Raw genomic sequence first — 288,358 nt, forward strand, 5'->3', positions numbered from 1 at the left:
GACTCCAGGTACCTCCGCGCTGAGAGCTGCCCGAGCAGTTTGCTGTATCCGCTGGTGAACAGACCATCCGCGTGTCTCGACGGTCTGCAACACATCGCAGGACAGATGCATGAACATCTGGTCACTTTTGATACATTCAAACAACACATGTCATAAATACGCACTCTGGCTCCAGTTTTTAAAGTTTATGGGTTGAAAAATGAAAAAGATTTTCATTTTATTGTAAAAAACAAACAAACAAATAAAATAGTTCAGTATAGGCACATGATGCAAAAAAGAGATGGTGAATGTTTAGTTTCCCATCTTTTTGTGTCTGATTTGACTCAACGTGCGTAATATCCTTAAGAGATCTATATCAAATGGCATTATCAGCCTGTCACAGCATGTGAGCCCTTTGAGAAGACTCAGTTGACTTAATGCATGATAAAAAAAATCACAGTTTGGCCTCACCTTTGTTTAAAGGCGGCTCACGAATTATTGTAAGTCGTGGAAATATTAAAGCGAATCTACTCGGAGGGAAGTTTTCTCTCTTCACCTCGAAACATCACTCCTTCTGAGGAACTGAACTCATGTGAGCTGCGACGTTTGGCATCAGACATTCACAACATGAATCTGAGCAGGAGTCCGGAGACAAAACAGTAAAACATTCACCCACAGGTCTACTCACACAGCACTGCGCACAATTTCGGGTGGACAGAAGACTGGTTTCTCTTACCTCATGGATGTGTATGGCAGACTCAGGGTCCGTGAGTACAACACACTGCACAGGGCTATTAGGAAAAGCAGCTGGGGTCCGGACCGTTGTAACATCGCTTTACACCTGAGAATACAAACGGTAACGGGTTATTCTCCCTCTAACCCGAAAACAAAGAGCATCTTGTCATCAAAGACCATGCACCTTCCTTTGCTCATTACTCGGTAAGATTTATTAATTATCTCAATTTACGCGCAACGGTCCAGTCGTGAGGAAGAGTTTTAAATGGTCGAGGCAAGAAATAGAAGAGCTATTGAGCCACGGAAAACGGGTTGGACGCCTTACTTTGATAAACCACCCATTTAATTGTGAATTTTGGCGAAAGCAACAGAGTCTAATGCGTAATTACGCACGGCAAAATCTGTTGTTACACCCGGTGGAGACCGCACGTGTTGAGCTTCTTCTCACAGAACCGCTGTAATCCTAAAAAATGAATTCACCGCCGAAGGTTTCCAATTTTCTCTCTAAGAAAACAACAACAGCAACTCAGTAGAGAGTAAATTTAAGTGCGGCAATGTGAAAAATCTTTTACTGTTTAAGATTTGTAACAGATTCAGCTCTCACGCTAACTACTTGCCAACTTAAAGTCTGTCGATGGTGAATTTTGGCAAGAGAAAAGGAAAAGAGCTCAGCAGAATCCAATGCGTAATTACGCACACATTCCTCTGCAATTCTGCCGCCACCCTAGACCACAAAACAAATTATTAAATTAAATTATACAACGATGTTAAACTCAATATTCGGTCTTCTGGAGAGACTTATCCGAAACCTGGCTGGAGCGCGCAAAAAGAACAAACACTAGAGTTCATAATGAGCAAAAACGGAGAGAACCGAGAATGCACCATCTAAAAAATGAAAAAAAGAAAGAAAAATAATTTCTAAATAAATGCACAATCTTACATTTGCGCTAGAGAAAGTTGTCTGCTTTCTGCTCTGTCCGCTGCGCTCTCCAAAGTCCTGATCTCGAGCCGCTGCTGTATCTCCACTCAGCTGATGCCTCCTGACTCGCTTTGTCTTTCTGTCTTTCTCCCTTCCAGGTCTGTTACCATTTTATACACCTGGATGTTTCCCATGGAGCGAGGAGGGGGGACATCAGATTCGATCAGGGGCCTGAGACGTCAGTAGGTTGCTGCTTCCGTCATCGGTCGGAACCAAACAGGCCTATGGTGAAATTACTGGGGAGTGTTTTTTCTTTTTCTTCTAACTAATCGCAGAAATAACTAATTTATATGCCAAGGTTGATGCTGTTGACTCATCTGATGTTCTGATCCTTTTCCCTGGGCTCCTCTCCCATCACAGTGCAGTCAACTGCTGCAGGAAGGCAGGAAGGCAGGAAGGGAGACATTGGAAATTGGACAGGAAATCAAAACGGAGAAAATCTGACATGAAAGGTTAAACCCAAGAAGAAGAAGAAGAAGAAGAAGAAGAGGAGGAGGAGGAGGAGGAGGAAGGTTAAAGGCCAAGTCTCCACAAACCAATTGAAATTTCATTTAAAAAATAGCTTTATTCTTTCACACTGCACCAGAAACACTGATGTCTTGTCCACTTGTATTAAATTCCCTTCACATGTAGGTCTACTGAGGTTTAAGGCACCCATGTGAGCTTCAGTGATTGACCTTGTCCCAGGACAAAGACAGGCAGAGAAGTTAGTGTCTCAGGTTACATAGATTTTGCAAAATTAAAGTTTTCCTTGGTATTTTATACTTTCCTCTGTGATTGCTTTGCAGCAGTGGTGGCAGGGGGTCATTTTTGTATTTGTTCATGTATTTGTTCAAAGCTAAGATCCCTGTTGATCTTAGCTTTGGCTCTAGAGCGATAATGGTTGCAGCGCTAATATTATTCATATTTTACTTGATCGTGATTAAAGGGCTACTCCTCCGCACTTATGCTTGTTTGTGTTTTTTGTTTTGTTATCTAGATGATAATGTGTAATTCCCATTTAATCTAGCTGTGGTGGTTCACCACTCCTACATGAATGAATTATTTATAACATAATGGTGAGGAATGCTCGTGCTTGCCTTGGGCCCCGACAGACTCAAGAATCTCCACTTACATTGTCTTGCTAAAAAGATAACATTTAACATTTTAAGCCTAGAACAGAATCAGCTTTCTACATTTCCACTCAACACTTGACTGGATATAAGCTGTCACTGAAGGATCTGTACTTACTGAGAGTGTAAAATAGACGGTAATCAGTTATAAATGTGTTTGTGTTTATGTCACATTCTGACACCTATGAAGAACAAGACTATCGAGGATTTTGATGTGCACTTCTGACAACTGGTAACCTTGTAAAGGTCTGACATGTTTTACCAACTTTTTATTGGACCTGAGTCACCAGACACATTGAACATAATAGAGCCGGATCAATATATCGGTTGGCCGATATTGCGGATATGTTGGTATAGGTGTATGTACTGACTGATAAGAAAACTTTCATTTAAGAGATTATAATGCTTCACTTTTATGAGGCAGAAACAAATGTTTCCACAGTCCTACTTTGAATGACTCTGATTTTTGTCATACAATACATTTCTGTGCAATATATAGGATGAATGAGCTGTGTTTCCCAACATAATTTTGAGCTATACACGTTTCCTTTTTCCATCTGGTGCATTGTCCTGTCATGACACAAATATTTAATCCTTCTTCAGCCATTTATATCTGTTGGTTCACATCCATACAGGGAAGTGCTGAGCACCTCCGAAGGTGCTGGAGATGGAATTAAAACAAGGGTTTTGCAGATTACCATTTCAAACAATCACAATAACATTTTTGAGGGTGTTTGCAAGACACTGTGATTGTTTTCTATTTCAGGTTGTGCTGGGCTTTTTCAAAAGGACACCTAACAGGACTGAAGTGTTTCTGAATCCACCCACAGTGTCCCCGATGGGTCTGATTTACTCTGCTGGAATAGCACAGTGAATTAGTCGTGACGTTGGTGCGTCATCCGTCCATCCATCCATACATCCATACGTCCATACATCCAACGAAATGAGTGTGAACCATTTCGCCAATATCACTAGAGAGGAAAAAAATATTGCCTTATACGTGACTTACAGCACGTGTAGTGGTGTTGAATTAAAGGTCCAGTGTGCAGGATCCAGGTGGATAAATTGACAGAAATGGAATATATAATCCGTAATACATTTTTATTTGTGTATAATTACCTGAGAATAAGAATTGTTGTGATTTAGATGTCACTTCATTTGATTTTTAAGGTACTGTAGAAATTAATTTTGTCATTTTGCATTTCGTGGTCACAGCAAAAGGTGGTCTTTAAAGGTGGCAGCAATCATTTCCTGAAAAATATGATTCATTTTTGCCTGTATTTGCGGTTGCGTACCTGATGATGATCACTAATTTTATTTCCCACTACATCATGACAACAGTGTCTCTGGCCCTCCTGGATCTTTGATATCTCCTCCCAGTCAGCAGATGACTCTCTCCTCCTCCCTCTTCTTAACCATGATGGCACCATCTGAACCATAATGTGATCAGTCCAGAGTGAAAGTGGATTACGCAGAAGTCCATGGGAGAAGGAGCTGGTCTAATTGACAGCAGTGATTGGAGACAGATCCCTGCAGGAAGAGGAAGCTGATGGAGGAAACATCAGCGCTATTATGTTGATGGAATGTACGGATGAAGACGTTCCTATAGACGACCAACAGGACGCCTTACCTCTGTACGCAGGATGACACAGTGGACTGAGGACAACAGCTTTGACTACCCAGACCAATGACAGGCTTACCTTTACTTCTGAGTCTAGGTTACAGTTCTATAGCTAGCACATTTCTGATGGATTAAGGGTCACTAGGGCAAAAAAAGAAAAGACTAATAATTCCCCATTTTTCTAACTCAGTTGCCAGATTGTCAATATTGCTTCTTGCCCTTGTTTCCAGCCTCTTGCACCAAAACCCACAGGTTTTAAATAAAATGCTAGCAGTTAACGTTTTTGCAAACCAATTATACACTCACCCTATACCATATTACATTTCTACAAAATGTCCCATATCATATTCACACCTGATTTCATATCTGGCAGTGGAGGGGGCAGTGGTGGGATTATAGGCAGAAGGCTGCCAAGCCAGTAACCACAGTTCAAGACTGGGTTTCAACATTTGTAAGTGTGACACAACTGGGACAGTTTCCAGCCATGTTTGTTGCACAAACCAATCATCAGAATAAATGTTAACTAAGTAAGTTAAAACCAAAGATAAAACTGAACGTTTCTTTATGTTGTAACTTTATGTTTGTTTAGGTTGGATTTTCTATTTCTCTCTTGTCACAACACTGTGCTTATGCTCTGGTTAGCTTTATACCCAAAAGCCCCTTGGTTAGGGTCAGGAAAAAAATCATGGTTCATGGACATGATCTGACTTCCCATGATAAATAGCCAGTTTTGGTTGCCACTAAGAATGGCTGGAAAAGTCCACAGGTGTCCTTAAAAATAGCCAGTGGTCTGACTCAAACTACGGTTGACTGACCAGAAGTTGTTGATTTAAGCCTAAATTTGATAAAAGTTGATCAGAAATAGTTATATTGATTATAACTATTTACAGAACAGCCTCAAAAAATTGAGCTTCAGATTCATGTTTTGATAACAAAAGTAGATTATCTGTGCCGGATTCTTGTTTCAGTCGAGTACTTGGTCAGTCGTCGTTGTCTGTATTAAACAAATATTATGTGGTGGAATCTACTTTTTAGGTCCAAATGGTTGATGCCTTTGTATTGAAACACTTTGCATCACGACTCTCCCACCAGCCAGTGCGATGAGGGGAATCCCCTGGATTGCTGAGTGCCTCCTCTGCAACACATTATCCAATTAGCAAACCCTAGAGTGACGACTCTGATGGCAGATTACTGCTGGCAGCCTGACGGGACTCACTGGGGTCTCTTGCTGTCGTTTTGTCCCCTTCTCTTATGTACGTGTTTTTGTGTGTATGCATGTCTGTCTCTGTGTGTGTGTATGTGTGCGTGCGTGCGTGTGTGTGTGGCAGGTGGAGAGATGGAATAAAGGTACAGAGATAAGATACAGATAGATGATGATGGATGGAGTGTGAAAGGGAGACTTTAACCGAGACAGAAGCCAGAAACCAAGACGGGAGAGTGACTGATCTGATCTGAGGGGATGAAATAAAACAGACATTACAAGCAAGCCATTTAAATTAAAGATAATCAGCATTTTTTTTTTTTAGGTCTAGCTTGCAAAAGGCTACAGTTGCCAAACAATAATACACAAACTAAAAAAAACGACAAATTAGTAACTTAAGACTCTGGTGAATTATGAATGTTTAACTGATTTGCTTTGTAGCAGGATGGTTCAATTACAAAGTATAAAACTGGGAAAATTGAAAGCTATTATTATTAAGTTATTTTAAGAAATAGAATTATTATTAAGAAAGCATCATACTAAAGGTATTTGTGCAGAGATGACAGTATCATGACATCCCTCCACAGACAAATGACAGGCCTTTACATTCATCTAAAATGGCGTCACAGGTGCCAGTGTCAAACAGGTTTCTGTCTCCCATGTGGGAAGACTCTTCTCCTCCTGGCTCACTGTGGACCCAGTTGGGTTTGGTGATGGATCGCCATCCACAACAAGAGGAGATTAGTCTGACATATTACAGCTAAACTCCCCTGATGGCCAAACCTGGTTTACTGCAGCAGGAGGCCGGCTGCATTCAGAGCTGAAAACAGAGACAATAGGTCAACACAGCCGGATGGAATTTGGGAAATGAGCAGCATTAGCGCTGTAATGCAAACGACGTGTTCACGACACAAATCGTGTGTAACTTCCTCCCCAGTGACTTGGATAATAGCATTTACTGGACATACAAAACATTTTCACCATTTTAGCTACCAAACATGTTCAGGCATCTGCCAACTCTGGTTTGGGTTAAGGAAACTTGTTAGCTCAGGAAACCATGTCGTCAAAGTCAAAAAAATATTGAGAAATGTGCTTAGCCTATATGCTTTCTTTGTAAGCATGAGCTGAGAAGATGGATATCAATCTCATGTCAAGATTAAAGATGGAGCTGGATTCAGCTTTTAGTTAGCCTAGCTTAGCATAAAAAGTAATGGAAGTAATGGTAGTCTGGCTTTCTAAAGCTACTGCAATATCAGCAGAATGGGAAGAGCACGAAAACCTGAAGACATAGGAATGTTTACATGTTTTCGTAAGATGGTTAACCCAGCAGCTAATCTTCTAGTGCAAACTGCTTAAATTTGCTATTTGTGTTGAATGTTTTCTGCAGTGTAAGTGAAACCAAACAAAACATGAAGAGTGCATAACTTTTTAAAATTAGCTGTTAATATTTGGTTTTATTCAGATGCAACTGCTGGCGATGGTGTTGGCGGGGATGTTTGCCAGTGGTTTGTCCAACACATCTGACTCAGAATTAGAGGCTATTCTTCCAAGGTCAAGAATGAACTTTGTAGACGAGAACAGCAAATAAGCGACCAGCCCAGTCAACAGGATAAAATGTTTGCAGTTAACCTTTCTGCAGATATGAGTTGGGTATTGATTTGCATTTGTTTGCTTCAACACATAGCTCATTATCATTTTTTTTTACATTTTCTGTTTATATATAATTATACAAAAAAGATACGTTGTAACTTGTGACTTTTCTGGTCTTTATGTTGAACTATAGGCTAACCACATCTGTAACACAAAAACACGAGACCGGTGTTGATCTTCTCAACTAACTCTCAGAGAGAAAGCAGGAATGTGTACTTTCCAAAATGTCGAACTATTCCTTTAAAAGGTTATTATGACCCAGTGTAGTGTAGTAGTATCTTCACAATAACTGATCCTTTCACACAATCCTGTCAGTGCTTTGAGTTTTCCACTGGTTTCAATATTTAGCTATATTTCACTTCCCACAAACACAGTCACGCACACCCATAGAGACTCACCTTTTATTACTAACTTACAGTACGTACGCACACACACACACACACACACACACACACACACACACACACACACACACACTCCACACACTCATCAGAGCCCGGCTCCCTGGAGGTTCCTTTAATGGAGGCCGTGTGTTTGGTGTGCGGCCTCCTGTACGGATCAATTAGACCACCAGAGCTCTTCATCGCATCCTAAATTAACTAAATACATAAATACATTTGGCCTGGATTCAGCCCCATGGCAGACATTACGTACTGCAATGCCATCCCGAGACTTTAATTAGCGGCAGCACACACTCACACACACACAGTCACATTTCCATCATAGCTGTCATTAACCAGCAAAACCCTACCCATGATGCAGTCGGGTCCGGCTCTCATGGGGACCAATCAGATTATGTTGATCTCTGTGTTCGGGAAAACAACGTTATATGACATCTATCTATCTATCTATCTATCTATCTATCTATCTATCTATCCATCCACCATCATTCCCCCTGAGCATGTGTCACCTGAAAGCTCTGTCTTGGAAGGGAAAGTGCGTCTCACCACAGTCAAATAATCCTGATTCATCGAACACCTTTTACACTGCGGACATTTTAACAAATAGTGCAAGAAATCACATAATAATGGCTGCTGCCCTGCTATTGTCCCTGCTGGGTCACCAGCACGCCTGAATGCAACAGGGCCGTCATTGATGTCATTAGCTGCAGCAGCGCCTTTCTGCTGTGACATGTCAGAATGTCTCATCATATCCAGTGGTGGAAAGTAACTAAGTACATTTACTGAACAATTTCAAGGTAGTTGTACTTTACTTTAGTATTTCCATCTCATACTACTTTATACTTCTACTTCACTACATTTTAGAGGGAGATATTGTGCTTTTTGAATAAAGTCTTTCTGCTTGCCCATGGCAATGTAAATGAGTCTTTCCAGACCAATGCAGTCAGAGAGCTACTTCAGTAACTAGTTACTTTGCAGATTTAGATGTTTTATTATAAATGATAGATAAAGATAAAAGTGTATTGATCCTCTTAGGGCAATTCACAAGCTACCCAGAAGATACAGTGTATAAAGTAATTAAAGGCGTCTTTACCAGCGGCAGCATCTAAGCGTTTTACACATTAATGCAACAATTGTACTCAAAGTTTTGAGGTAACTGTGCTTTCCATTTCCGACTACTTTATACTTCTACTGCAGTACATTTCAGAGGGAAATACTAAACTTTTTACATTCTACATTTATGTGATAACATTAGTTAACATTAGTGGTCAGTGTCATTGACCAAAGCACTGGCTTAGAATCTGGTGTTGGTCTCGGGCGCTGTACGTTGGGCACTCACTGCTCCCTCTGGGGATGCAGAGAGCAGAGAACCAGTTTCACAACATTTTACAATGTATAAGGAGTACTTCAAGTATATTTTGATGTTTGTACTTTGGTACTTTTATCCAAGTAAAAAATCTGAATGCAGGACTATACTTTACCCAAATAAAAGATCTGAACTATGGGCTGCGTGTAATCCCCAATTGAAGCCATTTCTCTCTAAGTATGAATGCTACCACCAGAGTGCGACTCTATCATCGTCCCTCCCCAGTCAGCTGCAATGCGTCAGCACAGATGCTTTAGCAGCCCTGCAGTAATGAAATCTGAGCGCCTGTTATGGCAGGATGACCTCACCTCAAACAGCCAACCGTCCACAGCTAAATGAGTGTAATGAGGTGTCTGTCATGGCTGTATGGACGTAAGTTGTTGAGCTACAGTACCGTAAAGTTTATTTTTGCGTTGAAAGGAGGCACATTTTTCCAGACACTATAACAACTTGTCTAATAATTGTTGGAACAAAAACTGTCCATTTTTCTGATGGATTTGCTGTTTTTTAATATTGAGGAAGTCTGATGGTGTCAGTATGTCTGGTTTATTTGTGGAATACATTTTTAGACTTTGCAACATTTCAGAGAATGTGCTTATTCACTGCTGTTTTTCCACAAGTTTGTATTGTAAGTGTTGGTTTCCTAAGGCCAAACAAGAGCATTGCGAATCAACCCAGGAGGGACTTGAACCCATAAGCCCAAGCCGACGAGGCTGATGCCTTATCCATTAGGCCACTGGGTCACATATTGTTTGTCTAAATATGCAGAAATGTTCTCTGCAGCCAATAGAAACCATTGACCTGTACAAGAAAACAATTTCTATGATCTCACAGTGATGATGACACAAGTGATCACCTAGTGATTTGGACATTACAAGTGATAGAAACACAGAAAAACGATGAAAAAAAGAAAAGAAACATAAATCTAGTGTTTCCTTGCATAGGCTTAAAGGATAAAAACTGAAAATTCACTCCCTTGCCGGTGGAAAGGCGGGCAAATTTTTGTGGCCCACAACACATTTCTGGAGCTTCAGAGCAAAACTAAATGGGGCCTTAATTTAATGTAAAACAAACAATTGAAAAACAAAGATAAAATGGGTTCATACATCTGATCCGACATAACCCCAAGATCCCAAATTGATTTGGAAAGATGTTACTTACACCCTCGACTCGTGGTCTAGCTCGTGTACTCACGCTTTTATCTTAGAAGCTACAGTGAACATTTCGGCTTTGAAAAAGGGGATGTGAATTCTGCCGTGCTCCAGAAATGTTTTTTGAATAGGAAACTTTACCTGACTTTTAAATATTTTTGGGTGAACTTACCCTTTAAAGTGATCACGTTCCCAAGGGAACTGAAATCAAGACGTTGTACCGCAGAGGGGCAACCAGAAACTGACGTCAATCTCAGTCAATGAATTCATTTTGAAATACAAAGTAATGATTTGTTTTATCATTCTGAGTCAGACCTGCGAGGAAAAACTTTCCCTTTTTGCATTTTCTGTCCTTTCCCTTTAACATTTCTCTTCAGATTAAATAGATAAAGCATTCTCACTCTCTATTTATCTCTCTTTCTCTCTCTGACTCACAAGCACACCACCCAGGGAGCTCCGCTAATATTGTCTGGGAGAGTTAACTCAGTCTGATCATACCGTGTCTGTGCGACATCCATCACATCCATCTGCACCTGTACGGCCCAGACTCACGACTTTCCACTTAGGTGTAATTTTTCATGGCCACCTTTTGCTGAATTAAATTTTTTAGATGCAGAAGGAGTTAAATGATACAGTTCAGTATGCCATCTGTCCATTAACCACACACTCCTGTTACAAAGATGACCTGATTATTGGAGGACCCTGTTGCATAGCAGCTATATTTAGCAATTAGAGGAAGTTCATGCACACTGTTAATGAAATTGTATCCATATCAACAACCGTAATGACCTATTTGACAAAAACTAGAATTCTCCAAATAACCTAATATTTAAAATCATACAAAATGAAAAAAGAAGTACAATAAAATCAGACAAAAAAACACAATCTAATATAAAATAGAGTGTAAAATAGGTAATAATTGTTGCCTGAGTCTGAATCTCGGTGTGACTTTAAACGGACGCTGGTGATTACTCACCACTTCCTCATATAAATATCAGCTTATTTATTCTTAATTGGGGTGACAGTGATTCTCCCTGCAACATGTTTTAATATCCTCCAGATTTAACCATGTTATCCAGTCTGAAAGTCAAGTAAACTTCACTGATTGAAATGTTTATTGTCACATCATTTGGCAATCCAGATTTATATTCACATATTAAAGCATTCACATATGAAAAGCAAGTACAAACACAAGTTCAAAATAGTCTAACCTAAGGTAAAAAGTACATACCTATATACATTTAAATACACTGTAACATTGGTATCATTGGTATAAATTAAGATTTCTGACACTATGGCATGCCGATACGATTGTGCTTCAGGGTTGGCTTTAATGTGGAATAACTACTTTTCTTATTTTGACTTTTGCATTGGCCAGTGGGCTAAAAGTTCACATAAAAAGAAAAGAAAAAGTAAGAAAGACAGCAGTGACACTACATAAATAAGGTCTATACTTAACTTCAATTTTGGCTCACTATTTTTTTGCTCCTGTATACATCCACTGCACTACATTTTGGAGGCAAATATATGCTTTTTAATCTCTAAATGTATTTGATAACTTTAGTTACTAGTTACTATTGCATGCCAATGCAGTGCATTTCTAAATGTATTTATCTTATCAGAAACTGGATATAAAAAATATACATACATGTGTGTATATGCGTAGATTTACTTTGACTTGTAGCCTACTTTTGGTACTGAAGTATTGCCCGAGAAATACTTTTATTTTATTTTATTTTATTTTATTTAGTATTACTATTTTTACAACACTAAAAGAAAGAAGATCACATTTATTAATATGTGATTATGTAATTGACCAACAACTCTTCTGCACATCAACAGAGCAGATTTGTATTAACTGTCCAAAGTTGTCCTCACCCTCACACAGAAGAGATGAGGGAGTTAAGAGATGTGATTTTGGAGCTTCTGGATGAGGGATGAAGGATGAAGCTGCCCTGATGAAGGCAGCCAATCAGCTCCGTCCTCCCGTCCTCCTCGCTGCTGATTGGCTGACTCGTGGAGGAAGAGGATGTCGGGACAGCAAAGATGTCCGCGCTCATTTGAAAACCTGCTGTAGCCAAATCCACAGTTTGGCACCTGATACGAGTCGTTTTAATGTCGACACTGGTGACGACGCTGTGCTCAAACAAGGAACATACAAAGGAAAGAAAAGGACTCCGCGACAAGAGCCAGACTTTTCCTTATTATCAGGTCAGCGGCTAAACGGCTCCCGGCAAACTGACAGCTAGCTGAAGCTAATGTTAGCTAACGTGCTAATCGAGTCAGGGGAAACAACGGTACTCTACGGGAGTTTAGCGTTAGCTTGCTAATGCTGAAGAGTACTGTATAGCTAGCCTCTTAAATGAAGCGGTCAACAAGTTTATTTATGTAACTTATAGTATCACAGTGGCTGTCAGGTACTGAGTGTTTGTTTTATGGATAGTTTTTGAGTTGAAATCTCCTAGCTAGCTGCTAGCATGTATCGCTAGTTAGTCAACAATAGCATGTAATAGGAGAAATAATATCGAAAATTGTCGTATTGTAATGTTGCTTCTAACCATATCACGACAAGTTGTCAGGAATAACGTTACAGCTACAACTAACTTAAAGGCCGGTTTTAAATAGTTTAATTCTAGCTAACTTAGAAATGAGATTACAGCTGTTAACGTTATTCTGAAAACATTCACTTGATGGCTACATGTCTAATCTGCTCACCTAATCAAGTCAATATGATGAAAATGTGTGAAAATGTCTATTTTTGTGACATGATCCTCTCAAACATTTAGTTTCCCCTCTTGTGTGTCGTTTGTTGGGGCATCTTTACTGTATCTTGCTCAGTCCAGTCAAAACCTTGCTGTCACCCAGTCTATACTGTCATGTTTTTGTCAAGAAGTTTTTTATTCAAGCATGTTCGCATAAATACAGACTCACACTTATGACTGTATAGCTAAATAGATATATATGCTCAATCAGGTCGTAACATGCTCTTTTTCGTTTTCTTGAACACTGCAAGACTAACAAAAAGTTAAAGAGAAAAACTAGTACACAGACGAACACGAAGATGCATTAATAAATAGCCCCCATGCTTCCCCTTCATGTTTTTGACTGTGGGCGGCAGGGCAGCACAAACATTTGAAATGTTATCGAAATCCCAATATAGTCAAGTGCAATATCCAAATTGCAGAAGCTGCAGTCTTTTGAGTTTGACCTTCAAATCTTGTTCTCCAGAGTTAAGAAAACATATTATTTTGATACAGACCTTAACAAATGTAACATTGGCGTTATTTTGATAGTTTATTATTAAAAAATGAAAATTGTGCTGCTAAAACAATCATTCCCACTAATAGTGAAGTAATTGTAACTAATAGTGTGAGTAAGTCAGCGAAGTATTGTCAAAGCATTCTGCTCCAGATTCACAATGCAAGTTGAATAATTTAACTATTATTCTATTCTTAATATTTTTTTCAATTCTTGTTATACGTATAGCTCTAGATTGCTCTTATGGCATAGAAACTCCTGTTACATTCTGAATGATCTTATCTAGATGTCGAAAAGTTTAAATGTCTGGTAGAATATGTCAAACCCATCAGATTGCGCTGTGGCCAGTAAATTGTTTCTCCCTCATTTCTTAACATTTTTCTGTCTTCGTCATCTGATTCTGTCTTTAGAAATAATGCTGATATCTGGAACTCATGTCGGAAGTCGTGTATGAAGAGACAGCCACGATGATCGCAGCAGGGGAATTGCAGTCGTTTGTCCCGTTCGGCCGCGAGCACTGCAGGAACCATCCAAATGCCTTTAACCTGCAGCTCAGAGAGCTCCAGCCCGCCTCCGAGCTCTGGTCGTCAGATGGTGCCGCTGGCCTGGTGGGGTCCCTGCAGGAAGTCAGCCTGCAGGAAAGAGAGAAGGTGAGATTGCTTGGCATTAACTGGCTTTGAGTGCACTAAAATTCAGCTGATGTAATCACTTCTGTTTGTACAACAGTAGCACACAAGGGGGAAAAATACAACAATAAAGTCAGGAAATTTAATTCAGTTTTTATTGGTATTGCTTAAAATATTTATTTATGTGGCACAAAAAGTCTTGTTGCAAAGTAAAACACATACATGTAACATGGTAAACTTTGTATTTTTTAATTGCTCCTTGTTGTGTTGATCTGATAGATATGTTTTGTTTGGCAGGAATGCTGGCAGCTCAGGAAAGGCTGCATGGGAGTCAAAGAGGAGGATGTGGAGTTTGAAGAGGAGCTCTACACGGCAGGAACTGTGGTCGTCTGGAGCCAGGGCAGTCGGACCCAGGCCTCCAACGTGTACAAGGCCTTCACTGTTGACAGCCCAGTGCAGCAGGTCGGTTACTGAATGCTGTTTTTAGACTGTAAGCTACCACGATGCCACTTTCAAGCATTGTGTCAAGGTGTCTTTTGTATAGATGAATTTAAAACACACTTTTCTAAGCATACTGGAAATTGACAGGATTTATATTTTCTGTCTTTCAAGCAAAATATTTCTAGGAGCTGACACTGTCTTTTATTCTGTCTGTAGGCCTTATGGTGTAACTTTGCTGTTCCTCAGAACAAGAAAGACGGTACTCTATCATTTAAAACCTCTTGTTTTTTATTTTACATTGCAGTTCAAATCGAAGGTAATTAAGAAATATCTCTAATGTTGTTTTGCAGAGGAGGAAGTGGAGCAGACAGTGTGCATCGTCCAGAGTAGCTGTGTCAACATTCACACTGTCAACGGGAAGGATTTCATCTCACCCCTTCCCTTCCAGGTGAGAGCGAGAGAGGAGTTGATACTAAATTCAAAACGATCTGTTGAATTCAGCCAGCTGATCCACCAACTTTGATCTTTTTCCTCTCTTGTCACTTTGGCTTTTCTTTGATGAAACTTGCCACCAACAACTCAAAGTCATATCAAACGACTCTCTAATTTTGTAGGTGTAACATCAGTGACCGTGTTTAAACTGTCATGCTCGCTGAGTTTAATATTCCACTGAGTAAAAAGTCCCTAGCTGTTCCTTTTCTACATGAATGGTGGCTGCTTCTTGTGTTAATGTGTGCGTGTGTTTATGTGTCCACGTGCAAGTGAGCGTTAGTCAGTTTAGTGATATTCCCCAGTGCTGAACCATTGTCTGGCCACCCAATGATAATGGACACTTTGGATTGCTGACAGCTGGAATGAACCCCATCAATATTAGCTGCATGTGTGAGATATCTCTGCTTGTGTTTGTGCACCTACGGATGTTTTTGTCCACATGCATGAATGTATTTGTATTTTAGGGTTGTGATATGTTAAAAAATGTCTCCCCTGTCTATGTCTCCTTTAGGTCTCAAATGTCTGGGCGACCAAGTTTGGACTTCTGTTAGAACGAAAAAACGCAGCAACTGACGCCCAACTTGGCCCCCCTGGGTACATTCTAACACTACACACTCGTATGCATGTGTGTACACAAGCTCACGACACACAGATCCTCATAACCCATGTAGAGTGATGCAGTCGCACACATCAAAGTGCAAACCCTAAACAAAAGACAGTCATGTACACATACTGTACATACACAACATTGTCATTTGGCAGGCAACTGAGGTACTGTGCTGTTTTTCTCTACAGGGAACCTCTGCCCACAGTATTCAGCATGCTGCATCCGCTAGACGAGATTGCACCAATAGTGTGTAAACCTACAGGTATGACACACACACACAGACACACACACACACACACACACACACACACACACTTACACATTCTCCTCTTTCTCTGTATAATTGCCATTTTTGACCTGATTGTGTCCGTGTGTGTTTTTTTCCAGGTCTGTTTGAAGGCTCCCGTGTGCAGTATGCATCTGACTCGACTATGAAGATAGTGTTCAGCTGCTCTCGGCCTTCTCTCGTTGTCTCCTATGACACTCTACAGGGAATACACTCCGTCTGGGCATTGCGCAAGGTCACGCCTGATGTGAGTGATGACACAGACGCATACACAAACAAACAAAAACATAGTCTACCTTTGCCTAACCTCCAGCCTTTCATCACCATCAGGAGCGTTCTTCAGTCCTGCGGTGTCCGGCAGATCCTGTTGGCACACCACTGGGTCTGATGGCATCTGGCTTTCTGACCTCCCACCTCCGTAATATCTCCCGCCTGGATTCCCCTGGCGGCAGTGGGCCAATAGGGCTTGGTCCTGTAACTGGAACAAGGTAATGAAAGTGAAGTGAATGATTCATTTATTAATTAGTCGATAGACAAATAAAATTGTCAACAACTATTTGATCAATGAATCATTTTGGTCCGCTCCTCAAATATGAGCATTTGCTGCTTTCCTTGTCATATATGATAGTAAACTTATTATCGTTATGTTTTGGACTGTTGGTTGAATAAAACAAGTAGTTTGAAGACATCTTGCACTGTGGAAAATTAAGATGGCCATTTTTCACTTTTTTCTATATTGGAGACAAAACGATTAATTGAGTTGCAGGCCTACATGCAAATCAGCTTATATGTAAGGTCCTATAAAATCTAAATCAAAAGCAAAACGTAGTTGAGAAATCAACATCAATAGCAGATCAACAAAATACGTAAATGGAATACAAACTTACGGCCGACAGCCACTGACATTTAGAAAATAAAGACAAGCGACTTTTAAAGATGACAGGTAAATCAAGTACCGGAAAAACAGAATAATAACTAAATTATTTTATTTTGCATATTAAATGTGATGTTATTTGATCCTTGTTAACATCTCTGGTGCCGTGCTGTGGTCTGATCCCCTCCTCGGGTCTCTGCTTATATGTAGTTGTGCTGTTGGCACCAGCTCTCCGCTCCACTACAGTGCTCTGCACAGCCACCAGAGCAGGATGACGACATCTTCACCAGGATTACACTCCCGTATTCACTCCCCAAGTATATCCAACATGGCTGCCCTCAGGTAAGTAGAGGCACTTGATGTTTTTATTCTTTTTTAAACAAACAATCTGGAGACATATCTGCGACGCAGATGGATATGGTGAGGTGATTAACATGTCCTGAAAACAAACATTTAATGGACGCTAATTCAGCTACATTAGTATACATTGATAAGATCAAAATGTAAACAAGTAAACTTACGCACAGGATTTGCAATTTTTATGCTTAAACTTTAGCTATTTAGCCCACTGAAATTACAAGAAAAATTCAAGCTTACACTAAGCAGTTGGCAAAAAGAGCATAAGATCCAAACAGAGCCACTGATTGAAACAATCCTTCCCGGTGTAAAACATTTTTTCTTTTCTATCCAAAGTCGTGCCCACTCTCCAGGCATGGCGGCTCCCTCCTTTTCTGGTGCGTCTCGCTTCAACACGTCTTTCTACAGCCCATCCCCCAGGGGGCACCATGGCTTGCTACCCTCTCCCAACAGCACGGTCAATGAGACGATGCTGGTGCCGGAGATGGAGCCCATCGTGCCCGACCTCTGCATGGAGCAGCTGTGGAGTGAGACGGTCACAGCTGGCTGTCACAGGTGATGACCAGGACTGAATTTTGCTGAATGTTGTTGTACTACGAAAGATTACTTGTTGTTTACTTTGTTTATCACACCATCAAGAGGTTTGGTAGCACCTAGCTAGAGAGAAGTGAAGCTTTTCATTATGACTGACCGACCCAAAATAGCCACTTTATTACAATATATTATATTATATATATATATATATATATATATATATATATATATATATATTCAAATATTACTGACTTTAAAAACGTTCTTGACCATTTGTGGCTCAAAAGTTACTCTAATATAATTTCTTAGTCCTTTATAAGCTTGATGCTCCTTGCAGTGATGATAAATGTGAGATTATTCTCAAAAAGTTCTTGTTTGACATGAATCTTCCCCTTTTTGCGTTTGCAGGGAGATGAGCAGCCAGGCATCTAAAGTTTTCCTGACCTCTGACCTCTGTGAGAACTGCTACCTCTGTTTCCTGGTGGAGTCTCACCAAGAGCTCAGGTCAATAAACATACACAATGAATGCTTGACACAGACTCCACTAGCATGCACTTTACATTGATGGAAACCACGAGACCCTTAAAGTCTTTGAAAGGGTCGAACACTTATACACGTAACTTGCCAGATAAACCAGACAAAAATAGTTTGAATGGAACTTTTCTCTCTAGACCCGATTTTGTGATTTTTTTTTTTTTTTTACATGTTAACATCTTTTTCATTGTCTCCACAGATGTGTGAAGTTCATTGAGAGCAATGATACATCTCAGCTCATCTTTACTTCTGTGACAACCATCCCTGCCAAAGATGCAGAGCCTCTACAGGTAGTTTACAAAACCTCAGATTCACAGAGAGTAGCAGAATTTAGTCACAGTACGTTTTCTGATTTAATACCCACAAAATCCACTAGTTTATTCATTAAGTAAGTAAATTATTTTGATCATTTCCAGTATGTCATTGTATTGTACTCTCAGTGGCCACTGTTTATGTACACCTGTGCAATATTTTTCTATGATTCTGAAAACAATAGGGTTAGGGGTAAGGGTGCATGAATTAAAAATGCTAGAGGTTCACTAGTTTTAACTTGTCATGGGTGAGTATCTGCTGGTTTCATAGTGTTCAAGGATAGTTGACGTCAATATATTTGGGTTTTGGACTGAAGGTTTGACAAAAAAGCGTAAAAAAGAAACTGAAGTTGAGTTATCAAACACAGATTTTGTTACACTGTTACTGTTTTTGTATTGTTTTGATATTTTTTTGACGACAAATGTGTTTGACAATATTGTGCTTGTCTTTGTTGCATGTTGTTTAAGGTGCAGTTATGTGCAGTTATTTGTCTTTCTGTTTTCTAATCTTTATGTATCAAGTGTAGAGTTATTTGATATTCTATACCTGCTGGAAGCCATTGGGTTCCTTATAATGAAAGACAGAAAAACTAGGGACATTAATCAATAATTAAATAACTTGTTGGTTTCAGTCCTGATTATTTAACATATTTCTGACTGTAAAACTTTGATCCTCAGAATATAGATGCCATGCTGGTTCTGGAGGCCTGTGGCAGTCTGGTTCTCTACACAGGAATCACCAGGGTAAGACCTGGTCAGTCAGAGCAGTTTGATATATAACGTAGTGTATTGAACAGTTATAGATAACATTTTTGGTTGTTCCTCAGGTCAGTAAGGTGTTTGTCCCCGGCCTCCTGTCACCCACCTTTAGCATGACGAACCACCTCTCTCACCTCAGCACACCGGTGGAGAACGTTAGCACACCAGCTAACGCTGGCAGTAGACACCTCCAAAGAATGGATGAGGTACCACCATGTGTAAACATAATGTTCTTTTTGCAGTAATAGTTTCAATGTTTGGTTGTTTTTTCTAATATGGAATTGTTTTTAGGTAACAAGATTGTGTCACCTGCACAAAGTATAGTTGTAGATATCAGTTTTCCACCTAGCTGCCGTACAATATTGTACCGTCTGAAAAACAATTTCCACAGAGTGAGATTATCTGTCACAGTAAATATGAAGGCTTGATTTGATTTCCTGTTTTTACAATTATTCAATTTTGCTCCTTGAAATAATCAAGACATAATCTTTTTTCTCTACTTTTTGCTTCACGTTTTTGTTTTTGTCACCTCTCTTCCAGGCTGTGATGCCCTCACCAGTGTCAGAGCTGAGGGGTCCAAACATTAAACACCATGAAGCTTCATTCTTGGAAGATTACACTTTCCAACATGCCACGCCCTACATACATGCCTTACGAGACCCTGTCTCCAACCGGGTCACTCTGGTAGGTTTGTGTGTGTTTTCAAGAAGGCAAAATAATTCCTCTGACCTTTTGAAAATTGCTTTAAATGTATTTTTCCTCCCAGCGTTGGAGGTTAAAAGGATTGGTATGATCTCTAGTTGCTTTAAATCACACGAGTTTGGACTGAAAAATGACTGGGAACGTCATCAACAAGAACCCAACGTAGAATACATTAACCTTCTCTTTGCTGAGATAAGTTGTATCTTACAATTTCTATATGACTCAACTGCAAGGACGAGACTAGGTGTTTCTAGTCAGTGGTGTGTGTTTTTGTGCTTTAAGCCCATTAATATTTGTGAATGAAAGCCACAAAGGACTGAGTGCATGTTTATCTGTATGTTTCTGCCTCCTGGGTCAGTCCTGTCAGACTTGACTCTACAGAATGTAACATTAATAGAATGGAAACCACCCTGTGTAAAAGTGTAAAACCTTGTCTGCAGGCTGCTTCTATTCTGACACACTACCTCTGTTCATTGATTTTCTCCTTGACCCCTTGATGTGTCAATCTGAAGACTAATTGTTTGCTCACTGGAGTTTTCAAAGCACCAGCTGCTCTCTGTATGTTGTCAAGTTGACAGTTTATTTTCATATCAGGGGTTTATTTCCCATCAGTTCTGCAGTGCTGTGAAACCCTGCTTGAGAAAATCTGACATTAGAGTAACAAGATGTTGTGTCTGCTGTTTCTTATTTTGCTGTAGGTATAGATGTGTAGTTATGTGTAGGATTTACTATAGATAGTTTGCTATAGCACTAAACCCTAAGAGCTGATCCAGATGTTTTGAACCTGGAGTGTGTTAATTGAATGTATGCACAATCCTTCTCTCTAGGAACTAAGCAGTGGCGCGATGCTGAGGATTTCTGTCCCAGAGATTGCTACCTCAGAGCTTGGTGAGAAAACATTTTTGTATGATTGTTTTGCTGTCTGTTTTTGTACAAAAAACGCACATACAGTGAGATGGACCCAAAAAAAGAGAAAAATACTGTGTACAGCTTACGTTTAGAACGAGGTATTGTGGCTTTTATTTTTGATAAGTAATGCTTTCTGCTGTTGAAATGTGTAGTTTTTAAAGTGAGAGACACACACACACACACACACACACACACACACACACACACACGTACACACACACACACACAGATGTCTGAGTCAGAGCAGTTAGGTCCTGAAAATTAGGTTTGAGAGCTGCCCTACGTTACACAGTGACGTATAATCTTGATGTATTGAGGATGCCATTACAAGACACATTCACACGCAAACATACGCACTCGCACGCAGCTTCCCACTGATAACGATTAAGCTACCACATCAGTGAGGTTTCTATGTGTAACTCTGAGAGAAAAATCAGTCACACATAAAAAACATTTTCTTGTTTCTATGCCATTCCTTTTCAGATCTTTTAATTAATCTTTCTTCCTTATTATCTGTATATCTTATAATTAACTTCTAATCATGTGAGGGATTATGTGTATGAATTGAAAGACGTATTCAGTTGGGAAATGTATTGTGTGGGAACCAAACCTTTCTTTTACTCGGGTCAATAAAATGCAAACCTATCCTTGTAACACTGGACCGTCTTTGTTTCTAAAGTAAAGTGAGAAGATCCGTTTGCCATTTCTCAGTAATCTCATACACGGACCGCATTATTTGTACTAAGCTCCACAGGCTAGTTGATAAAGTTGTTCCACATATCAATTCAATATTTTCACTCAAGTTTTGATTTGATTTTTTTTTTTTAAAGCAGTGAACGCTTAAATTCATTAATTTGAAGTTAGAAAAAGTAAAGTTTTGTTCCTCCATATTTTCCATGGCAGAAAAGCTTTAACTACAGCCTGGTTTTATGTCTGCTTAGTAAAAACTAGCTGATGAGTAAGTAATTAGAAATAATTGATAGATATTTCACTGACAATATATTTTATTTTCACGCCAGTTAAAGCAGAAGTCTACTGGTGGATCTTGTTTACCACCATTGTGTCCCTGGGTCAGATCTCAACAATCTGCTCTGACCATGAACCTGCAAATTTCTTACTCTTTTCTAGCTTTTGTCAAATCTCTTTTTTAAAAAAGAAAAAAAAGCCGTTAACATCACTCAGGTGTATGTATGACTCTGTCTGCATTGTGTGTTGCTACCTTTATATCTCTGCCACGCGTTTCTCCCCATTATTTAGTAATCGATCCTACAGGCGAGGCTTTCTCCCTCTAATGAAATGGCATTTATCCACCTCTTCCCTGACCTTTCCCACTGGATGTCCAATTAAGATTGCCTGGTGACGTTGATTAGGAATCTGATTGGTCAGGGTTGTTAGGAGACACAGTAACACTAATTACCATCATAGTCATGGTTCTTTTTTAATTTCCTCTTTTGTTTTCTGATGTTGAGGAGAAGATGCCAAAAATTGTCGCTACAGGATGGGCATCATCAGAACAAAACAATTGTAATTTTTTCAAGGTTTCTTACATCGAAGGGCTGATGAATGAATGGCATCTCTTACAATGTTCTGGCCCAGCGTTCATTCATTTGTTGCTCAACTCAACTCAAACCAGTTATCTTGAGGTATCTCAGCTGACCCAGAGATTCCCAGAGAACTAACAACCTTCTAGCCTTTCTTTAAGCTATGAACAAGGCTGGGTCTCTCAAAATGTCTCATGTGGTCCCAAGAAATCTTCACAGTCATTGTTGATTTTAAAGCAATATCGGAATGAACGTGTATCTCTTTTCTGTCACTGACTCCAACATGCCAATGCGTTAAGAGTATAACTATCACAGACAATGTTTCCCTGTGATCTAAAAGTCTATTGTCTCTTTTCTGCTCTTGCAGTGAGGAAATGCCTTCTGGCGATTCGTTTCATCCTGCCCAAAGAAGCTGCGATGAAGGTTTGTGGAATTTATTGTTAATTCTGGGAAAAGCACTAAAATAGACATGTTTGGACAAAATACAGGATGCTGGTATGGCATCTTTTATTGGTCAATAAACACATGCCGACATAGTTATTTTCTAGGTAACCAGTATGTATAGAATTTGTACCCGTGTGCAGACAGACTCTACCCTCAAGAACCAATGTTATAGTGTAATGTCATAAAATGTAACACTCATGTTAAGCCTGCATCAGTGTTTTGGTTGACTGTTATTGTTTTATTTACAATGACGAAAATCTAAATTGATACAAACATTATCCTTTGCTGGAATAAAATAATTCTTGTGATAGTCGAGGAATTCTGCTAACATTTAAGTTCAAGTTGAAATATTTAATACATTCTGTAAAATCTCCACACGTTATTATGCAGGTTTTGGTGAAGTGGTATAACATTTACAATGCCCCCGGCGGTCCCAGTGCTCATGCAGAGTGGAACCTGTTTGTCACATGTTTCATGACACTGATGGGCTACAATACAGATCGCCTTGCCTGGACAAGAAACGTGAGTTAGCTGCAGAAGTGTCTTCTATGCCAAACCTGCAAGTCCTTATTTTAACTTGAATGATTCTCGTGTCTTGACCTTGCTTTCTTTCCTCAGCTGCATTTTGAAGTGCCTCTCTCTCCAGTGATTGCAGCCAAGAAGGCTCGTCCCTCTGATGGAGGCTCTGATGAGGTGTGTGACGAATGTCTGATCTGTTGTGATGATGTCGTTGTTGATATCTAATTTAAGATAACTGATCGACCTGTAGACCTGTTTTCATTTTTATTTTTTTATCATAGCATCAATGTTAATTTCTTCTTCTTCATTTTAAGGTGTTGATTAATGACAGAAAATGTGCCTTATCTCTAAAAGATTTGGGGAAAATCCTAGAGATAAATGTTTTGATCCTAGTTTGAGATAGTTTAAAGTTTAATATGGCTGGTATGTGTTGAGATTGCAGAAATACAAAATAATGGTTTTATAATTAAATTATAAAGGTAGATGACCTGAAACATTAATTATCGCTGCTCTATATGCAATTAAAATATAAATTGAATATACACTGAAACAAATGTGGCAGTGGAAATCCTGTCAGAAAAAGCATTTAGCTTTCATAATTTCCTGTGGGTGAGAAATATTTTCACCCTAACAATTTTGGACACAGGGAAAGCCCAGCGCTGTAGACAAACCCTATTAACACAGGGGACAGTTTCCGTGTGTGACATAACTTGTGAAAAAAACCTGCAGTCTGTCCTGCAGTCTTAAACAAACAGTGAAAATTTAAAAATACTCTAGTAATCTGTGTTTGTGTGCTCTCTTTAAAGCAAAACATGACTGTCAAATGTCAATCTGCTGGAGGCATTGGCTGAGCGTGTGCGCGTGTGTGCGTTTGACCTGAGGAATTGCATGAGCCACATTTATATTGAAGCATGCTTTTTTCAGCCTGTGACGTCTGAGCTGTGTGTCATTTAGATGGTTGACCTAAAGTTCAGCCTTAAATAATGCATAAAATCAACATAAAATACATTTTAATACATGTGTAAGAATCATTGCAATGTCTATTTTTCTATTCTGAATCTTTATCTTCTTTTGCCCCTAACATAAGATGCCTTTTATCTCTATCAGAAAATGCAGTAATACATCTTGGGGATCATGCTGTTGGCAAATATTTACATTCATGACTCATCAGAGAACCCACCTTTTTACTGCTGATCCTCTCTTTCTCCTGTCTGTAAGGACTGGGAGTACCTGTTGGGCTCTCACTACCACCGTCAAATGAATTCCCAGTCAGTCTGCGGTCCAATGGACTCCAGTGGCTCCAACAATTCTCTGATCACAGATGCTGAGGGCATGTCCTCTGTAAGTAACTTACTTTGGCTGGATTGATATATTATATGCCGAACTGATTCAGTGTGTTCTGCAAATTCAGGTGTGACCATGATGAAGATGACACACTGTGCTTGAATGAGACTTTATGTTGTATTGATTCAGATGTATATTGCTGAATTCTAACATTGTAACCTTAATGAACATATGTTTTAAAGCAGGGTGATTGTATTAGTCTCTATAGGTTTAAGCAAGGCATACCTAATGATCTGGCAACTGAGTGTATTTAAAGGGGCAAACTGTAAGATTTCCCACTGAAAACAATCATCATTAATCATCAGCAATTCCAAATCCATGTCTTATATGAAGAAAGATTGTAATGAGGGTCAGGGCCACTGGTAGTCTTGCCTGTGGCCATGACAAGATGATCTCCAATGCCCCCCACAGTAGACTAAGTTAAGGGTTAGAGAGCATGACCAAGGGCCCGGGACAGCTGACCTGGTGCCTGCCCAGTGCAATGTCAACCAACGGCAACAAGGCAGGAAAAGGAGCATTGCACCGTTTGTAAATTAACACTGTTTAAAATGGCAAGTACTCCTCTAAGGCCATAATACCTGTATTAGAGGGTTGTTTCTTTAATTTTTACAGCTTCATCTTGACCAGGATCTTGTTTATTTTGATTAGTTATTTTGTGCTGTATTATTTGGGTACTGTTTTATTTCTATTTCAAAAGGGAGCAGCTGTTAAAAGAAAAGCCAACAAAGGAATATTGTAGAGACAAAATCCAAAAATGTTCATGGGGATTTTATAATCGTACCATCAAAATCTTTAATCACTGACAATATCAACTTTGATATTATTAAAAACAATAAAAATCTATACTTGCCCCTACATTGTACAATGACAATACCCTATTTCTTCTACACTGTTCTTTGCCTTGTACACTTACTATTTCAACTTCGTATCTCATCTCTTTTTCCTTCTCCCTCCTTCCTAGATGTCCTCTCCCTCTAGTCCATCTCTGAAGTTGGACAGTGCAGCTCCTCTCTTCCCTCACATTCCTGCTCTTTTCTACGTTCTCCATCTGCTCTATCAGGAGCTGCAGCTGGACGAGCTGCAGAGAGCGAGAGCCTCATCGCTCGTATGTCTGCTGCAACAACTGGCCAGGTAACCACTACCTGTTTTGGTTTTTATGTCTCTATTAGCTGCTACGAGCAAAGTGAATAGCATGTGGCTGATGAAAGGTGAACAGGTGAGTAGATTGTTTGTATTGTGCATTTATAGATTGATATTAGAAGTAGAATGCATTATGTAGAGTTTTAAAAAAAAACCTTGAAAAAAAAAACTATTGCTTTAACGCACAAGGTTACAAAACTGAAGAGAGTTGGGTCATTTACCACAACAACAAAAAAATCTACTAGTCTACTTTTCACCCAACTATGTTCATCTCTCACCATGCGAAGAGCATTTCATTGTTTTCAGTGAAAGCTTGTAATCAAGGCTCTTTGGTGATGTGTGCAGAGCAACAAACTTCAGCAGGTTGTCAAGTGACCGCTGTGATTGGTGACAATGACGATAACAGAATAGGTGGAGTGGGGAGTTAAGCGCTCTTCAGAGTAATTGGCCTTTGTTGCCGAGTATGTGGGCTGTTGTGAGGTATGGTGCAAATTTTTACAGTCTTCCTGCTTTATAAGGCTGGTAACTGGCGAAGGCAAACATGATTATCCCAATTATTTTACAAGCCATTTTTGGGAGTGATCACATTTTTTATGCCTTTACCAAATTATTTGAAGAAGAAATTGGTTTTAATCCTCTTCACACATCCTTTGTTACAGTTTTATGTGCTCCATCTTTTTGAGATTTACCCGGGTAATTTGCCCACAGGAAAATTACACATCAAAAGCTAAGAGATCTCCCACTCTGCAGTGCTCCATCCTAATGCCATTGACTGGTGTCAACAGTATCGAAATATTGATAAATATTGATACTGATGAAACAGTTTCAATTCTAATTTCTTGCAGAATCAAGAAGTAAATAAACTTAAATAAAATTTTCCCTCAATGTTGTAGCAATTTTCTCCCATGGTATCGACTATTGGTATGTTTCAACGTGTTGTATAGAAGTTAGAATTCCAGTATCATGACAACACCACTCCATCCAGAGAGGACTGGATTCCTCAACAGTGATTGGGCAGCTAACCACCTACAACCCTTATTAGATGCACACATTAGCTCACATTTGTGTTCCCACAAGGTTCTGACTTCACAATGTACAGTTAGGTTTATAATCAGCTTTAGATGTTTAAAATACTATATCAATGTTCAAAAATATTTTCATGCGGTAGGAAAAGGACATTGTACGGAAGCCCTAAAAGGCCATGCATTCATGCATTTTATTTCCTCCGTTTTCCTGTGATAAAGAGTTAATTTCATTTGTTTTCTCGAGATCTCGAGTTATTATCTCGAAATAACAACTGCCGTTTTCACAATCACAGTCATTTTCTCGAGATCTCGAATTAATTATATTGCTATCTTGGGAAAACGGCAGTTGTTATTTCGAGATAACAACTCGAGATCAACAAATGAAACCGAGTTAACGGGATAATTTTCCCGTGATCTCAAGATAACGAAACTTTGTTTTCCCAAGATAACGATATGATTAGTTCGTGATCTCGAGATAATGACTGTGATATGATAGGCCTGAGATTATGGAGATGCCCGGGACCTCGTAGCTGGTCAGCTATGTAGTTAACGATGACATCAGGCTCACTTAGATTGCGCCGCTGATATAGCTGAAGCCTTGCCAACCGTCTTTTTAGATTACGCACACTAATGTGTATATTATCTGTAATAGCAAGGCATAATGCTATTTCAGCCTGTGTCAGGCCTTGATTGAAAAGATATGTGACGCAGTGATCGATATGCTCCTGCTCCTCTGACATTGCTACACTGAATGATGTTTCCTGCAATGATTTAATATATTACACTATCGTTTTGTTTTCTCAAGATCTCAAATTAATTATATCGTTATCTCGGGAAAACAAAGCTACGTTATCTCGAGATCTCGAGATAATTATCCTTTTATCTCGGGAAAACGGCAGTTGTTATTTTGAGATAATAACTCGAGATAACTTATTTATCCCTTTAATCTCTGCCAATTGTGTGCTGCAGCTTGCCTCCTTGATGAGCAAATACAAACATAGTAAAGAAGAAAAAAAAACCCACTATTAATTGCCAAACTAAAAACAATAATTAAAATCACGTGTGGAATTGCTCATAGACACGCTAATAAATAACTTTATATATAAAAATAATCATAAGGTAATGAGGCTGCACAGAAGCATAAAAGCATAGAGAAAAGTAGGAATCGAGAAAGCCGAGGGATAAAGGATTTAGAATAATGATTAATCTTACAGACACACATATGAGCTCTTACATAGGTTCTACAAAGTTGGGTAACTGTATGCTCATTAACCATCTAACAGACACACAGAGCTGTAAATTGTGTGTGAATCGCGGCTTGGTAACGGGATTAAAAACTATTGATTATCTGATGTTAAGCAGAGAAGTAATGACTCACAGCTGTTACTTACTCAGAGTGTGTGTTTAATTACTGCTCAAAAACAAGTTAAATGCCACAGAGGATCTTCGAGAATGTGGAGCCATTTTTAGACTAAAGTCCTGCAGCAATTTACATAGGCACAAGGAACGAACTGTTTTAAAGTTGACCAAATAATTTAGTGGAGTTAAATGAAAAAAATCTAGCCTCTGACACTCTTAATGCTGTAGATATATTCTGTAGTTGAGGTGTGATGTGTTCATGTATATGGAGTCATTATGATACAGGAATATTAATATTTATTATAAATGTTTTGTTTTGCAGAGACCTCCAGTTGGAGGAGTACGTGGATCTGTACTGGAGAGATTACCCTTCATTAATTAGTGGCTTCAATGAGAGCTGCCTCATAGACCAGGGTAAGACGCATCTGATAGTCTAATAATGGTATCAAGACAGGAAACAGACAAGACATGTTGTAGTGAGTAGAGAGGGCAGGATGGTCTGCTGTTGATAAAGACCGGCTCCACAGTATGGAGTCTTTATGTCTGAGGTCTCTTATAGTGTAACTCTTGAACTGTGAATAAAGTACTTCCTTCCTTAAATTCCCTCTCCTCTCCTCTCCTCTCCTTTCCCTGTGTCCTTCTCTGATTCCTCACCCTCCATCTTTGTCTCCCTCCTCAGCCCTGTCTGGTCAGATGCAGCGTCCGTCCTACCTGAGGGCAGAGCCTCCCTGTGTACTCAGCTGGCTCAGTAGCTGTCTGAGAGGGGAGGAGGTCCCGCCTTTCCCCTACCTGCCTGGCATCTGTCAGAGGACCAGGCTGCTGGTTCTGGTACGACCAATGTTTTATTTCTCATTTTAATTTTTTGTTTGTCTATATAGTTAACAGTAGAGGCAGAGACAGAAATGATGTGTGGAAACAAGCTGGAAGAAAAAGGTTGCTGAACTGGGGACAGTTATGTGGTAGGCATCCATAGATAAACAGGCTACAAGCAACACCTAAGTAGGTGATGACAAACTAGTCCAGCGTCTGTACAGGGATGTACCTGCTTCTCCCAAATAAAATTTGTAGATACTTCTCTTTCTTCTACTTGATATTCTACCTGTTTGCAGGCTTTCTGGTGAGTGTGTGAGACGGTGAGGGTGAAGAGTTCAGCTTTGATTGAGACGGATAATCTATTTGCGTTGCATGTCTGTGATTCTTTTTCTGAACATAAAGAGCAATTACACCATGGTATGGCTGGAAACCTGTACATACGTGTGTGTGTGTGTGTGTATGACGGAGGCGATGACGACTATTAGATAGACAGACAGATTAGAGACACAGACATATAGATGGATATATATATGGATCAGTATGTGAAAAGGTCCTGACAAACTTGTGCCTTACTTTATCCCATTGTTATCCTGTGAGAACAGCTAAATGTAGTATTTCCTGTATTTCCATTTATTTTTACGACAGGAAATCTCTATAATGACGATTCAGTTCAGTCAGGCAGACTGACGTTCTCATGGATCTGCAGTTGTTGTCTAATGTAGCCTCATAATCGGACTTATTTTCCATTTCGTCTCACTTTATCCCTTCTACTGAAATCGCTGAACTCAGAGACACAGGCGGTGATTCAGAGGTCTTGAAACAAGGCAAACTGCACATTTTGAAGCTATTAGAAAAGGCTACAATTGATAAATGGGTGCAAACGGAAGCATCAAAGTCAGAATTTGGGTTCGGTAGATGGCGCACATCGGCGTCTCTACGGCGCTGTTGCTGTTCCCTTTTATGCCTATAGGTGGCACAGGTTGTTCTGGGCTGCAGGTCTGACCCTGCTGACACTGGAGCTCTGCAAATAGATAATACTAAATTTAAGTGCTTCATATCAACCACGCTGTGTTCTACAGACATGTACAGATAAAAACCGACAGGCCATTATGAAGTCATGTTAACTCACTTCTATGTGTGCATGAACAGTATTTGAACATGTACTGCACATGCTTTGGTTTTCAACTTTAGCTTTTGTTTTGACCTTCATACAACTTCTCCTAACACTATACTGGTTTAAATTGTGACAGATGTAATGTCTACCAGGATCTGCAGTAGGAAGAGTAATGCTATTATAGTGAAAGGAGGCTAACGAGCTAGCCCTCTAGTTCACCTCCCTTTAATTCTAAAAGCCTCCCGAGTTAAGTATTTATTTTTTGTCAGCCAGAGTCTCTAGCTCACTCCCTCTGCCAGACATTTAGTTTTTATATCAGTTCAAGTGTTAGAAAGAAGATCCATCTTCATCGTACTCTGCCAGGTATCTTAAATATGAGATGATCAGTTTAGCTTTTTTTCATTGTACCCACTTTTCATCATTTTAACATCTCCAAGAGGCGCATTCTTTAATTTTGAAAAGTGGACATAATGGAAGTATATAAACAGGAAAATACAAATATATTCAATTTTTTATACACAAGCTGTCACTCGGGAGATTGAACACTCAGAAGTCTAAACCGTGGTGAAATATGGCTCTGAAATTACTATTTCTTTGACACAGTTCTTGAAAAATACCTCAATATCAGAAATCATGAAAATATCCTTGACATAACTCTCATGCTGTGAACATAAGTTTTGTACAAAATAATGATCCCTATTCTGTTTTTTGCTGTCAAGTATTTATCTTTTTCTCTCCTTTGTCTTTGTTTCTGTGCTTTTCTTTCCTCAGAGTTATGCCCTCTACATCACTGGAGATGAAAACGCTACTTCGACAGATGTTTCAAAGTACCTGGCCAAGCTGTCTGCAGGTGTGTGTGTGTGTGTTAATGTGACTAGCTGTTAAGGTCACTTTGTTTTTGTTTGCATCCTTGGGACTGTGTGTGTTTCTAGCTGAACCCTTTCAGTGTGCATGTGAACATTTATTGACAACCAGCCCTTATTACCTGCCAGTCCCATTGTTCCCTGCTTCAGGGCCCAGTAACACAGAAAGAAAGATTTGCACGTCACCTGATTCCCTCTATTTGTTTTTGCTTTGACAAAAAAAACAATACAGTACTGAGGTGACAGCAGTCGCTGCAGGTATTTGATCAGCCTCTTCTGCAATGACACAGAATTGCTCATTGACTCTGTGGGCAGTGTGGGAGAATCCAGGGTGACTGCTTTTTTTCCCAGCTGTATGTTGACATTTTACAGCCAACACAAAACAAAACCAGACAACAACAGATGTCATCCCACGTAAATTAAGTCCTCCACCGATCTGGAACAAAATGTCACATTCATTTAACACGTAATTTGAGTGCTCATTCTTTCAGTGACAACTTTTAGCAACCAATCTGTAGGTTTGAAAATGCTTTGACCCAGTTGACAGTTGTTTCCCTCAGGAGACATCTCACAAATAGGACAACAACTGATCAACCCGTTGACCTCTTTGTCCTGTTATCTCTCTCTTGTCCTCCACTTTCTCAGGCCAGAAGTCCCGTCCCAGTGAACCAATACACTACAGAAGGTAATTCAGCTCTGAGCAATAAGAGGAAGAGCTTTATGATTTTCTTTCTTCTTTTCTTTTTTTCTTTCTTTTAAGAGTGGCCACAGTAATAAACACTTTATAAATAAACACTTTTTTTTTCCTGTTTATTGTGCTAAATAAATCATAATAATTAAAAAAAGACATTAAATAACCCAAACATTAGTATAGATACACTGCAGCATTTACATTTTTCAAATCCTGTATTGATTAAACCCTTGACTAGCCAGTAGTCTTCCTCTCCTTTGTGTTTGGTGCATTAACACCACCTATAGATCAGTAGGCATGTGTATCATTTTGTGCACATGCAACCAAATCAGGACCAAAAAATAAGAGGTCAAAAACTTCACAAGGGAACCTTTAAATTGGACTTTATTAGACATTTTTAGAACACCCCTTCTTTTCATTAGATCTTGATAATCAGTAATCCTTTATAAAATGTATGTGTTTTACTATAGACAGAGCACTGTGAAAGTGAAGTTCACCAGTGGGAGTCTGGCTGAGCAGCTGGTGGTCTGGCTTACCTCAGAAGGTAAGACAAGCAGGTGTTTTTTCAGCTTTTATCAATACAGAAAAGGAGTGCTGAAACCATGTCCTCTTTCTCAGCACCGAACTGGTTCACATTGATGCAAATTTACATATTCACCGCCGTCCAGTGACACCACAGACACCACAAGTCTTTTTCCACTTGTTATTAAGCATTTGTTTTTAAGTTCAAAGGAGGCAGCCTCTAATGTTTTTTTTACCTGATATAAACACACTCATAACTCTCTTTTTACTGGTTTAGGTTTCACCCTGAAGGACCTGGAGTCAGTGCCCTTTGGTGTGGCTTTGCCCATCAGGGAGGCCATCTACCGCTGCCGAGAGCAGCCGTGTTCTGATTGGTCAGAGGAGGTCTGTCTGCTGATTGGGAGACAGGATCTGACCAAACAAGCCCACAAGATGACCCTGGCTAAAAGCAAAGCTGTGAGTACAAAGACCGTCAGACCGAGTCAGACCGGGGTCTAAAACCTTGAGTCCATCGTCATTGTGGACAAAATGTTGTAATATTTTATCCTCACTGATCTTGTACTTCACAGCTTTTACTCCAAACCTTTTCCCAACATTTGTGAGAACAAACAGCATATGCAAATTCCATCAATCTCGCGATTTCTGTGAAGGCTTTCAGCTTGAAATCCACCACAAAGTGCCCAATTGCTTGCAATTTTTTTTTTAATTGTAGTTTTGATCAATGTTGCAGAAGTTTTTACTCACTTAATAACTGCATTAATCAGTATGCAATACACTGAGGAATTTGCGTTAAAAAATACAACTTTAAAAATGTTCTCATTTCCTTTAATTATATTAGTAACCAAAAATGCTTTGTCTTCATGCTGTTTTCCTTTTTCAAATTCATGGACATTTGTCTTTGGAATAAATCTTAAAACCACTAATGTTTTTTTTAGATAAAACATCAATCACTTAAGATTGTTCAAACTATCATTCAGGCTGTATGTGAACCATTTGTCTGTGTGTCTTTCTCCAGTCTGTAGGTTCAGGTCTGTCCCTGGAGCCTCCGGCCACCACAGAAGCAGATGAAGAGGAAGATGGGATGTCGGACATTATTCAAGAGGTAACAGACGCAGTAAACATTATAAATAATCTAAAGAAGGCTTGTTTCAGGAGCTCCTAAGTAAAATTTGGCTCTATTCTCCTTCAGGTCACTGGACTGATCTGGAGTCAGGATTTGAGGGTCCAGGAGGTCAGGAGGCTCTTGCAGAGTTCCAGGCCGGTCCGGGTCAGTGTTGTCCAGTTACCAGAGGTGTCTGACCATGAGTACATCGAGGAGAAAGAGAACAAGTGAGAATGATATGTGTACAGTATGTGTGTGTCCTTGATCTAGATGCTCAGACAAACAACACCGTCAAAGGATATAAACAGCATATTTTTCTGTCCTCTATTGTCTTTCTTTTGTAACATTTCAGACCAGTCTTTCTTTCTCAAAAATGTTCAGCTGTTTATTATTTTGTGACTGTGTACATCTTTTGTTTATCACAAGCTCTTTCCTCTCCTTGTCTCTATCTTAGGAGAAATCATTTGGTTGCCTGCTGTAATCAAGGGTGGCCTACACCTCCTGTCAATTATATCGATTTTTTTGACTCGGGGTCTGTAATGTTTCCTCAGTTTTAATTCCCTACTCTCTTTTTGTCCACGTCTTTGTGTCTTCGCACAGACTCCTGCAGCTGTGTCAGAGGACCATGGCTCTTCCAGTCGGTCGAGGCCTCTTCACTCTCTTCTCCTATCATCCCGTACCAACCGAACCTTTACCTGTCCCAAAACTCAACCTGACAGGTAATATGCGCATTCTCACCCTCATCCTATTTAATACATTGTGGAATATTTTAGGCTCACAGGGTACCCTGGGTTATATCAGGGACTTGATGACTTAAGAGGAATATAGCAGAGTGTATTTTGATGGTCATGAAGTAGTAAGTCAATCTCGGCTCTAGAGGAGATTATTCAACAAAATCACTGACAAACTGGGCCCTGTAGCACAGCTGGAAAGTCACTCGGCCTTTCTTGTTATATATAACCTGTGTGCATATCTTCACCCCTCTTTAATTTGTAATTCTGTATGTATTTCTAGATTTTAATGTGTAGTTTTATGTTTCTACACCAGGCCGAGCCCCTCCTAGGAACACCATGGTAGATCTGAACAGCGGGAACATTGATGTTCCTCCGAACATGACGAGCTGGCCCAGCTTCCATAATGGAGTAGCTGCTGGACTCAAAATAGCTCCTGCATCACAGGTCAGTCTGAAACTGCAGCTTCACTACCTCTTTATCTGGCCTTGTGTTCAGTTTGACATGCATCCAACTAGTACATTTGCTATTTACTGTATAGTAAGTCCTCATAACTAACATTTACTTTTGTTAATGAGTAATCTGCCAAATACTTTCACAATTAATGTTTTAATCTATAAAATGTAAAAAAAAAAGTGAAAAATGCTCATCCCAATTTCCCAGAGTCCATAGCGATGTCTTCAGATAGCGTCTTTCTTCCAACCATACTGTCATCAATGGTAAAAGTGGCAAATCCTGACATTTAAGGATCTAGAACAAAAAAATGTTTGACATTATTAACTTGACATAACATAATTACAGAGCTGATGAATCCATTATCAAAATAGTTGCCAGTTAATTTTCTTAATCATCGCTGCTCTCTTGGTGAGACTTTAACATTTCCTCTAATGTCACCATCAGGCTGAAATCCCCACTCGTATGCAAGAAAAAATGACACGAAATGTATTTAGAGCATTTATGTTTCCTTGAAAGAAGTTTAACATGTTTAAACTGGTCCCAGTTGTTCAAGTTTGCATTGTAAACTTTCTCCCTTTGTCTCACTCCACAAACCTTCCTTATTCTTGTCCAAATAAATGTGACTTTCTTCATTTCTTTCTTAAGGTGGACTCGGCTTGGATAGCCTACAACAAGCCAAAGAGCCCCGAGCTGGCTAATGAGTATGCAGGCTTCCTTATGGCTCTGGGCCTCAACGGACACCTCACCAAGCTGGCCACGCTCAACATACATGACTACCTCACCAAGGTACACACACCTGCACACAGAGACCTGCACCTTGGGTTTCTCACACATAAATTTAATGTATTTATAACCCTTCAGATGCACAAAGGCAGACGTATTTTGGGTTTAGTGGATGCTTACTACCTTAATGCTCAGTTTACAGTAGACAGTGATTCAAATTACTGTTTCTTGCTGCGGTACAAACACACACATAACATTCACTTAAATACAGTTTATACAAAGGTAGGTACACCCATCTGTTCTCATTTAACTTGCACACACACACACCTACACGTACATTTTTTCTCTAAATGACTGTAAATGAGAGAAGTACACTCGCATCAGAGTCAGGCAGCCAGTCAAAGCGAAACTCTGCTCTCTGAGAACTTTGAAATGAGACGAGTCCTCTCCACTTTCAGGTGAGAAAAACAACAGGATGCTGCAAGCCAAATCTTAATTTTGCTTACTTTAAAAGTCAGTCTAAAGATGTGGTTAAAGATAAAGACCAACCATTGCACCAAATCCTCACAGTATCCAGACCCGCTTTGAGAAGAATTCATTTTCAGTTCCCATTTTGTTTCAGGATGTGAATTAAAGCTGCAGTTCATAAAGATCAAAGCGCTCTCCTTATTAGTCATTTCTCTCTAAAAGGAGATTTGAGAATTTTCTCATACACATCTACAGACTTTAAAGTCCTTGAAATTTGGACATGGTCCGCTTACAGAAATGATTGAAGTATTCATATTAATATCCCAACACAGATCCATTCAGAAAGATCCTTGTCCAATCTCAAGTGTTTTTCTCCTTCTCCTCATATGGCTCAGCTTGTTTTATAAAGTTTTTATTTGTGTATTTGATGTTCAAATCATTCTATTGGTCAACGTGCCCCCTTCGAAGTTGGAAACGTAATGCCTCGAGCATTGAGTAATAGATCAAAATCTTATCTTGTATGTTACAAATTCCACCTACAGATATTTTAGTTTAAATTAAGTATTATAATTTTATACTGTATGGATGAATTTGGTGATTTTATCATCGTTACACGGTTTCCATGTAAAGAAGGGAGAGCTGCATCCTCCGTCCGGCCTTCATCACATACTGATCACACCCAGATGAAGGCCGGTTGGGCAAAAATATTTTGTGTACTGCCAGACAGACTATCAAATAAACTCATTCAAAAATGGATTCCTGAGTGCAACCATCTCTTCTTTTTATGAAAACATACATCAAGTATAACGCACCAGTTGTTCAAAGCACAGTGGCAACCTTACAAGTAAACTATGAACTGCACAGAATATTAAGATAAAACGCAGGAAACACTGCACAATGGATGTATAATACAGACAGTTGTGTGTAACCGACAGCCATCAGTCTGAATGAAAGTTATGAAGTTGGTTGACAGTAAAGCCTGTTTGTAGCTGGTGGTTTTCTGTTGGTTTCTATTCTCGCTGTAAAAAAGAAATTACGCATGCATAGTTGGATCAGTTCTTTAGAATTGTGTATGGTTGTGGTTTTAGAGAGAATGTGGAAGTAGGTGTGTGTACGTATGTCCCTCAAACCTTTAAGCATCCCATTGTTCATCTTGTTGCTGCAGCCTTTCACAAAAAAAAAAAACCGGGGTAACATTTAATCTGCGTCTTTAAGGTCTATTTTCAGAGAAATGAAAGTTGTTTTTTTGTGGTTGTTTTAATCTTTGCCTGGATATTTATCATTGCCAACTTCCTTTTTAATAAAAGAAACCTCTTTCAAAGTGTATTGAATGATTGAGGCATTAATTCAATGGCCGAGATTTCATCATTCAGTTGGTTTATTGGCAATTTAGTATATCAACCTGAAAAGTTGTCATTCGTTAAATGGAGTGATTCATCGCAAATCATCCTCTCAGCAAATTGACCACTGAATGGCAATCAGAGGAAAACAAGATCGAACAAAAGACATTTGTGGGGATTTATTTATCTGGATGTTTTCATTTGAATATAGAGCAATAATGTCCAATATTTACTTTACACTCAAAATCTTAATTTATTGATAACCTGCGCCAGTGTGTTCGGTTTTTTTTTTACATGTTGGGGGAACATACGATGTCTTTGTGATTGTTCACCACACACACACACAGTGGGTGATCCACAGGGGTCTAATGAAAAGAGTCAGTCACGGTGAGCCTCAGAAATCAGCATCACAGTTAGAGCTGATTACATTGGAAGTAATTTGTTCTCTTGCAGCAGGTATTTAGTACACAGGGAGACACACCACACTGCATGGTCTGACCATTCTTTGAAGAAATTAATTTATTATTAATTTTTGTTTTTAATCCTGTGGACATGTTTGTGTTTGTATATTCCTGGGTTAGACCAGAGACAATTTTCCTGCTCTGGGTGGACAATAAAGCTATTTTATTCTATTATTGACGACTGTTAACACATTTCTTTTCCTGCTGCTCCACCAGGGCCATGAGATGACCAGCATCGGGCTTCTTCTGGGCGTGTCTTCAGCCAAACTGGGCACCATGGACATGTCAATAACTCGCCTGCTTAGTATCCACATCCCTGCCCTTCTCCCGCCCACCTCCACTGAACTGGATGTACCACACAATGTTCAGGTAAGAGTAAGTGTGCATACATAAATGTAATTACATGAGTGTGTATAGGTGCAATGACGGAAAAAAAATATTGAGGACTGTGAAATTGCAGTAATAGAAGTGATTATATACAAGTGTATGAGTAATTACACGCCTATCAGTGTGTCTGTGTGGATCATTTTTATCAAGATCTGCAAAATATCCCACATCTACAATTATGTACAATTGTTTACAGACAGACACAAACTAAGAAATTAAATCATTGAATTCTGTCGTTGTCTGTTTTGCAGGTTGCTGCTGTAATTGGCATTGGTCTGGTGTACCAGGGAACAGGACACAGACACAATGCTGAAGTCTTGCTGTCTGAGATAGGTGTGTGTGTGTGTGTGTGTGTGTGTGTGTGTGTGTGTGTGTATGTGTTTGTGTGTGTGTGTCTGTGCTTATTTTTTTAAAAGACAGACAGATGACACACAAACACACAATGATGCTTTTTAATGAGAGTGTTTTACAAAAGGAGTGCTTAAAACCTTTTAAGGTCCACATATTAATTAATGTCACATTTGGTCAGAGATGTATAGTAATGCTGTTAAAATGCAACATCATAAATAGAACCTCAACAATCAGGTGATTGATTTAGGTGATTGTTTTACTCTTATGATAGCAGTAGCACAGTATCTGTTCGTTGAATAAAGCAAGACAAAAAAACTGTATAAAAAGCATTTTCCATTCTTTCATAGACAAATCTATGTCTCTTTGAGTACCACATATATCTCATGTCACACAACCGTGAGCCCAAACAATAATGTGGGTATGTTCAGTCAGCTGAGCAACAGTTGAGCGCGAGAAAATATAACCGTTCTAACTTTTGGCCAGACTGAGGCGCTAAAAATATAATATATGTCTACATTAAAGGTACTGACTTTATTTTGCTTTGAGTGAGTTTTTTATTTTTTCCTTGTCATGGATAGATGGTATGATTCTGTTTTTATGGCTTCAGGTCGACCTCCTGGTCCAGAGATGGAGTACTGTACAGACAGAGAGTCCTATTCACTAGCTGCTGGACTCGCCCTGGGCATGGTCTGTCTGGGGGTAAGTCACACACATTAACACGCTGCTGGTCCAATAAATATTTGCAGAAAAACATCTTAATGTTGGTTCAACCTGCTGGAAGTTCTGTGTGCAGGGTTTTCCTTTCAGAGTGCAACAGGTGTAAGGGAAAGTGCTGGTCACAGAAAGTCGCATGAAGCTGAACTTGGGTCTTTTTTGCATTATTATTATATATTTTGGTAGTACCGTTTTCCTCTGGATTTCCTCCTATATATTTTTGCTTATCGTTGGTGCTGAATGGCAACTCAAGAAAGACGTATTTGCTTTCTCAAAAAAATTGATCTATCATTGATATTTTAGAACACATTTTCTGCCATGAAACTTTGTAGTGACTTTGCTGTCATCATCATCCTCTCTCCTTCCCTTGCTCACCCCCCTTCCCCTCCTTACAGCATGGCAGTAACCTGATTGGGATGACAGACCTGAATGTCCCTGAGCAGTTGTACCAGTACATGGTGGGGGGCCACCGCAGAGCTCAGGCTGGGGCCAACAGGGAGAGACACAAGTCCCCCAGCTACCAAATCAAGGTAGACAGAACCATCTTTTTGTATTTCTGTAAGGAAAGAACTGCAATGATACTTTTATTTCCAATGTACTAAAAGTGTTATTCTGTATCAATGTAAAACTGTTTTGTTTAATATTACACTACCAATCTGTTTCACCCTTAAGTGAAGGAAATTATTCATAACACTGACATTTCACAGAGCGATATCTTAATTTGCGAGCTTACCAAACATTATCAATTGTCGTTGTAGGAAGGCGACACTATAAATGTAGATGTGACGTGTCCAGGGGCCACGCTGGCTCTCGCCATGATCTACCTCAAGACCAACAACAGGTGAGAGGAGACAAACAACTGATTTTTTGTTCTTTCCTTACTATTCAAGGTTTGAACAATATATTTGCTATAGACACCATATGTATTATTGACAGGCCTTTGATGCGCCTTTCATACACTACAAATGTTATTCAAAGTGCTTTACAACTGATTGACAAAGGGAGTAGGACAGCATTAAAAGATGATAGTATAAGCTAAAAATAAATATGGCCAAAATTAGGTGGAATCTACTTTTCACCCATTTCTTGTCCATGTGAATGTTGAGCAGAACGTCCTACCCTGCCCGAAAAATCTCATCCCTCAGTGAGTCCAGTTGTCACATTATGCTACAAGACTCTCTTACATCTTCTAGCTTTCTGCTATAGGTCAAGAGGTTCCTATGTTCCTTAAGGCTCTGTTGAGAGGGTGTTAAAGAAGGTTATTAACACCTCCTTGTCTCTTCCTGGCTCTGTCCACTAGGTCTATTGCTGATTGGCTGAAACCTCCAGACACTTGGTTCCTCCTGGATTTCATCAAGCCAGAGTTTTTGCTGCTGAGGGTTAGTGTGGCACTGGGTGTGTGTGTGTGTGTCTGTGTGTCTGTGTGTCTGTCTGTGTATGTGTCTGTGTGTGTGTGATGATTTCTTTCCACCTTTCCATAATCTGGTATGCCTGTCTCTCTCCTTCCTCTCTGTCTTGCCTCTCCACCCTCTCAGACTCTTGCTCGGTGTATTATCATGTGGGATGAAATCCTGCCTAATACTGAGTGGGTCAAGAGTAACATACCTCAGGTGAGAAAATACACACTTATATACACACAGAGCTTTACTGAGCTGTGATGTCTGGCAACAAGTCACTATGACTTGTAAAAAATTCTTAGCTATGAGGTTTGTTTCATTCTGGCTGAATTATGTGGAAAATTACCCCGATTTTATTACTTTCTCAGAAAAATAACTCAGTTTATTAAAGCTTTTCCTTTTGCTGATTTACATACTCGCTGTTTATGAGCTCTTTCCTGATACACACAAAGAAGAACTTTAAAGTTAACATGAGCAGAAATAGCTTCCCTGGTTGAACAGAATGGCTGAACATAAGCAGAACATCCACTGTAAAATGTCTAACAGGTTATATAAACAAAGTGCAGTTGGCGGATGGCAAGAAGAACTAGTAACCGAAGTTTAGCACATTCTCAACACTTAACTCTTGTAATCGGGTCCAGAACTATCCAAGACCTGAGTTACATGGTCGAGGATATAGAATTGCTGATTTTATTCAACAGTTTGTACGAAGCTGTATTTCTTACTTTAGCCCATTATCACCAGAACTGGTGAAATCATTTTATTCTAGATGATGTGATGTTTAAGACTTGAACACACTGTGGGACTTGTTGTCTTGGACTTTTAATATATTTTTTAGTCAGTGACAATTATTTTACAGCAATTAATTGTTTTTACTTATGACTAAGTTAAGAGAATGTTATGCTAATTTAAATGTTAGAAATACTCAAACAGCCAATTACAAAGTACTTTCTGTAGAGAGTATGATACGACTCACTGTTTTCCACATTTGTTTTCAGATCATGAGGGGGACTTTTGACCCTTCAGAAGACATTAACATGGAGACAATGGCGTAAGTATTTAAGCTCCAAACTGGCACTTCATTTTTGTCATATGAATTCCTGATTAAACCATGAATGACTACCGGGGAAATTAGTGTAATCCATGGTTAATTCATGTCACCAGCATCTGTAAATGTGGTAGTGATGTTCTCCACTCTGTCTCAGCACCATAAACGATCATGTCATGCCATTTGTTTCTCTCAGCCAAGCCCAAGACTACATTACAGCAGGGGCCTGTCTGGCTTTGGGCTTACGCTTCGCGGGCTCTGCCAACTCTGATGCCTTCGACTGCCTCTACGAGTTTGCCAGGACATTCATGAAGATAATGTCCTTCGCTGGTACAGCTGCAGTTGTAAGTGTTTTATAAGTTTGTATGTGTGTTTAAACTTGTACTTTTATCAGCCTCACCAACTTATATTTTAGACGATGATTTCTTATATTTCCTCTTTGCTCTTTTTCTCTGTCTGTCAACATATGGCCGGCTCTCATAGCAAACAGGTTATTACAACCTGCAGACCGGTCTGTCAATGATTCTGCTGGCTATGTCCATGGTGATGTCCGGCACCGGGAACCTAAAGGTCCTGCAGCTCTGTCGTTTTTTCCACAAGCGAACTGGTGGCGAGATGAACTACGGCTTCCACATGGCTCATCACATGGCACTGGGTTTGCTCTTCCTGGGAGGGGGCAGGTGAGACACACACACAAAAACACACTTAACAGATTTTGGAGTGTTTTTTTCTGGGAAGGACCAGGTACACACAAATGGCGTGTGGGTTGGCAACACAAATACACACAAGTCTGTTTTGAGTGCCGCCTTGTACATAATGAATGACATTTGTGCACACACACACACACGCACGCACGCACGCACACATCCAAACCAGGTTCCTCTAACCACTGACCTTGGTCTGTATATTTTCAAGAGAAACAATGGCTCCCACTCTCTCATTACATGTTGCAAATGTTTCTCCACCTACAGCTGTAATCAGATGAACCTTTGGATTTCATTCATAACATGTTTTATTTTTGCACTGCATGCTGAAAGCCCATGCAGCTGCAGAGACTCAGTTTGAATGTCATGCAGCGTAGTGTGTATTTTCACACTATGTTGTTACTGTGGGTTAGCTGAGGTTGAACTTCATGCCGGTGTGCAGGCTCATGTCATGTCATTGTTGTATTTCCTTTATTCTCTCCCTCTGCTCATCTGTCATTCAGTCTCCCATCCGTTTGCATTGAAATTTACTATTCATATTCGCATTTATTTATTATCACTACATCTCAGTCATTCATTTTTTCTCATTCATTCTCGCACCTTTGTTTCCCTCTCTACCGCTAACCTCTGTCGTGTGGCTTTCTCACCCTTCCTCCTTCCCTCTCTCTGACTGTTCGGTTAGTTTCTCTTCCCGTTTATTCAGTTTTTTTAGCAGGAAGCTGAAGTGAAACTTGTGTTTTTCCACCTAAAGTCAAACATGGCGTTCACACTAATGATAACTACAGCTCACTGTACATCTATAAAAGTTTATAGTCATTGTGGGTCCAATGTAGAGGACAAATTTTCCCACAGTCACGAAAAAGTATAACTTCACACATCTTTATGGTTTGTAGATAACAATAGTAAGAAGTTTATTTTTTTTCTGCTCTTACTGGCAGTTCATACCTCACATAGTTCCTCAGTCGTTGAGTGAAACGTTGAGTCCAGCATAAAGGAACTGGTGACTCAGAAGAACTGGTTGTTGGCCGGCAATCTTCTTTTTAACGGCTCCATCGTCCTGTTATTGTAGCAGAAGTGGACCTAACCATTACAGCAGGAAGTTTCAGTTTGTAATGTCGCAGTTAGTCAGTTTGAAAGTTGTGAAGTCACAGATGTCAGTTAATGTGTGAGGTTATAATTAAGATGAGACTGTTGATGCCTCACAGTTTAACCAACGGTGCTTTATGGAAGCAGTAAGGAGCAATTAACCATATTTGGTTGTGAGAGTTAATTATTCATAAATGGAAATTGTTTTGTTCTGTAACATAAATGTATACTTTTCTTATAAATTGAGTCTTCCTGCTTTAGGGCTGCAACTAATGATTATTGTCATCTGTCAATCAGTTGATCATTTTCTCAATTGTTTGGTCTAGAAAATGTTTACCAAGGTGATGTCTTCATAGTCCTTGTTTTCATCATACGTGTTGTCCAAAACCCAAAGATATTAGTATATAATCGCATGAGACAATGAAAAGGAACACATTCTCTGAGAGGCTGTAACCAGTGACAATGTTCAAACCTTGAGAAAGCCTGTTTTTATTCAAGGTAACAGCATGTTTCATAACTTCTTTTGAAACATCAGATACTTCAGAGAATGAGGAAGGAAGTTGAGGAAGCTACTAAATGTGAATTAATCTTTATAGTATCTTGTCCGTGAACATTTCTGACTGAGTAATGTCAGAGAGATTTTGAGCAATGAAGACAACAACTCCCGTGATCCCACATTACACCATGATGTCAGGAAACGTATGCTGTGCTCCAGTCAAGTTGGAGGTCGGAATGTCCTATACGAAATTTCCAACTTCCAACCTCAGTCACTAACAAAGCGCTTGGTTGGCCGTAACAAAAATAATATCTCTCTGACCTCTCTGAAGTGTACACACAATTGAACCCTCAAGGTGCAGCGTGTTTGCACATATAAATAAAACAGCGAAAGGACAAACAACCAACTATGAACCTGGCTGATTATCGGGGCTGATATTCAGCATTTTTCAGATTATCGGTATCAGGGATTTTTCTGTCAAGTTGGCGATAAATTAATAAAATAATTTCAAAATGTGCTACTATAGCTCTGATGCAACATTCTCAACAAACTCGAGTAAAAATACCTCTCAAATTGTACTTAAGAGCAGTACTTGAGTAAATTGTACTTTGGTTCATTCCATCACCTGTTGTAGACCTCTTTCCACAGAAATTACATACTAGGTCTTAAAAATCTTAATTTACTTTATTCTCATTGAACACCATTTATTTGCTTGAAATACAAGAGTTTGAGGGTCAAACTGATTCTGATACCAGAAATTTAATCAGGTGTTCCCACTCAAACAACTGGGGAATGCAATAATTGGATACCGTTACATCGCTGATTCGTTTGTCACTGGCATAATTTCAAGCAGATCTGGTACAAATTAACATTTTATCTCCACCCTAACACACTCTATTCACACTCTACACACCCAGTCTCCATTTTAGGTTGTTTAATTTGTGAACTGAAAGAATGTAATGTTCAGTGTGGTGGAGGCTCTTAAACATGCAAAACATGCCCCAAGCAGACATTTAATTGAAGAGCAACATCTTTTACCTCAGTTGACCTCAGCTGAGTATTAAGCACTCTTACAAGTAACCTCAATGTACAAGCAACCTTTATTGTCGGATTGAACTTTATTGTAATGACTCCATTACTCAAAGTACACACTTGACTGCCAGCTATTATGTTTAAGTGTCTCTGTTGTGGCCTGTGATGACGTTTACTAGGTTACAACACACCTGGTTTCACTAACAAAGACATGTTTATTTTGGCACTTTCAAAACTTGTGCAATATCGACAGTGCTTTGTGTTCTGTCAGGAAAACTGTAATTTTGTTATTTTTATTCTTCTGTCCCAAGTATACTTTACATACCCGTCATGTCTGTTGCTATTTTTTTGACTGTTGCAATAAGTGGGTAATTTTAGTGCACACTTTGCATGTGTGTGTGTGAGAGAGAGTGAGAGGAATGTATTTTCAGCATTTGTGATTTTGTTTGATGTCGTCTAATGTTAGGTACACCCTGAGTACCTCTAATTCAGCCATCGCTGCGCTGCTGTGTGCCCTGTATCCTCACTTTCCTGCTCACAGTACTGACAACCGGTGAGACCAACGCACACGCACGCACACACACACACACACACACACACACACACACACACACACACACGCACACACACACACACACACACACACACACACACACACACACACAATACTAACAAGACCTCAGTGAAATAATGTCAATGTTTAGTGCTGAGTGGGTGATGTTTGTTGCATGTGATGATCCAAAGAGTCCCAGAAGGTGAAGATGGATGTCGGTGTGTATGAGGATGATTGTGAACCTTTGACTTTTGACCATGCAAGTTAAAGAAACCTTTAAAATTATTTGCAATTTCTGTGTGATTGCTGCTTATAAATGTACACACGTAGATAAGCTTGGGTTCTGATCACAAGCTCCATTTTTGGATCCAGTTCCAGGTCGGCAAAATTCCCGGATTCATTAAGCTCTGACGCAAACATTTTGCTTATCAATCCCTGTACATGGGGTGCACTTAACATGCTGTCGAGTCCAAGTTAAACATGTTATGTATATCAAATCAATTTTTTGAGCTCAGGACCACCATTATTTGGAATCATGTGTGAAAGTCAGTGCATCAGAAGAACATGACATGACATCTGACATTTCATTCCTATGCTCATCATCTCATTTTCAGGTTGTATCAACATCCTGTGGAAATCAATCAACTTAAATGTTGAATGATTTTGTTGCTTCCACTCTAAATTCTCGATCAACAGTAGGTGATCACAGATCATTAAATCTCTCAGTCGTAGTTATTTATGACTTTAGTTACATGCAAATTATGAAAGCTAAAACAGCCAATGTTTTGTGTTCATTTCTCTTATTTTCATATTTTTTTATCCAAAAGATTCAACATCGTATCTTGTTTCTCCCAAAATGTAATCCCTGTCCTGGTAGAAAAATCTCAAAAACAACCAATTTGCACTATTATGGGACATTACAACTCCCTACTGCTCCATGGTGACTCGTTAAAGTGGGTCATGGGTTCTTAAATTTCAGGTGACACATGCATCTTATTCAATAGTTATTGATAAAAATATAATTTGAAATTAAATCAAGTAAACAATATAATTAAAACGTTTTTTTCTGTTAGTGTGGTAAAAGAGGGGCGTCCTTTGTGCAGGAGAATAAATGGATGTGTTTGACCCTCTCATATTTCTACAATGAACAAAATGTGTGTTGATGTTGTTGTTGCTGCAGTTACCACCTACAGGCCCTGCGGCACCTGGCCGTGCTGGCTGCAGAGCCACGCCTGCTTGTCCCCGTGGATGTGGACTCCCTGAAGCCCTGCTATGCCCTCTTAGAGGTCACCTACAAGGTAAGTTCATCAAGATTGGTCAGGTTGACACAAGTAGCCACCGACCTCAGATGAAGGAAAAGCTCCTATTTCTCATGTACTGCCCTTCAAGGGTTTTGTAGTATGTTTTTAAAATTGAGTCACAGTGTGTGTTAGGAGTAAAAAGAAAAAATGTCTATTGCTGCACTTACTCTTGACCATCCGTTTTACATGCAAACACACAAGTTGTTTAACATGATGTGTGATAAGCAATATGTTCTGTTTTCAGTTCATTTTGACGTACAAGAAAAACGTGCCTATCCACAAAACTATAGCAAGTTCTTCTTTCAGTGAGCGTTACTGTCGTCAGCTGTACAGCTTCCTCAAGCTCACAGTTCAGCTTGCGGTGTTTTTTGTGCAACTTGCTCTAACTGTTAGGCCAAGTCAGTGTTACTTCCCACCACTGTAAGAGAAACTACATTGGTGGCATCTCATTCATACTTATACATATTTAACCTTAAACTTTGGTGTGGATCCAGATAAAGGGCAGAATCCAGGATTTTTTTTCTCACTTTCTGGAACATTGCAAGATACAGCAAGCTTAAACTTACAGTGATACAGGGGTATTGCATTTGATATTTGATTAGGCTTGATTGAATTTAAGGGGACTGTCAACAGTTAACCAAATAAAGAAAATAAGACAATCATACAATATGGCCAAATGCAACTCCGACTTGCATTTTTCCACTTTTAAAACTTCTTCTTCTATTCGTTTTTCTTTGCAACATTTTCTGCCTTAGTCGTCACTGTGATGCATTCCAAAGTGGGACAGACATCTGGTGACCTTGAACAAGACGCCAGTTTGTCCTATGTAGTTGGCCACAGTGATGTCACTTGGATCATGTGCGATCATGTGAAGCAGGCAGGAGACGTACACTGTGAGCTGGTCCTGATGCCTCACTTCAGCACACTTTTACAACCTAAGCAACCTAAAAGTAAAAAACCAAACAAAAAAACAACCGTCCATTATCATGTTTAACCAGAAAATGAGATGGTGAGATGAGAATAACTGTAAATGTTTTTCATGTGTATCACATTTACTCAGCTATTATCTTCCTCCAGTCTATGTGGAGTGCCTCAGCATTTTCAGGCATGTACTTTCGACAGCTATTGTTGCAATACTCTAGTTGTGTCCTTACAGATGCAGTAAATAGCTCCTGAATTACAGGCGCAGAAATGTCTAAATCTCCCTCTGTGAGGTTTTGTTGTTGCTCTGTATATATTTGGCTTTGTTCTCCAGTTTTTCTGCAGCACTGTGAGGTTGTGTTTAGTATTTTAATTTCTAGTCTTACAGATTATGCAAGGAGTCATTTGGAGTTTTTTAAATTCTTCTTTAAAGCTTTCAGTGAAAGCTTAGACATTGTGGCTGCTAAAGCAGAATGTGAAACACTGAGAAGAGTGAGAAACAAACTAGATAATGCTCCCTTTAACATGTATTACCTCCATGACGTTTTTGGAGCAAGCAGACTATTTTTCCATTTTTTCCACCCGTACATCTGTCCAGCGCTTAGTATTTATCATCTTTGGATGATTGTGCTTTTATAAAAATTTGTGCAAGAGTAGAAGTGTGCACATTCAATAGATTAGAGTTTCATAGATGCAAGATGGCTTATGACTGGTAGTTTGCAAAATGAAAGAGGAAAGTGAACGAGCGACAGCTCAGCGTCTGCAAAAGCTAAGGCCATAAAACACTAAAGATTTAGGTACGTATGACAACACGCACTCACACACACAGTGTGACGTAGATCAAAACACTCAGACTCATTCTTTTTTCCATGTGGGTCTGACACACTGTTGCTGTCTTTATGCTTGTCAATACGGGTTGATGTGTGTCATCTCGTCTGGAAACACTGTTGTTTTATATCCCAGCTTTGATGTGCATCAGCTTTACAGAGAAGTATCAATTTTATTACATTGGCTTTCTTTATTACGCACTTCAGCTTCTATAACTTAACTACTTCCATGTTATGCTCCTTAATGCAGCTGATGTGTGTCTCACGCATCTGCTACCACAGTCGATTTGCCATTTTTGTTCCTTTATCACAGATAGAAAAGAGATGACAGGAAATTAAGGAGGGAGATATCAGCAGAAATCCCTGGAAAGAATCGAACCAGGCATGACGCGACGTTTGCGGGCCAACCCACTACAGTGGATTTAAGCTCCCATTATTTCATATTTTCTACATGTGAAGGAAGGTAGAAGGTCAAAGATGGAGGTCATTGTCCACAGTGAGGACCACCTCTGACAGCAGTCTTCACTTCAATTTAATTCACAGCAGAAAGCTCAGCTTGACACTGTGAACATCATCAATCAATACGTCACTTGCTGTGTGAGAGAAATGCCGACAACCAAACTGTACAGTATGAAAGACGAAATATGAAATTAAAATAGTATTTTTTTTCAATGCAATTAAGACTTAGTGGCTGCCATAAGCTGTAAGGTGTCCAACTTTAAGCAGTGATGGTATGAAACTGAAAACATGACCCTTTGTTCTTGTTTAAGTTGTGATGACGGCTTTTCCTCGTTTCAGGAGACCAAGTGGTACGATGAGACGACCGTAGAGTTGATGGCCCCCACCATGCTCCCTGAGCTGCACCTTCTCAAACGGGTAAAGCATGAGAACATCACATCACAGCTTCTGGACTTTGTAGTCCAGTGGAAAGTAGAGCTTAATTCTTTTAAATTCTATCTTAATTCTTTTGTTTTCTAATTAAGGTTTGCTTATTTTTGCAGGTAAAAGTGAAGGGGCCGCGATACTGGGAACTGTCCGTCGACCTCAGCAAAGAAACACAGCATCTAAAGTAGGAATAAAGGGGAAAAAAACAGTTTTACGTCATTTGTTTAAAACTTAAACAGAGGTTTTCAGGCACTCACTCAAATGAAACCGCTAAATACGCAATCGGTGTGCTATGAATAGATTGTTGGAATCCATGGGGAAGCTTTGATCTCATGTATTGATTTGGTCGATTGATCTGAAGGATGATCTTCCCTCAGGTCCATCCTGTCCAGAGACGGGGTGTTGTATGTGAAACTACGAGCCGGCCAGCTGCCCTACAAAGACGACCCTCAAGGCTGGAAGAGCCTGCTGGCCTCCACCGTCAACCACCGCAACTCTGGAGTCAGAGCCTTCAAGGTAAACACGTGGAGATGTCACACATAATACCAACATTACAAGTCTATTTAGTCTCTGTAGACATGAGTAATCTGGGGAACTAGGCCAGCTATGACGGAACATATGGACTGAAGGCTGTGTTGCTATGAAAAAACAAAAGCATACTGTCGTCAAAGTGAGGTTAGTGGGGAGATATGATTAAACCGCAGTCGGGGCTTCATTATTCATATAGGTGTAGAAATATGTGTCTGTGCTCTTTCCACAGTGGATTTCTGGCTGTATGATGTTGGAACACCCAAAACTTGACCTTTACTGTGGATGCTTTCATTTATTGAAGCATTTTCTACAGTAAAACCCCATCTTGGCTGCTGGAAATAGTCTTTCATGTTGATAAAATAGACCCAGACTTGTGTATATCGTATACAGAGTTTTAATTTAGATTTTGCCTTCAACATCGTTTTCTTGATTTAAAGAAAAAAGCTCTTCCCCAATAACAGGCTACAAATAATGTAGCAGTGAGAGACTAACTGAACTGACCTCCTCCCTGGTGGCTGGTTGTGTCCAGTCTTGGCAGGTTGTCACTACAGGTTCAGCAGGCAGCTGTGTGGTTGACAGACTATTACTGGTTCCCTGATGGCCTCATTGTACGCTGCCAATACATCTGCAGGTCCAGAGGGGGATAAAAAAACAAATGATTTATTCCACTCTTCCCCCTTTTTGTCTTTTTCTTCTTAAGCATTCAGCCTTTCTTCTTTCTCTTGACTGCATCCTCTCTGATGCCCTTTCTTGACTTTCTTTTGTTTCTTGCCCTGTTTCCCTAAGCTGCCTTTTATGCCTGAGTTCATATCAATAATTTGATCATTTCCTCTTGTTTCTGCAGCCTGATGCCATCTCTACGTTCACCTCAGAGCCTGCCTTGGTCTCCTTTGCCAAGTTCTTCTGTAAAACATCTGAAGAGATGAAACACGTGAGTTTAGCACACAGAAATAGATGTAGGTCCAGTCTGAAGGCAGTTTTGCTCCTTAGTTGCATGCCTGTACATCCATTTAATTGACTGATTTAAATATGTTGTCAGTTCAACCAGTTCAAAACAATGTAAAATACCACCTTTTTCACCACGCAGCTCAAAATACTGACTCAGTGATTTACAGGCTAATGTCTGATTTTTGAAAACATTTAGTTTTTTAAAGTATATATACATTAAAGCCTGAATATAAAATACCTTAGTTATCACCCGTCTGGTTTTATAACATCACTTTTTATACTGTTGTTGCATGGTGTTTACAAAAAACGATCCAGGAAGTAGTCATGTTTACAGCTCATGGAGGTGCCCTGACTTAAGTAATGGAAAGTCATGAAAAGGTCATTGAATATTTTATCAGAGCCGCAATGGAAACTTAGCACTAATTAAATAAGACTTTGCTCAACATTAGTTTTCACTTGCTCTCAGAGCAGAAACGCTCCGCTCTGTTGAAAGTCGGCTCCAAACTCTTTCCCTCCAGCCAGCTCATTTAACGGGAAAACATCCAGACATGTTTGTTTTGTTTGTTTTGTCAAAAACCAAATAAATATATTTCTATGCGCCCTGCATCCCTGCTAATATTGTGTATCCTGAATCATCGGGTCTTCTTCAGGATGTTTATAAGCATACTAATATATATATATAGTGACAAATATTCAAAAAATTGACTGTTTTGAATATTAACCTTAGAGAAAAGTTAGGAAACTGTCAGCACAAACAACAAAAGGCAAAAGGACTCGGTATGCCTCATCTGTCCTTGATAAAATCATCACATATCAAAGGAATACTTTTCAAGCACGTAATAGTCTGGAAAAATTGATTTAAGTAAATGTCAAGGCAGTTATCCTATCAACTCTTCTTAAATCATATCTTTAGCTTTCCGGAAAACTTTAATATGCATGAAAAAACAGTGGATCTCTCTGTAATGAACAAAGTCAATGTTGACCGTAAATAAGATTTAACATTAAGAAGAGAAACATAAATCCACAAACAACTACTTAATCTTTCCACGGAGATGAATGAAAAGTAACAGCAAATATGAAGTATTCATCAGACTCTCTGTCTGTCTGTGTTTTTCTGTGTTTATGTTGGGGGAATTATATTAAATGAACCGACACGCTGGAACATGTGTCTGGATTAGCTAACAAGTTCAACTATGTCTGTGGTGTTGATAGCCATTCAACCATGACTTTGACTCAAAATGCCAAGAACAGATTTATAAACAAGATAAATGAGAACAATTCTCTGATGTGCCGCTGCCTTAAAGGAATCAAAGGAGCACACACTCCTCTGATTTTACACATAAAGTTCATTTTACAGGCCATGGGAAGCACTACTCAGCCTTGGTGTTGTCTTTTGTGGCTCTTGAGGGAGTTTTTCCCGAAGTCTGAAAAAAAAAAAAGACATAAAGATGTGGGCATTTAGGAGGTGACCAGTTTAATAAAAGACGTTTTTGAGTTGCGTAATGGGAAATGTTGAATCAAGCTCTAATTCTGACCAGTGAAAGGGATTTAAAGTCGGGATCTGTCTGCCTCTGCTTCAACAAAACAGGTTTTTGGGGCCTTCAAAGCACATTAAGAGCAGGAATGTTAGGTTTCTGTGCTGTAACTGGTATATTTTCTCAGCTTCAAACACAACTTTACTTTATATTTATAGCACATGTCATACACGGGGTAATTTCAAGAGTTTAAATAGATTGTATAGATTGTTGGGACCAAGGCCAAGTCGGCTTATTAATCACTTGACTTCTATTGTCTGACTTAAGAGGCTGCGTCATCACACAGCCAGAGGTCAAAGGTTTCGGCACAGTGAAATGGAAGAAAATGTATAATTTTATAGTATAATGTTCAGTCATTGAATTTAACGACATCACAATTTCTACTTCTACGTGTTATGTCATAGGCTACTGGGCTTGTTTCAGTTTCTTGAAGACATTTCACCCCTCATCCGAGAGGCATCTTCATTTCTGAACTGAAGAAGGCTCTCGGATGAGAGGTGAAACGTCTTCACAGAACTGAAACAAATCCAGTTGACTACGATATAGCACTTAGTATTACCGTGACCTGGATGACTGAGAACCTTCATCAACATCGCAATTTCTAGTCCATCAATTTCTCTTACAAGACCTTTCACATATTCATTTTGATTCTAGGAACCCTTTAAAAAAACAGAAACCTGAATGCACTTCTGGGTATATGAGGAGTTTTTACACCTAGGAAACAGGAATTTGCGGCCACGCACAAATTGAATTGAGATACTAGGACTGTGTCTGATTAATACAATGACATGTGCAATATGTTTTCAAATTTCCCCATCATCATGGTCAGAACTGTTGAACACCACAAAAGAGGATATTTGTTGAATAAATCAATAAAACTAAAAACTGTATCTGCTAGACAAACGTAAATTAGCTTGGGCATTTCTTCTGTCATAGACCAACCTCCATATTTTGTTAAGTTACTTTAGTGAAAATGTATATAATGTATGAACCAGCCTGTTTATGTTTTTTCACTCACTCTGTCTGCATTGTGTTCGCAGAGAGAGGATTCTCTCGTGTTGTTCTCTGCGATGCTGTACGAATGTGTGACTCAGGAATGTCCAGAGATGCTGCCCACGTATATTGCAATCGAGCAGGTAACCGTGCACACACACACACACACACACACACGCACAGAGTTGTGTGCTGATGCTGTTGAATTGGTCCTCTGACTTGTCACTGTTTCAGCAATTGTAGTGCAACTACATCAAGCAAAAATAATGAAAAATAAATGAAAAGATTAAATAAGGGCAGATGTTCACTCTGATATGTTACTTCAGCTTATCTCAATTTAGTTTTAAATGGATGTTCTGAAACCAACAGCTACCTGTAAGTTTGGGAATCAATTTAAAAAGTTATGTTTGTGCAAATTGTGGATAACAGAATATAATTTGAATATTAATAGCACAAAATATATTGAAATGCAAAGTCTGATGGCTCCGGTTGCCGTCGTTTTTTAGTGAATGTTGCTACACCAGATATACTCGTGTCTACGAACACGTTTCTCTACTTAACACTACTTATCACTAAGACCAAAATACAGGTATTGGATGACTAAAGCCAGAATAATACTTCTGTGGTGATGCATGTAAATGTTCTTGCAAACCCACGCAGAGAAGGGTGTTATGGGTAACTGTGGGTCACAGAGGAGCTCAACAATGATTCAGCATCCTATCGGGAAGTGTTTCCTTCAGAGTTTGGGCGTAGTGACATTTTTAGCAAAGCATAGGAAACTAACTTCCTCTTCAAGGCACTTCATGTAGTCCATTTTACGTTAATAAATCCAAATTCCTTCATTTTTCTGTCGCAGATGTAGTGCTTTGTCTCTGGGTGAAATTAGTTTACGTTTCCTGGTTTCTTCTAGGTTTTCTTTACATTGTGGTTTGTCATATATGACGCTGTTTCCTTGTGGGGACATACCTTTAAACCCCCAATATATACAAGTATAAAAGACCCAAGAATGTTTTTTAAATATCCAGTGACAGATACACAAACTGAAGTCACTGAATAAAATACTTTTCGCCATTTTGAGATACATGAACCCTTGTTTCTCAGGCGGTAGGTGCTTTGCGTCGGGGTGACCTGCTGCAGACCTTCCCCCTGTGGCAGATGCGTCTGGTGGTGGAGCTGTGGGACAGCAGGGTGCTGCGGGGTCCGGCTAATCGTCACGACACCCTGCTCACCTCAGAGTTTCTGCCCGTCATGAAGAACATGGTGGATGTAGCACTGGACAGCTGGCTCAAAGGTGAGGAGCAGCAGGATGAGTGGATATAACCGTAAATCACAGTGTTATGATGGTACAAACCTGGATGATGGACAAACCTGACTTTAGCTGCTCAGTTATTCCAGTGTAGCTTCTCATTTAATGGTGAATTAGAAACCACCAACTTTATTTAAATGTGTACTATGTGCATATTGAGAAAAAAATAAAACTGAACACGTTTAAGAAGTCGATCACAACAATTTTTACTTTGACTGCATGAAACAAAAAGTTGATTTTGACTGTTCAGTAGCAGTGTCACTGGTTGGAAATGTCACACACACTGGACGTGTCTGAGCTTGTTTTCCTGTAAAGGGCGTAGCACATTAATGTCAGGACAAACTGTGTATACACTCAAACACACATTCCTTTGCTGACTTGCGTGCACGCACACACACACACACACACAGATACAGTAATACATGTGCACTGAGAGGCGTGGGAAACAGGTGAAGTATTTGGATGAGATGATGTAAACAGTTCAAACATGGCATGACTTTCATGAAGCGTCTTGGCTCTGGCTGCCATTTCAAAGGAAAACCGAACTAACTCCACCTCAAAGATCAGGAATGTTGCTGTTCTCTGGAACTTACCCATGAACAAAATATGTGTCTACATTTATCCTTGTTATTTTTATGATTCATGTTTCTTCTCCTCTACTGTACTCTATGCCATTAGTGGCTCTCTGCAGTGCTGCACTGAAATTGACCAGAAGATATAACACCTGCGGTCATACAGATTTCCCAATGATGCTGAAAGTCTTAGAATTTCATGAATATTAAAAGTATTTAGGACAAGAAACGTTATTATAGACCGTTCCAGTTTTTCTAGGGAAGTTTTGGGTACAAAATCGAATTTTTACAAATCATCCACATTCCAGAAATGCATGTGTTAGATGTGTGGATTATGCATACAGCAATATGCATGTGCAATATAGTCATTGCACATGCATCTCCGACACTCATGCAAGAGTATTTTTCATATTCTTATCCTTAACGTCTCGTTCTTTTTTCTGTGGTGTTTGCTTGTGAAAGTGTCCAAGTCAAATTCACGACAAACTTGAAAAAAGTCTGCACGCTGTAGCACTCTGAAACACAAACTTTTCAACCAGCTTTGTAATCACTGTGGTTTTGGTCGTAAATGCAAATGAACAATGATAAACTTCTCTCCATTTTGCCTGCACCCAGTCTGCAGACAGTCTGAAGAAGATCATTGGCTAAAAACTTCACTTGTTAATGGGCCAATAAATTGCACTCAAGGGAGTTTTAGTGTGCCGGCTTTTATCAAGTTTTTAGTGATTTCTTCTTCTATTGGTCTAGCCACCTGCCTTAAACAGTTTCTGGATTTGTGCGTCTGCTCTGTATTGCCAAGTCAAATTCACAAAACTGTCTTAACTGGACAAACTTGTTGTAAATCGCTCAATTCCCCCTGATGAATGCCGCCTCTTAACTACAGACCATCTTACAATGGGTTCACACCAGCTGTTCACTGACTGCTCAGATCTTCAAACTCAACCTTCATTTGGATCTGAACTAGACACCTGTAAAGTTTTGATAATTAAAATGAACAGTTGCATCAGTTTATGAAGAATCAAACGCGTTTGATCTGTTTACAGATAATTCAACTAGTATTTGTTGCCTGCAAAAAAAAATGCATTCATTTTAAAGTCGGCTGTATGCACAAATGTTGCACAAAAATAAAATAATTGATTACCTTGTGTGCATTTTCTCTTCTAGAAAACAGCTCAGTGTTGAGGTCCTACATGAGGGGCGAGGCCCTCCCTAAAGACGCCCAGTCCACCGTGTTGGCCTGCTTCCTGGTGTACCGCTCCATCCCCTGCCTCAGGAACACACACACACAGCTGGAGGGTAAGACAAACACATGTTGTCACTGAACTCGAAAGCTTCACCTGTGTAAACTTACATTTGCATGTAATTACTCAGTACGCTGTTTATGTACACACAGCAGCAGGAATATTATTCTCTGTAGTTGAGTGCATCATTTTTATGCTTCTATTTCAGAGGGAAAGAAGCTTTTACTGCACAATATTTATTTATATTTACCACATTACTTTTAAGCTTAAATTAAAAGTAGATGTTTAATAAACACTACTGTATTATTGAAGATTAAACTAGTTGTTTCCTAACCTTTTTAGCTTGTGACCCCTTACAGAAAAGCAGTTTTGACTAAGGGCTTCTTGAGACAGATTTTGCTTGTCTGTGAGTTGTCAGCAGTTCCAACAAAGAGACATTTGGCCTCGAATCTTCTCACATGGTTTCATGTGAATAACCGCCTGAGATTAAAGAGACAGAATAATTCAATATTTCACAACTAAGCAAAGTATTTGTTTATTCTTCTTATTCTTTTTTTCACCATTCATCATCTCATGGCCTGCCAGATTTATCTTGTGACTGCTGGAGAAGGGCCTAACTAAACATACCTAAGTGGAGTATAAACTAGCCCCACCTTGAGCAGCCACAACTTTGAAAGGCTGCCTACACGTCCTGTATATATGCATCAATACTAACAATTTAATAATGTTATATATAATTATAACTGAAGCCGCGTCCAAACATCTTAATCACATGGATTGAATGCACACTACCAAAGAAAAAGACTATCATTACAGTGATGTTGAACTAGTCTGAAGCTCTCACCTCCTTCTCCGCAGGCTGCAGCTCACTCGGAGATTTATTGTCTCGCAGCAGCCAGCTGGGCATCCCTCTCAGAGACCTGCTGAGGCTGGTACCCGTCCTGCTGGGCTCTGCGTCCGGACCACAGACACTGCAGGGCTTCCCTTTGCAAGCATTTTGATCCTGGTGCTAAGTACTAGTCCAAGTGACTAGTAACCTCCCAGAGATGCAGTTCATAGCCTTACGTTCCCACTGCGAGCACAGGTAGGACAGATTTCTACAGCAAGTGGGACCAAATGTGACCATAAGAGGTCTCACTGCATCACTGTGGCATGAGTGCCCTGCCTATGAGAAGGACTGATTGGAAACTACAGACTTTGCTTCCTTCTCAGCCACTATAAAATGTTAGTTTTGTAACATAATATTTCTATTTAGTGTTTTTTTTACAGCATAAAGAAAGTGAGGCTGCATTAAAGATGCAGTACATGTGCCATTTTTGTGGTACAGCAAATCCAAATGGGGACTTTCTTCACTTGCTCAAAAGTCCAACAAGGACAGAAAGGACTGGTGTGTACGAAGTGAAAAGGATTTGGTTGTACCAGAGTTCCTCCTGCCTGTGAGGGGGCTCAGGTTCAGACCCCTGTGTTGTGAAGACGAGGAAACAATGACAAGACAATAAAATGGAAAAGTACCTGAATGCTTCATGAATACTGTGCTTTATTCTGTCTGAATTCCCCATGAGGCTCGGTTCTAACTTTAATCAAATGTCAGCTGCCTTTATTATTTTCTCGTCCTTCAGAAAGCATTTGATGTTTCGTACAAAAACCAGCTAAGATCTTGCTGCTCGTTAAACCACTAAGAGAACTGCACTCTAGTTTTTGTTTTTGTGTTTTCGCTCATTAGCGCAGCTGGTCAGCCTTTTTATGGCCTAGTCCAGCATGTTTTGCATATTTCCCATGGATTTTTTGCTGTACTGCTTTGGTCAAGATTAATGGTTTTTGAAATGAGTCGCTGATCAAAACAGCTTGTGGGTTTTTTCTTTGAGGTGGTTCCCCACATGAAAGGTGTCCCTAATCTTCCAGTGGTATTTTTTAATAAAACCGTGTCCTTCATAGATACGACTGAATTTACTCGTCTTTTGCATTTAGCTGGAAAAAGTTGGTTCTCAGTTTTGCTTTTGGTTTTTCTGTTTCTTACATTTAAAACCGTAACCCTTTGCTGTGATCATCTTGCATGGTTAATGATCAAAATGCCAGCCTGTAATGTTTTAATTTAGGCCCTAAAGGTGCACTATGTAGAAGAGAAATCTTCATTGACTGACTTTTAATTTTTGTTATGCCTAAGCAAACAAAATAAACAAACTCTCTTTGTTTTCATGACTGAATAAACTGAATAAACAAACTGACCTTAAAGGACAACAGATTCATACTGTTTTACTTTGTATATATTTGGCGGACCCTGCCACTTTTCTATCTTCAAACAGTTTTCTGGAGACCTTATTTTCCTCTGAGAACAGCTTGTTTATTCAGTTATGATTCAGTTCTGAGTTTGTTTTATTACCTTATTAATCCTGTAAATATTAAACTTCTGAGTTTCAATTTATTCTCCAAAACTGTGTAGTGTCCCTTTTTATAAGTCTCATTAAAAAATCATGATAAATGACGCTAATCTGAGACCAGTTGGCTAATGATGGCGCCTTCTTTAACAAATCGCCACCACACAAATCTGTCATAATTGTTTGTACAGCAATGCAGATTGACCTTTAAAACATTAAAATAAAATAAAAAGTGAAAACCTGATTAAGGTCTAAGGACTGAAACGTATCTCCAATAAAGTGTTTTTGCTAGTTATGACCTCTATCTTCTCTTTTCCATGATTAGTTCCTTATACACAACTGTCATACAAGAAACTGACTGTGTGCGTGACCATTTAACGTCATGATTTAAACAGTGAGTGTTGAAAATTGTTTTAGTAATGAGTCAACCATTAACGACTTCAAATGCACTCAATGGAAGTTATCTGAGTGGTCAATCTGAACTGTAAAAAGTCCAAGAAATGCAGCCAGCAGCAGAACACACGAACACACAGCTAGCTGTAACATAAATGGCCACAATTACTAATGAAATCAGATATTGTCTTCAGTGTCGAGGTGATTTCCTGAATATATTCACACAGTTATGTGATCCTGTTGGATTTTCTCATGCATGTCATTGTTGTTTTTTAGCTGACAACTTTGAAACCCAGAGCTTTGGGGCTTTCCTACCAGATACCAGTCCTGTCTGATGATGGAAATCCCAGATCGTGACTGAAATCTAATCAACTTGGTCACACAAGATTTTGAAGAGTCCCGCTAAACATTTAGACAAGAGGTTGTCAAGTTTTGAGGTTGAAGGGTCAAGTGCATGCAGGTGGTCTAACAGCAACAGGAAGTTAACTAGCCATTGTAGTTAGGCCCACACATCAATAGGACAGTGTCACAGCTCACCAAAGCAAAAGAAGTAGCTACATTAAAACCCTGATTTTTGCTATTTTGACTGAGCAGGTCCCTACAGTGTCAGAAAACCTCTGCCTTAGCCTTTAAAGTTGTTCAAAAGTCTTCGATTTTGATGTCCAACTAAGTATTTAAACCCTAATGTGACGTAGTCGGTGTGTGGGAGGATGTGCAGTGTGTGTTCGGCTCAGAGTCTCAGATCATTTCTAACCAACAGCTCTGAGAACATTCCAAAGCAAATGGAAAACATCCGAACAAACAAGTGGTCCACACCCTCGTCACAGAGCCGCAACACATAGAGCGGCTCCTCACACCAAGATCAAAGTTTGTACATGCTAAATTATGTTTGTATTTGGTTTGTTTATTTTGTTACATGACGTCAGATGAATTTTGTCTAAAGGGTTCATCCATGTACCATATAGCCAGAGTAAACATTTTAGCTGCCTCAGGGTCATTAATTGCCTACAGATGGCAATAACTGTTTGTCAATTAGCTGCGCAGGTTATAAAGATGAATCAACAATGTCTGTTTCTATTTCTTTTCTATCTGTTGCAAGTCTACTTTTCCTCATACCGAGGTTAATCCCCTGATCTGGGCGGACAAAACACAGGATTTAACACATCTGTTCAGCTCTGAATTTGCCGGTCCACCCACGTTTAAACTCCACTGTGCTTCTTCCTGTTGAACAAAGTATTAAACAGACCTTCAGTGAAGGATTTTCTCAACATCTTAACCTTGAGTAGGCTCCAAGATAGGAACCAGACAAGACATTTTTAGACTCATACAGTAACTGTGTGGCCTTGGAGTTTTATTTTGCCACAAGAAGACATTTTGTGGTTATTTCTATCATGTCTTTCAAGTATACTTCCTGGCTTTTATCAGCACTCAGAGTTGTTTGAGTGAATACTTGAGATAGTTCTTGTTGTGTTAACCCAAACAACAGTCACCCCTAAGGGAGGAAGAAATGATAAAATGCAGCTTTTCTGCTCCAATATGTAGGACCAGTAAATAAAAATAAATGTAATAAATATATCTACATAAATTGAACAGGCTAGGAATGAGATTCAAACTTAATATAGGACTTAGTATTAGGACTTTGTCTAGTGTCACACAGTGTAATTTGTAATACAACCTTCTTTAGCCTTCACTGTCTTGCTGTGTGTTTAGCTTGCTGAAAATGTGTGTGTGGTTTCCTAGAAACACGTGCTGTGTCAGTCAAACAGTCTAGGGAAATGTCACATGACGTTACCAGTAAACGGAGAGTTAAGGGCAAACAGGAACTGGAACAGGACAGCCTGTGGGTGTCTGTGCTGTGTCTTCAAGATGATCAAAGTCAGGTGGTTTTAATAGGCTTGAGTCTCCACTGAAAGCCTTTAAATGACTCTTCCTCTCTCTGGAACTTCCATGAGCTACTTGTGTCCCTGCCTTTGTGATGCTGCAGGGCCATAGGGTGTTTTGGGTAAAAGGTTAAAAACAGGGAATGGCAGAAAAAGAGGAGTTACAGATTTACTAGTTAAGTAATGCCTCGTGCTCACAAGGAGACACTTAGTCTGAAGCAGTTTAGTAGCTGCTGCTTATTACAAAAAAGGCAGGTTGTTTGTGGGCATGCATGTTTGATAAATGGAAAACATGTTTATGGCAAGTGTAAACCCACCCTGAAATCACTACCTTTTTGAAGCCTGAAGTCACCATCTTGGTTTTAAGAAGCCAGAAGTGACAATATCTTGATGAGCGGGAGGAGTCTGACTGAGAACCTGAGAGGACATGCTGTGGTGAAGATTTATCAGTCACAAGGCAGCCGCGCCCTAAAGCATACCCTGCATGATTGTCTATTTTACTCTAAATGGGACCATAATTTACTAAATGACCTTCATGTTGTGTTGAAGATACAATACTTGAAACTAGCGACTGAGACCATAAACTCATTAGGAAACCCTTTACTGAAGTTATTAATCAAGGTTGAAGTTGAGTCACTGACTCATAAGCTGAAATATAATCACACTTATTTTTGCAACAAGTGAAGTTGGCTTTCATTTAATTGCGGTTGGTTTCTAAATTAAACATACCAGCGGATAACACTCGGCAACACTCAAATATAAACCATGTTTTTGCTTACCTTCTCACCATGGGGAAGGAGATGAGTATCTGTCCAGTGTGTCATAAGTCATCTGGATCCTGTCTTAAACCAGTCCCAAATCATACATGGACACCCGGCCAGTCACTAGCCTGAAGTCCTAGGGCTAATACTGTATAAACTATATCAAAGAAGAAACCTTAACTGAAGCAAGAGATGTTGTTTCTCTGCCATTATTGTTTGGATTGCTATAAACATTTATTGTTTTGAAAGGATAAATCTCAAAGATTTCAGTTATCATCTGATTTCATCTGGCGGCACTAGCAGGTCAAACTTCCCATTAGCATAGCTAAGTCACAGGTGCATGATTAATGGTTTTTACGGCCTAATACATCTTGGCTTTCGTCTCCCAGGTCTACTTTCTCAATACAGTACAGAATACACCAAGCTCAAAGTCAAGTTTACATTACATTTTGAAGAACAAGAGGATGCAGTACTCTCAATTTGCATTTGGGACAATAGGGTTCTTGCTGACAGCTACCATATTTCCTAAAACAAAAGCCAGTTGTCAAATAACAGCCAAGTCTCACACAACGGCCAGAGGCATGGCCAACATGTACAAATACATTTGGAGTGGATGTCCATTGAGGTCACTGCAGTTGTGCACGCATCGAGGTGGCAGAAAACCGACGGAAGCGAGTGGAGAGAAGCCGAGAGAAACGGGAGGCATCCCCAGAATAAGGGAAGAAAAATGTCCCATTGTGCTGTTCGATGTTAAGGAATTTTTAAAAAGATGGCCTTTATTTTTGTAGGATGCTGTCATTAAAGACACCATGAATGTGGTTGATTCAAAACCATTCTGGCCATTCAACCATACTTGGCTAAATGTGTTTTTTGAATTGGTCCAGGGTAGTTTCATGCCGCTTGAAAAAAACAAAATACCAATTTCCTGTCATGTGCCTTGAACTTTATGCCTTCACGCTAATCTTTATATGTCCATTTTTTTGTCCTGTTAGATGTTTTCTGCTGGAGGCATGGCAGACTTCCTGTCTCCTACTTCTGAGTAGGCAAGAAACTTTATGCCTACCACATTTAATCTTTGCTTGTCCTATTGCAGCAGCAAGCATTCATCCGGACCACAGTTATGCTAAAAAAACAAGCTACAGAGCACACCAAGTGAAATCTCCACTCTTACTAGTTATCAAGGTTAGGCAGTTTGTCCGTTTGTCAGCTCCAGTGGTTGTCTGTCACTTGATCAATGATACAGATGATGCCGATTTTAAGCCTTTTCTATTGTTGTATTCATTGGCAGTTATTCTGTTTTTGATATAAATGCCTTAGGATTGTGTAATAACGTGGGAGTAGAGTTTTGTCCCAGACTACACTGAGGTATGTGTTGAGAAACTGACTGAGACCAGTGTGTTTGTAAGGACTGTCTGCCTTTATTGAGCCTGTGGGGAAAAAGAGTGCTGCCTCCAGGAAAAATCCCTGTGTGTTTGTTTCCACAATAAGCCAATCTAAGTGTGTCACAGTGAAGACGCCCTCCAACGCTGTGGCTTTTCTCACGTTGAAACTTTGCGCACAGAAGCATTTTGTGTAAACCCTTACTTAAACATTTAAATCCACAGTCTAAATGAGGACCACCAAGGAGACAAAACTGAGTGCAATATATCAGAGAAGTAAAGAAGAGGATTTTGTAAGAAGGGCTTTTCTTTTTTTTATTATCCTTCTTTGTACTTTTCAAATCTTTTCATCGTAGGAGCTGAGACAACAGAATCTCAACATTCACACGTCTTCTCCTTCTTATATATCCACACAGTTACGCTCATTCAGCCAACTGGTTGAAGTCCTGTATGAGTAATTGTGACAGAAAAATGCGATGAATATGAACTTTCAAAACGACTACAATCATACTTTGTAGCATGATTATATTTGTTTTGTATAATGACAGGTCACTCTGTCTCTCCTCTTTCCTGACAACTGAGTATTATGTGGGTGTTAAACACCTTTTTTAATCAAAGGGCAGGAAAACAATCATTACTGCCTTCGTTTTTCATGCCAAGAAGCTAGGATGCACTGCAATACTTTTTTCTAGCTCACTGCAAAAAGCAAAATCACAACTAAGACTGACTGTGCAAGACATTTATTGAATTACCTGAATTTCTTATACCATTTACACCAAAATTAGCGTGCATATGCAGGAGCGCGAGTGAACCTGCTTAAAATAGACAATTTACTCTGGTCCCATTGACTGTAGATGAGTTTGCCTCGATGTTGTGTTTCTGTTTTCTGTTTCTAACCCTAAAGGATGGAAGTTTACCCAAGGTGATCACAGAAAATGAAACTATCATATAGGCATTTATATACCAGCATGCGACAAAGCTGCCAAGCTGGTGACCGTAGTTCGAGTCAGGGGTTCAACATTTGTATGTGTGAAACCACTATAGAGGGATAATTGTGTTCCAACATTTATAAACGTCACGCCACTGGATATATCTAAGGAGACCTCAGGACAGTTTCAGACTTGAACAGGAAGTCGGCCATCTGCAGCCATGTTTGTGTTGACATAACTGGGTGTTTTTACTGAGACCTCAGGGCATCTCCAGCTGTGTTTGTGGTGACTAAAACAGGTATTGTAAGCCCAAACATGATACTTTCCATAACCCCGACCAAGTGCTTTTCGTGCCTAAACCTAACCAGAGCATAAGCACAGCATTGTTGCAACATACAATTGAACCTTAAGAAACATAAAGTTGCAACATGAAGTTTGAACTCATCTGTGGTTTTGTAGAAACGTACATAGTTTTTCTGCTTTTTTACTCTCTTTAACATCTCATTTCCCATCAGACTTGGAACTCGATGAATGGGACCCAACTCACTGATCTAGATCATATGGGTTGCATCACACCCTTACCTGCTCATTTTACTTGTTACAGTCCAACGTACAGAAACAATAGTATCTGTTCCACAGAAGTATCAGTAAACATTCAGCAAATGACACTCAGGTCATCTGTGGGACAAAGTTATTGAAACATCAAAGCTGGGAGGAGTCCATAATCCCGACATGACAACACATCTGTACTTCCCTCTCCTCTAACGTTCACATTTCTTCACCAGGTCAACACTACAAGCAGCAGTGTTTGCACACAGTTTGCACTTAAAGGAAAGTTATGTAAATCTTGACAGGAAATTTCTCACTCAGCATTTCTGCAGAAACTGGGCAGGGTTCACCACGATTCGTTTTATACAGACGTTTTTTTTAGGCATGAGGAAGTCACCATATCCATCCCATTGTGACTCTCGAGGGAGAAAACAGTTTGGTGGATACTTCAAAACATTCAGAGCAATGACAGACATGCTTTCCCCTCTATAAAAGGCCTATGTCTACTTTTGAGCAAGGCATCAAGAGCTAAATGAAACAAGCTGCAGGGAAGTCACCCCAGCATTTTGCCACAACTTCTGCTTTTGATTCCTCTGTGTCTGTTCATGAAAATGTGGTGAATTCCCCTGTCGTCTTATGCATTCTGGCTTTTACTATATCTGCATAATGCCCTCTATTATTAGTATATGAAACATGGAAGAAGAAAAGGAGAAGGATGATGGATGTGGATGGTCTTACCTAATGCAACTTTGATGGTATTGTTTCGATGGTTCTTTTATTCCTTTATATCTTACAATATCTCCTGTAATCAGTGTTAATTGTTCAGGATGAGAGTACTGTAATGTCTGTGATTTCTGGATGAATAAATTGAACTTTGTTGTTTGTCATTTCATTATACACTTTTTGGCTACATAATCTGGTACATTTCTAGCGTTTTACAAATAACTAGGTTCGATTTACACTGTTTGGGTTATCTGGTGGGTTCAAACTAAAATTTGCTGGCCAATTGTTTTGAGACGACCAGCCAGGTAAATTCTCGTGCCTATGGAGAAGGCTATGGATAGTCATGAAATTATCTGCAGACATTCATGGTCCCCAGAGGATGAATCTAGCGCCACCAGCATGTCAAAGTTTGTACTTACCCAGTGAAATATCACAACAACTAGCAGATGGATTGGAAACTCAAGGATATGCCATTGCAGTAACTTGTCAATCACAATTAAGCCACGCCCTAACACATACCCTGCTTTGTCACCTGTTTTAGACCATAATTTACAAAATAGACATCATGCTGTATTCAAGACGACTTGAAACAAGCAAATGAGACCATAAACGTATTAGGAAACTATTCACTGAAGTAATAGGTCAAGTGAGAAATAAGCTTACATACAATTGGACAGCTTTTTGAAACCAGTAGTGTCACCCCCTGCTGGCCATTAGAGTGAATGCAGGTTTCTTTCACGTTGGCTTCACAGCTAACATGGTAAACTATGATGGTTTACATGTAAAGATTATATCTGCTAATCAGCATGTTAGTGTCGGAAGAGTATTAGGGCCAAGGGTGAGGAAAAAAAGGTGAAATGTCGAGAATAACTTGAAATTTCAGGATCAAAGTGGACCTTTTGAAACTACATCAAACAGCGCACATGATTGCCTTTACAAAGTGCCTTGTGTAGATGAATTGGGGGAACACAATCAGCTTTAGTAACAAAGAAATTATTTCTCTTTTGGCTCATAAACACAGGGAAGTTGTCGGTGTTAGGACTTTGAAGAGATTGCGCCGAAAACTGCGTGGGTTCAGAAGGAAAAACCACACAAGGTTGGAAGAAGTGGCCACACAAAATTTCCATTTCAAACTTTATTCTCGACAGTTCAATTTTTTTCAAGAAGTGCATAATGAAAAAAGAAAACATCCTCCTCTCACTTTTTATTCTCACCCCTGGCCCTAATACTCTTCCATAATATTAGCATTAAGCTCAAAGTCGACAGTAGTTTGGCCTCACAGAGGTGCTAGCATGGCTAAGTCTTATTCAAATTCACTTTCAGTCTCATTTGATTGAATAATATTGAACCCTTTTTCCGTTTTGGTCACATTAGAGACATTTTCATCTTCTAATGCCAAATAAACTAAACACACTGTTACCTTTTTAAAAAATATTCTGGTTTTAATTACATAGTTTGGACTGACAGAGGGGTGTAAACAAAGCCAGGAAGGCCACAACAATGCACACATTGTTAGGAGAGTTTTTATAGAAAATTAATCTCTGAACATTCACTTTATTTTTACCTCCTACCCCAGTAAGTGTGTGTATTTTTTGCAGAGGACACACTCATACTCAGGCTGTGTGTTCACTCAATTGTTCATCAAGGTCAGTGATAGGTGTGTTTGTACTTTCAACCATTTTCAAATTAATGACTATAGTGTTCCTCTGTGTCTCTGTGCGTGTGATCCGGTTTAAAACAAACAGAGAGCTCCATTCATGATGAGCCTTCCTCTGGTGCAGCAGAGGGAAGGACAGGAGGTGGGTGTGACTAAAAATACAAAAATGTATTACACTGCAAGTCTGTCAGCAGCCTCAGTATGAATGGTGGAGCTGCAGAGGACACGTCTGGTGCAGCAATTAAGAAAGTTAGTGAGAGAAGACACAGGGAGAGAGAGAAAGAGACAGAAAACGCGCACATGGCTTGTGGTGTGTTCAGGAAGATCTTCAGTCCGCAGAGCGAAAGTCTTAAAGTGAAAGAAAATGTGTCAGGGCACATACTGGTGCAGACGCGCGCCTTGCAAATGTTGCCTGAGTTTAAAAAGAAAGAGAAAAAGACGTGCACAGTTTGCGCCTGGCAGCCAGTGATGTGAGGTAAGTCTGTGAGTTCATTTCTCTAATGAATTAAACGCGTAAAAGTCAGATTTTCCTCTTCACAGCTGTGCTTCCTTTCAAAGTCCAAACGAGGAAGCAGGTTGTGACTGGTGAAACTGTGGCTGAGTTTGTGTCACTTCACTGACATATCTCAATACTTTTACTGCACAGAATTGGACATTGCAGCACTGTCAACTGTACCAAGAAGTGGAGACAGGTTTGAGGGCCGTGCACGGCGCAGTCATGCGTAATGGGCGGTTTGCGCACAGATAAAAGGAAGTGCGGTGTCAGACACAGATAGTAACCCGGCCTTCCTCTTCCTTTTGTATTTTTTTTTTTTAAAGATATTGAATGACATGTTCTGAAACGTTTCTCTCTAACTTGCTCGCACCTTTTTTTCCTCTGCGTGCTGCAGCCACGAACGCACAACAAGCGTCACTGTAGCCGCAGCGGCCGGTTATTATCACCAACCCGCAGAAAATATTCCTGCGACTCGTGTGAACGTCGCTGATCTTTTTATAGTCCGATCCATATCAGTGTGTGAAGTATGGGTGGTGAGCTCCTTGAAAGTGTCGTACCAGAATGCAGTGGGCGTCACTGAAATACTTTTATAAGCTGCTGCGGGCTGGGAAGTCAGGCTCTTGGAGGTGATGCGTTCAGGTGCAGTCGAAGATGAGGGTGACCATGTGCTCATGACTTCAAAAACACAACTTTACGCTGCGTAGAATTGACCCAACATTCTTTGCGCTGCAGTATCAGAATAATAAATATAACAGTAATAACATAGGACGCATAATTGAGTATTTAATAAGAAAAAACTATGATTTTGTGACAACTGAATGTTAGAATTAAACATTAAACAAAAATTATGAGGTTGATAAGACATATTGTGACTCTCCAGTTGCAAGTACTAACCTCAAGGTCCATTCAGTAGTTGTTCTGGTGCTTTCGGTTGCATCATGTGATCTTCCTCAGCCGTTTCGAGTTTGTCTAGTTGTCATGGAGCTGTACGTGGTTTTATTTCACATCCACATTGGCATATATAGCCTACTCTTGTTCATGTGCGTCATGTCAGAATGTGGGAGCAACATGGACGCCAAAAAGAAGTTGTTTTGTGTTTTATTGCTGTGTTTTCAGTATTGGAGTGACAAGAAGAACACGGTAAACAATACGATGACTATACAACTTTCGTCCGCCACGTTTCAGCGACATATGGCATCAACTCTTTTGCCAAAATGTTCTCCAACTTTCTGAGTTGTTGTACTTGAAGGAGCATTCGCATAAATGTTCCCAGTCCGAATAAATGTTTTTCCGCTCATTCCGCTTGCACATAACCACACAGTTATTACTGAGGAAAATGGCTCACATTTTGTTTCCAAGGGGACTTTGGCCATCAACTGCTGAGCTGAGCTACAGCCGGCCTGCTTCAACAAGAGGATTGTTGAAGCTGCCTGCGCTAGTGCAAATAAAGTCATACACAGTGAATAACTATTCAGTTACTGAAAATAAGGGAGTTGGTTGCTTTGGATTTCCCACTTTCTGCTATCTTGGATGTAAATTAACTTAATAGGACAGGATTTTGGCGTCTACTCTAATATCAAGCCTGAAGGTTCAGCCGTGACCTTGAACACATGGCAATTCAAAGTAAATCAGGCAGTCAAAATATGGCTGTATGTTATTGAGCCTGACAGCTTTTTCAAGACACTCGTGAGGATAAACGCCATTATCCCGATAACGGAATTCACTCCGATCACTTTATCCTGAGTGTTTTAATCACGATCTGCAATCAAATTTGTCCCATTCCAAGTCAAGTCCCTCTTACTGGGTTTTTCGGAGCGTTCAGCTGCGTCTTGCAGTTACAATTAACGAACAGTAACAACTAAGAAAAGCGATGAACTGATGGAGACGATGAAATGCAGTTGTACACTCTGGAAAAAGGTGATGGGGTTTGATGATCAGCAAGAGGTATATCCAAAAACTCAGAGAAAACCTAGTAAGTGGACCTTGAGTTCAGTTTTTTGGTAGACCTGGGCTGTTTGTATCCTCTCTTGTTTGTCCTTCGTCTGTTCTTACGTACACAATCTCTTTGGCTACAATTCAAGTTCAAATGATGGCGTCACCCCTTCGGTTGTGACATGGCTTTAATATTTCCAACAGTATTGAACTCATCACCACACTGGAGGATTCTTGTCATTTTTTCCTTATGATGACACAACCGTTTCTTTAATGTCTCGGTTCTGTTTATTGGATACAGAACATGATTCGCTTAACTTTCTATTACTGTCTTTTGTCGTAATGTCACCACCTCATGTCTCCACTATTTGGACTCATTAAAAGTGTGTAGCGGTTCTACATGCTGGTGTGTGTGTGAGAGTGTGTGTGAGTGTGTGTGTGTGTGAGAGTTTCATACTGAGTGACATGGGGTTTCCCTGCCCCCTGTTTCCTCCATTCATGTGGTCGGGAGACTGAGAAGTATAGAGCTGTCAATCCGGATATGAGCTGAATATTGAGTGTGTTTGAGGGAGAGAGAGGAAGAGAAGACAGTACGCGTGTGAGAGTGAGCGGGAGTGTGTGTGTGTGTGTGTGTGTGTCTGTGTGTGTGCGTGTGTGCATTTGTGTGTGACAGAGACAATAGAGGGGGGAGTGTGTTTGCATGTTTTAATAATACAACCTTTATTTAAAGAGGCTTGTTCTTTGAGTTCGTGTATTGTATTACGTGTGTGTGTGTGTGTGTGATATGAAGACAGCAGCTCAGTCATTTCCTTGTGTTGTGTTTCCTAGTGACCTCAGCAGCACACGCTTCCTCTTGTCACTTGCACCATTTTGCATCCACAGCAACTATAACCCATGCCTAGCAGGATGCTTGTCTGAAGTTAATCAATAACATACTATAAGTTTTTGGCTCTGACACAAGATGACAGATTACATGTAAACTAGTTTTAAATCAGTATGTGTTAGCACTGGCGATAAATCGCATTACGCCAAGCTAGCTTTGATTTCTGAAAACACATTGCAAGTTAAAGGCCTTAATAAAAAATATCTGTTAATTTCTGCATTTCTAGTATTGTCCGTTCTGTTGAGCTTTCAAAATGCCACTAGGGGGCAGTGTTACGCCCAAACTATGGAGGAACACACACATAACTCATGAAAATAAATATGCTGATACCAATTGTCTGTGATAGGCCAATATCGGAGCCCCCCAGGAAATCATTTACCGGTGAAGTCCCAGCTTTTGTTATAACCATGATCAGTAAGGAACGTCCTCTCCAGTGATAATCAGCCTTTCTGTTGCGAGTCGGTGTGCATGGAAATAAATCCAAAGCAGGAACTTACTGATTATAGGTTGCTCTGTGTGCTGTGCCTTGGTATAGACAAATTAGGGGAAATGTACACGAGATATGTTGCCATGGAGATTCAGGCAGAAGCGGAGGAAGACGAGACGGAAAGGTGCTAGGTTCATTTCAGGTTCACCTTCCTCTATCAGAGCAAGTTGAGATTCAGGTTCAAGTGAGATTCAGTTTGATTTATCGTCAGGTCGTGTGTTAAATGATGATGGAAAGTGAAAGAATGTTGAAAGTGGGACAAAAACAAACTAATATAGTTCATGCTGCATAGCAAGACCTGTTTACTGTGAAGTTCATAGAGGTCTGGGAAAATAAACCAAAGAATCCTGCACGTGGTTGATTTAAAAAAAAAAAGTGCAAAAGTTTGACACAATTTGAACCAAGCTACAGTAGGTGGCCGCCCAGAGAAAAGGTGCAGCACCCAGTGCCTTTTTCCTGAGCCCTCTGCCTTTTCCACTCTGAGAGCTACAAGTCTAATATCTCTCAACTTTTCAGAGAGGCGCTGGTGACGTCAAGGTCGCTCTTTTTCTTTTTCCTGGCCTCGGTGATAATATTCACCCTATTTTTGTCTCCTACAGATCATGTCACGCACCCACATCCTCCGTGCTCTGATGATCAACAGATAGTATACATCTTCAGCAGTGCTTTTCTGCCCAACAAAATGCTAAGCGGCCACGGGTCTTTTGTGGCTGAATGTTATCAATAACACCTTTTTAAATGTTTTTTTTTTTTTTATAATCATTTCATAATGAAGAGAAGTCCAGGACAGTATATCAGCATTGGCCTTGCAAGGTCCAGGACGATTTAAAACAGTCGATGGTGTCTTTTCATTTCCAACCCATGTTATCCTGAAATTTGGTTGGAGTAGTTAACATCAGCAGTTATGTGATTATGTCACATGAATTAGTTTACAGATCAGAAAACACATTAAACATTTGCAGTACCGGATTATTTGGCCACTTGGGGGCAGCAGAAACGAGCTGTAAACCCACCGACATATCACCCTTTAAGTGGATGGGTTCAACTTGTTAGCTTTTTGTACAGTTGGTGGATAAGAGGCTTTTTTTGTTGTTGTCGCTTAAACCAGCTGCTTGTTGTGGCAAAGACGCTGATGAGAGCAATGAGAATGCACCAAATGGTAAAGCAGAAGCAGGAAAATCAAAACAATGAGCTGAAAGACGCTAAAACGCTCTGTAGAGCTGAGGGGAACTGCAGAGTCAGGTGATAATTCTCTGTTGTTTTTGCTTGTGAGTGACCCCTTTTCATATATGTGTAGTCATTTGATCCATTGCTCATATAAGTATTGATTATACAGTAGCAGCTTTAAGTAACCCAGCACCACCAACCTCAGACCGTCAGAGCATTCAAGCGAGAACTCTTTGGTGGGCCAAGTCACTCCCAACGAGACTACGAAGTTTGCAGCTACCGCCCAGTCAATTACAGAAGAGGTTGCCTCCTCTGACTGAACCACAGCAGTGGCGTTGCTTTGCTCTCCTGAGCATGCAGTCAGCAGATGTCTTTACAGGCCACTCCTGCTCTCTTTATGTTGCAGACGGAGATGCAAACCACAGATAGCTCATTCAAATGAAAGTAAACCCTGTGTCTATTTGTGCAGCGACAAAACCAAATGAGTAGGCAGCTTTTACATCACGCACACATACTGAAATTAGCTCAAGTCACCTCACGCTCACATTTGTAATCCTTATCGGCTCCAGCTCAGCATGAATCATGGCGTGTCATTGGTCGGATTAGAAATGCCTGGATGATATTGACTTTTAACTATACATTTACAGGAATGTAAAATGGCCCTTCACCTGCAGCTGCGCCTCCGTTTTAATGTTCTCACTTCAGTTAGAACAGTACCTTGTTCCTCTGTGTGCTCCCACCTCTGGTCTTATGAAACCAAAGGGGATAAAGTCACAGATGCAAAGTGGTTTCTCTTGACACTTTTTAACACTGGGCGGCCACTATGTTTCATTTCCAGCAGTAGTAGTTTCAGTGGAGAGTTGTAGAGTCATACAATAACCTCAAAAAGGAACAGTTGGGAAATACAATTCTTTGCTTTCGTGCTGAGAGGTTAAGTAAAAAATAGATACCACTCTCATGTCTCGGGAGGCAGTTAGCGTAGCTTAGCATAAAGACTGGAAGCAAGGGGAAACCAAGCACCTAGGAGGAGCACCAGGCTTTGAAGGCAATTTTCATAGTGGCCGGCCTGTGCAATTACAACATCATGTGATGCACTGGGGACCAAAACGCCTTTTTCCCATAAGCTTACATTGTGGGAAAGCAGCTGTAAAATAATTGGAGCCATTCAATCCAAGATCTGCATTTAATTTCCCTTCAAGTAAGCCGGGTGCTAAACCGGAAGTTAGCCGGCTTGATTGGCAGAGGTCTCTACTGCGCATGCTCTTTGGGCCCCCCAATGTGGAAGATCCGGGTAATTTTATACCTGGGAAGGCGAGCTTCTTTGGCTTCATGCGTCACTGAGGAGCTTTCCGAAGCTGTATCTAGATTTTAATTGTTAGATCCATGGGGGGAACAGCTAGCCTGACCCAGGAAGGCACTGCACTCGGCTGCTGTTAGTCGTCAGGAAACAGCACATATACTGTATCTCCGCCTAAACCACGACATTTTTAATATTTTTGTGTAAAACAACAAGATACATTATATTAATTAGTGAGCTTTTGAAGTACTTATTGGTGTATTTTTGAAATGTGATGAGAGCCAGGCTAGCTGTTTCCCTCTGCTTCCAGTCTGTGTAATCTCCTCAAGCTCTACTTCAATAATCATTTTACAGACACGAGTGTTTTTTATCGTCTCATCAAACTCTCGGCAGTAGAGCTAAAAAATGTATATCCGAAAATGCCATTTATTCCTTAAATGATTTGGGATGCTTTTAAACCTTCACGAGAAAGAATATTTCAGGTGGAAAATATAAAATTTGATTTCAAATTGCAACGCAGTACAAGTACTACAGACCCAAACAAACTACAGGTCTTCCGCAGGCATAAAAATGTCACTTGTCTGCAGCGCTCAAAGCTTTCAGATTCTGTTTAGACCCTCTGCAGTTACAGTAAGTGTACAGTACAGTACATGCATCATCACGGTGTATGTTAACGCAGACACATGCGTCACTCGCTGCACAGGCACAGCAACACTTCCTCTTCTGTCACTGTCAAGCCTCGATTTTGACATAATACTTCTCTCAGGCAAAAAAACCCTCTTATCTACAACTTCTCAATTTTTCAGGAACTAATAAAAGCAGCCTTGTTCGTAGCTTGACAGGCAATGGGTTGCATATTTTGAATTCACCAGCGGGGCTGTCTGAAAGCCTGAGGGTTGGTGAGAAACAAGATCTTCCTGCTGAGGTTCAAACATGAAAACCACAAAATTTGTTTTATGCAAAATCCTCCCTGAGCCGGTGCTCGTGTCGTATGAAAAAAACGCGTGAAGGAATGTGGAGGAATGCGTGTCTGCATTCATGACTTGTGTATGAAAGTGTTTAGCCTTGTGTGTGTGTGAATTTGATGAGGGTGGTTGTTCACAACTGTATGAACGTGTGGGTGTGTGCATACGTGTTCGCCAGCTGGAACCTCTTAGCATTTTATTCTGGTGCTAAAGTGAAAGTACAGTGCGTTTAGAGGCAGGCAGATCGGCCTCATCTGTCAGCAGCATTCCTTATCTTCTCACAGTGTTTTTCACTGTTTATGGTAATCTTATCTATTGATAACTTTCAGAGCATGCAGTTGACTTGTGTGGCTTTCTTATCACTGGTGCGTGTTTGTACCTCTAACGAGGAGGGTGGGTAGAGAGTTGTGTTTTCATTCCTGTCTGTTTCTTGGAAAGATATCTCACAGTTTCAGTTGTTGTTGCACGGAGCTGCAAGAAATCAGCTCATGTGATTTTGTCCCTTGGCCCCGAGTCTGTTTGGCATATCACAAACAGGATCTCAAGGAGCAGCAGTTGCGAGGAGAGTGTGGGAACCTCAGAATGGCGTCTCTGCTTTATGCAGATGACGTCGTTCTGCTGGCCCCTTCGGTCAGTGACCTCCAGCAGGCACAGGGGCGGTTTGCAGCCAAGAGTGAAGCAGTTGGGATGAGGGTCAGCACCTTCAAGTCCGAGGTCATAGTTCTCCGCTGGAAAACAGTCGATTGCTCCCATCGGTTGCCCCAAGTGAAGAAGTATCTCGGGGTCTTGTTCACGAGTGACGGGAAGGTGGAGCGTGGATAGATGGATGGATGTGCTAAAATCACAGCTGTTCAAGCTAAATAGTCACCTTGCGAGGCAGCTGGATTAGTGAGATCACAGGTATGTAATCTTGCAAATACATCTTGCCAGGCTTCAAGCTATACACATGTGGCCGGTCAAAAAAGCGATCGGACCAATCAGCGTCCATTGAGGAAAAAGGGGTTTGAGATGTGACGACGGCGAGAACCGACGGCTAGCTTGTAAACAATGGCAGCCCCCAAAGAAGTTAGCGTGGATGCTGCATAGCATAGCAGCTGAACTAAAGAAAAGAAGAGCAAAGAACGGCCCTGAAGGCTTTTTTTGATGGAAAAGATGTTTACGCTCTTCTCCCAACTTCAACTGACACAGCTGGTAGAGAAATCCTACTATTGATCTGATTGGTTGAAGTTAGCCCGTGATGGAGGGTGACTGGATGAACCATCTGTCTGTAACCATCTAAGTATTTTTTGAAAGCGCCTGCCCTTTTTCGAACAGTTTCAAGCGGCTCCTTTCAAACCTTCTGGTGCAAACATGCAAATCACATGACTTGAAGATAGGTTTAGATAAGAGCTTTGCTAATGCGGAGTTGTTCTACAGACCAGTAGGAACTGATCTCTGTTCATTCTCAGTTCAGTCAGAGAAACTGAAGTGACTACAGAGCTGTAACATTTATGTCCATACCTTAACAGGCAACACTCCCATGTCTGTTATCAGCACCTGAACTTTGAAACAAATCCTCTTCCTGATTGACAGTAAATTGCAGCAATAACAGTTCACACACACTCATAATACACACAGGATTCTGTTGTGCGACCACCCTGGTTTACAGTTAGAGCTACTGGTTTCCAGTAAGACGCTGCCATAGAGTGCAGCTGGGTGGATGAGGATGTGCGACAGTTCTTGTGTAAATGCCACTGAGGGGTTAACTGTCTCTCTGTGCAACTCATCGATAACTAACGGCTGCCACAAATGCACCGTACACTTCAACTGTGGGGTTTTTAGTCAGAGCTACTGGTTTCCAGTAAAGACCTGCACCCAGTGGCTTCACAGTAGAGGAAGTGGTGGTGGTGAAAGTCTATTCAGAAAAACAAAAAGTTTCACGTGTCAATCACTTATCTTTTCATGCAAAATGGTCTTAGCTTCACATGCATTTACATATCTGCTTTTTTATTTCATTGAGCTGATGCTGCAGCTACTTCCTGTGAGCACACACAGTGACAGTCAAGGTCAAAGGCCACAGCACACTGCAATGAGTACGACTACTATACCTTGTTTCAAGCATCCGGAGGAAGACTTGCAGCACACGATCGCTCAAATATGATAATTCATTTTTAAAAACAGAGCTGACAGAAAGTTTTTATGTCTTTTAAAAGTGACCAACAAAGAATCTGAGCAGAATATTCAGAGTTTCTGACAGTAAAGTCAGGTCAGGTTTAATGTCTGAAAAGACTCCACTGCTATTCTAGTATAATATTTTCAAATTCTGTTTAGTATTTAGTACATTTACTTTTTAAATGAGGTGGAGCCAGTCACAGCCAGTGTATACACAGGCTGATATCGCCACTTAGTGGAAAAACACAGACATTACAGTCCGTGTTCAGGGCCACACCTGCTAAACGTTCATCTGCAACAAGTACACTACTGGCCAGTGAAAGTTGAGGATTCAATGCTTGCAACTCTCACACTCCAAACACTTAGTCGATTAATGGACTGTCAAATGTTTTCAGATGATTGAGCTGCTACTTATTTAAGAATCCATTCATAGTTTCTGTTATTTTTAAAGCAAAAATCCCAAACGTTCATTAGTTCAAGCTTCTGCCTGGGCCCTGGGAACGACTTCATGACCTCTTGTAGAGCTAGAATTTATATCTCTATAAATCTAGAGATTAATGAATGATGAAAACAATTTGTCGCAGCCCTATATACCGCCCAGATGTTTCAAGCGAGTCAGGTCAGCCAAACTTTCAGCCTCACACCAACAGGACCTCTCTGCCTCCACCTGCTGGTTACGTTTGCATCTGACACCTTCTTTCAACCCTTAAATCACTACTTAAAACTTACCTCAAAAAAGCCTTTAATTTAAGCTGTTGTTGTTTATTTTCTATCCATTTTTTCTTTTTTCTTTTTAGCATTGAATGGTTTAAATCTTGATTTACTTGGAGGGACCTCGAGACAAGAAAGTCAAGCATCCATTTAATGATTTATTCAAAAGGAAAAGTGGTACATCAGTTGTAATATATATATATATAAATATAAGACATCAAGCTTAAGTCAATTTACAGCTCTGGTTAGGCCTTTAAATTGACAGCTAAGGAGGTACAGTGGGTCGTTGACTAATTGGAAGTTGGTGGTTCGACCCCGGCTGCCTATCCTTTAGTATCCTTGGCCAAGATACTTAAACTCAACTGATGTGTAGAAATGTAATGGGGTGCTTTGGTCAGGAAGCTCTGTATCCCCTTAGATCAGGAGGTCGGCGCCTTGCATGACAAACTCTGCCAACATTGTATGAATGTGCGTGTGAATCGGAAGTCCATTTCCTATTTTACCAACAAATATGTGGATGAAACAGACAGTGGAGTTGTCAATGAGCATGGGTATGTGCAAGACACTGAATGTCCAGGACTGTGCCGTAGTTCCTGATCTCTTACCTCTGTGTTAGATACATTTTTAGACTAATGAACACATTTCTACCCATTACAAAAAACATGCATATCAGCTCTGAGGTAGAATGCAGCAGTCACATAGTTGAAAGTTCAATCTGTACTTTGTATTTTCAAACTTGTGGGTCCCAATTGCAGCAAGAATTGTTAAGAAACTGCATCTTTAATACAGAAATCTTTTAATCTTTTTTCCACCTTTAAACTGCAAAGCACATGTTGTTTAAGGCACCTAAGCTACAGTTATATTCATGCCTACACAGGGTTAGTGGGAAAAATACAGATTTAATACATTTATCCACAAAAAGGTATAGTCTCAGTCAGTTAAAGGAGGTATTTGCAGGCTCATTTTCGTCGCACTGACTCCGAACAAATTTCTAAAGTTTGATAAAATATTCCAAAAACTCACCCTGCTGTCCTTAGTGTGGGCCCTGGTTGTTGCCAGAAGGGGGCAGTATTTTCCACATCATCCCCATCAGCTGTCTGTGCTGGAATTAAGCTCAGTGTAGTTGTGCCCTCCAGCTTACAATCAGTTTGTTCTTTCAACCTCTGTCATGTCCAGAGGGTGAATGTTTGAAACCCCGCCCCCTGAGGAATGGATAGTATTGATTGGTTGGCGGGTGCCAGCTGGCAGTATTGATCGGCATACCTAAAGACAACAATGAGGAGAGCAGTGAGAAGCAGTCAGGTTTTGTTTCACACAGTAGATCAGCTCAGTGAAGGCAGACACAGCTGCGGCAATGCATTAGGCTAATTCAGTGTACGTGTCCGTGTGTGTGTGTGTGTCTGTGTGTGTTTCCCCAGATATATTGATTAAGCTGCAGTTGAAGATTTCCTGAATTGGTGGGACAGAAGGGCAGCTGCGCCTGCTCGGGGCCCTGGTCAGGATGTTAATTAAAGATGAATATTCCACTAGAAAAATCTTCATTAATAAAATACTCGCCCTTTACTTGTTGCTTGCACATTGTCAGAGGTGCTGTTCATTAGAAATGGATTCCAGGTAATCAAGTTTCAACAGAGAAAACAACACTCAGAGTCATAGGCCGTGCCAGGAACAATGGTGCTTTGAGCTAAATGCTAATGTCAGCATGAGAAACATGCTCACAGTGACAATGCTAACATTCTGATGCTTATAGCAGGTATAATTTTTGAATTGTCACCAACCTAATTTGGTAGCATTTGCTGATTAGCACTTAACACGTATGGCTGAGGAGGGTTTTTTAATGAGTTTATCTGATCATAAACTGAACCCTGATGGGGTTCACCCTGAAGGAGAACATGAATGTCTGAACCAATTCATAACAGTTCATCCAACCGCTGTCGAGACATTTCATCAAAAGATGTCAACCTCATGGTGGCGTTAGAGAAGAAATGAGCAGATAACTGTAACAAATTTAATGGCAATCCATTGGGGATTATTCCTCCATAAACTCCGGCTCTGCCCTCAGCTCAAGTGACCTCTTCGAGGTAAAGTTACTGTTTTTGTCAATGAAGCCTGGTGGCTTTGAGCAGATTGATATATCCTTACGGCTGTTTTTGACCCATCCATGTGTTTTGGTCCGAGAAGCTAGTGCTAGTGTGACATCTAGTGGCATTAAACAAATGGTTAATACCTTTTCAAAATAGTTGCTGATCAATTTCCTGTCAATGGACCGACTCATCAACTTATCATTGCATAGAAGAGAGCAATGTGTTTCTATCATGTCTAGTGTAGCTGATTCCCAGTTTAAGTATGAGTCTGGGCGGTCACATCGATCCACTATATCAGATTAGAGCTTTACTTTTATTTGTACAATTTCAGTGAGTCACCACTGGACCCTCGATGAAGACAAAGACACCCCACCTGCAGCTGCAGCCCTGGTGGTCTCACTCATCATTAATCATACTGGGAACCCACACATTTTCTCCCTTTCTGTCCCATACACTCAGCCCACAGGACCACACACACTAATCTGGGAAAACACAGAGCTACCTCCCACACTGATACACAAACTCATAAGATGAAGACAGTTCCACGGAGGCTCCCATGCAGACACAGGATCACCCACTTTTTTTGTAGGGAAAAGTGCCTCAGTCTCCTTGTCCCCCCCGCCGTCTGTCCTTGTGTCTTGGTGGGCTAATCAGAAACACAATAGCGTCTCAGTGTATCACCTGGAAACTAATAGTGTTTAGACTCAAGAGGAGGTGAGTCAGATCCTCTGAAGTCTCTGACTCATGACCTAAACCCAGACTGGACTCTCCCAGACTGGATGGAGAGGGAGAATAAAGCAACGGTTGGTGGGGGGATGGAGGGAATGTGGGAGTAAAGACGAGGGAGGTGAGGCTGGGAATTAATTTTGCAGGGGCAGACAAAATAGAATAAACACTACAGAGAAAAATATGCCAGAGGTAATGATAGGTATTTGTGGAGACTGTGATGTTGGTCATTGTGAAAGGCTGAATCCTTTCTGTGTTGCTTAGCCAACATTTTTCCTTTATTTCTTTGATAATACAGTTTTCCTACAGCAATGTTATTTAAACTCACTTACAAAAATGATGTCTTTAGATTTCTAAAGCTCACACACACTGCCCGTTTAACTTCATTTTACTCACTTGTGTAGGCGCCTTGTGTAACAGTGATTTACAGTAGGTGCTGTATGAACTGTGCATCAGTCACCAAAACTGCAGCACTATTTACTGTACAGCAGTGTTCCTAGAATTACTCATGTAGACCGACTCCGCAAAGGCGTCAATTGGCAACGTAAAGTGACAATACCAGTGGAAAGTGCTCGTCGGATTGTCCGACAGCACCTGAAATTTTCATGTGTGAAACAGCGTTGAAAAAAACAAAAATTCAGGAGATCTTTTTTTTTCATGTGTGAAACCGAGAACATTTTTTTCATAAATCTTTTTTCGGGAGAATTTTTTTCATGTGTGAAACATAAACTTTTTTTTTTCATGTGTGAAACCAAGTGAAGACATTTTTTCTCAGGAGAATTTCTTTCATGTTTGAAACTAAGTTAAAAAAACCCTGACATTTCAGCTATATATATATATATATATATATATATATATATATATATATAGTTGATTAGTAGTAATCAAAACTAGTAAGCGTAAAACTTCTCCTGAGAATTTTTTTATTCTCACAGGGAAAAAAAAAATTCACCTGAAATTTTTTTTAATGGATTCCAGGAGCACTTAATTATAACAGCTGTTTCTGGTTAAACAAAAATGATCTTACTCTGAATAAAAATGTCTATGTGGCAGTCATTGCAGCCCTTTTTGAAACTTTCAGCTGAGGCAACTTTCTGGACCAATTCCCAAACATTTTGTTAGACCTTTAGACACCAAAATATGTAAAAACAAACAAACAAAACAAATACGGACCAGGTTTAAAACTGCAGATATAACTCTTTGAAGTTGGGTGAGTTTGACATTCAGTCACAAGACTGGATTTTGTGTCTGCAAATAAAGTTTTTTTGTTGACAGTAACCATGTTTCATCTCACTCTAACCATACTTTAAACCATAGTTTATTTATCAAGCCGCTATTTAAAAAAGGACTACTTGACTGTGTTGATGGATGTCTCTGTTATTTTGTCCACCCCATACGTGTGCATGATTGATAAATAATTTACGGTGACATTAACAGAAGAAAGAGAGATACAGTACGTGGGTGAGTGGGCGCCGGTTCATTCCCACCAGCTGTGAAATCTCCGAGTCCTCCTGCCCAACAGTGTTTCCATGATAAAACATCACCAGACAGATTGTTCCACTTTATGTCGACATGGCAACGGCAGCAACCAGTAATGGTAACTTCAGAGTTAAACAGGACGGAGGTGGAGGTTTTGTTTTGAGGAGATGGAAAGGACTGAAGGAGGGACAGACAGACAGACAGACCGATAATGAAGTTTCTTTTTCATCCCCAACAGTTTAAGTTCAGCTTAAGTTTTGTCTAAAGATATTATATGTAACATATAACATTACAAATGTCTAAAAAGACCGTTGTTGAGTTGTGTATTTAGATTATTCCATGTTTTCTAACGATGATCAAACTCAAGTCTCTTTTGTCGCTTGTCGCTAAAACTTTTGCCAGAAGAGTTAGTCCGGAGGGAAGTTGACGAGTGAAAAAAATGAAAAATTGTCACGTCAGATCTACTCAATCGGTAATGGTGGTGTTTAATGGTGTGTTCACCACCAGGGAAGCACATTTACTTCAAGTTAGTTGCGTGATTTCGGATACGGTATCATTTCTTTGTTAATTTGCCTTACTCACATGTTCGTCCCAAACACCCACAGTTCCTTTTACTGTACATTAACGGCACCCACTGTGGGTGTGTGTTCTGGTTAATCTCTTACTCAGCTCAGTATTTACCACTGACTCAGATTCTTTCTCTTCGTAACGTTACGTTTATAAACTAAAGTGCATTCCCCTTCAGTCAACATTCAACATTATGGTATGTAAACACCAGACAACGGAGGTCACCTCTGCAGATCGCTGCTGCAGTCAGGTTGATAAACAGGACGTAAATATAAATCAAGGTTTTAATCCCAAAAGCTATAAAGTGATCTCTGAGCTCTCCTCCCGTCGATAAACAGCGTGTTTATTCCTCCAGTAGGTCTGGTTCTGTAATTAGTTTTGTAGGTATTACCACAATGACAACACAACGCACGCTCTGATGCACACATTATAATCCAGACACAATGTGTTACTCTATAGTCTGGGTATTACACAGCCCACTCACTCTGACACTTCACATTAGAAAATACCACGGAGTGAGGTCAGCAGTTGGACCCCTCTTACCTGCTGAGTCACCGCGACGCCCTGCAGAGTGAGGATGTGGCAGAAATTGCTGGTTAGTCAACACAGACGTATGGGAGTACCTAAATGAGTAAATGCTAATGTAGGAGAGTTGCAGGACTCTTTAATTAAAGAGTTTTTGTCTCTCAAAAACCAAAAGCACAAGAGCATTACTTTGAAGGCAAGAGTTAGCGTAAGAGTAGCTTCAGTCATTTCAGTCAGAAAAATCAATGGTTTTTAGATACAAATGAGAGGCCTTCTTTCGTCTACCTCAGTCTGAGTTTAAAAAAACATTGCTTTATAAATTACCACACATTTTTAAGTTGTAAATCTATACCTAAAGTGCCAGATTGAAAGGCTTGACAGGCCCACCACCAGTAACTTGAACAGGGCGTGGATTAGCAAACAAAGTATTCTTGTTTTTAAGGACCAGACTTTCAAGGCAACTCAATACTAGCTGACATGCATTAGATGACCAGAAAAGAGAGATGGCCGCTTTGTCGGACACATGAGTACGCAATGTTATGTTTAATGTAACCATGGCAACTGAAAGTTACAGGTTCATGTTCTCATAGGATACACTTTGCGGTACTGGTTTCAGGTGCTTGAGGCTCACCCAGCCATTACCCAGGGGCAGATAAAATATCATGAACACCCAGTGATAATAAAATGAAGGTAATACACTCAAAAAGCACAGCTGACACAGATGCCATAGTCTGGAAAGTAATTATATGACATTTTTTAAGGAGGAATGTCCTGCTCAGAGCCTTGAAAGACTCAGTGTTTCTATATAAAAATTGTTGGATTGTTGGCCAGACATGTTTTATGTGCTGGGCAGCTGTTTTAGTTAGAAACCAGAGCTATTCTGTGGCAAATCTGACGCATATTATTGCTAATTAGTTAACCAGTGACTAGAAAATGTTCAAAATACAATTTATTTATTTTTCTGTAACTATGGCCATACCACTGTTCTTACTATTATATGTCATCCAGCTGTAATACATTGATGTATATTTTACTGCCTACACACATTCATGTTTAAGTATCTTTGGCACTGATATAAAAACAGTTTATACCACAATCTCATTTTGAAGATGAACAAGGGCCAGTATGTACAAGGGCACACACAGTCACCCATAGCAACGACTGTGCGAGGGTTGAAGGTTTGATTCCCGCACGGATACTAAAGATAGACCCCGGTGCCATTCATTCTCATATTATGTGTAATGGGTTCTCCTTGACTCATCTGTAGACTCAGTCTCCCACAATGAGCACATTGTTGAGCCAGCATTTCTCACTCAAAATCTTACTTTCTCTTTTTCTCTTGTTGCGCAGAGTCTGTAAGCTGGAAATCAGTGAAGTAAACAAGTAAGAAAACAATAAAATACATTTTCAATTACTTGCTTTATGTTGTTTTTGCCTTAATTGTGATGGCATTTACTGTACATACATGTAGAAGTTATATACTGGATACTGTAACAATGTACTGTATCTACTGGGTCAATGGCTCTTCCAGTTGCCTCTGTGTTGTTAAAACAATCTTTTTCATATTAAGTAAGATACAGTCAATTCTCTGCATACCATACATGTAATTTTAATATATTTATTAATACTATCAGCGTGGCTATATGGCGGGGAACGCAACATATGTATGGTAGTGAATGAGGAGACCCGCTTCTCCCATTTAAATTGTGTTCGTCAATTTAAAAGATAATTTTCAATTGAGAAGGTCATACTTGTTCACCCAAACCTTATAGACCCGGTCCTGTATATTAGCCAGCTCACAGAACTGCCTAACTCTTCTTTCACATAACTGCAGCCGTCAATATGACCAGACCTGTTGTGATTTTCATGTTTTTTTAATCCCTTTCCTGTGCCAAGGCGACGGCCATGTTGGTGACGTATACTGAGCGAGACGATTTCGTTTACTGAACGGTTTCGCACAAAACTAAATGGTATTTTACTATCTTTACGACAAACTGAGACTCGCAACTTTACTTTTAAATCGACAAATATCATATGTGATTCATGACTGAATTCAAAAGGAATCAAAATGTATTTGTTTCCCCTCATTGACTACTCTACGCCTATTTCTGAAATAAGGTCCCATTGGGCGCACCGGACAGGGCGTGACTCACATCTCTATACACGAGCATCTTCACATGGTCATTGTGAGCACGTTAGCATGTTGGCGTTAGCATTTAGCTCTAGGCGCCACTGTGCTTGAGTCAAACCTAAAAAAATGACTTATAATTGTATTGACATTAAAATTGTTTGATGGTAGACTATGTGGTTTCTGTGTGTGTCATTTGACTGAGCTGCAGGAGGGAATGCTGTCTTGTTTCGCTTTACATGGGCACACACTATATGCTATTACAGTAAAAATGCAGGTTAGCTTCTAGCTGGATGGATGCAGTCTGCTGCAGTTACATTGCAGAACTGTCATATCCTGTTCATCAGCAATATCAAGTATATGTAATGAGGCTGAAAATACAGTAGCATCCGGTGCAATGATCTGCATCTGTTCCTCATTTCTGTCAATGCCAGTACGGCTACACATAATATGCATGAGCCATCATGTGCCAAGTCTGTACTTGCCTGTGTGTCTATGGCTGTATGAGGTCTGTGTATGTGTGCGTTGTAAAAGCGTGGGAACTACAGAGAAGGATGTGTGTATTTATAAAGTTGGCTGTGAGTTCCCATGATTCCCTCCGGAGAGGAGACTGAACTGGACGGGCCGGAAATTCACTTGTATCACAATAACCCCCCAAGGCAAGCTGATTTATACTGTGACAACAGAAGAGAGTTCAAATCCAGCATTCACACCTTGTGGTGTTACAGCGGATTTCTGGTTGGTTGCCTCTCTGCAGCGCTTAAACCTTTCCTGAAACGTTGCACTTTGCACCAGAGTGAGTGGCTCGAGTTAATCTGACTGGCGAGGGGTCTTGAATATCACAAGGCAATACACTCTCAGGATGAGACGGTAATTTTGTTTTCACTTTATCTGTCTCATTACTGCCATGCCAACATGTATAACATCTGGCATGATGACACATTTCTAAATGTCACAGAAAGTGCTGGTCAGGCTGAGGGTGCAGATGTTTCGAATACCCGGACTTACCAAATATAGACGTGCGTGATAATGAAAGTATTTCCAGTTAGGCTCAGGTGAATAAAAAGAATTGACAGCCCCCAGTGGTTGAACGCGTGTAGTCCGACTTAGTCACATTGAGACTAAGAATCAAAGATGCATCCATCTGTAATGAATCATAGGTCACCAAACTTAAACCATGTAGCCCATAGTTGTGAAACAGACTTTCACTATCAGCCTCATTTCCAATTTTGATTTCAGGACTCTACTGACCGCGCTTCAACATTAACATTCACTACATAAGCTACTGATCATACCAGATGTTGCCTATGCGTTGTTATGCATCTCACTGATTTTCTTCCGAGACATGCCTAAACCACCTCCGATTGGCTTGCGTCATTTTCGTATTACCAAAGCCTCAGCTGGTTTGTGGTCCTAGTACTCAGTGCTTAATACATCCATCACGTTTTTAGATGGGAGAAGGCGAGAAAACAGATGAAGTTCAACTGATAGGCACCTTCTTCCCGTCAAAAGAAATGTAGAAAAGTAACAGAAAGAGAGGGAGGGAGATCGATGGGGCCTCTATCCACGGCAGGGTGCATCTTCTTGGCTGTCATCCTGTGTCCACACACCCCTGGGTGCCCTGTTTTAACCTTATGGTTAGTTTGTGAAACAAATAGCCAGTGGCAGAGCTGATACAGCGGATTGTGAGCTGTAGTTTCCCTGGTGAACACACCGACCGCTACAGCAAAGCTGCAGTGTCTTGGGGCTGGTAAGGTAGAGTGGCCAGGTGGGATGTCCTCAGGGTGGCCAGCGGCAGGGCAGCGCAGCTCTGCGATAGCTGAAGTGGTTTGTCGCTCCAGAGGATAAGTAACCCCAAGAGGAGAAGCAGAAGAGCTGGAGGCCGACATGGTCGGTTTGTTTACCAGGGAGACTACAGCTCAAAAATCGCTGTAACAGAACCGCAGGAAAACAGACATAACCAGAGATAAACTGTTAGAGTCAAGTGTAGAGAGCTAACCAATGAAGGGCAACCAATAAGAGGCAGAGTGGGGCGGGTCTTGCAAGATAAATAGTGGGATCCACTACTGTATTGGGCAAGGGTGTTTTTTATTGCTTATGAAGTCAGTGTTTCATCGTAAAACACAATGTGTTAGCCTATTTCCTCTCTGGAAAGTTACATAGTCTCACTTAAACACAAGAACATGTGATTTTTACTTAAGGAAAGAAAGCAAACAAGAATTGTTCCCCAAATTATGAACTTTTCCTTTAAGCAAGGCTCTTAGCCTGACTTCTCCAGCAACATATAGTCTGGATGTGAATGTGAAGTAGAGCGATCAGTTACCCTTCCCTGGATGGACTAAAGTTAAGACAGTATGCCTCTGGGAATTCTGGGAAAAGGGGAAAGCTGTTTATTTCTGAATTCAGTGGCAGTTCGTGCTGTTTCTCATGACACACACAGTGGGGTCAGTTAATGGGTCGACTTCTCAGACTTTCTCTTACACACACACACACACACACACACACACACACACACACACACACACACACACACACACACACACTCAGTTTGAAGCTCAAGATGTAGAAAGATTGCAGCTTGAGTTTTGAGTTTTGTGTGTGTGTGTATGTGTGTGTGTCTCTGTGTGTTTGAAAGTTGGCCACTCATTAGTAGAGAGAGAGCTCATGGAGGAAGTGGTTACCGATGACTCAGCCAAGCCATGCATTTCATTCTTCTCTCTCCAGTCTCTCTCTTAGCGCTCTCCTCTCTCTGTCATCTGCTTTTCTCTCTACATTCTATTCATTCCTCTTTTCTATTCTGGCTCTTTACTTTCTGTCCTGTCACTCTCTCTCACTCTCTGAATCTCTGTGCCCCCTTTTCTTTTCTCTCTTCTCCTGATTCATCTTGACCTTTGGGGGGTATCTCAGTGTGAGGGTGTTACGTCTGTGTTGTGTGTGTGTCTGTGTTGTGTGTGTGTGTGTGTGTGTCTGTGTGACTAGGACACTCAGCAATGTGTGTGGGAAGATAACTGGCTTCCTTCAGAGTGATTAAAACATTCCTTCTCTCTTCTTTTTTCCTCTCTCCTCTCTCTTTCTCTGCCCTTCTTAGTTTTCAGTGAAGACTTTCTGATGAAGAGGAGGATGAAGACTGACGAACCGGTGAGTGAACACAAGCTGGACAACAGTTTTTTTTTTATTATTGGCTGGAATTTATCAAGAAGGAATGCAGGTCAAGGAGACCCTCTCCTTTCAGATTGTAATGTTTGGACTGGTTGAGGACAATTGCTCTGATTTTAGATCCACATTTCTGCTTCAAGAGGTTTGGAAAACAGATCAAAATCAATAAAAAAATACATATTATAGGTTGTTGTGTTGTAAGACTGGAGAGCACAGAGGGCTAAAGAGCAGGAAGGATTCAAGAGCTGGGCGGAAAATATTACAAACATTTTCCGAACATTCGTGGATTGAACTTTGTGAGACGCTGAATACTATAAGATGTTACTTTGTGTTCATTTCTTTTCTCTTAAGTCTTCAAAAAGCAGTTGCTGTATCCTCCTTTTTGAAAATAGATCACAGCAAGGGATTTTCCTCAGTTAATAAATAGCATAGCATGCAACAGCGGGGTTTCTCATCCTGCGGCAATGCGTTTAAAGAAGAGATGTAAAATCTGAAAGTGGATAATCAAGAGACGTGAATAGCACTGTTGAGGACAAATGCATTCAGTTTTTTGGCAGCCGGTCAGGTTGCAGGCAAGTATCGGCTATATTTGGCACTTGGCTCGTAGCCCGCTTCTCCAAGCTAAGTCTTGTAATCGTGGTGTGATGCACTGACCGCACCTGTGAAGGGCTGAAGTGAAAGTAGCAGTGTTGTATATCATGGTGATATTACGGCAGCTGACTTCAGATGGAACAAGGCAATCAAAGAGCTCCAACTCAGGAGAGCTTTAATCACTTTGATCAATCTGTGTACAGGAATGAGTCTTTTACTGACGTTTGTGAGAGTTTCACAATATGCACTGACGCACATTAAACAAGACATGTAGGCAGTATGTTATCATATCAGTGTACATATGTGGAAACTAACGAAACTACATATACTGTACTCCAGAATCATATTTTGGCTTTGTTAAGTCGGCTAGCTTGATGTGACGAATGAATTTATGCACTGTTTGCGTATTCTTGTGATAATGTGTCAGACATGCAGTGATGCATAGAAATAATTGATTTCCTGCACTTTTTTTTAAATGATCAATTGGAGGATGAGGGCGTTCTTGTTGTTGTTTACCTCAATCACAAATTGCTTTGTAGGCCCAGCAAGTAATACTCTGTCATCACTTGCAGTTGCAGAAACCTTCGACGTGACGCCACATTCAACTTTACATCTGTTTATCTTGCCCAACTCAGAATATTGGACTATACCAGGTCTACTTGGCATTAAGACAGCATTTTGCATGCTCAGGAGAGCTCTTGAGTGTGCACTAGCCACAAACGTGTATTTGAACATACAAAGTATGATTAAGATCAATGTGGCTAACTGGGTAGATAATTTCATGCATTGGTTTGACTTTCTGTTTTTCTATCTGATTCTTTGCTATCTGATCTGATTAGACTGACAGCTAATACAGTTTTAAGAGAGCTGTTAACCATGTTTCAAGAAGGTGCCCCATTCATTTCAGTTAAAGTCGCTAACTGGGCAAATATACCATGGATGTAGTAAAGGAAATCTAGATATAGCACTGGAGGCGGAGCGTCGTTCATTTCTCGAAACTGCTGAGGCCAAAAAAATTTGACTTCCTGGGTGTAAAATTACCTGAACCTACCACATAGCTTCCGCACTGTGCAAGCCCATAGAGCGCCCGCACTACACTTCCGCCGGCTAACCTCTGGTTTAGCTCTTCACTAGCTTCAAATGAAATGAAACAAGTTAACATTGTGGCTATAACATACAGAATGGCTCAAATTCTGATAGTGAAATTAGTCATTTCGCGCCAAAAAATATATCCACCATTTTAAAGCTGTGTCTCTCACAATGTAAGTGTGACATTGTAATTACATGGTTTGGCCACTCTGTCAATCTGGCTTCAAAGTGTGGCACTTTTCCTCGGGGCTTGGTGTTCAGTAAGACAAACATGTCTTCACAGCCAGAGCTGTTCCTGTAGGCTTCATTTTTGGACACTAGCTAACATATCTAGTGGAAGCTAGCCTTAGTGCTGGTTCACTTTAGCCTGCTGATTACCAGCTAGCTAAACATCAGTGATCAGCTTTGTGTTATTTGTGAAAATTTGACCAAAGTACCATTTGTGCAGCCTGTGTTGAGTTGCCCCAAACAGCCGAATGTACAGACATTAGCTGTAAGCTAACCGACCATATGTGAGGCAGCGTGTGTTTTTGTTCAGCTCAGCATTTGACTCTTCTCAGAACTCCAGAAACTCGTTCTTCGTGTTATTTCCCGTCAATTTCTCTTCTCTTCCCTCTGATGCTAATTTTTTTGCTAATATTTAACTCCCATGGATGGGTTTTTGCCTAAATTCGCACAGCTTCGTGTCACATCATGTCACTAGCTACACTTGAATCTTTTCACTGACTGCAGTGGTTTTTCCATGTGCAAAAAATGTAATCTCATGCAATCATGTACCAGATTTAGCTACTAGCTGCTTGGTCTGCAGCATTTTCTGGATTGATCAACAAAAGTTAAGGTTGCCACATATTATCATAGCCTACATTTTAACATTTAAACAGTGGATCTAATACAGTGAACTTCACACCGGATTTATACTGTACGGAAAGCGATGCTATCACCACACCCTTGTGAAGTGGTTAAAAAAAAAAAAAAAAAAAAAAAAAAATCACTGTCAGCACAGATTTTGAGTCAAATTCAACTTTTGAATCACTGTCAATCAGTGGTTCTAGTTCACAATTTTTTTTAATTAAGGCCCTGAATATACCCCCCAAAAACACATGAACATCATACATCATACATAGATGAGTTCCAGGCATGTCTGTGGATATTGAGACGCCGCCCGTATTTTGGCCATGTCCAGAACGTCGTGGACATGCAGATGACCAACTTTATGTTACTCAGAGCCTCGTGACCATGCTGATGTGGAGAGTATAATTTGGGCTCCCAGCTGCAGAGCAGACGTGTCATTCTTGTCTGCATCATAACTTAACCTACAACAGAAATCGTTCAATCTGAGGAGAAAACAAAGTCAAGAAACTGAGCGGGGGCAGTGGTTGTGGTTCCATTTTTAGCCTGTTGATGCCACACATATGCCTCCTGTTAAATCTTAAATTTGAGGCGAACATTAGAGACCATTCCCTCTCTTAATCTCAGTCTTTTTGTGTGAAAACTGAAAAACTGACATGAAAACAAGCATTACTTGATATCTTAATGATAGTTACGGCCTGCTTTGTACTTACAAAGTAAGTGTGTTTGTTTGTTAAGAACTGTACAGTCAAGAGCTGCTCATCAAACAATGAACTTATTTGACATTTTTATTTAGTTACGCCTCTACATCTCGTTTGACTTGTTCTCTTGTGTATTTTTATCCACTGGACGGTCTTGACGGACTACATTTTGAGCCTGGCCTTCTTAAGTGTCAGTGTGTCATCCATCTGCGGCCTAAAGGGGTGGGTTCATGAGATGGTCAGCAGAATACCCGTGTCTTTTTATTATCTGTAATATCTCTTTCACTCTCTTTTCCTCACCCCTTTTTACGCACTCTTCATAATGATCTATAAGTGGTATCAGTTTCCATATATTTTCAGAAGAAGGTTCACAAACACACACACACACACGTACACACTCGCACCCACCTATGCCAGCCCTGTTCCGTCAAGGCCTCCCCCCGTTTACCGTAAATGTGTGTTTTTGTCATCTGTGGGCCTGGATCAAGTGATGCAGTTAGTTTTGGTATCATGTCCGTGGCCGTGCATCTCCACCACTGAGAGAGACCGAGAGCAGTGCAGCGTGGGTAGGCGTGGGAGGGTTCTGACAGAGATGACTCAGCGCTCTGTTGCCGGGTAGAGAAGCACTAAACGCTCACCCACCCCCATACGTTTAAAAAATACAATATCTGATGTAACTGTCATTCATGACCCAGCCTTAGGTAAACACGTATCTAAACCGTACATGGATAATATTTGCTTGCCACAGTTCCCAGAAACCATTTTCCATTGGCGCTATGTGAGTAATGGATTAGTTAATAACAAAGACAAGCAAGAAACAAAGAAATAGCTGGAAACGATTGTTGGGGTGCGGCTAATGTTTGAAGGAGGCAACTAAACTGCATGTTCAGTCAGCTTGAATGAAAAGTTTGTTAGCTAGCAAGTAAGTAAAGTCCACATGGAAATAAAACTAGTCACTCCTCGAGCTAGCTTCTTCTGCTTATCACTTTGAGTTCCTGATAAAAAAAAAATCCAACTGTTTCGAACCCCGTCTCCCAGAAAGTACATTTATATGAACAAATGTGCAGCTGTGAGTATATTTTTAAGTCAAAGTGACACAGACAAGATTTTGTTTTCTGTTATATAATGGGGAAATGTGAAATAACATACCTGGCCAGTTGTTGTTGCCTCTGAAAGAAATCCAGCCAGCGATTGCTTCTGACAGCACGACCTAGTACGCCTGCTACTGAAAACAATTCAGTGGTAGGCCTAACAAACGTATGAGGCATTTGCGGGGGTACCCTGGCCACCCCTTGGGCCGCCCCTGTCGGCTAATCAGATAATGTGGTTTTGAGTGTGAGTCTTTTTTTTTACAACGTCTTCTTTCGTGGCTCAGAACTAGAATTATCTGTCATATAACATCTATTTTAACCCTCTTTTAGAGACGAGCCTGTATATGCTTGAGTTGTTTAAAGGTACCTTATGAAGTTGACTGTGAATAAACCAGTTTTGTTAATATTCAGCTGCAATTGTCAACAATTTTGTTAATCCCCAAAACCATTTTTTGATTAGTGTCCTATAAAATGAAATTAAAGTATGTTTACCACTGTTTCAGTTGGCGGATATGCCAGTCTTGTCACCATGTCAGCACTTGAGACATGCATATTCATTTACACAAATAATGTGCGGGAGTGATCATTAAAACATTGCTTTACAGTCCCAGCAGAGGTTTGAGATTAATGGTGTTAATTTGTCAGTTTGAACCATTATTCACTGTTTTGTTGCTACATGTAGATATGTGTAAATGTGTGTATGTGAAGTATTCAGATAGCCCGAAGTTGTTTTTTTTAAACATCCAACAACAGACAACAGAAAATAATTCAGCATTTTTGTCTTCAGTTGTTTAGTTTCAGTGCTCTTAATGAAAGCTTCTTGTTTGTTGTCCTCCCAAAATCGCAGTAACTAAAGTAATAATGATGAAACCGGCACATAAAGACCTTACATGTAACATAATGTATTGTTATAGTTATTTTTGTCTGTGAGCCACATGGCTGATAAGGCCCACAAGGACTCCTGGTAGTTCCTTGACATGACTTTGAATACCACTAAAAAGACAGAATTCCTGTCTGTGGGCTTTTATTAAGTTGTCAGTCAGAATTTATGTAGATTAATTACACTGATGGTAAACATCAACACTTATTGTTGATTCATGCTGATCGTAAAACTAATAAGATGAATCTCTAGATCTCTAGATTTGAAATTCAGCAGTGATATCAACATTTTTAAAAGAGGTTTCAGTTGGCTGGGCTCAATTTAACACCGCAGGATTGATACAACAACATTTAGAACAAGTACAAGCTTCTTTTTTTTTTCAACTGAGTTGAGAAGAATATATTTACACATCACAAGGTTTGGGTTCGGCAGATAAGAGCAGCAGCAGAAGAAGTGAAAACTTGCTATGTGTCATCGGGAGGATTAAAGCAGAAATGAGAGATTAGAAAATGACTTTGCACCACAGCTGCTTGGAGATATACAACCAATGATGGGCCCCATTTATCAGCATCATTTTTTGATGAATGATTGCTTACTTACTTGCATTACTTAAAAATGTCTTAGTCTCAAGGGTATATTCTACAAATGTAAGCTAAAATTAACCAATATTGAAGCGGACATGACTGACTGATGACTTAAAAAATCCTTTTCCTTCCCTTTAATCAAAAGTTCAGCTAGAGACTGACAAAACAGTCTCAAAACAGTTGTTTTAGTGGCTGTTTCCAGCTTTTATTTACAGCCAGGCAGGTGTCTGAGGGACAATGATTGAGTGTTTTTGTTTTATTGAACCTGTTGTAATCTTTTTTTTATTTGTTCGGTTGGATCATTTACCATTGGGGAACAAAGGAATAGATTAAGGTATTGTGAGAATACATAGCAAGGCCCAATTTTAATGACCTCTTTGAAGTGTGTGTTCAAGCTGCCTCCATTTGGCAGATATAACCTGCCAAGATGCAAAACCAATAGATTCAAGTATCAGTGGTTCCTGCTGCTGTTGGGAGGTTGAGTAACGTTATGTAATCCCTAGTTTTGGTGTGAGGAAATGATATGTATGCTGATGGCTGTGTTGATTATAGCACCGCTGCTCGGGGATAATAAAGATTACCTTGACCTTGTTCTGGAGCTTTTGATTGTATTACACAATCTTCCTCAGCAGATGGAGTTTGTCCAGTTGTTGTCAGAGGTTGAAAATCAATAATTCAGCACACTTTACAGCCACGTTTGCTCAAAAGTTGAGATTGAAAGCTCTCTCTTGACCTTGGAAACAGTTGTTGACAAAACTATCTCACCACAAAGTCCATTTAGTGGCTGTTCTGGAGCTGGAGAACAGAACAAAGGGCGTGCTGGAGTTTTTTTTTAACCTGGTCGGGAGTGTCTGTGCCGCTAACCAATGGTAGCTCAAAGCTGGGTCTCTGGGCAGACTTCACACCTGGGTGAGAAGACCTGGAGGATTGTGGGGGATCAGTTGTAATGAATGAATTCATCTGTGGATCTTAACAATACGCCAGATTCATTCCTCAGTTCTCTGACAGCTGCTAAATGGACCCAATGCTGAGATAGTCACCAACTGTTTCCAAGCTCAACTTTAAATATCTACATTTAGAGAATTTTGGGATAAAACTGAGCAGATTTTTATTTGAATGAAGCATGCATCTTGTTAATGAAATCCCAAATTTGCAGTCTTGAAGGTCCACTTTCCCACGTCGACTTACACACCCTGTAAAATGAAATTTGGCTTGTCACGCTCACAAGAAGAGAAATTACAAATGTGTTATCCTCTGCTTCAGGGTGTGATCGCCTCTGAAAAGGCCCAAAACTACAGTGCAAAGGATGGAAAAACACAGAGCAAGTTTCACACAGTGAGCCAAGTAAAGCATGTTTTTTTTTTTTTTTTATTCTGCAGTACTTTACAGTAAATGCTGAACGTGAAAAACAAGCCGCAATAAAACGAAGAAGAAAACAACAGAAGACAAAACGAGCAGAATGGGGCCAGAATTGCTTTCTGTGTGCATGTATGAGTGTGCGTTTGTGTGAGCTCGGTACTGGTTTGAATCAAACTGGTTTTGATTTGTCTGAAGGTGAAACCATGACATCGTCCTTAAAATGCCTTCTTACTGTAGAAATTCATGAGTCAGTGATGAAGAGTTTCTCAACCGTGGGGTCGAACCGCCTCATGTGGTTCAAGTGATTTGCAGAAAGAGTCGTTGGAAATGTGTAAAACTGTTTGGGCGACGTTTTTCTAGTCCGTAATCAAATTTAAATATGGTTAAAATGGAAAACAGCGTCTAATAACTTGGTGGGAGCTCACTTCATGGTTTCAAATATAAGATACAAAAGAATAAATTCACACAAATATTTAGCTGTGGGAACCTGAAAACTATCACGTGCCAGAAAAAGTTAATATGCATGTGGGCCCAGTAGAGAGCTGGTGATTTGGGTCCATAAATGACAATCAACCTTTCACAACACACTGAGTAAGAGTGTGTGTTTGCGTTCTCATGAGTCAGATGTCAGGTTCCAGATCAATAAATGTCAAAGCTCAATATCCTGTCAAGGTGAAAACAGTAGTAGGTCACTAGTTTGTGGGCGTGTGTGTGTGGGCGTGTGTTCTGTTGCACCTTTACTCATCACCGATTACGGTCCGAGATACAGTAAATGACTAAGAACGCCACAAACATCACTCTGGTCTTTACTCAGAAGTTGTAAGAGAAGTCACAAATGACAAAGATGTTTTCAGAAGCTCATATTCTACGGTTGGCTATCTCATTTGTCTTTTTAACCTTTTATCTCCCAGAGAAAAGTGAGTAATGTCCAACTACTGCAGCGTAATTCTGCTCTGTGAAATACGGAGGTTACAGAGTTCAAGTGCAGCGTTTGAAACATGTGCAATGGCTGCGCTCAGTCACTTTAAACAAGATATCACTGTCGAGAGGAGTGTCAGCCTCTAGTGGCCTCTGTGATGCATTTAGCATTAGCATTGGATTAGCATTAACAGCTACGTTTGTTATAATCACTGTTCTGAGGTTAAAGACTTCTGTTGTATCTCCAAGACAGATGCACGGATACATCCCTTATTTAAAAAGCAAAAGAAAACTCCTTTTTATTAGAGCCTGACCGATTTTTGTGGCAGATGCCGATAAGAGGGAGAGTATTGACACTGATCCATGTGGTTCTCAAACAGTTGTGACGAAGCTATGTAACAGAGGAAGGATATTTTACAGTTTAAGAATACATTAACAATGATTCTTACTGTCTAAAATGATACCGGTGCACTGAAACAGTAAAGTTTACTGGGAATTTAAAGTCCAGGTGTTTTAGAGTCACTATATATTAGCATGTAACTTGCAGTTTATAGAATTAGGGCTGAAATCCACACTGTTGTTGTCCTGCAAGGTATTATACTTAAGTAGAACAAAACAAAGTGTAACCAATGAGTTGGTGTTTCTTGTAAATCCCTACAGAAAGTCTCATTTTCCAGCAGAAATGATAACTTTAAAAAGCCACGCCATCTTCTGCCTCTCAATTTCTAACCACACAGTTTCAGCTTCAGGTTTGCCGGGTCTAAAAGTGAGGTGGCTCTTTCCATTGTTCTTCTTGAAAACAAACAGGTAGATCGTAGAGGTAGGAGTGTGGAGAAACAAACAGGGCTTATGGTAAAGTACAGTAAGTCTTATTCTGGGAATCATTAGCAGGCGTCCATCATCTTCACCGTGAATCATTACTCTATGAAAAACAGTATGCTGAAGGACTTAGCACTAAGCAGGTGGTGGATGTAAGGCCTGTTGTCTGAGGAGATTTAGATGTTAAGATTATGTCACATTAAGGTGTCTGAATTTAAAACTTTCTCTCATTTTCTGCCTTTTGTTCACATAAACCAACATTTTTCCAGAGGTAAGTCTGAAATAAGTCTTTTAATATACTGTAGATGGATTCATACCATGCTTCACTCTGGGACAACTGATGTAGCCCGAGTCAAGTGAAGATTGTGCTGCTAAAGGGGAACAAAGTCTAAATGAATGCTTTCTATTAAGATATTAATGACTGTTTACCTCATTATACTATGATGAGCTGCTGTTTACTTCACTTGTCAGTACACAGTGTCAGCAGAAACATCACACTGTGATAAAAATATGATCATCAGAATGTTCCTTGTGTAGACTGAGAAACGCTGCGTGTAGCACGATGCTCGTGTTTTATTTACAGTTACATTCCTGGCCACATGTTGTCGACATTTGTTAACATTACTGGGACAATTACTTCATATTTTTCAGTGAAGATACACTCACTGATTTGTTATAATGCCACAAAGCTGCCAAATGTCCTCCTGACTCTCTGTTGATCATCTAAAACTGTATAAAACAAAGTCAGGTGATGCATATTTAAAGGTGCACTATGTGATCTTCATTGACTGATTTTTTTAAAATTTATTTATTTTATGCCTAAACAAACTAAATAGACAAACTGACCTTAAAGGACGACACAATTGCTGTTTTACTTTGTTTATATGTGGCGGACCCTGCCACCCTTCTAGCTTTAAACAGTGTTCCTATTTTCCTCTGAGAACAGCTTGTTTATTCAGTTATGGTTATTATGACCTCATTAACATTGTAAATATTCAAATTCTGAGTTTAAATTTCTTCTGTAAAACTGCACAGTGCCCCTTTAATTGAAGAATTTCACTTCTTTAAATGTCGCTTTATAGCTTTATAGCGATGCCTTCTCACTTTTTGAAATAACAGTAATACAAGAAAAAACTGCGAACGACATTCTCCAAAAGTCGAAGTGATGCTCATTGTAAACCAGTGGTTTCCAAACTCCAATAAAAACTCATTATAAAGATCACCTGCCAATAATATCGGGCAGCAACTCCATGTTGCAGTACTGTTACTGTTTCACAAGTCGGTAGTCAAAGAAACAGGCTTCTCGTTGTGTTCAGCGTAGCTTCCGAGTGGTACTGTAACTTGTTCGGCTTCATGCTGTCAGAAGTTAATATTTTGAGACACGAGGCACACTGTGGTCACTGTGGTTTTCATTGCACTGGTGAAGCCGAGGGTAAGATACGCCTCATTGTATTTTCTTGCCTTTTTGAGGCAGTTGTCTCATCGTCTACCTGAAATCCTGTCACAAACCTGTCCATCCTTTGCTTGCGGTGCACAACCATGCCTCATTCATTTGCTTTTTTAACTTGTATGCTCCCATTTTGGGAACCACTGTTGCAAACAATAGTTTCTTCGTAGTGTATTTACATAATTGAGGATACACAGGCCTTCAGTTTAACAGTGAATCATACTTCATGAGCTTATCAGAGGTTTCAGCACTTTAAAGGGATAGTTTGGGTCATTTGATGTGGGGTTGTATGAGGTACTTTGGTCCCACATAAAAATATATATATCTGTTTAAGTGCACTGCATTCCACTTGTGCGTAGGAATACGGACGTTGTACGGTTGAGGGAGTGTAGTGCCAAAGAAGAAATGGTGTTTGACGTCAACGTAAAGCACCAAAAATGTTAAAAACAAAGCGTGCACTTATCGGAAATATATATTTTATAGGTGGGATTAATTTCAGGTGGCTAAAGTACGTCCTGCTGCTGGTTCGGCATACAGCAGCACAATGCTCTGCTTCCCTGCCGGTGCCACACGCTGCTCCTCCACACAGGGGGAGAGCTGACAGTCATCTACTGCAGGTAATACACTGACTAGAGATAAGTACCTCACACAACCCCACATCAAAAGACCCAAATTATCCCTTTAGTGTTAGGTTACACAAGACAAAAAAACTCCATGATGAGTAAAAGTGCAATAAAAAGCATCTTAAGAACCGAAAGTCAAAGTAGTGCTTGTGTTAACAATAGTTATTCTCAGTGTATTTACTGGGCTATAGGGCATATTTTATGAGCTAATTAGGAGTTTTGGCCCTGATACAGACTAGAAGCTTGTTTAGTGTGTGCTGGGTGAGAGAAGCACTGCATGCTGGGATGGATCCAGTCCACCAAGCAGGATTAAAAGTTGAGGATATGTGAAGACGGACGTGAGCAGGGACCTGAACTCGTACTGTAAAAGCAGATAAACTGCCTGTAAATGACAGAATGAGCGAGATCCTTCCAGTTGGGTCTGTGTTAGCGTCATATTGTGTTCTGGGTTTTTCACTGCTTTGAGCGGGGACGCCTGCTTTCCAGGAAACTTTGGCCGTGTTTGCGCTTCGTGTGATAAGTCATCATGCGTGGAGGGTTTACCTGTAGGAGCACATCTCATTGTGGGGGGGTGTACCTGAAACCAGGCAAGGTGGCTGACAGTAATATGCAGTCATGACACACAGGAAGTATGACTGTGTGTGTGCTACAAACAGGGAGAGGGAGAGGGAGTTGTAGTTCGGTGTTGTCTCCACTAGAGGGCGACTCCTCCCCACAGAAAACAACCTCTCCTCTGCAGCAGTGTTTTCTCTGCCACAATCCTTCAACCTTACCTGCCTTCTGAGAAACTTTTCACACAACTTAAAACATGTTTTTTCGACGCTTCCTGTGAAATTTCGATCTAACGCCAACGTTAACCTCAATCAGCCAGTGTTTTACATATTTAAACATCGAGTGTGTGTTACAGGAGGTTCATCTTTCCTCTCTAACAGCTCACACAGCGGCTGTCGGGCAAAAATAACACTTTTGAACCAAGTAATCAATATAATTTACCATTAATATCACTTCAGGTTGTGATAGTGTAGCTGTGGGGCTTAGTGCTGAGTTTAAAGTCATTTTATGCTCCTTTATGGTGCGTGTGTTTCTTCTAATGAACACTTATGTGAGCTAAATATCCCTACAAATACAAATACCTCACGATTTATGCTGCTGTTTCGCTTTTTACGCGTGAATATCATCCTCTATTTCTCTTCGTCATTTTATCCATCAGGCTGAAAGTCACCTTATATACAGGCTATTTCGTATTTTTTATTTTTCAACACACTAGTTTTGCTGTGAAATCCTGTGTCCCACATCGTGCAGTCCTTAAATCAGTGAGAAAACGCCGTCATTTTGTCCCTTATTCATTTTCATGACCAGGATTTGCAGATAAACATAGGTGTGATTTTTGTTGGAACGAAAAAAAAAAAAAAAACTGTGCAAGAGTTTCCCCACATCAGCTTTATGAGGCATTAAAGAGAAGGTAGAAACCTGCCTGTTACAGAAAACATACATCACCATTAAAATCTACGTTAAAATTAAGTGCTTTTTGTGTATTTCGTGCGTGATTTTACGCGGTGTAATGTTGCAGTTTATGGTGTTGATGAGGTGGATTTTTTCAATTCGTAACTGCAACAACACCAAAAAAAAAAAAAACACGTAACGATAAAGACATTAAAAATAAAATATAAATATAACGTTTTTATAAAAATCACAAGCAGAACTTTTAATATAACTAAATTTTTATTAGCATCATAAAGTTTCTGTATTTTGAATTTTTCTGCTGCTGGATATAAAATAAAAATCCAGTCTGCAGCTGCAAGAAATGACACAAGATCAAGCAAGAAATAATCCCTGTTATTAGTGAGTGTGATGGAGGATTAACCCACAAATGACTTTTTTTAAATATATGTATATTTTAGCTTCGTGTGTTCGTGGTAACTGTATGTTTGCACTTCACAGCCACAGATCACGTTTGGAGCCAGTTTCTGCGGAGTCACGGTGACCTGCACACACGTCAGCCGGTTTTTTAATGTAAGCTGATGTTTCACACACACACAGAAACAAAGAGAGGAGAGAAGTGACGTGCAAATGTGACCCGTGTTTTTAACGTGCTGCCTTTTTGTTGCTCTGAAAATCCAGCTTGATTCTTCCTCCTCTTCGACGTTTATTGGAGGATTTTGCGGCGAGTTTGTGCCATTTTACGCATTTCCCTGCGCTTCTAATGTCGTTGTCACTCTGCTGCACTCTGTCCATTATGTCTTTAACCAGAAGAATATTATTAAACGAGGAATATGACGATAAAAAGTTGTTTTTTGTTCACGTGTTAAAATACATCCTGAACCAGAGGAACTCCAGTGATTAATCGCTGCGCACATATTAAAAAAAAAAACCTAATTAACGCCGCAATTAAAGATCGTTTCACAGATAAAAACGGCGCAGTTCTTTTAAAAAAGACGTGTGATCTGATCAAATATCAAATATCAAACACTAATACTTCCTCTGCATGACATGGAGATGCTGTTTGCCAGATGTGTTTATTACTCTGTAAACATCCAAAACAACAAGAGCAGATAATCTAAATGTCACAACCTGATAAGCTTCCTGTGTGATGAGAAGGCAGACATTTGACATTTTGGGTTAGTTTTTCCTTCTCACACTTCGTCTCGCAGAGAGAGAGGTCGAGTCACGTCGGCAGGAATTCGTGACGTGAACAGTGTTTTTAAAATAACATCAAGAAATACAGATGATGTGTTATTGAGGAAGTGTCTGAAAATGTAAATTCATTTGGACTCCTTTGTTTTCCAGATGACCAAAACAGTTAAAACCTAAGTAGCACTCTTATTTAAGTAAATTAATAAATCAGTAATATATTATTTCCTTTCTGTTTGATGATGGAATCAGTTTATAAATATACAATAACATCCAAATCCTTATCCTATTTTTGCTTCACCAGCTTCACCTTGAAGTTTGCAGTGCAGCGCTGAAATGATATTTTTCATTATCTGAGTCATGCCTCTCTGCGATGACAGAAAAGTTGCAGCAGAATCCCAAAAACAGATTCAAACCAGCGTAAACAAGCACCTAACTGTGAAATCAACTTGAGCGTTTTTGAATTTCATTTTCTTTGAACCTTGAATATATAAAGTTTCACATCTTTATTCTCATGTGAGTGTGTTTGTGTGTTTCTGAGTCACCTGCGGTCGTGAGGCAGATAATATTCACCCCACTGCTCGCTCTCGCTTTAAGTCAGCAAAAAAATGGATATTAGAAACACTAAAGGTTGAATGGTTCAGAGAGTTATTGTCCATGTGGGAGGTTGTGCAGGTGGAGCTGCTTCAACTGTCAACCAGAGAGAGCAAATGCATGAAGTGTCTCGTGGAAAATAGAAGGAGGGCAAGCTGCAAGCCTGAAACAACAAACTTTCTTAATAATAATTTTGCCTGGTAAGAAAACCCTAAAGATCACAAGTTATTATTTTAAAACATTATGAATATTATGGATTTACAGTCTAAAGATTAATGTCATAATTCAAAATCCCTTATGAATCATAATTATATTGAAACATACATTATGTTGCAAAACAACATGCACAAACACACAAAAGATGATCAGCACATGTGAAGGTTGAGTTTAGTTTAGTTTAATTTATTTATTTAACAGTAACACTGGTGCTGCAACATGCACGAGCCCAAGATGCACTGAGCTGATGCTAATTTGCAACACCTGTCCATGGGGGGCTTTTTAAAAGTCAAAGCTAGGAAAAAAGAAAAAGCAAAGCGAAAAGAAGAATAGAAAGACAATTCAGTGCAGTTATAAATGTAATGCCGATAAAAATACAATCAAAAATACAGAACTAGGGCCTGTAGAGCATTTGTGTGAGGTGTGAGAACAGTGTTAAAAAAATTAAAGTTGTGTTTTTCAAGATAACACTTTATAAAAACCATCATTAATAAATGGTACATTTCTAGTTGCTTATTTTTGACAGTTGAAAAAACAGAAATGCTTTATAAAACATTTATTAAGCAGTTGTGTATGTTTTTATGATACTTAAATGGTTAATAAATGCTGTTCAGTTCATCTATAAACATTATTTGGATGGCCATTATAAAGTTGCAACTGATGTTTTAAACCTTTACAATTGTAAATGTTTATGAAGCACTTCATGTGAAATAACTAAAGTTTAAAGGTGCCATATGTAAGAATGTTACATCTGGAGGGTAGTTGGAAGTTTAACTGAACCAAAATTGGCCACATTTGTGCAAATATGACGCCTGGCTTTCTGTACAGACAAAACTAACTGTAAGAAATAAACACATTTTTCTAGAAAAACAACTTTTTCAAAGGGGAATTATTAATTCAATGTTAAATGTTAATGGGAATGTTAATTCAAAACATTAAAAAAATTTACTAAAATTATCGAATTAATATGAATAAAGCAGAGTCAGCTAATAGGACTGCTAGCTGTACGGCTAACTGAGCAAGCTAACGGCAGCTACAGTTAGCAGCAATTGGCGGTTACTGTGGCGATATGCTGCCCCCTATTTGTTCGTATGAATCCGACAAGTGGCCAGTTCTTAGATATTGCACCTTTTTAATCAACTTTAAATTAACCATGTATTAATGATGTTACTTATAAAGTGTCACCCATGTGATTTATATAGTCCGTAAATCAGAAACTCTTGATTTCATGAACTCTGTACAAAGTATTCAGATCCTTCACTCAAGTAAAAGTACTAAAATCACGCTGTAAAAATACTCTGTTGCAAGTAAAAGTCCTGCATTGAAAATGTTGCTCAAGTAAAAATGATGTAATCTCGAAAATTAACTCAAAGTATTAAAAGTATCCAATGAGGTTAAATGTCAGCTGTGACTGTTATATTCAGCGATGTAAGTAACTCAGTCCATTACCCAAGTAAGTACAATTTTGAGGTACTTGTACTTTGCTTTACATAAATTAATTTGAAGTGCACTACTTTGGCTCTGATGCAGCTTTCAATCTGCAAAGTAACTTGTAACTAAGTTATCAAATAAATGTAGTGGAGTAAAGAGTATGTTACAGTGTGTTTGCCTCCAAAATGTTTTGGAGTGGAATTATAAAGTAGAAAAATTGGAAATACTCAAGTACAAGTAAGTTCTTAAGTACAGTACTTGAGTAAATGTACTCAGTCAGTCCAACAGTACAATAGTACAATAAATCCTTTAGGAAGGTATTGTACAAAGAGGTGCTTCTTTTTATCAGCTCATCCTCATTGACGTGAATGGGGTGGACAAAAACAATAAAAACATGCAGTTCACTACGACGGATCCCAGTTGAATCAACGCGTCTCTGAAACACCTGAACATTATTATCTTCATGACGGGAGGATTTACTGCAGGACTGTTGTATCGTTAGTCACTGTCGAGCTGTAAAGCCGCCGTAGCCACACAGCACACAAGCATTAGATCATGTATTCAGGGTGTCGGCAGGAGGATTAAGTCTGTATTCAAACTGAGCTGACGGTTCAGATTTTTATTAATAACTACTTGTTTTATTTTGGTCATAGAAAATGAAGCTTAGTGCAGGAAACCTCGTACTGAAATGTCAACTTTTGGCCTTAAATATTCGGACTAGAGTCAGTGTTTTGATGATTTCCAACCTGACATGACTAAAAACAAATGACCTGAGACTCGACTTGGATTTGGAAGTGAAAGACTTGTCACTTGTTTTGGCTTTTCTGTGTTCATTTTAGGTTTTGAATTAGCTTTTTTGTCTTGCTGTTAGGATTTTTACTGTTAATAAGTGATTTTTGGTTGAGAATAAATTAAGAAATGAACACACTTTGTTTGATTACATTTGTTTCCCACTGAAAATCAATAATTATGATGCAAATTTAATTTAATGTCACACCTTTTGATATCATTAGTCGACAGATATTAATTTCTTGTCTTTAATCCATACTGCAGTATTTTTGTGGGTGACCTGACCTGCCTGAGAAAAAACGTCTTGGGACTTACTTACTGTAAGACTTGGACCAAATGTCTTCAGTCCCATGTCTGCCTCCTGGACATGTTGTAATTTACGTTCAAGCTTCAAACCTGTGGACCGAACTTATTGTGATGTCACAAAATAATTCATACGTTCACGTCTAAACTCTAACTTATGGTGAGCACAGAGAGGCTTTCCTTCCTCAGCACGAGCTTAAAAACCTCAAACGCTGCACATGCATCATCCTGCACAGTGCAGCTCAAAAATCCATGCGAAATAACATTAACAGCATTGTTTTCTGTCGGCAGTCCTGGGTGGATTTACAAAAAATGACTTTCTGAGCTACTTCCCAGATTGAAAATCACACTTGTCGGTTTTCAGATGAACATCATGTGAAACCGTGCAATAAATACGATACTTTGATTCTAATCGACGCCTGCTTCTACAAAAAGCACCGTGGGCATCAAAGCGAAGTCAGTTATATTGTTGTGGTTATGAGTTCTGTTAATGATGAAACGGCTACTGAATGTGTTTTTTAAGAAGTGACTGTTCAGTTTCAGAGATGGAGGTAAATGAGCAGGAATCTGAATTTAAAGCTGCTCCATTTAGCTCATTTCTGTTGTGAAAGGGGAAATATTACTCCCCTCATACGTTTATCTTTATGCAGCATCTACGGTATTGATTACACAGTTAAGTCCATAAGCATTGTGACAGTGATATGTCCTCTAATTTTCATTGTTATAGCCGAATGGGGTTGATTTCAGCTTTAAGGTTGTTTGTATCCAAATGAAATGAAGAGTGTGCGGCTCGTGACCTTTTTTCTACGCAGTGGGGAAGCAGCATGTACAAGAAAAGGCTGCCGTTTACACACACTTCATTGCGTGTGAATATAAAGATATTAAAGTTGCATGTCAGCACTTTAACCTTGTCACTTCATTTCAGATCAAATGTGCGGCACTCCTCCAGACTGAACTGTTCATGCGTAGACAGAAAATGAACCTGCAAGCTGCTGCTGTTTTAACTGTTGTTCCTTTTATAGTTTTTATGTTCAGAAATTGAAACTTATGCTGCTGTTTCATTCAGGTTTTCTTGTCTTGATAGGGAATTAAAAGTATTGTTTTACTCTGCGGATCAAAACCAAACATCTGATTTAAACTCGCAGTTCCTATTCAGGAAAATGAATGACCGCTGATTTATTTTTTGTTCCACTGGCCGAAATTTCAATATTGAGAAACGTGTATAACCAAAACCAAAAGAGAGAAGACATTATGCCTTTAACACTGTAAAGCATTACAACATGATAAGACCATGTAGAAGCTGATACAGAATGTAACGCAGGTGGATTGGCACTAAAATAATCTTGTTCAGTCTCGACTACATGCTGACACATTAGCATACAGCAGGTTACGTAAGGCCTCCATGTAAGATGATGTTGAATCAATAACAGCACCGACAACACACCACCCCGTCCCGGTATTTACATCTCACAGAGATGTCCTAAAATAACTGGGTCACTAAGCATATCTTCATCGCACCGAATGTGTTTCCCTGTGAGGATCTCTGTCACGGATCGTATCGTAGGAGGTTTCACTGTGGCCTTGAAACTCAGTGTTTGTGTTCACTCGCTGCTGCTGTTGTGAAGCTTCATAAGGAAATGAGGCAAGGATCCTGCTGTGAAGCATGCCGACTATGGAAATGAGAGATTATTATCATTAAGTCATGCTGTCCCACTCGCAGCACACACCCACACCCACACACACAGGCACACACACCTGCACACCCGAACCTGCCATAACACCCTCATACTGTCTGACACAGGTAAACACCCAGACACACGCAGTTGTCTCAGCCTGCACTTAAACATGAACATGATTTGTTTTTATGGTGTTTGTTTTTAGCACAATAGGATCTTCCTGAGTCACCTTGACAGATATTATAAATTTAAAAAAAAAATTGTTATAATTTTGTTTTGCACTTTTTTAATAGACTTTACTTTTGTTTTTTGGAACTTTTTGATTTTTTTTTTTTTATTCCAGCTTTTGGCAGAGCACAAAAATCAAGAGAGCAAGCATGAAAAAGAGAAAAAAAAAAGAAGAACAACAAAAACAATAAAAGATAAAATAAAGTCAAATCATCTAGTTTCCATGTTGGTGCTCAGTGATGTTATGATCCTTTATATGTGCTCTCTTGGCCTTTTGTTCTGTAATGATTACTGTAATATGAAACGTAATGAGCACCTGATCAGTACTCTTGCTCTCAGAGTACTTGTTACGGGTCATGTTTTCAAGTACTTATTACAAATCATAGTTGTGGTTTTCATTACGGACCATGTTATCAAAGCGTCTGTTGCAAAACACACTGTCAAGGTTCTCATTCAGAAGAGCTGCAGCTGTTAATCGATTGGCTGCAAACTATCAGGACTTTACTTTTCTGACTAAGGGCGCATGTTTGACCCCCAAAGTCCAGTTTGTTTGGCTAGTGTGAGCGCACTTTCTTGGCACCCTGGCACAGAGTTGTGCTTTGGCACGGTACAGTTGCTCATGCACAAGCACGGGTGCGCAACGTGGACATGTAAAGTATAATCATGTGAATTACGCAGCCTTGCATAATCAAGAAATCCAGGAATGTGAGAGGGCCGTCTATGACCAAAAAGACACAAAATAAGCCACAAAAAGTCAGTAAAGTCATGTTGTTTGTGTTGTTCTCCATTGTGCTGCAGACGTGATGACGTATGTACAAGAGGTAACCGTGCTCGGGCCCGGTTGTGGCCAGAGCAATGTGAGTGCAGGCGAGACAATCTTGCTTTGGCACGGTACAGAGCAACTGGGCCAAGTGTGAGTGCGCCCTAAAAACCAACTACTACTATGACTGATACGAATGATTATAACTCCTAACTTTATCACAAGTCACATGCTGTTACCACAGTTACTCCAATACTACTAATATCATTTATTTCTGCTGTATTAAATGAGTTGGGTGTGACAACATGCGACACATGTAACTTTAGGTGTGACTACTACTCATACTACAATGACTACTGCAGCAACTGATCCCGTTACTGCTATAACAGCAGGTATGCTACTATAAAAACTACTACAGTTACTGTATAATAACTAATAATAGCCTACTAATGCTTCTCCTTAAAATCCATGAATGCAGGTTATAGAAGTAGTAGTACTACTAGTAGTAGTACTGTATGCGTACCTTTCTTTGTTTTCTGTTTTTGTCCTGATCCTTTATATTATGCAGAGTAAGTGATCTGTGGTCTGTTTTGTGGGTGTGGTTGCAAAACACAACGGTAGCGCTAAATTATAGGAAATAATTGTCTGCAATAACATGCATAGATCTGCTGAAAAACTGAGCTGAGACCAACTCATACTGCTAACTCTTGGCTTATCCACAGGGCTGTATAAAGTCAAATACAGAAGATGCAGAGATGCACTCACTTCTGTTTTATACTGCATTGTGTGTCTGCGTTCACGGGTGTGTTCGTAACGCTTCAGGTTGCATGTGGATGATAAACTTCACTTCATGTGCACATGTCCATGCTTCTATAATTTGAGGTTAAGCCTAAGTTTAACAGTCACATTTTGGCATCTTGCTGTAAAACCTGGTCACAGAGAGACCGGATTGGTCAACCAGCTGTTTGACTCATCAGCTGCTGGCTCAGAGGAGCTCCACCAGCTTGACCCCAGTGTATCATGGTCATACCCTGACGACCACAATTACTGGTTAGGCTGGTCACTAGTTCCGGATAATACTGTATTCTGGGCACATGTTCGTCGTGTGTGGTTTAACCAGGATTTACCTCATGTTACCAGAATCATTCGGCTCCTGACCAACAGATGCCCACCTGCTGATCTGTTTTGTTTTCGGGACTGAGGTCAAATCCTCAACATTATGTAACTTGTTCATCTTAAAATAACAGCTTCAAAATCATTTTGATGGTACAGGCTCTTGTAATAGGGTGAATGGTGTCTCTGTCTCCATCACTTGTTTCTGCACTGTGTGACTTCAGTGAGAGGGTCGGATCACAGCGTTACACACGTTTACTTCAACATACAAGTTTTCGACACATAATATTGTTATGATGTGATGAGTTTTGTTTGTAGTTAGCACCTACATTACATCTGACAGCTGTTACAGAGCTGGGATTTGTATTTACGACAGTGGTGTTGCACTCAAAATCACACAAAATGCCAATTTCTACATAATGTTGCTTTTAAAAACTGAAAAATAAATTGCACATTAATTTCGTAAGACAGGCGCATAGGAGAGGGACGCACTGTTGCAAGCAAACTCCCACACACAAGTCAGACAGTGTGGTGGATTTTGCTTGCAACATTATGTCGCTTTAACAGGGTGATTTTAAACTCAATATGTTAAAATTAGACTACTTTTATGACACATAAGACATAAAAGAAATAGTAATAAATAAAGGATTCTGTATTTTATTTCTCGAGGCATAGAGAAGGCTTTGAAACTGCATTAAGACCTTCATATGTGGAACATAAGTCTGTAATGCTTCATTTTATGGGCTTGTAATTTTCAAATAACTCCCAAAAGGTAGTGGACAGAACTATGCAATGTGGTGCAGTACTAATTGTAGGGGAAACACAGACAAAGGTCTGACAGTAAGTAACATTGGGTTAGTTTAGCTGTTGATTTTCAGAAACAGGAATTTCCTTGAAAGAACCACACAATTTAAAAAAAAAAACTTCCATGAAATATCCAAAAAGAGGTAACTCAGTAAATAACATATCAAAAACAGAATAATTAGAATAAATAATTAGGACAAGCTGAGACACAACTTTTTTTTTTTTTTAAAGCAGAGACACATGCATGACATTTGTAGTTACATACAGTCATAGGAGCAATACTACAGTAATTTGAGTAAAATATTAACCACCTGGCTCTTCTCTTCCGTCAGAAATGTCACTTTCCTCTCTGCAGTTTGGTGCATTTCCTGATCTTCCACGTGTTGTAAGCATGGCATTTAGAGCAGATGAGCGTGACCTTTGAACGTTAACATTAAGAGAAAAACTAATTTGAATCTTGCACACAGCTGTAAACAGCAGCTACGTCTCCCTGTTACTGCCAGAGGCTAAAAATACTAAGATCTAACAAAAACAAAAAATCTAGCGTGTGACTCCCACTTTACGCAAAAACACACAGAGAGACAGTGAGTGTGCAATGAGTTGAACCTGAGAGGGTGTGTGCTTTTGTTGACTTTGTCGTGTGAGCTGGCAGCTGATGCCATCTTTGAGCTCTCACTGTAACTGAACACATAATGGCTGACAGGAGGACGCCTGAATCCATTCACTGTGGCCTCCATTCTTAATGGATGTGCTAAAAGTGAATCATATGCATGATAATGTACATTCATTTAAAGATTTCTTTTAATGTCGATGTTGGTAAATAAACAAGCCAACTGCTACTGTATGCTGTTATCTAGAACAACTCAGATATGCTTACAAAACAGACAGTAGTTTGCTATTTGATAACATTATCAACACATATCACAATTTAACATCACAAATAACAGCTTGCTCCGAGACAGATCTCTGTGGGTTTAGCAGTCTCTGGTTTAGCGTTGTTTGGCCTGACTCCCATTTTGTCCCATTTCCTTTTCCTGTGACCAGACATTAGCCAGGAGCAGCCTTAAAACCAAGCTGGGTTAGCATGACTCAGGCTCTCTTCCTCCCGACTGGCCAGTTGGATGGTTGAAAGATGCCACAGGCCGTGATGTCTCAAAGTCCGCCGCTTTTAATCCACAACACCCGCTTTCTTTTACGACGCTCATGACAGTATTTCTGCCGTAGGCAAGCCAGAATATATTCAATTTATCATCAAAGGAGACTAGTAAAACCACTGAATATTCACATGTGCGACCAGAAACCAGCAAATTATGGTTAAAATAGTTACATTTAAGATTGACTAATACTGAAGTTGTTCTATAATACAGGTCCGGCAGAGGTTTTGATTTTTTCCCCCTACCCCGTGCTCCTGGAAATAGATGAAGTTGTGCCAGAAGCCCATCATCACAAGTTCTGTTGCCCGACTAATCGATTAACTGACTAATCGTTTCAGCTCTACAACTGGCTGTTAAAATATACATAAATATTGTTGTCGAGAGATGAGAAACCTCCACATGGCTACTACATCACTGAAAATGAAAGGGGGAAAAAAGTCAGATTGTGAGCTCAGGTGAGAGGAGTGTGTGGGCTTTATTTGGCTCCACAGATGGCACACACACACACAAAAACTTAAATGTCAGCATGCAGCAATACCGATGCCTCCTGTCAAACACGTCTCCCTGAATAGTAAAGCATGAAACCCACAAACCTTTTCTCAGTTTTGTTTTTCAGACAAGAAAAAAAAACCTGTTGTTTCACCTTGAAGCTGACTAAATACGGCATGTTTTGAGCAGAGATATACATTCACATTCCTGGAACTCAGGCGATATCCCCACCGCTAGTCACCTGTTTATTTATCAGAAACAGTTGGTTTCTGATGGATTCCCCTGTCACGGCCTGTCTGTTCCTGGCACACCGCGCTGTGCGAGGAAACAATCTGCTAATTTGAGGTAGAGAGATCATGTGCTGAGCGATCACAGGCGACCTGCTTACCGCCTGTCTCTTATCTGATCTTCCTCTCACTGATCTGTGCCTTTATTAAAGCAGAACTGACATGAACTGGACTTTCCCATTGGTTTTGTCTCATATTCAGCAATTCTGACCAAAATCTCTTCACTCACATTTTAGCTGCCTGAGTAAACCTCTGCAATAAGGCTTACAAAAGGCTTCCAGGACATATTTTAAGTATTTATATATATATATAATATAAATCTTTATTTTTTTATCGCTGAAAGGGAACATATAAATCTATAAATCTATCCAATCTGCCACTCAGTCAGACAGTCGAGGTGCATGATTCCATGTTTGTAGCTTGGGGACACTTTAGAAAGCTGACATGGGTGATTGTTTAAAGTCTGTGTCACCTTATATTCACCTAGTGTTGTGCCTTAGGCTGTTGTCTTGCTGTTAGTCAGGGTCATCGACCGCTTTATGCAAATACAGTTTAAGACAAAATGTGATTGGCTTAATGCGTAGACTTTTGTTAGAATAAAAAAAAGGACAGTTAGAAAGCAGATCTGTGTTCTGTAGAAGAACAAAACAACATGAGGTACAATTCAGTTGGAGCTGCCATCTTGATTTATTGTCCCACTGCTTTAAATTGCAAAGAAAGCTGCCAGTTGGCAAACTAGAAAAAACTAAGAAGAGCTGCAGCAGTGATGAAGATCTGCAATTTGAGAACAGTTAGACTTTAGATCATTTTTTGTTATTTTAAGCTCACTTGTTTAAAAATGTGCGCTCACATAATCGGCCAGTTGTCCATGTCTGCAAACTTACCACAAAGCCACCACTGTTTTGGGTTTCATGTTTTCATTTCAAGTGAGGGATGGATTAGGGAAAGTCTGCGGCCTTTAAAGCTCAATAAAAACTCTTTCAGGAACCCGCTGCTTAAAGTCCAACCTGCCTGGTGGTCAACACACTCAAGCATTGTGGGGGAGACATTTGTGTTACGAAATGCCAATGAAAAGAGAAGCAATGTAGTGTAGATTCATCACCTTAAATGTCATCTACTTTTACTAATCGCTCTGATCATGTTTGCACAACGCAGCATTATGTAAAAATCTCGAGGCTGGTTTGGCACCATCTCACAACTTAACCTATTATCTACAATTACTTGTCAGAAAAGAAGCCATTTTTGAAAGGCACACTGCTGCCAAGAGAAATGACTCCTAATGATCCGAGAATCCTTCACTTATCGAGTGGTTTTCAACATGTTTTGTCTCCCTGGGAGCTATCAAACCTCTGCCAAGTCAGAGGTGTGAATCGTAACCGTTAAACTGCTTAATGAGTCATATTTTCTTGAACTTGTGTTTATTCTACATCTAATTTTTCCTCATCGTCTGAGATGATTGCGGTTGTTCCCTGGTAGCTTAATGTTAGATCATCATTTTAATCAGTTATCACAATAAAAGGAAGCCTGCAAGGTCAAACATTTCCGCCACCCACTCTTCCTATTGTGACAGCTGAGAGGCTGAACTGGGTTAAATAGTGACTTGCACATATTTCATAACATTAAGTGAGGCTAGAAGTTACCACATCACTTGGGTGTACCCTGGTTCATCACGTGGGAAAACACGTAGTGCCCTTTTAAAATAACACAAAGTGAGGCAAGTCATTTGACATGTGGCATGTTTCTATAGTGGGAAACTTGATCAAATGTTGCCTAAAAGTTGGTGCTTTGATCACAATGCACCAACCTACAATTTTTATCTGTTGTTGCTTGTGTCTAGATTTATACTAGGAGCAACAATTACACTAGCTTACAGTGCCGTTGTTGCTAAGGCATACACTTGACTCCAGAGTTTATACTACTGCCTAATGTTAAAGGGAAAGGGGCACCCAAAAATGAAAATGATGTCATTATCTTCTCACCCCCATGCTGATGGAAAGCTGGATGAAGTTTTGAAGTTCACACAACATTTCTGGAGCTTCGAAGCAAAACAGCGATGCAGCATTTTTCGAAATACGACTGAAGCAGGTCGGTACTTGTTTTCAAACAGAAAAACAAAAGCACAAAATGGCTCCATACAGCTCGTCTGGTGTAATCAAGTCTCCAGAGATCCCAAACTGATTTGAAAAGACATTATTTACACCCTTGACACGTAGTCAAGCTTGTGCACCCACTCATGAAGGGTGCGTGCTAACGCTTTAAGCTCAACAGCTACAGCGAAGACTTCTGCTTAAAAAAGTTTGTAAAAAACAAATGTTCAGATCAAGTTTTGCTGTGCAGCTCTAGAAATGTTTTGTGGACTACAAAACTTCTTATCAGCAGTAGGGTCAGTAGACAACCACTGAATTTTCATTTTTGGGTGACCTTTCCTTTGTTTTTTATTTACATCTGCTTTGCCACAAAATATGTTTTCCTTCGCCCCGAGGGCAACAGAAGTACATGAGCAACAAACATTTCAGATTTGTTGTCTCACTGTAAAGGCCAGTTCCTGGGGAGCATTGCTCTTACTCTGGGGAAGTGTCTCACTTTTAGCATGATCAGTTTGTTGTCAGTTTTTTGTTTGTTCTAATATGAAGTTTTCATTGAGGTTCACCACATAAGAAAATTCAATAAATGTAGCATTATATGGAGCGCTGACAATGCAGCTGCGACACGCACCTCATCACTGTTGTGCTATAACCACAGTAAAGAACATTATTTGTCATTGACGTTTGTGTATAACTGTAATTTCTGCAATCTGTCAGAAAACAACACATCAAATGAAATATAGCGAAACAGAATTTGAGTAATCTTACTGAGGCGTGTGCGGCAGAGAGACTGATGCTCTTAATTTGTACATCAAAAGTGAATGAAAGTGATTCATCATCAAAGTAAGAAAAAGGAATATAAACACAACTGAAACGTCTACTTATCAAGTTTCTTTGTCTGTTGGCCCCTGTGAAAATACCAACTATAGGATTTTATGACAAAAAAGTAGACATACACTAGATTAACTTTTTTAAAAATGAGTATTCACAGTTGAATGAACAGTGAGTCTGTGCTGTTGTGTCTGTCTGTGAGCATGTGTGTGCATGAGACCTCTCCCACTTGTGGTTGTCTTGTCTCCCAGACCGTAGGAGGCCTGCAGTCTCTCACATCAGGACAGTTAAAACGTCTGCATGCCACCAACACACAGACACACACAAACACACACACATACACACACTCTCTCTCACTGTTCTGTGATGAAGATACTGATAAACAGACACACACATTTGTTGGTTGGGGGTTCAGTTTACCTCCCACCCAATCAGATAAAATCAACTTATACTGTTAGAAGATGCACCACAAGTGTAAATATTGTACTTTGCAAATGTTCAAATTGTTGTGCATAGAGACATAGAGAGGCAGGTACAGCCCAGTAAAGGAGATGTGGTGGAGGGGGCTATTGTTTCATAAAAACTCATAAATCCACACACTAAAGGTCACAGGTTTCATTTTTGCAGCCAATAACATTTTACCACATGACAGCCATGTATCTGGTTGAAGCTTGAAGTTCTCACACTGTTGGACCAAACTCCATTTGGCTAAATATTAAGAATCTAAACTGATTTTAAGAAGAAGATAAGATAAGATAAGATAAGATAAGCCTTTATTGTCTCCCTTAGGAGAAATTTGTCTTGGGCATTCGAGAGAACACAGGCGACACAGCAGCACACAATCTCTCCACATACAGTACACACAATGTGCACGTATACATATACAGTCAAACTCCAGTCAACACATAGATCCATATACACACGAAAAATATTGCATGGTGCCCTGCACAGACATAATACGCAGCCAAAATATTGCACATTACCCCCACCTATTCCTGACTTCCTCCTTTGCTGCCGTAATAATTACTATGGCCACTAGAGTTCGTCGTCCAAAAAGAAATGTAAATATGGTATATGGTCTTTTTTTCTGATGAGGATTCTTACTTCTTACTTTAAAGAAAATCAATGGAAATGATTACCTCAAAATTACCAAGTAAAGCAGACTAATAACATTTACGTTGTTGAAGCTTTTCAGGTCATACAATTTAAATTTAATAGTGTATGTTACTTGGTAATTCTGATGTAATCCTGCTTTTTTTTCTTCAAGTAAAGTCAACTTGTGCTAGATAAAAAAAATCACGAAAGTCTTTACAATTGATCCTGAAGGGGACATCAATGTGTGTACCAAAACGTGACACAAAGGACAAAAACTTCAAAAATCTTAGTGATCAGTTTTTAAAGACGTCATTTCAGGAACAAATGGGCTTCGGGACACAGAAAAGTCAGGAAGTATTGATAGACATTGTGAATTTTTGACTTTTGGGGTTCGTTGACAGTAAGAAAAGTACAGAAAAACGCCACATTTATCCTGAACTTGTTTTCGCAATATTCACGGAGCTGACATCGTGCACACAGATGCAGAAAGACACTGAATTCTCATTTTGCAGCCAAACACGTCATCTCAAACTTTTTGGTCCACCACTGCAGAGACCAACCCGTCTCCTAGAAATTACGTTTGTGTAGCACTAAATTGTTTCCCCAAATCATCGTGGTGACAAACATAATTGCTGATCTGACTTTGTTGAGAGTAGAACGTTTTTTGAGAGAGAGTGAAGCGCTACATTTATGTCCCACACTGGAATCGCAGGGTCCAGACTCCCATCTGTGGTGAGGTTTGGTAAAGATTGTGGTTTTAGTTAAATGTTGATAATCACATTGTCTCAAGTAACTGCAGACATTTACTGTAATAAACAACATTATGATCTTTCCCTGAACAAGCTTAGTCTTTAAACATAACCATAGAAACGTTTACATCTGCATCATCTCACCTCTCGTATAATAAAATGTTTTGTAACTCAGTTTAACCTTAGGGCAGACAGGCCTCATTGTTTCTAGATCCTTCACACTTTGCATATAGGAAGAGAGTGGGAGTCAGCTGTTCTGCTTCATTGCACTTGGAAACAGCAGGTTGTTCTGTTTCCTCTTGGATTATTTTATTCTGTGGCATTTTAATACAATACAATCATAGATTTAAGTATGTATTTAGACTTCGGTCTGTCAGACTGTAAAATTAGGTCTCTAACAAAATTACAAAGTGGGTCGTCACAGAGCAAACAGTCTTACAACCTTTAATATTCACACAAACTGTCGGCTTGTCACCTTTTCTGATTCTTTCTCAGTCGTGCTGAACCAAAGTGTTGACTTTGTCAGCTTGTATGATTTGAGCGATTGAAACGTTGTGATACTTTGTGAACTTGCTTTGTTGGAAAATACAGCCGGAAGAGTGACAGGACGCGGGATGGAAGAGAGGGAGGATAACATGCAGCAAAGGCCCACAGGTCGGATACGAACCCTGGGCTGCTGCAGCGAGGAGACAGCAGCTGTAGATGGGATGCACACTCCCCCTTTTATCAACATCTGCATGTAAATCTGATAGTAACAGAGGGATGAACTGATCCAAATTCGATCACGCTATCTTCTGACCTCATGAGCACTTTTATGTTGATTGAACACTTAACATCTGTAGAGTGAAATTAGTTCAAAAGTGAAACTTTAGTGGAATCTCAAACCTGCCAGCGTGCCTCATCAGAAGTGCCTGACGAGTGGTCAAACAGCTTCGGAAAACCCCCTCCACTCACATTCGACCTAATTAATGCAGTGATTGGCCAGCTGTCAGAAGGTGAGAAAGGAACCAGACTCTGAACTTCTCTCTCTGGCGCTCTTTTTTCATTCTCTACGTGACTATTTCTGTCACTTTTCATGTGAACAAACAAGTACCGTACTATGAAAACGCTCCAGATGAGACGGTCTGAAATTGTGCACCATTATCTACGTTTTTGAATGACATCAAAATGTCCTCTAAAAATGTCCTCTTGGTCAGTACGAGCACAACCCGACTCTGAAACTTTGTCTTGTTGAATTATGTTGCACAGAACAACTTTATGTTTACTGTTGCAACTTCATAGTCCAAGTGCGTATTTATGTTTGCATTGCTTGGAGCAAAACTGGCCGACGCAGACCCAAAATGGTGTCAGCTACAGCAGAGATTTAGTGTTAGAATAATGTGATGTCTGATCATTTGTGCATCAGGTCCAGTCATGCAGTATCCACCTATCTTGGCTCTCTTTGTCAATAGAAAACTGTAAAACAGATTGAGAATGAATGTTGAGGGATATTACTGCTTGTGTTTTCCTCATGGTCAGCACACTTTTGAATGGAGTTTTTTTCTGTTTGTTGTCTCCCATTGTTGCCCGTTGCTGGGCAGTGTCAGCCAATTAAATGACCCGTGGTGTGTGCAACTGTTCACGTTGTCAGTCCTGATACAAACACCTCTGCAAAGCACTGCAAGTCTGCTGAACATTCACAGGATGTGCTGTAAAATACTTTTGAGGATCTTTACTCACTCAGTTTAACAAACTCTTGTTGACTTCCCCTCGTTGACTTCCCCTTGGAAGATCCTGCTGTCGTCTTTAGTGATGGTGCAATGGTAGTGAAGGGGCGATGATGTTAAGGGATGCATCTTACCCAGAATAAATTGTGATCAATAAGAAAATAAATCTTTTTTTATTTCACATTAATAGACTATTTAATTTTCAGAATAGTGTAATGATCATAGTTCTCAGTTTTCAGGGTGGCTGAAGTGAATTTAAATTTAAATATCCAAATCCTCCGTTGCCCTCGCTGTTTTGAAAGTGGCACGACAAATATGGAAAATTTGTACATTTCACACGCATCATATCTACATTTCTACAACACGTGTCATATAATGGTCAGATAACATCAACTGACTTTCTTATGAGAGGGAGGAGGGGCTTGTTGGTGGCATGAGACATAGGTCAGATGGTTGCCAAGCAAGGGACAAATGTTGCAGACCACCACACTGACAAAACCAGTTAATTATATCCATCTGTGAGGCAACAAAACTGTGAGAAAAATATTATGAGATGAACATTTTGCAGATGTGCGTGTGGCTACAAAACTGAGTATTTTAAGTGAAAGAATCATCTCTTCCTATCCACAGATAGATACTGATATAGATTTTGATCCCAAGGGAAACGTTGACACCCTGTATGCTTCCCTATACAACAAATGCAACATACTAATACACAGAAAAACACAGGAGTGAAAAATGGAAGCAACATTTTGAGGATAAAAACACGAGGTGATCGTCTAGCCACCAGAACTACTACAAAGACCTGTCTTAAAGGTTTGAATGTGCTCTTTGTAGTTTTAAGGAAGACATTTTAATCAGAGGAGAAAGATCTTCATAGACTGATTTTGTTTTTAAAGGCGAAACAAACTAAATACACAAACTCTCTTCGTTTTCATGACTGAATAAACTGAATAAACAAACCGGCCTTAAAGGACAACACAATTTCATACTGTTTTACTTTGAAGCTAGAAAGGTGGCAGGGTCCGCCAAATATAAACAAACAGTGTTCTGCGGACCTTATTTTCATCTGAGAACAGCTTGTTTATCAGTTATGATAAATGACACAGTGCCCCTTTAACTGTGAGGTGAAAACAGTGCAGGTATGCAAAGTAAGATGAAACTTAAAAACAGTGCAGTGATACATTTTAGTCTGGATAACATAAATTAAACATATCATGAGATATATTATTGACACAAACAAATGCAGGTTGGGCAGCTAAGTGGTTTTTGTGCCTAAATCTAACAAGACCTGAAGTACATGTGTTGTCACAACATGAAATTGAAAATCCACATGAAAAGAAACGTAAAGTTTGGAACATAAAGTTTCAACATGTCTAGAAATCTACAATGCCAACATGTACTCTGGTGATGGGGTTTGAAATGTTGAGGTCCCTAGAGCAGATCCTCACTACTCACTACTACTACTACTTACTCAGAATATGTAAGACATTAATTCTGGTAAATGCGTGGTGTGAAAATCATTTACACTCGTTGTCTGTTGCCAGACGAACCACAGACCAGCAGCATTGAAACTATGGAACACACCTTTCAGGGTTAAGTGCCTTGCTCATGGGCATTACAGGTTACTCATTCACTTTCTCCACGTAGTTTTTCCGAGCTGAACTTTTCTTGTCGTCTTATTTTACACCAGCAGCACTCAGGCAGGACGTGTTATTAGTCACAGTGAGTAAAGTTCAAACCACTTGATTTAATTCTTGATACCGCATGATTCAGAACTCAAATGTACACCTTCACTCGATCATTTATTTAATTATTCATTTTGACAACGCTGCAGAGAAGATGTGCTCATGAAGGGGTGGTTATCTAGGGACTAATTCAGTTAGTGTGGAGGTGTGTGAGGCCTAGTTATAATTGGTTGCCTCCGCACTACTTTCAACAGATGGTGCTGTCGTTTTCATGTCACTTCAAAATGGAGACCACAGCTCTCCTAAGGACTTTTGTTCTCTGTCTCTCTCTCTCGCTCTCTCAGTGCTGCCTCCCACATTTCTCTCAGGTCTACACGCACCACAATCTTCTCTGTTTTTTTGAGTCTCTTTCATGCCTTTTTTTTTTCTTTCACTTTTGTTGTTTCTGCTTCAAAACATTCAGAAAACATGCAGACGAGAGAAAAGTTGACTTTTCTATCCCTCTGCTCGCTGTGAAACTGAATCAAAAGAGAACTGCTTTGATCGACGAGGCATTAAAAGGTGACATGATTCAGACTGAACCCACGTTTTAGAAACTAACGCTTCGTTGTGAAAGTTAAACTATGACTAGTGAATATAAGATAGAATTTATGACAAACATTTTCGACAAGCTTTCCACATTTCTTCTTGGTTGAGTTTTAGCTGTTTCATAATTTAACAGCCCCCTTCTTTTGATACTTTACTTTCTTCCTATTTTATCATCAGTATCTTTCTACCTAAAATATAAGTACTACAAAAATGGAGGGCAGTAAATTTAAGGTAATTCTCAAACTGAATCCAAATAAGAATAAAAACTGTTTAAGGTCTGTTTTTGTTTATTTAAATGCAGAAATTAATACATCTCCAAGTGCTCATTTTTGTACAAAATCTTTATTTTGATCTCTTTCTTTTCTGCTTCTTTCTCTCCCTTTCTTCTTTCATTTTCTCCTCTCTTTCAACTTAAAAATATCAGCTGCAGAGAAAGAGGAAAAGTGTTTTCGGCTCCACTCTACCCACCATTCTCTCATCCTCTCGGCTTCCTTTTCACTTTTTGAAACACACACCGCGCCTGATCGCATCAAAGCACCAGCCTAGACGGCTTCTCCTTTGCTCTCTGACTAATTTTGATAGTAACAGACGCAGAGTAAAGCTCATCTCTCTCCCCTTTTATATTTTTAGTCAACACAGTCGTGCTGGATTATGTCATGTTTTTCAGGTGTAGTTTTTTTTAATTTGGGTCGCGGGGACGATCGTTTCTAGCGATGTCTGTTTACATCCCACAGAGACGAAGGCAGGCTCGGCTGTCTGGGGAAAAATTGTCCACCTTAGTTCTGATTTGACTTTGTGTTTACCGTTTTTGTCGGACGCTAGAAAATTGTAGTCGGAGGCTGGGTGGTGTTTAGTCACAGGGCCCTGAACCTGAACGTTCCTCTGGGTGTGAACGACAGAGTTGAACTGCTGATGTCGGTCTTGCAAAGAATGACAAGTAATTATTTGAAGCTTGCCTCGTACTCAAAGTGTGGTTTGTTTGCTGCAGGTTTGTATTTTTTAATAAATAAAACTACGAGTAATAGTGAAACTCTGAATCAGAATGAGAATTACTTTGATCGATGAGCCTTTAAAGGTGACATATAAACAGTTGGAGTGTGGGTGGAGTGGTGTTAAATGTTCACAAACCGTTATTTTTTTTCTCTTTTAAGGTCCAATCTACACTTCTGAAAGTTTGATGCTTCAGAGTGATATTTCATTTATTACTCACCAACAAAGGCTTTATATGCTGAAGTGGTTTTGTACAATACTTATCAACATTTATGTAAGTCCTTACTGACATTTAAATTAAAGTGTGTGAAACTAATTTCAAGCTTGTTTTAATTAAATTAAACAATATATCCACAGAATTGAATTTTATCTAAAAATTGATGGGTCATATTGAAAGTGAAGCAGCTACTTAAACTCTAACATGACATTTAATTGTGTCAGATTTGTTTTTCAGGATGTATGTCAGTTTCAAAATAAGCTGTTTAAACTGACATATACGCTCTGAGTGTATTTTGTGTAAATCGGTGTCAGGCTTGTTTTCTTCATATAAATAAATCCATCCAAGTCATACTGAAACTATGATGCTTTGGAGTGATAATAATACCAGCGCACAAGGGGAAATTTGACTTGAAATGCTCAGTATCTGGCAACCCACTCAGTTTCGACTGGAAAGAAAAAAAATCTTTTAACCTTTTCAGCAACAACAAATGCATGTTTAAAACAAAAGCAGAAAAAAAAAAAGGTGAACTGAGGGTGGATGAATATCATCGGGGGTGCTGCGTAAAAAAAATCCTGCTGTTGGGCGCAGAGGGTGATGTGATTTTTGTAGGATCACATGGTCATTCAAATACACAATTTGAAATTTCTTGAGCGTTTTCTAGATTTTCTATTTCACATGTCCTGTCATATGTGCCTGTTTGATCATTTCTTGTTCGTGACTGAGACGAGCAGTTTCAAAATGAGACACAATATTTCACGGCGCATCGTTAACCTACAATATTTATTCTTATTGTTGTGGACTAAATTTGTGGGACTGAATATTTAGTGAAGGGACTTTTACTGATTTTTACTGTAGGTGTGTTGACTTAATTTGCCCCTGCTGATGACTCAAAAAGCAGTTTAACATTTTAGTCACTGTGTTAAAATTCCATTCAGGAACATTTTTAAATTATAAATCGTCATTTTAACTACTTTTGCACATGTTTTAGTTTAGAGAAATCACAAGCAGCTGTACAGTGGATGTTTTATATTTGACTTGAAGCACATTTTCAGTCCCAATTATCATCCTCTTCAGGGAGGTTTTTGAAGGTGCTTGCATGCAGCGGCGAGTTTAAGATATTAAATGTCTTTTGTTTGTTGATTCTCTGATCTAAAATGGGACACTAAGTAAATATAAACATGTTTATGGTTTCAGTCAGGCAGTGTTGCGTGCTTTGAGTCCGTGGGTGGCATCACTCTGTTGCCATCAGTGAGTGTTTGACTAATCACCTCACTAACTTGTTCCAACTGTCTGTGTGTGTGAGTGTGTGTGTGTTTATTCAGCTACTTTTTTGTATTGATCTGTGTGTATTTAGTGTATACATAATGTGTGAATGTCTGCATCAACCTCTGTGTGCCTTTTGTGTTTCTGAATGTGTGCCTATTTTTATACATTATGTATACATGCATGTATTTTTGTATGTTTTTCAGTAAGTGTGTAAATGTGTTTGTACATGTTATATTACTACGTGTAGGAACATATGACGTGTGTGTTTGTGTATGTTTATTTTTGACTGGGTGTTATTTGTGTTGTTTTTAAGTCTTTGTCAGAATACACGTGTGTATTTATGGTATGTGTGCGTGTATTTATGTGCATATTTTGATATGATTACTACTACTAGCCCATGTGTCTGAACATATTGTATGTCTACTGGTGTGTGTGTGTGTGTCTGTTACTTTTTCAAGTGTATTTGTCAGTGTGTATGTGTGTGTCTTTACATGTTTACTGTGTATGTGTACTTCTACAGCTTCTTCCATGTATTGATCTCTGTGTGTGTATGCATTTGTGAACAGTTTATATTATGAGTGTATATATGCACTGTACTGTATCAACCTGTGTGTGTGTGTGTGTGTGTGTGTGTGTGTGTGTGTGTGTGTGTGTGTGTGTGTGTGTTGTATATGTGGCTGTTTTTTACTGGCTACTTACTGAGTGTGTGTTTGTCTGCAGTTATGTGTGTTTTTACAGTATTAATATGCATATATTTGTACAATACATGTACATGTATTTGTGTATTTTTTTCAGAAAGTGTGTAAATGTGTTTGTACTTATTGTACATAATATTACAACTGCTACTATGTGTGGGAACATTTGATGTGTATATGTGTCTGTGTCTACATATATTTGTCTGTGTGTATGTGTGTGTCTTTACATGGATACTGTGTATGTGGTCCTATTAGTGTGTGCAGTATATACAGTTTTTATATTTTTACATGAGTTCATCCTTACTGTCCATATGTTGACTACATATAAGTGTACGTATGTACAGGCCTATTATTATTATGATTATTATGATTATTATGATTATGCTTTTTACAACTAAAAGTCAACCTCCCTCTACTTGTGTGTGCCTGTGGTTCTGCTGTACGAGCGTGTGTACTTTTGCAGTTTAGTGTGCTTATGTACAGTATTCATGTGAATGTATTAGTATTGTATGCATGTATATAGTGTATGTTTGTCAGAGGCACATATGTAAGAAGACACGCACACTATGTCTGTGTTTGTATGTACTGTAGAATACATGTGTTCAGTCATTATTATTACTAATACTACGATGATGATACAGTATATCCACTTGTTTTGTGAATGTGTACATTTATTACTGCACATGTGTACTTGTAGTGGTGTATGTGTGTGCGTACATGGACATATTTTTGTCCGTGTGTATCTTCTTATAGTTTATAGATATAATATCTAATTATAAACATACGTGCCTCTATGTCTTTGTCTATACGAGCTGTAGACTACATGTGTATACTAGATTAGTATTGCTACAAATACTACTATACAGTATGGCCACTTGTTTATGTGTGTATCTATTGCTGAACATATGTGCTTTGTGTGTGTGTGTGTGTGTGTGTGTGTGTGTGTGTACACAGTGTTTTTACGTGTTTCATCTGCCTTTGTGTGTACTATGTATTCACATGTTTGCTGTATGTAATTATACTACTACTTCTACTGTACTGCTATGTGCATTTGTCAACAGTGTTTAGTGTTTGTTCTTCTGCACGTGTGTGTGTGTACATACATTATTTCTGTCAGCGTGTGTGTGTTTTCTTTTGTAATGTCCCTGTATGTTTTTTTTTCCATATTTACAATATGCTATTTGTGTGTACAGTATGTGTGCCTATGTAATTTTATTGATACTCATGCTATTAATGTGTGTGCATGCAGTTGTGTGTGTTCACTATATACCTTGTTTGTGTGAATTTAATTGTACAGTATGTACAACTGTGTGTACATATTTGTGACAGTGTGTGTGTGCATGTGTTGCTGTGTATAGAGTATGTATACTGGTATGTAATTATACTACTACTATGTGCATTTGTGAATATGTGCATTTATTTTTAATTGTAAATGTGGTTCTCTTAGTGTTTGGATGTCTGCAGGCATGTGTGTATATGTACATATAGTATTAGTTTGCATGTGTACATGTACATATTTACATCCGTGTGTGTGTCCTCTTATGCGTGCAGTTGCTTGTGTGGTGTATGGCTCTGTGTATATGTAGAATATTTTGTTCAGTGTGTGTGTGTGTGTGTGTGTGTGTGTGTGCATAGAGAGAGGGATATACCAGTTTGTGTGCATATTTTATTTATTATTAACACTTTAATGTTAATGTATGTATGTATGCCATGTGACGTGTGTGTTAATATCTGGCTGTGCATGCGGTTCTGTAAGTGTGTGTTCTCGGTTATCGATACAGATACAGACGGGTGAAATTAAAGGAAAGACCTGCATGAATGTCTGGAGAAACTAAGCTACAAATTAAAACCGCTGGTTTAAAAAATGTACCCAGTACCAGCTGGTTGTTTTGATGCTATTTCTTATATACTGTTTTGTTATTTACACATTTTGACACAGCGAGATGAAGTTGTGCCTCCAAATGGTCACAGATTTACTGTGATTTCAACAAAACAATGACATATTATTAACAATCAGTAACAAATGGTGACATGTAAGTTTAAAAAGAGCAGCAGCAAGTTATAGAAGTTTGCAACCGTCCCACACAGACTCTTCCCTACAGGGCATGCAGGGTCACTGACTGTTCTGATGAAAATTGAACACCTCTACAAAGTTTTTGACCCACTGACCACCATCATCAAAGCCGTAGAAGAATAGTGTTGATGCCTTCAGAAGAGTTTATTGATTTGGAAAATCTTTGCTGAGCAGCACTGTGACTGTCTTCACTGACTATGATTATTTTCCTTCATTTCTCACCCATCTGCACGTGTGTTTACAGGGTGTCACTATATGCAATGTGCAAAAATATAGGTTGCGTGTGTTCACCACTATGTATGTATGTATTTGCATGCATGTGGACGTGTGAAACCTCTTGTTCCCTCTTCTCACTGCTCATCATCCGTCTGTCCCGGCTGACATTTACACATTCAAATCAGAGACTGTTTATCGTTGTTTAAGGGCACATGACAAGATTTCAGCCTTTTCAGCCAGCAGAGGTGCTGTTTGTTTCATATTGTAGGAGTCACTGAACACAGATGTGATGCTCTGACGTCAAGTAAAAGCCTCACATCTTTCACAAGTAACTTTTCAGGAACTAAGAGGCAGCCTTGTTTGAAGCTTTACCACCATGTTGTTGACCTTTTATGATTAAAATTTAATTTATGCTCTTTAAAGTGAGATCATATTGGCGTTTATCGATGTTTTCATTCTGTTTGGGGCCCTCGAGACCCTTGACCTTCTTTTATACCTCAAAAACACTGTGACACTCAATTATTTTACCTGATTTTATGAAAATTGCTTGTATGCAATATTTAAAACTTACTGATTTTGATGCATTGCCTCTGTTTAATCAACACTATATTTAGATTTCTGTAATAGTAGTTAAACAATATATACAGTACAACTTACATGTTTACATACTCTTTGTCTGTGAGTTATGAGTTATTATATTTGTTTAGAAATAGCCGACAAAACTTTTTTTGTCCTTTTTTAGTGTAACGGTCATTTCCATATTTTGTCACATTGACATTTTTTCTTACTTTAAGAAAGCGAACTAGGGTGTTTTTCGCCATTTTCTGAAATTTCTCAGGGAATAATGCATGGATCTGGATGGAAAAAGGATTTAAATATTCTTTTATAGACGGTAGTCTTTTGTCAGCTGTTATACATTAACAAATAGGATATTGGATTACCTTGATTGAATAAAAGGGGACTGTTGGGCCTTGGCAGAGGTTCTAGTTTTCTTAAGTTTTGTGATTTTTCAGGCCCTGGGGAATAAATAACTTGTTTTGGATATCTTTATTCTCAAGTATGCAGATAACAACCATTTCATGTCAATTTTCTCTCCTTCATTTTTTACTTTTGTGTCATATTGCTTACACAAGTGGAAATACTTCTTTCATCCCGTCATAGTGAATAGGTTTCTTCATTTTACGTATATTTTTCCTGAAGTAATTTATTGTTTTGCAGAGAACAAAATCAAATCAAATCTCCTTAATCATCAGATAATGGAACATAATAATATAAACAGTTAACTGAGTTTGTTTGAACAAGTTAATCTTCAGGTTTCTAAATCAATTGATCTATTTTTGAACAAGAAAAGACAGAACTGACACAACAGTTGATCTACTGAATCCTCAAGGCCAAATCTCATCAAATGTGGAAAATATCAGACAAGCACCAACATCAACAACAGTTACCTGTCCTCATATTAATTATTAACACGTCCATGTTATCAGTATTTACAGAGCTCTTCACATCCATTCAAAGTTAAAGGCAGATACACAGAGGGTGTGTGTGATCATCGTTCATGTGGACACATCGCGTCTGTCAGTTTAAAACTGACACTTAAAGTGGTTCTGGTGACGGGGCTCAAAGTTGACAACCAGCATCTTCCCAAAACTTGGCTGTGTCATGTAGTAACCATGGTGACCATGAGAGCACTATAACATATCCTTGTTGACTGGTGTCATACAGGCACAGTTGGACTGAACCAAGGTAACTGGTTCCGTCATTATTGACATTTATGACTGAATCAGAGATGTTTGATTTCCGAGTTGTCTTTCAGACCGCTTCAGTGACGTTGTTGTTTCCGGAAACCGGTTGCTAGCACCGCCATCCTGACGACATCACACAGGTCATGAAAGACGTACACTTTGATTGGTTGGGTGCCAACGTGTAGGCTGTTTTATCTCACAGCAAGAATTTATGACTCTATAATAGCCTAATCTGACACAATAACAATCATGAGACATAAATATTTTGCAGTCTGAGCCCAACATTATATAATAGTGAACTGCTGATACTAAAGCCGATGTTTACTTTTCATATGTCCGAAGGAAAAGGTGTCGCTGCTGCTGTTCGGTGACCTACCCAACACTGCCCTGGTCCCCAGGCTTCCAGTCTGGACCGCTAGCTGTGTGGCTAACTGAGCTCAGCAGTTCGCGGTCACTCACATGATATTCTAACCCTGATTTGCTACGAGTATGAAACAGACAAGGCGGCCCATTCTTACATATTGCACCTTTAACAGGAAGACATCATTCAGTTGCATTATGGGAAATGTAGGATGTCCTATTTTTCAAACTTGATCCATGTAGGATTAAAAATTCAGCAACCCATTCGCGAGAATGAATGTTGGCAATATACTTTACTGCAAACCATGGACATGTTGAAACTTTACTTTTCTGTAGTTTCAATTTTCAATTACTGTATATGTTGTGACAACACTGTGCTTATGCTCTGGTTAGGTTTAGGCACAAAACACCACTTGGTACAGGTTAGGAAAAGATCGTGGTTTAGCTTAAACTACTTGCTTTGTTTGCCACAAATAATGGCTGGAGATATCCTGACTTCCTGTCAAACTTAGCAGGAAATTGTCCTGACGTCTCTTTGAAAATATGCAGTGGTGTCATGTTTGCATACATATGTTGAAATGCAGTCTTAACTGCTGTCACCGGCTTGGCAGCAAAGTCAGGGATCAAACATGTGCACATATGAAATGTTTTGTAGAAATGTCAGTATGGTGAAAGAGTGTATCAGTGGTTTACACAAAGGTTAACTGCCAACATTTTATGTGGGTAACTGGGCTGATTTCAGCTCCTGTTGATTCAATTTTGGCTGATGTACCTCTTATCTGTTTCACACAAGTTTGCAAGTGCAGTGCACACTTGTGTGCAATACCACAGTAAATCTCTGGAGCAGCTTCAAGTTCAAATATGTGGATTTATGATCAAGTAAGAGATTCTTAAAGCAAAATTCAGCCTAAAGTTAGTTTAGTGTGGGCTATCAAAACAGAAAGATAGTGTAATACAGTATATTGTCTGTGAGCTTGTTTCATCTGGTCTGTTCTATTGATGGTGCTGTGAGTGGGAGCACATTAGAGAAAAAGTTTAGTGGTGATGATAACGTTGGCAGCAAACTGAGATATCAACAAAGACATTAACAGCATACTGATAAGAATCATTGCTCTGGGTCATATGTGATTTTGTTCGCACCGATGCTGAACCCCACAGTTTCCCAGGAATATTAGTCACGTCTTTGGTTTGAGTCAGGGTGGCTCATCACTCCATTCTTTTGTTGTTGAGATCACTCTTCAATCGTAGTCACTGCCAGTGACCTGTATAGGAACCTCAGCTCAATGTAAACACGCCACAGTCGGCCAGGTACTGAGAATTGAAACATATCGACTGGATTTTCCCTGTGCTCTGCCGCCTCAGCAGCTCACTGATATTGAACCTCTCACTTCCTTTTTAAAGCCGCTTTGTTTACCAGCCAACATGCTATTTTTACTGGAGGCCTCTGCTTGCTCGCAGGCTCAGTTCACTGTTGAAAAGGACAAGTCCTCTTCAGCACGTGTCTCATTTGGAACAACGTGCACTTGTGGTAATTTTTCTGTGAACAACATTTGACACTGTTTTGCGTCCAACACAATAGGTGGAATTTATTTATGATGATATAATAACTTCCAGTCAGGTGCTTCTTATCTCTGTGACTTTTTGTTTTTCTTCTAAAATCTCAACTCTGCCATCCCTCTTTGTATTAGATCAGATTGGTTAACTTGTTGTTTATTCCAACTAAAGCGTCAAAATGTCAAATTGTGTTATACAGTCATTTACCTTTGGACAGAGCCATGCGAGCAGTTTTCTCTTGCCTCCAGTCTCTCTGATAAGCTCCATTAATCACTTTCTTGCTCTAGCTTCATACATAGCTGAATCATGCAACCTGAATTTGTAATCCAACATGTCTCTGTGATATATTCATCCCTCATGAAGCTTTTATGCTCAGTTCAAACTGTAGCAGAGAGGTTGACGCAGCTCATTTGTGAGGCTGGAGAGCGATAAAATAAATGCAGCTCTAAAAATCTCACAATTGTGCGTATTTCACACCTTTTCAGTCGCAGTGTGACAAAGTACGCGCTAATTTGAATGAATGCAATTCCACGTTTAGAGATCAAGATTTTACATGACATCACTTGCAGTCGCTGGCAGATGTTTTGGAGGTCAGTTTTCAGTGTGAAGTGAACAATAGTCTGCTCATTTTTCTCCTCTCTCATCATCATGAATCATGCTGACTAACCCTGCAGCGCTGTGAAAACACACCGACTGTTCACAACTTTGAATATTACTTGATTTAGATGTTTTTTGTAGTTTTTCTGTCGCCATGAGGTAAATTTAGGATAAGAGCTCTGAATTCGACTGAAGGTTAATTGAGAATATGGTAATGTTTACAGTTCAAGTTTAACTTATTGAAATGCAAAGTGCAGTGTGAGCTGCTGCAGACAAAGACCCCCAGGCAGAATTGTTGTTTCATCACATGACTGTCTGTTCACAACAGTGTGGGAAGAAGAAACCCGGAGAGAGAAAAGAAGGAGAAAACTTGACACTGACAGAAAGGGAGACAGAAGGAGGTGAAAACAACTCAGATTATCACAGGATTTGTGGTATCAAAGCACATGCGATGCTCCAAAATGTCTAATAGTGATAAAGATTCAAGACAGAGTGAGGATGAATGTGACACAAATGTATGTATTGTAACGATGCTTTTATTTTGATTCCTGGAACAAAAAATGTCACTGTAGTAGCACAAAATTCAAGGTGTAAAAGGACATAAGTTGCTGAAATGAACATCCTTTAAAAGTGAAAGATAAGAGGTGAGACAGTTGAAAATTTGACCACCCACGTTAAAGATGTTCTTTCACTGTCTGTCTGTCTGTCTCACACAGACAAACAGGCTTCAGGTTTAGTGAAAACGCTTCCCACACAAAGGCCTCTTTGCATCTGTCTCGTGTGTGTGGGATGGCTTTTCAGACATTGCATCATGTGTCGAACAATACACATGTAGAGTGGTGAGTGAGCTTTTACTGTGAGAAACATGACCAAAAAAAAAAAAAAGACACTCTAAAACCTGGTTTGAAACGTGCAGAGACGTTAAGGGGTTAACTTTGTTTTCCTCGTCAGCATTCAGTTTTACTTACGGTGTTTTCAGGGCATGTTTTTTCAGTTCTCTTAGTGGGATGTCTTGAAAACCTGTTTACAGATTTCAAAGAAAGTTTTGCCACATGTGAGGTGCAGACCCAGATGTCTTTGTTTTTCAAAACATTTCTCTGTTATCAAACATACAACAAGGATCTTTTTAAGGGACATCTAACTCCACCAATTTTACACTTTAAATTGTGTGTACAGGTTCTGGGAGTACTGCACATGTGAAAAAAGTAGTAAAAAAAGCCTTTTGTGGCCCCGAGTGAAGCTGCATGTAATCTGATAAATGTCCTCTAGTGATGTCATTCAGTGGCTCAGTTGCATTGTGGGTAATGTGGCTCCAGGTTTCTGAAAAGGAAGAAGTATGCCTGGTTCTGCTGTATCGATTTTGAGTGTTTGTTTTTAAACTGTCCAAAATCAGTCCAGCAGTGTTACAGGAGTGCACAACATGGTGATTACATTACCCACAATGCAACTTAGCTTCTGAGTGACATCACTGGAGGCACGTTATCAGATTACATGCAGCTTCTTCTGGAGCCACAAAAGACTTCATACAACTTTTTTTACAAATGCAGTAGTACGCTGCAAGACCTGTAAGCACACTTTAATGTATAAAATTGCTCAATTTACCCTTTAACTAGTTTTAACACTGATGCCTCTGTATTGACCTATATGATTATTATAATTATTCTTAATTTGTGTCACCGGGTCAGGTTCTAATTTCGGGGTTTGAATAAATCATAAATAAAAAAAGTATGGCTGAGTGCTTGGAGAAAGTTCCTTGTAGTAACTTTAAACTGACAAATTATAGTTGAATTCAGTCTTTCACCGATGCTGCAGATTTATCAGATACATTTGACACGTATGTTTCATCTTATTATGAAACAAGACGTAGTCATCCAGCATCTTTCAGTGGTTAACACGTGAGAGACTATTGTTACCAGTCCTGAGGGCATATTGTTATCTCAGCTAGAAAAAGAAAACTCAGCGCTGCTGTGGAAACGGGGTCAATTCAGTTTTCTGTGAGAAAGAATTTGCCGGGTGTAGACGCAGTTTAACACCTTTTCACCCGTATATGCACATGATCAGAATTTCTGCACGGAAACGGGTATTTCTCAATAAGAGCGTGCTGAGAGTGTGTGGTGTGTGTGCGTGTGTGTACTCCTTATCATATAAAGACATTTATGAGTCGCATTGCTCCAAAGAAAATTATCAAAGAGAGAATTCAGGCAACATTTTATAGCATTTATAGTATTTTAAAAGTTTTAAATGTTGCGGCTCAAATCATGAAGTAGTTTTGAAACAAGAATAAATAATTTCTTAAAACAGTAGACGAGTGTAAGAGTGAAAATGTGATGTGAGACAAAATTGTGCAGACATTAGTTTGTTAAGTTATGGAAATGCTTTTATCTTGTTGACAAATATTGAGTGCTTATAGTAATGTTAAGATGATAATCTGGTATGTTGTAATCAAGCCAGTTGGAGCTGTCCAGGCAGCTGGTAGCTCACAGGGTGGAGAGAAGAGGGGGAGAGCGGAACGAGCGGGGGAGAGCAGGGAGTTGATGGGGATGGAGTCGGTGTGTCATGAGTCGACTGTGCTGTGTTTGAGCTTTATAAGGAAAACTGACATCACACACCCGCGTTGCTTACACTGGTATGATTAACAGATGCTTCAGTCCTGTTACAGAACATAATCCAAACCAGATGAAGGCTATAGAACAAACGCTGTTTGCATTTTGCTGTTGTGCATGTCTCGACTCTCCGAGTTTGATCTTATCACAGCAGAGACTGGTTTTAACCTGTGTCGCTCGGTGAATGCAAGAAACTACATTTAACTACTGAAGCTGGCAGCATAGAAAACAAAAACAAAAAAGCAGTCTTCTCTCGGGATGAACTTATTATTGGATCTGATATTTAGCATTTTTTCCAATTATCAGAATCGGTCACGTTTTCTGCCCAACCAAATCGAATAAATGTGAGCTAAGTACATTTCTGCAAAAAGTTCAAACTGAATGTTTCTTTATGTTGCAACTTTACATTTGTTTAGGTTCAATTTGTCTTTTGTCACAACGCTGTGCTTATGCTCTGGTTAGGTTCACGCACCAGAACCACTTGGTTAGGGAAACATCATGGTTTGGCTCAAAATAACGATGTGATGGTCTGATTTTCACAAAACACCTGGAAAATATCCCCAGGTGTCCTTCAAAAAAACAAAAAAAACCTGGTTTTCTCCACTCCAAAATGTCTCAACTTGTCCTTAAAATTATCCAGTGGTGTGACTCAAGCTGTGGTTGGCTGTTTAGCAAGCTTGTTGGTTGTAGTAACGATAAAATAAATTCCGATGCAGCTGTCTCACACTGTCTGTCGTCACTCACTCAATGCCCTGCCCACAACACTATCTGACTGGTTACGCGTCACAAGTAATGGCCTGTCAGCGCTGACTAATGTGAATCTGTAGACCTCTCCAAAATGTAGTGGAGTGGAAATATAAAGTAGTCGAAAATGGAAATACTCGAGTAAAGTACGATACTCAAAATTGCACTTTTGATGCAAAGATTTTCATTTTACTGCAAATACATCAGTTCTAAATATCTGTTTACAAATATATCTATCCGTACATGCCAGTTGATCATATATTCAGCCTTTGAGGCTATTTTCCATAAAGTTAAGAAAAATATTTAGGCTAAGATAATAAGTTGCTAAAGAACTCTGTATGAAAAATGAATGTATTTTTATACTGTATTATGTCTTAATGATGGGGATTTTTCTTTCTTTTGTAGGCTGAAGCGCAGGATTGAAAAACTGTTTCACCACAGGACTATCAGGCAGGTTTCCACCACATTCACCCATCCTGACAGCCGGTGGGGAAACCACCTAAGCGCAGCTCATCCGGTAGGAGTCAACACATTTATAAACTACTGTACTGGCAGTCTGATCAGAGCCTTGTTGATAAAATCAAACATGTTTATCTGACTACATCCAAAATGATTCCTGCTGAATCAGCTGCTCCATCATGTGGAGCTCCTGGCCAGCAGTAAATGTGGTGTACAAGTCTACAGTGTCTGAAACAGGGTAATATCATTTCTAGCTCTCTGTAAGAAGTGTTCAACCCACACTGATGTCATTTCTTAATTATTCCACTTCTTACTAGTTCTCTTTTTGACGTTAATCTTTGTTTAATCAGTAAATACTGAAGGTCAGGATGACTTCAATTGTCCTGTCGAGTGTGTGACACTTGTTCGAAGCCTCAATCTTCAAAAACCTGCATTTAGAAAAACAAAAAATTAGTGTACAAAAAATCCTCCCACACAGTCTCTCAGTTTCTGTATGCATGTTACAGCAGGGTGTTTGTGTAGTGTTTGTTTCCTTCTGCGTGCCTTTAAGGAAGACACCAAACCTTAACAAAATTGTCATTTCTGCAGCAGCTGCCTGTGCTGTGTCTTTCAGCAAGACCTTGATTATGAACCAGCAGGCCCACAGTGCTGCACTGGAACCACAGACACCCCATTTACCCATCTTAGCCTTAAAACTGGACCTGTATCCAGATATGTATTCTATGAAGCCCCCTAAGAATCTGTTCAGGACTACTTTTGTGTTACCTCGCAATATCTTTTGTGTCCTCTCACTGTAAATTATGAGTCACATCACAATACTTTTCTTCCCCTCTGCTGCTTCGTAGCCTCTTTATGATGGATCCCTCTGTTTTCACAAGACCCGGTTGCGTTCTCTATGCTTGACTCAAACTGTTCACACACACAGTAGCACTGGTAATATTCGGCAGCAGCTGACGGCAGTCCTGTCCGCTCTGCCTAACGAGCCCAGAGACACCCTTGCAGCCAAGAGCTTCTCCGAAGGATGCGACCCCGAGAGGAGCAGCAGAGGACCGGGAGAGAGGCCGAACTGGTTAGAGTGTTTACCCGCAAAAAACAACAGCTCAAAACAGACTTCAACAAAGCTACGTGAGTAAACAGTTTGAGTCAAGCATAGAGGATGCAACCAGGTCTTGTGAGAACTTGGGTGGGATAGATAATAACGCGGCTCAGAAGGAATGGAAGCAAAGAAAGCACTGTGACATAACGCAAAAGTACTGTGAGGTAATGCTAAACTCATAGTGAGGTCGGATCTCTGTCCTCCAGACTAGAGCTAAACCTGCAGTGATTTGAGGTAGCAGTAAATCTGCCCCAGATCCGATCAGTGTTCTTTGAGTTGTTGAGTTAGGGGAAACTTTATAAAAATTTGAATGCGCAGTCTATGGCAAAAAAGAAACAAACCCTGGTGTCAAGAGGGGCAAACTTAAAGTTATTCTTTTCTTTGTATAAAATATATTGTGTCAGTTTGTTCTGGTGTGTTGCAGTATTGATGTGTAGGCTACTCTGTGACTGTTGCAACATCGCACACACTTTTTTTGTGGTAACTTATTCATTTTCCGCTTCATCATGGGGGTATTTTTTACTGCAACCGCCTTCAAACAGGCAAGCAAACCATCTAAATTCTAATATTCTGTTAACACCTAACCAAAATCTATGCCACATCCTCCCTCCTCTTCTCTCCTCCCCCATGTACCATTTTCATCCACCCTCTACCACTGACTGACAGTGAGTGCAGCTGCAGCAGCTCAGATTAATTAGCTAAAGTGGAGTCCATCCATTCATCACTCCTGATGATCAATAGTATAAGTGTCATGGTGTCAGCTGGGGCAAAAATGCAAGTGCCAACACCAAAAGCTCATGTGTGATTGTGTGTTTGGTGTTTTATACATCAGAGAGAGAGACTGCCTGGAAACAGAGTCGAAAACAAGAGCCAAGAACTATAAAGTTGCTCATATCAGCAGCTGACGAAGCATTTAGAAAACCTACACAGGAGAGTGGTGTCATACTGCATTAAGCAAGTAAAACTGGTGCTTTTATCAAAGGTACATACTGATTGTCTGCGCTAATAGGGTTGCCAGATGTACAGGAGGTAAGGACATTGTAGGTGGAAAAAAAACGTACGGAGCAGGGGGAGGGTGGTAATATTCAGAGTAACAAAGATTTTAATTTTTGAAAAAACTTGAATTATTCTCAGAGATTTTAAAGTCATAATTTTATGAGAAAATAACTAGGAAAAATAGTGCGGCCATTTGCCGTGTATTATGCCTGCAGTGAATGATGTAATCAAATTATACCTTACAATCTGATTTAGCAATAAGGAAATACTGATTTTAGCCCCGAATCACCTTATTATCATACATTTTCCAACTTTGAAGAGACATGCAGACTTCAATGTCACATGTGTTTTGTCACAAAAGTTCTGTCATTTAAAAACAATAGTGCTAATATACTAATATGCACACTGATTGTATAACTGACTCTGTTATCACAGTAACCTTCAGTATCACGAGTAGTGATTCGACTGGGTTTAATGAAGACCCGTCACAACATGTTTACACCGTCATCGCAGTTATTAAGGTGCGAGCACCCGTCATGTTTTTCTGTCAGTTTTTTGGAACATTTGCAGTAACAACGTGTCAGAAGTGAGTTTATTATTGGTACATTTCAATCTCACGTTTGTCTTCCTCAGACTCCCGGCAATTATGGTCTTACTGAAGGCGTGTAAACCAAACCACTGAGTGTGATGAGTTATTATTACTTTCAGATGAAAACATTATTCTACATAGACCTTTATGTATTCTTGCATCATTGTGCTTCATTAAAAGTCATTCTTCCCGGTTACGCAACCAGTTAAGGAGGATTTTATGTGGCTTTATAGAAAACAAATTAGTGATATTTAAAACTGTGGATGACTGAGGCCAAAAAAATGGGAGTTTGTCAGCGGTTTGGTTCCCTGTTTCCTGTTTTTTAAAAGCATGACCACAATCATTCCCTTATCTAATTGATTTTACTTTATCTCTGCCAAACAGGTCCCCTGACCTAAATGAAGCTGTAGTAGTTACCCAAACCTGATAGTTATCTACCCTTAAAGGATAATTTCACCCAAAAATGAAGGTTCAGTCGTTATTTACTAAGTTTAGTAGTCCACAAAACAGTGTGGCAGCATTCTCCTCCTACAACAACTGAAGTAGATGGTAAACTTGTTTGAAAACGTACAAAATAACGGGGGGAAAAACATAAAATGGCTTATACTGCTTGCATGGTGTAATCCAAGTTTCTGGAAAGACCCCAAATTGATTTGAAAAGATGTTTTTTATATCCTTTTTTAAGCTGAAATCTTCACTGTAGCTGCTAAGCTAATAGCATTAGCACACATCCCATCTGAAGTGGGTGCATGAGCTCGACCGCACTTCCAGCATGGAAACAATGTCTTTGGGGATCAATTCGGGATCTTGAGACTTCCGAAAAGTTGAGCTATGGAGCCATTTTTATACTTTTTTGAGGGGGTCGTTTTTTAACGTTTTAAAACAAGTGTCATCTACGTCAGTTGTTTAGGAGAATGCTGCAACACTGTTTTGCTGTGAAGTGCCAGAAATGTTTTGTGTTTTAGGTTTTTCCCTTGAAATCCAAAACTTTGGGATTTTTGGAATTATTGGCAGAATTGTATAAATATGATATTACCTGGCCACACCGTATAGGACCGCCCTCCACAGTCAGTCCGGTAGGTAGGAGCTTTACAAGCATACTGCAGAGACCTGTCCCCTCTGATGGTCAATGCTGTGATTTTTCTTCTTTAAACATTTTTTTTTTTTTTTTTAAAGCAATCAAATGCAGACCTGAGAAGATTTTGTTTGACAGCGGCGTCACTTAACTGTAACAAATTTTCTTCAGTGGGTGCGTGAGAGCCTGTGTGCATCTGAGTGTTAACTGAGTGGAAACTGAAAGTGCAGCGTGTTTCCAGTCATCTTCCCTGTGCTCAGTCTGGATGCGGCCACTTGGCCAAATGCACACTCGCACACACACACACACACACAAACACACACATGCGGAGCACAAAAGCAGCAGATGTAAAATTTCCCTCTTAAAAAAGTCTTGTGCCAAAGAACCTCCATTCATTGACTTGTTTTTACAGCTGTTTGTGTGTGTGTGTCTGTGTGTGTGTGTGTGTGTGTGTGTGTGTGTGTGTGTGTGTGTGTGTGTGTGTGCACATCACAATTTATGGTAAACGTACCACCTCTCTGTTTTCTGTTCTTCCTCGGCTCACTCATTTTTATCTGCACGTCCATCTCTTCGGTCAGCAAATGAGCTCCTTCTTCCCGTGAAATGTAAAAAGTAAGAGCAGCGTCCAACAGAGCGTGAGTGTCTCGCTCCAGCTGAGAAGTCATTTGTTTCATCCTGCTGACTTTGTCCAGCTCGAACAATAGGTTTCCAATTTTTGAATACTCTATTTCACTGGAAACATTTGGACATGGTTATGGCAGGAAAAGCGCAGGTGTTACTAATAACTTTAATGATGGCTCTCTTCTATTGGCAGTGTGAAAGTGAAGCAGCCATGATTAGCTTGCTTTTCTTACTCTGGCACGTCAAAGTATCTTATGAAAGAAATTGGCCCATGAGAGAGTAATTGGTCACCGTGTGTATCTCATCAGAAGGAAATGGGAGGCACAGGAGATTTCCAGCAAAATAAAATTGTGTGACTTGTATAGATGATGTTTGTTTTAGACAGATATGTGGAACATATTCTGGAAAATGAGGTTGCAAGTTGAATCGTGGCAGCTGTCAAGTTTGTGATGAATAAATTTTTTTTTAGCTTTTATAATTAGTAAGATGTGCCCTGTGTGTAAACTTCAACTGTAGAAGAGTTCAGCAGACGCTGGAAGTCATAGTGCCTGTTCCTACAAGTTCTCCCTTTCATAACTCTTTCCACATTTGAAATACAAAATCAGCAAGACCAGCGAAATAAATAACTTTTGCCCCGAAGCAGATCCTGCTGAAAGTTTAAAACGGTTCAAAACTGATGCCAAAAGAGAGGAAAAAATACACTGGAACCCAGTCGCCAGGATAAATGTTGGTGATGTACATTTCTGTAAACCAAGCAGATGTTTATGTTGCAACTTAACACTTCTTTAGGCTCAATTTTCAATTTTAGGTCTGGTTAGGTTTAGGCACAAAAATCAGTTGGTTAGGGTTTAGGAAAAGATCAAGGTTTGTCAAGACAAATACGGCTGGAGATGTCATCGACTGGAAGTTGTTTGATTCCACAAACATGGCTGAACGTTCTGCTGAGGTCTCCCTGAAAATGTCCAGGGGCGTCACACAAATGTTGAAACGCATTCTCGAACTGTGTTTACTGGCTTGGCAGCCCTCTCGCCTGTAACTCCACCAACATCATCTCTACCTCCTGATATGGAGTTCAGGTCATAAACTTGGCGGTTGAAATGTCAATATTGTAGCTTAAGACACGAAAAAAATAAACGTGTCAGTGTTTTGCAGAAACTTTAACTGCCAATGTTTTATCCTGGCGACTATGATGAACCTCCTTAAACCAAAGAAACTTTTCATTTACTGATCTGCAGCCAGAGGAAGAGACCGTGCGTTGTTTTCACTACATTAACAAAACGGGTACCTTCATCTTGAACCTTAAATATTTGTACCAACAAAATTTATAGAGCAACTAGGAGAATGATCTTTCAGGTTGTATGTCACAACAACAGCTCAGGCTTAATGCACACAGGCTTTTTAACGCGAGTGGCTGTTTTTGAACCTTTTGATAAACAGACCACGTTAAATGTTCTTTGTGGTTTCTCTGTGCAGCTGTAGGCAGCTTTTACTTCATTTGATCTCAAAGGATCAGTAAGTCAGTTTTAAATGTTGGTTTGGTTTCAGGGTGTTAACACAGCAACACATGTTGCAGGTTGCAGTCAACAGGCCTAAGTGAGCTGTGTGTGTGATAGTAGTCCAGTTTTTACTTCTTCATAAGTCAAAACGCCACATTTCATCTGCTTTTACACTCTGTAGTGTCAACATAGATATTTGTGAATAAATATCTGGACATTGATATATTATATATTTTTGTGCGATGAGACTAAACTTTATTTCTTATAAGTCGAGTGTTTAGACTTATTTTAACCATGGACATGGGAACTAGTGGTGCTAAAACAAGGCATTATAAAAACCATCAATTATTAAGCAGGTCTGCGTTCTATGCGCTCGTCTACTCTATGAAACGTCTGTATCCTCACTGCTGCACTGCATTATTATAAACTATGCCGCTGTCCATTCCTGGCATTAACATGTGTCCAATCACAAGGAGACAGCTCATGATGACACGTTTTGACAAGCATCTGGAGTGGCCGCTTGTGATCACATGTCACTTCCCCCGCTCTATATGCAAATAAATTCAGAACAAACACTGGAACAAACAGACACAATCCTTTCTGTACAAATAAATAAAAGGATTTGATGTACACCATGTGCCGAATTTACAAGAAGGCTTAAAAAATTAACAATTTGTCATCGAAAGCGTTACACAAAGATTATAAAGTTCCTCCTAAAGCAACATTCACAAAATTTAGGGATTTCTTTAAGGGAGTTTGGGGGATTTTCTCTCCCTCTTCATCGCCTCGCTGTTGTTGCCTGTAGTTGATGTGACTGCTTTGATCTACAGTATAATATGTTGGTGTTTGAGTTTGTTGTCTGCTGTAAAGACAACAAACTCAAATTGTTGTAAATTACTGTTGATAATGATTACGTGTACGCTAACCTGGCCATTCAAATTAACACAATTTAAATGGCACCATTTACAGTGATGTCATGTAGCTGTAGTCTTATACAACAGCCCTCAGGTCATAATGTTCAGTCTTTGCTGAAACTGTTTTAGACTGTACTTTGAAGTGCTGTTGAACTTTACTGTGTTATGCTGAGAGGAGTTTCTAATTTTTATATTTATATATACATTGTATAGTCAGCACCACAAGCTAACGCCCCCACAATGACCATAAAGTTGAATCTACATCTCTCTAAAACAAGCTCAACACCTCTTTGGACATCATAACCTTCATGAAGGTGGGAGTTACTGCATTAGCTGAGATGTACTTGATAAGCGGGCAGTAGAGTGCATAGTAAGTAGCTCATCCACCGTAAGAGCAGCATTCAGTTCAGGTGTATGACTCAGATATCGCTCTGTGAAAAAGAGGATTGTCAGGGGGATGACTCGCTGCTCGAGTCACCTTTGATCTCCAGCCAATACATACAGCTGGTGTTAAGTACTCTTAAACCTGCCGAACACTGATGCAGGTTTACACTTAATCAAAAGGGACGACAAGACAAAACATCTACTCATACGTCAAACTGGTAAATCTCCTTTCACTGATAATGAATAGGCGTCGTAGACCCATGGCGTAACCCCTGATCTTTCACCGAAATGCAATTTGTATTCACACGTACTGGCACATATAGTGAGTGAGGAGCTTCATTGGAATTTGAACAGCTTATTAGTAAATAGGCTAAATTTATGATGCTAAGTTAGGTTTTTTTAATTAGTGAAAGGGATCTGGGCTTTACTGCATAATACTGACAGTTTTACTCTTTGCTTTTTTACAGACTTTTCATCTGATCAATGTGGTGATCTCTCTTAAAGAAGCTGGTGAAGCTGCTAATGTTGTTGTTGCTCAAAACATTCGCAGAAGTTGCCTGATAGCATTGCATGCTAATTTTTTTATTTTGTATTTGAATTTAGGTCTGGTACAAGCGAAGAAAGGCCTTGTGAGGGATATTAATGCTGTATTTTAAAAAAAAAACAACAACAACAAACTAGTGGCAACATGGCTGTAAAAATCCCTGTAAAAAGAGAGGGCTCTATCTATATTTTCCAATAAATAATTTGATATTTTACTTGTTTCTCTTATTAAATCTACTTCTTTGACAGCAGACTCGGTCAGAGATTAGCTGTTGTTGCTGTTAAATATCTACACATTGCAATTTGTTCAATAAATGTCCTCCACAGTGTTTAAAGCTGACCCCAGAGCGCTAAATGCAGATCCACTTAATCAGGCAGGGAAGACAAAGCACCGAGTCATCCATCAGACTGGTTAATCCTGTCCCTTCAGTAAATTATTCATCAAAGTTATACGTCTTTGTCCTGAGTGAAAAAGATCACCGGAGTGAATAATCTTAAATAAAGACAGTCATACTTTTAGACGAGAAGCTTGTAGAGAAGCTTATTGAGGTTGTGGTTTGAATGTTGCTGCAGGTGTTTCTCTGCTGAACAGTTTCTTTTGAGCCTTTAAGAAGCCTTTTGCAAAAGAATTCATAATTTATCTGTTAAGTCTGGGTTTTTGCGTCCTGAGCTGACACACTATCTATATATTTTTTTCTGAGACTGACAGAAGAAAAAGAACCAGAAAACCTCTCAGCGTGTAGCTGTGAAAAGATGTTTCAGTCCCGCGCCGAGTCTGAAACTAAGTGGTGCTTCCCTTAAAAAGGGCAGCCGACTAATTCATCTCCTCAGCTCTTAACAGAGTGATTAACAGCGTCGCCGAAGCTGAGGAATTTGTCTGGCCTGCGGTCAGTGTAATGGCTCAGTGTGAGGAAAGAGGCACGGTTATAAATGGAAGACTGTAATTTATCTTTTTTGTTCTTCTCACAAGGTCTTTAATCACCGTGTCCACCTATGGGATTAAGATGGATAAAGACATTCATCGTCAGACGAGAGCCGCTGAAAAACTTCATTTGAGAGATTTGTCTCAATAAGATTTGTATCTATAATATAAGATGAGTCTGTTGGGGTTTTAATTGTCTACCACAGACAGCAGGATACATTAGTGTGGGTACATTCAACTAATTTACCTTTTTTTATTTTTATTTTTTATTTGAGTTATTAAAATCTTGAAAGACGGCAAACAACTGTATTGCTCTAAATTATGTCAGATTTTATCACCTGTTTTTTGAAAATAAGACTTTAAAAGCTCAATAATTGATAAATTATTGCAGTAGGAATAACATTGCACAGATGCAACAGAAGCATTCTGTATTCATTTTGTTTATTTGTTGAATATGTATGCAAATAACTCAGACTCTTATTTGTGTTGTTTCTAAAATGCGTATCAAGATGGACGCCTTGTCGTTTTGAGCCACAATAATTAAAATGTAAGATTTTTTGTTGAAAACATTCAAAAATTAAATAAAACTACGAATGTGAAGGGTTAGGCCATTTCTTACATATTGCAACTTTGATTGATTAATCAATAGTTGTCAACTATTTTGATAGTTGATCAATTACTTTGAGTTATTTTTTAAAGAAATACATTCTCTGACTCCAGCTTATTAAATGTAAATCTTATCTTGTTTCTTCACTCCTCTGACAGTAAACTGAATATCTTTGGGTTTTGGATGAAACAAGACACTTTAGGACGGCATCTTGGGCTTTTGGTATGTTTCACCTTTTTACATTTATAGACCAAACAGCTAAAAGGTTGATCAAGAAAATAATCCATAGATTAATCAACAAACACAGTAATCATTAGTTGTAGCCCTACCTGTCTTCTACTGCACACCAAATCTACCTACAGGTACAAATGAAGTAACCTGAAGTTTTATACTCTTTACCAAATCTTAATTTTTGGTCACACAAACAACACATATTTTCCGAGCAGAAATCAGTCATGATTATCAACATATTGTGGTGGCAAGTATCAACAACTAGACATAGAATATGCTTTCAAAATGTGTGTGTGACGGCCATCTAATTTAAAAAATAAATTAAAAACACACATGCAGAATGGGTGAATCTGTGACCAGATGAGCACAAAATTAAAACATAGATGTCGTCTCGTCCCCAATCAAATCATCTCACTCGTGTCGTTTCACACTACAGGGAGCGTAAACTTTCCAGAACATCCTCTGCTAAAAGTCTAAATCCGTCGCTGTCTGCATACAGCTTTCCGCCTCATCTTTTCCAGTGATGCACGGCGCTCAGGGGAGGAGGTCCTATTGTCTGTTGTGTAGCCAAAAGTGTGCGGCGCCTTTATTTCACCATTGAGGCCAAACTTCAAAGCGCTTTGTATTAATCCGTTTAGACTGGGCAGACGGGGTCCATCATGACTAACAAAATGTGGTCAAATCAAAGTGACCCCATTAGTCTTAACGGAAATTTGATGTTTGTTGAAGCTTTTATGTTTCAGGGATTTTATTTGCCTCTGGTCCTGTTTAACTTTGATCTCTGTATCAAAACACACGTATTCACATTTTGCTAAGTTTAGTCTGGCTGTTCAAAGTAAATGCATGATAAAAAGAAAACAATAGAAATTGAAGAGATTAAATTTTTCAGGCTTTGCTGTAAATAACAATACACAATCTATCGTGATGATGTACGTGCACAATAAATCTGTGGTAAATAGCCAACGGGAGCGCAGCCTTTGTTTCAGTGTGTCAGAGTGAGCTGAGTGGACGTTCAAACATGCCTTGGAGAAAAATGAAACACTTAGATCAACTGTACCTGCACCACGGTGTAGCACAGCTGTCGTATCAGTCTGTGGTGCAGGCTGTGTGTGGATGTTAAGCCGTCCATCTCCTCTGCAGAGAACATGTAAAGTATCTGTGCACACTTTGATGCATTTTTTTTTGTAGCTTAACTTTAATATGTAGTATGTATCAAAGTGTATGTATCAGAAACAACATAGATTTTACTCAAAACAGATAAAAAAAACTGCTTTCCTCTTTATTTCTTGTAGTATAAAGATATGATACTTTGCTTTCTGATCAAATAAAAGACAATATAAAAGTAAATAGAGACATGCTATGTACATTTTCAGCGTCAGTTTGTTCTCATGTCATGACATTGCTGTGAAAAGACGTCAGGCTGACTGTTTTATTTTCACTCTCATGTAAAATTTGTCCTCTGGCGTCAAGCCATTGACACTGTATGTACTGTACATGTAAAAATATGCAACTGCACATTATTTTACTGTTAGTTTATTACACCGTAAATGAGGCTAATCTTCAATTAGCTTTCCCTGACCAGATGTTACAAAGGCATCTTAAGAAAAAACGCATTTGCGATGTGTAGCACAATAAATATGCACAAGACAGTACACATTTAACACGTGGTAGTTTGGACAAATGGACAAACAAAAAAGGATAAGTTCTAGCTGTTCTGTTTTATTGTGCTTAAACGTGACTTCTGTTATTGTTGAGCCTCCGTCTGTGACCAAAATGTTGAAGGAAAAAGAAATAAAATTCTGGCCTATTAAACCAGCGGGAAGATCATCTCTGGGTTGTGCCTTAATGTGTATTTTTAGTCAAAATCATAGCCCGAGGTTTCCTTTGTTTTCGTCAATGCTGCCTTGTCGTGTGTGTGTGTGTGTGTGTGTGTGTGTGTGTGTGTGTGTGTCATGTCAAAGGTCTTAAAACAGGACAGAAAGTCTGGAATTAAAGCAGGAAGCTGCAAGGACGTTGAACACAGATGTTTAATAAATAAAAGTGTTACAGTGAAGAAATCACATATTGTCGTTTGCCATGTTGCTTTTTGTCTAGACTTGTACTTAAATTTGTAAAGGCAGTAATTATGGAAGCGCACAAAGTGTGTTTTTACTATAATTGGATGGAAATCATGTTTCCTAACCCAGGGGGACACATAGGTGACGCCTGATGCGCAGAAGGGACTGCTGCGTGTGTCGTATCAATTTAGCTTTCAGAATAACAACAAAAACAACAATGCATGCATTATTTTAGTGAGTCCTAGTCTAATAATCAGAACATTATGCAGCGTAGATGTCAAAAGCATATTCAGTTTTGTATACGAGATATTCATATATAATCATCTGCTTTATACCTAGTGGTGGTTTGTTAGAAAAATCAAATTCTGGTGGTCCATTTTTTTTAATCTGATCTTTTTATTTTCTCTCTCTCTCCTGTGTTCATGACTTTGTAACATAAATAACAACATAATAATAACCGTTATAATATTGTTGTTATTAATATTAATAACAATAACAATAATAATCACCACAATACTAAAAATAATAATAATAAACTTTGAAGCAAAACCAAAGTTACAAGATGCTTCACAAAATAATACCATAAAATGCAGGTGCAGGTGCAAAACTAGTGAATAATAGAGAAATAAAACAAAATAAAATACATGAAAATATAAAATAAAATAAAATATAAAACAGCAACATTAAAAACCTTTGAACAGATATTTTCCATACGTGTGTATGTACACGTGTGTTTTGTAAAAGCTTTTTCATTTGAGGAACTGACTCAGCTGCTCTGATATTTACAGTTTGGAGACTTTGTTCCACAGCGTTGTGATGAAAACCATGAAAGCATGAATCCCCTTTGTTTCCAGCCTGGAGCGTGATTAGAGCAGAATAAGGAGTTAGTCGGGATCTTGAAATGATTTATGTAATCGATCGGTAGCCAGTGCAATTCAGCCAGAACCGGAGGGATGTGTTCCTAGGTTGAGTGTTTGTGAGAAGTACTCGGATAATAAATAGGATTGATTGCCCTTCTAATGATTTAGCCACGACAACAAAGGCTTTTTACTATTTCCTTCCTCATTTCTTGATATTTTCTTTTTTGAGTGCCTTACCCTTTTGCCCTGTTTTCCAGGAGCACCTGACACAAGTTCTGTCTATTGTCTATTGTCTAATAGTTACGGATGCTGCAGATTTTATTTTTTCCCGAAACATCTGGTGGACCAAATCAAGCCTTATGGCGGGCCAACTTTGGCCCATGGGCCTCACTTTGGGCAGCCTGGGGCTATATAATAATGACACCATCCACGTTTAGACTGGTTCTTATAAACTTTGCTTTCACTATGTAATTTTGTCTGCTTTTGTTAGTTGTGGGAAGACAGAAGGACAAGGTTTATAGAAATAGCAGGATATTAAAGACAGCTCATCCTAAACACCACCCTGAGGACGTCAGTCATTGAAAGAAAGAAAATCCTCCCAGGAGATATCAGAAAAATACACAAAACCAACAACACACTCCAGATTTCCTTGTTAGCCATTAAGCAGCATGGCCTCGAACAGGTCACTGCTTTATTTCCTGTCATTAAATATCTGCAGTTTTTATATTATAGTATAATATTATATTATAGGCTGTTATAATGTCTGATTGTAATAGTTGTAGACAATCAGAGGAACCTTGATAGATTATAAGTCCAGTTTGTTCCTTTTGTTATTTTTATTTTTAGGGAATTGAAATGTGTTTCCTTCTCTGCAGCGCTGAAAAAAACACATTTTTATTTGTGGGTAATAAAAGCTGATAGTTTATTGTGTTGCACTGTGAGCTGTTCCAGCCTGTTGTATTTTATTTGCTCACAGTAGGCCTATTATGCACTTAATATGATGCCCTTTGCTACCTGAGCACCACTCAGTGCAGTGTGTCATCTTGTGTTTTAATATTTTTAACGTTACTTCCCCACATATCCGTCCATTTCCCGTGTTTCTTTTCCTGCACCCTAACAGTGGTTTTCTCTTGTTCTGTTCCAGTTAAATTGTCGCTGAGTCAGTTTGGGGTCATGACATCATCATCATGAGATGGGGAGGCTGGTGAGCGCTGACCACAGGCAGCAAAAGAAGAGGCGGGTCCTGTGTGTGTCGCTGTTTGCAGCTGCTGGTTCTTGGCAACAAAAAAAATTGTGCTGTGAAGTTGCCTCAGGGAATAATTTGCTCAAATGTTGAAAGGAAGAACAAACTCAAGAGGTTTAAAGAGGCAGTAAGTAAGATTTTTATTGTCGCGCTGCACAAATGACCATAAAACACCTGCAGGAGGTTGATAGTGCTGTTAATTGTCCAGGTGTTGAGGTTTTTCTGGCTTTCCAAACCGTCTTTCTGGCTTGTGGGCTGTTTTTGAGCAAAAATCTCCACACCCAGTGAAGTCATGCTGATGCTGTTCAAATCACAGCTGGTGGTGAACAAACATGTTAAAATTACTGACAAGCTGGAGTCTTGAGCTTCTTTTAATTTACAGTAACACAACTTTATTTATACATCATGCAGAGACGAGCTAAAAGAAAAACGGCTAGAAGTGCTAATGTGGGGCTTTCATTTATCTCTGTATACTTTTTAAAATAAAATATTTTATTAAATGTTTAATTATTAATATTATTTGTGATTTACAGGCATACATCACACATGTAATAGAAATCTGCTTCCGCTATGTCATGAAAAAAAGATCCTGTAAGTCACCATAACGAGAAACTTTCAAAATAATAATATAGTATGTCAAAGTATCACAAAATAATGACTATCTCAAACTAGAGAGTTAGTTTTGTAAAACAGTAAATAAATAATAACTGATTAATCTCGGAATAATGAGAAACTTTGAAAAATAGTTACTATCTCATAATAATCTTAAGTTTTTTTGATTCACATTGATGAAAATGGGTTTCCGTCAACATGTAAATAGACTAACATTTATTTATTTATTTATTTATTTATTACATTTTTCAGCTGCGCTTGTGTGTTGAACTGTTCTTTAAAAAAAATTTGAGTAATTCTCACTAAAGATTTCTTACATATTTGATTACACAGACTTAAAGGACAGTTTAAAAGGCGCTAAATAAAGACGAAAATGAATAGAGAATAGAGGATTATTGCATCTGCAACACTGCAACTTACAGCAGCATTATTGCTAGCCTCATTTCTCTGTCAAGTTCAATATTTTAAAGCTAATTTGAAGCTCATCTAAATTCTATAGGATCGCTTTGCACAAAAGATTTGATGTCCGGCCTCAACGACTGAACAAATGTGTTCTTCCTCCCTGTGTGTTGCTGTTAATAAACCTCACTTGTATCTTCATTCCCAAAATAATAAAACTAAATTGAATAAAACATTAATTTGGAAGTGAGTTCAGTCCAGCTCGTTTTTGGTTTTAAGGTCATGAAATTCACTCAGTGCATAAATGACTCTAGAAGGAAGAAGTGCATAACAGCACTACTATGTACTACTAACACATATCAGTGATCAGTTCATTAATTAATTATAACATACAGTAGTTTAGGGCTGCAACTAAAACTAACAAGTTATTTTAATGTCGGGTTTATTCTCCCCAAACTAAGGCTAGGCATTAGGATTTGGGGGACTACAACATGGCTGCTCATGTGTTTTGGTAGGTTTCCACTTCACAGCTGTAAACTGGGATGATTGGACTGATTTCAGCAACAAGTGGAGCTATAAAGACCAAATCCAGCTGTGGTGGGAAAAGATGATGCACTTTACAAAAACATAATCTGATTTGTTTTCAAATATTTATGTAAGTCAAGGAAATGTGTATTCTCATAATAAGATATATAATTTGAAGTACTTTCAAATATGCCCTTAAATAGCAGAGTTTCAATACAATAGCCTCCTCTTTAAAAGCTCATAATACAAATTTTATTTGAAGAACCGTGGAGGTTTCATAGTTGATCAATAAACTGTTGATCATTAAACTTCTGGCTGAGTGTCACTGCTGAGTCACACTCTGCCAGAAGTGTTTTCAAAACTATTAACAGGTCATCATTTATGGGTTGAGCAAGTTTCATGACCCTCGGGCTGTAAAGCCACATTGTTAAATTTCAAATTGTGGTTATCAGTGAGAACATGCATCATTCCTGGAAGATTTACTTTTCCCAAACACATTCGACCCTCAGAGGAATGGTTTTTTTGTTTGTCCTTGGATGAACTGAATTTTCTGTTTTCAGCCTCAAAGTGACGACCACATCAGAGAGATACAGCTGTTTGTGTAGAAGTCTGAAATTTGTTTATCAATGCTCCGTCTGCACGCACAGCTAATGCTTTCAGCTGAGGGGGAGAACGGGCATGAAATACCACATTTTGTCCTCGGCTGGTCACTGAGAGCATGTCCACGCTGATGCAGGTTTATAAATAACTTATATTTTCTCTCTTTTCCCCCTCAATCAACATAAAGCTTCATTTTCATGCACTGGAATCTAAACTTGTCCAAAATCCTGACCTACTGTATGGTGACACATTTTATAGTCAGGTGTTACATATAAGAGACAACACAACTCACACTGAAAAACTTGTTGAGCAGACTCAAACAACTTCAGTGATTTTGCTATGACACCTTAATGTGGACAGATAACAGATAATCTTTTGGAAACAAAAGTTTGAATAAGACACACTGAGACTTCAACACAGCTTTCAAATTTAATCTGCAGTAATGTGATGTGGATGATTTAACAGCAGCACGAAAAAGACACGGCTTGTCGATCAGATAACTTATACTGTATATTGTTACGTTTCTTATTTTCTACCATTCAGATATTTACCTTGTCTCTACATGTTAATAATAGGAAGTAAAAATATTAAATTAGATATAATGGCGCCCTCGTTGTAGTTTACATCCAGCAGGGCTGAGATTATTTCATTAGAATCTATGGACACAGTTTGCCAATCAGTGATGAAAGAAGTACTCTGATATTTTGCTAAAATACCACTTTGTAGAAATACTCAATTACAAGTAAGTAAGACTCTTTATTTATGTGACATATAATACAATGTGCATGATCTGATGGAGGGGGAAGGACCCGGAGGAAACCCTTGCAAGCACGGGGAGAAGACGCAAACTACTCTCCTTATGTGAGGCAACAGTGCTAACCACTGTGCCACCGTGCAAAGTAAAAGTCCTTCTCCAATGGGTCACACAATAAATCTCTGGGGCTCAGAAGATGAGTAAGGAAAAAAGACCATCTGTATGTTTTGTAACAACCCAACAATGTACTGAACGTGCACACGTTCAATCTTAAAAAAAAGCTGGATTTTATGAGCGTATTTTATGATTTTTAATTAGGAAAAAGACTCTGCACACTGTCCACTTATCTTGCAATTAAGTTTAACGACAACAACGTTTGAGATAACCTGATGAAGGTCTAAGTACCGAAACATTGTTGTCATTAAACTTAGTTGCAAGTGAAGTGGACAGTGTGCAGGTGTCTTTTTTTGTCGGCCTTCGGTCTTCTCCTACACACCTGTCGATCTTAAGGTGATTTTTGATTAAAAATGAAAGTAAGTAAGATAGTTTCCTCCTCTTGTACAACCAGCACAAAATCACCACCAAAATAAGTCACTTTCCACCGCTGGCCAGTTCATTCAGTTCACCAACCTGTTCCCACGTTTTATTCAACTGTTTGCACAGACTTACACATAAATATTTTATTTTATGCTATTACTCAAATTAGTTAGTTGTATTGGGATATGGGTGCATATATGCATAAAAGTCAAATGAAATGTGTCACATTTTTTGGGACAGAATAAACAATCAAGTGAAACACTAAAATATCCCAATATTCCTAACTAGTTTTGAGTAGAGTGCATTAGACACCTGAGGGGCTCCGCACAGTTACAACAGAGGTAAGCAGAGCAGGTCAAGTGAGTTTGTGACCTCTTATTCAGGAGCTTGTTTGTGTTTTGTTTAAGATGTCGTGTTATCAGAAAATCTCACAGCGGCAGCCTGAAAAAAATGCAGAAAGAAGATGTCAAGAAAAAAATAGTGAAAAAAAGGCAGACTGTGTGTGCGTGTGTGTGTGTGTGTGTGTGTGTGTGTGTGTGTTTTGAAAGAGAGCGTGTGAACTAGGAAGAGAGGGACAAAGATCGAACAGGAAGGAGCGTGTGTGAAAGAGCTCAGACGGAGTGAGTCAGGGAGGGAGAGAGAGAAAGAGGAGGAGGAGGAGGAGGAGGGGAGGGAGATAAATTTGTCTGCCTATAAAGCTCTGCATGCTTCTCGTTTTGGATGTTGTGCCTGTTGTGTCGTGTTTAGCAGAAGTGAATCTTGATTGTAAGAAATGATGAGAATACACCAATAAAACATCTCAAACCCGGGAAGCTGTCTGTCGTGGTCGTTGTTGTTGTTGTCCGTGTGTTTAAGGGAGAAACCACAGTTCACGTGAGAATCATTCAAATATATCTCTGTGGTCATCTGGTGAAATATTTATGTCAAATGGCCAATTGATAGGAGTTTACGTGATTCATCTTTGGCACGTGACAGTTAATTCCTCCAATGTAGTCAGGACGAGTTGCCTCCTTTGGTTTTCAACAACGCTGCACAGTGATAATGACAGTGGATAGCAAGTGACCAAAACTGTATCATGAAAACTGTCAAATTTACAAGAATGCAAAGTGAAGCAACACATCTCATGTTTGATTCATGAGAATCAAGAATAAACACTTGCGGATCCACTTACACTTTTAAGTGGACACTTTGACCTTTTAAGTAGAAGCTACGGGCACTTTGTTAGCACCACTGCTACTAAAATGGGCAAATGTAATGGAAGTCAAGGCAGTGCGAAGATGAACTCTTTCAGCAATAATCTATTGTAATGGCTAAATATCTTGATTAAGATTTAAAGGGGCAAGATGCAAGATTTTTTGTTGAAAACATTTAAAAATGTACTATAAGTATCAACCGAATTTGAAGAAATAACAGTTCTAACGTTATTATGTCTATGTATATTGTGACAGAGGTATCTACATAGCATGGTAACCAGCTAGCCCTGGCCCGTAACGGTCCAAAGTTCATGTGCTGTTGGTATAAACACCAACACTCCCCTGGTCCCCAAACTCCCAGTACGGACCGCTAGCTTCACGGCTAACAAAGCTAACTAGTCAAAGGAGGCTACAGTTAGCAGGTACTCGAAGGATATGCTGCCCTCTACTTGTTTTTAGTATGGATTTGACAGTTGGCCACTTCCTACGTATTGCACCTTTAAACACTTTTTAATACAATAGTTGTTTTGTTTTTTGGCTGAATCATGAAACAAATGTCCACCACTCATCGTCTGTCCATTTTGTTTCTCACTGTTTTCTTTTGTTTTGCACATTTAATGTTTTATTTAGTTTTTTAACTTTTTTAGAAAAATTACTTTTCCAATAACAGAGGTACTGTACCTCAGCAGCAGCCGGGAATCTTGACTCACTGCAGTGATGTGGAAGTGTTATTGAGGATATGTCACTTCTGACCACACCCAGCAGAGGTGCAAGAGACTTTCATACAAAGACAACGCTGCTTTTTAGCCTAGTTTCCAAGGAACAGTTACACATTGTGATTGAGGGTTAGATAAGAGGTTTAATGTGACAGTAATAATGAAACTACAGCCGGCAGCTGAAAACAGGAGGTCCAAAGGTACCAAAGTCTCTAACAATCATTCTTCTGTTCAAAAATCATGAAAAAAGATGCTACTTATAACGTCACAAGTTGCCTGGGAATCATGACACTTTAAGTTGTTTTCAGTATCAAAGTAATCCAGTGACAGTTTTCTGTACATCCACGGGTACACTGATAACAGGAACTTCTTTTTCGGCATACTTTTACTGGATCTTATCTGCCAAAATGTAAACAATTATTGGCTTAATATGAGCTCAAGTTGTCACCCACAGATGCCATGACAACACTGTACCTCCTGTTTACATTCCCCAAACCCCTAATTACAGAAACTGCAGTACTGGGTGCAGTTGTATTGGCTTTGTCAGACTTTGAAAACCCCTACTTTTGAAAAAAAAAAAGCTGCTGGCTCATGAAAAGTTTAGTTTTAGGGGAGGTTTTCTGTGTACTTTTTGCCATCTTAAATGTTTGTTTGTGTTCTCATTAACAGGTATAAGAGTTCCCTACACCTTTTGGGGTATATATCTTTAAAGTAAAAGCTGAAGGTGTTTGATTTCCATTTTTCTTAAAGCAGCTTTGAGGAACTTTTATTTTTTGTTGATTCTGGCGGTCCCTGTGGACAACAGCTGTATGAGCACCATCGCCTCCAGTGGTAAAGATTTTGATCTGGCCAGTGTGTGCTTGTGCTTTGAAGGCAAGTGGAAAAAAGTCAAAACTGTTGTTTTTTTTCCAAGAACACCTATGGACTTTTCCAGGCACTTTGTGGCGACCAAAACCGGGTATTTTTTCACAGGAAGTTGGACCATCTCCATCCATGATTATGGCGACCAAAACGGGTATTATAAGCCTGACGAAGAGATGTTTTTTTAACCATAACCAAGTGGGGGCACCCCGGTAGCTCAGCTGGCAGAGCGGGCCTCCCATGCACAGACACCCTGTCCTCCCGTGGCCCCTTGTGTTCAGTTTTAACATTTCTGTGGTTTTGCAGAAACATACTTGGTTGCCTCTAGACTACACAGTGCATCTTTCCTAAGGCTGTGAAACTCAAATTAACAAATCATCCTTTGCACTCCACCATAAAAAGATCTGACCTAGTGACAGGCAACAAGAATAACTAAAACAACTATATAGAAATTGCCAATCTACTCACTGATGGTCTCATTTGCTTACTTATATCATAGAGGCATCAGACTGTTTCATAACCAGCTAAAAGTGCTTACACTATCCTATCTATCTGTTGGTATTTATTATTTTGGGACAAGGTCCAAGTATTTCAGAACAAGTTTTTTATGACCCCACAGTGAAGCACATTGTATAACCTGATGTTTAAAACTACAGTATAGCACCCAAACTAGCCTGAGGATATATCATCCACTGATTGATGTTATGAGGTGTAGCATGATTAGCTCCAGGGTCAAGGCAGGAGCTTCTTTTAACCAAAACTTTTAAAATGTCATCAAGTGTCAAATCGGTTTACAGATTTCACAGATAGGTGAGTGAAGTCGGGGCAAGGGTGTGGAAGATACTCAGCAGACACTCACACTCACACTGAAAGTTCATAACCTTAACCTTAGGTTAGATAAGGTCATTATTAAACTTAAAACAAACACAAAGGCGGGTGAAAGTAGGCTGTCTCTGTAGACGTCGGAGGAAGTGATGAGTGATATGTTTTTCTTGAAACACAGTTGTTATTAAAACATCAATTTCAGTTTTACTACAGTTCTCTTACTCCAAACAGCTTAAACATGGTAAATATGTCACCTTTTGCGCCAAACTCTTCTACCTTTTGTGATTCTGGAAGTGCAATGTCATCAACAACATATTGAATTATCCCAAAAGAGAAAAAAAGGTGTCTCTGCTCAGCTCTTCTCTAACAGTAAAAATCCACCAAGTGAGTCAAATCAGGCTTAAATATGCGAGCTCACAAGAAAAGAAAGTGAAGTACTCAGAATTCCTTGGAAGGCTAAATCATTCATGTAAAATTTCTTTGGTGATTAATTTATCTATAAAAATGCAACAGAGACAATCGTTTTCTACCAATAGATTTGAGATATGATCACACCCTCTGATGCTGTTAAATGAGTCAGCAGTTGGTGTTCTTCAGTGTTGCCGGGCAGACTGGTACAATCTGTCAGTCAATATGTCTGTGGTTTGATCTGGTGACTTAAACAGAGATTAGATGTGACAGATGGAGGTAGAAACTAGGAAAGAGGGGGTTGTAATTTGACATTTTGATGAGGTCAGGTGAACACACACACAAACACACAAATACACACACACACACACACACACACACACACACACACACACACACACACACACACACACACCAAGTACTGTGTGAATGTCAACTACACAGTTTTCAGTTACAGGTCCAACACACCACAGACATCTGGAACAAAAAAGTAACTTCCTGAAGCTGCTGATGAATAGTAAAAAAGTCTAAACATGAGTTTTTTAGCCATTCTAGTTGTGTGGGTCCGTGGGTGGCATTCAGGGTCCCCAGAGGATGAATGCTCATGTCTTTGATAATCCCCTGACTTCTCCTTTCGCAGCACCATCAGGTTGACATTTGAGGTTTTGTAGCAAATAGGTCAACATTTAAATTTGTAAAACCAATACCTTGGTTTATGATTAAATAATGACGTGACTATTTTCTGTGGTTTTTTTATATGCTGCTTATCCACAATCTACGATCTCCACATACACTACTCAAAATTAGTTAGGGGAATTAGGATATGGGTGCATACATGCAATAAAAGTCAAGTGCCACATTATTTTTGGGGATCAAAATTATGACAAAAAATGTTTAAATATGTCAATAAAATACCCTTATTCATAATTTTGAGTAGTGTATATGCACCCACCTCTATGACATCACGTCTCATATCTAACTACAACAAGGACCACAATGGAAATAAGTCCTGTGACTTTCCTTTTTTTTGTGCATGTTGGTGTTGCAACTATGTAATTGTACTTGTAGTGAACTGTCAAATAAATGAACTAAACTAAGTCACCAGCTTGTAATCCATCTTTAATGCTACTTGGCAGCTGTTAGAGTGCTAACATGCTAAACTAAGATGGAGAGCATGGTACACATTATACCTGCTGAAGATCAATTATATCACAATCTGTCAAAAAAATTGTGGGAGAATCAGATCCATCAACAGTTGAAAAATTGAGCGTATTTACAATGTGTACCATCTACTTGAATCAGTATGTAGTACAGATTTGGGACATGTCGCTCCTCTTGTTTTCAGCTGATGTAAACTACACCAGTGACCTTATTTAAGATATTTTATGATAGCTTAACATTGTTGTTTTTGTTCCTTTGGTTTACAATTCATTAAAACAAGTAAAAATAACTTTCACTTGTTTTTCACTTGAGTCCAGGTGCAGCACAGGCTGTACATGCAGGCAGGTATATGACCCAGGTGAGGCTACTGTAACATAATGCCCTGATAACGATGAGTCATTGGTGTGTTTTTGCTGCAACATCAGACGATAAGACGAACATAAACACGTATTAATCAAGATGAGCTTCACGTGTACCCTGGACTGTTTTTCTTCATTCTGCTGACTCACTCATTCTGTTAACTCCTTTCTGTCTCTCACCTTTTCGCTGTAGGACATAAATGACTTCATGCTACACTAGTAGGTGTAGCCAAAAAGTTCCAACCAATAAAGTCATCACAATACTTTTTATGCCATTTATTGGAGCCAACTTTTTGTAGAGGCCAAACCGTGTAAAAGCTTACATTGTGAAAGAAGCAGCTGTAAAATGGTGGATCATTTTTTTTGAGCGTCGTTAGTTGAGCCATTAGGTCCGATAACATTTGGAAAGTCTAGAAGAGCCACAAGATTAAATAATTGTGTCTCAATTCAATTTAACCAGGTGCTAAACCAGAGGTTAGCTGGCTTGGTCGGTGGAAGTCTGTAGTGCGCACGTTCTACGGGCCCCACAACATAGAAAATCAGGGTCATTTTATAGCTGGGAAGTCGAGCCATTTTGGCTTCAAAGCGCCACTGGGCAGCTTTCATTGGAATGAATGGGACGTCCTCGGTCAGTAAGCACAGCACCAGCCGAAAAGACAACAATGGGACAAAAGTTAACGTGTGCAAAGTAGTGTTTACTCTCCAGTAACAGGGGTAGCATATAGGCAAGTGTGAAGAGCCACGTTCACGACACAAATGGTTGTCTACGGGAATATGTGGTTAAAAAGCAAGTGTATCTGAGGCCTAATGGGGAATTTGAAGCTGTTATGAAACTGTGAGCTTCTTCACATACTAAATGCCACATTATTAGCATCTTTTTCCCCATTTGACCAGTTATCTTTTAGTAACACTCATCTCGTTGCACCTTCTTATTCTGCAATGGTTTAGTGGCAGCTGACTGGAAAATTAGCGCCACCAGCTGTATATCTCTGGGAACCAACTCCTTCCAATCACATTAAGACAGTAGATGGAAAATGTGCATTCATCTGAATTTTCTTGACATTTGGTTACATTTTGTGGTACATTTGTAAGGAGGCCTGGCTTTTAATCACTTGTTTAGTTTAGAGAATTCACCGAATAAAAGTTCAACATGCATGTGTGCATGTAATTAAGTAATAAACAGTGAAAACAAAGTGAAACCACTCATTGGTAATTAAATGTATGAAACATGATAGTACTTTTAGTGATTAAAAAGTATCTATATCAGTGATTCTGGCCCTGATAGGTATCGGATCGGAGCCAGATTCTGTGGTGTTGCCCAGACGTGCCCAGAGTGTGGAGGAGCACATCACGCAGGTCACCGACTACCTTCAACTTTGGCTGAGACAGAACACATGGACTTGGATTTGCCTCCAGAAATGAAAACGACGCTTCAAAGCATTAATACCTTCAGGGATTATGGGGAAGATTTTAGAGGTCAAAGACAAAACGCTTTATTTTATTGTATCTGTGAACATTACACACAGCAGCAAACACTTATTCAAAGCCTTCCCAACACTTTCAGCAATACAATCCTGCTTCCTTTGTCAGATTTCATATTTTAACGTCTTCATCGTTGATTAAAATCTAAGATCACTTTTGTTTTTATCTGCGGGCAGGCTGACTAATTGTTAAGTAACCGAGCCAAGCTGCAGTGCAAGTCTTGTTTGTTAGAATATAATTAGTCAACCAGACTGGAGTGTTCAACATAAAACCGTTGAACACAGATAACAAATAGCCTGTCAGAGGATTTTTAATGCTGTGGTGAAAAGCCAACTGGAGAGTAAACAAGCACCGGATCATAACAGAAACCAAATACTCATGATGAGCAATTTTTTCTTTTATTTAAAAATCAATTTGTTGGCTCTGAAATTTCTTTTATGGCATCGTTTGTCTTCTCATTAGGATTACTTTGCACTACACATGACAATACAAACTACGTGGAAGTTGTCCTGTGTGTGTGTGCGTGTGTGTGTGTGTGTGTGTGTGTGTGTGGCTCAGTTACTGCAGTGCCTCCGGGCCTCTGTGCAGCACTGACTGAGAATACGCCCGGACATGTCTAAGAGCAACCTTGCCACACACGTACACACATGCACAATCACATTTGAATCTACACACTGCTCAGATACACACACTTACACATTGGAGCATGCTCTGTGGTTACAGCCAGCTGCTCAGCTGGTTTACAGCCCAGATAACACAGTCCTGGGTTCAGCCTCACTCTGACACCGTGGACTTAAGTAGAATTAACAACTACCTTTAAAGATAAGAATAAAGGGTCGTTCCACACAAATTACAAAAAACATCTCTCACTCATTCTTAGCTGTATTTACCCATGCTGATTTTTGTTCACACCTACGTTTTCAGATGTCCACCTCTAAGGTTTGTGCCACCACATCAGTACACATAGTTTTCACTGGAACTTTCTACCAAAGCAGCCCAGTCGTCAGAATAAAATGTTGGCAATTAAAGTTTCTGCAAACTACTGATACATCCACATTTGTACATTTCATACCATATGAACATTTCTAATATATATCTCAACAATTCACGTTCACATTTCATGTTTATGACCTGACTTTCATATCGGGAGGTGAAGGGGATGTGGTGAAGTTGCATGTAACCACAGTTCAAGACTCCTTGTCAGCATTTTTAAGCATAACAGAGTAAAACTTTTGCACACATGTGGATCGACAGGTGCGCAGGAGAAGAACAAGGGCCAACAGAATCAGGACAAAAACTCTGGTACACTGTTCACCTCACTTGCAATCCAGAATGAATTGATGATGTTTTTGTGCCTGAACTTTTCTGGATGTACACTGTTGGTATAAAGCCTGTCACTGGTCACTTTGTCCCTCCTTCCTTCTGATATCTGTATGTACCGTTTTCAAAATCTTCCGCGCTACATGAAACACGACAACCTCCAAGCTATTAACCTACATCCACAAAATGGCAACTTCCTCCTCACGCTAACCTGTTCGCTAACCGCATGAACGTAAACACGCGAGCAGCTGTTACCTTTTTCTTTTGATGGGATTTATTCATTTTAATTCCAGGGCTCGCCTCCCCACAAACCATTTTCCAACAACACTATTATACAGGGGCACTGTCGCCACATCCTGGGTGAAGACCCAGACCAAGACCATTGTGATTGGTTTAAAGACATGCAAACAAGCATTTTTTTGCCCTAAACCAGAATGAGAATTGGTGCAGCCACATCTTTCTTCAGCACTTACACGGTACTGTGGAGACCCTAACCACATCTTATCCAACCTATCTGTAAACACAGCATTGTCACAACATAAAATAGGGAATTTCTCCTCAACAAAGGTACATTTGCAACAACAAAACGCAAAGTTTCAACATATCCAGATGTAACAAGCCTTGCCAACATTTATTTTGGCGACTGTGTTGACCGAAAAAATGCTGCTGAACTTCTTAACGCCTCGTTTCCACATACGTATGTGTATTGGAGGTGAGTCAACCGGAAGTCCATTAAATCCTATGGGAATCTCCGTGATGTCTGATGTGCCTGCAAAACTGCATGACAGTGTGCTGTGATGTAGCTTAGCTAACAGGCTGCTAGTTAGCTAACATTAATGGTCCTGCTCTTGTCCCTGCAGACAGAATTAGCCAGAATTCACCCATGGCTAAAGAGGTAGTGTATCCATACGTAAAGAAATGCATTTCCTTGTGCTGGACACTAGGGGCATTATCCTTATATTTACAGATCTACAGACACCAGTCACATACGTATGTGAAAACTAGGCTTAAATGCCATTTTCCAGTGTCTTGAGCATCACAAACCAAACAGGCCTCATAGTATTTGGATGAAGGCAGAAATATCACAATATCTAGATAAATAAAACCTTCACCTACATCTCAGAAAGCCGTAACGTTCTGTATCGGTATGGCTGTAGTTCATAGTTCATCAGCGTTACAGATACTATGTGTGGTCAAAGATCGGAGCTGCCAACAACACATGTAACTTGAGTGTGATCATGTAAAGGGGAAGTACCAGGAAAAGAAAAAGAGAAATAAGGTAAAAGTGGAACATGTTTGCATTTCCATTTACTTTCATACAGTCACGAATGGTCTTATCTAGACTGAGCAGAAGAAAGCAGGAAGCTGATCAGCGAAGACACTTCAACAAACTAGACTCAGCGTTGGCTCCCTCCACATAGAAAAATAACAGAACTTATTGTGTCGTCAAATGCGTCAGTTTTCCTGTTAAGTGTAAATGATGACTGGCAGAAATGGTGTGATGTGACAAATCCTCACGAGGAGGGGGTGGAGGTGTATGTTTTTAGCTTATTAGGAGTTTCATTTTGACACTGGAGAAGTTTACATCCCATCTCATACAGAATATCAACAGAGCATGTGTGGGACAGAAAGAGTTGATTTTGCTGTGCTGTCATCATCAGAAACCAACATTGCTTATAGGAGTCAGAGGAAGTCAGAGGAAAAAAAGTATTTTTTCTCTAAAAATGCGTTTCCTCGATTCGTCTCTTATCACATTTTCAAGCACACCACTTTGTGAGATGTAAGCGAGTGAAACGTGGGTTCAATTAAGGGAAGAGTAATGTACCCATGGTTGCTCATTGCTGTTCCAAATCTTTGAAACCTCCTCAAAGAGTATGACCCTTTTTGCTATAAACACTCAGTTGCTTGACATAGACATCTCTGAACATCTCTGATCTGTGTCAAACCACATAAACGTATCAGTCACAGTTGCATATGATTGTGTTCTGAGACACTGTGACACCAAAAGTGGTGATTCACACTAGTTTCATCCACTCAGACGATCACAAGGCTGATGAGTTTGTGGTTGTGTTTCATAAGTCTGGGCATAGTTGCAGAGATGATGGAGATTCCCTTACCTTATTTTCACAGCAGATTGATGATAATTAGAAAATGGTCGAATCTGAAAGAAAAACTGTAGAAACCCTTTCTGTGTTGAGTTTGCTTACGTGGGTTTCCTACGGGTACTCCGGCTTCCCCCACCATGAAAACATGCAGACTAGAGTCTCCAGTCAGTGCCTTTGAGCAAGGCACTCGCTATGATCTAGAGAAAGTCCCAGGGCACCTACGCTGCCCGCTGCTCCCTCAGGATGGCTTAAATGCAGAGTACCAGTTTCACATTGCATGATATGTGGCTATTTCTTCTTTTTCTTCTCCTCCTCCTTCCTTCTTCTCCTCCTCTTCTTCTCGTAGTCCCTCCTTCTCCTCCTTCTTGTGTACTTGTATTCTACAACAGTTCTACAATTAACATGTGTGGTCTCTGGATGTCACTCAGTGCACTCAGGGAAGTTATTTTCGGGTTACAAGAGACCAGGGAACGGGCCATGGAAACCTTGATCTCACTTTACCATCAAACAGCTTCTTCAGAGTCTACTTGAGTCAGATAAAATGCTCAAAGAAAATCACTGTTTTGTCCTTTTTGTGGCAAAATAAGCCACACAACGTGATGACATATGTACAATAGGTAACCGTGATCAGGCCTGGTTGTAGCCAGAGCAATGTGAGTGCAGGCCAGCAGGGGATTGGGGAGGAGGGTCAATCATGCTTTGCAAAGTGCACCCTTACTGGGGACTCGTCTCCATTGATGTAATTTGTCATTTATGGCCCCCTCTGCTCATGGCAATAGCCTCATTAGCTTTTTCTTATCAGGGCCTTCGCACCTAAATCCTGGTCTAATTGGGCTGCGAGGCCCGGCAGCCTCTTTCTTATCAGGGCCATCAGACCGCAGCCGTGGCCTAGTTGGGTCGGCCGAGGGAAGACTGGACAAAGGAGCCCAGTAGAGAGAAGGAATGGAAACCAAATACATTATTAGACAGAAAATGGCAGAACAGTGTAGCACATAGAGTCAACACTCCCTCTCCCCTTTCACCCAGATATCGTAACAATATATGATTTTCTTCACACAGGGTTTCACAATATTATTTCATGTATTACTTACTGACAAGCTGAGATCTGCCAGCAGCAACATTGTTACAATGACTTTCCTCATTACATAGGAAAACTGTCTATGCACAGAACTACAGTAAGTACTGAAAGTCATACTTGGTCAGTTGTTGACGTCAGTAAACTGTTGATTGTACACATGAAAAAATTACTTTGGGTAAAAATGTTACCGTCCACTTCAAACGACTTTGTAGACACTGTCCATAGAGGTCGACTTGATCAAATCCTAATTTCAAGACTCATGAAGACAAAACATAAAAGGAGGCGGCAGGAACGCTGAAGTGCGACCGTAGAATAGCGAGGTGCTCTTTTGTTGAGACTGAGATGGCTTCTTCTAAACGTAACAACAAATTATTTCTCTGTTGCTACCTGTGCTGTGAATGACTCTGTCAAACTCAGGATAATGTTTGGTGACAGTTTTGTAACAATTAATGCAACAATTAATCAAATAAATAACGTACATTTTTTTGCAAAAGCAATTATAGTATGGTTGAGTCGAGGGAATACTTGTGGTTTTATCTAATGAACTACAGTAATGCATGACTAGGCTACTAAAACACTTGATTACAGTAGGGGAGATTGTAATCTCAGTTAAATATTGAGAAAGTCAACAGTGACTCGAAGCATGATGTGTTTCTTTATTAACATTTAACTGTTTTAAACTGTCAAACATTAACTAACCGCAGTCCCAACAATCCCAACAACATGCAAGATTAACGATACAAACCTCGGCCTCCAGCGTTAAAGTCCCGTGCTTTGGACGTCCACCAGCCACCACAGCACCTGTCATACCATGGTCACATTACATGGATGCGACCTGACTTTCAAATCAGGAGGTGGAAGGAACAGTGGTTGAGAGTTGACCACGGTTTGAGACTGCGATTCAACATATGACACCACAAAATATTTTTAAAGGAACCCTGGAGCTGTTGTTGAGGTGACATGGTGTCTGGATATCACCGGCTGTGTTTGTTGTGACCAAAGCAAGTATTTTAAGCAAACACATGATGTTTTCCTAACCTGAAGCAGTGTTTTTTGTGCCTGAACCTAAACACAACACAACATAAATCTGTGGTTTGCAGAATCTTATATTGCCAAACAATTAATCAATCGAACTGAAAATGGCCCATTACATTCTGTGTTAAACTGACGCTGGTATTGCAAATACATTGCGAGTATTGTCTAGTATGAATATAATTTTTTGGATCCTGGGCTATTATTAATTATTATATTATTATTATAATCTGTCTGACTGCCTCTGTTTATGCCGTCACTGGACTTCTTTTAGCGATGTTGCTGCATTCTCAGAGCTTAGCTATTATCATGTTGAGAAAAATGCTATTAAATTACTTCCACAACTTGAATTATCCTTTAAAAGTCGGTTACTGTATAATCCACAGGTCCTTTCAGGCTCCCTGACGTGTTGTGAAAGTCCTTAGTTGAGTAGATTCCCTTTCTTTTAAATGTTGACACTAGTGGTTAAGTGAAACATGCTGTGCCGGATACAAAGAGGAAGAGTTAAGGCGTAGGAGTGAGGCTGGCATTGCACATGGCCACTTTGCATGAAAGGAAAACAGTTTTTTGACCACAGGGGTTTGTAATTCCACAACTGAATTTTAATGTTTCCATTTCTCTCTTGAACAACGCTGCACCTCACACATGATGGCTGGTCACCTGCCAATGAGGCCGTTAGAGTTGAATGATACACCGAACACGCGATTTCAGAGTGAGGTGAAGCTTATTCAGCATGTAAGAATTTGTGGTTGCATTTACAACGAGAATTCATTTCTCTGGTCAGGACCACTGGTCGTGTTTGGCGTGACTGTTAACTGTTTTACTGATTCAATGGAAAGTGAGTCGAATCTGCCCTGACATGTGTGAAACCACATGCGCGCACACACACACACACACACACAAATGTGACACAATGTGCTATTTTGAAGGTAGTTGATAAGATATGCATCTATGGTGTGGGACATACAGTGTGGCAACTGCAAATGTCAAATCTATTTTTGTTTCTTTGTGTTGTTTACCATAAAGTCATGGTTACTAGGCATATTTTATTGTAACTATACACATCCTATTGAACTCTGGCGCTTAACATTTACATTTACAACATTAAAATCAAATTAAATTTAAATTCCTTACAATTTCCTTAAATAATGTCCAGCTTACTGTAAGGTAGCCTACCAATGAGCCTGAAAGATCATCTGTGAACACTAAGTACAAATGAGTGCAGTGCTGATGTTACAAATAAATGGTTTTATCCTTTAAAAAGGAAGTGTTTTTACCTACATTATCAATTATCAAAGTGAAATAAAATAGGTGGATGTTGAAACAACAAAACAAAATAATTCACTGATGTAGAAAAGCTTTCACAAGTCATGTATGGCTACACGTAAAGAGTTAAAAGAGCTATAGTTAAAATGGAGAAGCTTGTTGTGAAGAGAAGGGGAGGTGTACACACACACACACACACACACACACACACACACACACACACACATACACACACACACACACACACACACAAAGAGTTGTGAGGCTGCTGTTGCGTCTGGGAACAAGCTGTCTTCTTGTTCAGGCACACCGGACATCAGGCGGACATGTTGAAATGTGAAACTGCACAGTCATACTCACACTGACGTACTCGTGCATGATATCATCGGGAAGTGTTGCAATTCTTGTATCCCTCAATATGTGATACTGCTCGCTGTGCATTTATTTGTTTACTCAGTGGTTATTATTTGAAATAAAAAGATCCAAAGCACGCCCTGATGTGAAGAACTTTTGTGAATTCAACATCTCACATTTGCACAAGCACAACATTTGTGTGCTGGAGGGTTTTGTGAAAATTAATTTGGTCTGTGTTCATGAAAGAGCCACTTACAGCCCTATTTCTTACTTTTACTGATTACATTTCTGAAAAACCCAACCGCCATGTGTAAAAGCAAAAGAATGTAACTTCCATGACAAACATAGTTGGTTGTTGAGTCTCTTCCCCAGATTGTCAAATACTGACACTTTGGGTTTGCGGCCTGGGTCAGAGGCCGCAATGAGAGCCAACGATCAACTACGTTTCTCCATGAAGTTGCAGTTTGTTGCTTTAATAGATTATTTCTGTGGCACAATAAGATGAGCTGTGGAAATGTGATGTTTTGAAATGGGAACAACAAGATAATTCAGTCTCAGTTTCGCCCTCAAAAGCTGCAAAAGATGACCACTGACACTGTGTACTTTCAGTTTCACAGTCAGTTTTAGTCTGTATTTGGAGAATCTACTGAGGTCAAGTCTGATCTTTCATTCTGTTCATGTATATACACACAAGAAGAAAGAATTTAGGATCCTGTGGGGAAGTTTAAATGGAAATATGGGCAGACAACTACAGAACAATACAATAATGAGCTGTTAAATAGGAGACCATTAAAGCAATGAAAGCAGTAACAAGGCACAGCAGAAAAAAAAAAAAGATACTGCTGACTGTTTCAAGTTGATCTTCAGTTAGAATAGGAATTACTAGCTATAAAAGGTAATATTTGCTATGGAGTAGGTTACAGGGGTAGTAACTGTATACTTCAACAATATAATGATTTCTACCACAATATCTTGTAAACAAAAAGACTGCCAGGGAAGTTTTTCTTTTCATTGCAAAGGTAACTTGTGGTGCTCTTGTGTTGATCTGGATAGTATCTTCAAGTTCTTTTCACGAATTGGATTGCATTATGTTGTAGAGGTGTAAATGTCAGGCCACCTGGTGCCTGTCATGGAGAAAGTAACAAAGAAGAGAAAGTGTTTTCCAGTAACTTTACATCAAGAGCAGCCAACACGGTGCCCACAGGCACCTGGTAGCCCACAGTGAGACTATGAGACACCCAACTTAAACCTAGACTCCTGAAACATATAGCCTTTTAAATAATAAATAACAGCAGAGACATTATAGTGAGAGACAGAACACTTTTTCAATAGGAAAGCCTGAAATGTCAGAGATGGAGGCTGTATGACAAGTGCTCTTTTGGGTGCACAGATCTGACTGGCAATTCTGTACTGGTAGTTTTTATGTCTCTGTGACCATTATAGGAGAAGTTACAGCTCTCTTCTCATTTTTTTTAGAAAGGGGCCCTGTCTTCTGTCCGGGGCTGTTACAAAGATGGCTGCTGAGTGGCGAGACTTGCCTACAAGGACTATGAGTAAAGGTAAACTGAGAAAGCGAGTAGCCCTCCATATTATTCTCTCTCCTTGACAAAGCTCTCAGTCTCAAAAAGGCTGGTGACCCCCACTATCCAAAATAATGTTGTGATACTTTGCATTATTTTGTGTAGTTTGTCAGCTTGCCAATTACTCAAGTAAAACACAGTTGTTAAAGGGTATAACTGTAACACGCCTAGACACTAGTCTTTGAGCTACAGACTGGAGGTCTGCAGTGAAACAGACCTGTATAACCATGTATACATCACACAGTCCAAAGAATATCTACAAAATGAGTTTACAATCTCTTCACCATCACCAACTTGTGTACATAATGAACCTATGTAGCCTCTCCCTCTCTCTAAGCACAGAGCTCAGCAGAGATTTGTGCTCTGTGCTGTGTTTATATACCTGAACAAGAATAGCCCAGCCTATCACATGAGCCTGCAGTGCCAGGTACACTGACTCATCAGCCAATCAGCTGCCGCATTAATGTTTGAAAGATGAGTCACAGTGGCTAAATAGAGGCAGGAATCTGACTGGTGGGAAGAGTTCTGAGTCAGCAGGCAACAGTTCCTCATTGGTGGCAAGGTTAACCAATGAAAAGTGAGACTCAGGCTCACAGTGAGAACCAGTTTAGGAGGGAAAAAACGAATGAGAGGTCACAACATCTGTGACTTTAGCTGATATTAGCTCATGGTCGTCAGTGAATTGATAGTTTATAAAGCATGAAAAAGAGTTTATGTTTTCAACAAAGTAAAAAATTGCCTCTTTTAAAAGATGTTTATGATAAACTCTATGCGCAGTCCTATAGTGTGGTGTAGTTTGTGGTCCCCAAGACCAGGAAATCCGTTAGCACATTTGCACATCCGGTTCCCTCGTCTCAAAGTCTACGAGGTTCTTAAATCGATGTTTGTTTGTATGCCTGAAATAAGGTCTGTGGTTACCACAGGCTTAAGATAGTTACACGTTTTGCTCTACAACATAAAATACATCATTAAATGTCCCACAATTTAATTATGAAGCACTTATGTGTCTTCAAAGTGGTTGCTAACAAGTGGCTAAATGAGACTACATAGTTTGTCGGGGACATTAAACGTCATCGCACCGAACATGGAGACTCATCTACTCACTAGTCCATCTTTAGAGGCCGATTTCAGTTACAAACTATTCAAATTTTAACTTTACAACTTGTAGATTTATCAATTTATAGAAAACATGTAAAGTAATTGTGCAGGAAGACGCTTAGTGGTGGTGACGTTTATTATGCGACCACAGTGTAGTCTGTTTATAGCCAAACATTAGCTTTATACTTGTTGTATACCTGTTGTACCTGTTGTAATGGAAGTGCAAATCCCTACCTCTGCCTGTGCTGGGCTGACGTGCCAGGTCAAACCAAGTCAAGCCAAGCCAGCACACAGGCCACATGAGATGTGTTATCCCTCCAGCGCGTTCTGCATCTGCCCTGCGGTCTCCCCCTAGTTGGACGAGCAAAGGAAGACCTCCAAGGAGGCATTCCTAATCAGATGCCCATCAGAGCTCCCTCACCTGTCTTACACTGTATTGGGACACACTGAAGCTTTTTCTGGCATATTAAATAGTATGGTGGTATGGATACTGGAACGCAGCATTGGTCTTCCCAGTCAAGGTCAGTCATCCTCCAGTCCAGAAGGTGGTAATGCATCATATTTATGGGATTACACGATCAAGGCTCTCTCAGGGATCAGATAAATGGTACAGCAGCTCGGTGTGCTTTATATTTCAATGGTTTGTGTAGAAATTGCTGACTACTGAGACAGAATAAGGGCCAATTTCAGTTACAAATGACTTGGATTATAATTTGTTAACTCAGTAGTCCAAGTTTCATGATCTGATGAAGGTGTAATCAATTATCATTACCTGCATGAGCAAATGGAACAATTTTTTTATTCATTAAACAGTGAAGTTGAGATGATCTTGTTCTGTGTACTAACCCCATGAATCACAAAGTTGTTGTTTTTTATTGAAGTATCCCTGTCAGAGAAAAAGGTCAAGCAGGTTTCCCACTCCCATAAACCAATATTCATGTAACTTTTTAACAATTTAACAATGACAGAGTTGGTAACAGGGCATGCATGACTGTCCACATCAACGCAGTGCTTCACATCATGCAGAAACACACATTTGCAACTCATAAAAGCCACACCCAACCTCATCCTTTAAATGTCTCCTCTCCTTAACTTCACCTCATTACACCAGGATTTACAGTTCGCCCACAACCTGCTAATCACAACCACGTACATCTCCAGGCTCTTCCACTGTCCCAGAAACACACATTTCTGTTCCCTGAGCGGGCTGGAGATCTTAAGTGGTGACTCAAGGTCCTGAGTGGTGACTCTCAACACTGTCGGCACCTGGTGAACGAAAGCTTGCGCTTTCCTTATGCCGCCCACTTTCCCCTGCACCAGATGGGATTATTTTTGTTTCAGCAGAGGTTTTCAGTTTTATGCCGAAGTTTCCATTGAACAATTTGTGGTTTTGAATAAACACTAAGCTCTCGTCCAAAGAGGCAGCTAATGAGAGCCATATTCAGGCTTTCTGCCTCTGGTTTGGGTTCTGGTGATAAAAATGAAAGTACTGTATGGTGGGGATCTCAATATAAATGGAATAAAAGGAAGAATATTATGTTTTGGTGTATAGTGCAAATTAGACTTTTGTTAGCCCTCAAAAATAGTCATTGTACTTAATTAAAAGCTGCAGCATTATGAGTAAACATATTTGTAAGTTACACAATGTAAAGTCAGCTCAATTTTGAATCATTTAAAAGATTTGCCTATGACGACTTTACAATCGATACAAAAAATTTTAAAAACTCCATCTTTCCACCCTTGATTCAGTTAAAGTGACTGAATGCTAATGTGACTGCTAACCAGCTAGCCCCAGTCTGTCCTGCTCATTTTGTAATGCAAGGGGCGATGGTCCAATAGCCGGCGTAGGCTCATTTGGGAGATGTAAAAGCATCGAGCTCGCCACAGTAAACTCACAAAATGTCAAGAAAGTAAATATTTTTACACCGTTTTTCCTTATTAAACAGAAAAACACAATTGTAAACCTTCTGAATCCAAGTTTCTCTAAATAAGATGAGCTTAATTTAACTCATCTTAAATGTGATAAAACATAAAAGAAAAAACTTTCTGCGTGCTGGTGTTGCTTTTTTTTTCCACCCCTGCCCCCTCAGACATCACCACTAGAATTGAGAAGATGAAATATATCAGCCTCTGTCAGCAGGCATGTGAAATGGCCCAAACGGATGGGATTGTTCCAATGTTTTTTTCAGCTGCCTGTATAATAGGAGACCCCTCAAGAGTTGTGCGACTGTGCCAGTGCCGGTGAGCAGTGGTCGGTAAGGGAAAAGGCCTCAGGGCTTTCCAGATAAACTCCTACCAAGCTAACAACTGCTGCCAAAGAGTTTGGGAGCATGCTGCTGATGTTAATGTAGTTTTAATGGGCAGGAGAATCCATCTGTAGAAGCACAAGAAAACTGCTGTAATAATTCAGTGCTTATGTTCTCTCCCCATACAATTTGGAAGTGATAACATCAGTGTGTTCGGTCCAGTTTCAGTGGAAAATCCCCCAGTTACTGGCAGTACTTAAATTTAACAGGTTTCATACAAATTGATGAAACCTGATAGACTTCACAGACTAACGATATTCAAAACAAAGTGCAGGCGTAGGTTTAATAGCGTGGTCAGCTCAGTAAGACTTGAAATAGTGGTTTACTGTACTGTGTTCATTCATGCACTTGTGGTTGTAAAATGTTTATAAAAATGTCAAATTTCTTTTCTTCCAGAAATTGGAGAAAAGGTGTAATTTTATACACTAACTGCTGCTCACTATACTGGACTTGCTACTCTTTGGCTGTAGCGACTAGCTGCCATTAGCAGGTAGCGTGGTTAATCGTGGAGCCAAGTGCCCTATTAGCTGACGGAAGTCTTGGCAGCTTTGGCTTATCGGGGGAGTGTCCGTTGTCAACGGCGGACTGGGACTGAAGACAGACTCTAAGACTGATGGATGTCAGTTTGAAGACAGTGGATAAAGTATGGAGGTGATTTATAGCTGCTCTTACCAGGACTATGACTCCACGGGTAAAAAGACACGGCAGGAGAGTCATGAAGCCGCAGAAGACAGAGAGAAAGTTGTGCATCAGCAGCGGGCAAAAATGGCGTGTCGAGCCAAACATTTTAAACATCTTACTCTGTGAATTGAGGATTTATTTCGACTGTGATTGTGTAAAAACAAACCGAGACTGTTTGTTGAGTTTTAAGCATGTCTTTGTTCACTAAAGGACTTCGATTTAGAGGGTGTATGGTTGTACTTTTCTTTTTAGTAAGCGTAAAAATATTTCCTTTCTTTGCATTTTGTGAGTTTATTTGTTTACTTATTAGACTAAGTAGTGAACTTGATGCTTTTACATCTCCCATCTGAAACTACGGGGGCTTTCAGATTATCGCCTCTTGCGGTACAAAGCAGTATTACGAGACAGGATGGGCTGGGGCTAGCTGGTTAGCATGCTCACTTCAGTACAAAATTGCTCCCTTAAACTCTGGAAATCCTTGTTCGGATACCCAGATTGACCCTGCCAAGTCCTCCAAAGCAGGAGACTTATAGAAATTCAGTCTCTTAAAAGAAAAGTTCAACATTTTTGGGATCACACTTTTCCTTTCTTTTTTTACCCAGATATTTCCTGTATTGTTTCTTAGTCATGACTAGTGGTAGGTGGAGTTTTTTTTATATAGGCAGAGCCAGGCTTGTTTTACCCCCGTTTCCATGTTGTCTTTAGGCTAAGCTAAGCTAAGAGGCGACTCACTGTAAGCACATGGACATGTTAGTGCTAGCTTATCAGTCTTCTCATCTAACTCTCACCAGAAAGCAACTAAGAGTAATTCCCAAAATGTCCCACTATGCTTATTTAGAGTTAAAGTTTTTCAATTTGTTCTCCATGTCCATTCAACAGCTCTGTTTAATTTGGAATAAAACACAGAGGAAATTGGTAATTGCAGTCACATTAGCAGTATTAGCACCATCCACCGTGTCTGAGCAAGCAAAGGGAAGAACAGGGTTTACAGATAATCAAACTTCACTGGGAAACATTTCCAAGAAAGTTACAGACACATTCACACACGTACACGCTGCACATGATTATGAGTATGAGAACAAATTTCTGGGAAGTGCAGTGCAGATAGAGTCAGGAGGTAAAGATGCATGTTTATGCAGGTTATAGAGCAGGCGGTTTATTCCTGATATTTGAAAGAGAAGGAAGCTGCCAGGTACTTTCAGATGGAGAAGGTATTTACCTTGTTGCACAAAACACGAAACACAATTAACTTATTTTGTCCGACTCAAATGACGTACTTAGAGGTCTTATCGGCAAACATGTGGCTCAACCGTGCTGAGTGATGTTTATATTCGTCGTGTTTGCCAAATGCTGGTGGTTCTCCGCCCTGTGGAAGTAATAAACTGACAGTGATGAATCAGAAACACACACGCTACATTCAGAGGAAAATGGACTCATTATCTTTATGTCAAATTTGTCTTTCCTATAAAGAATCAGTCTGGTAATTACCGTCAGATTGTGAGCAACTGACATGCACAGTTTCCTTTGATTCCTCACTCTATTTAAAGGCTATCATTTTAATTATATATTTAAAGTCTATTCTTTGAGTGCTTTAGCTCTTCTAAAGTCCTCTGCTTCACAGAAAGTGGTCACACCTACAGAAAGTGAAACTAAGAACATTCCTGTAAAAGCTATATTCGTAGGAAAAATGTGTCACAGTACCACATGCTGTGAGTATGAGGCATAATGGAAACTACAGTACAGATGGAATGGAAATGAGCCAAATGCAAGAATCCCACTGATAACTACTTCAAAATTGTGGTGGGAATCCAATCCATGGTCCTTCAACAAATCAAAGTGGCTTTCACTTTGGATACAAGGAAGATAATTCAGGTTGACTGCATGTTTTTGAGCAGGTAGTTCCTGCTGGCTGGATGGGGATCAGATCTGCCAGGTACTTTCAGCTTTCAGATAGGGGAGGAAAATACCTTGGTGCACAAAGCGTGAAATAGCAAAATTAGCCATGATCAGACTCAAAAGAAAGTGGCAAGAGATGCCACACAGTGTGCAGAATTCAAGACAGGCTCGTTACTTTAGTTTTTAACACATGTGAGGGGAATTATCAATTATTTTCATTTTGACACGCTGCCTTCTCAACATCACAAGACCGATTTCAACCTATCGGTGCATATCATGCGCAGCAGATGCTGCGAGACGAAACGATGTTAAAGACGTAACAAGATGTAAAAAGACAGAGAGGGAGGCTCGAATGGAGAGAGAAGGCGTGCTAGTGACAAAGGCTCAGGTTCAGTTAGCTTAGCGGTTGATCATTATTTAAGTCCATGATGATTTGTGCCCATATAAATTGCTACCAATAACTTAAATATATTTGGTAAATAAAGCAGAGTTTGAGTGTGGTTTTCTCATCTTTTACTTAAAGCAACATTATGTGGAAATTGGCATTTTGTGTGATGTGGCGCCCCCCAGAGTTTCTGAGTGAAACACCACTGTCGTAAATACAAATCTCAGGTCTGTAACAGTTTGTCAGACGTAATGTAGGTGCTAACTACAAACAAAACTGATTACGTCATAACAATGTTTTGTGTTGAAAACTTGTAGGTTGAAGTAAACAAGTATGTAACGCTGTGATCCTCTCACTGGAGTTACATAGTGCAGAAACAAGAGATGAGGGGGCAGAGTGGCTGAGACAGAGACACCATTCACTATATTACAAGACACTGTACCGTCCAAATTATTTTGAAGCTGATATTTTAAAAAGGGAAACAAAAAAGTTGTTACACTTAAAGTAGAAGCAGCAGTTGCACAACATGAACAACACTCCACTACAAGTAAAACTCTTGGTTTCCTTTTACTGTGGTCTTCTTCACAAGTAACTTTGATGTTGTGTCGTACACTTTGTCACGTATTGTTTTAATTGCTCTGTGTCAGATCTTTCTCAAAGAACTTCTGAAACTAAAGAGGAGGAACTTTATCAAGACCCAGCTACAGCACCTTGCACAGCCGGCAGAGATCACACATTAACCCATGAGCCAGAGAACTCTCTGATTGGTGCAGAGACAAAGCGGGGGCGGGACTTACAGTGTGGTGTGATTACCAGTAAATGGGGAGGGATCCATAAGGAAAGTACCTGAAGATCTGAGATGAGCTAAGAGTCAGGACCGGGTCAAGTGTGTTCAGCTCCGTTTCTGTTTGTGTGTGTGTGATCATGTGGCTGCAGGCTGGCTCTGGAGTGATTTCTAAACAGTGACTTAAACTTAATATAACATGTTTTCTACACATAAAACTTAAATCTTAATGAAGCCACGGTGTGTCTGAGGCTCCCTCACCTAGTAAAAATTATCTCCTAACCTGCTGCTGTTCAGGAGCTTCTTGCATGACACACAATGACCTGTGTGTTTAATGAGTTGGAAAAGCCCTCCCGCTCCCCGTCCCACAAATGCCATGCTGACACAAGCTCATTCAGAGACACACCGATGGCTCCTTTAAGTAGAGAAGGAATTTGGAAACAAAAATGGAAAGACAGAATGGTTTCCTCGAATAATAAATTCTTTATTTACTGAAAAAGATAGAGAGAACGATCAGATTTATAGACGGAGAGTCAAACACAAACAAAGAGACTCTTCTCACATTAGTACAACCGTACATTGTTTGCCTCTGTTTGGCTCAGTGACACATATTTTCCATGACCCTCCAGAAGGCTTTTAGATGTGGTGGACCTGACTGTAAGACGGCTCTGCATCCACATCAAAACAACAATCATGTCTGCTATAACATCCGGCGAATAGCATCTCTTTTTTGATTGCTTTGAGTATATTTGCACCTAATTTTGCTATAAGTCACAGCCAAGGACATGAATAAATGTCTTAATGTGTAATTAGGAAAAAATAAGTACACATTTTCGTAAAAATTGCACAATTTAAACACCCATTTTTCTTCCAATTTCCAGTCCATTTAATTAATAACTGCTGTATAGATGAGAGCAGCCATACATACATTTGCCGTAACCAGAACACCAGCTGTCATTTGGGTGAAAACAAACACTGTGAAAGTGCTGGCGCAAAGAGAAAACAGCTAGTAGTGACATGTCTAAAACAACACGTCAATCAAAAAAAATATGATTTTATTTACTTCCCCAAAGAACGAAGGACAGGAAAAGAAGAGATCTGTGGCTTTAGGTCGTCCACAGAGAGGATGAAAATGGTAAACCGTGAGACTCGGCCAGTCAATACTTGTCCGTCTGTGTCAAACACCTCATCACAAGTTAGTTGACCTACTGAGTAAATGACATGATTCACCTCACGTTTGGTCTGAACGCACCGTAAGCATTAGGTCATCAGCTTTAATCTACTTTTTTAATCCACTTTTTTTTCCACTTTTACTTCAGAGAAGAACACTGATATTGGAGTATTCTGCAAAACCCTTTCTAACATTCAACCACAACTTTTTTTTGTTCAGTTATACAATTTCATATTTTGCGAGTATAAACACACACACACACACAGCGAGGTGCAGAAGAGTGTTTTCAAACTTCTTCTCCAGTGCACCACGCTCTATTCACGAAATGTTTTCAGCTGTCTGGCCTCCATCAGGGTGACCTTCACCAGTTTCACGTTTCAAGGTGAAACACTACCGTCAGAAATTAAATTGCCATGGCTGAATGCAAAGTAGGAAAACAAATAAAAACATTTAAATGATAATCAAAACACGTGTTGAGAGTCAGTTTACAGCACAGCCAAACAAACTCATGTTGTTTTAATAGAGAAGTCAATAATCCGCCTTTTTCCATCGTGCCACCGAGTAGTTTTTCCACACAACAGAAGGGCACAGCATGAGGAGTTGGTTTCCTTGCTGAGGAGTTAGATGGAGTACTACTAGCAACAGGCTGCACACCTCACTTACAGTACTTAGACTAAGGGCCACTGTAGCGTGGAAACATTTACCACCACCACTACCATGAAAATGTATAGAGGAGGTAATTAAAAAATCCAAATGCATTGAATGAAATGAAATACACAGAATAAAATGATGATACGTTCACATTTGTGTGTCATATGTACCACATTGGCATTTCAACAATATGTATCATACCGTGGTCACATTACATGTTCATCACCTGACTGTCATATCAGACGGTGAAGGACGGTGGTGCAAAATAAAGAAATGTTACAGAAACCAACATCGCGACGATTAATTCTAGCGATTGGTTTGTTATTATTGAAGAATTTCCACAGACGGAACCAAAAACAAGGTTTGATTTAAGAAAATTGTTGAATACAAAAGCTATCCGTTTCCATTTTATCTAGTTTCATCAGCCGTGTCTAGTTTGTATATAGTGGAAATCCAAACTCTCCTCCAGAATTCATTCTTAAACTTTCCGTCTGCCTTTGCAGCACCAGACATGAACACTAGTCAGTGTGCAAAAATGCCTCTTTAAGGCGGCAGTTTCAAAATGACTTCATATTAAAATGGCTGCCTCTTCTCCTTGAACTCTTGCATAGTTGAATGATTACGAATCTTCATCTGTGGAGCTGGAGCTCATCACCAGCGTGGTTCACCATGGGACAGGTGGTCAGTCTCACAGAGCAATGATTCATTTGATGATGATTATCCAGCTGATGAGTGTGATGGGCAAAAAGAAAAGTCCTGGGATCCAAACCATCGTTGAAAAGAGAAACAATAAAAGTTTTTTCTCTCCAAAAAATTGCTGGTACAACCTCAACTTCTGCACAATAGATGACTGCGTGTGCGTGTCATCTCCCAAATATGTTCGAGACCTTGACAAACCCTGGTTGCCAGCTCTTTTGTTTTTACAGATGTTTCACAGTATTTACTGTATATTTGCAACTGTTTTCTCAGAAAAGATTTACTTAAATTTACACGAGTAGCCCGGTTACCTCAGTTTGTGGTAGGGCATGAGTCATGAGTTGAATTCTGATATATGAAGTTATAACAACTCACAAAGTGATAAACACCACTTCCTCATTTGGACGGTCTTGGTTTCCATTTCTGGGAAATCAAGGTATCTAAGAGGACACAGTGAGTATTGGCAACATGTTTTTCTCACTTCGGTGGAACTTTTCCTGTTTAGTTCCCTTTTCTCTGTGAAAGCTCAGTTTGTAAAGAAAGTTCCAGTACGTTGTGAAGCAATCTTGCGTAATTTAAAACACAGGTGAAAAAAAAAACCTTCAAATTAAAAGGTGCACTTTGTGGTTTTGGGGAAGAAATTTTATTCTGAAGAGAAAGATCTTCATTGATGATTTTTTTTTATGCCCAAACAAACTAAATAAACAAACTATCTTCGTTTTCATGACTGAATAAACAAACTGACCTTAAAAGGACAATACAATTTCATACTGTTTTACTTTGTTTATATGTGGCGGACCCTGCCACCTCTCTAGCTTCAAACAGTGTTCTGGGGACCTTATTTTCCTCTGAGAACAGCTTGTTTATTCAGTTATGGAAAAGATAAATATTATGAGTTTGTGTTATTACCTCATTAATGTTGTAAATATTAATATTCTGAGTTTGAATTTATTCTCCAAAACTACATAGTGCCCCTTTAAACAACAAAATATATTATTAATCATCCTTCAGATTAACACATTTTCTGATCTGACACCCCATCGGCAGGATTACATTGATTGTCTGTTCCTTCAAAAACACAAACAAGTCACTGTTGTCAAAATAAACCTTTTTTTTGATGTAACACAGCTGTAGTTAATGTTTCCCTTCCCTCCAAAATGTGTTTGGCTTATCATTAATTCACTTTGATGTTTGAGCTTCACGGTGCTGAAGTTCGACACCTAAAAGGATGTTTTCACATTTATCTGCTTCAACACCTGTTTAGTGACAATCAGTCAATCTTTATTTGTATAGCGCCGGTTCACAACAAAAAGTCATCTCATGACATTTTCCAAATTGAGCACGTCTAAACCATACGCCTTGATAAATTATTTACAGAACACAACTTCTTTGGAAGCCAGTGATGGTCCATTTGCATAATTTACAGTATGACTCACGGCTAGTTTGGCACATATGAATTGATTTAGCACAGCTGCTCTGTTGTTGTTAGCGGTGCTGAGTCAGGCGTGTGTGAGCTGACCAGTTAGAAGAGACTGGAGCTAAAACAGAGCGTTTCAGACAGAGGGGGAATAAAATAATTAGATTACATTAAAGCATTTAAACCTATTCTAGTACTCTGAAGATGAGCATAATATGTCTCCTTTAAGCATTTCTGGCTGGGCAAATAAACATTTTTTTGCAGAGAAAGTACAACAAAGAAAAATTAATTGTTATAGAAGAGTATTTTTTGTTTCGTCTTAACACCCGGCTCAAGAAGATCTCTCCCAGGTTAGGGGGACCTTCGTTGGTGTGGTTACAATAACAACAATTTGGTTATGGTTGAGGAACAATGCTGAATGACTGACTGCACTGTCTGCGCAAAAACAGGAAACAAAGATAAGTGTCGTTTACTCTGGGGACACTGGGGACGTGTCCCCACCACTTTTTTAAATGACCAATTTTGTCCCCATCATGTTTTAAAAGCATGATCACACTCTAAACTCTGACAAGGTGATCTTACAAAAATTGAGTAAACCGATTACCTAAAAATTTACAAGTCAAGTAGCTTATTCATTTTAAGTTGTAAGAGCTGACAAGCTTTAACAACTTAAAATTATTAGTCTTTAAGTAAAGTCAACATTTTTCAATTTGCAGCGTCGTTAAAAAATGTGCTAGAAAAATCGCGTGCGCTCTGAAATCCAACAAATGAGCCGCCTTAAAGAGGCATTTTTGCACACTGACTAGTGTTCATGTCTGGTGCTGCAAGGGCAGACGGAAAGTTTAGCAATGAATACTGGAGGACAGTTTGGATTTCCAAACTAGACACGGCTGATGAAACTAGATAAAATGGAAACATAACTAACAAATGAGATTAAATTAAATTAGATGCGCCGCTTTGCATTTTTTCCCCTGCTGCGATCATCTACTCTGACCTCGTAGGATCAGACTCAGACAGTGGTCTCCTGTGTCACAGCATGACATTATGTGACCCATCTGACCACCACGACCTCCTTCCTCTGTGGCTCTCTGACATAATTTCCTCCTTTGCTCTCAGCAGACAAGAGTCATAATTAATGAGTGAGCGAAACCTGCTGGACTGTCGAATCTTAAAAATCTTTCTGGAACATTTCCTTTCTGAGACTGACGACGCACAGGAAACTCCTTATTGTCTATAAACATCCATTTTCTAATAAGTAGGTGAGTTGATTCTTTTCATAGTTTCATATTAGTGCAGAGTGGAGCCCGTTTGATCTGAGTCAGTGCATTTCCTGTTTCACATCCTTGTGAGGTCATTCCCGGCTGACTGACTCACTGATCCAGACGAGTACAGCGTGAAAACAAGCTCGCAAAGCTTTTATTAAAACCAGCCGAGCCGAAGCTATTCAGATATTTAGTTTCATGTATGAATCAACTCCTACATTTCCCCTAATGCAACACAAGGGTATTTCATCAGAACGTCCCTGCAAGCAAAAACATCAATCTGATTTCTGAGCTCCTTGTGACAATCAAACTAGGGTCGATGTGTAAAATCTGTGGAGGGTCCCTCTCAAGTGTTTTACCCCCGAGTGAATTTACCGCTCAGTTTTTTGTGTTCTTATTTGAACACAGCACAAAATAGCGCAACACAAAGCAACCCAAAGTGATGCAAAAACACAAAAACAAGACAACAAAACGCAACGCTGTGCAACACAGACCCTCAAAGCATCGCTGTATATCTAAAATAAATAAAAGCAGTAAATAAAAAACCTTAACAAGGATGTTGCACGAGCCTTTCAACTCTTCAGTTTAGTCAGGTGAATCTCACATCATTTTCCCCGGAGCTAGGCCCGAAAAATCAATTTCAGCAGCATCAAGTTGTTTGGTCGCCCGGGGTGAAGGAGCAGCTTTGATATCTTTGTTTTTGAAGATGTGAGACCTTTTGATTCTGAAACCTGTGGTGGAGGTTTTGCAACAACACCTGATTTTTTTACTTAAGTGGGGTTTAAAAAGGTCTTTCACCGGCTTCACAGAGATTAGACGTATTTGTCTGCGCGTCTGCTTCACAGTTTTACAGTGAGTCAAAACAAAGGCTGATGAAATATTACAGCGTGGCGTGATGAGGCTCACGGCAGGAGAGAAGGAAGTCTCCTCCATTAACGTGTGTTACAGCTAAACCACAGCCTCACATGTGGTGTGAATCTATCCTACTGTCTTTAATTTTTATTCATCCAATAAAGCTGTCTTGTTACAGGACTTTCACACTTTCCTTTATGTGACTAAACTTGTTAAAAAAGTAATTTCATTTCGAAATCAGCTACAGATAAACTAGTAAATGCATCACAGCTGGACTTGTTCTTGACCAACTCCCGTTCATTAAACAGTCACTGAAATACGTCCAAACTGAGCAACACTTCAACTGGAAAGGAGCCATTCAACAACATGTGTCCTTCTTACAGTGTGCCATGATTCACAGCATCATTTTAAAGCATTTCATTCAATTATAATGGAGGTTAATTAACCAATGCATGGTGAAGACTGAGAGAAGCCATTACACTATTGTCAAAGCTCTCCATCTAACATGGGCTCCATTTCTGGCCCTGATTATTGTATTATTATACAAGATTTCATCAATTCTGAGTACATGAGCCCAAATTCAACTAATGCAACCTTTTTTATATCTTGTGCATTTCCCTCACTGTCAAATTATGTGCAATTGTTTTGTTATAATAAGTAAAATGCCCTTTAAATCCTTCTCCACAGTGCCAGCAAAACAGCTCTTTTAGGGAAACACTAAAGTAAACATTTATTTATTCATTTTTGTCGACCTACAAGTAGTCAGACTTAAAATCTATTGCATCTGGAATCGGCACTTAAAAGCACTAACCATGTGCAGGTTTTTAACTGTAGAGCAGGTGTCTTTAATGTTTTTAGGCTGATAGAGAGGGAGCTTGGACCCCCTACAACACATACAGTATTATATAAAATCCAATTGCAATATTAATCTGGGCCTACAACAACATGGAGGGCGGCAAGCCATGGCTAATGTTTTGGTGCGTTAGCCTCACACTCTTCATAACAGGCCAACATGTTTCAATACCAGTTAGCTGACTGTACAGTGATTTAGCATACAGTTCAGTTAGCTTGCTCACATGATTGCACAAGGAATCATGAGTAGACCATCACCAACGTTCTTTACCAATTGATCTTTTCTAATATTATGTTGTATTTTCAGACATTTTCAAAATAAAAATTAAAAAATATATAATCACACAATAATTTGGGGGACCCCGTGCAGTAACCTGAGGAGGCCTTTGGGGTCCTGGACCCCCTGTGGAAGACCCAGGCTGTGGACCACGGGACAAAAAGCACCTATTGTACTGTATTATCAAGATAGAAAAAGGATCCCAAGTTGCATGAATTGACAGTGTCTGCCCACTGTGCTCAGAATATAAAAAATTATACTAAACTAAGGATAGTACATATTCAAAGATCTTTTTTACCCCACAAAAATAAAAATAGCACAAAAAGTGATTCAAATTATTATTTCAAAATAGTAACTTTTGCTAGAAACAAGTCAGCAGGCCACATCGACCCTTGGCCTGCAGGCCCCACTGCTGAAGAGTATAAAGGCCCCCAAATTAGCTTAAACCACCAAAGTCCAAGGAATATTCAAAGAACATAACCTCAGTGTCCTCAATGGTAGCTGCATCCCTGACACTACTATGATATTCTGATTTTTAAAAAGTTGTCACTACATTAGGTAAAACGTGGGCTGCATTTAGTGTCCTTTAAATTAGGATAGTTTGATGTTGAATTCTTTCCAGTTTAGTAATTCAGTCCAAGCAAACTTAATCTCTCTGCAAAAACACCTTCATCCTCAATCAGAATACATTTGCAAAAACACAAGTCCTCCAACTGTTCTTAAAGCTTCTTTTGTCTGAGGGGAATATCATGAGACAGAATAACACTGAATCTCACTGTGAGTCACCGAATGACGTGTTTGCTCTGTTAACTGCCAGCGATTATATGTTGTTTTGAGACAAACCTGTCATTAACCCCGAGGGCACAGAGGCAGCAGCGGCGGCGGCGGCAGCAGCAGCAGCAGTCGAAACTGTGCTTTTGGATTTCCAACATTTTCTACATGGTCGAGTGACATCACAATTCAAAATTAAAATCTACTTTTGTGCTTTTTCATAATGTTCGGTGAGAAGACCAACTTCAAGTGTTTACAAGCGACAGTTCTGCATTTGTCACATGTAAACTGACTGACTTCCTGAACTGTATGTTAGCACTTTTGCCCTCGCAGACTTGCATGACATTTGTCACACTTTACATGTCCCATTCACTGAGAAAAAAAAAAGAAGTACAGGATATGTAGTAAGAGAGAGAAGATAAGACATACTTGTGACAGTGTGAACCAACTAAGAGCAGGAAAGAGGTGATAAAATTAGAACTTCCAAAACACTAAAAATAAAATTAATATCGGAAAGCTCAGCCTGCAAAACAAGGTCACCAATCATCTTCTCTGAAGCGTGGGGTAATTCAATTAAAGGGAACAAAACAAACATTAACAATTAGTCCAAGTCCATTTAAAACCCGAACAAAAAGCACCTCTGTTGTCGCCGTCGTGTTTGTAATGTCAGCCTTTCTGCAGCTGTTTGCACGCACAAATATGAAGCAGGGACGTCCAGTGATTTTAAACAATTGCAGAGTCTGTCTGTGACTTTTTTTAATCCTGCGTGAAGTGAGGAATTCCTACCGTTCAGATTCCCCGTGTTGAAGACAAAGGATCCTGTGAACTGTTTCAGCACTCAAGCATGGTCTTCTTCCCGTCACAGAAACATGATGGCAGGAAGGGAACTATCAAAAGTTTTTAAAAAAGCACACATCAGGATGCAAAGAAAGTTTTACATACAAGCTCACTTTTGTCCAGTCGGTCGTGAGAGGATTTCACAATCATGAGGATTTTTCAAGTTTCTAATCCTATAAAAGAGGATTAAAATGAGCTAAATTAGACCTGGAAGGTTATCACATGGCATTGTTGTTGTGTTGAGAGTAGTTTTTAGCAAAATAACATCCATGCTAATCACACCACGGGCTTGAAAGTCAGGTCATTGTTGGCCTTTTCAACCCGAACTAAAGTCAGATCTTATGCAAACGTCCACACTTCAGTCTTTTCACAGGAAAGCAGAAATGCCATGATGTGATGAGACTTACTTCACCTCGGCTGGCTGCAGGCTTCAGGCCTGTGGTGTGTAGCATTTCCTATTAGAGCAGCAGGGGTTTGTGGGATGTTGGAGCTGTAAACAGGAAGTTAAGTTGAGCACGAGAGAGCCAGTACAGGAAGTGCATCAGTCAAACACAATTAATCATTTCCAATAAGTCAGTCGCCTTTTACAGTAAATCGACAAGTAAACAGCTGCAGCAGGCACCAGTTTTAGACAATATGGAAATTACTGTTTCTATTTTGTCTAATAGTGATGAAGATACACAGTTTGAAAAGCTGAAAAGATGTGTAATCCCTTCCTGAAACAAACAAAATCAGATGAATCCAAATGTAATCGCTCATCTCTTAGTTTTCTTAAATAAAGTTAATAATGATTTTTCACTTTTTACCCACTTCTCAGGTCAAATTCCATTAGTTTATTGATGTCGTAGCAATCATAACTCAAACAGGAATAAATGATGCACATGTTGGTGACTATTTCAAGCCAGAAGTTAATACACGTTGGTAATATTTTGAGCATATACGGGACCGACTGATGTGTTTTTAATAGTTTTTAGACAATAACTCTGGACACACTTGTTTGAATTTGTTGACAATAGGAACAATATAGAGTTGTGATGTGGGAGAAGTGGACTGCCTCATTCATTTTTCCCATAATGACTCACTTTTATGGCTTGGATTGGCAAAAACCTGAGAGGTTACAAGCTTGTAAACACAAAGACATTTGGGATAGAAGTTAAAACAACTACTCACATGGTGCATTTTAGTAACGGCCGATCACTGAGCTTGAAAATTCTGTTTCCCCTGTTTCCTGTCTTTGTGTTGTAAGCGAGGAGACGAACCACTTGAAGCATTTTGAATAAAAAAGTCTGTAACGCCAGAAATGTTTGTTGTATGACACATATCCTGCCCTCTCCCCCCAAAAGCCAATCATGTGCTTTATCACATCCGAGTCGGTAACAAATCAGCCGATCGTGTTGTTGCACTGACCAGAGCTCACAGTTGAGATTCAGAGCAGTTTCAACCGATCTGGTGCGGCTGCAGACAGATTTATAATAGGCGTGGAAGAGGATATCATGCTAATACATAGGATTACCAAAATAAAAGTGAGGTTATGAAAGATTAGAGATGAAACTTGTATTTGTTCAAGTGCTCCGGTGAAATTAGTTGACGGCGTCACATCACGGCACAAGAAGTAAAAGTATTACCTGTGGGAAAAACGACGGGATCACGTAACTTTATAAGCTCTTTTCATCAGATTTGACTGGTGATTCTGTACATGAAGTTTTTATATCCAGGTGACCATAAAAGTGAAGTTCTGGCTCTCTCCCCATTCCTCTAGAAACGGGCCTGGTACTGTATTCTTAGCCTGAAATAACTGCTCAGGGGTGTAGCAAAGATGGCTGCCTTGCCTAAGACTCACCTAAAAGGACTTTTAGGCTAATTGGATTTGCAAGATCACGTGATCTCCACACGTGAGCTGCATCCAAATTTCCATCCTGTGGACCAACTTAATTACTGTGACGTGTTCACTGTCATCACGTCAAGTCTGTGAGTGCGTGAGACCGCAAGGCAGATATACTGCTGATAGACAGCCCTAAAGACTACACTTATAAAATCTTCTATGACTTACTATTTCTATTACTATTACTTACTTACTAACCCTAGACGATTCGAGTAACATTTTAATAAACTAATTGTTTTACACATTCATGATACGTTTTTCCCAAGAGATTGATTTACCAACTGGCTCTGCTGGTGGCAGTGCTCTGCAGCTGGTGATTGTTTGGAGTAAGCCCAACAGGCGGTAAGTGTCGAAATATATCCCTTAGTTGACAAACTGGAAAATCAGCCATCAACTCAGTGGATTTATGACTTTATTTGGCTCAGGTTGCTGTGGGGTAATTTACTGTTTGGTGTGTTTGCTGGCTGGTTTATTTGGTTTGTTCTGATTATTTTTTACTGCCCTGGAGATGTTTTATTGTCAGCCTGTTTCACCATGACTTTTTTTTTTTGTGCAGGTTGGGTGTCTTTGATTTGGTTGTTTTAAACTGGATCCTGTTTGGGCTTGCTGGCAGTGGGTGTTTTGGTGTTTTGCGGTTTGGTTTGGCTCCCTCTGACATGTTTTGTCCTGGCCACATTTGCTTGGGACTGTTGTGATTAGTCTCACGGAGCAGCCTGGTCTCCTGTGCCTATCACATCAGTTTGGACTAGTTTGAGTTAAATTGGTTGCGTCTGTCTGTGCTCGTACATTTCACCGCTCGCCTTTGCTGTGGGCCGTTTAGGTTGGTTTATTTCCTTTACTCTGGTTGACTTGTGGTTTGTCCCCTCTTTAGCTGGGATTTGTTAGGTTGACTCTGGAGCTGCTGGCCTGATTGCCTCGATGACTCTGGTGGGTATACAGTGGTCTGACCTGCTGCAGAGCTGCATATCTGCTTCACCGAGGCTGATGTAACACAGAGCCAAAGAGCGGCAACACAGCTCCTGACACTGCAGTGCTGCTCACATGTAGAAAAGGCTTTGATGCAAGACAAAAACAAGCTCATGTACTGTATGCGCGTGGACACACACAGATACTCTCAGAAAGCCACAGCGGCCTGAAGAGAGGGAAGAGGAACTTTTTTTTGTTTTTTTTGCAGCACTCATCAAAGGGACGTCAGATATCATAAGACGCACTCTACATTTTAATGAGGGCACTTGAGGAAAATTTTAAAAGGAGAGGAGCAGGGTCACATGAGTGTAAGGAAACAGGAGACGTGAAAATAACCAGCTGCCCTACAAACAACTCAAACAGTATTACAGCATGAGACACGCTCTGCCTTTACCCCTAAAGTTAACATATATCTGACTTCTAGCAACAACAGGCCAGTTATCACAGCAACACAATGTGATAGCTCAGACATTTTTTTTTTATTTCAGTTTGTCTTTAAAAAGGTCAAACTCTCGTAGAGGAAAATGATGTAAGATCTATAATGTTGAAATCTGTCTTGTGACTTTTGCTGTGTCATCCCTCTCATCACCCGGCACTATAAAAAATGGCTGAAAGCAGAACTACTATAAAATCTATTTTAAGAGTTAACACTACATTTTGTACGCTTCAGATCATTACTACACGCACTTCTCATATCATCTATATTTTTTCACCACTGCAGCAGTTTCAATCTGTTTGTCAGCTGATGTCAGTTTGCGTAAACCATCTTCTTGCTAAATGTGTCTTTTTTTTTTTTGTGCTCTGCAGTCAAATGCAACCTTTGATCTAGATTATGTTTAGGCGGATTTTCTCAACCTGTTCAGTTTCCTCTGGACTTTTCATGTCTCTTTTTTGTTTGAGGTGGGACACAGTTGAGAGACTCACCCAATTTAGATAGCTGAACAATAAACATTACTGTCATAAATGATGGTAATAGTAAATATAAGATGGCAGTAAATTGTGAAAAGTTACCTACACTGGATTTTTTTTAAAAATAGCCCACATAGTTTTAACTGGCTGATGTATGCCAACTCATCAGCTCCTGAACCAAGCTGAACTTCCTGAACTGTCGCAGGAAGTTCAACCTCTGCTGGGCCTTTTTCCGGACAGTGTCTATGTGGGAGGACCACCTCAGGTCCCCAGAGGTTGTGGTTCCCAGAAACCTGAAGGTGTGGAGGATTGTGAGGGGGGGTGGAGGTGGGGTTGTGTAGGGGAGTGTCACCTCTAGGTCTTGAGCTGGTTCAGCTCCAGATGGTTCTGACCACACCAGAGACACCACTGAGCTAAGGTGTCCTTGGCCTGAAATATGCTGAAGACGCCTGTTCTATACAATTTGCATGTCTGGCTTGTATATGGTAATGTTGTTTGACCCCCTCTGTATTTATTTGTCTGAATCCTGCAGCTAACTGAGTTGGCATTTTGCAAAGAGAAAGTATTTTTAGTAAGAAATTCCTGCTTGTGTTAATTGTGTTATTCCTCCACTTCAGCTCAAACTCTGCCAGGAAAAACACAAATGATAATCTCTTACGTAAGAGATGTAGTAGGAAACAATCTCTGGAGTTAAAGAAACATCAAATGGCAACAACAAAGTACGTGTACTTCAGAGTTGTACATAACTACAGTACATGATTAAATGAACTTAGCTATACTCCACCTCTACCACCAGAAAATACACTGATCCAGACGTGTCAGTGATGATTTGTGTTGGTTCCCACAGCAAACTATTTTAAGTTTGCCTGTGAACCAAGATCAAAAATCTGTTTTCTATTTCCATACGCTTTTCATAATGTCTGCTGTTCCATATTTGTGTGCGGATAGTAAACGTCTTTGTGATGCTCGCAGCCGTGTGGAGCGTTGGCAGGGTTAGTTTACTAATCCCTGCTGAGCTGACGAAGGTTGTTTACAGCCAACCCTCTTCTGTAAAAACACAGAATATCCAGTAGAAGATACTATCAGTCATTGACAAGTAGGACTGTATATGAAGAGTCACAAGGAAGTGAGTGTGTGTGGGAGTTTATCTTCATCAGTGGCACATCTACTCCTACTCTATTACATTTCAGAGGGAATATTATACTGTTTTCCTCCACTACAGTTAAAGTTACAAGCTACTTTGCAGATTAAGTTCTCACATACAAAATGTATGATAATCTTCTCAAATATGATGCGTTATTTTTCATGAAACAAAAGTACTAAAGATTAGCTTTTGCTGATAACACTTGTGAATGCAGGACTTTTACTTGTTATGGTGTTTGTTCTTTTCTTCAAGTAAAGATTTGAATACTTCCTCCACAATTGGTGGCTCACACTAACTCACGCACAAGTCAATAGAGGAAGAGATTAGTCTGGGGGTCTCTGACCACAGCATCCTGAATATGTCTCCTCTTGGCCTCAACACTGCACACACCCTGAGCTGCTGCACTGGTTTACGTACATGTGTAAGGAAATTATGAGCACACCTGGTTCCTGCTGTGTTTCACACACTACGGCTGTGGGAGTTCGTAGGAGGCAGGTGTTGGTCGCGCCCAAACTATTGAAAACCACAAAGTGCTTCCTGTGCTATCCTGGCTCAAGTTTTACTGTTAGGGTCAGTATTAATATGTGAAGCAACACAGGTAGGACTTCCTGCTGGGAACTGTTGCAACACTGGACCAGATCAGAGGTGGAATCTGTGGGGCAACTTCTTCACAACTGGCATGATGCAACCAAACTTCAAAATGAGTTTGAATTTTAAAACAACAGCAGTCTGAGCTCAACCTTCAACAGCTTCAGGTTATTTAAAGTCCAGCTGAAATCACTCTTTTTGGAAATGCCTGGTCTCAATATACCCCCACTTCCTCTTTAAGAATTCTGCATACTGATCACATTTTGAAACAAGGTCTGTGGTGTGGTAACTTGATTACACACAAAATAATTTTGGAAATATGCAACAAATAATGAATGCTAGATGTGTGTTCCTACAGGCGTCTAGATTACATAAAAAGTTGAAAGTTGTGTGAAATTGTGTGAGTCACACGTCTTTGCTGAGTGTTGTATGGGGAGGGCCGGAAAGCTGTGCGGCTCTGGAAGACAGTCAGTGCAAAGCCAAATCTTCTGGAGGAACAAACACCCAGTCACATCAGATTCTGGTGGTGATCTAGAGCCATTCAGGGATGAGAAGAGAGCTCAGAGAATACTTTCAAACTTATAGGATTAAAACATGTATTTATCCCCACTCCTGTTAATCAAGCTGACTGCAGCAACAATCCGTGAAGGAGACCTCCAATGTCAGGAGTTTATGTAGTGTGTTGACAGCCGACTGGAACTGGAGGTGAAATGTATTTCATTTTATGAAAGAACAGAGTAGGTGGGAAAAAGAAGAGAGGGAACCAGAGTCTGAGTGCTGGGTTCAATTAGAGGCACACACACCCTCAATGCGTGTCGTTGCTCACTAGCTTACAGCTAATGTAAAGTGCACTGCTCTGTTTGTTTGGGTCGAATAAACACTTGCGCAAGCAAAGTGAAAAAAAACCACACAATCCCGCGATCAAACTCACGCAAGTAATGCAAGGCAAAAATTTGTTTAGTGTCCAGTATGAACACACAGCTACATGTTGACACTGTGGTCTGAAGTTTAGGCAGTAAAGCAGGGCCCTGATCAGCTGATATTGTACTTTAGTTGTTTAGTTTCCTTCATTTTAGCACAATATATATATATATATAGCACAATTGAATAACCTAGGTCCTTTTAAATAAACAAATATTTTTAATCACAGTTACCCCCAACACTGCTGGGGAATAAAGACTACATCATTTAGCATTAAAAAAATGGCCGATATGTCATGTACTACATATGATAGCGAAGAAGCTTATTAGCTTGCAAACTGAGGATCACAGTGCACTTTTCCTCTGGGCATCCCCCTAGTTTGCATTTTTAAAATTAAAGTTAAATAGCATGTAATAATTGGTTTATAACACACTATAATGTAGTTATAAGCACAAGTATATGTCAACAACTATAGTCCATTAAGTGGCAGCTGGTGTATAAACAGATAATGAATGACAAATGATTAACAGATGTGATGATATGAAATATGTCTTCATAGACAGTAACTGTCTGCTTACAAATACATAATGTAGTGTTTGATAAATCGGTCATTAAATGTTTACTGTTGGTCAGTGTCACTATGCGCTAATGATGAGCAGTGAATGTTTAAGTACATTTTAGTACATTTAAAATCAATTGATTTCATTGATGTTATAAATATAAAATAAAAATGTCTCTATTTTGGGTCGTACTGTTTTTTAATCTCTGCACACCACATTAAATTTACAAAGCAGATCTGTACGCTGGTAAATATAATAATTTGAAGGACTCAGAAACAAACCTGCTGTATCAAAGTAAATTTAGAGTATTTGTTCCCTCTCACCTTGAAACCACAAAGGGTTAAAACAGTTACTTCTCTCTTTCTCTGCAGATGGAGGAATCCACCCTGCTGGACTGCTGCTCTGACTCATAAACACGTGTGTCAATGTGTGTGTGTGTGTGTGTGCACACGCAGGAGCCATTTATGCGCGTGACCATGTGTATGTGTGTTAATGAGCTTTGTGTATGTGTGTGTCTCTGTGTGGAATACATATAATTATCTGCGCATGTGTTTGCGCCAAGTTGTGGAAGACACCGTACTTTCCGTGTCCTGCAGATGAGCATGCACACACACGCACGCAAACACACGTGCACGCACACTCACACACACACACACACACACACACACACACACTCTCACACACACACACACACACACACACACACACAGACACACACACACACACAGAGGACAAGCAGAAGAAGAAAAAAAAGAACAAGAGAGTCGAGCTCAGTCGATACTCAAATAAAAAAAAAAATCTGTCCTCATTTCACCTAAACTTTTATGCCCTCACAGTCCAATGACCTGAAGTGACCTACGGGGCTGATGATGGACCACTATGAGATTTAATAAAGAAACTAATCAGCTCCCCTTTATAACTAGTTGAAAATAAAGTTGTTGATTCAACTTGATGTTTTAAGTTTATTAACTTGTTTTCGCAGCGTCAATTAAAGGGTAACTCCACCAATTTCACACATTAAAGTGTGTTTACAGGTTTTGGGGAGTACTACTGCATATGTGAAAAAGTACTATAAAGCCCTTTGTGGCTCCTGAAGAAACTTCATGAAATCTGATAAATTCCCTGTAGTGATGTCACTTATGCCATTTTTCCATTACATCTGCCGGCCTGGCTCTACTCGGTGTGACTCGGTGCGGTGGCCCGGCGCTCCCAGGATTTTGTATTCCCACCACAACTGGGCTGCCTGCTTGGAGGTGTGTCTTAAACCAATGACGCACTTGTCTCTATCCGTGTCGTACTATCATAGAGTCACCGCTAACAAAGCGGCTCTGCTTATTCAGTTACAAACACGTTTAATTTACTATAAGTGACTAAACAGTAAACATCACTCCTAAAACAGCTGAAAGTGAACACGATGAAACAGTAAAACAGCAGATGTTTGAAAGATCAAACAGGACAAGAGAAACTAGAGACAAGAGATTCAGTCTGACGCTACAGAAGTTTTTGTTATTATCATGATTCCAACAGTGTTACAGGACTGCAATGCTAGGCTGCTTTTCAAAACCTGCTGCCTACATTACCCACAATGCATCTTAGCAACTAATAGACATCACAGGAGGCAGATTATATGCAGCTTCCTAAAGGCTTTATACTACTTTTTTCACATATGCAGTAGTACTCCTCAAGATCTGTAAACCTCCTTGAAGTGTAAAATTGGCAGAGTTTCCCTTTAACTCACTAACTCTCTATGTACTTACATTGTAAAAATAACCGTAAGGCAGACTGGCCCCTTTCAGAGTTTAAGGTAAATTTTTTGGATTATTGTTTTTTTTTATTGATTTGACTGTAACAATGTCACATGTTTGCAAGTAGATCATATGCTTTGTCTGAAAAATCCTCATCAGCAAAGTAACTAACTACAGTTGTTAGACACATGTAGAGAAGTAAAAAAGGAGTAGAAGAAGCATAAAATAGAGCCACTGAAATAAAGTATAACAACAATGTTTCTGTGGACAAAAATAATTGGGGCACTTTTATGTAAAAAGATGCAAAATCTTTATTTACAACAATTTAAAGCATTTTTAAAAGCAATTAAAAACAGTATAATTACAATATTTTCAGTGTAAAATAACAGTATAAACAAAACATGTTGCTACAGTTGTACTGGGTCATTTGGAGTTGTTTAGTTTGTTTCTGTTTCTGCACAAACAGGCTCCAACAGATGCATTTTTTGTACAGCATGCACAGCAAAGCACAACACACCAGTGTCTCTGTCCCCTTTGAGATTTATCTTTTTAACAATGCCAATGAAAAGATATAATTGTTTATTCTCAAGTCATAGACATCGATTGATTCCCCTGTTGCATGAATCCTAAGAGCTCAAATACAGCGGCTCCAGCAGTAAAACCCTGAATGTCACACAACCGTTTCTGCACTGTAACACCTACAAATGACAGGCGGTGAATCTACACATTAGCAGGTTTCCATATCAGTTTCAGAACACTGTAATTCATCTCTCGGTTTCCTCCCTGCCATGCTCTCCTCTCACACTCCAGCTGTAATACAGTACTTCTAAATGAGGTCTAAGGTTTCACATGGCACAATATCAGAAATCAACATGCAGTCACAGCGCTCTCAATGTCACAGCGAAGGAAGAGCAAAGCAAGCAAATCTGGTGAACAGAGTCTGAGACTTTTATGTCAATTTTTGTCAGGAAAGGATGAGCACGAGGCGGAACTAGAGACAGAGAGTAGAGTGACAAAAACGAAACGTTGACAGAATGATACAAGACATTTTTACATTTTTGTTTTACATTTTAGTCAGTGAAATTCATGAAAAAAGGATGTGAAATGGTTTTACCCCGGGGCAGGTTTTAAAACCTTTCAATTGGGCAGTGGTGGTGTTAAAGAGGGGATTTGTAAAATGAGTGAAAAATGTGTTAAGACCTAATGTGTTAAGCTTGAGTTTCTGGAAGTAATAAACTGTTTAGCATAATAGGTCCATTGTTTTTTCAGAATGCCAGATAAACAACTTTAAAACATTGTAATAATATCAATAAATATCTGCTACTTGTAACTCTGAATAGCCAACATCCCTGGACAGATTATGAGACAGCGGGCCCCTGGACACAGATATATAAAAAGGTCCTCAACAACGTCTACATAGGAGAGAGAACCCCAGACATTAGATATTATGCATATCTTTATGGTCATTTTGTGTCTCTTTGTGGTTGTTATATGTCTCTTTGTAGTCATTTTGTGTCTCCTTGTGGTTGTTATATGTCTCTTTGTAGTCATTTTGTGTCTCCTTGTAGACATTCTGTAGCTCTTTGTGGTTGTATGCTTCTATCTCTGGTTGTTTTGTGTCTCTTTGTGGTCGTTTTTGTCTCTTTATGGTTGTTTTGCTTGACTTTGTGGTTATTTTGAGTCTTTATCGTTTTGCGTATCTTTGAAGCTGTTAGACGTCTCTTTGTGGGCTTATCGTGGTCGTTTCAAGTATCTTTGTAGTAGTTTGTGTCTCTCTGTAGTCAGTCTGTATGACTTTGCGGTTGTTTCAAGTCATTTTGTGTCTTTGTAGTCGGTGTGTATCTCTTTGTGGTTATTTTGCATCTCTCTTTGGTTAGTTTGCATCCTTTTGTGGTCATGTCGACTCTAATTGTTTTACGTCTCTTTGTAGTCAGTGTGTGTCTCTTTGTATTTGTTCTGCGTCCGTGGTCATTTTGTGTCTTTCTTTGGTCAATTTGCATCTTTTTCTGGTCGTTTTGAGTCCTTGTTTTGCATCTCAAGTTTGCATCTCAAGTTATAAGTCATGGCTGTTGTGGGCGTTTTGCATAATTTCTGGTCGTTTCAGTCTCTCTGTAGTTGTTTTGCATATCTTTGTGGTCATTCGGTGTGTCTCTATGGATGTTGGATGGTGTGTTTTTGTAGTTGCTCAGTTGACTCCCCCCAAAAAACCTTTTTAACCTGCAGTTACATTCAGAGGCTCTGGTCCAGGGACCCTGTGTCTGTGCCCAGTAGTCCATCCATGATATCAATAAGCAACCTATCACTTTATGACTCAAGTATTGGGGGCCAATCAGATTCCAGGAGTGCTGGCTTTACCTACTGGTGCTGTTGTCTATTTATATGCCTGGTCCATTGTTTACAACTAATAACTTCATGATTTCTGTCCTCAACGCAGGATTTTTAAGGATTTCTAAATCTGTACAAAAGATGGTTCTTCTGTTGACTTTACGCACTGAAACTAATCATCTGTGTCATTACCCTTTATATTAAGCGTGCCATAAGACATGTAACAAATGTCAACAAGCTTCAGTTACTGAATAGACAGTAATCCATCATCTCATTGGAGGGAGGTTGAAAATGAAACTTTCAGGCTGAAGAGCTAATTTAACACTATTAAAACATGAGATTACACAGATGACAGAGTAGCTGCGATGAGAGTTTAGGAATGATGAAAGCCAGGAACACACTCAGTCTGCGATGCATTCGTGTTGACACAACTGTGCAAACATTCAAGCTGGGCTCAAACACATACTCAGATGAATGTGGTTATCGATTGTGTTACAACAAACTTCTGTTGCTGCTGCTCTGATTTGCTGTTGTCGTCTGAATAACCTTACAGGGAGCAACATTCAACAGTTATGAAACGCATTTGTTTAAGAAGATTAAATCCAACACATGTAACACTCATGACAACACAGTATGTTCAATGCTGCTAACAGAGACTTTCATTTGAAACAGATAAACTTCCGTTGCATGAAGGGTGATTCATGAAAACTACTTATCAGGTCTTCGACAAACTGTTTCATAGTACTGTTCTGACACTTAATGATGTTGACAAGTATTTAAAAAAAACAAATTACATTCCCGTTAGCCTGGCTGTAGCACACACTCATTGACTCTGATGTGATTTAATGATCAATTGGTTCAGATGAAAACAAAGTACAGTAAGGCAGAGAATTTGTTCGAATTTCACTTGTACCAGACAAAACAAGCCAGAAAACAAAAACTTTGCACAAATCTTTTCGCTCGACATTCACACTGCTTTTTAAAACATAATGTTTGATGTTGTGATGGGCCAGACGTGGTAAATCAAAACCCAGTCTGGGCTATGGCAACATCCACTGCTTTGGAAACCCGGATGCTTCCGTCGAAAGCTCAGGGAAGGGGCGGTACGTTACTCTCTAACCCAGGCAAAGTGGTTAACCAGATGTACGTTTGCCAAACCAACTAGTTAGTCTCTGTCCTTGAAGTCTTTTCTCTTGTAAAACCTGAAAAATACTCTCAAAATATAACCTCTATTTTACTGTTCATATTAACTGTGACCGTATGTTTTGTTTTGATCGTGATTATTTAATGCTATTTAGAGTTAGGGTTAGTCTCATTTGAGGTGCCAGGAAACAACAGACTGATTGACAACATGAGCGTCTGAAATGTTGGGAGATTTTTGGTTGAAATGAGTGATTATGTAGATAAAACCCCAAATGATGCTGAAAATCGAGCATTTGCTGCATCTAGCAGTGTATTCAAATTCATAATCCTAACCTTCAAGACTCTGCAAGAACTCCAGCACTGTTTTAAAACACTTGCAATAAAAGTTAAATCTCACCACTTTTTGAATGCGTTGTATTCTGGTGTACCAAGCCGTAATGAGCTCATTACTGCCCCCAGAGGCCAGAGAGCAACACACTATGTTAAGCACAGTTGGGGGAGAACCACAATCGTATTCATGAGCCCATTTCACACAAGAAAATAAACTTGGACAAGCAAAACAGAGATAAAATGTAAGCTTTATCGTTAATATTTTCAAACAGTATGATTCGGTTTTACAAAAAAAAAGAAGACTAACATGATGAGAATTAATTGTCTGTTTGGCAAACGTACTTTTCTGGTTAAGTTCACCATCTCCCAAAACGAGCAGCTCAGGGCTGTTCTACATGAGAACTGATATGTTTTAATGCATCTAAACAATTCAAAGATAAGTATAAATGTATCTAATCTCACCACTGTTTGACTTACCACTGTGAGCTAAACAGTCAGTGACAAAACCCTCTTTTACTCTGCATGATTCAGTGTTTGGTTGTAGTCCAGAAATCTCTCTCTGAGAGTGTTTAATGACCTGGCAGGCACGAGGAGACTTGGCCCGGTCTGAATCACTGCACTAATAAACGGATAACATGACCTTGTCAACAAAACAATACTTGCCAGCTACATTCAGTCTGGCTGCTAATGTTGAATCCAGACGCTGAAACAAAGAGCGGTGGAAGACGGTTCTGTTATATCAAACTGCTTCATGTCAAAGTAAGGTTCGTAAATGCAACACGTAGATGACGAGTAAACAAGACAACTGGAAACGACACAGTTTAATGGTTTCAATGATTTACATGATTAATTTTGTTCATTATCTTGAGTTTTACACTGCAAACTGACAGCTTAGTAACAAGTACTCAAATCTAATTACCGTATTGACAAGTGAAGTAATCTGCTCCTGCTTTTGCTTTTCAATGTGCAAAATCTTTGTTTTGTGTTGTTTATGATTTTTGTTTAATGTTGAATAAAACCACAACGAGGAGGGAAATGAAACCCATTAATGCTTTTGCTCTTACTTTAAGAAGTCTGAGGTTTGATTTTTTTTTTTACTTTGGCTCTAGCTGCTGCAAGCACGCTGGCTTTTCTGTAAAGAGGAAGATTGGTGTCAGTTACATGAAGGTTGGTTCAGTATCATCTTACTAATATCAATGGGTGAGGAGGGTTTTTTTTATCAATACAAAAGGTCAAATCTCTCTGGGCAGGTTTGGTTTACACATTAACAATAATGTCTTTGTCTTTGTGTATCAATTGCTGTTTAATAAGTTGTATAGTAGTCATAAAATACATAGATGAAACATTAGTTTTGCAATTTTCCAACAAACATAGATTTTTAAAACTAGTGGAAAGAAATGTGTTCTTATTTTTTATTCAAACGGCAGTATGGGTACTTTTAAGGGATAATAATCCAGATCACAGATTAGCCAAACAGGAGAGCTACTGGAGTTAGAAATTTACCCAGGTATAGATATATGACACACAAAACAAAATGGACACTTTATCTTAATGTATACAAACACAGTAATAAACTGCATTCAGACAGGATTAATTTCTCCTAGGAATTATTTACATTCCCAAATACTTGTTTTAGAAAGAAAATAACTGCTTTTCCTGTTATTTTGTACCCAGAAGGAGTTAAGTTGCTGATGACCACCGCATCACTCCTTGGAGTATTAATCCTGTCCAAACATTGCTTAAATTGTAGCAGTCTGAAAAACACAGCATGTCATGGCATTTGATTATCTTTTACATGGATACCTACGTCATTTAGCACTCAACAAAATTCATTTCTGTGGGTAAAAACGCTGGCGTACAGAATGGCTTATTGAATTACAACGTCTATATGAGCAGACATGTAATTCATGGTAACAAAACATTAAACGGCACAGTAGTTAATGAATGTTGTGTGATTAAAATGTTGGATAAAAATAAACAATTTGGCCCACTTGGTTCCCACACAGGTCACAAGTCTATTGCATGCTTGATTGCCTGAAACCTTCAGGTGAAAAAGGATTGGGGACAATTTTGTGAACTGGACCCACGTACTTTAACAACCCTGGGTCTGCAGAGTTGATCAACCAAAGAACTCATAATCTTTGTACAAAAAAAAACCTTAAAAGAGGCTAAAAAAGTAAACAGAAAACTGTACAAGGCACTTTTGAATTTCCACAGGCGTAATTTTCCACTGAGGCAGATTTAGATGATATGACCGCCTCTGCGCTGGAAAGGAGTGCAAAATCCTGGCTCTTTGGTGGTATTGTAAAGGATCAGAGACCGTGAAGGAAAAACAGAGGTGAAAAAACAAAAATTCTAGCATTTTAGAGTTCCTTAAAGGTGTTAACAAATCATCTCCAGAGTCAAAAGTCTCCTTCCTCAATTGGTGAAGGAGAGGAAGTAGAGTAAAAATTAGGTCCTCATAAACAAAAAGGAGATTCAAGGTTTGATAGATCCAACACATTATCAAAGAAAAATGCTACGTCTGCTGGATTTTTCCAAAGACTAAACCTGAGAGTGGTCCTGGCTGTCCGTGCTGCCTTGCAAGTAGATTATCCGTCCGATCAGGAGGAGCAGGAGGCCCACGCAGAGCAGCATGGCGGGCTCCTGGTGGATGTGCGGCAGCTGGTGCGGATGGATCACAACCCGTCTTTGTCCGCCTGCCACCCCCTGGAACAGAGAGGAGAGAGAGACGAAGAGATGTTTTAGTTTTAATGAGAAATACGTTATGGCTGCACCAAAATTAGAGATGGTCCGATACCATTTTTTCCTTCCCAATACCGATTCCGATACCTTGGGCTTTGGGTATCGGCTGATACCGAGTACTGATCCGATACCAGTGTGTGTTAACAGCTGAATATAGTACTAACCCTGTATGGATGTGCTATGATTGCTATCATTATTGTATAGCCTGGCTCAGGTAAAACCTTGCAGAGAATGATTGCCATACAACATTTTTTTATTATCTATGTTGACACTCAGTCATAACTGAAAAAGAACAAATAAAGCAAACTAGGAATAAATAACAATTTCTTTAAACACTGTGTAGCGCAGCCACTTTTTAAATAGAACAGTTTAAAAATGTAGTGCAACAGCAACTTAAATAAATCTAAGAATAAATAATTCCCTTATAACTTACTCACAGAACTCATTTGCTTGCAGCACCGCACTTTGAAGGGCAAATGTTGATGGCGATACTGTGTCCACCCAGTGTGCAGACTCAGCAAATACATGGGTCTTTTAGCCTACAGGAAATGTGCTCCCTCACTGTCTCATAAAGTTTGGGGAGAGCAGCTTCGTTGTGCTCTTTTGTGTGATGTGTCTTCAAGTGCTTTATAAGGTTGCTGGTGTTGAAATTGGCAACACTCGAGCCACCCCTCGAAATTACAGCCTTGCATACTAGACATGTCACCGTTTTACTGGTGGGGTTATCCAGAGTAAAATATTGCCAAATAGCTGACATGTTGCTAGCTCCATCTGACTCCTCTATCACTTTACCTCCTTTTGTTTGATACTTTGTTTTAGCTTTTGTGTTTTCTACTTTTCTATTTTTATCATTATTATTATTTCAGCGTTTCATTAAAAGCCTGTTTGTTGTTCCCAATCCTGCTCCCCTCCTTGGTGTTCTGCATTTGGGTCCTATGTTTTTACTAAATTGTAACAAAAAAGGACTTTATTGTAGTTTTATCTAAAACGCATGTCCTGTTCATGACGTTATTCATGTCCAAATGATGCATTTTCATCGGCTTTTGCATCTCATGCTCTCATCTCCCTCTCATTTTCGAGGATGTTGTGAGAATATATACATCAAATGTTCAGCTAAACACCCTGCAGTCCCTTGATGATATAAAATCAAAGAGAGACACACACATACTGTATGTTTACATCCACAGGAAGCAGGTAAGTACAGTTCTCTACATCCTGCCACACATCTCTTTACTCCGGCTGTCTCCAGGTGTGATTTCTTTACGTCAGTGGGTGTATAAATGCATATGAACGATATGTGTTTATGTTAAAATTTGTCTGAAGGCTTCCGATCTTATAACTTTAGCCACCTTTTCTAAGAAATGCATACATTTTTTTTTAAAGATTCTCATTCAGTGCTGTATGTACATATAAAGACCCTAATGCAAGCAGCCATTTTAGGGAAACGTGGGTGAAATATTAGTGATGAAAGGTGAAACTTATCGAACTCAATATAACGAAAAGCTGTTGGTAATCGTATAGAATTACAGTGGCAGCTCAGTCATTTAGTATTGCACATTCACAAAGAAGAAGAAGAGGGGACAATGCAGATTAAAAAAATAATAATGGTCAAAAGCAACTGAGGTAAGACATCCTGATATATACTCTTACTACATTCAGAAACACTGGATCCTGCATTTCCAATTAGTCATAAGACTGACTCAAGATGATGACTTCATCGGGGTAATTATCAGACTTTAAAAATCCCCTGCCAAAGCCATAAAAGACATTATACAACTGTAGTGTACTCTTCATCACGATTAAACTGACCTTTATGTGTAAAAATCAAGATTCATTCAGTACCAACAGGCAACGAGAGCTGAGTTTGCACAAAGTTGAATCGAGTCCTGCTGAGTCTGGCTGGATTGTACAGTCCTCGGGGCATTTATTCTATTGAACATTACATCAGCTACAAGAGGAGCATTGAATCAATAAGTGAGATCATCTGTAGTTTTGATTAGGACCCTAATAGTTTCTTTAAATTGCAGCCTCAACTGTCTTTCCTGTCTCTTGTTTCTACAACACCTCTCTGCAGTCATTCTGACACGCTTGGCAGGCTGTTGAGAGAAACAGGTGTTTTCTTTTCTTTTCTTCTCTCCATCCCTGCAATCAAAAGCCCTGTGCATTGGCCTCTGGCCAGTGATCCAGCAGCGGCAGCTTTTCACCAATAACAGATCATCCAGATAAATAGAAGAGAAAGGAGATTTCCCATGTGTGGATGCAGACCAGGGAGCTTGGGCCAGAGAAGAACCCTCTCCAGACGCTACAAGGTTCCTGTTGCTGAGTAAGGGTGTAAAGGTGGATGGGGACCTCCAGAAAAACAAAAAAGAGCTCCTAGTGGCCATTGGTAGAAGGCTGTGGTTGTACTATGCAGCTCTCACATAGGAAATCTTGTAGATGTTTGAATGTGAAGCAGAGTTATGCTTTTAAAAAAAACATCCTCAGCTACTATTGCTATAGTAAATAAAGGTTTAGAGAAGAAACCCTAACCTCTGAATGAGGTGTTTACAAGAATAACTGAGGAATTTACAAGAGCAGGAATCAGTTTTTCCGCTGGAAGATAGATGTCCTGTTTTGGCATGATAATTTAAGTACAGCCCAGCCGGATGGACTGTACAATACCATCCAGACATCGACTGGCACAGAATAAGCCCTTGGCCCCGGGGCGAGACTGTTCTCTGAAAAACAGGATCTTTATGGACGAGAGCAAGAGGGGGATATCAAAGCTGTGTGGTTTGATTCGAAAAGTGAGCCAAAAACCACAGAAACCCATAATGCCAGAGGAGGAAACAGGTGAGGGGAAGAGTAGTTAACCCTATGATTCGTCAGTCTGTTTCTAATTCTGCGTCTGAGCTGCCAGAATACTGATTTGAACCAGGCTTGACCTTGGGGTTCCTGTATAGAACCAGTTTGACAAGCCTGATAGATTCATGGAGATAGGTGATCTCTAGATGAATAGACAAAGCAATCCATTGTAGAAGAGGCACCCACGAAAATAGACCACAAGACCCGATATGTCTTTTAGATGTGCATCATCAAGAAGGCTGATCTGGCCAGTGATAAGCTGGTACAGGTAACTGAGAGGCCGGTGGTGGGAAATGAGGACCTGGTGTCATGTGTCTAACCTAGCAACCCACCAGATCAACTACTGGCTCAGATTGCCAATGGCTTTCGTTGGCTGGTAACTAGCATGCCTTGGCTACCTATGTTAGCTACCAATCACTATGGTTTATTTTATCGACGGGCTGGATTCAAATACTCTGCATTACTGCTACCAAGTCTGATGAATATTTAGTGCTAATTTGCAAATGATAGCACATAAAAATGCTAAAACCAAAATGGTTAACATGGTGACCATTGTACCTGCGAAAGCTCAGGATGTCAGCATTGTTATTGTGAGCATGTTAGCATGCTGACGTGAGCTTTTAGTCCAAGGCACATCTGTGCATAAGCTCCTCCTCACAGAGACGCTGGTGTGGCTGGTAAGTGTTTTTAATTGTTGGTGGGAGGTTTAAATTAAATCCACCATTAAAGCAGAAAAAATGACTGCCTGAGTGTAAATCACTGAGGAGACACCAGAGCGGGAAGTAGCTGAAAACTCCGAACTGTCAGAGTAATTTCACTGCAGCTAAACTGTGCCATGATTTCCCAAATGTCATCAAGAAACTGTTGTGTTTGGCAGTGAAGAGAAAACTCTCTCCAAACATTGATTTTTTTGGGGGATTTGGTTTCATCTCCACAACCGAAACGTCTGCTATTATCATAAATCAAGATTTGTGTGGGTGCAGAAACTAAAGCGAACATCATTTAGTTCAGCCTCCACTTTCATTTGGAGCTTCAAAGTTTGTCGTTTGACATCACAGATTAAAGCTTTGTAGTAGTAGTAAGTTGATGTGGATTTTCAACTGAAGAGCAATTTTTGTAAAAGCAGTAAAGATTGCGATCTTCGCTCTCTGATTTATTATACCATTTCTTGCCTTTATGTAATTATACATTTCTTTTGTAAAAACATTACAATTATTGTTATTAATGTTAATTTGCTTGCAGCAGCGTTTATCGTGTTGCACATTAGAGACTCGTCTCTCCTCTTAACAGCTTTGGAAGACAGACACAAGCTTTGTGGTTTTTCAGTTGGCAGAGTTTCGGAGCTCTTTCCTCACCTCACGAACCGCGCCGTGATTTAACTGTCAAGATGGTCTTCAGTTTGCAAAGTGAGGGAGAGACCACGTTGGAAGATTTATGAATCTCAAGAGAAAGAGCAAATTTACTGAAAGCTTGTTTCACCAGAACATGTTCGATTTGTTGATCTATTTACGCCTACATACCTTATACTCGAGGAAAAACAAGGAAAGAGGGACTCATTTTATACAAATCAGTTTTAACCTTCCCGAAATCCTTCCACTTTATTATATATCCAGCTGTGCAATCGTGGTAGGCACTTATTATATTTTACAGCTCATGAAAGTGCAGAAAAACCTCAGAATGACGACATAACAGGGAGGATGTGATGTACCTGGGAGGAGCTGAGTCTTCATGTATGTGGTTAAACACAACTGAAGCATTGAAATCTGACCAACATCTGTACACAATGTGTCTCATATCACCTCTGGAATGGTTAATGACTACTTCAGTGCACCTGGTTGCATTTACACCTGGATTCATTTAGATTAATCATCATCAGACGGCTGTCTGATAACAGAAGGTTCATGCTCAGGGTTAATTCAACTGGTTTAAAGGAGAGTTTGAGTTCTTCAAACACACTTATTTGCCTTCTTGCTGAGTGATCAATGAGAAGATCGATCGATCACTCTCAAGACTGTGTGTGCAGTATGAAAACAGAGTGGCTTACTATCCAGTTAAAGAGAGGGTGAAGAGTTATCTACTTTAATCTTTTGTTGAAGGAGAGATCAGAGCTTGGTGTGGGGGGGGGGGGCATTGGGAGGTTTGGGGTGGTGAATGCAGGGCTTTGTGTTACAGCTTGGAACGATTTTCAATGCAATCGCCATTCAGTGATTAATGAAATCAAATACAATCAACATTTAATCGCAGGCCATTTTATACCACCAGGAGACACATTGTCAGTCAGCTGTTGCGATTACCCATGATCACAAAAACCTAGTTTGTATGTGCATGTATGTGTATGAGGGGGTGTTCAGGGACTATGCATCACTACTTTAGCTTAAACACCTTTTGCAGACAATACGGCCGGTCTGTTATTTGGGTGATTGGTTGTATTTCACAGTCAAGAACAGGGGTTTGATTTCCACTGCAATCAGAAGCAGATGTGCTCCTCAGCTGGAAAACTCAGGCTGAGAGTTGGACCTGAAGCCAAAACCAGTTTCACTAACCGACACTCTTCATATTCAACGTTACCAGGATTACAGAAAAGGAAATACACACACGTGCACACACACAGACACACATGGGTAATCATCTTATAGTCACCTCATTTAAACTCTTACCTCAAATAACCCCTTCCATCATTCATCAGAGAAAACCTGCTGCCACAAATCGTTTTCGTGCTGTCACTGCAAATCTGCTGGCTGGAAAAACCATGCAGGCAGATGGCCAATCAGCTTACTAGATAATCAGTCAACCAGAAAATCCACCAGTCAGAGAGTAAATCAATGCACCAATGAAACAACCACACTGTCATTCAGCCAATCAAACAAACAAGATGCTGATTATGATGGCATGTTTATCAAAATAAATCCAGATTGAGTTTTGTTTAAATGCATTTCCAATATCCAATGTTTTATACATCACTTTAAAACATAACATTGCGAGATGGCGCGTTTTTCAACATGTTTGTTAACTTTATCAAGGAATAATGCATGGGTCTCAGTGGAAAACAATCAGGCGTATTTAGGTGGCTTGTATCTATTAGCAAGTACAATTTGATGTGGATCTTGGATCTGATGAGCTTAAATTTTGGTTAAGGACTATTGGGCCTTGGTGGAGGTATGCAGCGTCATTCTAGTTACATGACTCTCCCCTTCTTCATCTCATATTCTTTTGTTTGGGTTTAGAAACTATTGACTTTCAAACAACTCATCTTGCTCCTCTTCTCGTCTCTGTCTTTTCACAGTGGAAACATTGAGTCAGTCCGTTCCAAAAAGCTCATGTGATTTTGTTTGGTCACCACAACTTACTATGCTGCATCTCAAAATAGCTCTCTAAACAAGGCTACACTTACAAGAACACACACACAGACACACACAGACACACACACACACACACATACAATGTAAGCTGTTATATTGTTTCACTATCCTTCTCACTCTTACCTCTCTCTGCTTCTAAGTGCCACTTTGCAAACCTCCCCAAACACTATAATTTGAAGGTTTTACCTCTTAAAATGTTTTTTTTCAGGGGATTTCTTGTTGTAGGAGCATGCATAACAAGTTTGATCACAAAAGTTTGCAGTCTCTCTTACGTTGTGTACATGTAAACATCTGTCTGTACATTATCCTTTACATTCAAACCCACACAACACATCAACACCCACAGACAGAGGGTGCATTAGTGACCTTGTGGTTTTGAATCTGACTGGCAACCTTCACCACATAATCTCTGTTATTACTATTACTCTTTTGCCTTTTTTCCCCCCATGTGTGAAGCAGTATGCGCAAAAATATCCCAGCAAGCTTTTCTCTGCTCTGTGCACAACAGCTGTTATGGTGTGTCCACTCCCGCCGAAAAGGCTATGTTGGAATTTGTGCAATATGAAAATGTCAGAATCGCAATTTAGGACAGGCACTGAACAGCTATCAGGCTATAAACAGGTGAATGCGTCAATAAATCAGTATTTAGTCCTGCATTGCACTGATGGAAACAGCAAAGCACTCTTAATGGATAAATGAGAGTTAAAAATACTCTTTCTCCCGCTCTTTGTCTTTCATGCACACTTGAACACACATAAACAAAAACACAAGCAGCCAGTCAGTGACACCCGACTGGTCCACAATGTTCCTCTGAGTTATTTCTGTCTTCAGGACAAAGGGTTTTACCTCTTACTGAAAGATGACAGAGTGTGTGCTGGAGTTTGTTTGAGTGTGTGTGTGTTAGTGTGTGTGTTTTGGCAGGATAATTAGACCTTGTGCTTTGCTCCCTGAGAGTTTTTTAACCACAGGGCTGAGCCATAATGAATCTACACTGTCACGGACCCTCGACTGACACACCACACTCACATACACTCACACACCAGACACCGAACTGAGCACGTTTACAGATGTTTGAAAACAAACGCACACATTGTGTAAATGTTTAACTGGCACACATAATCACGCACACATTGTGTAAATGTTTAACTGGATGAGTTTGTGCGGGGGGGTGGGGGGGTTGGAGGGTGAGAGAGGCTAGATTAAATGAGGACAAAAGAGAGCGAGCCAGCGAGAGACAGGAAGAAGACTATCGAAACACAAACAATTACTGGTCATTATATTGGTGATTACACAGCCCTATGCATGTTTTCCTGGCAACTAATCAGTCACCTCAATATGGTTTTCATGTAAAAGTATTTCTAAGAAGTAAACTTCTCAGGCAGGATGGAAAGAAAACACCTGTGTTTTTGTGTGTGAGTGAATAATCAGATGATGTGAGTCATTTTAAAGCCTGTACAGCCTGAAGTGATGCGGCTCAGCCTCTTGGTCGACGCCTTCAGGCAATGAAACTGAACAAAGCTCTTCTGTCAACAGTGGCAACATGGCAGTTCAGTATCACAGTAATGTGATGATAAGTTGGTGATAATTTTAGAACTTTATCACCGATAATTATTCATTCTGTTTTACATTTTCCCTATCTGTCCTGCTGAGTTTATATGATAATGGACAGTATGTCCATTAAGTAGTTGAGAACTTGCCTACATTTCTTTTTATGCAGACGATTCTCAAGCTTCCCTTCTGTAACAGGTAAATCTAAATGTGACAGCAGGAATGTCATTAGTTTTGTATAAAGTATTTGATAACATCATTTGACGAGATGGTGGCACTAAACAAGAATGCAAGGTAAGGGAAAAGCAACGTTATTACAATTCATCCCGGGGGGAGCACGAATATCAATCCATCCAGTTGTTGTCGAGACAAATGTCAACCTCATGGCGATGCTAAAGGAAAAGTCAGAGGGATTTATCCTCTGGGGACCGTGAATGTCTTTACCAAATCTTATGGCAATCCACCCAATAATTGCCAAAATATTTGACTTAAACTAAAAAATGTTAAGCTCATGGAAGTGCTAGAGGAAAAGTCAGGAGATTATCAAAGTCAGTAGAACTCATCCTCTGAGGATCATGACTGTTCTTACCAAATTTCATGCTAATTCATCCAATAGTTGTTGACATTTTCACTAAAAAACACAAATCTCAACCTCATGGCGGTTCTAGAGGAAAATTCAGAGATCACCAAAGTCAGTAGGATGTATCCTCTGAGGATCATGACTGTCTTTACCAAATTTCATGTCAATTCATGTAATACAAAAATTAAATCTGAAGTCTGCTCTAATCTTTGCTGTATCTAAAAAATTAAAAATAAAAATATTCTCTTTGAACTGGTCACAACTAGTAGTATGCAAGAAAGAGGTTGAAAGTAGATATCACTTCAATTTAAGGGGTGACAGGTCGAAAAGGTTGGAAGGGTTGGCAGCCAAACCATGTGCCCGTATCACTCCAAAGTCACCCCTGTCTAGCCCAGAGCCAGATATGATTCATGGTGATTCACCTATCCTGCTGGGCCTGTTTGATGACAGTTTGAAGTTCACAACAGTGTTGAGAAATTCCACCAAGTTCCACTCAGATCTTTCAGTTCTTCAATTTCAAGCTGGGAGATGTTATCCATTCAGTGTGTCTGGGTTTGATCAAGGTTTCCGGTAGGGTCACTCTTGAAGGCAAAGTGGTCTCAGATGAGAGAGCAGGCATGATGTCTCACACAATCATTAGTGAGAGAAGCTCAGCGTGTTGCCAGGAATACACTATGACATAACAGATATCTGCATACGAATGCAGATAAATAGAAAACACTAATAAAAGCCCAAATTGTTGTCAGACAATAGCCGATGGGTTCCAAGATTGCATTTCGGCCAATGCGTTCCTCTTCTTTTTGCTTCTCCACATGGACCGTTTACCTGCATGCAACCAAAGCCCACTCAAACGTGATCAGTCAATACTATTAAGACTTTAAATGGACTACAGACAGAAACAAGAATGCTTCCGTAACAGAAATTTCATCCTTTTGCATTTATATGCAGACTTCTGTTTAAAGAGATTAACAGTGGGGTATGGCTGGGCAATATATTTAGGATATTCGCAAGTCCAAGCATTTATAAAGTGCTTTTGAGGAGATTTAAAAGATATCAAGATAAATAATGTGTATCACAACATAACCTATAGATACTGAGAGATTATTTAAAGGTCATATCCCCCAGCCCTACTTAGTAGTGGTGGTGGCAGTACAAACTGAAAGTTCTGGATTACGTTTGTTTCAGCATAAAAAAAAAATGTTTTAAATAATCTTTTCTTTTTTTCTTTGTGATATGATTAAGTATCTGATTTAATCTGGAAAACCTGAAAAACATCCTATGCTACTGTGGTTATGAAATCATGTGTAACCATGCATGTGCACTTGTCCACAGCAACAGCAACACCTGGCAAGAGAACAGGGAACAAGCCTCCATGTTCCTCTTTTGAACAAACACACACTCTTGGACCATATATATACCAAAGTTCTCAGAAGGTTTGCCACTAAGAAGCATACAAACAGACTCTGTCTTTCTGGTCGTGTGATTAAGTGTTGAGTCACAGCCTCAACTCATCACGTTCTAACATATTTCTCAAACCTCCCTTTTGTTTTTCACTGCTTCTTGAGTCACAGCTGTGAAGGCCAAACCAGTCTTGCACTGCATGACTCCTGGCACTCACTTTATCCCTGCTTGTGGGATTTTTTATATATGGAGTGAATTCAATTCTTCCTGACGTCAGTGCACTGCTGTCAGCCGTTAAACTCCTGATTTTCCCAGACTCCTGAGACTAACTTGGTGAAATGCTCAAGCAACATGTAGACAGTGTATCTGATCATCCAGAAGGCAGATGAATGCAGAGATTGATCAAAACCAAAACCTGAAAGATGGATGAGTAACCCACCTCTGTTAATGATGGGTTTGAGAGCAATGTGATGACTGCTGGAACCACAAGTGCGCACAAATAACATCCCTTGAGGGGTTTCACGGCTTTTAGGATACATACGCGTGCGTAATTGGGGGTGGGGTGCAGAAAGAAGAGGGCAGAAAGGGTTAACTGTCTTCCTGTTTGATGCTCATTAGTACCCAGTAGGTTAAACACAGTGGGAGAGGAACATTTCAGACTAATCAGACTGCTCGGCTGGAGAGTTGTAGATTTATAGCTGTTAAGCTTTCGACGCTGAGGGAGCTTTTTAAGCTCTTCACTGGGATGTAACGGTCCTGTCATGCCTGTTCTCGACTTTTACTTTTTAATCCCTCTTCTCTGATGAGATTAAAGTAAATTCAAACCAGCTCTGTTTTTCTTCCCTCTTCCTATCTGGCTTCCTAGTCAGCTCTTTGATAGAGGAGTAAATAAACCTGATGATGCAACATGCAGAAATGTTGCCAAGGAAGCAGAAGCCAAGAGGAAATTAACTCTTATTGCAACTCTACAACACTGACTGACCGATGGGTAAACTGCACCAGAGGGTTTATATTCCCTGCAACAATGTGGTGATCTCTTCTGTGAGGCAATAGTCAGGTTACTGTTACTGTAATTTCATTTCATAATCAGAGGTGACTTATCCATCTTTCAAAGTATTCATCAAGAATTCATACAAATCTGCATACAAATTGTTTTTGGTGTCTCTCACAGGTCAGCAAAAACCAATGTTTTGGGGTGATGGCTAGGTCCATGCCACAACCACAATAAAAACCAAAGATGTCTGTATTAGACAACCACGAAATGAGACTCAGAAATGAACCATCTCTCTCCAGAATCGCTCACTCCACCTAGGAGTATAAAACGTTACTGTGGCTGTGTCTCGGTTAGGGGGATACATCCGTTGAAGGCACGGCCTTCCTAGACCACGAAGCGTTGTTAAATGAGACGGTCTGGTCTACGGAGACTATCCTGTATACGTCACCAGCTTCCCCTGACCATACCCTTGCATCACCAGCTCCTGTTGCCTAGCAACTTTGATAGTATTGGGGTCCCTTGTTCTTTTTTAGTAATTGTATCGTTAGCCATTCCAACGGTTGGATCCTTCACGGCACAGGAAACGAAGGACGCATCCGCGGCCGCATTTGGCTTCGAAATGGGACGGCCTTGTTGCGCTGTGACGCATTCAGCCCTCAAATACAGCGTTCAAAGGACGCGGCCCCCGAATTGAGACAGAGCTCATGTCTCCATCTTTTAATTTCTGCCACTAAGAAGTCTGGAAATGACTTATGTTTCCTGTTTAATTAATTAAACACAATTTTAAACTTGTTATCAACCATAACAGCACATTACAGTAGTACTATCTATACACAATTACATCTAATGTTTACTAATTGTCTTTATTAACGACTCCGTCCGTCCTTTAATAAAGTTTGGTTTACACTGCAGACCTTAATAACTTCTTGTTCTCATCTGCCTGGGAGAAATAGCATTCACTAACATCACTATCAGTCAGCCTGCCAAGAAATAATCCACTTCACTGGTGCTACTAAGGCTGAACAAATAAGCTCTGCTTTTATAATGTGAGCAGTCAATGAGCTTCTCTGGGTCTCACCACATTTAAACATCCTAAGTTGTACCACTAAGTTTTGTTTTTGTTTCTTTCCCACTGCTGGAAACTGGCTGAAGGCTTTGCTCCCCCCAACAAGTCCATCTTCTGCTCCTCCACTGTCGATGTTTTTTTTTTTTTAAGGTCATATGGCTGTTTTCTTGTGTTTTGTTTTGGGGTTATTTAACTGCAGTGGTTACTGTGGCATCTGGATTTTCTGCAGCTTCAGGCAGTCTGCTTTGTTATTTTCTGATCAAGAGTCATTTCGATTTTCTCACCCCGAGCGTGGTGAAAATAACCAGCTGGTCACAGGCTCCCTTGGATCACCCACGGCGGCATTTTAGGGGCATGTTTGTCCCAACACCGCCCTCACTTATTTCTTGATCTAATGAGCATGCTGCTCATTTTTCAACAATCCTGTGCTTCACATTCACACAGTTGCTGCTTTGACTTAATTCAGGGTTTTTGTTTTGATTTTTTGTGGTAAACACTTACTAATCAACTGTGGAAATAACGTTTTAATGGACCGTGTTGGATGTGATCTTAAAGCACTGAACCAGAAGTGATTTCAAACATTTGTGTTGTCATTTCCAGATGGGACTGGATTATGACAAAGTTGACATAAACCTTAAAAAAACACAAAAACTTAACTTACCCCACTCATAAAAAAAAGTCTACAAAAGTATGTTGGATGTGACAATAGTCTTCTTCTCGAAGCCAATCAGATGACCCACCGCAGCTGTTGGGCATTCAACACTTTGCTGAACTTGGAGCTCCACAAATAGGGTTGCTGGAGGTTTCTCTCTATAACCAGATCCCTTCTCCCACACACATACACATGCATAAACATTGTCTGTGATCACTGACCCTTAGAAGAAGATGTCTATTGAAGTCGTCTCCAATGCGTCGGAGCTCTCGTCCAATTGCCTCCGTCTGCATGTCCCCTGCTGCGTTTTGTGGCCGCGTGCTAGAGGGGCTGGGAGAGTGTCCTGAAACAGAAGATAAAAAATATGCCACATTTGCTATAACAATACAGTTTTGCAATGATTAAAAGGTTTTAAAGGTCCTCCACTGAGACAAAATGTTGAAGTCATAATATTGTGATGATGCTTAATTGACGTGAAGCACAAAAAGTAGTCTAACAAGTCTGCAGCTTTATGTATGGTTGCGGGTTTAAGCATGAAAACATTGTAAAACTTCAGTACCAATATATTTGAAATTTTACTGGTAACATTAACAGAAACCAGAGATGGACTCTGTGGATGTATTTACAGAACTGTATACAGCAGCGGTCACCAACCTTTTTGAGACTGAGAGCTAAATCAAGGCGAGAGAGTAACACGGAGGGCAACTTGTTTCATAAAAATGTATGTTGCCAATCACAACCAACTTGCACGTATGACATCACAACAACCAAGTGCACTACTTTTCCAAGTTTGTCCATAGAACGGCAAAAGTTGATCTACATTAAAAAGAGAGGTCGCATCACAAAGTGCGTTTACAGGAGGGATGTAATAGCAGAGAATGCCTCACTCTCTCTTTGACTGCAGTTAATGAGGGCAGATTGTTGACTAGTTAATTGATCACGGATGGCGTCGTTCTCTTTGGCGTTTTAAATTTCTTTTTTTTCCTTTTTTTTAAATGCTAAAATGGGTTGTCAAATAAACTTGGACATGCCCAAGTAAAGTATATGTGTGGGAAACACTGTCATACATTTAATAGGTTACATGTATGAGGAGATAGTCTAGGGTTTAAGGTGCACTGCAGGTCACTCATATGCTCACTGAAACGAGGCTGAGTGCCAAGTACAACAAAGGGCATCTTCCCATTATGTTACTATAGTCTGAACAAGTTTTCATTCCTCAAAGCACAGTAAACGTATTAGTGATGGGACACACGCACTATTTTTCCCTGATTATGCTACTTTGTGAGCACCAAATCCATGTTGGAATCGACAGGGGCAGAGCTAGTTACCTGTTAGCTGTCCAGCGGTGTGTTTGGCTAAGCTATGGCGCTAATAGCTAACAGCTACTAGAGACAATAGAGCTAACGACTAAACACACTGCAGGATTGACAGTTTCTGTTCAGAGTAACATGAACAGTTAAACAACTGCAGTTTAGATAAATAAATGTATTATGTAGTAGTACGAAATGTAGTACTTCAGCTGAGTACAGTTTGGAGTACATTGAATGCAAATACTTTCAGCTAACAACTACAGATGATAATAAAAAAACGGTTTACAGCCTAATTAAGATCCTGCAAGCTCGACTTAATTCATCCTTTGATTTCCATTCTTATAACAAACAGTGAGGACATGTGACAGAAACACAGACACAAATTAAAACGCTTAAACGCAAACCTTAACATGTAATGTGCATGTCCAGCTTTCATAACAACAACAACATGAACGCAGCATTAACCATTACAGTTACAAAACTGCATGTTCGGATCACCGGCAAAATCCGACCAGCAGTAACAATTTGAGGAAATCAAATAATGAACAGACAAACAAAAAGAGCAGACAAGCAGAGTGTGATTCAGTGAGTGGGTGGCGCACAGCATCACACACTTTTTTAGTTTTGACCCAGTTGAGTTTATTTGATGTTACCATAGATGCATGCTCACAATGCCGTGCTAAAAAACACAGATGAGATGAAAAAAAATTAGCATTCATTATTCATGATTAGTATTCATGCAGGTGAGATAAAAAAGACAACAAAAGACACACAGGCATCCGTACACTTTTATGTTTACTCTGACAAACTATTGTTGTGTAGATAGATGAGTACATACCACAAAATCAAGAGGATTCCCATGTGAAATGCTAACATTATCAAATGTGTGTGTGCCCCACTGGCATCATAACAAACATGTAGAAGAATACCTCTCCGCCTAGCTGACCGGGTGAGCGAACGTGTGCATATGCATATTCGTATTATCGTGGTTAATGTGTTATATTTTCAGTCTGAACTACAATATGACTATGAAAGGCTCTGACCTCTTACCGATCTCCACTTATGACTCATGAATGCTGTTATGAAACCCAGACTTAATATTTCTCACATCCTCCGATATTGAAGAGACCAACACAGCTTACTGCGCCGACAATAGTGTTTATGATGGAAAATATGGGATTCATGACTGCACACAACACTACAAGCTACGTTAGAGTGTTGGAAGTCTCAGGTAGTGTTTTCTCTACCACATCTCCCAGAGTGCGAGAGTCAACTGTCTAATTACTGTTCAGCCAAGTTTGGTATGAGCCAGCGGTATGAGCATCATGCCTCCCGTCATGAAGATCTTGATCTGGCTAGCGTGTTTGTTTTGGAAGCAGGTGAAAAAAAGATGCAACATTTTTTGATACTATTTTTCTGACGACAGGATGCATAACGATGAGGTAATGTGTCTATTTGTGGCTATGTACGCTTAATAACTGGTAACAGAATTGTGAAACAAAGTAAACTTTGTTTTCGTGTCGTTCATACAGCCTACATGTAGCGTACAGGTAACAGATTCAGTTGTCTGGTACAAGTAATTTTGTTGACAAAGCTAGAGTTATCAATACAACCTAGTAATGTTAGCCAACCTGGTCGGAGGCATTATGAATAACTACATATGTATCAATAATCTTCTCACTGATGGTCTCATTTGTTTATGTAGGTCACATGGAGGCATCAGCATTATGTTGAGACAACTGGTTAAAAGCTCCTTGTAGTATGTGTAATGGCCAACATATACCCGCGATATCTATTTATCTGCAATAAGCTAATTTTGGCAGATATATTGGTCTAGCTCAGGTTTTTAATATAATTTAGCTCTGTAGCACCCATCACGCTGTTGCAATGTCCTGCCTAACAGTTAAGTCCAAAAGACATAAATCTTGAGATACAGTCTTGGTTTAAACCAGAATACATAAGGAATTACTCCTACTTAGCTTTGTACAGAATATTCATTTCGATTTCTGTCAGAGGTTTATGTGTTAGATTGACGCCTTTGACAAAATCAATCATTGTGCAACCAGCCCCAGGGTTGTTTATAATTAAATTGCGTGAGTATAAATCAAGCGAAGACCAAAACACATTAAAGTTGACTGTTCCACTCTGGCTGAGCCTGAAGAAACACAAATGCAGGTGCGATCTTCCTGCTGCAGCAGGAGGAAGCGTTGTGATAGGATAGCTCTAATCACGCTGTCAGGGAGCGACAACAACAAGATGATAAACTGATCCTCCTTAAGCTCCGGAGCTCTATCTCGCTCTGTAACACACCATCAGCCAGCCTTCTTGATAACTGAGACTTTTTTTTGCATCGAGGACAATGTGTGGTGTTTTGTATGAGTGTGTGTTTATCTGTACTATCTGATGGACATAGCAGACAGAAGGAGAAGTGAAGGGTTTCTGTCTGCAGCTTACAAAAGGCCAAAAGGCCTATTTTGACTGCCGCACACACACATGCACGCACGCACACACACATACACACACACACGCACACACACACTGAGGCCTGTTTTGATTGGTGTACTTAATGAATGACACATACATACGCATGCTGTTCTGTTTTGACTGGTATCTTATCTGTCTGGTCGCAGTCAAAGAGAATAAAAGAGACACAAGGCAATCAGTGAGGCTAATCAGATCTATTATAGAAAGCAGAGTCATATGTCCAGAGGTTACAATGCGCTGAGGCATACAAAAGTTTTATTTCAGTATCTGGAGATTACACTTTTTCACTCACAATACATCACTATCTTTGTAAAAAAAATATAAAAATCCAGATAGATACGGATGGAGTTAAGGCTGGAGTTTGTTTGCTGGGCTTGTCATCCACTGTGAGGGTATTTACTCTGTTATTTGTTTGTTTTTTTCTTTGTGCCAAATCTCAGCCTCACGGCACAGTTTAGTTTGTTTACAAGCAACAGGACAGATAGGCAAATATAGCCGACAGCGTTAAAAGCAAACATAGCGTGATAAACAGGGAAAAAAATTATGAAAGCAGTTAGAAGTGATGACAACTTCGGAGTCTATTTTAGACACCAAAGTTGGCAAATAAACTGAACATGTGAGACTGAACTATTAGGGATTATATAAATGATGACAACAGCATTTTTCAGTTGAGATAATGGTGCAGTCATAAAACAATATTGGACTTGAGCATGATATTGCCCTTTGGAACCAGTCTATATCATGAAATCATCTGAACTCAAAAAGGTGGATGAGTAGACTGACATTGCTTACTCTATAAGTGAAACACAATTTTCAAAATAAAAGTCTTCAGTTCAAGCTAATGCTGACTCAAGTGATATCACTTGAGTTTATTTATAAGATATCATCTCCCTTTGGAGCCACAGAAGTCTTTATCCAACTTTTTTCACATATGCAGTGGTACTCAACAAGACCAGGAAACAGACAGAAGTATCTGTTGCAGACGTAAATATGGCAACGAGTTCGCAGTTGAAGCGTAAGTGCATCAGTTGATATGTAATAGGTGAAAGCAAGTCAGTTACAGAGTAAGCAATGTCAGTCCACTTGTCCACCTTATTGAGTTTAGATAATTTCATGATATAGACTGGTCCCAAAGGTCAATATCATGCTCAAGTCCAATATTGTTTAAGGCTGCATCATTATCTTACACTGAAAAATGCAGTTGTAATCATTTATATAATCCCTAATAGTTCAGTCTCATGTCCAACTTTGGTGTCTGAAATAGACTCCAAAGTCATCACTCCTCACTGCTTTGATATTTTTTTTTCTGCTGTTTGTTTACTTACAACAACAGACACGCTATATTTGCTGTGACGCAAATATAGCACGGAAGCATGTGATGAGTCCAACCATGTTGCACAAGTGCAATGATACAGTGGAGGACTCTATCAGCTCTGTTATTAGTGTTTCAGCTTCAACTGTATATCATATTTTTTTTAAAGTTTCAAAAGATTTTTGTTACCTATTTTTTGTTAAGCGCTGTATCGTAGGCAACTGGACTTGTTTCAGTTTCTTGAAGACGTTTCACCTCTCATCCAAGAGGCTTCTTCAGTTCTAACTAACTGGAGAGGAGTTGCAGGCTTTTAAACTCTGTGTGAGAGTGTCCTTAAAGAGTTTCAGAGTCGTTAGGGGCACTTGCCACAACCAGCCTTCATGTGGGTTGCTAGGGCTAGGTGAGCCCAGGTGTAAGTGGCTGTTAAGCTGTCTGGGGACAACTCAGTGCTGCATTGTAGGTGGGTGAGAAGTAATGTCTTAGGCCACCTCCTCGTTCCAGTCGACATAGATGGATTCCTTTACTCCTCTTTCAAACCATTTTTGTTGTTGTTACATATAAAGTTGGACTCATTTTACTGAATATTGCTTAGTACTGTCAGTGTGGCAGTTATGTTTCCCTGACTGGTTACTGCATCATCCCATATACTGTGGTGGTATACTCACACATACATACACACACAGAGCCTTGGGCATGGTTAGTGTAGCCAGAAGTCAAGACCCTTCTTCCGTCCTGTAAATGTGACTCAGTAGGATTCAATGAAAAGAGTGAATCCGGGGCAGCAATCCAACTTCAGCAGGTCTAAAGAAGCTTGGACGTCTGAGTCAAACTCATTCACAAAGTGAGTGATGCCAAGCACAGAAAAAACAAGAAATACAACTGTCATTACACAATATTTTCCTATGAGGATCTGTAAATTGGATTATTTTAATGTCACTTGTTACTGTTGATGTGAAATTGTAATTTTTTTTGGACAATGTTGCACTTGTTTTATGGCATTTACGGTAATGTCCAGACTGTCCACATCTTTTTTTAATCCTATCAAATATGCATATATTGGACATCATTTTTGTACGACTGCGTTCAAATGTATCCTGTGGGATTTTGGGAGAGTTTGACCCATTCAGAGGCAGTGGTTGTTACTCAGCAGGAAGAAGAGTAATAGGCTACTACAATGGAATGAAAACATGGGAATCAGCAGAAATTGGTTTGGCAGCTAAAGAGTCACGTTAGTGTGTTTTGGATCTGCATGTTTCAGCCTGAATTCATTGGATTTCCCTCCGAGGGTCAATGGAGCGAGCTGCGCTGCCTATTAGTCAATAAATCAGAATGTGAAAACAAGGCGAGCCTGATTTAGTCATCTGAGAGAGTAGCAAAATACTACAGAGCGGAAAAAAGTCTTCCCTCATGACTGCGATGTCAAAGGGGAGTGCAAAAACATCCTGAGTATGTTTTTGTTCACCTTTTTTACTATCATTGCTAACATTCAACACCACCGCCGCCCAAACCCCCAAATCTTTGATAAAGGAAGCTTCAGGGAGCTCATATCTGGTTTCATATTTTGCTGTACACCCACACAGCAGCAGCAGCTAAATTTCATGGTGAGAACAGCCAAAGCAGCTTGTGTTGGCTGATGATTCAGGGCAGAAACTTTCACATCCACAACAGCTACTGGTGTTTTTTAAATATAGTGTCAGGGTGTGAATCCATGTATTTAGACACAGACACACTGATTCTTAGTGACAAAAATGAGTCGTGGGAAAATTAATTCATGTAGAATTAAAAGCATTGTTAGATGATCTGATGATGATGAAGGTGCTTTCATGGAAATGGCAATGATGATGTTTTCTTCTCCAGAAATATAAGTTATATTTAAATTCATCTTATGTTCTCACTGACTTGCAGTTTATTCGCCGCTATTCTCACTCCAACACTTGTCAGGCGACTTTGCAGTGAGAAACTTAAACCTACTTCACATGCTTGTGCTCACTGTGGGCGGTGAATCATCGGTTATGTATGCAAAAGTGCCTGTGCTCACCGTGCTGCTGGTGCGTCCCCGGTCCGTGCTCCCCAGCTATGCGCTGCAGGGCGTGTTGCATCACCTGGCCGGTCGGGCTGGGAGTCTGCGTGGCTCTATCAACCGTCAGTGGCCTCGGGGAGAGCGGAGAGCTCGGCAGCGATTCTCCGTCGGAGGAGAAATATCCACTGGAGGCGCGGCGAGGGATGTGGAATATCGACCTCGTCTGAAACACGCCAAGACCTTCGAGAGGGGAGATGGGTTTTCCTCTGCGCCGGGACGGCGAGTCCGGCTCTCCTCCTCCGCTGGTGCTGGGCTGGCCGAAGCTCGGTACGCCGCCGGTGTCTGAGCGGGAGGTTTGCGCTGAGGCTCCGGCGGCACCGGCGGGTGATGGATCTCCTCCGCTCCCCTGAGCTGCAGTTAGCGCGGTCGACCCATCGGAGCTGTTTGGTGGTCTGTAGGATGAGCAGAGCGGCACCGTCAGCCTGGGCTTTCATCACTCTGGACAAACAGCCTACAGCCTCACGTCTCTGCTGCATGTGGAGCTGCAGCTGGATATGAAGCAGCGCGCTGCTGCGTCAGGACTTCGTAGAATCTGTTTTCTCCTTAAGACATGAGGGGTTACTGTAATTTAAACTGATTATTTTCCGCTGGGAATCGCGATGAGTGGCGCGCCGGCGGTCTTTTATCAATAAAATAAAAGCGGACGTGCCAACAATAACCTGACCTTATGAAATGCAAACATAGTGTCACGTCCACTGCAGGTGATACCCACAGAGGCTCTCGGGGTTGGGTAGTGAGTGTTTGACTGGTTTATGTGCAGTGAAATTGTTCCCGTAGCCCAGGTTTCCTGCCCGGTGCGTCTCCATTGTCGGACAGAAGTTGCTGATCGCAGCAGATCTTTGTTTGACTTGTGAGGGAAAATAATCAGGCATCAAGGAAGCGGCTGGAGTAACTTCAACTGCGTCACACATGAATTATGAAAGAAATGAGTCCCAATGGACCAGAGTCAGTCTGGAAATCTCATTTTCTTCATAGTAAATCATTTCACGAATTATCGGAGAGTGTTGCGTATGGACACTTGACGAGGAATTTATTAATTCAAGGTAAAAATAATGGAGATGTTACTTCTGTAAATTCACTTTATTATAACACACGGACTTGCATTGACAACAGAAAATCTTACACTTTCGACATCTTGAAATTTAATCACCAAAACTCAAGACACTCAATGTGAAATTCTAGAAAATCATCAATGATATTTTGTGCTGCGCTTCCTGTTTTGTCCAGACAAACTACAGCTTCCTAAGTGCACGGATTCCCAGCGGTAATGACCTACTTCTGCGCCAAAACGACATAAAATTTATAACCAGCTGTGTTTTTAGCAGCAAGTCGCCATGCACCGACACACACTTTTACGCACCTTTGATGTAAATAGTCATCCTTTTGTGTTTTACGCATTTTTACGCACGGCGACAGCAGCCCTTAAACCGGACCCGACGTCTGTCCTCCAGCCACATGAAAACGTAAACTTTCCCTGTGGGCTTCAGTGCAGCTCGGAGAGCGACGAGGACAGATTTTGTGCGTGTCAGGCGGCATGTAGACAAATGGCACCAAAAAGTACCGACCCTCGCCGAGAGGGCAGCAGACGTAGGGAGGAAAAGGAAACCTGCAATGCCAGTGCCGGCAAGCAAACATGGCATTTAATCAGGTGTCACGGTGCTGAAAGTTTAACAACAGCCCTTCAACAGTGCGTCTGCACCTTCACTTTATGAACATGAAGAGGCAGGCTCTAACTTCTGAGCCTCCGTGGGCGAAGACAGAAAGAGTTTCACCAGAAAACTTGACATTTCAGATTTCACGATAAGGTTTCACTTTACTATTAAGACACCAACATTAAAATATTAGAGCAGCTGTCACATGGACGGCGTGCGTCTCCTGGATTATGTTTTCTAATTTTACAACTTTCCTTTCCAAATGCCCAATGGCGCAACTGCGCCCCCTACAGTATAATCCAAAACTGGCACGTAAAATCCTTAAAAGTCCGATAATTGCCTTTTATCACAAGTGCTAATACCAGAAAAGCTTAAGGTGAGCAAGCCTGGCTGCGTCTGAAAAATCACCTGAATCCATTACCTGTCAAGGAGTGGTATATTACAAAGTGTCTGAACTCAGTGACCTCGATCATAACAACAGCAGCAGGCAGTCTCATCCATGAACAAAAATCAGGAAAACATCACATCATCCTTAAGGTCTTGACAGTATTTTAAAGTGCTTCATGTCTGACTAAAACACCCTTCTCAGCAAATAACATGCAGTCCGAATACAGTCTTTATCCCGGTGAAATGCCGTTTGCACAATTAATGAGTTGTGGGGTTAATTATGAAAGGGAACTGAAGCCGGCGCGCTGCGTGAGCACCGGCAAAGTCAGAGGATCGCGGAGAAACGCGTGAAAAAAGCATTAAAAAGACACAAACATGCTCCTAAAGTGTTCTCGATATAACAAAAGAAACATCTTTATAAAAGAAACTCTGACTGGAGCATTACAGGAATGTAATATGAAAAGAAATCGCCCAAAAGTCGATTAAATTCTGTTTAAGTCACTTTTTTACGCATGACAGTCGCTCTTCGTCAAGATTACAAGTGATATTTCACAATAAAAGAACACATTATAATGGAAAAGCAAATCTATTAGTAATTTCCTGTTTTTTTAAAAGCACTGTAAATAAATATTTGCGGCGTGACAGTGACAAGCCGGTAGTCAGAGGCAAACTGGATTTCTGTTAAGTCTAAAGAACAAAACACACCTCGTCTCCATCTGTCTCAACTTACCTGGACGGATGCATGTCAGTGGCGGGACATCACCGCTGACTTGTAGAAAATAACACGACGATAAGTTGGTTGTAATATAAAAATATGTCTAAATAAAATCAACCCAAGTGCAAGTAGGATCCACCGGTCCAAAGTGAGCAAAACATCAACTTGTAAAAGTGAAAAAAATAAAATAAAGTAAAATTAAATCCCAGAGTTTTTGCCGAAGTTTCCCCGGGAGGAATGCTTGAATAATCCGCCTCCTCCGTGTGGGACCTGCAGCTGAGGACGTAAACAAGCTCAAGCGAGAAACAGCGCTTTTGTCTGCTGCAGAAGGCTTCCTTCCTCCCTCCCTCTGTCTCTCTCTCTACTCTAAAACATGCACTGAGAAATGTTCAGCCTGATATTGCCGCTCCTCCTATGAGACCACGGTCCACGTACTGGTGGGTGGAGTTTGTGTCAGCTCTGTTCTCTTTCCTCTGTCTCCCCCTGTCTCTGACTGGCATTAAGTACTCCAGCGTGGGTGCCCAAATAATAAAAGAAAGAAAAAGAGCCACAAGGAGCTACAGAAAATATTTCAATAAATGTAACTGCTGTTAAACTCATTCTGTCTCTCACTGTGACTGTCTATCTGTGAGCACGGCTGTTTCAGTTTCATATACATAGTAATTCTAACCAGATCTTGATCTTAATATCACTTCTCTATTATCAGCATTAAGTTGATTCTGTAATTTCTTGTCATTGTTGATTTTTTTGGTTTTGATTTGCTATTTTGGCCTCTTCCTCTCTGTCTATCACTCTTACCCGGGAATTCCACTGGATGCATGTGCGTTGCGGAACGGCTCCGGTACGTTTTTGCTCCGAGCTCCGCCGTCCAGCGACCCCCACCTGCTCCATTTTGAGTGCAGCATGGTGCAGCACTGCCGGACAGCTGGAGTTGCGAGACCGAGGAGTCCCCGCGATAATTAAAGAATCACACGCAACCGGATTTATAGTATGTGTTACAAAGACAACAACAAGAAGTGTTCCCAACCGAAGTGCTCGGATTTGTCTCTTCTGAGATTTTTGCACTGGCGTCAACACAGAGTGTTTTATTATGAAAATTAACTGGATGTTATGTTGTTGTTTCGGTGCGTGACTTCCTGTCTGCTTCACGCTGAATTCAGTTGCTGCGCCGTGCTCCGGCATCCGGCAGAAATAGAAGCCTTGCGTATTGTAGTGGATGACTACCTTTTCTAAGACTTATACTGAACTTACTATCTATCTATAAAAGACACTCACAGTTGGAGTCACAAATCAGGGATGAAACAGCTGGTTTCCACGCCCCTGGGCCTTCCTTCTTTTATTATGATCTATCTGGTCTTACCACTATTATTCTCAGAATTTAAAACATACCCGTGTCTTGACCATTTTCTGTTGTATTTTTAAAAAGCCTACAGATATCACACCCTGACCCCTCCCCTCTGATCTGTGGCAACACTTGTCATATCTGATTTATTACAAGGTTCTCATAAAAGTGTACATTACACATGGAGTTTACACAAGCTTCCATTACCGTACATTAGACTGTGGCTTTTCCCTTTCCATCCCCACCAGACCTGAACTGTGTGATACATTAGATCTACCTTTATGTATCAGATTTAGTCTCAGGGACAGCTGGTGATGTTCCACATTTATTTATGGCTGTTACATAGATATGATGTAGTCAGGTCTAATGGGAATGTCACAGACTCTGCCACTACAGTATCTGCTACGGAAGGGTCCGGACTGCCGGAGCTGCAATGGAGTAGATACGCAACGCAGTAGCCCAGAATGGACAAACCAAACACTGGCTCTAGAGTGGGCCTTTCGTGTTTTTCATGTTTTTAACGGCCAGGGTAGAAGAAGGGCATTCACTTGGTTGCAATCTGCATCCTCAACACACAATTTAACCAAATGCTATACACCAGACTTTCAATGAAAAATAAATAAATAAATAAATAAAGTATTAATAAATGTTTGGAAAAACGTTTGCGTTTTCATTTGTGTTTTTGCAAAGTTGCAGGTCTTGCAACCCAGTCGGCAGTCTAAGTGTTAGAATGTGCGTTTCTGCAAACCACATATGTTGAAACTTAATATTTGTTTATGTTGCTTCAACTTTAAGTTCCTTTAGGTTCCATTTTCAATTTTATGTTGTGACAACACTAGTGGTCTGGATAGGGTTAGGAAAAGATCATGTTTTGGTTTAAAATGCTTAATTTTGTCACCACAAACATGGCTTGAGATGTCCTAACGTTTTGTTAGAAACACCCGTTATTTGTTGCTGGAAATCGTCCCGAGGTCTCCTTAAAAATATCGTGTGGTTTCACACTTACAAGTGTTGAAACACAGTCTTGAACTCTGGTCAGCAGCCTCTTTAACTGTAACTCCACCACCATCCTCTCCACCTCCATATGAAAGTCAGGTCTTTATTCTGTGTATTGTGTCATTCTTGTTTGGAGTGCACTCATTTCTTGCCGTAAAACAACATTTTTGAGATTGACTAATTTATATCGTACATTATATGTTACTTCATTTTCAAAATGACAGTTTAATTTGTCAAAATAGCAAAACTATCATAAACTCCACGATGAAATTAAAGGTTGTACCTACAAATTCCATTTTAACCAGTGTTAACCTTATGCATAATTTCAGACAGCTGAATGTGCATATGATATTGAGAGACTCACAATTTGGACGAAACTGACGCCTACACTTGTACTATGACTGTTGGCATGAAAGTAGAACCCAGTATGAGCTACTATTGCCGTTATGAATCATCCAAAGAGCTCTGCTGATGCCATGTTTATGTTTCTGAAGACAGACTCACACATGTTTCTTTGTAGTGATTTTGGCTTTGCACTGTTTATTTTTGCACTGTGTGTGTTCGTCATTGTGCACTATTATCCACATTTCTAATTTGGCCGGCAAGTGTCCATTAAAAATCATAAGACAGGACACTTCGAACATGGTTCTAGTTCAAAGTTTAGCTCTAACTGGAACACAAAAGACCTCTGATGTATTGAACACACGCATTGACTGCTCACAAAGTGACATCGAGTGTCACTGCTGGAGAAGAGGCCTGTAAACTAAGATCCCCAGACATAACAAAAAATCATCTCATCAGCTCTACCTGTTGCTCACCAATATAATGTAAGATATTATTATGAACATATATATAAGTATTATTAATGAAACAGTATTCCACTTACAGGCCATCACTGTATTCAGACAAGGTTCACATCTTGCTGGTCGCACTCAGCTCTGTGATGCTGAGGTGATGCTGAGCGGGCGTGGTCGGGCTGAGAGCAGAGCAGTGAAGGCCGCCTGGGAGCAGCAGGAAGACTGAACTCCGAAAGCTGCAGGGGCAGAGGAGCAAGAGAGGAGTCACACGCACACAAATCGATAGAGACAGACAAAAGGGTGAGACAATCAATACCATTTACATGTGATCAATACTGATCAATTCCTCAGAGTGTGGGAAAATGTTTGTGAATGACTGTAAATATCTGCCTCCCTTAATGTTAACTTCTGTTTTATATGGCTTCTTCTGTTTTGATCTTTCCCTTTCTGTACATCAGGCAGTTTGGAGCTCTGTTAGTGGTGGTGATATTTAAGACGGTGCCAATGATGATGAAAATGTTAAATGGATGGCCACGCTGACACATAAGAACATAGAGAGATGTTTCTATGATTTCTGTAGGATTTTTCTCTGGACTGTTTAGTTACAGTAAATCTTTAAAGGCCTAAATAGTGAAATATGACCAGAATTTGAAGGTAGCTCTGAAACTATAGGGGGCAGAATATCACCAGAGTAACCGACAACTGCTGCTCTTTGCTAGTTATCCTTAGCTATAAGCTTAGGACCTCGGATCACGGGGGGGGGGGGGCAGACAGATACTTTGTCAGGTCAACAATGTCACAATCATGCAAGATACAATCGCAGAACTTCTCAGTTGTGTAGCTGAAGTTGTGAATAAAGGCTGAGTTCAAAGACAAGAGGGGTCTGAGTTGGGGGGGGGGGGGCAAATTTGGGAAGCGGCCTCCTCATACTCTACACTTGATTCACATTTGTTTTGATGTAATCACAAAACTTCACAGGAGCTCGAAATGAAGACTGAGTTTGAATGAGTTTGATGGGTGTAGTCCAAAATAACTGAATGTTAACATGTTGACAGGCATTGCTGCTGATGTGATCCTATCACAAGTTGGTCAGTAGTTCATTTATATTTTTACTGTTATATTTTTTCTTGTGTTTAGTTTTTATTAACAAATGTTAGCATGCTAACAAGCTAAACTGAGATGGCAACCATGATAACATTTTACTTGATCGTCATCAGCATGTTAGCATTGTCACTGTGAGTATGTTAGCATGCTGATGTTAGCATTTAGCTTAACGCACTGCACAAGCCACTAGCACGGCTGTAGCCTGTTGTTTTGTAGTCTTTTTAATTAACCATCTCTGATAACATGTAAACTTTACGGTCATACACCTAGCATGATAAAGGAAAAGAAAGTGAAGTATACTTCATTGAGAAAAGAGTTCATACCAGGTTTATTGGATTTCTGTAGACAGGATGTTTAATAGTCCCAGTTGAAATCATATGAGCTTAGTAGAACTAACATGCCTTTAGAGAAAGAGTCACAATTTGTCCTTGTGGAGTGGTCCAGATGACTGAGATGCATTATGACTCTGGGTTGTGACCTTTGTCACGTTATCACTCCCATTAACTATCACTTCTGTTGATTTTACAGAGTTGATGAGATAAGAAAGAAAGGGGTTTCTGCGTGGGTGATTTTATACAAGAGCATTTTAATGTCTTCAGCTTCATAATGGTGTTTGTGGTTGCCTGTGCTCTCGTTGTCAAATTTGCCTAACAGGCAAATCATTGTTGGAGCCCCACACCACTGGAACATCGAAACCTAACAGAGTTTTATGGCATCATTCAGCAGCCCTGAGGGAATTTAACAGTAATTACAGATTACTCACTACAGTAGATGCCATTAAACGCAATAGAGCATAAAGAGCTGCAAATTAGACTGTAGTACCCACCCTTCAATTCTGCGGGTGTGAACAGACAATTTGATGGCCATATAGAAGGTTAACTGTGACATAATGATTAGATAATTCAGACAAGAGGTGACAAATCTCCCCAGTTAAACGTTTCTATAGGCAGTCCCCTCCCCTAGACAGTTTGACAGATACAACCACAGTAGTAGCTGGTTATGTTAAGTAATAAACTAACTGAAGCTTACTTTATTGGTGCAATTGTGTGTAAAATATAGATGGAAATTTCTATCATCAACATTGTCTGTATCGCCTCAGGAGAAGCTTCGTTACAGCGTATTGACCCAGTTGTAAAAGTCAATGAAGCGTTGAAAATGTGTGAGTTAGGCTGCTGAACACAGTGTTTACTGTGTGAAGCATCCTCTTCATAATGTTGGACACACCCTCTACTCAGAGACAGTGATACAGTTAATATTAATACAAAAATATCACACAGAAAAAGTAAAAATTCTGCATGTAAAAATGCCCAGAAAGCAACTAAGCTGTAAAATAAGGTGAAAAGCAAAAATACCATAGCAAATATTACTATTTTGGTGATTAAGGACTGAGCAGGAAGTACATATCTAGTTCAGATGTAGGATGTAGTTCACAGACACAGTGAATATAACTCTGAGTCGCAAAAAAAAGGTGCGTGTGTGTCCGTGTGTTTAAGCAGATATTGACCACTGGTCATTGAGAGCTAATGGAATGCCAATTGGTTCCCATGCAGTGAACCATGACCCCCCTTCCTCCCCCAATAAGACAATACCGACCACCTGGACCAGTAGAGAGAGTGTGTGTGTGTGTGTGTGTGTGTGAGTGAGTGAGTGAGTGAGTGTGTGTGTGAGTGTGTGTCCATAATAATATTGACTGGCTGTAATGTGAGAGGTCAGAACACAATAGCACTGTGACTCTGAAGACTTAACACCATGCTGTGAGAGGTCACAGCTACGTGTCACACACTCATACACTCACAAACATGCATGCACACACACACACACACACACACACAAACACATGCGCGTGACTGGATCTAGTGCATGGACATTAGAGATGTCGACGCCCATTGCTCCTTTTTTCATGCTTTTAATGACAAGTGGTTGATTATGAACAAATGCTCAATTATTTGGTTTGTGCAGACTTTTATAAAGACTGCAATTAACCATACCCATGAACATCATGTGAACGCTTGAAAGCAAAAAAGGGAGATTTGTTCAAAAAGGGTAAATTGTGCATTTCTTGGGGACTCATTTCAGCTCCGTTTTGATACGCGTTTAGTGCTCTAGAGTTTTTAATGACAACTTAAAACATCAGCCTAATCGCCAGGATAAAATGTTGGCAGTTAGCATTTCTGCAAACTACAGATAAATTCACATTTGTACGTGTTACAGCCTACATACCCTTTTGACTTTTCTACAAAATGTCATATCACGTTCTGATTACATGTTTATGACCTGACTTTCATATCATGAGTTGCAGGGGATGGTGCTGAAATTATGGGCGACAAGGCTGCCAAGCCAGTGACTACAGATTGACCTCAGGGCAAAAGCCAAAACATCACCTTTTCCTAACACTAACCAAGTGGTTTTCGTGCCTAAAACCAATTAGCCCATAACTGCAGCACTGTCAAAAGATAAAATTGAACCTAAAGAGAAATAAATTTGCAACATAAAGAAATATAAAGTTTCAAATTATCCGTGTATTGCAGAAAGGTACACTGCCAAAATGTATTCTGGTGCTTGGGTTGCAAGTGTTCATGGTAATGAAAGAACATTGACCCAGTGCAACAGTGTAACTCACTGATGTGTTTTAAGTCAAATACAAACATCTATGGCACAGAGAAATAAGCTATATTATGATTTGGAAACACAAAAAAAAACGTTATTAGGATCAATATATTGTTGGTATTGGTCTTTTCATTGGACTTGTTGACAATAAAAAAGTCTGAATATTACCAGCTTTATGTCCTTTAAAGCCATTCGCTCTTTCGTTGGTTAAAATTGGGAAAACCCTGATAAAATATCTTTTATAAAATGGCTTAAATAGTTAAAACATTATAGCATGTACTTTCAAAGTGTTGCAATTCTTATATTTCTTGAAAAGCACTGATACAGGCGTAGCTGCTTTCTTCATTTTTACTGCACTGTAGCATTTGATTGTAGTACTGTAGGTCTTGTCACAAAGATATAATAATGTTCCAGTGTGGTTTTGTGCAGTTTTACAGGTTAGAGGACCTTTCAGATTTAGATTTGTTATCTGGAAATCTTGTGTCTGTCTTTGTGGTGTGTTTGCTGTATGTCAATGTCAAAGCAGATCTTCTGCCTCGATTAGAAATTGACAGTTGCGACCCTTTGCTGAATGACGGTGTTCCTTAATCCTACTTAAAAGTTTAAATAGCCTTTAAAGTTTCTGACACACTACATTACTTTGTTACTGATTTGCAACTTGCCCACTGCACTGAAATGGATAAGGCTTATTTGAATGCAAGGGCGAAATGTCCGTTGTAACAAATCTGAATCTAAATGGCCAACTAATCTCTCTGTGTTTGCCTGTTAGCCTTTGTCTAGTTCTTTTTCCTATCACTCCCTGTGTCTCGTCTCTCGATCTTTATCTTACAACTCTCCCTGGAACTCCATTTGTTCATTCCCATCTGGTACTCTACTGTGAAAAAGGATACGCTGCGCCAACTGAAAAACATTGCTGCGTGCATGTGTGTGTGTACTCTGCTTGTTGATCAGTTCCAGCAGTCTGGTATTACAGTTGTTCTCACTTTGCTGTGATCAAACAGTAGTGACAGACACACTGCTGTGCACACACACACACACACCCCTGATGTCATGCAGCGTGCTAATTAAATACTGTACTGGAGTGTTGTCATGTTTGGGCTGGAGTCCATTCAACACACTGTTTATCCTTCAGGTCCTGAACAGAACAGACCTCACACACGAGCCCTGACAAAGACCAGCAGAAATGCTGCCTCACATCTTCTGTTAAAGTTTGCCCTTGAACACAGCACAGATGCTGTTTTTTTCCACCAGCACTTTTGGCTGCGCCGAGTTGAGCCATGCTGCACCCGCAAAGGACCTGCTCTAGTGTAGGGCAAGGCCTCGCCCACCCCGCCTACAAGGGGGGCTGACGTCTTGCGACTGTGGCCAACCCCTAACATGCCCCCGTCTCACCCTCAAAACGAATGTGTGTTGCAAATCGATACTCCACTCCTGTCTGTGCAAGAAACCTGACTGAAAGACATTTGTCAAGTCTGTATACAGCTCTGAATCTCTTTATTTTCTCTCAACCTGTTTGTGCTTTCAAACATCTGCTGGGTTTTACTGTTTCGTCATGTTTGCTTTCCACTGTTTCGGGAGATTTTAAATTACTACTACTATAGACTACTACTGCCAATGCTGACATGCGTGTATGTTCTGTGCTTGCATGAGAAAGAATAACCACTCTGTAGTCAGTAATCTAAGTGCTCCTATCCCAAAAAAGAATGAAGAAAAAGAATTGAAAATGTGCTGCAAAGCTTTGCTTTACTTTCCTTTGGAATAGTATTTAGTGGAAGGATACAGAAGAGACTAAATGGGTGACGTTACTGTCTCTCGTTCAGTCTCAATTACTGCACTGACGCTATTTTGACATCCTGAATTGGCCAAACTGACGCTGATAAGGGATGACTCATTGTAAAAATAACTGTCGCCAGTTGGCCACATACACAGCCTGATGGCTGACTGTCTACTTGCTGTGCCAGAAGAACCCTTCTAAACATATTGCTGAGCAGTTAAACTTTGCTTTGACCAAATAAAATGCAAGTAAAGATGCTTTCAACAATCAACATTCAACAATCAGATAGTCTAATCAGGCAGACTGCAAAAATTACACCTTAATTTACCTTGTTTCACATAATCGATTACATATGAGCTTGAAGTTATGTTTAAGCCAATGATATCAAAGGCAATGGCAGCTTCAAATAATCTAGAAGTAAACAGGCATTTAAAGCAGCATTTTGACCCGCTGCTGTGTGTCACGCTGCGCGTTGCGAGTGACACAAAAGACACTTTTGAATCTGATGTGAGCGGCAAAGGCATCCAGGCTGCATCTACATCTGTTGCAATCTGATTTGTGCTGGCAGTCTAAACATAAGCAAAAGCCCCAGAACAGCTACTAAACTAGACATCTTGGTGACATTGTTTTCTACTGGAAGCTTAAGTTGACTAGTTTCCATTGTGAACCTTATTCTTGTGACCTGTGAATTTCAGCAGTTGATCATTTTCTGTTTTTCTGTCTCTGAACTGTTACTAACTGTCCTCTGTTGTACTGTTGCAGCTACATGTTTTGGTGTTTTCAAGTCTCTTGTGAAGCTCTCCATCTCAATAAGATGGTTAGCTTTGAGTCTAAGTTTTGTTTTTATCTGTATTAAAGATGCTGCATAAAAACAACATAGTTATTAAACTGTTCAGTCAGTAGACAGTTCACATGCTTATCTTCAAGGGTGTGGGAAAGAAACACAATGAGCAGTGTTTTGTGAGTACAGAGTCAATTTGGTTATTGGAAAATAAAAGCATGTGGTTAGCAAGTTACCTCAACAGCTCAGTGTGAACAGAGGAAATGGAAAAATAGACACGGTTGTTTCTAATAGATGGTCTCTACTGTGCTTTTGTGTGATGGTCTCAACTGCCACATGAGGTCAAAGCAAAGAGTGGAAAAACACATCTTGAGGTGCACACACACCTTTGTGTTGTGAAAAATCTTTGAGTTTATCCGTCTGAATAAAGGTGAATCTTTTTCCATCCGTCTGTCCTAAACTCTAAATTTGGTTGGTTTTTCTTTTATGCAACTACTGTAAAGGATTTCATTTAAGTTTTGGTTATTACAATTCTAACATAAACATTTGTTTCTTGCTACATCATGATTAAACCTATATTCTTGGTAACCACATAACATGTATTTTATGTGTTTTTATATAATACAATTAACAAAAAAACACATTTTATGATGTCTATGTCAAATCTTTCTGATTGAGGCAACATTTGAGCATTTCCAATGATGCTATACCCAAATTACACCCAGATGTCACCAATAACACCCAAAATGATTCTGTTCTATTGAAGTGTCTCAGGAAGCCATGACAGTATAACAACTAGCCAGCACGCACAATACCAGGACCTTAAAACAGGCAGCTAAATGAAAATAAGCCATCATTCATTTTATTTATTATACCTGTGCGTTTCCTACTGTGGCATGCAAAAATGTCCGAAATTAAAAAAATTGGCAACACCTGATATAAATATAAAAACTCAGCTACATGCCTTTTTACTTTGTAAATGTAATTTGCAAAGGGAAACCATGACACTTAACAGATTTAACAACCAAAACACAAGCAAAAACATGGCATCGTTTTAGGTTTAAAAGCAAACATAGCATTCTTCAAAAGGAAATGTTGCACTAGAATGAAATGTCATGACACGTAGAAAATAGACTTGTGGATGAACACTGAGGGAGGAGTCACATTACTTCAATAAAATTACCTCATGACATTTTCTCCCCTGAAACACTGAATTCTTTCTTGCGCTTTATCTCTAGTCTCTGTAGCACAACCCCCCCAGCACGTGTATGCCTACACATGCATCTAACACATGTGGGGAAAAATAAAACCCACCACAAACACCCTACAAAAAAAGAAACGAAAACGTGATATTTGAGCAGAGACACCAGAATGTGCACTCGGTGCTTCCCCCTGGGGCTGGTAGACTCCCCAGAAAACAACAAAAATTGAGTTTGGGTTTTGTCTCCACATCATGATAGATTATCATCTATTATCTTAAAGCCTTTTTTATGAATACATGAATAAAAGCCTATCAGTAATAATCAAAATCACATTAAATGCCAATTGTTATTGTCTCATCATCTGAAGTTTAGCAAAGATCAGTATGGCTGACTTTATCTTATGTCAATAATGCAAATAATACGTTTTGGTCTAGACATGTGCAACGTGTATCATTACTGTGGGCCGCTTTTGTGTGTGGACGTGATGTATGATATCAAAGATATCATCAGACAACAACGGATATTGTTACTGTCAGTGTAGCAAGTGTAAGTTACATCCTTACTGCTCTTCCTGACAACACACCTCTGGTAGGCCACAAAGATAACATTTTGACACAGACAGAAACCCTCGTGGGTTGATGTATTAGTTAAAATGAGATTAAGTTAGTTCTATTTCTCTTTGTAAAATTTGCCTCTTTCTCCTCCTCTCTTTCTTGAAGCTGTCCATGGTTCTGACATGTTCTTTGCAGCCCCTTTCACATGTGCACTGCCACCCTATAGTTTCCACCAGTTGGCCTGGACCATAATTGGACTTTACCCTGCCAGCTCCCTCGTACCAGGTACGGGTAAGGTGTATCTGATATCGCTGTGCTGATGTTGTTCCTAGAACATCATAATTAATTATGATAATTAATTTAAAAAATATGAAACAGCATCAATCAAACCTTTGTGACTGAATGGGTTAAAGGTGTTATTGATAACATTCAGCCACTAAATGTGCCATTCTCCCCCCTTCCATTACATTCATGTTACAACAACGAATCATCTGCCCCCTCAAGTGGTTGCAAGTTTGTGAACTAGCTACACTGCTAACATGTACTAAGAAACATAAATGTTGTTGCTAAGGCTGGCTAACATTAACATGGCTAACGCTACGCTGGGCTCATACTGTTGATCTTCCACAAACTGGCAGCTACCAAGACCGATGCCTGACGAAACACAGATGCCACAAGATAACAACGCTGTTTTACTATTGGCTCACAAACCTTGGTAGAAGCTGAAACAAACTGTCAGAATTCTTACACAGACATAAACAAAACAATCATTTTGGGCCCAACAACCATTTTACATGTATTGAGTGCGGTCATAATGTTTTTAAGGAAGAGAGATACTTTTACTCTGCACTTTTTTACAAGCAAGTGTGTGTGTTGGTGACATTGCACGGAGAGTAGTTGCTTCGAACTCTTTTCCACTTGCCTATATATTGCTTTCCACACTTTCACTGATATTGCTGTTGAGTCCAAATACATGACTGACATCAATGCAAAAGCAGTCATCATCACATGACCAAACAAATCCATCAACCCAAACCAATCATTGCCAGGACATGATTCTCCCAATACTGTCCAGAGTTCATATGCAAAAACAGATTACAACAGCCACAGTGGAATTTGACCACTGCTTGAAAAGATATCTCATTGCAAGGTCGAAGCCAACTATCATTCAGGCTGAATGAAAGTTGGAACTGAAACTGTTGTGAGGCATGTGATGGCTGACTTCATTTTGCTTGCAAATAAGCAGGTGAGCACAAAGGAACCAAAGACTCAGATAAAACAAAACAAAATAAGTTTTTCATTTCAGGTGTAGATCTATGAACACTAATTGAGGTTGTGATCGCACCTTTCAAGGTGAAACATTGTGAGAAGCGTCTTTGCTTCCAGTCCTTTAGTGGAGACAAAAGCATTCAAATTTGATTGTGGTTCTCATCCCTGTTTGTTATATTTAGACCTATCTTTTTTAAAAACCTGTAACAAACCTGACAGATGCACATATGTAAGCACCATGTTCCATCATTGTGCCATGTCTGTTTGTATGTGTGTGTAAGTGTGTGTGTGTGTGTGTCTGTGTGTGTGAAGTTTCCATAGAGAACAGTGGGCTGACTCAAAATGAGAGCTCAGGGTTTCCTCTACAAGCCTGAGTGACAGAAGACGAGTGGAAAACTGGTTTCACACACAAACACATACACACACACACACACATACACACACAAGCAGAAGCTCAATATTCTACAAAACCATACTAACATATACACACAACAAAGAACATACTGCGAAAAAGCAGCAACGCAAAACACAGTAGTACAAACACAGTCGCATCAGACATTGCACACTGAGATGGAGGCACATGCAATTTGTATATACATTGTGAAACACACATGACATTACACCCACATACCTTTGTTAACAAGGTGTAGTAGGCGCCGTTCAACAGCCAAAGCAAACTTCTCCAGGACAACTATGCAGAAACACTCAGGGGGGCTAAATAAATAACAGGATCATCACAAGAGGTCAAAGGTCAAACTATACAAGCACTATAATGCAAAAGCATCAGACAAGATATATGTATCACACTGCATCAAAAAGGAGCAACTGAGGATCTTTGTGTTTTCAAGGTTACAACAAACCTGGATGTAGTGAATTCAATGTATGTATAAAATCAGAAAAAGAAAAAAAAGTTAACAAAATCAGTCTATCACAGATTAATTTTATGACACAAAAGGGGAAATTAGGTCCTTTCAGTTACAAATTTGAAAAGGTCCAGTATGTAGGATTTAGTGGCATCTAGTGGTGAGGTTGCAGATTGAAAACCAACAAAATGCTCCTTGCCCGACCCGCTCCTACAGTGCTGCAAAAACCGTGAAAAAACGGTCTATGCAATTGAAGAAACAAGGGTTGTACTGATACCGGTATCGGAAATGCCTTCAATACTGCCTAAAATGCTGGAATCTGTATCTGCGAACACACGTCTTTGCACCAATCTGATCCCACATACATTTTTTTTTAGAAACAGCACCCTGTTAAATCAGCAGCATGCACCCATATCTTACCCATGTTTTACTGCACAAGCAGCCAATATCCATAAACGGCAAACTTGTGTAACTTCAAGCACATCCAAAACATAACATGCACACAGGCTTAGTCGTATACAACTGTTGAAAAATAATAATAGTAGTCTTTTTTTAAAGTGCAGGTATAAGATCGGTTCTAGTATTGGCTCATATGCAAAGTTTAGGCATCAAAATTGGTGGCAGGAAGGAAATGGTATCAGAACCTAGTAGAGACCTGGTTGTGCAACATGGTGGACTCGGTGGATAAAGACCTGCTCCCCTGTAGATATAAAAGCCTCATTCTACAGTAGCAAAAACACAATGATTCTCAGTTTCAGGTAACATACCACTAAAGGAAACAGAATTATGAATATTACATTCCATTTCTGCCCTCAAATCAATATATGCATATTATATCATTACAACTGTAGAACATATTGAATAAAACAATCTGAATGTGGTGTAGCATCAAGAAAGCAGGCAGGAAAATGTAGAGGAAAACATCCTGCACAAGGTTTGAGTTGAGTCACCATCATTCTGTGAAGTACAGTTTCATACAGGTATTTATAGTTATAATCAAATCCCTTGTGGTGAACATAAAACAACAGGTGAGAAAAGGCAACAGCCTGCAAGACAAAGAAATCTGCCACAACAAAGCAGCACACATTTTACTCTTCTTTGTGTGTTTCTTTTTTAACTTTGTTTGTTTTTCATCTGAGTTGTTTCTTGCACACTGTGAGGTTTTAATATTTAAACACAGACCCCCTTTCACACTGTGGCTGTTTCAAAGAGCGAACCTGCCCCCAACCCCTCCTTTTTTTCTTTGTTTTTTTATCTTTCTTTATAATTACCTACTTTTGAAATCTTTATTTTTTTCCTGATTCTTTACTCTTACTTTACTTTATTTTTCTTATTCTCCTATCTCTTGCAATTCTTTGCAAAAGTGTGTGTGTGTGTGTGTGTGTGTGTGTGTGTGTGTGTGTGTGTGTGTGTGTGTGTGTGTGTGTGTGTGTGTCTGTGTGTGTGGGAGGATGGAGAAGAAAGACTGGAAAGTATTGGTCTTAAAGGTGTGAAAAAAACGTATGTGGTTTTCTTTACCTTGACTGGCTTCAAGAAGAATGTGCAAGAAAACCTAAAAAAAACAAAAGACACTGTATAACGACTGCAGGCAAACACTACACACATATTTACAGGCTAATTTAATCACACACCTTAACTCTCTTCATTGAAAAGAACACATGATCCTTGAATATTCTGTAATTATGTACTGTATTTTGGTTGAATAGCACAAAGACACACTTAATGACGAATAATTTATTGAAGCATGTATGAGAAAAATTCCCAATCTGTTACTAGTATATATGTGGATGTATGTGGTAATGGTATAATACTATAATGTGTGTCAGGCTGTTCTGTGAACACAATCTTACTGTAATATTACTACCGTCACATTACAATTTTTACAGATTAATGCTGCATCAGTCGTATGTGAGACGATCCTTTGTGTATAAATTGTGTGAGTTGACTGTGAACTCGAGCTCCAGGAACTCTGCCACCATGAAGGGTCATTTTTAAATTTCACAGATGGGCACATTTAGCACTGTAATCTCTGCAAGACAAATGTCTTTATATACATAGAAATAAGTACCCTTGTTTCCCCCAAGGCCAGGATCACACTGCAGGAGTATTGGGCAGATTTAACCCTGATTCACCCCTGACGACAATCAGAGGAGGAATCTGGGCAGAGAGCTTGGTTGGCCCCGAAGGTTGGCCCAGATTATATGGTATTGTGAGGGGTGTACAGAACAGACCAGTCTTAAACCTCCCGAATTGCTCACAGACTTATTGTGGCTCTCCCGATAAATGTCAAACGTCTCTCGCAATAGTCCCTTTTAGTTAGAGAATGCGCCACATTTGCAGCCAGGTAAAGGCTGCAATCTGCCGTCTTGTCTATGTGAAACGGAGGTGTAATATTCCTCCTTTTCAAAAAAGCCGCTACTGGGGTAGGCGTAAACATGTGATGTGACGTGAAGCACGAAGTTGGGCGTGAACAGTGACGAGTGATCTGGTTATTGACGATTCTCTCGACTGTGATGGTTAGCATCTCCTGGATCTAAGTGGCTTTCCAGTTGCTCATCTTGATGATGTGGATGAAGTGATGAACTTGTAAATGAGCTTTTAAAATTCCCGACTGTGGGTCGCACAACAGTGCACGTCATTGACACCTCCGCCTATGTCACGCAATTGCCGGGACATCGACGACTTGGATTTACATAGCAATGGAGGTGGCAAAAAGTGTACCCTCCTTGGGCGTCATGTTGGCAGACCAAAACAGACCCCCAATATACCGCAGTGTGTGTTATACTTTATCCAGTATAAAAACGCTTAGTGAGAATGATGGGCGATGTGCACTTTAAATAAACTGAAGTTGAAGTTGATAATGTCTCAAGGTTTTACTGAAAGGTGGTATCCGAGATACTGCTTGTAACACATAATGTAGGTGGATGAACTAATCATGCAGCATGTCCCTTCTCATGTGACAACACATAGTGGTCTTGTAATGCATCATTATCTCATGTTACAGCAAGTAAGTAAGTAACAGCCCTCCTCTGACGGTAAATAAGTGCAATTTACATGGGGTGTAGCAGTCATACTCCCTGTGGTCCCTAAATGCTCTGTATAGTTTCAGTCAGTAGCATTCATGTGTGCAAGTGTCATAAATGAACTACAGCAGAGGTTGGAATCTATAAAGATCCTGAATCACTCTTCTGCTTCAAGAGCCTCTCTAGCTTCTCTAGCTTCGGTGCTACACTTAACAAATAAACCAAAACCAAAAAACTGCAGTTCAGTCAGAAACAGTTACATCAAAAAATTGATAATTGATAGGTTAATGTATTGGTTGGGGGAACAGATTTGGGGGGACGTGACCAGCAAGCCAAAGAACCTACCTGAAGCAATTTGCCATCTCCACAAACGTATGTTACCGGCAAAAGAGTCTAACACTACAGATTTGCACGAGCATTTGTGAATACACCATCCTGCTGAGTATGCTACGCTTACACCAAGAGACGTTGGGTTGTTTATATTCTTATCATTAGCCTACGTGATTGCTATGTGATTTTTGTGGACCAAATATTTATTCTGTTTGAATAAACTTCTTTACCTCACCCTCTGACATCCGCCGTCTTTCATGTGAAAAGATAAGTTCACTTAAACATTACAGCCCAAAGTTTAAGGCTACACTTTATAATAAATCAAAATAAATCTCCTTGAGATCATTTTGAGCTCTTAGCTATTTTGCCAAGAGAGCTTAAATATAAAATTGTAGGTTCATGGAACTGTTTGGTTTTAGTCACCGTTGTTTCTACACTGAGAGATTCACTGAGTGTTTAATCTTGTAGGCTACGGCATTTTTTTCTTTCATCAGACAAGCGCTTCATCCATGAAGTGGATTTGTGCCTGAAAAATATGGATAAGAAATGCTGCACATCACATTTTTCTAACAGTTCTGAACTCGCCTATAGGTTACATTTATTCCCAAGTCTTCACTGAGAGTGTCGGGGCTGCACAGCTCATCACCTTGCTCAGGCAACTTGCACACAGAGCCCCGCTCCCCAGACGGTCTGCCGGCATTTCTTTGCGCTGATCAGATCTGCTCCTCCTCGACTCCTTTCTAATCACAGTAAGAAAACCACAGATCTTGCCTGTTCCCATTTTGGGGTTTACAGGTTAATTATTTATTGAGTGAAATTTTCAAGGAGGCACACCATTAATTTAGCAAAATAAAATTTCAAAAAGAGACCAAAATATCAGCTCCGACAGACCAACCGGCAATGGGTTGAGCCAATCACCGATAGACAGTATATGCGTCCAATCGCCCAGCATTTTTTTTTGTCTACTACTGTTTCTTCCTGAAATGAAGTCAGGCTTTGGACCATTTCTTCCTCTCTGCCATGACTCTTTCTTTTTGCAAATATATGGCAGCATAGACATATGAGTTTGAACATCATTGTTTTCCAATTAGCAATTATGAGAAAAAAGCATTTGGCATTGATAAAAGTAATTCATAACCTAAGAGGCACATGATTCTGATGAATCTGACTCAACTGGATCTGGAACTGGTTCTTGATTCCTGTCCCCTAATTGACTTCTGTGCTGTGTCTGAACTATTGGTATGCACTTTATTTAACAAAACAAGAGGCGTCCTGGTTCTAAGTGGTTATGACACATACCTCATGGCCGTGGTATGATATCAGCCTGGAATCTTTGTTGCATGTCATTCCTCTTTCTCCCTATCCATCCTTGTGTTTCCTGGCTGCATCACCACTGAAACCTGCACAAATTGAATCAACAGTGGACAAGATGCCAAAAAATAGTCTTCAAAAGCATGTCATTTACAAATCTAAAATGTGTTTTCATTAAACAAAAAAAAAAATCCTCTCTTCACTCCATCTGTGACCATCTGCCTTATTTTAACCGCAACTGAAACTCGGGTGATCCCAACAGTAGCTGCAGGACCTCACTGTGAGAACAACTCATGGAAACATCACTCCTCCTTGTCTTTGTCTTTGTCACTGTCAATGCCTTGATGGGAATTACTTTCATCCGACCCATGGAGATCTGGTGCTTTCCAACATTAATGTGTGTCAACATGTTTCCCTTACTTGGCATGAAAATTGTGCCACTCACTGCATTTTTTTATTGAAATTAACTGAGTTGACTTATTTAACAAAAAAACAAACTCCCGCTGTATCTCCCGCATGTCTTCAATGCAAGAAAAATCTGATTTGTTCATATTGCGAGTAGTCAATTAATGTAGTCTGGTGGTTTAAATGGTCAACAAAGGTCACTTTCAAATGTCAAGTGGAGCAAGGAGGTCTTGTGACTGAACATGACAACTGTTCTGCTTCAGATGAAGACAGAGAGTTCAGTTTAGGACCAGACTTAAAGGCCACCAGTGTTCACGCTTTTAGCCACAGTCCCTGGACAACATTAGCCATTAATTTGTGGGCAAAATATAACTACATAAAAATGAGAGAGAGAGAGAGAGAGGTGCTTGTGAAATAAGGATTTGGAGGCTAGAAAACTCCATTAAGATATTGGCACAATGTCTGTCCTGAGACATCTGACGCACTTACATTCCAGTAAAGAGAGAAAACATCTGCAGCTTTAAAATTCAATAATCCTTTAGTATGGCTTTGAAACACCAGATCCTGATAAAGTATTTGTTGCATCACTGGCATCAACAGGCCAATTCCTTCAACACTCCACAGATATACAACATAATCGTGAAATTATCTTCACTATAGGACAAAATCGGATCTGTTGACCGATCAAAGCTTATTTAACTGTCCCCTGACAAGGATAAATCACAAGAGCTGGAGCTGGAGGAGGCGTCAATTTCAGGTGAATCTGGTGCTCTATAACCATCACCTTGTCCCAACTTACAACTGAAGAGAAGGAGAAAAAAAGAGAAGTAATCACCAGAATAATGTCAAGGTCTTTGGGTTCACACTTTAAGCCCTTTTCTTCACACCACTGTGTTCAGAGTAATCCAATTATGGTGAGACTGTTTATACACAACAGACCAAACTCATGCAAACTCAAGGCTCATTGCTACAATATGACTGTCCTGCACTGTTATGTAATAGACACTCTGTTTTTGCTCATAAACACTTACAATATTGTTGTATTTTTGACAGTAGCAACAGTAGTTTGGTAAAGAGTCTGAGTAAACATGACAGTTAAGAAGCGATAAGATAAAAGTCAGATAAAGAAACAAAAACAGATCATAAATAAAGTCTATCAGACAGGTGAGATAAAGGTTTCATGAGGGAACATACAGTATCTGGGTGTGTGTGGAAGTGTCTACATGTGTCCTTTTGTGTCCTTTTCATCTGTGCTTCCTCAGGAGTGTCTTGTGTTTCGTACGGTGTTTGTCTTCCCACAGAGAAGTGTGTATGAGTGATGTGGTAACACACACACACACACACATACACAGTGACATTATGCACCTGGCTGCAGCATGACAAAAGTTTATCAGCGAGTGAATCTAGTGTAAACCAACAACGCAGGTGTCTTGTGTGTGTGTGTGTGTGTGTGTGTGTGAGAGAGAGAGAGAGAGTGAGAGAGAGAGAGAGAGAGAGAGAGAGAGACCATGTTTCCTGGCTGACATCAGCAGTGCTGTTCTCTACTTCAACAGTGTCTGTGTTTAATGTGGCAAAAAATATTTGATCTAAATCATATTCAAAACTTTTTTTATGACATGGCTTTAAGGTAAAGTATCATGTCGAGGCCAGTAATCATGTTCATTGGTTTGAATATGTTTAGAATCTTTATTATTTTCTTCCAGAAAAACTGAAAAAAAAAACTTTTAATGTTGCCAGGCTCAAAACAGAATAAACATAAATGCTAAAATGTATCATACACTGCAAAAGCATCATGTGTGACAATGCAAAGGGCAAATCGATACTGACCTACCATATGAAAATGTCTACTCCAAACCTTTCTCACTTCCTGTTTGAACAAATAAAAATCAAATAATTTTTAGAGAAGAATCTGGAAGAATCAAATATGAATCTTTTTCACTCTTGGAGAATGATTAAAAACACATGCTGCCATATGGCGGCCATTTCTAAATGCTCTGCTCAAGCATCACATTGGCTATGCCTCCCCCATGTGGACTAGCAGTCTATGACCTCAGTGCACCCAGGATGCTGTTGTATGCACACTTGGTGCATGTTTAGGCAGAGATTGTATACATTGGTTGCATAATTATATGTATGACTGTTGATAGTTTCCCATAGCTGTGTGAAATCTGATCCGAATATCCTAGTAGGATCAATTCAGGTTGGAGGTTTCTATCACAAGCAAAACTTCAGACAACTGATGACTAATTCTACGATGTATTTTTGTGTGCTTTGATGTTTTTACGTCAACTAAATTATCTTAAAACATGAACATGAGGCAGAAGGACAAACAGAGGTTGTGTGTGTGTGTGTCTGTGTGTGTCTGTGTGTGTCTGTGTGTGTGTGCATGCATTACAGAAGCAGGGGGAAGTCCTTCCTCTTCTATGTTTCGGGGATGCCAACCTCAGAGGAAACCCCTCCTCTGCTTGCCTCCCACGCATCCACCTACACAGTGGAAACTTCTGTCTGAAAAACACACACAGTGTTTGATGAGGCTTTCAGGTGATGTAAAGCACCTTCTGGCAGCCATATTGGAAGTTATGCGTTTGGAGGAAATTAAACAGCTGTTTGAAGCATCCGGTCATCAACTCAACCATCTCATCAGAACTGAACAGACATGGCTATTGATTCAGGGTTTGTGGTGCAGCCCTGAACCTGCTGTTTGGAAAATATGCGCTTAACAAGTTTGGAGGACATCTTTTTCATCTGGAGGTGGAATCTACTCATTTTTTGGACAAATAAACAGGGCAAATGTATTCACTTGTCACCATCTTATTGTATGAACCTAGATCTAAATAGACCTAGATATTTAGATCATTTACTAAACTAAAAGTACTAATACCATACAATGAAAATACTTCCCTACAAGTAAAACTATAAATAGCATGTAATGACAGCTATTCTGCTGCTCCCAGAGAACCATGCATTGCGCTTCATATTACCTGTTCTGCAAGGTCTCAGAATGGTGGAGTGGTACTGGTACGTGGAGTAGAAGTATAAAGTTGTACAAAATGGAAAACCCTAAGCAAAGTACAGTTACTGCAAATGTGTACTTAAGTGCAGTAACTGAGTACAAGTACTTTGTTACATTCCACCACTGCGAGGGTCTTCTGCTGATCTGTTCAAATGCACCAGATCAGTTTTAAATTACAGAGTAAAAACCACACTGCTTACTGGAAACACAACTACCTTATCAGATTTTTCACTTCCACTGAGACCATCTCTGAATGCATCTACATACAGAGAGAACACCAAGCTTTTTCAACCCTTACAACCCTGATCTTAACTTTCTGTTACCAATCCTTTGGCACAACATATCTTTCTATAAGGGCGACACAAATGTGGGTACCAAATTAGAATACTTCTACAGTCTGCAACCTACATTTTTATGAACTGATATTGAGATATTGACTGGTTTCATTTTGATCTGAAACTACAGATATACCTACATAATATGAACTTTATGTTGTTATTGACAAAAGTTATTTTGAGGAACTGAAAATGACTTTATTTCTGAGTGACACACCTTTGTGTCCTGTAAAGTTATTTCTGAGTTGATGAAGACAAATACAAATAAAGTAAAACATCAGCTGTCACAACAGAAACAGCAGGACTGTGTGACTATCAGGACACTGATTAAATAAATCCAAATATATGCTGACATCTAATGTTTGATGCGGTATCAGGCAGACACTTGTCACGTTTGAGGATGCAGAGAAAACACGATGCAACAGTGGTTGCAGCAGCGGAACAATGCAGGGCTCCCCGTGTGGGGGCAGATACACTCAGAACGGGATGTTCTCTTTAGTGAACACACACACACACACACACAAACACACACACACAAACAATATACACGCGGTTACACAAACACTCCTCTGAATGCATTAGAGTTGAGCGGCAATACAACACACACAGCGTTCAAAGTCCTAAATGCAAATGTAATATACTGTATGCTGCACACACAAGATGAACAAGAACAAGCTGTATGTGTATGTTTGTGTGTGTTTGTGTGTGTATCTGTACCTGTAGCAGTAATGAGGAACAAATGGGTCAACCAATGCCTGCTCTAATGTGACTTATCATTCGTGAAAAGAAGTTGTTTTAATTCACACTAGGCAACTATTTTTATGACTGAGCTTTTGTCTTTGCAGTTATTAATCATAAATGTCTGAGTTCAAACTTGCTGGAACTTTTGGTATCTTATATAAACACCATGACAATTTGTTATATTATTAACTTAACAATATTTCACATTTTATTATACCAGACTAAAAATCATGATGTACAATCACACACCATTTATTTGTCTAGCCCAACTGCTGTATGCAATCATAGTTCAGATCCATTTGATAAGTCAAGTCTGTGGGTGATTTTAAGAACATTTACATGTTGGCATTGCATTGTCATCACTTTCTCTGTTCATTTTAAACCTAGTTTTGTTGTTTTCATTTCATCAAGCAGCATTTTCACTTCCTCACAGTCCAGTCGCAGTCTGCTGGTAAAACATGTGTTTTGAATAGCCTTCAGAGGCCTTTTTTTTCTCTTTTTTTCCAATGTATGAAACATCAACAGACTGACACAATAACCTTCTGTATGTGGCTGCACATGAGTCTACTGCCTCTTAGTGGCTACAAACACCCACTTCACCCTGATGAACCTTCATGTTGCTTGCTTGAGTGAACCCAGTCTAGAGGGCGTGAGGGCTACTAGCATGGCGAGAAGTAGATAAGTCTTTATTGACAACAGGGAGCATCTGCAGACACACTGCCAGATCTGTAATACAAACACATACACAAAAAAGAAGAAGAAGAAGAAAAAAGAAGAACTGATGTGTTATCCCCATGAGGTAATTCGATTTACAGTCATACTCCTGCATACAACTGAGCAAACACTTGTGGATGTCTGCAGGGGTAGACCAATTTTCAGCCTCACCGATTATCAGTGGCCGATATTCAGCATTTTACTGATTATCGCTATCGGTGTTTTTTGTGATTGCCAGTATAAAAAAATTACTGGTTTTAAAATGCACTTCTTTGTGGAAGTAGTGGAAGTGGAAGTATAAAGCAGCAGAAAATGGAAATATTCGAGTAAAGTACCTCAAAATTGTGATGTGGTACAGTAGTAAGATTTTTTTATTCATCGGTTCCGAATATCGGTTCTCGCTCTTCTTCATTTACTAATAATCAAGATCAGTATTGGCCCTGAAAACACCATATTGGTCCACCCCTAGCAGGTAATACTATCATTTCATCTATTACATGTTTTCTACACAGCCAAAAGGGATGTCGGCTACATTTACATCAAAAAATTATATTCAAGTCTAAGTGTTTTTAACTGACCATAGGGTTAGTTAATTATCTTTTAGAGAAACTGATGGGGCAGGCACAGACTGGGGTTAGAGTTGGGCTAGCATGCCATATTTTATGACCCTGAGGTAGATTTTATACAGTATGATAACCATCTCATCACTTGTCATGGTATAAAGGAGTACACAATTATTGTTATTTCTCTCACTTACAAATAGATGGGTTTTTGGGTTGAACAAACCTGCAATATAGTTTCGCAAAATATAATGTCCAGACAGACATCAAACTTGATATAAGCTTGAAAAATTTATGTATCTAATGTCACTTATATGATAGAATTCAATTCAATAGATAAGCCTTTGTCACACAGGCTAGGCTAACGTTAGCCCCCGTCACATAACATCGTAGAAAAGTTAAAACAATAATGTTTTTACCCGTTCTCCAGCAGTGGGTAGCATCCTCAAGGGGAGGGTTCGTGTTTGTACATGTGTCTGTATGGCTGGTGATAAAATATGTGTCCGGGGCGAAACATGACGATTAAATTTGGTATTAATCTACAATCTGTAGCTACACACTACAACCGAGTTGCTAGCATGGTTGCTAATCGGTCAACGGCTGTTTTGGTGCGTTCCAGTGTATTCGGAACTCCTTTACACCTTTTATTTCGTATAGTGTTAGTACTTGTGAAACGTGCAGTAAATACAAATTTGCATACGTCTTTAAGAGTGTGCGTTAGGATCCGACTCCTCCTGGCTTTTTTAAGTGCACTCAACTGTTTAACCAGCTGCTGTGGTTACTTGTGAAGTTGGCAGACTGGCCATTCAAACACCTGTTTGTCGCGAGCGTCCATGCTTTTCGGAGAAAATGCACTGGGGCGCTTTCGGATCGGAAGTAAATGAATACTTTGCGACTTCCGACTTGCAATGGAACGCACCACTTCTCCGTGTCCGCCGACGTCACCAAAACGCTGTCTTGTTATTGGTTAATTAATCCACCGACTAATCCACAGCTGCACTTGAAATTCCCAATCAAGAATAAAAGCAATGACATAAAAATAAAATAAATAAAATAAAATAAATAAATGTATGTTCTTGTCCAGTGTCATGACTTAATCAGCACACATGAAGCACATTATCATCACTCCATCATTTAATTGTGTTTCCTGGTGATATTTTTAATGTGATTTTTAAGGTAAAAGACATTAACGGTCACTGTAAGAAACCACACAGTGTCAAAGAGGCTCGTATACTTCAAATCAAAGACTCATTAGGCATAAGTCACTAGCACCATTTTTTTCCACAGGACTTTCGTGTTACACTCCATAATACTTCAAGCTCCAGTGTCTATAACATAGGCCTGAATAAAACACAGATTTGTTTTATAATTATTCCTAAAAGTGGCTAAATATGAGCATCAGTCCAACTTTCCAGGTGTCCCCCCAAATCTGAAACTTTAAACTAGACTTTAATTTGTTTAACATATCCAAACATGAATCTCTGCAAAGGATTTGTTTGTTTTTAAGGTACAGTAAGGGTTGGTAAAGTTGGATATTGCAAAGAATAGTTTGTAAATGCTGTGAGGAAATTCTTGCTCTGCTGTTCTGACATAAGTATATTGTCTTATATATGTTGGTATAGAAAAAAAAGACATATTACAGGAAAAAAAACAACTCATGGATAAAGTTAGCAACATTTCAAGTAATCCCATAATCACTGTATGAATATCACCTGTTTTTAACAAATATTTAGAGACCAGCTCTGGTGGTGCAGGCTGAAAGTCAGTTTCCCGTTGTTACAACCACGGGTAGTTCAATCTGAGGTATTAAAACGATAATTTTTTCACATTTAAAGAATCAAGCACACTTGATGAGAAGTATCTGCTATACATTGTTCATGATGGTTCATAATAAATTGAGTGTACAGACACAAAAATCATCATTAAATAAAAGTTGTTGTCCTTTAACGTGTTCATGACACATTCAAAATAACCACATTATTCCACTTCTCATAATAGCAACCTGTTAAAATCTATAATGAATTGGTATGTACATCTCAATATTGCCTGAAATTACAAAAGCATGTGAATGTTAAAGGCACCTTGCTTATATGTCTTGGTTTCCATTAAGTGACAGCCCTTTGGTTATTAAAAATAAAATATCTACAGTAATCTACAGTAAACTACAAACAGAAAACTCTTACTGGAAAAGTAGCGAGTCATTTCAACAACTTGTGCGTCTCATCGAGATGTTGCTCCTTCAAAAAAAAAAAGGCACAGGCTCTGACAGCTTTTGTTCTTCTGGGCTCTGCTCTTATTGAGCATGAGTGGGCTCAGTGTATTCTGTCCAAAACATATCAACAGCGTATGATGCACATCAAAAACAGCACCTTTACTAAATTATTTGTAAACCCACATACCAGCAGTGGTGCAGGGCACATCTGGCAGGTTGAGGAGTAGCACCTTGACTTGCATTGTCATATTAAGCCCTGCTGACCTGCAGTGATGTGACTGGGACTTAAATGTGTAGCTGAGTTAGACTTGGACCTCCGGCAGTGTCTGACTAACATGCCCACTGTTAGGACTACAGAGCTGAACACGAAGGACGCGCCGCTGAGGAAGAAGGTTGCTTTGTAGTTTCCCGTCATGTCTACTAACCAACCTGGAGACAAAGAAACAGAAAAGATATGTTTTACCCAGTGGAGAAAAAAAAACCACAATCCTGGATGACTGATGTATTAACTCATTGTAGCACAAAACAGGTGGACAGTGCTCTCTCTATAAGTCACTTGCCAGGTTTCCATCCAAATGTGTCAACAATTTTAACCAAATTTGGAGAAAATCCACAAAAGAAAATATGCATGATTGCTTGTTTCCATCCACTACCGAGATTATTAGGAGTTGGTTCAACAAGATATGCAGCAGGTGGTGTCAATTCTCCAGTCCACAAACCATTACACCATGACAAAAGAAGAGGGCGCAACAATTTGATACAAATTAAAATGAATGCTGTGTCCAACCTTGAACAAACAATCTAGAAAACACATTGGAAATAAGACATTTCTGTTTGTTTGACTGATGGCGTGATGACTAGACTGTGTTAGGCACTGTTTTCAGTGCGGACACAGCTTCAGTCTTAATGTTAAATGTTTGCTACATCAGAACTTTTTCAGAAAAGGCGTTGCCATCTCCTATTTAGTGCATTTGCACTTTTGAAAAAGGCAAAAACCACATCAAGCGAGTGTAAAAATGTCATATTTTGCTGTTTCTGTCAACCTTTACTAATGCAATAGTTTAAAATGTCCATAAGATATGTGGATGGAAACGTGACCACTGACAATTTTACCCTTTTCAACACACAATATGTAATTTCTGCTGCTAGTGGTCTCTTTAGTAGAGACTCTAGTACCCCTTTTCAACGAGGTTGATTCAGGTGCTGGTTCGGAGCCAGTGCATACTTTGGAACCAGTTCTTTGTGTTTCGACAGTATAAGCACTGGCTCCAGACCGGCACTAACACTTTGCTGGTCTAGAGCAAAGAGCCCATACGTCAGGTACTGCATCGTTACCTTATTAACTAGTGGATTTCTCTGGGTTTGAACATTGTTGGAAAGATTTCATGTAAGTGCACAACTCTACAAAATATATAATATTTGATTTACTATTTTAATGCAGAATTCTACATATTATATCTTTCAGTAAAGACAAAGATTGCAAGTTCGATTTGGTCAAGATTTTGAGAAAAATTAGCAATCTGATCACTGTTCTCCCTTGTTTATGTCAGGATCTCAAAATTAATATCACCATGATACCCACATCAATTTTTCAGCAGTTGCAATATCAACTCCTGAACACTTACCGCCAATTGGTGGGCTGATCAGGTAGGGGATACCATGCAGGAAGTAGACCACACCCAAAGCAGAGGTCAGGTGAGTGGAGCCCACGACATCGGACGTCACCACCGGGATGAGCGCTACGTACGCTCCGTCAAAGTACCCATAGAGCACAGAAAATGGGACCAGGAGGGAGAAGGAGTGAAGGAGGGGGATGAACATACAGCAGAGGCCCTCCATGCATATCGCCAGCATGTAGCTGAGCATGCGATACTTCTTCAGACACCTAGAGGGGAGGACATCTATCAGTATAGGATTTAAAGATTATTTCAAACAAAAAGACACCTCCATCCTTTACTTACTTCCTGTCTGTGATCCATCCGAAGGTGATGTTACCCACAATGCTGGTAACTCCAAATATGGACATGAGGAAGGCAGCCTGCTGGTGCGGCACCCCCACACTGAGCGCGTAAGGAACCAGGTAAACGACTGGCGCGCTGCAGCCATACGCCATGAACAGGATGGACACGGACAGAATCACGAAGTCAGGTAACATGAGAAATCCAAACTCCTCCTTGGACTTGAGACAAAAACAACCTCTGGATGAAGCTTTTGAAGGCTCTGGAGGGCTAACAGTTTTATCTACATGATAGGCATCTGTTGGTTTGGCTTCAGTGCCTCCTGAGTCTGCTATCTTTGCAGCCATGTCTGCTGCCTTGTTGTTCAAGTTCATGCTTTCCACCAATTTCAAGTCTTGATTTATGCTACCATCTTCTAGCTCAGAATCTGAGAGTTCAGTGTCCCCGAGCATTCTCATTGTTAGCTTGTTGCTAAATAAAATGCATTCAGCTATCTTGTGATCGGGCAGGCTCGGGCTCGACAGCAGCGCTATGTTCCCCTGACCTAGTTTGTTGTTGTCAAGTCCAAACTTTTTGAGTGCTCCGTTGGCGATGAGTAGCCCTTGAGTTTCCTTGAGGTGGTTTATTCCGAGCTGCTTTGGCTCCACTTGGCTGCAATCATCATATAATTGATCGGTTTCTTTGGAATCCAGAGCTGTCGTCATGCAGTCTTTCTCCAGGTTCGCCATATTGTTCTCCCATATCCTTCAAACAGAGTAGAGCAGAATAGAAGAAAATATATTGAATTGCATCCAAAACATTCAGTTGGGTTTATATAAGTTCTTAAAGGATTAGTTCAAGGTTTGGGGACATATGCTTATTTACTTTCTGGTGAGAGTGACATGACAAGATTGATACATTATGTCTGTGCATTAGTGCCAGGACACAGCATTCTTAGATTAACATGAAGACTGGAAATAGACAGCTTGGCTCCATCCAGAGTGAAAAAAACTGCCCACCAGCACCTCTTAAGCTTTTAGCTGTAATTGTCCGGTTGTTTTTTTTTTTTTTTTTTTTTTTTTTTTTTTTTGTTCCTTGATTTTAGCAGCAAATCAGTGCACATATGATTTGGACTGCTTGGAATGAATAACTTCCATGTCACGTCTTGCATCTTGATCTTGCAATGTGTGACACCCTGTCGCTGATCAGTCATGTAGAGTGTAAACCACAATGACTTCAAGGCGCCGATTACAAGACAAGAGATTGTGTTGTGGTTTTACAGGAGGCTGTGTGCTGGACTCTTTCTAAGCCAGGGGCGGTGACTTCCTGGAGTCTTCGCTTGTTGCCTGTCGGTGATGACAGGACTTTAAGTCACTGCTTCCTGCAAAACCATAAATTGTTATTTGTATTTGATAATTAGACAAATGCCATCTAATGTGTTTAGATGCACTTTCTGCCATGTGTGAGCAGCAAACACTGAGGACAGCGCACAGGATCCTTCAGGACCCCTCCCACGCTCTGTTCCCAGCGTTTGAGTGGCTCCCCTCAGGACGCTGTTTCTGCTGCCCAGGCTGCAGGACACAGAGGAGGAGAGCAACCTTTGTTCCCAAGGCTGTTCAGCTCCTAAACTCCCATCCACTCCTGCAACAATTTAAAACTTTCTGTTTTTTTTCGCAGTAAAATTAAAGGACCTACCTTTCCCTTCGTCTTGGTTCCAGTGGCCTCATCAGAGCACCACAGACACACAGGTTGGAAACAAATCCTCCCAGGATGAGCAGAGCTCCCCTCCAGGAGTAATTCTCTATAAGCAGCTGGACTGCCGGAGCCAGGATGAAGGTCCCAATGCCACTTCCTGAAGATGAGGTGAAATTGGGTTTCAGGGGATGAAATGACTTTACAGAAAAAGAAAGAGATGGGAAAGTAAAGTATGAATGACAAGGGAAAAAAGCAACAGGTAAGTAAAGATTTCAATACCAGACAGGGCGATGCCGTAGGCCAGAGCTTTCCTCTCATTGAAGTACCTCCCAACCATCGCTAAGGCTGGTGTGTAGCTGAGAGAAAAGCCAAGACCTGCAGAGGATGGATAGAGGGGTTTGGAGTTTGGCAAAACCTGCCAAATGTTGCCAAATCTGAACCAATCTGACACACCCTGTTATACAACATACAGTACATACGATTTGAAAAAATAAAAAACCTGAACAACACACGCATTATATTACATTGTTATAGGCTTGCAGAAACCTACATTGCTAACATTTATTCTGGCGACTGGGTTGCCCAGATACTCAATTTTAGACTGTAGCACTGGTCACAGTGTATGTTTGTCATTGGTCAAGTTACCATCTGCTTTGGAAGGGAAATATTTGGATTACAGCGCCATGGAGTGGCCATTTATAATGGGCTGCGAGGTGCTGGTTTACCTGTGAGGATGCCCATGCAGATGTAGAGATGTTCCAGACTGGAAGCGAAGGAGCCGAGGACCAGACCAGCAGAAGACAGCAGACCTCCCAGGATCACTGTAGCTCTGCAGGAGAGACGGTTCCCGAGGAAACCCCCCAGAGGAGCTGGAAACACAGTTGGTGTGGATAGCTCTTATCTTACTCAATGATTGCTGTGCAGTTATATTTCCTGGAGCCTATATTTCTAACATGTTTAAAAACTTGACTGCTACATCTGGAGGTGGAGGAGATGTTGGTGAACTTACAGGTGAGAAGGTTGGCAAGCCAGTGACTGCAGTTCAAGACTGTGTTTCAACCCTTGTAAGCATGAAACCAATAGATATTTAAGCCAAAACATTATCTTTTCCTAACCCGAACCAGCCTACCATAACTTTTTTTGTGCCTAAACCTAACCAGATCATAACCAGAAGCATTGTCACCAGATAAAATAAAAAACTGAACATGACGAAACGGGGGGACCTTACATGTCACTTCCTGAATCTCTACCAAAAAGTTAAATGGGATCCTTAACAAATACCAGTAAGTTTTGCAATGATCTGGCTTTAGATGCTGGGACTGATGGTCTTACCACAGAGCATAGTGATGGAGTCGATGAGACTGTGGATCCAGGCGGTGGTGGAATAATCCTTCTCAAAGTGCAGCTGGAACTCCACAAAGAACATGGAAACACATCTGAAGGCACAGACAGGGGGAGGTTGGATTTAGTGCTTTTTTATTAGTCTGCACAAATGTCATATTGATAAATGCAGCTAAAGGATTATAACCCTTTCATACAAGCTTTTATATTTGCTGTTGAAATGCTGTCACTGTCTGGAGGACCTTTCTTTGAAAAAGTCCTCTGCCTCACAAAACATAATTCTTTTTCCAGTGTGCTCAACACAACACAGTTAAAGAGTAGATTCAGTATGAGCAGCTGAAACAAAACTTCATTCAGAGAAAATTAGGTGATAAAGTGGTGACACCACTAGATATAAAGCATTAAGATCATCATCAGTCTGGTTGACATGACTTTGTGTTAGCAGGTCAGAATTACCAAGGGTCTCATATCAGGTCAGTTGATATTGGTCATAATATGCCTTTTGGGTGTTTGTTCTTTCCTTTATTGTGTTATGTAGCATTATTGTGCATGTAAAAGGTCTGCAAAGTGAAAAAGGCCAAAGTCCACGCCAAATGGAGTTACTCGTTCCACTACTATTATTGTAATGCATTACTACATACTATCCTTACCGTTAACCACTACTACTGTTATCACTAGTAATCACATTTCCATGTGCATTTCATTGTTGTTGCTGTGATGCCTCTTTATGTGCTTTCATTCCTGTCAACCATCCATTATAATTGTATACATTGTGATCTCGTTGATCTGCTCTGTACATGCGACATCTATTGCACGTCTGTCCATCCTGGGAGAGGGATCCCTCCTCTGTGGCTCTTCCTGAGGTTTCTTCCGCATTTTTTTTCCCTGTTAAAAGGGCTTTTTTTGGGGGGCAAGTTTTTCCTCACTCGAATCGAGGGTCGAAGGACAGAGGGTGTCGTCTCTGTACAGATTGTAAAGCCCTCTGAGGCAAACTGTGATTTGTGAATTTTTGGGCTATACAAATAAAATTTGATTTGAAAATTTGATTTTGATTTGACTCTCTCCCACAGAAAACACTGTTCCTGCACTGCCTGAAAAACCTGGTTTGGAGTTGAGCCTTTTCTTCTGTAACTTATATGCGTCATTATGTAACAGGCGTTTAAATGTTATATATTTAAAATATATATTTTAATATATATATTATAAAATATATGCAGCTGTACCGCAGCCATGGTTACCAGGTGTAGCTGCGTTATTTTAGATCACACTACCTTACTCGGCATGACCTGCCCTACTCTGCCTCTGATTGGCTACATCCTGCCTGTTAGGTAATGCACATGAGCAACTCTCATCGAAGATTGAACAGAGGCGAGATGTCTCACTCTGTAGCTAAAACAGAACGGAAAATAATGTGCTTTTTGAAAATCAGAGTATGTGAACCTATTTTACTAGGACCCCCAAATAAAAGTATGATCCGGAAAATTAGCATAATGAGCTCTATAATTGTTGGGGCACAATAGCAAGAGAGGACTCCCGGCCTGATGCAATAATTATTGGATGACTTATACTAACTTAATAATGTAATAATAATGTAGATTTAAAAAAATTAATAAAAACACTGGAGCATAAAATAAAGTTAAAACTGTGAAAAGGCAAGATTGGAATGATAAAACCAGGCAACTTACAATTTTCTTTCAATAAAGTTTTAGAAGGAATTTCAAAGATGGTAATGATGTAACCTATCTCAACAGGCAGAGTGTGCAAGGTTTATCAGTTGTCAGCATGTCAGAGATTATAACGTGAACGGGTTTATAAGTTTAAGGCCATCGATTGACAGGCGGATATGATTATATCCACCTGTCTGACGGCTCTCTCCTTCTTGAGCAATTTTTATGACTCTTATTGTCCTTTACATAACCTCAGAGAGAACTCACAGTTCTCGTGGCATCTGAGCGGAGAAGATCAAATAAACATTTCTGAAGATGAGGCAAGAGGGGCAAAATGTCTTTTTTTTTACTAACTACACTGGTCCAACAAACATTGATTTGATCCCTTTTACAATGTAAATGTTTTTACAAGATATTCCTTTATCAAACAAGAAATACACTAATATGCAAGAATTCTGCATTAAAGGAGACATATTATGCTTTATCATTCCCACAGGAGATCCTCTCTTCCACAGGAAACACCTCGTCAGCAGTCCCGCCTTTAATCCCGTGACTGCATAACATCACACTGTCATCACACATTTATAGTGGCTAGTTAGGCTCGTAAGAATGAATTTGGCATGGCTTTTCTGTTGGCTGCACAGACCAGCACATTTTAAATTATGGACCACGGCCTTTTAATATTTGTAAGCGTGAAACAGCAGGAAAAAACAGGATATTCGTACTGAGAGGGCCAGTGCAAAGCTAAGAGCTGAATATTTCTTCATCTACTCCCATCTGAGGATGTCAAGACTCAGCGGATTAACTTTACTTTTGATAGCAATGTGAGGTTTTAATCTGGGAATAGATCGATACTGGCTGTCTCTGAACCGACTTCAAACCTGGAAGCAGTAAGTTTTTACATGTTTTATGTTGCTTTACTGTTTATTTTGTAGATCAGCCTGTTGAATCAGGTGTTAGCATGTTGCTCGACTAATGTAGCAACTCCCAGTCTGGGTTGATGTTGGACTAATGATGTAAAGCTGAAAGACAGTCGAGAAAGTGTGTGAACGTTAAACCTCCTTTAAAGCCAACTAAATAAAGAATTATAGGTTTGATGCCGGTTACTGTTTTTATTATGAGGCTTTTGTGTCTGGTTACATTACTGTAATGCTAGATCAGCTAGCGTTAGCTTTGTTATTGTTATTAAGAAGCCCGCTGGGATCCTCACCAGTATAGTGTGTATATGTGTGTTGCTGCTGGTGGTAAAAATACTTGACAGACATGCCTCACAGATATCGCTATAGGTATGTGTGTAAAAAGTACTTATTAGCACCCAGCAGCTAGCTTGCTAACACCATACACACGTTTATGATTTAGAAGCAGTTCTGGTTGTGATATTCACAGTAGAGGTGAAGCTAACTGGAAGCTACATACACCAACACAACATTACAGTACATAAACACCCAACATTAGAGGTCACCTCTGCAGGTCATTGCTGCAGTCAGGTTGATAAACAGGAGTGTAGTAATCTCTGAGCTCTTCCTGGTCAATAAATGGATCAGAATCAGAGAAGATTATCATGTGTTTTGTCTACAACAACATAAAATACGCCCGTAAATAACCCACATTTGAAAAATTGAGCATTTACGTGTCTTAAAGAAGGCGGTTGCTAAAAAGTGTTTAAATGAGACTACAGAAGTTGTTGGAGACATTAAACGCCATCAAAGCGAACATGGAGTCTCATCTACTTACTAGTCCATCTTTACAGGCCGACTTGAGTTGCAAACTATTTCAACTCAAACTTTACAATTTACAGATTAGCTTGTATACTATAGGGTAGTAAGATGCTTCATGGTGGTACAACCAGATGTAGTTCATTTATAGCCTAACATTAGCTTTTTACTTCTGCCAATTTCATTCATGCTTCAAAAATCACAAAAGTGGTGTTAATTTTTGATGATTATCTTGCTGAACAAAACGTGTAAATATTATAAAGTTGTGTTCGCCACTGAGTTTATTTTCGTATATAATCCAAAAGTCCCATAGGCTATTTGTAGTTGTGGAGGAAATCTGCTGACTGCACAACGTTGGAAAATGGAAACACCTCAGCAGGATTCAAAGTCTTAGTGGAAAAAACTAAAATATTGACGATTAATTAAGCTTGTGGCTTAAACAATGTGAGCTGAGAGGAAATGGAGTCTTGCCAAGTAATAACATAGAGATGTTAATTACCAAAGCTGTGAACATAAAGCCTTGTTGAAAGCAGCTATAAATGTCTCTGTTCACAGTCATGTCAGGTCAGGTTCAGAAACACTGTACACTGAATGATGCAATCTCACTGCCTGATGTTGTTTTTGAAGTTTGCAGTGTTCTTACAGAAATAGCTACTCTTATCACATGTTGGCCGTTGTACTTTGTGAGGTTAAAGAGTTTCAAACTTACAGAGTGACGACCTTTTGGTTCACTCTCTCTCTCTCTCTCTCACACACACACACACACACACACACATAATCTCACCTGGTCACTGCCCGGATGCAGATGGAGGCAAGGAAACAGCCAGCAACGATCATCCAACCCCAGCCTCCCTCCGGTGGGGTGGAGACCCCCTCTGCCCCTCTGCCTCCCTTCAGCTTCTCCTTCTCAGTGACTGCCATTGCTACGCCAATCACAAACTCCCTCTGTTAGGGATGCTGGAGGTCAAAAATCCAGTTCTTCTTCTGTCTCTAATTTCTCAACATGTTTTCACTCGCTGGGCTTGCTGAAAGATCTTCAGGAACCTCAAATGACCTCTTCTTTGTGTTTCCTCCTTCTTCCTCCTCCTCTTGCTCAGTCACTGAGAAAACAGACGGACATCATATAGAGTTAAAGCTCCTTTCCTGTGTATTCATTCACTTTATAGTTTTGCTGTACACTGTATAAGATTGCATTTTTTAACATATTTTGTTGAGCTTTTAATCTAGCCCACAATAAGTGCTGTCAGCTCCTAAGTACACTATAAATAAAACATGTCAAGTAACAGTTGGTGGATTATTTCATCCTTCACATGCAGTTTTCATTCATTCTTTAATTATCCTTAAAACAGCTTATCCTTCGCAGGGTTGCAGGGGGGGCTGGAGCAGATCACAGCGGGGTTCACCCTGAGCTAGTGACCAGTTCATCAAGTTTCTGCAAACATAATTCTCCACTTGCACGTTGTATCGTGACGTATACGCACTCTACAAGCTGCACATCCTTTTGCCTTCAGTGGCAGCTCTGCAGTATACGTCTATAGTTGTTTCAACTTAGTTAAAATACTCCACATTTTACAGCTTGCTTTGTTTTTATTATTAACATTTTTGTTTTTAACTAACAAGGATAGCCTGTCAGCAATCCATACTTTTGGTTAAAGGATAAGTTCATCAAGAAATGTAAATTCAGTTACTCACCACCGTGCTGACAGGAAGTCGGGGGAAGTTTAATAATCCACAAAACATTTCTGGAGCTTCACAGCAAAACAGTGTTGCAGCATTCTCCTAAACAACTGAAGTAGATGGGGACTTATTTAAAACATAGAAAAAAAAATGTATATATAAAATGGCTCAATTCAGCTCGTCTGGCGTAATCCAACTTGCTTGAAGCCCGAGATCCCTGACTGATTAAAAATACATTATTTAAACCCTTGTAAAAACCAACATTTCCACCGTAGCTGCTAAGCTAAAAGCGTTGGCACGCACCTCATCACAAGCTAGACCGTGCGTCAAGGCTGTAAATAACGTAATTTCAAATCAATCTGCTGAACGAGCTGTGTGGAGCCTTTTTATGCTTTTTCAGTTGTTTTTATACTACTACAACTGCTACTATAAATCAAGTCCCCATTTACTTCAGTTGTTCAGGAGAATGCTGCAACACTGTTTTGCTGTGAAGCTCCAATAATGTTTTGTCGACAACGAAACTTAACCCGACTTTTCATCAGCGTGGGGGTGAGTAGATAATGACTGAATTTTCTTTGTTGGGTAAACTTATACTTTAAAACATACCTTTATTACAAAACACTAAAAACACGAGGATCAGGAGTCAGAGGTAGCACACTGGAGCTGTGGAAATGTTAACTAGTCCAACAACGTCCTGTTTGTTAACATCTAATTGTCACACCCCGAGGCTACCTGACGTCTGTTTAATGCATCTCAAGGGCTTGTTAGTGCAAACCAGCAGCAGTCAAGCAGTGGGTGTTTCCATTTGAAAAGCTCAAGGCTTCACACCAGCTGTGCTGCTTCTTTGCATTTCAGGTTCTTGATCTGGATTGGGCCATTAGAGAAACCCAATCAGGAGAAAGCCTGAAGAATCCTGACAAACAAGTTGTGTTGATGAGAAGGTGAGAAAGAGCAGAGGCTTCAGTTACAGGGCAGCAAACCTTCAATTAGAATAAAGCAATAAAAGAAACACTGAAAAACGTATTTACAACTTTAAAAGAGACTCATTATGAAGAACAATCATCTGTGTGCTGCTGAAACTCACTGAACCCGTCCAAAGGTTTCTGGCAGCGTCTTTTTTGCTTTGTCATCTGTTGCTCAAACAAAAACCAGTTATCTCTACAATCGTACAGGTTGTAAAGTTGGAATTTGTGTGTGTGTGTGTATGTGTGTGTCTGTCTTTGTGTTATTTGACAGCACGTTTGCGTCACCAACAGAGTTTCCCACCTACTGCAAAGTAAACTGGCAGTGAGTCATGAAAACAGCAGCAGAGTTTACTCAGATTCACTGAAAAAGGTGCAACTCTTAGTGTCTTAGAGTTTTTCAAAAAATTTTAATTAAATGAAAGAAAAATTGGCCAGAAAAACATTTTCACCTGAAGTCAAATTGTTAAAACTGGTACGCTGCTGCACAAATTCACTACATCTGAAGTTAGGATCTTGTCTCTATTTACAGAGATATAGCATCAACATGCACATTTTCTCTGTGCTTTTATTTTGTAATATTTTCAACCCATACACTAGCCTACCTATGTATCTGTTTTGGTGCAGCATAGATCGTTTTACAAAGTCATGGATGTACAAAGAATAATCTTGAGTGTCCTACAGTTTATAAAGTACAGTTTGGGGAGTTTATTACCAGAAAAAAGAAAATGTCGATAAAGAGAAGAAGGCAGAGAATGAGACGGTCGTCAAAGAGAGAGAATAATAAAAAAAAAAACCGTGCTATCAATGCAAAGTCAATAAAGAAGTAAATAAAGTGTGTGTGGACTTACATCAGGCTGCAGCCGGTCTCCGCTCCTGTGTGTCACCGCTTCATGACTGTAAACACACAAGGAGCCCCGCAACGACTGGAGGCAAGAGGAGGACGAGGGGGAGGAGGAAGAGGAGGAGGAAGTCACCAAGTAGACTTTCTACAGTACACAAACGCCAAATGTGTCTTTACGGTATCTCTGTTCCTTTGTTTAATTTATGACGTTTCTTTATTGCGACATTTTTTATAATAACCTCGTAATGCAGCCATATTGTTTTATCTCCGGTGGTAAAGATAACGTGTGACCAATTCGTCATAAAACCCCCAAAAAACCGACGTTGGTGTGTCTGGAGGATTTGCTTTTGACTTTTAAAGCAGTTATAATATTCGTTGTATGGCGGCCCAAAAGTGACAAAAAGGCACTTGAAAGCTGCTTCCCACCCCTTTTCAAACATGTAATTAGACTTGCCTGTTTTCATATGCACTATTATTTTGTTGGTTTGTTTGTTTATGGAAAATGTACATGTTCGAAATAAAGATTTCAATCAACAACATTTAAAAAAAAAAAAAAAAAGATGTTGATGTTTCTGGAGGATTTGTTTCTGACATTTAAGGCAGTTATAATATTCGTGGTATGGAGGCCCAAAAGTGACAAAAAGGCTCTTGAAAGCCTTCTGTCACAATTTAAAAGCAGTATGTCTTCTACTGTTTATTTTTCTGATAAGTTACATGTGGTAATCATTTGATAATCTATTTTAAATAAGTGTCAGAGGAGTCATAGATCAGCCATTCACAATTTGAAAGCAGTGTATCTTCTGGAGCCCAGCGAAAACTTTAATCACCACTCTGATTAACACCAGACTTAGATTATGTATTTTCCTCCCTTGTTTCATCAGTTCTTATTACTTATTAAATTAAATATTTGATCATATATTTTTTATTGTAAAATTTAACATTAGAAATTAAAAATGTTTATTTATTTATTGGAAATGACCTCTAGTGTCCCACCTGCAGTCCCTTCATGGCCCACCAGTGGGCCTCGGCAAAATGAAATGTTATTTCCATAAACAGTGGTTTCCCTGAAGAGGAATGAGGATACAGGACTTTGGAGTCCCTGGCTGGTTGTATTGTTTGTAAATGTTGAGCTCACGTTCTTCCACATGCATGCTCACAAACGTTTAGGACCATGGCTGCGGCTTCAGAGACGGACGGAGAGTAGAAAACAAAGAGAAAAAGGAAAGTGATGGACAAGCAGGAAGCTATATTTAATGCATACCAGCAAAGCTGCTGCTGCAATTTAACTTGTTTCATGTTTCATGAGTTCTGATTACTTATAAAAGCAAATATTTGATCATGACCTCTAGTGGCCAACCTTCATGGCCCACCAGTAGACCATAGTCCACACTTTGGGAATCACTGGACTACATAAATAAATGGGACAACCTACTTTAACTTTAGACTGTTGGTAAAACAAAAGAAACCCTTTCAATTAGGTTAGAAACAGATTTTACTTAACAGTAAAATAATAATCCTTAGTTTATTTCCAAGGAGCTGCCCGGCAAACAAATTTCAGACGTTTGCTTCAACCTTCTTCGAGGGCTCGGCTGTATGTTTTTTGGTAAACCTTCATAATAACCATCATGAACAAATGGTAAATTTGTAGTTGATTAAACATAATAGTTATTTCCCAATATACGAACAATGAGATGCTTTATAAACCATTCATTGAGCACGTGACACAAAAATTCACCTACAGTTGACATAAATGGATAAATTAGCTATAGAGACTGAAACCATTTTTTTTGCACCAGGCTGTAAACATGCTTATTTCTGTTGTGAAGTCAGGCATTTTAACATGGGGTCTGATGGGGATGGACTCACTTTTGGAGCCAGCCTCAAGTGGCCATTTGAGGAATTGCAGTTTTTGGGACTTCTGCATTTGCTCAATGTCTCAGCCCCTGAGATAAGAGAGAAGAGAGAGGTCAGAGCTGAATGATTGTATAACAGACCTAAAAAGATAACACAAGATAAAGAGCGGGAAGAAATGGGCTGTAACATGAGTCTAAAGGAAAGATTAAAAACACACACACACACCTTCTTGACTGGACCTCACTACTCACACCCACAACATCTAAAAAGGCATTTTCTTTTAGTTTCCTATTGTTTTTGAAAGTTCACTATCTTATCACAACTTAGTCCAACGGTTATATGAGCACGAAGGTACACTGTGATCTACTATAAAAAGTGATCAGCCACCTTCAACTTTGCACACACTGATTTGCGCAAAATATTGTTTACATAAATAGTATATAAATATATACATTAAAAAAAAGGTTTTTTTAATTTAAAAGTTCACTTAATGTTAAATCCTTTTAAGGAAATGCCTCTTTTCCTCTATTTGTTGTCCTTCTGTTTGTTTATCTTCTTTCTTTATCAGTACAGGTGAGTAAAGAAACATCCAGAACACACATGTATCATCCAGTTTTAGTTTAATTCCTTTAGAAAAAAAAAAAAATCTCTTCACTTCAGTACATACGCATTGCACAAGGCAGGGAGCCGTTTATTTTTTAAATTGTCATTTTTTTGTCATTTTTTAACCCTTTCCGTTTTCAAACCAGAGTTAAGAGCAGCAGCAAAACTGACGCCAACAACCAGCACTGGGCTTCCCAAAAATGTCACACTCAAGTCCAGATCATAGAGGAGCTGATGTGAACGACCGGCACTGAAATCCAGCAGACAGAAAACACCTGGACTTCCATTCAGAGTGAGTATGACTGACATGGTTATTCTCTAAATCAGAGTAAAATGGGCAAAAAATGGCTACAATAAATGAAAAAATCTAATCGGTGCCAGAAATGTATGAAAATCACAGAAAAACATCTATAATTGTGAATCCTAATGAGGAAATCTCATCAATCATAAACCACAAAGACGTTAACAAGTATTTGTTTGTGAATACTCTAATCTGGCCCAGTTATTGTTGGAAAAAGACGACAGTTGTTTGTCTCGACGCGTCTTCTGTCTGCATTTGGATTGTAAATTAAGTGCCGAGTCGTGTTTGGGAAACCTGACCCTGAACAGTTGAAACAACTTCATCAACAGACAGATTGCTGGTGTAGAATATATCATATTAATATTATTTACAAAATCTCTGTACAATCAAATACACAAGGGTGAAAAGGTCCGTCCTGCTGGTCAAGCATTTCAGAGGACAGTTTAAAGGCCGGACGTGTTCACACAACAGGATGTTCAACCAGATTAAGAACCACTGAGGGAAAGTTTAGCAAATGGGGATGAAAAACGTTCCACAAGCAACAAGGTGTTTACAGTTTAACGTCTATCCTAAACTAACAGGATTAAAGATACAAATGAACATCATCACATTACTTTTATGTACTGCATGTTTCAATGACCTTTTAGCATGATTAGGTCACACAGATCACATGCTTCACACGCTCATTTTGGTGCAAAATTCGGCCAAAAACATCCTGTTGCGAGCATCCACCTTAAATAGTGTTAACATTTAATCAGCAGGACAAACTTCAGGAGGAGAAACTCTCTCCGTCAAGATTCAAACAGGATTTCTACAAGGGGGAAATCTAACGGGGTTGCATATTTTTAAAAAACATTTACAAACAAATCAACTCTGGTAGCATTAGAGAGGAGGTGAGGGCGTTAAAGAAATCCACGATGAGTTACTGCATAGCCTGTTGGTTAGATTACACTATGGATGACGTTAGCCAAAGCTCTCTACAGTACTGAGAAACACATACTGATCGAAGTACAGGTGGTCCTAGTCGGAGATGAACCACAGTGTTAGTGAGGCTCAAACCCCAAACTCTAAAATCACAACTCAGACTGTTATCAAAGCAGACAAACAGCCACATTGTTGACTCATGAGAGCAGGAAATTCACTGCTTAAAAAGATAATGGACATAAATTCTTGCTTCATACTGTATCTGCTGTAGTAACACTTTTAAAAAATGTCAACCGAATACTTTCAAGTGTTAAAAATTTGGATTTTGGAGTCAAAAACACTGAAGGTCCATACTTACTACAAGTACCTGATACTCTCATGAAAGTCTGTAACTTCAGCTTGGAACAGTTTTTAAGATCAGTTATGTGTGAAAATTATGTTCTAACTTGTACTTAAACATAAAAGGTACAAAATTATCAGCTTTAAAACTCGTCATCAATGTTAATGCAGAGACCGACGCATCAGCTTACAGATGTTCCCATTTATGTCTTCATTAATTTTTACCTAAAATAGGTACTGACTCAGCTTGGGCGATATAAAATTTGGTATCATGATAGTGCCCCGCCCAAATTTGCGGCGTTGCCTTGTTTGGTTAACACCTGCTTACGGCAAAGACGACATGTAGCCTCATTCAAATCTCTCAACTCGCCATTTTCTCCTACTTTAAACCTGAAATACTGCCAAATTGGTGAGCTGGCGTTCAATTCAATAAAAAAAAGCTCCTTCTACCTTGGTTCTCCAGGCTCTGCAGGACATTGATGACGTGTTTTAAAGCTAGACTGCTTTTATAAATGCTGACAATCACAACATGTTTGACAAGGCTTCTTCAGTCTGACAGAGGATGACAGAAGGGATTTTCCATTTCTACAAACAATCACACTGGTTCTTTTGTGCCAACCAAAAACAATCAAACCATGAAAAGAAAGTCAGTACAATGGTATTTTCAAATCACGTGGGAAAAACACATTAATGCACATCGTTATTTACTACTGGCCACAAAAAAAAGAAAGAAAACAAAACAAAGCTGAATAACAATCATAAAAGGACACACCCTTTAAAAATGTTCCCAAACCAAACTGTTGCCCAAAAACATAATGAAAAGAAAAGTTGGGAAACTGTATTCCTGTTCTTACATTTAATGATCTGTAAAACTGAACATTGCAGCTTTTCCAATAATCTAATTTGATATCAAAACTATTGAGGCGGTAGTGGAAGTTAATGATCACTTGGGACATGCAGGTGAGTTCTGAATGCCGAACAGCCTGTTAGCTTCATTTAATTTGTTACAGTACAATGACAGAAAAAAAATAAAAATAACAAACACAGAGAGCGAGAGTGAAACCATGAACCTTACAATAACAGTTCAGCAGTTAAGAAATTAAATCACACAGGAAAGTGAAGGGCACAAACATGGTGTAACCACAGTGAAGGCAACCAATGAGGGTTTTCAGATGAAAGGAAGGGGTGGCACGAGATAACCAACAGCCGACAGGTCGAGGCCACTATTATCATCCAAACATGATTTGGACCAAGGCAAATAAAAATACATAACAGAACAAAACACAACCAAGAAGAATATCTGGAAACTCCGAAACACTACGAGTCAAATAGTGTTTCACCACAGTTTTCCTCTGAACACTTGCACAAGTGCTGACATCTGGATTATTACAGCCAATAGAGAGTTAATGATGTCTTTTACACTCAACAGCAGAAAATACTAATTTTTTAACTTTCAGTATGTGAGCTACAGATAATTCACTCTGTACAAAAGAGATTATTCTGTTACCTGATGATCTATATTCACAGCAAAACTTTTTAAATGTTAGTGTGGATAAAAACATCAACTTCCTAATAACCATGTGGCCTATAACCCAACCGTCCTTTCACACAAATTAACTGAAGAAAAACAGGACTGTACAGCAGCAAACATGTTGTTTGTTGGGGTCGAAGTGTAGTCCACGAGTACGTTAGACGGCCACTTGACTTCGTCGATAAGACGTTCACAAAACAATCCACTAGCTGAGGATTTAACCCTTGTTATTTCACTTAAATATATCAGGCTCAGAAACACATGAAATTAACCCGATCCGATAGTGTTGGTAGCGGTGATTTGGAGGTATTGTTACAAGAGAGATGGAGGTCAATTACACGAAGAACGACTCATAAAAGGAGAGGAGCACATAAAGGCATGTAGACAGTTGTAGTTAATCTATGAAGCAGTGGACGGTGGAGAGTGCACAGTCCAGCTTTATAGTTCAGCTGCTTTGACATTAAACAGAGATGGAAGGCTGTAAAGGTCCAGGCTGGGAGGAAACTACACACTGACACTTGTGGTCCATGTTTCTACAGAACAACTATGATCTAAGCCTCTTTACAGTTTTACAGCTAGGATGAGGTGCGAACGTAATTTACAATTCCAACTCCCCAATTTAATTGCAGATCAGGTAAGATTCCTCATTTTCAGCTGCAGCTGTAACCTTTAAGGATATCTACTGAAACATAGTGGTTTGACATCTGGGACAGCTAGTTTGGGGTAAACTCAAGCCTACATTTTCTGTAGTCTGTGCCCCAACAGGGTAATTAATTCTCCTTCCTAACATTAGTGAAAGTGTTATCAATGAGATATGAAAGCATTAAACCTGCATTTTACATCAATGAGTGATGCAGAGTTTTCTACCCAGACGTTATTGTAAACAAACACTGTGATTCGGTCTCTAAGATATCTTTCTAATAAAATGTTCTCACGGTTTGTGACTACAAAGTTGGGGGAATAAAACTATTACTATCCAGCAGCACTTAGGGCACGATAAATAGGGCTGGGTATTGATAAAAATAAAATTGATACCGAGACCTTGACTTCGATTCCAGATCCTGAACGCTACCAGATACAAATTCTATGAAATCTGTTCTAACAAAAGATTATTTTACATATACTCGTGTTTTTTCCTGCATGACTCGTGACAGCCAATCACCAGACCTGCCACTGATGAGATTAACTCCTTCAGTATTGAAATTTGGTATCAAATGACAAGACAATTATTTAAGATAGATACCCAGCCCGAACACGACTGCACCGACAGAAAAATCACAGTCTAATCTGCAAAATTGCCGCTAGTACATTTTACAAGAGGGGTGACTCTTCTTAAAAGCATCTTGGTCCATCTTTATAATGCCAGGATTCATATGGAGATAACTTAATCTCAACCTGCGTTATCTTGGCCTGAACTCAACATCCAAACAAGGCAACAGGGTGGCAGAGGAGCTAGAGGGTGAGGAACCAGGCATCCACCCTGCTGAAGTGTCCTTGAGCTAGACACTGACAGACAGGGAAGGGTGGGAGAAAATGAAAAGATGATTTAAAAAAACAAAAAAACATCCCGTAGTATTTCACAGATTACAAACACAGGTCAGACTGAACTGTAGTTGTAGTGTTGCTAGTCAACAGAAATCAGATACAGCTGTAGCGCCATCTGTTGGAAGACAGTCTCTTGGTCCCATCATCTAACACTAAACTCACTAAACACTGCATGCGTGGCAATATGGTGTTGTTATTGTTGTTTACATGTACTGTAGGCAGACGGAGGAAAGACAAACAAAAAGCAAAGGCCATGTGGAGCAGCAGAAAGAAGTAAAGACTGTTTCTGCGTCCCATCTGAGCTGAAGGAGGCAAGAGTCTCAAAAGGGTTTGGCTTCAGTGCACTCCTTAGAAGACTGGAGCATGGTGGGCAACTTCTTGTGCAACAAAACACCTCTAAAACTTACTGCCTCCACTGCTTTCCAACTGCAGTTTGGAGCTGTCTGACCACTAGGTGTAGTCTAAAGCTTCAGCTACAGCAGGAGCCATTGGTAATATAATGATGACTCTGTGGTCGCAGAATTTTCTTGAATCCCTGGTGGTAAAATCTACTTATTCAAGAGTAACTTCCTTTCTGTGCAGACGTCCCATCTCAGAGAGCTGTTGCACAAACAGTCGCCCGGGCAGCACAGCCTCCAGGACGTAACGCTACAGTAGCTATTCACACACAAACACACACAGTAACAAAAAACACTAAAATACTCTGTCTCTGTGCTTCCCCACACAGGACTGATTACAGGAATCAACCGCAGTGATTACAGGAAACCATAAATTAAAGATTACAATATTAAAACCTCTATGATAGGGGGGCTCTGTTGGGGAGATTTAGGAGATGAATGTTAGAGGTTATCATTATTTACAAGAGTTAAATTATTAAAATGGCTTTTCTCAGTTTCTGTCTCTCTCTTAGTGTTCCTTTAGCAGTCTCTGTGAACAAGACTTTTCAGCAGCGTCAAAGGGTTGATGACGTCACAGCGTCGAGAGTTGATGACATCACAGCGCTCAGGGGTGTATGACATAGTCTTGTTGAGGGGTTGATGATGTCACGACACGGTTTCCTTCACGGGTCCTCTGTTGTCTTGAGCAGCTCCATCAGCGCACCGACAGCCCCGAAATAACCCTGTTGCAAACACACACACACACACACACACACGTGTTTTACACTGATGTATGTCGTACAACGGAAATGGAAAACAAGTCGTTTCCCATATTGCGCTTCAAAATCAGAAAACAAAAAACGGAAAGGACCCGTATCCTGTTTTTTATTTTAAAATCAGAAACCCAAAAACGGGAAACGACCCGTAGGTCTTTTTGTAATGACCCGGAAGGCACTGTGATCTCTAGGCTACGTCCATGCGTGAGGTGATCTCAAAGTTCTGAAGTCCTCATCATGTCTTTAGATGAATATTCTGAGTCTATCTATCTATCTATCCACCCAGCTACCTACCTACCTACCTACCTACCTACCTACCTACCTGCCTACCTACCTACCATCGAGTCCTTTTCCATTTTCTGATTTTGAAGCGAAATATGGGAAACGAGTCGTTTTCTGTTTTTCGATCTCAAAAAGGAAGTCGAATGGCCGCAAAGTACACGGACCCAAGTGCTCACCTCGTGTTCTAGGAAGAGCGCTCTGAGTTGTCCTTTAGACCAGAAGTCCATGGCGTAGGCTAGCAGCTTTGTGGACACTGTGTTGATACGAAGGAAGTTCCCAACAAACACCACACGCTCGATTTTCTGACAAGAAGAGAAACATAAAGGAAATTAAAGAAATCAGGCCTGATTATGTGTGTGACAACTACATATGGCACATAAAACAACAATAACAAGTCTTTATTTGAAAATATAAAAGGCTGGGATGCTGTTGTTCCTGATTCGCACCCAGCCAGGGGCCGTTGTTACATGTTATTCTCCATTTTTCTCTCCCCCTTTTTCTTGTCATCTCTCTAACTGCATTTAAAGGCATAAAATCCCCCCAAAAATACTGCCCAAGAAAAAAGACAAATTATTATTTAGACAAAACACACAGCAAACAAAGTTATACATTAATTGGACTGCTTGCATATAAATCAACAAGTGCTTGACAGATAAATTCATATCTGATCTCAAGCAGTAACTGTGATCGAAAATGCAACATCTATTCCAAACCACACGGCGGTGCTGGAGAGCTGGTAAACCGGCTAACAGTAGATCCACTATGGAAAAGATCTACTGACTTACCACTGGTGGTGTTACCTCAGTATAATTAACAATCAAATGCTGATTACATCCAGTGTTAAAACAACAACTAGCTTTTTACAAGTTTTCAAAACTGTGACAAAGCCAGAATAATTCCTACAACTGCTAAATACGTCAAAAACCAAAATCATGTCGAAAGACTAGTCTCTGTATGTTTAAGAATGGATTGTGTTGATCTAATATTTGTCATAAGTCCTGCAAAATTACAAGAAAACAGCCACAGTGGTTAGTGGATGTTGGGGAAAGTAAATAGGTAAACCACTGTGACCAGAAATATGCGAATGTTTTTCTGCTGTTAAGAAGACTGTTAGTAACAGAGGTTATCTTCATGCTGTAAACTGCATTATGTAATTTGATAATAATACACTTGGAACAAGGTGAGTGTGCGTTTGTGTGTTTACACGTGTTAAAGCTTGGTTAGACCAGTACTCTGCTATGCCTATATTATAACGGCCATAATACAGGACTTGTTGATAACCAATTATCAGGTCATCTAGCACTGATAGGATGGAGGTTCCTTGCTTCCCAGAAACAGAGGAAAACACTGGGAGAAAATACTTTTTTCTTGTGTAATTGTGTGACTATTTGTTAGACTGCTCAGTGATGATGTACTGTAATTATCTACTTTACTTTATTTACTCAGTTTCCTTACCAAAGAGCAGGTATGATGGGTCACTTGTTCTTGCAAGTCTTTCAGAGGAGAATTTTAGTTTCTACATTTTATCCCTAAAACCATAAAAGGGAAACACTTTCCTACATCAACAATAAGGATTATTAAAATCAAAACCGGACCAATTGGTGAATCCCGTGCAAAATCATTAATATATGCCCTCAATCCCTACGGCCGGTGGACACGTGTGCATGTCTTTGCTGCAGCTCTGTGTGCAGTGATAGCCCTGTACAATGCTGCTTGATCGCCATGCCACAAGGCAACACTGTAAAGAAGCTCACAGCACACAGAAAGACTCCAGGCTGATCCCTCACTCCGGAGAATAACAAGTTTGAGTTTGACTGCTGCCACTGAAAAACTTTCAAATAAATCAAGCTTTAGCTTCATTCAACAATTTATTCATTCAATTTAGCCGTTAAACTTCTATTTTATCAGACTAAACTACTTTTATCTTATTGTTTTGTGTTTGTGATACCCTTGACTGGTTTTACTGTGGCTGCCAATTAGCACCCATAATCCCATAACTGCCTGCAAGTTCACAGTTGACTATTTGAAGCTCATCGCCTAAAGTGAGCTGAGGGGAAATTTAGGGACATTCAGAGGCTTTCAAAAAAATCAGCGTTTCAACATAATGTGTGATATTTTTGCTTCTTAAAACTGTGCAGTACAGTTAGCAAAACAGTTCTTATGTAATCTCTAACAATTAACTCATTCTACAAACCTGAGTAGAAATAAAGCACAGACAGAAATTGATTCATTTAGGTGTGTGTTGTAAATATTTCAACACTGACATGTGCTAAAGGATCATACTACAGTTCAGGCAACCTGTAATCGCTCATGTGTTTGTATTAGTATTACATAAACTAGCGTGGCTGTGTGGATATTAAGTTTGATGATCAGGATCCTGTGTGTGGATGTGTGTGTGTGTGTGTGTACCTCGTTGACAGCACACATCCGTGCTATGGATCCTATGTTATTAGTGATGGTGACCAGTGTGGCCCTGGCCAGGTCTTCCTTACTGATGCTGTCTCGCTTCTCTTTGCTCATCATGTGACCAAAACTATAAAAAAATAAATAAAAAAAAATATAAATATAATCTGTCATTTAACATATACAACACTATTCAGGGTTGACTAACTCTTAACAAGTTAAATGATAACAGTGCATTGTCAGAATGTCACAATAACCTCAGAACAACAGTAAACAAGGGCTGTTTGTCAATGTGTGCGTGTGTGCGTGTGTGTTTTTCAATAACTGACAGAAAGGAACAACATAAGAAGATTACAATCTGATAAAATGTTTTTCACTTTATGGATCAACCTTTGAACACAGAGCAGCAACTTTACTGTACACATAATAAACCCAGATTAGCAAGTAAAGATCTGGGTGTTTGAGTAGCTGGTGTGTATTATGTCATACACCAGGCTGGTATGTGTTTTTTTTATGTCTGTTATGGACTGTGTGTGTCTGTGCAGCCATACATTAATTCTGAGCATTAAACGGCTGTTAAAACCCTGTTAAGTCATTTGAAAATAAATCATTGCTTTAAACTAATTTAGCATTTTTTAGCAATTTTGCATTTAATTAGTTAAAGCTAGTTATTTATTAGAAGCAGTTTTTATTGTATTTATAAAATATCTCTTAACATCCTGACAGCAATCAATGAATCAAATGCTCCGACAAAAAAAGCTCTGTGGCTGTGACAGGCCTGTAATAGGCCCATCCAATCATTTAGTTCGGTCAATATAAAACGTTTAGCCTTTTGCTTGTCTCTTGCTTGCCCGCGCACATTTTGTCCACACACTAATTGCACATTAACCAAGTGCAGATGATGCGTTAAGTGCAGATATATACTTCAAAGCTGTTAGACCTGTAGAGAAACTGCTGCCAAAATTGTCACACTCACCTGGATGCCACAGCTGAACCCTGTAGGCCGAAGCGCTCGTAGTCTCCTCCGTAGATATCTTTCACCAGTTTGTCCACGTTGGTAGAGTCGCCCTTGCTGGCCATTTCCAATGCCTCCTCGAATGTCTCGCAGCCTGTCAGCAGACAGCATAGGCCCAGGAATGTACCACCTCCCAGACTGAAAGAGGAAAGAGTTGAAGATGGAGTGTGAGGGAGGAGATAATGGAGAGAATGAGGAAGACAGGAATAAACAGGGAAAGATTTACATCTGTCCTCGGCTCTAAAATGTCTAAAATTAGTTTCATAAATAAACTAAATTCTGATAGATCACAAGGAGGCTTGTTCAATAACACTAAATGTAAATGTAAAACAAGTCTAGGTGGGACTTTCATTTATTTTTGAACAGTTCATATCTAATCACAATCTAGTCCTACTGTTATCTAAGTACGAAAAGGTACACAGGGTGATTATAGATAAAGAACGGCTGGAATTCACACCATTGACTCTATTGGGCGGATCTACCGACACTACCTTCAGGTGTTCAGCCACCTTCACATTTTTCACATATTCATTCTTGCAAAACAGGTTCAAGTTCCAAACTTGTTGATTTATTAGAACATACCAGTTCAGTCTCAGTATTGTTTCTGAGCTTTGAACTACTTATAACATTGTGCACAATAATTCACCAGGCTGTATCACCAAAATTAACAATTTTTTCAGTCCATCTTAATTTAACAGTCAGGTTACACAAGTAACAGAATATAAGCCTTTGTAATTGGTGTATTGTTTTTACTGTTACACATGATAATGAGCTGTCAAAAAGGTTGGACCCTGTTACATATGTTGTTTTTTGTTCTGCTTGTGGAGAACTTGAAGAAGCAGTCTTGCTGAGCTTATTTTATAATTTGCCCTCATGCGAGAACCACTTACACTGATTTGTCCTTAAGTTGCACATACGAGTGATTTAAGATATTTCAAAGGAAATTTAAGTGCACCAGACCTGACGTGCAAGTCAAGTACCGATAGTAAAACGTTTCACTTAAGACTTGTAATGCCTTGATCTGAGAGAACTTGACACTGAGATTAACTTAAAAAAAACTTAATGCAAAGGCTGTAATATTCTCTCATATAATATCTCTGAGTCTGTCACATCCTCTCGACTGCCTCTATTATGGGTCATGGACTGTGCTGCTTTAGAAAGACATTTTAAGTAAACCATTCCTGCTTTTTGTCTGTCACAGTACCGCTCTGCTCGGATGACATGTCGTTGACAGCTGTACTATTAATATTTTTTCAATGTTTTATATTTTTTCAACTTTTTTATCTTATTTCTGTCTGATTTCTGTAGTATGAAAGTCTTCTTTTAACTCTTTGATAACATGAAACCTGCCCACAAACAGAGCCGAACAGGCAGCCTTATATGGCGATTAAAGAGGCGTTGATTGTGCCAATGATGAAATCTCATGAAATGGCACTTCATTATTAAGTTATTATTAGTTACCAAACATCAGGCTGAAACAAGCAATTTTGTCTGGTTTAGAGAGTTTGCTTAGTCTGACTTGAAACAAGCCTCTCAGAGAATAAGTTCTACAACAACAATACAAAGATGCTTTTCTCTCCACCTCACCTGGTCCCTGTCACCCGTTTGTAGTTGTTCTCTGAGTACACGGCCAGTATGGAGACCCCAGAGCCGATGTTGACCAGCAGCATGGGGAAAGGGTTGTCCAGGGTGCAGGGCTTCTTCACGCAGCTCTGTGTGTCTGAGGGGTTCTGGAAGTAGTAGCACTCTGGGTGTCCATTGAAGCCCACCCGGTCGACGTACAGCAGGCCACGGATCAGGCAGTCCAGCTCGTCGAGCTTCAGCAGCTCCAGGTCGGCCACCTGCAGCACAAAGGGAAGAGGGTTAAAATACTGAGAGGATGCTATATCAGTTCAACTCTAAGAAGTGGGTTTTAACCATCCAAGATAACTTAAACTAAAAGATTATCATATTCTTTGGAAGAGTCAATTTGTCATGTTTATGAAGCTAAAATGATTCACAAAGCACTTAAAGACTGAAGTGTGCGTCTGGTTTTGCTTCAGCTTACTTCATGCTGCAGTGCCTAGGGAGTGTTCATTGATCTTACTGCACTGCAGAAAGGGTCAATGAACTCAGGTAAACAGTCGGTGAGCTTTAAAATGCACCTACTTCATGTTTAGGAGCCACTGCATGCATTGAAAGTTCAATCAACTCAAAGACATCAAGACAGCTCTATGACGAATGATGATACTACATTTTCTTTGGCCATACACTCACCGTTCTGAAGTCGTTCTCGAACTTGTATGCGCCGCCTCCGGTGGCACAGAGTGTAGTGTGGAGGCTGGAGAAGTTCTTGTCGTGACCCATCTGGATGAAACGAGGCATGGCCTGTGTTGGGAAGCGGATGAAGTGCAGGTTCCCCGTCCTGCCGCACATGGTCAGGTTCCTCAGCTCCAGGTGGACGTCACGGACACCTGTTTTACCTGAGTGAGAGAGGAAGGAACGATATTTTACAATAGAGGATAGTCATGTTGGTTTAGGAACTGCAAACACACTCTACTTAAACCCTTAAAACAACTCATCATTCTAATGCAATAAACTATAAAATATTTCCTGGTAACTTCTTGTGACATGTCCTTGACCTGACCTTTCAGTATTTGGGTGTGACCACATATGTGTATGTGTGTGTGTGTAGACCTACCATAGGCCACGTTTGAGGTGAGGTATCGGCGGATGGACTTGAGGTTTTCTACTTCCTCCTGTTCTTCCTCTGCAGTTATGTCGACTGGCTCAAAGTACACCAACTTCACCAAAGTGCCACCGATGTCCATACCAAACCAGGGGAAGGCTGGAGAGGGGAATGAAAAAATGATTAACCTCTTTACTTTTAAACACAACACATAATACAGATCAAATTGACAAAACACAATTCACCGTATAATGAAGCTGAGATTAAAGAGAGGTGCCATTAACCTAACAACCAACAGACATATAGACATAGACAATATAACTATTACTTTTATTGCAATTGGTGTGCATTAGTTTCGAAACTCATTTTTGTTTTCCTAATGTACCTTTATCACTTCTAAGCACTTTTAATAGCATTTTGATTTGTTTAAAAGGTGCTATAAAAATAAAGTTTGATTGATTGATAATTGATGGCTACACATAACCTAATTGAATATAGCATCGTAGACTGTTTTACACTAGTGTCCAATAGAAAAAATGACCAACCACAGAACTAAATGCCATCTAAATTGATACTATAAATAACCATTAATTGCAGCCCTAGACTGGAGTCTCTGCCAACAATGACAACCAGAGATCAACCTGTAGCACCTATCTGATATAAATAGCTCCAACCCGGCATCATACATGCACCCCTTGATATTAACAGTTAACTGTGCTGCACAGACAGGCGTGGAGAGAGGAAACACTGGTCTGGATAGTTAGCAGGGTAGAACATCGAGTTCAGCACAAAAAAAAAATCTTCCAGCAGAACTGGCCAGAAAAAAAAGAGCCACAGTCGCCATGGAAACAGACACCCTCCCCCCTCCATCATCTCCTCTTCTCTCCGTCTCTCATACACTCTCCTCCTTCGCCTATTTTCTCTTTCACTTTGCTTTTCCCCCTCGTCTCTCAGCCTCTATCACGTCCTAATACACTCTCATCTTTCTTTCTTTCTTTCTCCGACTCTCTGTCAACACCAACTGCATCACTCTCTCTCATTTGGTTTCTCCTGCTCCTCTCTTCCTCTTCTTCTTCCTCTTTGCTTGCTTCTTGTCTCTCGATCAATTTAATTCAATTTAAGTAAGACTTACGGGATGGAAGAGAACTGATACTGCAAGACGTTTTAAATGCACCGCAAAGCAACTCCTATACTTAATTAAAAGGTACATCAGCCTTTCTCAATTTTCCAATTAAATTCAGGGGGCTTTTTTTGTGCTTTGTAATTAGATCTGAAACGATTGGTTGATTAATCAATTGAAAGATAATAAATCGGTAAGCATTTTGATTGTATCAGTTATTTATGAAGCAAAAATTTCAAACATCAACTAGTTTCAGCTTTACCATTATGATGATGTGCTACTTTTCTCTGTTTCACATCATTGTAAAATATATACTGAACCAAACAATACCCCAATAAACTGTATTTTATTTTGGCAGACGGATATTTTCTCTTCCGGCTGTGCATATTTTGCTATTTTTAGAAGCCACCTGCATTGATCCACTTCTTTTGGTCATGCAGGTCAACAAATACCTGGTCATGGTCAAACAAGGAAGTCACTCAAGGCCAAATCAGAGAGAGCCTCTTGTTATGCTTTTAGTCTGTGAAACGTTAATGTTTTACATCTGTTAGATAATACAGAGGTGAAGGAAGAACGACAAGGAATGACAATCAGTGTGTCTTATTGTTTGGAACAATAAAAAACCCTGTGTGACTGTTGAAGACATGCTCACTAAAACATTATGTTGTTGTTGTGGAAACAACAGCAGTCAACAAAAGAACGTGTTCAATCCAAATATTCAGCACATGAAGAAGGGCCAGCCCACTGAGGTACAAGAGGTTTTTGTCTTGAAAAGAATTAACCTGATATATTCCATTACTACATGTCCATTTGTGTGTTTGATGTTCGGTGGTCTGTTGAGACAAAACCGGACATTCAAACTCTTTAGATGCTTAGATGAAAATTTAACAGTGTGGTGATAAATGATGATTAAATTCAATCTGTCATATGACTGGTCGTTTGATTGATTCATTGTTTAACCTCTAAGGAAGTTAAACACTAGTGAAACACTTAACTTTGGGATTTGTGGGCTATAGAAATGCATATGTCGGGTGATTTCTCAACCTGTTCCTGGAACTGTCTGAGCCTTCAATGGCCTTGAATGACTATCAGGAGATGTGACTGTTTCACAACAGACTGTTAAAGGGAACTGAATGATTCTGTCTGGCTTATTGAGCCAAAGTCCACTTTGAGTTTACAGCCAAATTTTATCCTGAGATTGGGTGAAACACGTGTAAACATGTATTTTATGCCTTTGTTAGCTTGTCATGATGTTAGCATCTAACATGTAACTAGGGCTGGGCAATTTGGACCAAAATTCTATGCAATTTCAGGCTGCATGGCGATACGCAATATATAAATGTTAGCATTTTCTATGAAGTGGGCTAAATGTTTAGTTTTAAGTTGTTCTTTTCTACAAGGTTCGCATTATATTTTACAGAGTGCCTAACATAATAAAATCCAATTCACGATCCCAGAAATGGCACCTCATAAAGCTAATTTTTGTGCTGAAATTGTGTGCATTATATGTTCAAGTGTTCATGTTACTCTGTGCAACCTCTAGTTGATGCTACCACACTGTTGCTGCTGTTACCTGCTGATGCTTCAATTAATACCTCTACACCTGCTACAGAGGTTGGTGTTTGGTTACCTTTAGCAGGAGTCACCTCTCACCTGCTTTAATGTTTGGTTGACTTTTTGTTACCGTCCCCTCTCACCTACTGACCTTTTTGATGCCTGTAAACATGAACTGAGAAGTATAGATTTTGCAGTAAATTCACTTAGGTCAGATACTGCTCTGAACTGTGTTTGTTGCAAACATAGCTGTGAAAATAGACCTTTGTTATTAACAACTTAATCTTTTTCTATGTGTTTTCAGGTACAATATACAATTGTTTCCAGCTGGCATCAACCTTGAAGCCACAAGAGGTAAAAGCTTTACAACAAGCACCAAAGCTGAGGCAGAACTGTGTAAAGCTGTCAACAGAAATATGATCTCCTTCCCTGATATAATGAAAAGTGTCAGTCCAAGCTGAGGCAACACTGTTAGAGGCCAGCCAAGGTACATGACGTTGTCTGCCTCAAGTGACAATCACATTTTCCTCCACAGCCTCGGCCAATAACCTCTATCAACCAGCACGTGGCATTATCTGAATAAACATCACAATACCACAAATAAGGGAAAAGTCTTAAATATATAAATAGATAAATATTATGCTGATATTTTGTGTTGCTAGGACACAGTATTTGGAGTCAATGCTAATGCTATAACCTCAGATTGAGCCTTTTAAGTGCCAGGAAACTGAACACTCTCTGTTTCTCTTTTTCTAGAATTTAATGCTGTTAGAGGAAACTCCTCAAATTATGCTAACTTTAATAGGCCAATAGTAATAAGGAACACATCTATTCACTAAGTGAGGGAAAATATTTCTATTTCATCAAACATGTAATAAATGATTACAACAAACTGAAATGTCAAGTATTGCAATAAATCTGCTATCACACTGACACAAAATACGACAGAAGATGTTGCACAAACGTATTGACATTGACCTTTTGTTTCTTGGAGACAACAGTTTTCTATCTACAAGCTAAAGTTCTGACCTTTACCCAAACCCTAACCAGGTGACTAACTTGAAATGCCTTGTGGATGAATGCTTTTGCTTAAGTGCCCTGAAAATGGCCATCAATAAGCCACAATCTATATTGTCACTAATTGTGGGCGGCAGGAAAATGGGCATGTGATGACATTTATGTAATGCAGATGGCAGAATTAATTGGGCTTTACAGTCACTACTGCAAGTATAAAGACATTTTTCCCTTCTATTGGGAGATGGGAACCATTTTTTTTTTTCAAACTGACAAAACCAAGTCCTTGGGTTCCTTATTAGCATTGGGTTAAACTCTGAAATATTGCCAAACAGGCTTTTCTCAGGCTTTCCTCCTCCATCATCTTGTCAGTCAACTGTCCAAACTCTCCTCACGCAATAAGTGAAATGGGGCTCCTGCTACCCTGCTGCAACTCTGCTGCTAGCACAGAGTTGACGTCTGCAGCAGTTTGAAACTATAGTGACTGTAGCAAGCCTACTCAGAGCTAAACCAACCAACCTATAGTTAACCAAAAAAACTATTTTGATAATCAGTTAATCTGGTCTATGACAGGAAACTGAATGTCTTTGTGTTGTGGACAAAACAAGACATGTGAGGACATCAGCATAGGCTTTCTTCATGTACCTGTGGTATAATCACTGAGCTTGTGTCTATACCAGAGGTGTCCTCTGAATCTGCGGAGTCATTTGTCAGGCTTTGTCATTAGTGTCTGTGACATTTACTGACTGCATTCCACCCATGATGATTATCGTGTGCAGCAGAAAAACAACACACACTGGCAACAGCATTGATCCATGATGCCAGGGGAAACATTACTGCTTCACTGTGGTCTGGCTGTGATGTCAAGACATATGGCTGCATTGAATAAAGAGACATCAGAGGAATACAATGTTCTGGCCTACATTCTTTCTGTCATTCATTTACTGGAGCCCTGTGGCTAAATTTACACATACATCTTCAACAAAAACCCAGGAACTATAATGCAGCGGCCTTTTAGCGATTCCATGACCAGGGCATTTAAATCCCCCACTACCGTGAAGTGTCGCTGCTCAAAGAATATTACTAAAACAAAAGAAAAGGTTGCTCAACCCTCAACTTTCCCATCATAAATGTAAAATTTATCCCAAAATCAAATATCCCTCTTTTCCTGCATGTGTTCTTTAGTCCTCAGTGGTGCCCACTAATCCACAGTCATCATGCTCACACAGTGTCCAGCCAAAGGTCAGTGTGCCAAGGAGCAGGTTCGGGTTGAGCAAGAGTGATTTGTTTCCATGTAGTTGAAAGGTCTCTGACCAAACACAACTCTACCTTCGTCATGTGGTAGGTACAGTATATGTGTGTGTGTGCAGTATGACTTGAACGACAAAGACGAGAAGTCTTATTGTTTAGACTTCTCAGGGATTATCAGCAGCTACCGTTTCTATTCAATTTTCCTTTGCTTAACCTTTAATCTCAGGTTTCACAGACAGGTTAGGTGTGTGTGAGTGTGAGTGTGAGTGTGCGTGTGTGAGTGTGTGTGTGTGTACGTAGAGAGCACAGGACAAGAACAACCCTTGCATAGCACGCTTGTATGATAAGACAAGGAAATACATCAGCGGGCACCTGAACACTGTGTGTATAGCCGATATAATAACATACACTCATTACTAATCAGAACATCACAGGATGTTTTGTCCTGTTATTCTTATCATTGATTTAATGTTATTATCTATCACTGTTGTTATCCATCAACTTCTCTGTGCATCCTTCTTAACAAATATCATCCTGATATTTATGACAGTGCTAATCGTCTACTACTCACAGGACTATTGCTATCAGTACTTCCACTGTTGCTGCTTTTATAACCTACATCTTTTAGTACAATATGTACGACTACAGTAGACTTAATACAATTAGTTAATTGACCGAATAGTGAATTGATGGAAAAGAAATCAGCAACTATTTCTATAAATAATTTAAGTGCTTTTTCAAGTAAAAATACCAATTATTCCCTTGTTTCAGGTTACCCAGTGAGAATGCTGCTCGTTTTCGTCTGTTATGTGATAGTAAACTCAATTAAGGCTACAATTAACAATTATTTTCATGATTAATCAATCTGCCAATAATTTTTGCAATTAATCCATAAATGTCAAATAAAGGTCAATAAGATGGTACCAAAAAATGGTCATCACAGTTCCATAAAGTTCAATATGATACAACACTTCACTACTATTCCCTCGATTTTCCATCAAATACAAGGATTACTGCTATCACAACCACTACTGTAATGCAACAGCTGAATCGAATACATGAATACCAACTACTAGTACCGGCACTGCATCTACTACTACTAATAAAGGCTTTATCTGAATGAATTTCAGGTGAACATGCAGATTACTGAGCTTCAGGAAATCTTTTTTTTTATATATCTGGCAAAACAAACAGAAAATGTGGCTGCTATCTTCCAAAATCAGATTGAAGAGACAAGGACAGAAGTCTTTTTTGATTTTTTTGAAATGCTAAACAAATGTAGGCTTATACACAGTTTCAGACAGAAGAGTTTCAGTTGTTTTTTTTGGGTGTGCCCTTACTGAACCCTCATTATTCACAATACATCTGCAACAGAGGATGGTAGAACATTGACTTGACCTGTGGCAGACCTTTTTGTTAAACTTCTATACCTTTATGGGAGTTATTCTTTTACTACATTTACACACAGAAGTAACACGACATTCAGCGTTTCAACTCTTCCATGATTATCAATAGCTAAACCGGACAGCGGACCTTATTGTCTTTTTCTAGGACTGCCAATCAAATTTGCCCCTACTGCCCCACCCCACAAAAACCACTTTGTACCTGCAGCCAACGCCTAGTCTCAACATCAGTCTTCATGTAATCTCTCCCTACAGAGATTCCAAGTAAATAATTCTTCCTACATCCTGTTATCTGTGACAAAATGTGAATTTCAGTCAAAACACTGAGTCACACAATATTGTGAAGACAAAACATTGGAGGCTGTGCATCAAACTGACTATGCTGCTGCACATTGTAATTCCTTGATATAAGAAAATGCTTCCCATGAAAATAAAAGAGAAAGTTTCTTCCAATTTCTTTCACTGTTGTTGTTCTAATTACTTCACTGTGCGCCCACCCTCCTATTCTGCCCACTACTGACCACACCCATACAACCACATATACTATGACTTAACAGTAAGTGCCAAGTTGTCCACAAAACAGTTTCAGCGAAACAGGGGGATTAAGGTGGGAAACGGAATATGTTCTGTGAATTAAACTTAACACATGAATGTTTGCCTGGAAATTAACAAATCGCCACTGTGTTGCGTTCAAATGTTGTCATCTAAATCACTAACCCCAGCACTAAACAGGACACATACAGTAGGTCCATCACTTATTTATTTTGTTACACTATATTATCACTAAAAGAACTTGAAAGCACATTGTCAATTGACCTAACCAAACCAAAACATCAATTCTAAATATTTGTCCAAACCCAGCCCGGCCTGTCATGCCCTGAAAGGTTTGTGTTGGTTATTCATGCTCTAGCTGGGACACAAGAAGTCAGTCACAGTTGGGGTTGCTGAGGGGTCGGTCTATGTAATGACGTCATAGTAAATGGTGCACTACATTCATGTTTATTGTAATAATTTGAATGGCGAGGATAACATGTATCTTATTATTATCAATAAGAATTTACAATAACTTCAGAACATTTTGCACTACATCAGATGGCTAACTTGAATACCAACATATTAAAGGTTAAAGCAGCCACATCAACTACAATCAACAACAGCAAGGAGATGAAGAGGGAGAGACATTTTCCAGACTTCCTTAAAAAATAAATAAATAAATAAAAAATCACTCAATTTTGTGAGCTGTTGACTTATGAGAAACTTTATAAAATTTGTGAGTGCTTGTTTCTGACAAATTGCAGCAGAAGTGGCCAAGTGGCTTCTGGTGTAAACAAGGAGTACTACAGTCAGTGTTATCCAGAACTAGCCCTTATCCTACACCACCTCAAACACTGAGTAGAAAAAAACTATCTGGGGACAAAAGTAAAAAATCACACCCCTGAGGGGAAAACATTCCACGGTCGGATCCTCGGTGGGGAAAAGCTTAGAGGGTTATCCGGGTTTATCAGGACGGCTGGCTTCCATCCAAGGATAACTCAGCCACAAGCAGAGGAGCTCTGAACGGACATTTCAAAGTTTACTGATGAGATGTCCCCTGAATTACGTAATTTAGGCCAATTCTAGTGCAGAAGGGCCTCTCTCTTTCAGGCTACTAGGCATCACAGCAAATAACTGATGCATCAGCTGTCTGTTCACTGCAACATCACACTTCTCCAGTAACTTTCCCATCCTTTTTGATCAAATTATAGACATCTTTATGCTACATGAAAGACTGTCAGTTTTGTGTACAGTTTTCTCCTGATTTCCCCACTTCCTGACTCATTTATTTAGCTTTTCATCACTTAAGTGCATCATCTCACATGCTGCACATACTGTACATGTACAGCAGTGTCAACATGTCTTAACTACCAAAAGAAATTCTTGTACATTTTAGCACATGTTGATTCTGTTTTATCTTGTTGTGTTACATATTTAGTTTGTTTCAAAGAATAAGCCACTGATAGCAAAACTAAACATCCGTTGTCTTCCAGTCAAAAGAGATAGCCAACGCTTAAGTTAATGTTGAATGCATTTCCATAAATGTACTTCTGATTATGGGTTGGTGATATGCAATAACAGTCAACACAACATTATCACAAAATTGATGCTGCTATATTTATTTAAACACATCAAAAGGTTGAACTGATGCTTGTCACATCGAGTCAAAGGATTTATTTGTGCTTCGCTGAATAAAATCTTATAGTTTAGAGAAGATATACGTCTACCCTCATTTATCTTAAGCCTCACACAGGGATAGATTTAGTAATGGCTTAAAATGTTGTTCATTTTTAAGTCAATATGAGACTTCTGTCAAGATCATATGGCGAGACAGTGAAATATTTCACTGAACTATTGACCTGCTCTGCTTGACTGATGCTGCAATGTGTAGGCTGGTTCTCGCCAGTGACAGTTAAGAAATTTCCAAGAATGCAGAAACCAAAATGATGATGTCCCAACTCTTTCTCCCTTCTGTCTCTGTCTCTCCCTAGCACAATTACTGATAGATGTAAGGAATGCTGACCTAATGACTTAGCAACAAGGGCCCTAAACCTGAAGCTAGTCTCTGCAAACATTTGCAAGAATGAAAAACAAGTTTTACCATGGCAGCCACACTCAGTCACAACAAATCCTGGGGATTTGACTGAACAGCCTCAAACAGGAGCTGAGAGGTGAAGTTTCAGTGAAATTCACTGCAATGGACAGCCAAATAGCTGACTGCAAAAAACATTTCTAAGTATATTTCAAATGTGCAACATTCTCACTATGAGGATAATGAATGATTTGTCTTCATACCCCAACACCAAGTTATAAAATTAGACTTTTAAACCACCCTTAAAGACAAATAATTAGCAAAGACATAAACCTATTCACACTTACCAGGTTTCTTTTCACTTATAAGCTTCATAGTGAGGCAAGATATCAGCTCACAGGTGTATATCAAAACAAAACAACAAAAATATTATGAAACAAGCTTGTGGGATGAAAGCTAAGAAGGCCTCTGTCAGTCGTGGATATCTGAAGAGACTTCACACAGCGACGAAAACGACACTTTTCTACATTCTGCTGTAAAACTCCAAAGTTTCCTGGATGATCTTTACTCACATCATCCGAAGTACTCGGTAAATAAGGGGGCGGTGCCCCGGCACATTCAACCTTCCTACTGAAGACAAGAGTCGGGCGCTGATTGGCCGAGGAAAGCCAGGCCCACTTATCAGGAGCTTTTTCACCACCGGGAACTGACCAATCACAGCGCAACAAATGCAACCTGAGGGTTCATACAAACAAGAGGGGGTCTCCCTGACGACGGCAGGCTTGGAGATTGGACAGATCTGCCAGAGACACTGACCAGCTAATCTAATCAAAATGAGGAGACGTGAAGTGACAGGATTGTGATGTAAAACACACATTAACCACCAAGTTAATAAACACGCAGTGAGAGGTGACTACACGCGGGTTGTCAGTGGTTGTTGCTGTCTCATTGCGACACGGCATGGTTGTGCAAACCCCCGGCTGGTCGCTATTGCACAGCAAAGATTAGCAGTCATCAGATTTGCTTGTCACTAAGATCAAATCTCACCGCTTCCAACATTGATTTGCAGAAAATAATCATGTCAGACAATGTGCATAATTCAACGATTGCACAAATGGGTTGTTTTTACACTTACGGGGTCTGCTCCGTCTCACCGACTCCGTCCTCCTCCGTAGCCTGCACCTCTTGGCCGGGGACCCGTTGCACTCCGCATCTTCCCCACGGTGCAGATGATGCATGTTCTCAAACGTGCTGCTGTTGGGACCGCCGGTGCTCGACCCGAATGCACTGCCGCTGCAGCAGCTGCCGTTAGCGGCCACAGCGACGTGGCCGTGAAATCCCCTCTGGCTCTGGCCGTTGTTGACATGAAAGGGTCCCGACGCTCCTTTCTTGTCCATCATTGACTTGGCTTTATCCATGGCAGCAGCTAGCCTAGCCTAGCCTAGCTTAGTTTAGCATCTGCGGTGAAGGCGAATGTAAAAGCCCGGCTGTTAGCTAGCTAGCTAGCTATGAGAAACCCGACTACTGTAGCTTAGCTAGCTAATGTTAGTTAGCTCCTGCTGCTTGCAAGCTATCGAGACGTTAGACGTTACCCTCCCTCGCAATTTAACGTGTTTTACCTCGAAATATCAAGCTCGAATTTGACGTCAAATTGTAATTTAGTGCAATATAAAATGGAAATACGAACAGTCGCTAAAATACAGTGTTTCCTTTGAGGTCACTCGCGGTCATTTCCCCACATTGAGATTCTGGCAGGCGCAGCAGCAGCCGGTGTGTGAGTGTGTGTATGTGTGTTGGTGGACGGCTACGTCACACCAGCAGCTCTTCAGCCGAGGCCCGAACCCGTTCACCTCCTCCGACCGGTTTTTTCTCTCCTCTCTCTCCCTCTGCAGCAAAATTACACTGTAATTCTACACTAATACACAAAGAAAAATGCAGGAAAAAACTCGTCCTGTGTCGCCTGAACTGAAACAACGAGCCGCGGTTTGGCTCCCCGCTGGATTATTGAAGTGTAAACAGACGCACACAGCGCCGGGTCCGTGCAGCTGTGGGTGCTTTATTTATAAAAGTGGCTGTTCGCTGTCATCCTCATTCCCCGCAGTCCTCCCCACACGTGATGATGCTGCCAGTCAATAACGTGTCAGTAACGCAGATGAACTGTGGTAACACTGGAGTTGCGTGCAGAAGCATCGGCAGCTATAGCATGTCCTTCTCTCTGATAACAAGGCTTTTGTTTGCCTGCAGCCTCACAGCATTTTAATTGGTTGCATCTGATTTGTGTGTGTAATATAATGCGGGATGTCTGTGATCTCTCCGCAGTTTGATGTTAAAGGTGCTCTGTGTAGTTTTGAGGAAGACCTTTTTAATCAGAGGAGACTGATTTTTTTCTCAAAGGACAACACAATTTCATACTGTTTATATTTGGCGGACCCTGCCATCTTTCTAGCTTCAAACAGTGTTCTGGGGAACTTATTTTCCGTGTGTAGTTTTGGAGAAGAAACACTGTTTGAAGCTGGAAAGGTTGCAGGGTCCGCCACATATAAACAAAGTAAAACTGTGAGATTGTGTTGTCCTTTAAAGGCCAAGTTTAGTTTTTGAATCTCACTCCCAACTCATCAAAACTGGCGCTTTGGGGTGGAGGCCGAGCCGTCCCATAATCCCATGTCGTCAGTTGTTGACAAGTTGGAAATGAGACTCAAAAATCAACTTTCTTGCAAATAGCACCTTTAAGATCCATTTGTTTATTCAGTCATGAAAGTGAAGAGAGTTTCTTTAGTTTTCTTAGGCATAAAAAAGTCTTACCTGAAACTACATAGTGCACCTTTAAAGAAAATGCAATAACAAAGCAAAGAAACAGACCTTTCCTTTTTTAAGTGCAGTCTCATTGAGATTAAAATGTAGATGTTACTATTTAAGGGAAACCAGATATCAAACAGAGCATTGGATAGCAAGCATGTTCTCAAGCACAGTTCTGTCAAGATACAAAGGTCAAACAACACTCTCAGCTTGACAAAGAAAAAAAATCACTAGAATCAATTAGACTTTACATTCCTGATGTATGTAAATGTCAGCTCTTAATACCACGTAGGAATCTATCGATGGCCTGTAACTGATCAGAAAGAGGAGGTCGCGCTTCAACGATGAGATTCTTGGTAAAGAGATGGCCCAAAAAAAACCCATCAAGCAAATCTCATCTCAAATTTAAAGTCACTAGTCGAGCAATGCAGTCATAATCTAAATCACTGAGGAAATATTATTGTATATCATGATATCACTATTACCACTGTATCAAACACCATTGATTACTGGTGATATATCGTAATGAAGGCCATTATATGACAATAGATAAACAGATGTAGGCAACTGCAATTTCCATAATGTCATTAAGCCATAAATGAGAAGATTGTTGATACTAAACAGCACTAATGGAGTCTTGAAATGCTGCCATCTTCTGGTTCAAAGCAATAAACTGCAAAGAGCTGTTTTTGCTCACCAAGTAACTGAAAGAAATGTATAATTCATTTCACCTCAGCCAATAGTTCTTTCACATTTAACAATTACAGTTAGATGCTTCATAAACCATTATTAAGCAATTGTAAAGATTTATAATGGCCATCTCAATCAGGGGTGCCCAAACTTTTTCCCTCAGAGAAAATAAATAAAAATTAGGGATACTCTGCATTTGAAGAGCCTTTTTTTACCCCACAAAAACAACAACAAAAAACCCATATGTGTTTTTATATTTTATTCCTTTTTCATTAGAAACCTCTGGTCAGCCAAATCAAATGTTATAGCAGACTAACTTTGGCCCCATCAACCATACCATATTAATTAACCATTTACAAAGTGTTATGAACATCACTTGCAACTTTTCAATAAACAATAACATTATAAATGGTTTATAAAGCATTTTATTGTTTGTTAATATTTTAAATTGTTTACACCATACTTAAAGGACTAGTTCAATATTCTGGGTAAGAGGCTTTTATTTGATTTCTTGCTGGGGGCTAGATGATCAGTGTCACTATCATATAAGCCAGGAGCTGGTTAGCTTAGCTTAGCACAAACACTGTAAACATGGTGAAACAGCTTGCTGTACAAAGCAAAAACGGCAAAACACCATTTTGTGGTTTCATAGGGAGAGGTTATGTGTATGTCTCGCCCAGGCCCCGTCAATCCCTGGAGTTTCGTCATCACCCTGAGGCTAAGGAGGAAGTCTCTGGGCCCCGGCCAAGAAATACTCTCGCACATAATTCCCTGTAACACCACAACCCACAACTTCTATTTTTTACAGTTGGGTTTTTGTACAGATTAACCTATCGTGGTGTAATATGTAAATTTGTGAGCTTTAATAGTATTGGTTGACAGATTTATTTATCTAGGGTTACAACCATACTAACTTTTTCTGTTTTTATGCTAAACTAAGCTAAATGTCTCCTGGCTTCATGATTATTGGACAAATATGACAGTCGTATTGATCTTCTCAACAAAGTCTTGGCGAGAATGCAAGTTATCTCCCGAAATGACCGGGTATTCCTTTAACAGAAAACCCTCAATATTAGGATGATATTTCACCAAACTGAGCCTTCTGCATACTACCATGGATCATTAGCATACTTACAATTGCGTCAAATCTTAAGGCTACGTAAGATATTTCTGTGACGATATTATTATTATCAGGATAAGTGTTCAAGGGGATTCAAGCATTTTGGCTGGTTGTGAGGTAGTAGAAGACGTTTGTCTCTGACTGCTTGGACTGTGACTTCACCAGGAACTTCCAACACTCCAACTCTGATGACTTTTCAGAGTCATGTACAGCTTAATGCACAGTCTGAGTAGTCCTGAAAGATTTAGCATCAAGAATACAGGTGTGAAAGTTCATCTCTCTCTTTGTCCATTTACTGATTCTACCAAGGGAGTTCAGTCCCGTCCCAGTTGTACGCCTTGCCAGTCTTTTCAATATTCAGTGTCTCTATGATGCTCATTAGACAGTTGACAGAGTGGTCGGAGCTGAACAGTTTGTCTTTTGGCACATTCCTGTGATATGGCCGGGAGAGGTCAGTGTTGACTGTTCCTGGATGTAGGGACACACACACGACCTGGAAAAATCAGAATCAAGAAGTCAATCAAACCACTTTAAGGATGGTGACCATGGGTTTATATACATTTCAAAGGGTATGTTAACGCTACCTTTGGTCGACTGCGACCCAGCTCTATAGACAGATTCCTGGTAGCCATGTTGAGAGCTGCTTTAGACATTCTGTAGCTGTACCAACCACCAAGGCCTGAGAGGATGGAGGCAAACATTAAGGAAGTGAAAAAACAGTGTTTCTGAACCATCAGCAACACGATACCCACCATTGTCGCCGATGGATCCCACTTTGGCGGTGATGTTGACGATGATGCCGCTGTGCTGCTTGGCTTTCTCTGTGGGCTGCTGACCGAAACCACCTCCACCCTTCTGCAGGAGGGGGGCAAAGTACTTGGCCATAACCAGAGGACCCACTGTGTTGGTCGTCAAGGTGGAAATGATGCCCTGATAGAGAAAATAGGTCAATCAGTACAGATCAAATAACATACCGTATGTGGTGGCTGTTTAGTTGAGAAAGTGGACAAATAAATGAATAAATGGGTGTGATAAGTAATCATATTATTCCTTCTCATGTTCTGATTATTTCCATGGAAATTAATGGACAACTGCATGCATGAGCAAAAGTAAAATTATCAGGGAACATAAATCAATGGCTCAATAAATTAAGTTAGAAGCACCATAAGCTTTAGATGACAGCAGTTTATTCATCTTCAGATAACTTTAAGTGAATAATGCGATTATTTTGTTGGACTATAGAAAAAGGATCTTCTTACTGTAATGCAGAGAAATGGCACCAAACTCAGTACAAAAATGTTCCTTTTTAATATTGATTATAAATGAACCCACTTATCTGAATGCAAATGTAAAAGTCTGGTAAAAATTAAAAGCCTCTATGCAGTCGAATGATACACTGAACAGCCCCTCATTTCAATAAAATCTTTAATTTTTCTAACAGGATTAATTGACACTGCCACTTACTATCCTACTATACTGAGAGAGAAGCTAAAACTGTCAAAACACCCAGTTTTACCTGAGCAGAAACATCTCTCAGGCTCGTCTCTCCTTTTCCAGACGGATGGAGCATCGCCGACGAGTTGACGATCAGATCCAGCCGACCGAAGCTCTCCTTAACCCGGTCTGCAGCTCCTCGGATGTCCTCCTCTCGGTTCACGTCCAGCCTGAGGACCGTTAGCCTGCCCGGGTGTTGGCCGGCCAGACCCCGCAGCTCGGCCGCTCCGTCCGGGTTTCGACATGTCGCTATAACGGCAGCGGGAGTTTTGGTTTTCAGGATATGTTTGCAAAATGCAAGCCCCAGTCCTCTGCTAGCCCCTTGAACGAGTGCGATGGGAGCCGCCATGACAGGTAATTGACGTAACAGTGGAGGCGAAGGTAGTATTTGATGCCTCCATGGTCACCGGAAACGTCGGACCTTGGTGTTTTGGGGGAAAAATAGCAGGGTCATTTTCTTACAAGTAACTTTTAGAAGATCTCTAAAGGCCTTTTTAGCGCGTTTGTCTATATAACTTCCGAAAATGTGTTTTGAAGTCATAATGCAGACGTTTAGGAAATGTATAAATGGAAGCTAACGAGGAGAACATGAAGGCAGCATGTTTCACAACAAGGAAAGCGCCCTCTGCCGGTGATTACAAAGTCACTTACACAACTCTGCACAGGCACGTGTTTCATTGGTCTTTTAATCGATTTACACAGTACGTGTGCTGTTATGGAGCTGTAGAGCTGCTATAAGAGAAAATATCCTGGCCTTTGTTGGGACACTTTAGACCACCGACCAGTCGTTTCCCATCTACAGTCAGATGTTGTGTGTTACATGCAAAAATATGAGGCAGACATTATAAAGTACCAACTGGGCAGGGATCATAGACAATATAAAGCCTTTTTCAGTTTATTTACTAGTTTAAACAGGCGTTAGTTTTCTGCAGATCGATCCTCCAGTCCAGCAGGTGGCGGTAGCTTGTTGCCAACCGCCAATACATCCGGGCCAAGGCATGCCAGTGTTTCTAGACTTATGTAAAATAAACCAAATTATAAATATATAAAAACACATACACAACACATATTTAGTATGTTTTTTCATAAACAATAAAATCTATAATATCATAACTTTAAGACC

At 39.7% G+C, this 288,358-nt stretch overlaps 7 protein-coding genes and 1 long non-coding RNA gene across 20 annotated transcripts in view; 3 read left to right on the forward strand and 5 right to left on the reverse strand.

Moving 5' to 3' along the window:
* vip (vasoactive intestinal peptide) overlaps positions 1–1,757 on the reverse strand; it is a 6,767-nt gene extending 5,010 nt beyond the window's left edge. Inside the window, exons 1-3 of the mRNA XM_084375159.1 lie at positions 1,655–1,757; positions 716–820; positions 1–84 (exon numbers count right to left, since the gene is read on the reverse strand). The exon at positions 1–84 is cut by the window's left edge and continues 21 nt beyond it. Coding sequence (XP_084231285.1) covers positions 1–84; positions 716–820; positions 1,655–1,656 — 191 coding nt within the window. The 5' untranslated portion in view covers positions 1,657–1,757. The remainder of the gene's footprint in view (positions 85–715; positions 821–1,654) is intronic.
* A 10,477-nt stretch (positions 1,758–12,234) lies between these two features.
* Positions 12,235–58,310, forward strand: anapc1 (anaphase promoting complex subunit 1). The gene is made up of 53 exons (XM_084376246.1): positions 12,235–12,406; positions 13,864–14,103; positions 14,377–14,541; positions 14,737–14,779; positions 14,871–14,968; positions 15,524–15,606; positions 15,808–15,881; positions 16,007–16,152; positions 16,236–16,393; positions 16,990–17,121; positions 17,473–17,691; positions 18,079–18,174; positions 18,404–18,494; positions 19,194–19,259; positions 19,343–19,480; positions 19,815–19,958; positions 20,804–20,864; positions 22,794–22,849; positions 23,261–23,392; positions 23,489–23,563; positions 24,608–24,730; positions 25,695–25,864; positions 28,580–28,671; positions 28,937–29,085; positions 30,956–31,034; positions 31,693–31,732; positions 32,209–32,282; positions 32,538–32,716; positions 33,276–33,362; positions 33,450–33,589; positions 33,963–34,081; positions 34,410–34,540; positions 35,195–35,335; positions 37,758–37,910; positions 38,180–38,261; positions 38,887–38,978; positions 39,389–39,523; positions 39,752–39,834; positions 40,294–40,372; positions 40,529–40,603; positions 41,389–41,441; positions 41,635–41,782; positions 41,922–42,118; positions 45,223–45,309; positions 46,490–46,607; positions 49,157–49,234; positions 49,360–49,427; positions 49,621–49,759; positions 50,619–50,705; positions 53,298–53,393; positions 54,352–54,541; positions 56,293–56,424; positions 57,228–58,310. The coding sequence occupies exons 2-53, from the start codon at positions 13,888–13,890 to the stop codon at positions 57,368–57,370; spliced, it is 5,952 nt and encodes a 1,983-aa protein (XP_084232372.1). The 5' UTR covers positions 12,235–12,406; positions 13,864–13,887; the 3' UTR covers positions 57,371–58,310.
* An 8,927-nt stretch (positions 58,311–67,237) lies between these two features.
* Positions 67,238–151,323, forward strand: LOC311270945. Its single transcript, XR_014624325.1, has 4 exons — positions 67,238–67,490; positions 87,702–87,751; positions 133,406–133,517; positions 146,995–151,323. It is a non-coding gene; the product is annotated as an uncharacterized lncRNA (long non-coding RNA).
* Positions 151,324–191,199: 39,876 nt separating this feature from the next.
* On the reverse strand, positions 191,200–244,381 carry bcl2l11 (BCL2 like 11). Of its 11 annotated transcripts, none has more exons than XR_014624183.1 (9): positions 243,979–244,183; positions 240,592–240,701; positions 240,024–240,063; positions 237,780–237,880; positions 237,066–237,220; positions 234,646–234,679; positions 232,896–232,978; positions 223,063–223,209; positions 217,394–217,476 (listed from the first exon to the last, which is right to left on the reverse strand). XR_014624183.1 is itself a non-coding variant. In XM_084374706.1 (4 exons), exons 1-4 carry the CDS (start codon positions 219,865–219,867, stop codon positions 197,254–197,256), a joined length of 735 nt encoding a protein of 244 aa, XP_084230832.1. In that variant the 5' UTR covers positions 219,868–220,404; the 3' UTR covers positions 191,200–197,253. The 11 variants fall into 11 exon arrangements, 2 of the variants coding, with proteins under 2 accessions (XP_084230832.1, XP_084230831.1); XR_014624184.1 differs by lacking the exon at positions 237,066–237,220 and adding an exon at positions 242,881–243,011 and having other exon boundaries at positions 240,592–240,697; XR_014624187.1 differs by lacking the exon at positions 237,066–237,220 and adding an exon at positions 242,881–243,011 and having other exon boundaries at positions 243,979–244,182.
* A 610-nt stretch (positions 244,382–244,991) lies between these two features.
* On the reverse strand, positions 244,992–257,685 carry LOC311270413 (monocarboxylate transporter 12-B-like). Its single transcript, XM_084375265.1, has 9 exons — positions 257,617–257,685; positions 254,911–255,226; positions 250,736–250,839; positions 250,129–250,272; positions 249,683–249,778; positions 249,404–249,560; positions 247,733–248,473; positions 247,397–247,656; positions 244,992–246,200 (listed from the first exon to the last, which is right to left on the reverse strand). The coding sequence occupies exons 2-9, from the start codon at positions 255,045–255,047 to the stop codon at positions 246,016–246,018; spliced, it is 1,824 nt and encodes a 607-aa protein (XP_084231391.1). The 5' UTR covers positions 255,048–255,226; positions 257,617–257,685; the 3' UTR covers positions 244,992–246,015.
* A 2,381-nt stretch (positions 257,686–260,066) lies between these two features.
* pank1a (pantothenate kinase 1a) lies at positions 260,067–283,258 on the reverse strand. Of its 3 annotated transcripts, none has more exons than XM_084376579.1 (8): positions 282,271–283,258; positions 272,240–272,386; positions 271,816–272,021; positions 271,147–271,400; positions 269,521–269,697; positions 268,551–268,674; positions 266,318–266,443; positions 260,067–265,826 (listed from the first exon to the last, which is right to left on the reverse strand). In XM_084376579.1, exons 1-8 carry the CDS (start codon positions 282,551–282,553, stop codon positions 265,767–265,769), a joined length of 1,377 nt encoding a protein of 458 aa, XP_084232705.1. In that variant the 5' UTR covers positions 282,554–283,258; the 3' UTR covers positions 260,067–265,766. The 3 variants fall into 3 exon arrangements, with proteins under 3 accessions (XP_084232705.1, XP_084232707.1, XP_084232706.1); XM_084376581.1 differs by lacking the exon at positions 282,271–283,258 and adding an exon at positions 281,708–281,780; XM_084376580.1 differs by lacking the exon at positions 282,271–283,258 and adding an exon at positions 281,483–281,699.
* A 1,772-nt stretch (positions 283,259–285,030) lies between these two features.
* LOC311271061 (C-signal) overlaps positions 285,031–288,358 on the reverse strand; it is a 3,748-nt gene continuing 420 nt past the window's right edge. Inside the window, exons 2-5 of the mRNA XM_084376445.1 lie at positions 287,258–287,656; positions 286,494–286,671; positions 286,326–286,420; positions 285,031–286,234 (exon numbers count right to left, since the gene is read on the reverse strand). Coding sequence (XP_084232571.1) covers positions 286,043–286,234; positions 286,326–286,420; positions 286,494–286,671; positions 287,258–287,584 — 792 coding nt within the window. The 5' untranslated portion in view covers positions 287,585–287,656 and the 3' untranslated portion in view covers positions 285,031–286,042. The remainder of the gene's footprint in view (positions 286,235–286,325; positions 286,421–286,493; positions 286,672–287,257; positions 287,657–288,358) is intronic.
* nphp1 (nephronophthisis 1) overlaps positions 288,275–288,358 on the forward strand; it is a 7,482-nt gene continuing 7,398 nt past the window's right edge. Inside the window, exon 1 of the mRNA XM_084376444.1 lies at positions 288,275–288,358. This exon is cut by the window's right edge and continues 196 nt beyond it. The gene's annotated coding sequence lies outside the window, so the exon portion shown is untranslated.

The sequence above is a fragment of the Pagrus pagrus genome (genome assembly GCF_965226575.1).
Source record: "Pagrus pagrus genome assembly, chromosome: 15".
Lineage (NCBI taxonomy): Eukaryota > Metazoa > Chordata > Actinopteri > Spariformes > Sparidae > Pagrus > Pagrus pagrus.

What these genes read in the sequence shown, in the direction of transcription:
- anapc1 (XM_084376246.1), top strand. Translation starts at nt 13,888, where the DNA reads ATGTCGGAAGTCGTGTATGAAGAGACAGCCACGATGATCGCAGCAGGG. An exon ending in AATAGTGTGTAAACCTACAG is followed by an intron (nt 15,882 to 16,006) that starts GTATGACACACA and finishes GTTTTTTTCCAG; the next exon opens with GTCTGTTTGAAGGCTCCCGT. An exon ending in ATGCTGAGGGCATGTCCTCT is followed by an intron (nt 24,731 to 25,694) that starts GTAAGTAACTTA and finishes CCTCCTTCCTAG; the next exon opens with ATGTCCTCTCCCTCTAGTCC.
- bcl2l11 (XM_084374705.1), bottom strand. Translation starts at nt 218,482, where the DNA reads ATGCGTAAAACACAAAAGGATGACTATTTACATCAAAG. An exon ending in GGGGACGCACCAGCAGCACG is followed by an intron (nt 210,242 to 217,042) that starts GTGAGCACAGGC and finishes CTTCTGTTTCAG; the next exon opens with GACACTCTCCCAGCCCCTCT. An exon ending in ATAGACATCTTCTTCTAAGG is followed by an intron (nt 197,419 to 210,119) that starts GTCAGTGATCAC and finishes TCTCTGTTCCAG; the next exon opens with GGGGTGGCAGGCGGACAAAG.
- LOC311270413 (XM_084375265.1), bottom strand. Translation starts at nt 255,047, where the DNA reads ATGGCAGTCACTGAGAAGGAGAAGCTGAAGGGAGGCAGAGGGGCAGAG. An exon ending in GAACCAAGACGAAGGGAAAG is followed by an intron (nt 248,474 to 249,403) that starts GTAGGTCCTTTA and finishes CTCTGTTTGAAG; the next exon opens with GATATGGGAGAACAATATGG. An exon ending in GATCAGCCCACCAATTGGCG is followed by an intron (nt 246,201 to 247,396) that starts GTAAGTGTTCAG and finishes CTTTGTCTCCAG; the next exon opens with GTTGGTTAGTAGACATGACG.
- pank1a (XM_084376579.1), bottom strand. Translation starts at nt 282,553, where the DNA reads ATGGATAAAGCCAAGTCAATGATGGACAAGAAAGGAGCGTCGGGACCC. An exon ending in CACCTCAAACGTGGCCTATG is followed by an intron (nt 272,022 to 272,239) that starts GTAGGTCTACAC and finishes TCTCTCACTCAG; the next exon opens with GTAAAACAGGTGTCCGTGAC. An exon ending in AAACGGGTGACAGGGACCAG is followed by an intron (nt 269,698 to 271,146) that starts GTGAGGTGGAGA and finishes TTCCTCTTTCAG; the next exon opens with TCTGGGAGGTGGTACATTCC.